The sequence below is a fragment of the Anguilla anguilla genome, chromosome 12, assembly GCF_013347855.1.
Source record: "Anguilla anguilla isolate fAngAng1 chromosome 12, fAngAng1.pri, whole genome shotgun sequence".
Lineage (NCBI taxonomy): Eukaryota > Metazoa > Chordata > Actinopteri > Anguilliformes > Anguillidae > Anguilla > Anguilla anguilla.
In genome coordinates, this window is record NC_049212.1 from 17016931 (window position 1) to 17305288 (window position 288358).

Genomic DNA, 288358 nt, shown 5'->3' on the forward strand with positions numbered 1-288358 from the left:
TCACATTAGGGGAAACTGCTGCGTGAATGATGCGTAATGTATATCACGTGCAAAACCACTCTCAGTTCAGTGGTGAAAACCAAGGTTACATCCTTGGTATGTGGGGCGAACAGTCGGTATAGCATCCTGCACTCTTCTGGGAAGGCTTTATTCTAGATGCATTGTTGCAGGGATTTACTTCCATTTAGTCAGAAGAGCATTAGTGAGGTCAGGCACTGATTTTGGGTGATAAGGCCTGGCTCACAGTTGACTTTCCAATTGATCCCAAAGGTGTTGGATGGGGTTGAGGGCATGGCTCTGTGCAGGGCTGTCAAGTTCTTCCACACCAATCTCAACAAAACCATTTCTACATGGACCTCGCTGTATGCCCTGGGGCATTGTCACGCTGAAACAGGAAACAGCCTTCCCCAAACTGTTGCCAAAGTTAGAAGCACAGAATCATCTAGAATGTCCTTGCATTAATATTTGCCTTCACTGGAACTAAGCGGGCAAGCCCAAACTATGAAAAACTGGCCCAAGGGGTGTCCACATACTCTTGGTCATATCGTATATGTGGTTATAAAAATAATTTGGTACTTGAGACTTTTGCATTCATTTTGGTTGTGAGATTTGTTTAAATCTTTTGCTTATTCACATTGGTTTGTGATTTTTAAAAATAAAACTGCAAAACTGCTTGAGGCACAGCCTAATTTCTGCTTCTGGATTTAACCAGCAGAATCAGAACTTTAAATTGCAGATCCTGTTGTATTCTAATTCCACGTGTTAAGACTCGTATATAGGACTCAAAGTGACCTGTGCCAGACGTTCAGTAGGGTGAAGAGAGGTCCAGAGGCCAGAGTGAAATATTATTTTCCTTGAATATTTGTCTTGATTCTTCTAAAATACAACAAGCAAATGATTAAGAGCAAGTGAAAGTGAGAACAGGAGAAAAGCCGAGGCAGTTTTCGTGAACAGAAACTAGCTTTAAACGGCAACAAGGAAAAAAAAAACGTTTTAAAAGAAAAACGCACAACCACACAACAGCTCATGGTAAATAGTTTATATGTTTTTTTAATCTTTGCAAATACTGTATAGAAAACACATACCGTAACATTATGAAACACTTAAAGCAAATCCCAGACTTTTGGATACAGACGTAACACAGTAATCTACCATTTCATAAACATTCCTTCTTTAAGCTTTTACTCCCACATACAGCTAAGGCTTCAATTTGAATTTCCAGCACTACAGGATCTTTCTACATATTCACAGCTGGCGCTTAAACACTGGTTGGTTGCTTGTTGTTTATTCAAAATAGCTATAAACATTTATATTGTAATATTTGGAAACAGATACATTTGTATTTACACAAGCTTATCGAATGACTTAGAAATATATACTGACCTGTGCCCTCTATATTCAGCTTTGATCACAGGAAACGTATCAGATTGTTCCGTTGACCTATCGCCTATTCGTGACGGTCACCGGAAATGGTGATAAATTCTTGCTCTTGGACAAACCGACTCATTCCTGTCAGCCTTTCTGTTCAGAGGCAGCCCAGACAAACTGAGTATCAAAGACACAACTCGTAAACTTGATAGCAAATTAACAAGACAAACGGTCCCTTTTATATCTCTGCCCAGTCACCCTTCTTTGACAGATTCCATAAGATTCCTGCTGCTGAAATGTACAAAAACATAAATCAACAGAAGAGACAGGTACCAAAAAATTGAAGAGAGCACAAGACACAATCATACAGCATACAGAGGACAAGGCAGCCATGGGGCTTCCGTCTCTTCCGACTCCCCCACTCTCACCCCTTTAATCCTTCAGCTATTGGCCACAGAAACGAGCTCTTAATGCCCCCCTCCCCACCCCGATTGCCACAGCTTGATTTAAAAAAGAAAGCAGCATAAGAGGAATGTTGGTCCCCCTCACCGTCAGACTCCAGTAACAGTGCCCCCCCGTGTGTCTGCGCTCTCCCCTAACATCTAAACTTTCCCTTTGGGCCCAGTCCCTGTGAAGATAAGTGTAACATTCTCACAACATTCCTGCAACGCTGTAAGACTGTTACGTGTCAGCCAAGTGCAGGGAGGAGGCGTGATATTGAGGACTTCAGTCCGGAATGAGGAGACCAGCTCAGAGAGGAGGGAGGGGCCAGATGTGTGGGAGGAGTCCAGCCAAGGTCTCGTTTACATTTGGTCAATCAAAAACATCATGAAATACAGGGTCAGATATGGCACGATATATCAGCCTGGCTGGGAACAATATGAGACTAAAGTGATAAAATCCATCCAGACTGATACTTGGAACACCCAACAGTCTGTAAAACCTTATACCACACTGACAGCAGGCAGTGAGTCACATGTTTTGAGAGAAGAAACCAGGAAGTGATGCAAGGGAGGAGAGAACTGTGTGACCCACACGTACAGCAGTGTCTCCAGAGCTTCCTGTCAGCCAAATGTCTTCAATTACCAGTAAGGGGAGGAGGACAGGGTCCATGGTTGACTGGGCTAAGAGGAGCGAGAGGGGGCTCAGAGGAGGGTTGTTATTTAAAAAAGCCTTTTCCCATAGTGCCAGGGGGCTGGCAGAATTGAGCAGGAACGTAAATTGTCTTAAACAGATGTCTTAATGAGACGTATCTACAAGCACTCGACTGGCCATGAGGATGTGGGGCGGCTAGTTACCATAGAGGCCGAGAGAATGATTTCCTTCCGTCTGTTCTGTTTATACAAGGTGTTTTTTTTTGTTGTTTTTTTAGACGATTTCTACTTTTCCCCACAACCACCCCCCATATCCTTCCATCACCTGTTATCACTTCTGTGTTGGTCAGTCATTGTTTTTTCCTGTGTTGTTCAGTCGGGATTATTTTTCCGGGTCGGTCCAGAGATTTGTTTCCGGGGGTCCCCATGAGGACTTGGGCGGGGCCGGCGCTCAGCCGTCGTCGGGGGTGGAGTCTTCGGGGAACTCGTCGGAGGAGCAGCTCTTGTGGATGCGGCCGTCGCTGCGCATGCTGTGGAAGGTCTTGCGGAAGGCCTCCATCATGGAGTGGGCCAGCCTCTTGGCCTCCAGCTTGCTCTCGCACTGCACCGCGTGGCAGTCCATCTGGAACGTCAGGTCGTCGTTGATCTCGCGGTAGATCCAGGCGAAGACGTTGGGGCTGACGTGGTGGTCGGCCGTGCAGTAGGCGATGCGCGCCACCTGGTAGGTGTCCATGGCGACGGTGGCCTCCCCGCGCCCGTCCAGGTGGTGCAGCCTCACCTGAAAGGGGCGGATCTCCAGGATGGCGTTGGAGGAGACGCCGTCCTCCTGGCTGGGCGGCTGGCGCTGGCACAGCCCAGTCACTGCCGATTCGGTGCACCCCGACAGGAACTGCGACCCCGAGATCGTCACCTTGCCCAGGTACGTCACCTGCAGGGACCACAGAGATTGTTCATGCTATTTTTAAAAAATAACACCTTCACTGCAATGAGACAGTCAACATTTCAGTCCTACATTACTTCTGGCACTTCCTAATAGACAAGCAATTATTTTTTAAATTGCCTGTTGAAATAGATTGAGAATCACCATTTTTGCACTCAAAAAAAAATCCCTCTAGTATCAACAAGAGCCACCGTAAGGACATGTTAAGCACATTGCTGTATGACTACACAGAGTGACGGACAGATGACATGACTCAGTAAACCAATGAGAGGCAGAGATCCAGTGCTCCAGATTCGCTATTAGCTGAACGAATCTGAATGTGTCGACTCTCTATGCGTTCTCATGCATAGAAGAGAAGACATGAGAAGAAATCTGACGTTGGATGAAGCGGGTGCCTCTCTCCTCCTCTCGCTCCTGACAGCGTAATGGCACTCACGCCGCACGGCAGATTAATATTAATCCTCAATCCGTGACAGACGTAAAGAGAGCGGGAGAGATCATGTAGAGAGGGAGGGAGAGAGGGAGGGAGGGAGAGAGAGAGAGAGAAGCACTGGATGAATGAGAGCAAGAGAGGATGTTTGAGAGTACTAAAAACAGAGTGAGAGTGATGGGGAGAGAACTGAGATGGGGTGGGCTGCGTTTCCTGTATCCGCAGGGATCCTAACTTTTATGGAAGGATTATTTAAATTCCTTGCCGTCTGAGAGCACTGCATCCAGGTTTGGAGTGTTGGTGACTTAGCAGATTTCTCCATTTCAATACAATTTTTATTTCAGGCTCATATATGGGAATTATTCGGGATATCAAACAGACATTTGTCTTTGAACCTTTAGTTTCCTAGCTGACCGTTTTTATGAGGTTTAACTCATTTTTGCTCTAGCATAAATCTACAAATATTTAATATGAATAGATTCAAATCAATTTAGTTAGGCTGGATAACCATTTGGGATAAGCAGATGGAAATGTCATACTGTCATAATGGAAATAGCACAGCAGTCTTGGCCTGCCCTGTAAAGTATACTTTCCTTGTATCATATTTCATTTTTACATATTTATTAGCCATTAGCAACTGCTACCATCAGCCATGGACAGAGAGGTTTTCATCTCTGGGCTAGCTGCAGTCCCGTTAGCGTCTTCTGCCCAGCGTGACATAAACAGTGTAATAACATAATGGCACACGGGGAAAGCTGGCTGTTCCTGACCGTGGCCTGTGTTTACGGGGGGCGGCAGTTTAACTTTCTGGGTCAGAGTTCATTACTTCGAGCGGAGTGAGTTTGTCATTTCCATAGAAACGGAGCCCCTCTCAAAGCACGACATAACCCAGGGGGCCAGAGAGCCCCTCTGGGACCCCCCACCTTCAGACACAGGACACACACGTACAGCACATGCACAACGATTCATGAATGTAAACAGCATGTTTAGATACAAGTGTAGCATGTACATGCTAGAAAGAGGCAGTCTAGAGAGAGATGCATTCACAAAATGCATTCAGGCTCCCACAGCGACACTCTGACTTGGTCCTGCTCCTGTGACGAGGAACTCTAATGTAGGCAAACTGAGTCACAGTCAGACACTGACTTTTCTGACACAAGTGTCACAATGTGGCGCAAACAGACACAGACTAAGACGCACTGTGCCTGAGACACTGTGTGGCACAAACGATGAGACCTGGTCCCAGTCCAGACAGATGGGAGAGAGACCAAAACCTCACACTGTTCCTCATTTGTTTTGCTTCTGGAGTTCCAGTCCTGCCAGTGGCCACAAAAGTCCAAATTTGGCTACTTTTATCCCTTTCCACTTTTCTTCCTATTTTTCTCCTAAAATGTAAACTCTCGGAGCACATTTAAAACTGCTCAGTGCAAATTACCAGGGGCAACAGGCTTCTACTGGGTCCCTGCAGATGGAGGCGTGTCTACCACAAAGTTTCTGCCCGCAGAATGATGGCCAGAGACTTCACTGGCCAGCGGTTACCAAGCTGTGACTGGATTTTCCTCAGGAAACACTGCTAACCACCATGACAACAGTAAACTGAAGCATGACCCTGTAGTAATGTGAATAATGACTCATTAATGCAAGCACTGTACTGTGCAGTCAGAACTTTCGCTTGAAAGTCACATTTGAAGATCTAACCATGTTACACAGACAGTTTGAGTACAAATGACACTGATGAATATTTATAGCGACCTCTGACAGGAAGTAAGACAATGAGGCCATACAATGCCCCTTGTGCTACCAAACCACAGAACATTGTTTTTGGATGGCCAGACACATTTGTCTCATGAAAAAAAAGGAGAAAAGTCTGATGGTTTTGCCAGCCTTCGGTTGACACGGTGGCCATGAACCAAGTTCACAAAGAGATTCAGTGGTACTGTAAGTCTCATTTGAATAAATGGTTAAGAAACCACTGAGCTGTAGCCAGCCTTAGTAACCATATGGGCCTTTTGCTATGGTAGCTGGATAGGGTGGCTAGTGTGATCATCTTTTATCAGAGTATATTCTGAGAATATTCTGGCTTTCAGTCGCCATCTGCAACTGGAATCCTGCCTACATAAGACTGCAGCATATCAGACTGTGATACAGCACAATTGACAGAGCCTGATAGGTCAGGCTACCGCCCATGTGACAAGGACACACTGACCAATCACACTTTAGCTGAGCAGGGCTGAACCTGAAGTGAGCCAGCCATGGGCGGAACAAGAGCTACAGACTCCCTCTCAAACGTTACAGCTACCCTCTATGGCTCTCACTGTCTTTCTGTAGAATGGAATATCAGACGGCTGCCCTGTAAATGTATTTGTTCTGGTCACCCAGCTCATTCATCCACCTGGAAGGGGGGGGCGGGGTTATGCACGGAGGTTGCTGTGGCAACAGACAAAGACGTGACCATTTTCAGAAAATTGACTCCATCTCTCTCTGTATACATGTGGGAGACTCAGATTAGCAAATGGTGTTTATTATGCAGTTTTACAATCTGTGTTCACATTATGCAAAGGAGACAGTGAAAGTCTGTTTTTGACTTCAGCAATCTCACTGTCAGTGGACACAAATGCTTAAATACTTAAGCGAACATTAACACCCACCATGACACAATTGGTTCACTAAACCAGTGTCAACTCAGTTTTGTAGACTATATGAGATTACTCACTGTTTACTGAACATATCTGATACTACTTAACTGTCCATGGAGGGATCTTAAATTACATTAGAAATACTTAAGACAGTTGAGTGGGTATGTCTGAGATTATGCTACTGTTACTGGAGCGATATCAAAGATACTGGTGATATCTGAAATGACTCCAATTTATTGAAGAGATTACTGAGTATCCACTGCTTCCTGGATATATCCGAGATTATTCACTCTTCACTTCAAAGAAGAGGCCACAGTCTTCCATGTTGAGCAGCAGGACTATGTTTTAGTATAATGAGGAGGAAATGCCTGTAATGGCATGTGTATTCAACAGGTTATTTATTGCAGATAAACACTTTCCTTCGCATGGAACACATGACTTTGGAAGGGGACATTTACTGAGCAAGTCAAGGCATGCGCTTTGAAGTGAAGCTCTTCTAACAACTATATGAGGAGATTTATATCCTCTCAGGGAGAAGAGTCACCCCAATCTGCCCTGTGAGGCCCTCCAGTCCTGTTTTTGGAGACCTTTAGACCAGACAGTCCCTGATCAAGCCCCTGCAACAACTACTGGTCAAACAAACAAACACACACACGCATCGCATGTCCACACACACACATGCAAAAGCCCTGAGGAGAATCTACAGTAAATGCAATAACTAACAGACTACAAAGTATTGAATTCATTTTTATAAGATTAATACGTCCTTTCAGATGCACACATTGCATGCAAGCACTTAATTTGTAAAGATGAAATCACATCCCCGACCGCCAAGACCTGCAGCTAATCTACTCTGAAACAAGCAGTGGCTTATCTACAGTGAATATAGGCGCTAACCACATACAACCTCAACCTACACAATGATATAAATAGATTCCTTTGGCTTTGATTACAATAAACAAATTACTGGAAGTCTATCCAATCATTTTGCAGTGTGGGTGGTGGAGGGGTGGTAGGGAGGTGAAGAGGTAGTTAAATCGGCTGAAATCAGCCAGACCCTTCTGAGTGCGTACTGAACACTGCACCTGGAAATCTTAAGCTCCTTTGCAATCTCTCGCTGGGAATAACCTTCTTGCCACATTATGTTCATTTGGCCCCACACATCTAAGCCTAACTCCATCTTCTTTCCCATATTTCTTGCAACTTCAGTGCCTATTTTAGTTTCACTACAGACTAAAGTTATTAGGCGACCTGTGGTTTTAAAAAAATTAAGGTAGACAAGATTTCACTCAATTTAATTACCCCTTCACGTCCCCCTCCCACTCCTCCACCACTGACTTTGAAAAATATTAGGACAGATTTCCAATACATTGTTAAATTGCAATTATGGATGTTAACAGTAACAGTATGTATGTGTATGTGTATATACACACGTATACATGTATATACATATTATAATATCTAATATATCACTGTGAAACATATTTGTCATATTTTCAAAACAGTCCAAATATTTGCAATATATTGCAGTCGATCCCATTTTCATAAGGGAATGCACAGGTAAACAAATGAATAAAAACACAATGAATCATCATTTTTTAGCACAGAGGAACCTGAAAGAACACCAATAATTCACCAACAATGTGATCAAGTAGCTGGTGTGGGTGTGAGATGTGAAGCACAGAAGAATGAGATCAAGCCTCTGGCGCAGATCTTATTCCCATTCTTCCAGACTTTATCCCCAAAAGTGGCTCTGTTCTGCAGGCAGCTCATGGAGCAATACACTGTAAGAGATGAGGGAGCCAGCCTTCCCACAGAAACAGACAAATTAAATTACCAGGTACAGTCTTGTCTGAAACCATACAAACAACACAGTTTTTTGCATTTCAGCTGGGATTCGGTTTTTGAAAACAGTTTGTGGACAGACGCAGAGAAATGCAGCCGCCGGGCATACAGGCACAGTCATACAGACACACACTCACAGACACACACACACACAAAATACCGTGGGGCACACAAAAAGCAGTGGCAGTGCCACGGCCAAGTCTGCACAGTTCACAGTGCCACAGCCAAGCTTGGCACTGGGGAAACGCCTGCGTGTGATGACACAGGCAGCAGAGTATCAAGGAAAATACACTTACTGTCCTTCTCCATTCACAATTGGTGGACTGTGATAGTGCCGTCACTTTTTCATTCGATAATTGAACATATGTAATTAAAGGTTTGAGTTATCTCATTGCCTGGGCAAAATTAGGAGCCAACCGGTGCTCTGTGCTCATAAATCTTGCGTTCATGGTGGTGCTCAATATCAGAGACTGATAAACAACAAGCCAAGTTATTGTTTTGTCTGGAGACTATACTATTACAGTAGGTAGCCTAAAAATAAAGTTCATGTGTGGGTCTTGCTGTCAATGTGGCCAGTAGAGGCTATACATTTAAAATGGAGGAGCCAAGATACACTGCACCACTTGGAAATATTACAGGATCTATGCCATTGGAGGCAAAATAATAACCAAGGAGGAAGTCACCTGCAAGGTAAGCAAGTGGCAACTGCCCTATAACCCTCCAAAGACGGACACCTTTCCCCTCCTGATGGGTCAGTCCTGTTTAGTTTAAGTAAGACATGCCATTGTTGTGAATTAATTATGGACACATGCATCATAATTTTTGTGAATGGCATCACTGTCATTGTTATGATGCTCCCAGATTTTATTTTGTTCTCATTTCTTAGTTCTTAGAGTCTTAGCATAGCATGTTTAAACTATGTGCCTACAGTTTTAATGGGAAATTAAAATTGGGCCACAATGATTATGCATTTAGGCCACGTTTTATTGAAACTTTGATGGCGGGAAATTCAAACAAATTCAAATGAAATTCTCTTACTTATGGGATTTGTTCAAACTCAAATTTAGGAAACATTGACAGCCCTGAAGTGTGACAGCCTACTAACACTTGCAGTGCTGGGCTGCACAGTGGCAGCTCGTCAGGGTTTGCAGTTTTCAAAAAGGAAGTGCCTGTGATGCCAAACATGTAAAGACTAAAGCACCATTTCATTTTCCATGGCCCAGACAACATCCTGTTAACATGCCAGAGAAAGACAGAGCAAGAGAGCACATCCGTAATTATATCTGCCTGAATCCCAAAAGGAATTCCAAATTCCTAAAGGAGACCCTTGCTGAGAGGAATACCCAGAGCACCTCTCGGTAGATGAAGAGGCTCAGGATAGGGGGGCAGGAGGGGGCTTGGGAGAGGGCAGGACAGGTCCTGCAGCTGCAAGCCCAGATTGTCCCTGACCACACTGCTCCAGACTGTTTACTAAACACAGGCACAGCTGTTTTCAGAATCAGAGAGACAGAAGTGCACAGAGAGCCGTCTGTCTGTCTGGCTGAAGCGACACTCCCCCTGCTGTAGCGCACTTCTACCTCCTGTTCACAAACACACAGCCTACGGACCTCACAACCATCCGGCAGACTTTGCATTATAACATCACTCACTATTTCACTGACATTTCAGACTGGGAATCTACAGAATAGTCTCCCCCAAAGCTCAGTCCCCAAGCAGAACTGCTCTTAACTGCTACTGCCCCCTCCCTATCCAAACTGTAAATCCTACTTTCTCCTCCTCGCACGAAACCCCCTCCCCTTCATACTAAGCCCCCCTTCAAAAGCTTAAAGTCAGTTCTGCATTCCTGGGGAAGTTAACATTCTTCCCTACTCGATGCATTCTTGTCGGCCTTGAACATGGTTCCGTCTGGGGCTGTGGAAACGGTGTACAGTAGAGGCCCTGTTCACCCCAACTGGTCCCCACACCATTCGCTTCACCTCCACCTCCACAAAGGGGGCTTTCATACCCCCTTCAACCCTTTCAGAAATACCAGGATTCCCGCCACCAGGGGGTGAACTTCTCTGTGCCTGTCTGTGTTCTGCCTGCTGTCAACATCACGGGCAGATGAAAAATAATCTCACTTTCATACAATAAATATTCACAGGAGGCCAGCAGAGGTGTACGCTTTCCCTGCCAACGCATGGAGATGACTCTGTTTCATACAAAACTAAACACCTCAAAGCCTGCAGTGGCAGCGTTAGGTATTTGAGCAAACAAGTGTTATGCAGCATGCCTGCTACTGAACAAAGGTAACCGCAGTGTTGTGCAGACTCCACGGTGGCACTGCATTTGCATGTCTGTTTCTAGCTCCCCTCTTCCTGTGTCCCTTCCACACACCAGTAGCTGTTTCCATCTCCCTTTCCCTCTCCTTCTCTCTCTCTCCCTCCCTCTCACTCTGCCTCTCTTCCCCTCCCCCTTTCTCCCGCTCTCTCTCTCCCTTTTGCGCTCTCTGGCTCTCCCCCCGCCACCTCTCCCTCCAGACAGCTTTATGGTATCCACAGTGTACCAGTACAACAGTGCTTTGTTCCGCACGTCTCTCACTGCATGTAAAGCCCTGTATGACAGCACGGACAGCGCGAGAGGCAGGACCAATGAGCGGAGCTCAAACTGCGGCTAATACACCAGAACCCACGTGTTCTTCATATCAAAGAGAGGAATTTCTGGAAAACCCAGGCGGTTATGGAGATTAATATGTACGTGCAGAACCCGCAGCTAACTGGAAACGGCTGGGAGACCACATTCATCCTTGAGCGACTCTCACTCTCGCAGTTCAGCTGTACGGATCCCCCCTCAGTCACACAAAGGATCAGTAAGAATCCTGAGCCACCCAGAATCCTTGCTGAGCAGAAAAATGTATCCAGATACTGTGTTAGTATTTTTCCAAATACATCTTTAAAAACACATGTAGCTTATGCAGACCTGGTACAGACACCTAACATAATTTCAGACTTCCAACAAACTAGCCTTTTGGAACCTGTGAACAAATTTACAATGAAACATTGTGACCTCATGAATACATATGGAAATATTGAATGCTATATCAACTGTTGAAGTGCTTGGCAGCCTGAAATACCACAATAATAAAGGGGAAATTTAAGTACCTCAAGCTTTACTCCGGCTTTTGAACTGTTGTTGAACTTGAAGCAGAATTATTTGAGTGTGCATGAGGGGGTGATCAAGGAAGCACAGGGCTTATTTCACTAAAATGGGAACCATACCCTGGGCTCCAGCTCCACAAGGCAGCAACATTACTGCCTTGCCACGGGCCAACCAGGAACAAAAACAATCTTTTTGACCTGTCCAACAGAACATGCAACTTGGTCAACTCTGCTATCGAAGTGAACTGACAAACAATAAGTGCAGTTATGGGGTGCTGTAACATGGTGGATGAATCCTTAGTTCAATGTGTCAGACAGCTGGGATACTGCTGGTGATTTCCCTTTATTTAGCTTCCAAGCAAATAAAAGGAAATCACAAGCAGTATCCCAGCTGTCTGACACATTGAACTAAGGATTCATCCACCATGTTACAGCACCCCATAACTGCACTTATTGACTATTTAGCCAGCTATCATCCACCATTTCTACTTTTTAACATAACTGGGAATCTACACTCAGATTAATGCACTGGATAAGTGATGGAGGAAGTACTATATGTTTGGAAAAGCACTTCAAATTATAGAGTTTGTGTAACATCTTTTAAAGATTTCTGGAGGTACAGAAGTTACGTGAACCAACATAAGCTGGTCATAAATGTCAGAATCACGGTCGTGGATTACCACTTACAACCAATGCAGTCCTGCAGCCCAATCATCTGTTTACTCTCCCATTAGCTATTCAGTCAATAAGACTCCCAAACCGCAAGACTGTTAGACTTGTTGTAACACTATGCATATTTGAAGATGCCATAGAAAGCAATACAAGTTCAAATTCAATTAAATATTTCTATAATATTAGGCCTAATAGATATGTCATGCAATACTTGGAAGATCAGAACCATTGAGACAAGCAACTGCTGACATTGTGGATATTGAAAGTGTAATAGATAACTCCAGTGGGTAGAGGGTGAGTAATACCCTGATCCTGGATCAGTTGTTGGGGGCAAAAAGACTCAACGCGTTACAAAATTACAACGACACACAGCCTTGGCCACAAGATGCCCAGCTCTCTTCAGCATTCACCGGCGCGCGGCTGTGTCACCATGGCAACAGCGTGTACCTCAGCTTGGGTCGGGTCGTTGTGTAATCACAGGGATGCAGACCGTAGCTAGGCCAGCAGAAACACTCCCCTGCACAATCCCACACTCCTCCGCCCACCTCCAGGCCCATGTTGATTACATGCAAAACGATACGGAGGCTAGTCATTTAGGCTGCATCAAACAGAGCAATGTTCTGCACATTTCTACGAATGCTAAGAAATGCCTGACGAGTAATTATGTCTTAAGAAATGGCCACCAATGCAGAAGAGGGTGTCACAGTTACAGCAAAAACAGACAGCTGTATAATTCCCCATGTTATTCACATAGTTTCCTTTACACCCACATTACAATTCATTAAGATTCTATGCAATAGAAATTTGTGCAACAAAGGCTAGGGGGAAAAGCTCCAATTAATTATAGCCACATAACAAAATGTTACTTTCAGTTTACAGACAAAAGCTTTGAACTTGCTTTTTTCCAGCCCTGGAGCTAATGTTGTGCTAGTTGATCCAGACCAAGCTAATTCTAATCCTCGTAGCTGGTTAATGAGGGAACATTAGGAATGCGGTTCAGACCAGAGCTAAAGAGTTGCGCTGCATCTTTTCAGCTCTCAAAGTCCAGTGTCAGCTGTCCATTCACTGCGCCTGTTAGCTCTGGCATAGTGACTATGGGGAGGGGGGTGTATGGGGCACACAATTAACCATTTCACACCATCATCTGCCAGCCTAAATAAGCAGCAAAGCTTTTCTTATTTCTGCCACAGGCACAGATACCCACACAGAGGGGCAGCCGTGCACCAGAGACCTGAAACACTTTGGCTGGTCCCCGTTTCTCCTGACGGAGTCATTTGCAACCCAGCGAATCCTATTCTTCTGAACATCCGAGTCATGGAAGATGCACAAAAAATGAGAATGAAACAAATCGCAGCTCTTCTTTCCAGTGAGTATTCTTGGATAAATGGATGCAGCGGTATCCATAACAACGCAGGCAGGCTCTCTCCCAGCTCCCTTTGAGGGAGTATGTCTGGAGAGCAGGGTGGATACAGGCCATCGCACCCACCCAGAGAAGTCCTGTACGGGAGCCTTCCCCAGGGAATGACTAAATAAATAAACTGAGAAAGGCTTCACTATAATCAGGGCTGCCTACATCAAGGATTGGCTGAAAGTCTGACTGAAGGTTTACTGAATATGCCCAGCCCTGGCTCGAAATGCTTCAATACCTAATTCACATCCTCACAGCTGTTTACCACCTCTAATATGAACCTAAGCCTGGCTTAAAGAACTACGTCCGAGCCCAGCCCACCAAAGATGAATCCAACCTGCTGACGTACCATCTGAGTTGCAAAACCCAATACACACGTTATTTTATGTTTATAAATCTAGGGTAGTTGCCAGCATGTCTTCAAGCAGTCTGCCTGTCCATCTAATATTGTCAAGACGGACAAACATTTCTGATCAATAAATATGCACGTTACTGTCTGCGCATATGACGAATGCAAAAATAATTTCTCTTTAAAACCTCAGGCTTCTCCTTGCACACATAACTAACACCCCAAGCACGCACCTACCTCCTAGTAGTCTGAAAATGAAGTACATCTTAAAGTACCTCTGACCCAGATGAGATTTATGCCCCCTGCCCCCCCCAAATATTTGCCACCATTATTAACATTATCTAACCTTGGACATTGAGTATGCAATGGGGATGTGCCTGTTCAGTGCACAGCAACCTGTGGTTCTTGAAAGGCCGCAGTCCAGTTAATCATAGCTGGAATACTGAGTGAACTGACTGGGCATTGTCGCTTCCTGTGCATATATAATAACTTATTTTCACATATGATAAGTTTTTTCATTAAATAAATGAACTAATAATTGAAAAAATATATTTTGTGTTTACTCAGGTTCCCTCTGTCGAACAAAGATTTGAAACCATTCAGTGTGACAAATTTTCAATAACACAGGAAATCAAGAAGGCGGCACATACTTTTTCACGGCACTGTACATGACTGTGATATTTGTGATTATTAGCAGAAGACTAGCAGGAAGCCCCTGTCGAAATGAGTCTCCCCCTTTGTGTTATTGTGACATGAAGTAAACCCACATGTGCCGCCCCCCCCCGCCCCCCCCCCAATATGCACACACATACCCACAAACACACCCACACACAAACCCACACGCACACCCACAATACCATGCATTCTCTCCGGTGTTACAGTGTTTACCGCACTGGTACTGTCTGGCTTCCCGGAAATTATGCAACAATAACACAGCATATTTACCTGACTATTTTAACTCCACAACAGAGTTTATTTTTCTTATGACTGAGACAGAGCCACAGAGTAAACTGAATCAGCTGAGACCCACATAAAAATGCATGCACACGAATGGAAAAACATGCCAGTTCGTATAAACACACGGGAATACATACCGCTACGTAAACACATATAGCAATACGTGTCAGGGCACAGTTTTCTCAGTAAACAGTCTTTTGAACTGTGCAACACGCAGGTCGTGGCAAATACTTTACTTCATATCAGGAGGCCACCATAAGGGCAGAGGGCCTTAGGCCTGGTGCCGGAGGTACAGCAGCGTACCTTGTAGCCCGTGTGGGCCTTGTTCTTCACCAGCGGCGTGGTGGAGCAGAGCTCGATGGCCTCCGGCTCATGGAATATCACCGTCGGCAGGGGCTCCTTCTTCAAGGTCAGAACGGTGAGTTTGGTCTTCAGCATCGTTTGGAAGTGCTGGAACAGAGAGAAGCAAAAGCACCAGGGTGACCCAAAGGCAACATGGCGGCGGGACAACTCTTGAGCCCATGCCACCCCCTCACACCCCTCTGCACTACAGCCCCCCCAGCCAGGACACCCAGAAACCACACAGATGACTGTGACTAGCATGGTCTCCCCCAGCCTCTAACCCAGTGCAGAACGCTCCATTACCTTCCTCACACAGAGGGTGTTTGTACACAGAGTGAAAAATGTCAATAGAAATAACAGATGCAACCTTGTACTCAAGTGGGAATCTGAGAAAATGATATTACTGAGTCCCAGGCAGAAAAAAAAAACAGATCCAAAAGCAATACCCTTGGCTGCGGGTTTTAAACTTTTTTTTTTGTGTGGCAACTATCCACTGCTTAGGGATTTTATCCAATAAAGAAGGAAGTGGGCGGATCCAACTGCCCACGTCCAACCAAATAGCTAACGAACCATAACTAGCTGACTCACACAGTGTGCAGAGATGCTTCCCACACATTCTGGCACCAGTTCTATCGGTACTCAGTAGTGGTATGCAAATATTATACAATGTGTTCTTTTTGAAAACAGAAAATCGATTTAGCATATTACATACTAAAAATGACACGTGTATAAATGAGTCAGCAGCTTACCAGAAATTTACACAACAGCAATGGATTCTGGTCTATAGGGGAAAGATTCAGCATAGTACATGCTAAAAAAGACACATGTATAAATGAGTCAGCAGCTTACCAGAAATTCACAGAACAGCAATGGATTCTGGTCTATAGGGGAAAGAAGAATGTGGTCTGTGGAAACACAACGCCAAAACTTGGGATTCGAAATCTGTCAGCAGTGAACAAAATTAACTGCGCTATAAACCAATGTGAAGTAAACGGATGAAATAAAAATAGCAAAAAGGAACTCTCCAGTGCTGTGAAGCTGAGTGGTGGGGAGGAAGAGAGTGGTTTGGAGAAATGGTTCTTATATCCGAGTGCTAAACTTCACGGTCACCGTTTATAAAGTACACAAATTAATATTTCAAGCCAAAGCAAAAAGCCTCAGGGCAGACAAGCAGTGCACTGTATGACCAATCATTCCAACTTGAGCATGTTAGAAGGTTCACAATATAACGGACAGTACCTTCACACTAAACACGTGTCTGCATTAAGATTGGCACTCACGGCTGCGCACTTCCCAAGAAACACATCACAACTCAAGAAAAGGGAAAAGCGATTCAGACACGCATTCATGCCCAAGCAAGGACGTGTGAGACGCCGAGCTCCTCCAGCTGGAGTTCCATCCCCCGAGCGACCTCACTGCGCTACCTGGCTGCAGCTGGACTCCATCTGAAGTAGGACATGCTGCCTTAAGGCAGGCACGTCATTGGCCAGCCCTGAAATCTAACCTGCTCACATCTGAGGCACGATGAGGCAGTGCAGAGGGGTTTTCTATACCGAAGGCTACCTCCATGCACAATTGTACATTAGTAATGCATGCCACAATGTTGGCCTTGCAAACACCAAGAAAGTGGATCTCACAATGCACCCAGAGGAAGTGCTGAGTGAGGTGTACTGTGTCAGCAGTCTCAGTTTCGAAGAACATGAATGCTTGTGCTCGTCTCCGGAAACTGACTGACTATGGGACACTTATGAGTAATGAGACAGGCCTATATTTAACTTAATAGCTAAAAATAAGGAATTAGATGTTCAAAAAACTAAATCAATGTTTAGTTTACTTCTACACATTTTAAACATTATAAATAATATTATAATGTTTCATAACATCCCTCAAAATCAAAGAAGCTAACAACCTCCTGTTTCAAGGAAAAATCAGGGGCTGGTTCTAGTACTCCCTAATGAAGCAGATCATACAGTACATGTGCTCAAAAAGTATAAATACAGCACATATAGTACTGTTTACCTTGTATACTCAATGAAAAAGCTTTTTAATGTGATTTCTACATTACATAGGAGGCATGTTTATTATCACGGTTTATTATGCAGGCCTATATTAGAGCAGAATACAGTAATTATGTTTATTGATGTTTTGTCAGTTTTTCAGACAGATTGTCTTTATATTGAGCTGGAGGCAGACGGTACACACGCAGGGTGGCAGGCTGTAGTCACTCTGGTGAAATCTCCGTCCGTTCAGCGTGTTCTGTGAGAGACAGAGAGGCTTTTTGGGGAATCTGCGGCCCATCCGGGGAGCAGACGCAGCCCCCCGCGCCCCCAGCTCGGGCCGGAGCGGCTCTCAGACCCGCGTCCTGTTTTGACTGAGTCTCACACGCAGAGCGAGTCCAGCTGCGCGGCACATTTCCCCCGCAGAACGCCTCGCGCCGCGTCACCGCCGCCGCCGCCGCCGCCGATGTGACACGCCCGGACGCACGGACTCCGCGTGACGGACCAGCACAGGACGCGCACCTTTAAGAAGGGCGCCCCGGGGCGCGGTCCGCGCTCAGAGACCTCCCCGCCCCGCAGTGCGGTCCGCGGGTCCTCAGCGTGAGGCGAGGCGAGGATCCTCAGAGCGGAGGAGCCTGGGTAATAAAACCCCAGACACATGTGCGCAAACGCTCCGTGACCCGGGCTTCCTGACGGAGGTCCACATTCCTGCGGTCGGCAGGAGGAGGGCGCCCGCCAGGGGAGGCGCAGGAATTCTATTCATAATATTTTTTCAGTCATATATTTTTTTTTTTTATTCCTCAGACAAAATCTTTTTTTTTTTTATATCAAGTTACTTATGTTATTGATTCTATTTATACCTTATCCTTTGTAGAGAGGAGTGGCTTTTCCTGAGGCGGGGGGGGGGGGGGGGGGGGACGCTATGGCTAACGCCCCAGCACCGAAACTGCAGACGGGAGCTGCTCAGCCTACACTCCCCGCCCGGCCTGAGTCGAGCACACAAGGGAGAGACACCTTCCCAGACAGGGACAGTCCCTCAGGGGGGGGACACACGATTCCCCAAACAAGAGAGAGACTAGTCTCCTGACAGGAGTAGAGGCACATCTTGAGCGGAGACAATTCCCCGCTGAGGAAGGTTACTCACACAAAGGCACACTCACTTCTCCTTCCACTTCCCCTCCTGACCATTAAGAGACAGACTGCCCCATGCCAGTTTAAACTGGAATCAGCACAGCCTCAAATCCTTCAGTGTCACCATCATCACCCCCTGTAAATTGTCAGAGGGGTGTCTTTGTGTATGTCGGCGTGTGAGTGGATGTTTAAGTTGTACTGTGAATGTACTGTATGGTTCATATGCATGTATGAGTGTAGTTTATGAATGTATGCGTGTATGTGTGGAGTTTGTGAATGTGTGTGCGCACATGTGTGTATGTGTGAAGTTTGTGAAGGTATGTGTGCATGTGTGTGTGTGTGTGTGTGTGTGTCGCTGTCTCTGGCTCCAGCAGTGATGCGTCTAACAGCTCACAGATGTTAGCTCTCAGAAACAGTGGAGGGGCAGGGGGTAAGCGCATTCCTGTAGGGACTGCGCTGTTTTATACACGACCCTTCAGCTCATCAAAAGCTGGTCCCAGGCAAACACACACACACACGCAATCGTGCACCCACACACATGTACATGCACAAACAGGCATACATGCTCACACACACACACACACACACACACACACACACACACACACACACACACACACACACACACACACACACACACACACACACACACACACACACACACACACACACACACACACACACACACACACACAAGCACTCTCATACACACACACACACACACACACACACAACAACATGCACAAACAGACACACACACAAACACACAGGCACACACACACACATTCGTTCACTCGCTCACTCACTCACTCACACACACACACACACACACACACACACACACACAACAACATGCACAAACAGACACACACACAAACACACAGGCACACACACACACATTCGTTCACTCGCTCACTCACTCACTCACACACACACACACACACACACACACACACACACACAAACAGACACACACACAAACACACAGGCACACACACGCACATTCGTTCACTCGCTCACTCACTCTCACACACACACACACACACACACTCACACAGAAGGTCAGCGTGACATGCTGCGGAGATGAAGGGCAGAGTAAAGCAGACTAACAGATGTCAAGAATATCAAGAGGTCCTCAGAGTGGCCGGGGAAAGCAGTACTGGCACCAACTGCTCTCAGATCAGCCAATCATTGCTCAGACAGAAGGAAAACCTATAAGACCAGTGGCCTTCAGTTCACTTTGACAAAAACATTTTTTACTACCCCTACAGCCTGAAAAGTAATAAACCCACACCTATTGTGCTGTGCCCATGGCCAACAGACTGGGCTGCCAGCACTGTGAACCTAACATGCTCAATCTAATAGCTTATCTGAGAGTATCCCTTGTTCATGGGGCTATTCACAAGCATTAATGAAGGCTAAGACCACCCGTGGGAGGTTGAGGGCTCTGATTGGTGGAGGATACTGTAGGAAGAGAGCAGCACTTCCACCAAACCTCAGAGCAAGGGTTGCACCTCAAGTGATTCACCATTAACCATCTCACATTCACCCTGTCACGCACCAAACAGGCATGTTCACCATCTGAGACACAAGCAGACAAGGACTGGTGCTGGCGGTCCTGGGGGAGCTAAGCGCAGAGGAACTGGGGGGTGGGGAGGGGACCATGCGGACAACGATGGAGTGTCAAAGACGAAGCACAGCTGGTCGGACAAACGCGTAAATTAGACCAACTCCAGAGCTCTCGAGGTCAAACAAATAACAGGCTGAAGAGACACTGTTTTATGTTCACACAGACACAAACCAAACATCCCCTCTTAAATCACCCCATCACAAACCTCCCCCTTTCATCCAGACCCCGTTCTTTTAGACACCTCCCTCCCCGCTTCCGCACTCTACCACAAGGGGTCTCACTGCAGCGCAGACGTCTCCTCATTCTCCTGAGAACAGTCACAACAATTTCAGTTTGTTTTTCTACAAAAAAAAAATCTACATTCTACTTATCTACATTCATTACCAGCAAAGGCAGCAAGTGTTTATAGATAAACAAAAAAAAAGGTGCCTGTTTGAAATAGTCACCATTCGTGTAATAGAGGTGCATATTACTTACCATTACAAAAACGCAAATGCAATAAAAAAGAAAGTGTGTACTTTCAATGTCTTTTTGTTCTACACTGTAGAATCACCTTATCGCTAAAGCTGATACACAGGCTGTCCTGTGTACTGTACCTTTAAGGTTTGTCACAGCAAGATGAACAGCTCCTTTACTCTGCCACTGGATTGGATTGGTCAGTTATTCTCACTGCCTGGCACCGTTTGCTCCATCACTACCTTTCAATGATCTCCACTCTTCCCATCGCCACATCTCTCTTCAGCTCATTCCATTTCTGTGATTCAACACTGCGGAACAGTAAACAAGCTCAGTCTAATGGCCTGAAGCAATCCCTTCCTCTCAGTCTATGCCAAAAAGGACCCAAACTATTCTATTCCAGACACAGAGCAAGGAAACTTTCATGTAAAATTACAATAGCATATCAGAAATTAGTGTTGCGATTATGTATCAAATTATTATATAGCCAAGAATTCAAGCTGATTCTAGTGGTCTGAAATTCATTTCGGTTCAACAACTTTTGTTGACAATTTCTTGAACATGCCACCACAGAGCTCGGACCCAAACGCAACAATTGATGTGAACTAGTTGTGACGTTAAGGCCAATATGCACTCCCAACCAATCTTACATTTTTTCAGTTTGCTTGGATGTGAATGGATTATGTGAACGGAGCCCAATCCAATACCGCCATCTTGTTTCCGGGTATTTTGCACAAAATTTGTCAGATAGGAACATGAAAATGCAGTCATGATTCATTATTCCAATGGAGCTCTATGAATAGAGTTCAGTTTCACACCTTGTGTACAATCCCACATACAGCAGTGGGATTAGGATTTCACACAGCCCCAAACAGTCTGACAGGATTGATTGTCTCTTCTACTGTGCTTACATATGTGCCATGGCATGCACTATGATGGAGTTATGCTTTCATCATAATCCGAGTGTAAATTTTGCTGGCGGCTTCCTGTTTTCTTCCAGTATTTTATTTTTTCAAATTTAAATTCCATTCCTGTTGCTCATTATATAACAAGGCACAAAGTGTGAAGTGTCAAATAAAAATTACAGCCGTTTTACAGCTTTTCCCTTATGCAAAATAAAAAGGAAATACCAGTGCTTTTGGTATGCCTCTGGTGTGACTGGATGTTGATGTGGAAGAGTAGCCTTTTGCCAACATTCGTAGTTTGTCATTTGCTTTGTCATTCTCTTGCCGCCCAATATGAGCCATTTTATAATTAATACTGCTCAACTCTGTGAAAAGAACCATTTTTGTAGATGTGGGAGACACTGCAAGTCAAGGCCAGTCAGAGAAACTCTTGAGCAAAGTCATAAGAAACATCAAGTTAATTACTAGTATACGCATAGCCCATATAAGCTTGTTATTTATAATTACAGTCTACAGTGCATCCAGCACCGTGTAAAACTAGGTCTCTGATTCCATGAAATAGTGGATTTTTACTAGTAGATAAACATTGGTTTGAGGAGACTCATGTGTACATGTTCTAACATTATGACAACATATTATAGCCTAAACCATAGACGTGCCTTTCACATTGGTATTTCTGTTCTGCATTCCAGAGCCAAAATGGCTCAGCCAGAGCTTTCAAAAACTATTTGAATGAATGAATTTTGACGAATAATTACTCAATGAAAGTAAAATGGTGTTGTATCGAACACCGCGGGACTGATAGTGTTAAAAACCCTGTGCAATTAAGCTACACAACAGAGCACAACCAATTCATAAAACTGCAACCAAGTTTGCACTTTCATGGAAGAACTAAATGAAGTTTTCAACATATGAACGAAATACACAACAAATTTTATTAGTATGACAACATTCCTTCAACTATCTGTTTACTTTATCATTATGCTGAGAGTCTAGAGAGCTACTGTACTGAGTTTGTATAGCTTTACTTGAGATTAACTAGTAAAAATGATAAATTAAAAAATTAAAAAAAATAAATAATAACTACGAGAAGTTCCGATACTTATGATTTGGCTATTCTTGCGCAAGGGATTTGCTTCATTTCACAAGTTTATTTGCACATTGCACATCCCTAATTACAATATTTATTTTTTTGTGTCTTCTCATGTGTAACTATTAAAATGATTACGTTGATTGCACAGGGTCTTTAATGTATTCATTTAAAGGGAAAAAAAATACATCCAAGTATATTATTTTAAAAAAATAAACAATTAAACCTTCAATCAACACGTTCTCTCTGAGACTAAAGGGATGAGGAGTCTCGGTCAAATGCCCTCCCTTCTCTGCTATCTGACGTCCGGCCATATGAAGCGGTCTGCTTGGGGACAAAGACCCATGACACGGCACCATCAGAGGTTCAGTTGGGAGGGAGCAGGTTGGGACTCCATTTGCTGTCCTCTCTCCTTCTAAACCATGCCCCTTTGCCTCCACAGTGTGCTCATCAGAGAAAATGGAGAAGAGCATAAAGAACAGAAAAACAGAAGGAAATGCAGATGAAGGATGGGAGTGCAGCTGCAATCCATGTAAATACAGAACAAAACAGGAACAGAAACCAGTTCTGTGATCTGGGAACCGGGGGGGGGGGGGGGGGGCATTTCTACTTCCCTCTCCCACAGATTACTCTTGATCAAAACAGTTCTGTTTATTTCCACTTCTTATTTCCACTTAAATTAATAATTATTTCGCAACACACAACTGAGTGCGAAGCATCAATTCCAGACTCCAGGATTCCAGGAAAATGACTGCATTTTAGCATTTGACTCTGGTGTGGATAAGGGTTGGTGAGAAAGGCCAGCATTTAGACAAATGCTGGCCGTTGTTTTTGGTGTGCTGCCCGCCAAGTTCTCTTATATCTAGCCTGATATTATAATCTTCTAAATTAAAATATAAAAATCACAATTTGCTCACAAAATAGAGGGGAAACGCAAATCTCTCAGTACAGATCAATAGGGGAAGCTAACATGAAAAACATCACAAAAAGTGATTTTTAAAACACTAAATGTGCAACAGTTGCATTTTTCAGTGATTATTAATAAAAATTAACTGCCCATTTTAGTTGCATTTTAGTTTAAGACAATATATCACTACGATTCCTATTATATATATATATATTGTAACTGTAAAGTACTTATGGTTTGGAATGCAGTGCAATCAACAAGAACACCGTGTCATGTCACCTGACATCATCATGTGCCCAGTCAGCCAATCACCTAACTAGAAAGTCCAGTCAGCAAGCTACCATGATGGCATGGACAGCTAACAAGCTAACTAGTCAGCCCAGACAGGTCAGTGACACATGTCCCTTACAAAGAACCCAAACACAACATTCTTCTATCCACTTCACTAGATTTTGATGTTGTAACAGTCATTAACTGAATATTACTCTGGATGTGCCTGAATTGGACATGTCCAATTAATTTACAGTGTGTGAAGCCAAGAAAAGGCAGGTTTGTTCCACAAACGTTGAGCAGAAAAGGCTCAAGTCATAATAGGGAACAAAAATGTTGAGCAGGAAGGGTTCAGGTCTGTGACTAAGGGCCGGTAACTATACTTGCATAAAAGGGTGGGCTATTTTGGCCTAAAATAAGATTTTGATTAATTCAAACTTAAGGACGATTCACAGTTTTATCTCAATTTTTAATGTTTTTCTCCAAACAAACTAAGACAAAGACGTAATTCAAATAAACATTTTCTTTATTAGGACTAGAATAAAATAGTGAGTGTTCTGTAGGAACTTGGATCCTTCTTGTCATATGGGATGACACTGTAAAATGACGTAGCTAACGTCTTATGCGTTTGGGGAGTGGGACGGCAGCCATCCACAGTGTCACAGATTGCTCCCGTTCCACTGCGCGTTTCTGTCACAGGTGCAGGAATAAATCTGTCCAGCTGCCACTATCAGCTGCAATGGACTTTCTACAAACTTTACACAGGACACCGGTTTTCTCACGTCAGACCTCGCAAAACCAAACCACGTCCATATCACTGAAATTACATTACTGCCTTTTCTTTTTTAGAAATCTCATACTCCCGAGGAGCGTTGCTGGTTGCCAAGTGGCAGCTGGACAGATCTTGATAGCATGCCAGACTGACTGGCAATACATTTCATGGGCGTGGTATCCAAGAACATGATGCGTGATTGGTGGATAGGCAATGTTTGTCTGACAGAGAGCGATCAGCTGCCACATTTGCACACATATTAGGCGAACATAAAACCTTGATTCCACAATTCAGACATTTTCTATGCCGTGCTAAAACATAAATTTGAATTAACCGATTTAAATCAATTTATCACGCAGCCCTATTACATAGACATCTTGTTTAATCAATATTTGAGGTCATTTACCGAACAACAGCTTGAACCTCTGTTCAGGCATTTTACTGGTCAAAATTGATTTTATAATTTTCATGCATGAAAAAGCTAGATCTATAGCTGGATGAGCCAGTCCTTTAGCACTGGTGGTACTTCAGCCTCAGTTATTTAAGTCTCACTAACACTGGAAAAAAAAAAAACTAAATTAGTGGCAGATCACTGACGTTTTATGGATGCTAAAATGGATGGCACTATTACATATCAATGCGTTGCTGTTCTGCTACAGAGACAAAAGCGTACTGGTGCCTACAAGTAAAATAAAGATAGCATATGATAGACTAGTCTCTATATAGGGGCATTTGGAGTGGTACAGCTGTCCACTGATAGTACACCCATTCCTCATGGCTTCAACTGGAACCAGCTTTCTGCTTGGTGACAGGAGCCCAAAGTGTTGTGCAAATTAGAACAATCCTAACAGTCTCTCAATGCATGTTTAAAGGACCAGGTTTGATCTGCAGATGCAAGGCCCAGTTGGAGTGATCAGATTTGCCTCAATTTCAAAAACAAAGGCCCTCTGCCACCAGTGGCACCAGTGCATAAATTTTAAAGGAAACTGGACTGAAATTGTCCAGTGAGCAAAAGCCAGGTTTTCCCCTGAACGCCAAGACGGTATATATAGTGAGGCATTGTCTTCACTTCTCTTTACCACAGCAGGCATCTTCTAGCTTCCTTCAAGATTTCTTTTGGGTCTGTCAGCACTTTTAATGTTCTTGTAGATGGTACATACAAGAGCCCATGGTGTGGCCAAAATTAGAAAGACAAGGGATGAGAATGTGAAGTGAGTGATTCACAAGGAAGTGCAATCACAGTTGAGAGTGTGGCAACATTAAAAGTGCTGACAAACCCAAAAGCACTTTTTTGAAGTGAAGGAAACTAGAAAATTCCTGCTGTGGTAAAGAGAAGAAGACAATGCTACGTGCCACAAGTGCGATTTACTCGTGCTCAACACAATTCTGCATCACCGTAAAACATTAAACAAATAACGGCTTTCAGCAGTGTATGCGCAACTGATAGAATTTAATACCAGCAACATCTGTACAAACACTGCCACAAAAGAGCAAGATCGGTGAAACCAAGAGTCATGTGACCCAGCCGGGGGGTTAAACAAGCAGAGCCATTCTAAAGAAAGTGAGTTTGTCAAAGTGGAGCACTAGGAAGAAAAAAAAAAAAACTAAATTCTTCATAGGGCCGTATCTTAACTGTCCTTACTGGGCATAACAGCCAGGCGAGAGGCCAAACCTTCAATCTTTACAGTAAATAGACCGAATACTACTCTGGTCAGAGAATGGGTGGGCCTTCGATATGGAGAATTTAAACATTCTGATTTACAATTCAGTCGACAGACACAAAAGGCAACACAGGTTTATTTGTCACAAACTTATTTTAAAACCCCTAGTTAACAGCATATAACATAGACAGATCAAGGCATTGCAGTCGACATTGTAACAAGCCTAATGAAGTGCACCAAAGTAAATTTCCACTGTCAAACATGGGAACTGAGTAGTGAATAGTCCACAGTGAGACAGAAAATGGGCAAAGGTGTGAAAGCAATGGATCATAAAAGTATTCTCTCAGGTTAACATTCAACAACAGGTTGTTTCCTGTGGCCTGCTAGTGGGAAAACAACCACGCGGGAAATAGAAGGAAAAAAACTGTCACACTGATTGCAATTATGGAGGGAACACTGCTAACACCTTGAAAGCATCCCTACTAGCTAATCATATTGACAACTCGGTTTTACAGATCAGTGGATTTTCTCTCGTGCATTACCCTCAAAATGGTCTAAAAGTCCAGCATGAAACCATGATGCTGCTGGCCTCACTGATGTGCTCTTCTCAGAAGTGATTTTGAGACATTTTGAGTTAATGACAAAGTGCCTCATGGTTACAACACTACTTCCTAAGCTGGAATACGAAACAGCAGCTTCCTGGCTGCAAGTAAGGGTCCTAATCACCCTCCCTAACTTAACATACAGTACCCAGTGGACAGACAGGTAACCTGGCTGAGAGCAATGAGACAGCATGGAAAGGCCACAAGCCTCACAATCATGTGATTAATGACATTCCCTTAAAACCCTACTCTATGGCAACAGCTTTCTCACCAGGCATGAAAGAACCCATCTGACAGCCATTTATTCATGGATCCATGCCAGAACATTGAATTCCACTAGAATAGCATCCAGTCAATACTATAACTTCTACAGTATCAGGTCTGTACTACAACATTTCAGTCAGTAAAATGACATACAAGGTCCAGTCAATACATTAACACGAGCCTTCAGTATTATACGAAGAGTTCATTTCAAACATGATATGTCCGTGATTGATTTTGGCTTGTAAATCACAATGAACAGCTCTTCTTCAATCCAAGAAAAAAAATAGGATCCTGTAAATAAACCTACAAGAAAGAGTATGATCAAATTTGGCAGAACCTGAATTAGTGGTAGTACTGATACTTAAATAGCTGTGACAGTGATGTCATTTCCTAAGGGCAGTGCAGAACCCATAATTGTTTGTTTTTTACAAACTTTGCTTTAGGTTGAAAATGTATGCGTATGGAGGTCAGAAATGACAGTTTGCTGTTCCTCAGGACTTGAGGGTTGATGTATAAGCAGATGTCTGCGGTCTGCCTGTGTCTGAGGCCAGCAAGTACACAGCTCTGATTGAGAAAAACGAGAGAAGAACGAGAGTTGCACACATTTTTTCAAATATTTGTTCCACATAATTATTTGAATTGATATTTACTTAGGATGTATAGTCTCTTTTTTCAATCAACTGATTTTAGTCGTATTTGTGTCCACAAAAAAAAGGACTTAGTTGACTATTTCAATGTGCTTATAGGCCTACTCGGCTTTTTTCCAATGTCTTTCATACTGTTGTTAATTGCCATAGTATCGTGGATGTGGTATGTGACGCTGGCATTTAAAATTAACATTGCCATATTTTACAGTTTAAGACTGGAAATACGAAGATAGTATCACATAAAAATACTCTTCTAAAGTTTACTACACGATTCAATCTCCCCTTGGCCTCGCCAGGCGCTAGAGAGATTGTGCAAGTTCATTTGGCAGGCCGTGTCGCGCCATCTGGAGAACATTACGGGGGAAAAGACGTGCAGCCAGCTAACCCCGCGCCCCGGGAGAGCAAAATACGTGTCATTAACTACTTTTTTTCCCTGTTACTAACAGGTCAAACCTCATATTAATTACTGATCTTTGAGTGATTAATAAAATCACATTTAGCTATGGAATATGAGAATAAAAATGGTGGGATAAGACCGGGCGTCTACGAAAGTATGCAGTATACTTTAAAGACAAAACAGCTTGTACACATATGTGGCAGTAAGTTTTATTTATTTATTTGTTTATTTATTATTTATTTATAGTAAATACACACAAGAAAAAACAGGCCCCTATGTCAAGTTCACCGCACATCAGGCGCACTTCTCAATACTATTTCATTAACAAAATTCAGTTGGTGCACCAGTACATTACCATCTATGCTTGCATAACGTGCAATGTGTGTACCATATGAAGCGCTTGGTAGGGATGATGGACAACGCTAGCAGATAGGATTTTTGAAAATGATCACCATCACCACGACCATAATGTGCGTGGCGTGCATGCACCCCATTAGAAACCCGAATATTTTGCTACAATAGCCAGTGTCGACAATAGCATTGCTATCCTATGTTTAGACAAAACCTCTGCAAAATGTATCGGCAGTACATATGTATTTAACTAGTACACAAACGTATCCACACAGAAAACCATGTTAAAATCCATCATGGAATTCTACAATAATTCGATTTCGGAAAAGACATACGCGAAACAGAACATCGCCACTCTTACCTGCAAACGCTCTGTCGCAGGCTGCCACATATTACTACAATCGCTTGTTTCTGGCTATTTTACAGCTGGATCTTCGCTGATGTGTAGTCCAGCTCACATCTGCTTGCTCACAACACTAGCCTTCTCTTCGCTGCAATCTGGAGCAATTTGAAGAAAACAGACAGTGAATTCCAATGGTGCGCGAGGACGGAGCTCCGCCTGCGAAAACATGAACCCCCCTCCTTCAATCAGTTTTTAGAGCGCACCAGTAGAGGGCAGTAAGGAGTAAACACACAATCCATATGATTCTTTTAACCAAACAAAACTCAAGCGTTGGATCAAGTACGTAAGCACGTACCAGTTCTCAAATTGTGTTGGCAATGTACTGTGTGGTTATTGAACTGATTACCCTTATACTTGCTTGTAAGATAAGGATTACTCTTGTGCACTTTAGCAAGGTAGTTTAACAGAATTTATTCACAAGCTGTGAACCTGGATTGAATGTATTATAGCGTGTGCATTATATCTAACAAGACAGATATTGACATTTGATGCATTTTCTTGTAGAAATATGCTATATGCCTGTGAATTAATGTGCAGGTTGATGTTTGACTTTTCTTTTTTCTTTTTTTATTGTGGAAGCAGCTCGGCCTGGTAGCACCCTGAGGAGTGCTGCAAGGAGGCCATAGTTTATTTATACAGTTGTATCCATGCCTGTGCATTTCCACGGGAGTCAATTTCGTGCCTTGGCCTTGATGGCCATGTTTACTGCATGTGTCAGGCTGACAATGTTTTCTCGTCCGCTCAGGGAACCAATGACACCGGAGAGATTCAAGGTATAAAAGTAACTGCTTCCATCACTTGTTTGAAATATTGTCTTCCATTACACATTCAGGTGCAGCAAGTACAGCACTGAATGACACACGACTGACGCGGATGTGTAGAAATTCACTGTATCGTGTTCATTTTCCACATCAGTCTCCAGAGGGTCCTGACTGGGTTACAGTCCATTTGTGCCTGTGTAAGCATGGCGATATTAGTCAAAGCAATGCCATGCTGTCATTGTAATGATAGGCGGAATAGCCAGCCCTGCAATGTCCGTCTTAATTTGTTTCTGTCGTGTGTAGACCGTGGGATGGAGAGACATACAATGCAATGTGTTTCTGAAAATGTTACTCGTGATGAGAAATAAGTCTTGGCGACTTCTCAACCATTCATTTTGCTCCATAGTTCAGAGCTCAAAGGTGGTTTCTGTTCGCAGGATAAGACTGATGAAGGTTAGCACACAGAAGGGCACACAGGAAGTGTTCACTTTGACCTTTATTAATACATCATTACACAGAATTCAATCACGTGATATTTTTTTTAAACATTTTTTTATAAAAAGAGGTGACCCAGGAAGAACATCTGTTGGGTCAGGCCTCAAGACAGGAAATGGAGAGAGAAGAGCCCACCCTGAGATGATCAACACCATCGTACACAAACAGAGAAGCACATTACAGCAAACTCACACGTTACCTCTCACTGTACCCCAGCAGAGACATCGATCTCAATGGAAAACTGGAAAACACGGCGAAAATTATCATTTTATTTTACTTGCTTCAAAACAATGAACAGAACAACCAATAAAATTAACAAGGAACACTCTTTGCCTCTACAACACAGTGGCCAGTAAGATCCGTCCATCACCGCATCTGGTCCAGAGAAGACTATGTCACTAACACTAAATAAACAACAATGTATATAAGGTTCCAAATAATGGCGAAACCATCAGATCTACCCATGCACCGATTAAGGCAACCTACTGCAGAATTATTTTTATATATCTTACTGCACTGTAACAAATGCACCTATTACTACTGTACGACATCAGTAATTACTGCTATCAGCTCTGAGTGGTCACATGTCTGATGACTCTAGGGTTAGATTTTAGCCTATCAGGATGGAGGTCGGGCAGGGGCTCTTTTGGCCCCCTCCCCCAACACACAGCAGGCGTAACACTATTTACTTACCAACGGTGGCTGTTTCGCTCACCTCTGATCAAGTTAGCGCACATTAAAGATTATGCATACTACAGCCTTACATGTAATAGCATCATGGGTTCCCAACAGGAAAATATACGGAATACTTTTCTCTTCAATGATGCACATTTGTTTTTTTTTATAAAGAAATAAATACTGAACAGGAAATTGAAGTGCACGTGGACTGAGTGAAGAGGCTGTGGGTGTTTTATAAATCTTTTGTTTTGATCAGAGTGACAAGTGGCTTGTCATCAGGACTGTAATCTTCGTAGGTGATGGGTGTGGCGTCGTACATAGCAGGTCTAGACTTCTTTCCAAACCTGTGGGAATAAGCCAAAATTCTGATGGACACTTGCGTTAAAAAAGAGACTCTTTAACTTCAGCATCAATATTAAACAGCTATGAGTGAATGCCCTGCAACAGAGCTGGGGTAAAATTCACATTTTTTGGAATTAATTCAAATTCAACTCAAGCACTGGAAATGGAATTAGAATTTTACAGACCTGCAGGAATCAGAATTTATCAGAAATTCCTATTTCAATTCAAAATGGATGCCAGACCTGCTCCACAAGACCATGCACAGCAGCCGTCTGGCCAATGAAAATCCCAGAACTTGTATTCAAATGACTGACAGCATGAACCATACATAATGGCAGAGACTAGGCCTGCAGAGGTGACAAAGCTTCACCTGAAAGAGAGCGATAGCGCTAACGTGCTAACGTGCTGCTCTCTGACGCCTCTCATCACAGCGCAGGGGACTCACCTGGCGTGGCGAATGGAGGCGATGGCGTTGCTAAACTCGCTGTCAATGCTGCGGCAGTTGTAGAACTCCTGGTAGGCGTGGCGGGAGGAGCCCTGGTACTCGATGCGGCTGATGCGGCAGATCCCCACGATCAGGATGATGAGCATGAGGACGAAGGCCACGCACAGAGCCCCGATGATGATGTACAGGGAGTGGCGGGGCATGCTGGGAAGGGTGTCCTCAGGGTGAGCGGCCTTCCACTGCAAGTCTGCGAGAAAGATGCACATACACACACAGACACACACATATGCACACACATACACACACAGACACACACATATGCACACACATACACACACAAACCCACACATATGCGCACACACACAGAACACACACACACACATACACATACACATACACACACATGCACACACGCATGCATGCACACACACACACACACATGCACACACACATACACACACACACACAGAACACCATTTTAGGGCATGGATAAGTTTTTCACCCAAATTTTGAATGTCAAATCACAGCTATGAGGCTGTTCCATTTCTGCAACATGCTCCATCAGTCAGGAAAGGCCACACACTATTGACCATCCTCCAAAATGTGCGCACAAAGCCAATCTATTCTTTTGCACTCTGAAATATGTGAGCTGTGCTGTCATATCAGCTGATACAGACTGACTGCACGTGCCTGATCACCCAGCCAAGCCATAATTGATTAAAGAAGCAGGGAACGCTCTGCTTCTCCCTGGGCGGTGTTGTGGCAGATTTCAGATTCAATCCAACAATCACCACTCCCTGTACAACTTAGTGCCTCCGTCAGGTGCCCCTTGTGGCTAGGACTAAAACCAAGCAGGGACTTTAGCCAAACAGAAGAGCATAAATGTTGAGTTACTCACGGATCTCACAGCTTGCTCCCACCCACCCTTGTGGACAATGACAGGTGAAGCCGTTTGATTGGTCAATGCAGGTGCCGCCGTGGTGACAGGGGTTGCTGTCACACTCATTGATGTCGATCTCACAGTTTGTCCCTGAGAAAATGGAAGCGGTTAGTTCTCTGATAAGTACAGCCTGCTGCTCTGGACAGGGCTTTTGGGTGTGTTCAGCTATTAAACTGGTCAGGTACATACAGGGGTACTTTAGAGAGACTCACCCATGAAGCCAGGTGGACACACACAGGTGGAGTTGAGGCCTAGTCTTTCACAGGTTCCTCCATTCTGACAGTGCACTTTCAGGCATGGGTCCTTGTAGATCTCACAGTGTCTCCCTAAGGATACAGTAGATGTAGCACAATGTAACATTCATTGATACATAATTGCACATTATATTTCTTTTTTGTCATCCAGAGTGACTTAAGTAAGTCCATATAACATGGCTTGAACAATGCAGGCCATGGAAAATCAATTAAGTCGCAGACTAATCTCAGTCATTTGTAGAGATGAGTACAAGAACAGGGTTTTTTTGCATGCACAGACACACACCCACAGACAGAGACAAACACACATGTGCACACCCACACACACACACACACACACACATGCGCACACACACACTCTCATTACCCACCCTGGTACTGTGGAGTGCAGACACACTCATAGGCATTCACGAGGTCCCTGCAGGTAGCATGGTTCTGGCAGGGAGCTGACAGACACTCATTGTACTCCTCCTCACAGTACAGCCCATGGTACCCTGGGGGGAAATGCAGGAAAACTAGAGCTAGATTCAGATTATCTGAAGAAAAGAAGCATGAGGCATTTATTTTCTTTAGGTCCAGAAAAGTAGGATTTCATTGAAACCTTGACTGGCAAACCATAGAAGTATAGGGCAGGCTGAAAATCTGCAGCTGCTCTCCCTGACCAACACACGCAGTACGCACACCTGGCCATGAGGTGGCAGTATTCAACAAGAATCAGCACTGGAGTTTTTTTTTTTTTGCGTTCCATGTCCGTGTGTGTGCGTGTGTTTTGAGAAGGTCTGAAGGAACAAGGTCAAACCAGAAAGATAAACTGAATCTCATAAAGTACAGACTGTTTTCGACGGAAACAGGAGCGGAGAAGTAAATTCTCAGCCTAAGAACACAGCACTAGCATTATCCAAGCATGGGAAACTAGCCACGGTCAAAAGAGTTAAAAACTGCCTGTGTGTACCTGTGTCTTTGTGACTGATGGAACACCAGTAAAGATTAAAGAGTGCTGACACATGGGACTCTTAAATGTCAAGTACTCTCTAGAGTTCTTTGTTCTACTCCCCTGAATCTATTGTGGATAACAGTGAGAATATTCATGAAGATGTATAAAGGTCAGTAATTTCCCAACACACGAGTGTGAGCGCGGATTACTGCGTCTGCACAGATCACTGCTCCAGCCGCGGTGCAGTGTCATGCCTTGGGAGACTGCCGCATGTACGGCTGGATTCAGACACAGCTGCAGACAATGGGAACGGAACATCGGCACTGCGTCTCCATGGCAACCAGCGTGCGGAGGGAATGCAATATTATTAGAGAGAGAGAGAGGAGAGGAAGAGGAGAACAGAATGACAAGATACGCATAGCAGTACTTATTGGTCTGTAAATACGCATATATCGCTCATCTTCTCTCACATACACCTGTTGGTGGATTTCTGTCTATGTCTGAAGACGCTGTTTACTGTCTTACAGCATGTATAGACATGGTTCCGTAAGCTGAATTGTACTGTATGGCAGGGATATGGCATCTCGGCACAACAGGACCCAAAAACAGTCAACCCCTTATGAAAACAACAACATCTGTCTTCATGTTTGTCTATTTCAACCACCTCCTTTTAATATTTCTCCAAGCTGTAAAAAAAAAAAGAAACAGAAAAAACGCACTGTGCAGTCTTTTTCCATTATTATAATAAATTAAACAGAGAGACCCCCCCCCCCCCCCCCCCAGATGAAAACAAAATAGCTGTGGTAGGAAAGGCACTGCTGAGGTGCTTGATTATTAACTATTTCTATTAGGTTTTTTCTCAAATAGAAAAAAGCATCCGTATGTTTTATTTCATTGCTATTGTTTCTCTTAAAGCAGAACATTTCTCTCAGGAAAAAATACAGAAATACTGACACCCAGTGGAATGTGTGGTACTGCACATTGGTTCCCTGAAAGTGACTAAGTCTGGGCTCTGAGCTGACACTTGCAAGGCCCCTGTGTTGCTCAGTGGCGTCAGGTGATTGGTTTCACAGAGACTTCAGATGTGGTCAGGGGCAGTGCCCACCTGGCACACAGAGGCACCTGTAGCTGGTGCCCACACTTCGGCAGATCCCATGGGCGCAGGGGTTGAGGGCACAGAAATCGACGAGCTGGGCGCAGGTGGGGCCCGTGAAACCAGGGGCACAGCTGCAGCCGAAACCGAAGCCCCGCCCATCCGAGAAGCAGCTGCCGTTGTTGTGGCAGGGAGAGGAGGCACAGGGGTCAATCCTCTGATCACACTGCGCTCCCTCGTACCCTGCAGATAGAGAGAGAGAGAAGGAGAGATGGGGGGAGTGGGAGAGAGAGAGAGAGAGAAACAAGTGGGAGAGTCAGCAAATTGTTTTATTTACTTCAGTTGCTAGTGTATTAATTCTCTTCTCATGACTAATTTCTTTAATTGCTTTGGCATATCTTTTTATGTTCACTCATCCCAATAAAGCATAATCAAACATTATTAAACTCAACAGAGGGAAGGGAAGTGGGAAAGTGATTCAGGGTGAAAACGTACAGTCAAGGACCCACAGACAGGAATGTAAGATCTAAACTTCACACAACCACCAGCACCCATAGTCCCCCAGTTGGTGGTGCCGGGATGCAGTGGGAACATGTACAGCTACTCCAGACACTTACGGACACAATGAGTCTTCCTTAACACTGTGGTATAAATATTCATCACTCCGGGTGAAACATGGAGCCAGGCTGTCTCCGCCCTCCGAGGCAATTAATCAGAAAGGGCCGATGGGACCTGGAGCGCCGGGTCCCCAGATGGGCCGCGCGCTGATGGAATTACTGCGCTCATATTTCACCTTTAACCCACGGGCCCCGCAGGACAAAGCTCTGCTGCTCTCCTCTCCGCTGCCATGACAATGACCCCAATGTGGCAGGCTTTGACGGAGTATTCCCTCGGCCGGGAGAACCAAGTCCTTCCATCTTAAGTGTGCGCAAAATACAGTACGTTTTGGACAAAGTTGAAGGCAAAGGATAAGGATTTGGAGTTTTGAATGCAACGTTCATTTTATGTGGCTTGTGTTTGGCAGAGGAAGGCCAGCTAACACAACCAAGTACTCTTCGGGGAAGCCCTGAGACCTTGTGTCAAACACTCAGATACACAATGTATTCAGGGATGAATGAATGTAAGAACAGGTAAAACCTGAGAATTATCAAACCTGAATGTCCTTTCCCCTCAAGAATAAGACATAACACGTTCAAATCTTTACAACTGAAAAAGCCATGCTGGAAGATGGAAACCCAGTTCTGCCTCTTCTTGACAGTCACTGCCTGAATACTGTGTACATAGTCTGTACAGCTCTAACTACAGTATATTTCAATGATAAATAATGTCCTCAAATGTAAATGCATTATTTCCTCCCAATTTGAAACTCATATCTGTAGCTATTACTTGCATCATCACCCGCCAGCTCTGAAAAATGCATGCTGCCAGATACTGTTTCTGCTCACAGTTACACACTGCAGCCCAGCAGCCGAGCCATGCAGCCATGGTGTCAGAAATGTAGCTTTTATCCGCAGCTGGAGCAGGCAGCCTGTAGGCAACCCAATTACCTGATGCGACAGCCCCACTAAATGAAGCCCTCTTTCCTCAGTGACTCAGAGCCAATTATGTGCGGCCCTGCAGGGCAGTTAGCCGCAGTGCACACTGGTTAGAATGCAGCACCTGACTACGGGACACGTAACTGTCCCCAGCTTGTGAGATACCGGACCATTCAAACTCTCCTCGTTTTGTGGGCATGTTCATTTTCAAAAATACTCAAACGAAATGAAGTGTTTACACACATCATCAAGTATGAAAATGAGATTGTCTTAAGTAACCACTAAGATTGGGCAAGATTATTGACCAACTATGTTTTACAGAAATTTTTCAAAATTATACATTCATTGGAATTCTTGGATATGTTCCATTTTGCACCACTTGAGGGGGAAGTAAAGCAGTGCAACATTCACCTGTTCCAAATGGTGTATAAAGTCCCATCGTTAAAGACACAGGAAGCAGTACATCAGTGTTCTCTCAAGTAGGGCAACAGACAGCGCACTCTCCTGTGAGTTCTGCTGAGTTTCTTTGGTCCACCTTCAAATGCCTTTACTTTCAGTGTGTGGGACTTATGAAGTTGAAACATAAAGACATGTAATTTCCTGTCAAAAAGGCACTAATATTACTTGTCATGCTTTGTGCACACCTATACTACTGTGTCCATAAAGCATTCAGAATGAAATCTCTCTGCTTTCACTGCCGGTTCATTGTCACCGTGGCAATATTTATGAATACATGAATATCAAATAAATTAAAATCAAACAGACAAAAAAATGGAGTCATTTTCTTGGTGGAGTTGAACATCTTCTGCAAATACAGTTTCATCAAGACAAATGTGTGCTTGTGGCCTACACTCATGAATAATGCTTCTAATTTACACTTCATCCTGCACTCCTATATTCTTATATATTTAGTATACCTGCAGGCAGGGTTTGTATCTTCTTGCAGGGTGGGGGTCTGTAAATCTTACCATGTATCTGCAGAGAGGTGAGATCTGTAGCCTTATTATATTAAGAGTCAGGTCTGTAGTCTTCCTGCGTCAAACGCAGGGGGTGTGGTCCTACGTAATGGATGACATCTGCTGTGTTACGAAGTCTGTGCGGCAGGTGGGGTCTGAAAGCACACTCACAGTGAAGTCGGGCTGCAGTTATACTGTGGAAAAAGTGCAAAGCTGTCGCACTCTTTATTGCAGTGATAAAAGAGCACCACAGCGTATCTCCTGAAATAAAAAACAGTTCCTCCCTCAAGGTGATATTGCTCTGTTGGAATCAGAGGCTGACCCGCTTCCTGTCCTGGGTCAGAGCCGAGAAGCCTTGAGCTGGATGTTTAGGATTTATCCTCTCTGCGATAATTCACTTGGCTTCTGATATCATACAGGAGGATGGAAATGATAATCCAGTCATCCTGCATCACTGGGCGCAAACATCTTCTTCCTTTTCCTCTTCCGCTCTGCTATTGGTGGAGGAAGATTCTGTCAGGCCGTCCTCCCTTCGTTTTCACAAAACTGTGTCAAACAGGAGGACGTGGGGAGGGGCAGAACAGAAAGCAGAAGAGGCGCAGGCCTATATTCGGCAGCCTCTGAGGATCCGAGCGGAGACTGCAGCGCGTGATCCGGAGGACAGAACTAACACGCCGCATTTTGGGCAGACCCAGCGATGTGTCAGATCAGGTTTGCAGAACCTGCACCCTGGGACCCGGTCTGCATCAACAGCCAGGACAACTCTGCCCCTTGCTGTATTACCCATAATTCATCCTGCCATCAATGGCCTTGGTCAACTGGTGGACTGACACATTAGGATTCATTCTTGACAAGAAGAGCAGGGTTTGACACTAAGTTCTAGGGCATCCCCCCCCCCCCCCCACCCTCTCAGTCTGACAAAATACAATCTTGAAGGCAACAGACACAGGGGACAGCTCCACCAGGGTATGGTGGACAGTGATGGGATCTGACGGAAAGGGACTAGATGGGAGGACATTGTGCGTGTGTATTTGACAAGATGGGGGCAGCTTAGTTCATAAAGTAAAGTAAATGTACAGCATGTTCCATGTTTTTCAACAGAAATCAATATTAAATATTTCTTCACTGAATAAATGCTTGTTAGCTAACTATTACTGAAAGGTGGTGAAAACTGTGAAACATGTTTAAGGTACTTCTGGCTGCATTCCCTCCTGTCTCAATATGTTCTCATTAAGGGCAGGTCTGATGATCCCAGATGTGTACTTAACTAGCATCATATCCCTTCTGTAGCTACATGGTTGAGAGTGTGAAACTTTGAGAGAAACCATTAAGAAAGAAGCTTTAAATAGGTATATACTGCATGAGAAGCAACCAAAAATCATCTAAAAGCAGGGAGTGGATCAAAAGCAGCACTGACTAAGGCATTAACTGCCTGAAGCTATGCTCCCCGACTTCACTTAGCTAATTGAAGATTTCTAAGGCCATTCCCCAATATAGTCACCTCAGTTCCTGAAAGAGCAGCATTTTTGTGTGTGTACTGGAACATTTCCAATCCCAATAAATAATTCAGCGGGGAATGCATTGTTCAGTGGTCCTGAAGGAGGCTGTTACTCTTCTGAGCAAAGTGGGATTCTGCAGCCAGCTTTGTTTCTGACATTTGTGTTTTTATTTATTTTATTATTTTGCCTGGTGCATTTTTTTCTTTTTTTTTGAGAGAGAGTTTGAATGAGACTTTTGGAGTGCTTCGTCATTCACCATATTAGTGATCCATTACAAGACAAGACACCCGGGAGGACCACAGGTCATGTAAATGTTCTGGTTTCATTACAGTGATGCGACAGAGTCACTCTGGGTGACAGACCATGTGGAGCCACATAATGATGAGTCATAAATTGTTCAAGTTCAAGTGTCAAGTGGACAAAGATGACCACACCACAACAGTCATTATAGAAAGGACATTCATCAATGATAATGGCTGTTACTTAGATAACGTTCTATTACAAATCAATCACAGCAGCACAAAAAAGACTGGTAAGGGGATGCAATCACATAATTGTACTCTGTCTACAGGACAAAAAACTGGCCAGTGTGGATGCTGGAGGAGGGTCAGGATTAGGTCGGGATTTCTGGGACTGGGTTGCTGTTAGCCTGGATTTGGGGACTTACACAGTAAAGCTTGGCTCTTGAGTAGGGTCAACTCTCGACTGGGTTCTGGATACTGAGAGATTAGAGCAGGTTCTGAGAGGTATGCTAGGCTGAGATATGATATGATATGGGCTCTATGACTAAATGCTGGTAAGATGGGTTCTACTGGTTGAGGGTGGTCCCTACCCTCCGGGCAATGGCAGGTGGGTCCGAGGAGGTCACTGGAACAGGTGGCCCCATTCCTGCAGGGCTGAGACAGGCAGTGATCCACCAGAACCTGGCAACGCTCTCCTGCGAACCCTGGAGCATAAAGCAAACAAGGGAACAATGAAACACATGCCACCCTGATTCAGCAATAAATACCACGTGACACGACAATGCAACCAACGATACTATTCTCACCCACAATTCATACTCATCAGCACACTCTGGAAAACACTACAACACAGCATTGTATTATGCACACAGAACCCACAGAACTGTCCACGTGTAGAAAGCACTGGTTCACTGTTTGAAAAGAACCAGTGATTAATGTTAAAGTATTATTTTCAAAATGAAATCAATTCACATTATTCCTGCAGATGTGAAACAGTAAATCAGGATATTTAGCTCATCAGCTGATCAGTTTCTCTGGCTTTGACTATGAATATATCTTCCAGATTTTTTTATTGTGTCTCGGTGCAATGAGCCAGAATATTTCTTTGTACAGCACACTTGATATGATTGATTTTCTACCATTTTAATGAACCAGTATTTCATTTGTTAGTTTTTTTTTCTGTCTCTTCAGGGTAATAAAACTATTATCAGAGTCTTGGCAGCATATTGAAAGAAATAAAAATAAACTTCATTGTTTGGTGCTCCTCTGCAGCTGGTTATGATTATTAAACAGAGAAACCTGTACCTTTACCATAGACAAACAAGTCACTTGGAAACTCAGGGTGAATGTCTTACACTACATTTATTTATGTTGAGTCATCACAAATACTACACTTCCAAGCAGGATGTAATCCAGGTCTGATGCATGTGTTCTCTTTTGTCACACAAACTGCCCATGTGTAATACCCTTAATCTACCATTTCCCTGCGGACTCAGGTACAAGGTCAGTTGAATGGCAAGGCCATTCTCAGCTAAATTATTAAATCATCGATTTTTGCATTTCAGATTCCAGGGACAATTTGGCACAATGTCACTCCCTGATACGAGAAAGGGCTGTTGCACGAGAAAGGAGACTTGTGGGACATACTGTATACTTCCAAGGGTCATTTCAAAGATGTAGGACTCTGTAATGTAATGTAGGACATTGTATTGCATGCAACCAGACATTAGTCATGTAAACTAGAGATGTGGAAGAGTGAACAAGCGATTTTATTATTTCACTATGGTTAATAACATTAGATGTTTTTCATGTGATACCTGTTATTACATTTATCCTCACTTTCAATGTGTCTGTTGAGGTCAGATATTGAGCTATAGAATATAAAATATAAAGCTCAATTCATAAAGCTTTAAAACAAAAAATAAACATAAGGGTTATTGTACAAAATAGAACTAAACATAATGATTACAGTGTTTTACCATTTGTTGTTTATGTCTTAGAAAACACAGAACACTGACACAAAATGGCTGCCGTGCAGATGTAACTGTGGTGTTATACTTTGGGCTAAAAAGGGTGAGGACTGCACAGGTGAAGCTGTGAAACACACCTGGAGGACAGGTGCACGTGAAGTTGCGCCCCTCATCCCCTTGTCTTAGGTCACTGCATGTGCCACTGTTCTCACAAGGCTTCAGATGGCAAGCATCAAACTCCTCACAGAAGATTCCAGAATATCCCTCCTCACACTCACAGTAAAAGGTGCTCTGGTACACAGAAAGAGACAGAAGACACAAGACCGGTCTTGGAACACAGAAAGGAAATGTGTTTTTGGTGCTAATATGATAATGATTCATATTCATACATTCTGATACTGGTATAATGATGTAGTTTTACTGTTGTATGACATGACTGCTATTACTCGATGTATGAGGTGTAAAAGCCCACAGGTGTGTCCGGAATGGGTCCAGCATTGACTCTACCTTTGTGGGCTGAGTGACACATCTCCCCCTCCCAGAGCATTGTGGGTCGCTGAAGCGGCTGCCGGGCTCCACACAGCTGCTGGCCTTCACTGTGAGATGCAGGCGCAGTAGCACCTCAGAAACACCAGGGGTGCCACTCCGAAAGAAACCTGCAGGAATCGGCCAGTGAGTGAAAGCAGCCAATAGTGACGAGAAATGTCGTGGTTAAATAGGATCAGATCCTGGGAGCTTTGTACATGTTAATTTAGGCCTATGATTATAACTTCCATGGATCTGATCCTATGCAGGCATGATGTGGTCTTGCCTCACTACCGATTTGAATGAATCAGATATGCCTCCTACCCATTCTCTCTGATTAGACAGAAGAAGTGAAAGAAATACCAGTGAGTTGGCAAGCTAGTCGCTCTGATCCATCATTTTGGCGCTAGTCAGCCATTTTCTAAATTTTCCTGTCACTTGCCAGCTACTTAGCAATAAAGCACATCTGCCCCATGTAACAGCATGCTAAGCTAATTTAGCATATACATAAGTAGTCACTTGGCTACAAGTAAACATAAGAGCAAGCATGGTATAGAAATAGAAGCTCAATAGTGTTCCAATGGTGAAGGGTTCTGGTAGTTCCGTAATGGTGTCAGGCACATTTTCATGGCACAGTTTGGGTGTACTCATGCCCTTAGAAGGCAAGGTTTGTGGCAATCATACTGACCAGCTTCACCCAATGTAAAAATGAGTTTCTTTTCCTGCAGAGACTTTTTGAAAGGGTATTAATACCTAATAAAAATCCTTTAATTAAAAGGTATAAATAAATAAGAAGCCACCAGGTAAATAAGCAATATTTCCATTGCTATTCTGACATTTATGCACTTTGTAGAGAAGACATAAACATAGTCTTTGAACCACATGCCATAGTGATTTGTGCATCATGTTTGTAAGTCACTGGAAAGGTTTTATTTATTTTGTTTTTCTCATAACCCAGCATTCAGCATGCTAATCAGTGGCTGAGTGTGACTGAAGGTCTGGATGGAGCTGGCAGTGCAGAGCAGGAGGGGAGAAGGGCCAGTGCTGGAGCAGTCAGAACCATTAGGAGACCGGGGATCCGGCCTGTACAGCAAACGTCACTCATAATGACCGTATCATCTTTCTCTAAGCTCCAATCAGCTACAAGCACACAAACACAAAGACTACTCTCCAAAACATCACAGGTATACACCCATACACACATGCACATATGCACGGGCATACACACACACGCACACACACACACACACACACACATGCACTTCCACTACAGATTCACAAAATAATTCACAGACTTAAGAAAAAATCATGAACACAAGTATTAGAGTTTAGGCTTTTGAAATTCCCCTGTTAGGTGGAACACTTCAGTTTAGTTGACACATTTTTGGACATCTGTTCAGCACACATTTTATTTAAAAATTTCTGCTGGTAGGATTTACCCAGGAAGTAGCTGTGACCGAGGGGGAGGGACTCCCCGGGCAGAACCAGTCCGTCCGAGGCCTGCTGGATCCAGGCAGCAGAGCCGTCTAAGATGGAGCAGCGCTGGAACTCTCTCTCGTCGACTCGCCACAGAACTGCAGCCCAACTGCCATTCATCTGAATCCTGCCAGAAAATAACACACACACACACACACAGTACAGTGTTCCCTGTGTACACCCTCGACCCACAAACGCTTCACATACAACCACATAGTGCACCCACGGCCAGTGTACACATCCTGTGGCCATTTTTAGGAGAACAGATACGTGGGTTAGCACATGAACGACTGCTACAGACAGTGAGGTCGCTCCTGATAAAGCAATAAGATTAATTTGATTTGCTCCCTCAACTGGGGACCATTGGTCTTTAACTCAGCAGGGCTAATCATAGCTATTTTTGTGTGACATGGCCGAGGTTCAAAACTCACAGCAGTCCTACCCTCATTACACCCACACACTCTTCAGCCAGATGGATTTCACAGACAGATTCAAATTTAATATAATTTGATAAAACAGGCTTATTCTTACTTTACAGCTGTCTCGTCAGCTATCTCTAGGGAAAGAGAGACCATTCCTGAGGACACATTCCCACAGGTTGTCCCGTCTGTTACCTGGAAAAATTACACAAAACAAGCATATCTGAGACAGGTATGCACACATAGTTTCCCACCTGGGAAAGGTACATGCACAGTGACATGACAGAAATAGGAACCAAAACATGTGAGACAGGTACACAAGTAAACACACTTGGGACATGTGCAGTACACACAGTGGTTCTCCCAGCTAAGGTAAGGTATGCGCACGCAGGCACGCACACACACACACACACGTACACACACACGTGCCAGTACTGGGTGTAGTATCAAGTTGGCGGACTGATCATCAGTGTGCATTACTGTCCAAACAAAAATCACTGCCACTGCATTAGAACTCATATTTCAAGAAGTGGTATGATATATTTATATGTAGAAATTCTCATCCAGTTGACCGGAAAAATGTTTTTTTTTTACTGATACTGATTCTGTTACATAATTAATTCATTTTTTTACTTGCTTGTTCGTAAGTTCATCATTCATCCTCACATTCAATCAGTCATTCAGTCATATTTACTCTGCATTATTTATTGGCCAACATGTCTTGCTTTATAGATGCCAGAGATCTTCAGAAGGGATTAAGCAGGAACTGCGTGGATCCTACACCCCGACAGGAATAAGCTTACCTGCTCCTCTTCCCAAGCTATCTCAGCCACTCTCTGTCCCAACCTAGGTTGCCATGGCTGCAGTGTGGGTGGAGCCTGAGTCGTAGAAGGGACAGTGGTGGGCGTGCTGGTCGTGGCAGGTGTGGCATGCTCTGGGGCAGGTGGTGCAGACGACGAGGCCCAGGCAAACGTGGCCAGGCTCAGGAGGGGCTGATCACACTTCTCCCCCTCGAAACCATCGCTGCACTCGCATGTGTACATGCTACCATCGCCACTGCGGCTGCAGTTACCATGGAGACAGGGGCTGCTGGCACAGGGGTCTGTAAAAAACTGAAAGAACATGCACATTGCACCTGAGTGTACAGCAGTCTGCAGTCCTCCGGGAGACTTGTCTTTTGCAGAATCTTTCTTTTGTAATTAATAAAACTGCCAACTCAAGACCGCAGAGTGCCGTATTATTTGGCTGCAGTTCTGTCAGGAGAGGATAAACATAGCTCAGAGGCACATGGAGACCATTATTACTTCCACCTCTGCCCTCCCTTCTTCCCTCTCCTGTGCTGTCTCCTCGCTGTCCATCTCTCTCTCTCCCTTCCTTGCCAGTCTCTTCTCTGTCCACCTCTATCTCTCCTTTCCTTGCCAGTCTCTTCTCTGTCCATCTCTATCTCTCCTTTCCTTGCCAGTCTCTTCTCTGTCCATCTCTATCTCTCCTTTCCTTGCCTGTCTCTTCTCTGTCCATCTCTATCTCTCCTTTCCTTGCCTGTCTCTTCTGTCTATCTCTCTCTCTCCTTTCCTTGCCAGTCTCTTCTCTGTCCATCTCTCCCCTCTCCTTGCCTGTCTTTTTCTCAAAATGGCATGTTGTCCCAACCAGTCCTAAAACGTGCTACTCTTGTTAAAAGCGCCTCCTTCTTTTACGACCCTTGAGTCCAGTGTCCAAGGGGAATAGATGCAAAATGTCATTTTTGAGAATGCAATAGGGCCAACTCTACTTTAAATAATGAGCAGAAAACCATACAGAAATGCCAGAATCCTTTAAAAAAGAGAATGCTGTGACACAGCACTATCATTAATACTGCAGCTTGGCTGAGAAGATAATGCCTCTGCAACACCATCCAACACAGCACATCACATTTGATAAAGGCAGAATTTACACAGTTCTACAGTATACTGCAGAGCTGCAGAGCCATATTAGATTTATATTGCAGATGGACAGAGGTACCTCTGGGCTATGCACAACACATCAATGTCCAACCTGCCATGCCACCCTGCAGAGTTAATTCTCTAAATTCCCAAAACCCCCGCACGGGGGTCAGCGCAGAGAGGACCCAAGGCTTCCCCTGGCAGGTGCAGAGCCCATTCACTTCACAGCTCACTGCTCAGCCACCCAATGCACCCCCAGCAAGACTTAACATGCTAAGCCTTTCATACAGTACCTACAGCCTTCTGTCACTCACTGTTCCGATCTTCACTCTCATATGCCAAGAATGGCATGTAGAATGGCATGTTACATATTGACAGACAACAAATGTAACACAACAAATGTCTTAGATTTAACAAGCGCTGCAGATACAATATCTGATTTTGATTCAATGTAACAAAATCCTGCAGAAGGCAAATTAATGACATTGGTGGTCAAATAAACCTTATTTGGTAATTCGGAACAATTTCTAAAAGCAGGAGGTAATCAATAGAAACAGTAGTAAACACAAATCTCATTATTCAATTGGGATCATCAATTCCAGGGTTAGAAGGCTATTGGATGATATTTTGGCATGCTGCCAAGTTCACTTGTCCTGTTTCCTGTGATTAATTATTTAATGGAATTAGTCAGGAATAAATGACCAGGACCAGACAAGCAGTCCATTATCTTACTCATAAAAAATGCCCAAATGAATCAACAAGATTTTTTTTCCTACAACAAAATGCATTATATCACAACATCTAAGATAGTTAATTGAGAATGAAGGTCATTCAAATAACTTGAAATGTTTGTGATGAAACTTGAATCCTTCGTTGATGGGAATTGAACACTTGCATAACAGTGGCCTTATTTTTAAAAACGAGCCACTCTCCTCTAGTAGCAACCATCCTTCAATTTTGTTTATAACCAAAACACAAACCAGGGACATTTCATTATATCAGGTTTTCATTAGGTCATTCATATTTTATTAATATTTTATATATATACTTTTTTGTTTTTCAGTGGTCCGCTATTTTTAAAAAAATTATTTTCACTATGCTTGACAACAACAACAACAATAATGTTTGTATTTACGGTTTGTTATAAATACAAATATTCTGAACATACAGAAATACAGCAATATCAATAATTGGAACTGATCTGAAACCTGTTTTAAAAATTTCTGCTAAAAATATTTAGATTTGTCAAAATAATAAATTGATAATCCGTGTAGAAAATAAGAAAATTAACATATATATCACATTGGCTGTGCTGATTTAAATTGACTAAGTAATCACCATAAAGCAGACTTGATGTGTACCTGGTAATGACTGCTCGTATTTAGCAGAGGGAATCATATAATGGCTGATCTGGTATGGATCAGAATGCATTTGGTACTGACTGCCCTGATCTGTTACAAGTTTGTGGACGTGCTGAGGATGCCAGGATGGATTAAGCTGGGTTGTGATTGTTTATAATTGAGCCCGGCCCATTAGGCAAATTTATCACACAATGAATGTTTATGAGCTCTGATTCATATTCATCATGGGTTGCAGGAAAGGGCAGCTGGGGGTGGTCGAGCACTAATGGCGAGAGTGTACATCCAGCTACACTTAAAATGGAGGGATATGTGATGGATGTGGTGAGTGTGAGGAGTGCTAAGGGTTTTTTTTTCCGAACAAAATGAACAAAAACACATGAAATACCCCCACCCTCGTCCACCCCCACCCCATACAGCTCCTTAACCTATCACTGCCACTACTTTACTCAAATACATCAACAAAATGCACACTGATTAATAAGCAACTTGCTAAATACACAGCAGAAACATTCCAGGAGCATGGACTACCATCACATCCAGAGGGGTAACTGTGTCGGCAAATGGCGCAGGATATTTTAACAGAACACACACATTGTGTACAACACAGCTGCACTCAACTGCCTGTGTTCTACAGCCACGCGATTGTTCACATGGATTTAAAAGAGATGTGACAAACACCCCCATTTCTGCACTGTGCGTTTTGTGACCATTGGTAATGACCAAAATATCTCTGTTACTATGGTGACAGTCGCTAGGTAACATGAAAGTGATGGCCCGGGAGTGCAAGAGCAAGGTTTGTGAGCTGGTCCAAATCACAGGCCAGACCTACATGTTTTTCGTGGAAAATAAGAGGCGTTTGACATGCATATGAAAAACAGACATGATTACAAGCATTGACATTAGCGTGAATCAAATGCAATAGATGCCTTTCCCTAAAATCCAGAAATAATCGCCTGTCTGTGTTCCCAAGGAACACTGCTACTGGGAGTTTCTGTTACTTAAATCAGCTAAATTTATGAGCAATAAAGAACTAAAACCATAGATTAGCACAGATTTGCATAAACGAGCTGCACCCAGAAGGAAACGAAGGTGTGTAATAAAAGTTTCAGATGCTCCCATGGCTCTGAAACATTGGCAGGAAAGAGAAGATGCTATTGTTCCACATGTCTGCAGAGACATTGATAGTGGGAATCAACAGCCGTTCAATACCCACACTAACTAACAGCGTCCTGGACAATTGCACCGTTTAACTGCGGTTGTAAAGTTTCCAGTTCATATTTCCTGAAAAAGGCATAAAATCAATTGGCAACAAAGACTACAGTTCTTGCCCATGTGTACAAGTTTGTTCAGACGGAAACGTACATATGTAATGTGAGACAGGTACCGTTTCTTTCTATTCATAGATTTCCAAGATCCATTTCACTAAATGATTCCTTTAACTATAAACACTCTTCATGCAATTATCTTCTTCTTTCTCCAGGCTCTAACAAAAGGGACAATTCTTTTGACCCACAGATGTATCATTTGGGTGTTTATCTGATATATAAATTCCCACATCTCACATTTCAACAGTGTAATGCCAAAAAGTTATTTCCACCTTATCAATGATAATTATACGATTACGCAGCCAGATCACCGCACCGATGTTAGCGCATCCATTGTTTTTTCTGTGCAGAGGGAGACAGCAGGGGTTGATGTAGCTGCATCTGTCACAGCGGTAGAGCCACAGAAACTCTAGTACGAACATGTAGTATTTCCCAGTAACGTGGCTGCCTGACAACAGCAAGGCATAACTAGCTGCTCATGCCACTTTCACTCCCCGCGCACTAATCATACTGAACAATGTGGAGAACGTACCGTTTCCAGTTAAGACTGTTTTAAATAATTGTCTAACGTAAGAAAAAGAGTGAAACCGCTCGTCCCTTTTATGATGAACAAAACATTTTGCCGTTGAGTGCGGAATATCTTAGGGCATTGTGAGGAAGTGTTAAAGAGACAGGACCTGACAGTTTCAGAACTAGAACTTACTGTTCCTCTCACACTCCCCTCTCCCTTTAGGCAGCTGTCCTGAGTAGTGTGGAGCAGTCTGGGACGCATTTATAACGGAGCGCGCCTATCATCATTAATATTCTGATTGTCTGTGTCACATTAAGTGCAGTATGTAGAAAAACTTGTCCAATTATGGTCAATTACGGATATGAATGCATATTACAAAACGGTTGAGTAACAGTCAAGATTGAAAAGGATAGACTTTTTGTCCAGGAAGGGTTTAGTGCCACGTGTTACATAAGGGGTTCAATTATAGTTGGGATTCAGCATCATTGCCTAACTCATGCCTACTGTAAGGAAAGCACATGACACCTTCGAGAAAAGATGATGTCATCAATATTAAGCTTCACAGGGAGCCATTACCGCCTCTTAACCAGGTCAGGACCTCTTAGCAATGTGGTCAAGATGGTCCCAGAGATCAGGTTTTGATTCCTAGAACGGAATGTAGAACATGGTCTACATGAGTCCATTTCTTTCGCGCAATTTTTGCCATTAATCACTGATGCCATTTTTGCTTACAAAATGAAAACCGCAGAAAGACTGTGAAAAACATCTACTGGGGTTCATTATGACGACCCAGTTCAGCGGGCTGCTGTGGTCGGGCGCAGAGGGGCTGGACATCCATCTTGATGCATTGTGTAACTGTGCACAGGGAGAACAAATAACAGTAGAAATGAGGCCACTGTGGAGAACTCTCCAAAGGCAGGAATAAGAAGGGTAGCTAGCTGAGACCGAGTCTGGACACAAGCCGTCTGAGCCACTGCAGAGCCTCAGCCACAAAATTACCCTGTAACTGGGTAATGAGTGACCTCTCCCCACCACAGGGACTACCACTGCTTCCAATTAAAGCAGGATCCTGTACCTCGGGGATCGTCATAGCGGCAGTCATCTTTACAGAAGCCTCATATCATCAGTTCATATCATCCACAGAATTTATCATTCAAAGGGAGTGTTCTGAAATTCAGAGAAAATGGCTCTGGATCTCAATGAGAAGGTTCTGGAGCATAGTGACACCGTGCAGCTACAATGTTTTGGAGTACAGGCAGATCTACAAGAGGAAACGGGTAGCTTCCTTTGCAGAAACCCGTGGTGGATTTCTGAGCCACTGACTTTTAATTTATTAAGTATGTAAGGAAAAACTAATAGTTAATTCATTCATAAGCATGAGCTAACAGATTTTTCATGGTGCACATTCTATCACACAACATAACAGAGTCCATTATATCAGATATGTTCTGATCATTTATGAATTTTGAATGGTGATGTTTCAATGTGAAACAGACAGGTGCACAGTTGGTTAGGAAGCATGGAAGCTGAGATCCATCATGTACAGCTTTATTCGTTTTTTAATCTTCAGCTGTTGTCATAATATCTTATGAAGGTGATGCAGTTCTGTGCTGGAGCCTCTGTGTAAAACCATTTGTCTGTATTGTCTTCTCCAGACTCACTTTCTCTGAACTCATTTTATTCAGTAATTGCCACTTTTCTGTACAATACAGGCATTCCCAACCCAGCAGCAAGAGAACATACTGTATATATATTTGTAACTGCAATGGTCAGTATGGTCCTTTTTTCCAAAATATTTTTTTGACAACGTTTGGCCACTGCTAATAAAAAATAAACCACTGTATTAAACAGTGATATACATGTCACAGCCCCTCCTTATATTCCCATTTCAAAACCAGCATCCAGGCTGCCTCTCATAGAAATTTACATCCAAGAAGTATATCTCTGAGGTCAAATACATTATGAGGTGTCTAAACTGTCTCTGGCAGACACCAGGAGAAGTACAACTACAAGCCAGCATATGGATGTGTGTTATTTATGACTGATTGGGTACAAAGAACTCTTGAAATGTACAAAGCCATCTATTATATTCAGTGGTTTCCCTTGCCAAATTAAAATTCAGTGTTTCCTCGCTGTAACTTCATCGTTGCCAAAGTTAGGGTAAATTTAGAAGCAATATAACATTTGTGATTTACTGTGTGAGTGTGTGTGGGTGTGTTAAATAGTATATTATACTAATATATAATTATTCATATCAACACTATATGACACTTGTCTGGTATGATGCGGTCTATGCAATTTATATCTGACATTCCTTTGCTGTAATCTTAAGGGCTCACACAGCCTTGGGCAGCTTATAGCACACATATGCTTCAGCAGCCTCTGGGGTAGCTATTAAGCATTGGCCATCTCACACAAATGCTTACACCTTTACACCACCGATGTAAACTCATTACACACCATTTTCCCTGATCCTACCCTTCAGAGGGTTTGAGTTTCCTCTGAGCATTTTAACATCAGCATCTGCCCTCGTTTTTTAATGTAACCAATCTCTGCACATCAAAGCATTGCTCTCCTTCCACCCCCAACCCCCCCGCTCCTGATTCAAGAGATCAAAGGATCAAAGTGTATTCCTGTCAAAAACACAGAAATACACACATGCGCGCGCGCGCGTGCACACACACACACACACACACCCCCGCGTGCACACACTGGTACAAAGATACATCACCACACAATGGCCCATCTGCATTACACGGACACACATTTGTCACATGTATCCAGACACACACAGGAGCCGATGACTCATTCCTGCAGTCAGGAAGACCATCACACAAATCTCACCCAGTCCACTTCACTCTCTTTTCCCCTTTCTGCCTCCTTTCCTCTCATTCAGAATTTAAATCCCGTCCCAAAGTTTATCTGGAGATTGGAAGGAGAAATAAAGACAGAACTGAGCGAGAGAGAGAGAGGAAGGACAGTGTGTGGTGGCGGACCGAGATCTATTTTTACTGGCGCCCGGGTCACAGCCGCTGACGTAGCTCCAGCAAGGCTTGTCATTCTGGGTGATTAAAGACCGGGAGAGGCTCTCTGCTCTCAGAGAAAAGTGTGGAAGTTAGGCCGTCGGCCTGTGCCTCGCTGCACTGCTCTGCTGACTGGTGCGTGCGCATTTCACAGAGAGGCAATTAAACTTACCAATACCATTGCGATAATGGATGCTCAGCCATGCCTGACGCACTGGCAGCACTATAAAGCAGATAAGGGATGAGACGGGTAGAGAGAAATAAAAACATTTACACTGCTCTGAAATGTCACGCCGATCAGTCTTTCAGAAGTATTTATGGTGCATTTAGACCCTTTACCCTGCGGAGTCAGTCTGACTGCTTCCTAAGGAATCCAAAGGCACGTCACCCTCCCCCATCCTCAAATAAAAGATCACTGCACATATTTACAGTAGGGACACCTCTCTTTACATGGTCACAGCTAACAAGGTTTTGACTAATTAAACATTTATGTAGAAAATGGCAATGACAATTTTTGTTTAATTATAAGTGCTCACTAAATGTCTGGGTTGAATTATTTCCCTTGTTTGACTGTATGATATGCAGCACTGTCTGACCCTCTGGTAGTCAACAATGTGAGAAGTGAGTGGTAAATCAATGTGACATCCGTCCCTTTGGTGAGGTTCTCTGCCACAGTGTACTATTTTAAGGCCTGCTCTGTTTATCAGATATTTCCAAAAACCATTCACTTTTTTTGCATTAATCAGGTCTGTGGTGCAGTAACTACAGTGCAAAATCAAATCCGGACCATGCCATTGGCTATTGTGGTCGCATGTCTTGTTGGGCAGCTCACAGTTTGCCAAAGGATGCCTTCAGATGGCCAGGTATCCCCTGCCTTTTAGACATAATAGAGACTCCTTTGGTGAGTGGGTGGAGATGGCCAGATTTGGAGTACTCATTTATAACGATGGAGGATGTTGCAGCAAAGGGGTACTTTAACCATACATGTACATTAAGCATTCACTACACTCAATAAAGAAAACAGTATGGCACATGTTTCTATATGGCATAGCTCAGTGGGCAGTTCAACAGCATCTCTAGACACAACTTTAAGGAATTCATGGTTATGTTGAGTTATTAGCTGTACGTGATCAAACCGGAAGACACTAAATATAGTGACAGAGTAGGCTACACTGAAATTTGTCAAATTCAACCATTTAATTAAACTTTGATTTGATGTGAGAACAAACGATGGAATGAAAGCCGAGAGGACTGGGGAAAGAGGTAAATGTGCTGATGCTCTGAAGTCATATTGAGTCAGGCTGACAGCTCTTCTATTCTCTCTCACACACAGGAAATGGTGGACCACCTTCCTGTCTGAAATCCAGTTTGCACCACCAGGGAATCAAACCCCAATCAGCCTGCTGATTGCTATGGTTACGCTCCTGAAGAGGTAGCGGGGTAGAGCAGAACTAGCCTGCAGTGACGTCCGAGAGGCTATGATGGGGAGAGGCTCTGGGACAGACTGCAGCAAACTGCCCTGCAATAAAAAATATACTAAATATAACTTTGACTGCACTCATCTCTGCATTCATGAAACCTTTTCACATGCACCACATTTAAAGCAGAGAATGGCATGGTATAATGAGAATGATAACATACCTGCTTGATCAAAATGGACATTTCAGAGCCTAGTAAAACCTTAAACTCCTCTAAAAATTCACTCCTTTAGCTTTGAGAGATCCTCAATATGGAGCATTGGGCTAGGAGAAGGGTAGAAGGACTGTATTTGGATTTATCAAAAATATTCCACAGCAAAGGAACACACAATAGCTCAGTTAAGAAGTGGAATAAAAGCCCTTTAGTAACTACAGAGCACAAAACTGTCATTAGTCGTGTTTAGCACTGCGGAATGACAAATAAGAGGCAGATTCTGATGTGACTGGTGAATGCAGGTTGAGTCACTGCTCTGATTTACCCCACCTCCAGGTTGTTCCTTTCTAGGGCAGACATGACTGGTCTATAAAGGAGCCAGAGAGGGTTCTCACAGCACACACGATCAGGCTGACAGACAGACTGCCGTGGTGCGGGGCTCGCCAGCTCCCTCAGAGTCACGCCTGTGTCCCATTAGCTGCCCCTGTCCTGCCCCTTCTTCTCAATTCTGCTGCCCAGCTGCAACTGTTGGCTAATTGCTATAATTATCAGTATAAACCGTGTGTTCCGCTGAGAAATTCTCTCATTGACATTCACAATCTGAGCCAGACAAAAAAGGCAGATCTTTCCAGATCTATGCAGCAAAGACAAAGAGTTGGCAGCGTTCCCCATGCACTAAAATAGCTATATCAATACGCTGCACTATACAGACACGCAGAATACATCACAGAGCACCCACAAATTACACAGCACAAAAATCAGCCCTTTACGCAGTAAAACATGGCTGGATAATGCAATCTCCAAAAATTCAGCTCTAAAACTGTTAGATATATTTGCAATATGGGACAGTTGTAGTGTTGGATATTGCATTGTTGAAATCTGCCTAAATTTGGTATGCTGTGGGTTTGTAAAAATGTGAAACATCAATCAAATTCAAACATGGTATATTTTCAATTCACAATTTTAATTTAAAGCATATACAAAATGTCAAAAAAGCAACCAAATTGCATATAAATTCACCTCATGGTTAGAAGGATAATATTGCTAAATTGTGCTTCTCTATTATTTTTCATGTATACCATTCAAATTCAGGATTTAGAATCAGAATCAGCCCACAATGTGTGTACATCAAAACCGGCAAATTTTAATTTTTTTTCAGCATGTGAATAATATACTATTCTAATAACTAATAACATCCTGTTGGACCATTTGCAATTTAGACACTACTAAGAATAACACAGAACTGCCAGAAGGCAACACACAACTGACTGCGTCTCTGTCACAGGGCTCAGTCAGTTAGTGTTCCACTTTTCATCACTATCTAGTGAACCCCATTGGTCGATCGGGCGCCTGCATGTAAAAGTGGCATATGAAAGGTTTTCCCTTGACTCGACTCCATGCTAACACTGTAGTCGACAGTGTGAAAAGAAGCATCTGGCAAAACCATGTGTTCTGGAGGGATACCACGGCTGTCTACACTCTCCCCAGTTGGCGGTTGCATACAGTCGCCCATTCCAAATAAGGGTAGTAATCGGACGTTCTCAGCCCATATTGGGCGCCAAATTTATTAAAACAAATAAACAGTGCTGCAGTAACACACCTGGCAGCTTAAAATAAAAAAGGACCATACCAGTACTAATCATGGCCAGGATTTGCATGGGACAACACATAACTGCCCCAAGGAAGAAGGGCATCATTCACTGGGTACTCACTGCTTCATTACCCAGCAGCACCAGCTGCGTAAAAATTTCAGTTTTCTGTGAAAGAAATTAGTGACTGGCTTCAGAGGACACATACAGCACTACTCAATCCTACAGTGGGATGTACTGAAAAAATTTAGCATACCAAAAGTTCTGACAAGTTCTGAAAATGTCTGACAAGCATGACGTGACATTTTTTCTAGAATTTTTAAATATAAGTCACTAAATGTAGAATGTTTCAGTGTTGGCCCTGGATGAATAATAATATCAGGAATACGGTATTTTCAGTGCGTGTGTGTGTGCTCGCTGCATTTATGCATCTGTATTCTCTCTGTGGATTTTGAGGTGTTGCAGGATATATTCCCTCAGCAAGACCAGCTAAAATTCTAACCTCCACCCCTTTCCCCCTTCATTACAAACCCCTCTCCTCTCGGTTGAAATCGCCTTGTGAGCGTGCTCACAAGCATCACAGAGACAGCAATAGATTCTGCAGCCTGGTTGCTAAGAGACACGCGCTCCTAGAATAATGAAGGACGAAAGTACAGATTGTCATGACATAGTCTGGCTGGTGGTCTGCCTCAAACTGAACCCCCCCTCCCCCCCTTCCACACACACGCACACACATTTAAAATATTAATATGAAAGCATGACAAAGCATAAATGATATTTGCTATAGTAATTAGGATCAAAGTGAGTACGTATAATAGCAGGTCCTTTGTGTTTTAATAAAGTAGAACAGAGTAAAACTGCATGCAACACTGTTATAGATGAACGGCATTAAGGAAAAGACTGCGAAGAGGAGAAAAAGCGATTAAAAGAAACAGATTCAGCAGAAGTCTTGTCAGGTCTATTTCTATCCAGGACAAAATTGTCTCTGGAGAGCAAAGGGAAGAGCGGAGTTAACTCCTTCAGCGCCACAGTTCAGCAGCACCGCGGCACAGCACTGTTCTGAGGCCGACAGCACAAAGCCCTCGTAGGGAAGGCTCGTCTGGCATCGATTTACGCAGTCTCATCCACCCGTCTGACGTGACTCACTCAGGCCCCTGTCAATCACGACCACTGCCTCAGCTCTTTGTCCAATCCATTGCCTTGATTTCCCCATAGAGTCAAATTAGCTTAACTTACACAGCATTTTCCAGCGGATATGAAGGGGGTGGGCGCATTGAGTCAATAAAGCCATTACCAATGAGTAGGACCCAACTGCTTGAGGTGAAGCAGCCATTTCTCACCATAACGCTCACCACACTTTAGACGCGGGCAGTGTTTTTCATCCTTGGTCCTGGGACCCACTGCGTGTGCCTGCTGGTGTTTACCTAAGCTGATCTCCTGCTCAATCAAAGCTGTTGAAAGTGTGTTTTCACCTTACAGTCTTGGGCATGCGCTGTCAGTTGAGTCCATTCATTTTATATAGATGGTTTCAGGTTTCCACATTCTCAGCAAATGGGTCCAAACTGATTTCACCTGTCAGTTTGAAACTGCATCAATTAAAAATGGAATATCTTTCGATTAGAATTATTAGCCATAGAGCACATGCAGCACAGTAAATGAAAACATAATTTGGTCTGAAATTCCATGGATGTGAATATGGGACATTTATTTTTTGGGGCATGCATAGCTATATCATAATGGGGCCTTAAGAGGATAAAAAGTCTTTCAATAGATGTAATAAGTCTAACTAAGGACAATTAGTGTCTAATTAAGAACAATTAGTAGCTCATTACAATACAGAACTTGGTCTGTGGTTGGAACCAGCATACACAGAGGGTCCCCAGAAGCATAGTTAAAGGCCAAGGCAGGGGATAATTAGATGCCCATATTGAAAATGTGGTCCGACCACCAAGGAGTAACCCGCTCTTTTGCAATAAGCATTATGGGATCAAATTTCTCAAGTGTATTTGTCCACCCTGGGTACTGACTGATGGATACAATTAGAGAGAAGACAGTGTGCACCCAAGTGCTTTTTTCTCTCCATTTGTATGGCTTGAGAAATTGGTTCTGTGATTGGGAACGAGATGTCCCTTCTTACAGATCTGTCTTCAACAATTAAATTATGATTAAAGCACTTTGATCTGAACTCATATGACTCATATACACCCCTTTGTTTCTCAAGGCTTTTTAATTATCAGGGGAAACCTTCGTTTGGATAATTAGGGTGCATTTGAACGCACATTGGTCCCTAAACGGTTTGGAATGGCACTAGTGTTGCCTTTTCAAAGTATTCTTGAACCCCCCCGTGGCTGTTAAGCAGTGCACTGTTTCTGTGGTGGCAATTTATTAACCTCATTCGACTCCGTGAGCATCCTCTTGGGCATCACAATGGTGTGTGAAACAGGAAGACGTGTGTGTGTGTGCTAAATAAAAATGAAAAAAAATAAAAAGGAAAAGAGAACGTGACAACCACACAAAAATAGGGACACCATTCTATTGCCATTTTAAACTCCAGGATCACTCTTACCAGGGCCATTAATGTGTTTATATATACCTGCTAAGTTAAATGCAGTCTATAGACACTGAAGCAGATGGGGCCTCAAAAAATTCAGAGACCTTTAGGGGACTCAAAAAATTCAGAGACCTTTATACTGAGAGCACTTTGATCAGATGTTATCATCTAAAACTGACCTCATTCAAATGGATTCCACAATTTCACATTTTGGCATTTCATACAAACCCAATTTGCAGGTTCTGCTTCTGTGCCCCAGATCTGGTTCAGACAATCTTCTTGAGATACCGCTCATGCCAAGAGAAAGCGTCTTATAGATCATGGATAATCAAATCTGGGCCTTGAATCCAGATCCGGCTCTGGTTTTCTTTTCCCCCAGGTAATTAACTGACCAATTAGCACTACTGATTGGCCAGACTGTATTCACACCTGCATCCCAGGTAAAGGGAGGGTGGGAAATCAGCAATTTTGGGACCCCAAGGGCCATCATTTGAGTAACAGGGTTATGGATCTGTACTCACGTTGTAAATATTAAATGTCCCACTATTGATAAGATTAGTTGTAGCTGGGAGATGGAGCTGGGATGTGAGTTTATGATGAATGGTGGGATTGGTCCTTGCTTTCCGATGCCCATCTGGGTCTAACACAATTTAAGGTGTTGCACTGAATTCATCTCTGTAAAAACAAATTATCTCAATTTTGTCCAGGGACTGCACATTTTTCATACAAAGTTTTTTTTGTATTCCTGATGTTCTCCACTACTGTAAATCACTCTGGATAAGAGTGTCTGCCAAGTGATTGTAATGTAATGGACTGTTGACAAATGTGATCATTGTGCTCTATCCCCAGCTGAGCCCATTCACATATTTTGGTTTTTTGGCTCTTGCATTTACTTCTCTTCTACTGTAGCTTGACAGAGAATCTTACTCCCACCCCCCCACTACCCCCCCCCCCCCCCCCCCCCCTTCACCACCCAAGGATGTCTTTGTTCAGAGACATGAGCTTATTCCTTAAGTATGTATGATGCATTCTTTCCAATAGAACAAATATGTACAAAAATGAAATACATTTTAGCACAGTGTGGAATCTGAATGCAATGTGGAATCAATGCTGTGCATAGAGTATAAGCACATTGTGGAATTAGGTCTTGTTTACACATGGCTTTTGGCTTTTTGTGCAACATTCCAGATCCAATTTGAGTCGCATCTGGAAGAATCTTACAGCAGATTCTGCTGCTATCAGATCCAAATGCAAACACTCCAGCATGTGTCTTCTGCTGTCAGTCACATTCCACTGAGAAATAACAGCCCATAATATGTGCCACCCAAGGCTAAGATTCTTCTTCTCCTTGTCAGAAGCATTCAAGGCCAGAACAGGTGACCTCTCCTGTCTCACTGTGGGATTCTCCCTGGGATACTGAGAATGGGACTGGGATTCACTTAAGGACAGAGGGCATTTATCCATTAATAATGTCTGGGCCTGGGGCATGGGGGGATGGGGGCGGGGTGGGGGTAGATCAGCTTCCCCCTTCAAGAGACAAATCACATGCGAAAGTACTGTATGTATGCCAGCCTGTTGAGAGGTGTTTGATCCAGCCACTGGTATTTTAGTCAGACAAAATAGCAACAGGAGGAGGCTTGTATCAGTGCCAGGAGACACTGGCAAAAATGAAGAGCAGATGTCCAAACGTAGAGTCCTAACAGAGAGTGTGAGACACTGCCCTGCCGAAAAAAAGGTCAGCTGGGAGATCCCCCCCCCCCCATTCCCCCAGTCTTGGGAAGAGCGTGCACACCAAGAACACCATAACTGCTCTATAGAGATGTTCCTCTGCTCCAATATGAGGTGAGATTCTGTTTAAAATGTGGACAATCCTAGTTAGCAGAGTGGTGCTTGGGTAAAGTGCTCAGGCACAGGGCAAGGATGTACTCAACAGCCCAGGTACTTGTGTGCCAGTACTAGGAGTCTTTTGGGGTGATGAATCAGCGGGCTAGCAAGCACGTATGGAGGGTTTCAGTTGGTAAGCTATCTCTTGCCTCATTACCCTAGTGGATGCATCTAGTGGACAGTCTCCCAGCTCAGTAGCTGTGGAGCAGAAAATAGCTTTGTGCATTTTGGAGAATATGTGTGACAGCGTACACAATTTAGAATTTCAGCAACAGGGTAGGCCTTCATTTGTAATTAAAGAAAAATGGAGGATATCAAAACAAATCTTTGAGGGGTCTCTGAGAACTTCTAGATAATGCTGTCTTATGTTGGTGACTTCAGCACCACAGATATTATTGTAAAAATATAACGGACACTGCCTCGCTCTAAACCCCAGCATGTTCCCGAGCCAAACTGTTCAGCCATGGTCAGCAACAACATTCAATATCAGCCTTGGCTCATTGTAACTCACAAAACCCTGATACGCAGCTCAGCCAAGGCTTATCATACGTCATCACACCTCTATACAGAGCACAGCCTCGGCTCATTGTAACTCATTAACCCCTGATACTGACTTAGGTCTACTCACACCCCACCCATGTCTTCATCCACTTCTCCCTCTCTCTAGAGGAGGTCCTCAAACCTCAGGCAGCCAACAAACCCCCTCCCCATCAGCACCCTATATATGTAGTTAAGCATCACTGCAGGCATCCAGAGAGTGCAGTGGGATTAATGAGCTTGTTAAAGAGAGATATTAAAGCATGATTAAAGAGCAGTAACACACCAAGGTTGTTTCTGTGTGGGGTAAAGCCCAGCCACCTGTGGGCAGTGATGCCACAAAGTGATGCCTCCCCGCCCACTCTGAATGAGAGCTGCACCATTGGCTGGACAGACTCATTCCCAGCTAAACTGTACCCCAAATACAACCTTAACCCATAATCAAGAACCCCTAACCTCACCTCAGGAACACCATACTCAGAGCTCTCAGCTCTTTCACCTCACTCTGTCGCAGTACTGCAGGTTCCTCTGGAGAGCTTCTACACTGAATTCATTAAACACAGTCAAGTACTAGTTCAGAGAAAACGTCAGAGCTATTTTTTTCTTATGTTCTGACTTCTCTCTTTCTCTCATTTCTTTGTCTCTCTCTGTTTCTTTTCATTTTCTCTCTCTCTCTCTCTCTCTCGCACACCCTCTCTCCCCTTCTCTCTCTCCTTCAAACTAATGCTGAAGCTGAGGAGAATATGAAAAGGCAAGGCACCTGGTCAAACAGGCTTTTAACCCAATCATTATCGACTGCTGTTCATGTTGCCATGGAGAGAGAGAAAACCATACCCTCTAGAGAGCTCCTTTTGCACTGAATTGAGGGAAGCGTGCAACCTCTGGCATTACAGATTGCCAATGCACAAATTGTATGTGAGGGAAGGGGTGGGGGGGGTGAGGTGTTACATGAAAAAAACCAGGAGGTCATGTGGTCCCTCCTGAAATAGCCCCTTATATGGCTACACATGACACATTATGCAATTCATCCTCTATGTCCATTTCCCCTGAAGGACACCGCACCACCTCTTTGATGAGGACTGCAGCTGCTGTTCTTGCCTTGTCTAGCTTTACAAAAGCAAAATGATCTGCAGAAGAACCGACTTGCTGATAAATTACATCCTTCTATGAAAATATCCTGTAGCTCTCTACAGAAGAGGTCCTAATTCAGGGTGGCCGATACAGTCTACATTCTCTAGCATTATCTACGTATACAGTACAGATATTTACTAAAACAGTTCTGTTCAAGTGTCCTAGATAAGGACACAGCAGCAATATCATGTTCTACATTCGAATCAGGCCAGCAACCTTCTGGTTTGCAATGCAGGTCAATCAGTGCTAACCACGACACCATACTGCTGCCAGTTTACAGCAGGGTGGTCTGGAGTCCATCATGCCTTTAAATTGGAGGACAGAGGGTGCAGATTAACCTTTCAGATAAACTTAGAAAATAACAATACAACACTGCATTTTCACAAGCATGTCCTAAGATATCTTCTCAGAAATCTCACATCCTGTATCACTTACAGAGTGTAAGAAATACGAAACAATTTATTTTCTTTTTTAATGCAGAAATTCTGTATAGTGTCCATACACCACAGTGTATGAGCCTTCTGAGGTCATTCTGTATCTCAGCGTCTGAACGCCAAGGTTGGCACTGTGGACACAAGGACACATTAATCAGGACAGGGCTACATCTCTACAGCTACAAAATTCAGCTGTCACTCAGAGAGACACAGGCTAACGAGGTCTTACACACTGGCAATATAGAACAACAACATATGCGAAGGTTACAGGGAGCGTGAATATTTATTAGCCTCTTGTCAAAAATATCAGCACAACTTCTTAACAGCCTGGAAGGACCAAAGGACTAAACTCCTGTCTGACAAGCACGCAGTCATTCTCCTGAGTTACACAAACTTTGTTCTGCTGCTTTCTGTCAGGGAATGTCTGTGCCTTCAGACACACCACAGCACTGTTCCTCTGAATGGTGACATCAATGTGAAAATGAAACAGACTGCATCCGCCTGCAGGTTAACACCATTCCCTATCTCACATCCCTCTCAGCCCGACTGCCTTCCCTTCATCCTCTGACTCATTAGAAGACTCAGTGCAAAACATGAACCATAATGGAACAGATGCTGCGTCTGAACATCGAGCCCGCCGAGCTCAGCTTTCCTGCTGCTCCGTTGCCACAGTAACGGCACTTTCCTTTCTCGCCCTAATCAGCGTGTGTACATAACGAGCGACACGGAGAGCTCCGAGAGCGCGTATCCGCGCGCGTCCCGCGAGCCAGAGCCCCGCCAGCGGGATCGAGCCGCGCGGGGGCGCCGCGGACCCCGAGTCTTACCTCGCAGTTCGGCCCCGTGTACCCCGAGCCGCAGGAGCAGGTGTACGCCTGGGTGTCGGGTGGCGACTCGGACGTCTCGGGCGAGGAGGGCGCGGGCTCACAGGAGCCGCCGTTGAGGCAGGGCTGGCCCTCGCAGGGGTCCGGGGGAGGCGTGGAGACGTCGGAGGTCAGCGTGGGGGTCACGGGGGAGGACAGGCAGCCCCCGGTGCTCAGCAGAAGCAAGAGGCACACGGAGTGCTTCATGCTGGTGGAGAGGCTAAACGAGGCAGCCGCGCTCTTCTCACTTATCTCCTCTCTCTCTTCTCCTCTTTTCTCCCTCTCCTCTCTTCTCTCTGGCTCTGTCGCTCTGCTACGAGGCTGCTGCTCTTGTGGCGTGTAGCTGCCGGTCGTGCGCGCGAGTGTGTGTGAGAGAGAGCGAACGGACGGCAGCGTACTGTGAGTGTGTATGTGCCTGAGTGCGTACGCAGCAGTTCTGAGCGGCGACTCTGCCTGGACTGGCTCACAGACACTGAGTCGGGGGGCGGGCTCCTGCTCAGCTTCAACCGCTGATCACGGTGACGGCAAGTGACGTCACACACACACACACGAGCGTGCGCACGCACACACATGCACACACCAGCAGGGAGCTCATTTAGAGCTCCATCATTTCGAAGCCAGGCTGCCTCTCCTTCTTGTTCCTGTGAAGTGCCAGCACAGGCTGGAAACAGGCTGATGAGCTTTACTGGTGAGAAGCATTAATGAGAGCAGGAACAGACAACCAGGCAACAGGGCTGCAGCATCCCCACACATCAGACATGCTCACATCCCAGGGCTGTCAGCGGGCACTCCTTCCATTCGCCTGACCCAAAACTCAGTTAGCCATTCCTTTTCTCCAAGGACAGCAGGAAAATAATGCGTTCTTTTTTTTCTTTTAAATGCCAAGTCATTCAGTGCCGTTTGATTACATAAATATGCAATAACAAAACATGAAAGGCAAACAACATTCCTGTTTTGGATATAAAATTATAGAAAGTAATTTACTCATCTATTATAATTAATTTTAACATCATCAAAATTAAACAACAGAAGGTGAAATCACTGAAGTGCTGATTGGTCTATTACAAGCTGTGGAGAAGAGGCACAGCTGCCCACTACATAATCATGAAGTTGTTCTTTATCTACTTTTACTACTGAAAGTACTTAACAATTAAATTACAATTTAAATTACAATTATAATATCTTAAATTAATAAATACAGTTTATAGAGCATCACCAAACTCAACACATGATTTGAACATTATGGGTTACCATGGCTGCTGTCTTTCTGTGAAAAGCAATTATCAGAAAATGTAGGGACAAATTTGAATAGTATTCCAAGAAACCACAAGAAACAATTACTATTGGGAACAACACGTTATATTGCACAGTATGCAGTATATTCAGACAAATACAAATATAAGGCATTGGCCAAAGTAAAGAAAGTGAATTATCACTATCATAATGATAAATTGACAGTAAATAGGGAAAACAGGGGTAATTGCTCAGAATAATTGAATAACTGCTCAGAAAAAAATATTTTGGAGTAGCATTTGCCAGGATAACACTACTAAGTCATCTCCTATACTGTTTTGAGATAGATAACTATATTTGGTGGAACTTGTTTCCATGCAGAATCTTTGAAGATCCTTCAGATCTTGTTTGTGTTTCTCTTCAATGGAATTCACAAATTTTTAATCAGAGTTGGCCATTACAAAACAGTAATTTTGTAGTCAGTTAATCAATTCTTGGTGGAGTTCGAGGTAAGCCTGGGATCATTGTCTTGCTAAAGGATCCATTTGCAGCCAAGTTTGAGTTTCCTGACAAAGGGATCCAGCCTTTGGTCCAAAATGTCATCAAGAATTCATCAATCTATTGACCTTAACAAAAGCCCCATGACCAGAAGATGCACCATATTTCACCAAAGGTATGGCACACTATTTAACATAAATGTTTCTTATAACTATGCCAAACCCACTGCTGGTGTGCATTGTGCAGAATTAAAATTTTGATTTGATCTGACTATAACCACCTATAAACTGTTGTCCATCAGCTAAAGAAAACTAAAAAACACAAATTGGAGAGATGACAAAGTGGAAATATTTAGTAAATCAAAGGTGAAAATAGCTTATTTTTACTCAAAACAAAAGTAAATTCAAAGTCATGGACACGAAGTGGAAGTACCGAAGAACCGAAAACGTCCGACTCATCCAAACGAACGGTTCAGAAAAAAGAATCAAGTGGCCCAACACTAATACTAATCATTGGATTACTATCCTTCATTACAATCATTAAGAAAAAAATGCTATTACTGTGCAGCCCTTCAGGGCCCCCCTAGTGGTCGGGGGCCCCTAGTGGCTGGGGGCCCGTTTCAATTGCAAACCATGAAATTTGGTTATGTGCACAAATTGGACCACAGTAACTAGCTTGCTATTGTCAGCATCATATCGCTGGCTCAAACAAATGAAAATGAATTTCTGCAAAGATGATTTGCAGTGAGTGTGATTCTTCTGTTTTAACACGTTTTTTCCAGGGCATATATTTGCATGTTGGAAACTAAAGTTTTCACATAAGAAAATTTAACCAATATTGCATGTTTTCCTCTGGCCTTTATTGTAGTATGGGTGCAACAGTTCATACGCACTCTTTGCAGATAAAAGATCCATTCAAGCTAAAACTGAACAAAAATACATTTTTCATCATCCTGTTCAGCTTGCAGGAACAAAAAACTAACACTGCATACAAACAAAATATCCCACAATGACTAACTTTACTTGCCTCCTACCACGCAATTATCAAACACTGCAGTCTGGGAAAAAGAGGCCGTAGGGAAAAGCTAATTAAATGTGAAGAAATATCGATGTCATCATTGCAGTGTTAGCTTAATGCCAGGAAAGCTGCACACATGGTAATGAAGAGGTATTGTAGGCTGACGGAAATACTGAATGAGATTTTATTACTTTAAATGAAATGTAGAAATGTTGGACCCTCATTGCATGATTACAACACATCAAAATACCATACTAATGGGCCTATTCTACTATAACCCATTGGCACATTCAGCCAGTTGCCATGGAAACAAACAGGAAATTAAAAATGCGGATCAACCAAGTTGTCCAGGGGTTTGTGTCTTTATGATGGCAGCTGGCAGATGTGGACCGTAATAAGACTCACAGGGAAGCTATAATTACAGCGTTTCTTTGAGGGAGAAACTGAATTTAATGTTAGTGTCGTGAACGGATTCCCTGGATACAAGCCACAGGATAAATATTGTGGTTCCGTCCCACCCACAACATTCTATTTAATACGAGAGCAGGGCCGGGTTAACAAATACAGGCCGAGCTCTTTGGGAAGCCTCGTCAGCGCTCCCTTCCGATGGTTTGATTGGCAGCTCCTCTCTATGGGCAGTTAGGCTGGAAGACAGATGCATGGAGATCCCATGGGTCAAAGGTTCACATAACCCACTCATAGACAAGATCAGCAAGGCATAGTCCCGAAAGCCATGTTTCCCAGCAATGTGTTGAACAACTCTTTCTCCCCTAGTGGCTACATAATATACCCATCATATCAATATGCTGTGAGGTGAGTAGATACACCTTCACATCACTAATGCCCCAGCAGGAGTAAGACATGTTCAGTTAATGCCAAGGTGTGGTTCTCAAACTCTTCACTCAAACACTAAATTCACAAACTGCACTCAAAGCCGTTGTGTTTGTTTATAACGCCTGGAATGAGTACGCTTCTCAACTCTTCACCTAAGAAAACTAACCCACATTTCAGAAGGGCAATACAGAAATAGTGTTATTTTTGCTCTCATTGTATATTTCCCAGATTTGTGGTTGAAGTATTGGTATTGAGTGCCAATTTTATCTTGCCAGTTTGCCTTTCTGTTAATACTGTTGACATTCACTTAGAATTTTGAAAATGGTTTTGTTGCGTGCTTCCAACTTACTGCGACTCCTTTTTCACCCACAAAACCAAGACCCATTAAATGGAATCAGAATCAGATTATATCAGTGGATGCAAAAATCTACAGCAGTAACAGCACTTCACTCAGAATTCACACGTGCCACGCCCTCACAGGCTTCCAGTGGCTGCTCAATTCAATCTGACATTGGCACACCAAGCTGCAAATGGTATTACCCATTCTGACATCTTCAATGATCACATGGCACGCCCTAACCAGACCTCTCCGTTCAGCGTGGTGCTGCCAGCGGGCTGTCCTCACGGTCAGGGTTGGGGTCAGGATTACGGTCCTCACAATCTTCACGTGCTCTTCTCTGCCCTCAGCCTTTATCCCCAAATGATGGAAAAGCCTTTTCCCATAAAGTCATGGCAGATTCACCAGCGGTCTCAAAAATGACCTTTTCATATTTCACCTCAATGATTCCATTTAAACATGCACCCACGCGTTTCTCCCAATGTACCTTAGCAATGCACTGTTGTCTGCTAAATGACTAAATTATATGTACACCTCCCCTTCTCTCTCGTTCATGCATGCAGAGGAATGTGCACCATCCACTGTGGCATTAGCAAGTTTTCAATAATATGAATTTATATGAATAATAATAGTGGAACATCTCACCAAGACATTTCAAAGCATTTGAATCGCTACCCATACTTTCAGGAATATAAATATTTCTTGAAAGCGGCCGATGCAAATTTGAAAGTCTACATCCTGTAGCTGTTAATCCACAGTCCACTAAAATGTTTTCCCAGTCGACTTGGTGTTTTAAAGTTCTCGTAAATTGCAGAAGAAAGCACAAGACTATTTCACTGAAAAAGGTCACATGTTGAGCCTTTGCATCTTAACATCTTTATTTCAGTGTGGATATTTTATTTAGTTATGCACCCTGTTCAGACTGCTCTTCCTCCCAGTCAATGTTCATATGACCACACAAACATAAGAAAAAACACAGAACAGTAATTTAAAAAAATTGAACAAAGATGAGTCAAACAGTTACTTTATTTATGTTCAGGTAAAAACATGAACCTGATGCAGTAAATTATTGCAGATCTTAGAAACCAGCACATGAACGACTAGCCAGGGGAGCATACAGTGGCGCCCTCCCCTGGCCACAGACTGCAGGTGCACACCACGGTTTGTTCCAAGCCAGCAGTGCAAAAAAAAAAAAAAAAAAGAAAAAACCCTACAGCAAGAAAAAAAAAAAAAAAAAAAAGAATGATAGAAAAATTAAAAAAGGGTAAAGCAGCCATGTCACCTCAGTCTGTGTGTGAAACTGCAGATAAACTTAATTGAACTTGAAATGCTGTCTGGCTGCGAACTGATAAAAATGAGACCAGCCAAAATTTTTGTGCTCGGCTACAACATGGGATTGGAGCGCTCCCGGCTTCGCTGAGCCAATCGCGTCTTTCAGAGAGGGCTGAGAGCCACGCCCACGCTGGGGCCCTCCGGGGCCCCCGCAGAGTCACACTACTCTAACAAAGTATCAGCGGAAAAAAAAACAAACAAAAAAACTACTTATCCAACGCACTGGGTATAACTCCTCAACAGAGGGCCGAAGCGCTTCGTAACACCATTTAACTCTGACCAAAACCCGCACTACAGGCAGCGCCCTCACCCCCCCGACTCCAGCCTGCCTTTACACGAGATTTAACAACACACACGAGGGGGGGGGAGAGGAGGAGGAGGAGGGGAACAGAAGAGACAGCACAAACCGGTGGCGTTTTATACAAAACGGTGCAAACGGAGACAGACGGGAGGAGGACGTGGGAGCAGAGCGATCCCCTCATGTGAAGAACGAGCAGATCTGTACAAATGATCTTTGGAGCTATAGTGAACCTGGTCTGCTCAGCGCAGGCATCCCGCCGGACGGCCCGCACAGCAACACCTCTCACCGCTCTGGAGAGAAGCATCCCTTTTCTTAAATATCACACAGCAATGCAAGTTTAAAACGTCACCCAGATTTTTTCTCTTTTTTTTTTTCTTCTTTTTTTAAACATTACTCTCAACTAAAGATTAGTCTTCAAATTTCTGAATTGTCGGTCATGTAATGCCTTTCAGTCTGTGGGAAAGAAAGGGGGGAGGGGGGTGGGCAGCAGATATATTTTTTATATATTGAGTCTTTTCATTAATGCAAGCTGCTCTCTCTAACAAGGCTGTAACTCGTCTGCCTTGATGGAGGTGATTACAAAAGAAACCAAACCAAAAGAAGGGAAATAAAAAGTGAAGGGCCCTAGAGGAGCTGGGATCTCTGCTGCTGTGGAAGGCGGGTGGCGGGCGGGGCGGGGCGGGGCGGGGCGGGGCGGGGCGGGCGGCGGCGGGATCAGGACAGGTGGAAGGACTGCTGTCCCTCGCGAGCCGCCATCAGCAGCTTCCGCCGCATCATCTCCATGCTGGAGTAGTCCGGCAGCTTCAGGTAGTTGACGCAGGTCATGACCGAGGGCAGGAAGTCGTCCGGGTTCTCCGTCGACTCGAACGTCTTGCGCACGATGGTCAGCGGCGGGTTCAGGCTCCGGAACCCTGGGCGGGGGGGGTGGGGGGGTAACATGACACACTGAGCAAACAGCAGCCTTCTGGAGAATGGTCCCCCTTCTATGCTAGAATACACCCAAAAACAAATATCTGAAAACGGTCTTAAAATCGAGTTATTAAACCCAAGGTCGAGATAATGAAGTAGACAATGAGGTGCTTTTCAGGTCATGATTATGTATTCAAAAGCGCATTGCTAGTTTCTGTGAAGATGAACTGGAAGCATTCTTTTGATGGCAAAAGACATTCCATAATTAGGGCTGCCACAAGGTAAAATATCAAAAACTAAAAGCAGAAATTCTCAGCTAGCCAAACAAACAAACATGTATTGATTTCACAATCACTGCAAATCTACAGATGGCTCACGCAGCTCACAACACAGCAACCCATACAGCACAGCGACCGATGACCGATAAGCTTGCCACGGCTCAGGGCTGCATTTCCTGGTCAAATCTGATAAGGAGCAAAACTCACCTCCGACAGGCAATCTGGGACTCCCAGTCACAAACTGCAGGAACAATCTCTGCTGTTCCGCATCGAAATTACTCAGCACCTCAAAAAGGAATCGCACCGCGCGGCTGCAAAGAAACACATGCGCAGTGTTAGAGGAATCTGGCCTCCGGCGCACAGAGCGTCATGCAAGAGCCACGTCACACACGCACACAGAGAAACTGCACCTCGCCATGAAACTGCACACACGCACATGTAGCGTGGGGGAGGGGTTACCTGTGGTGTGTAGCGTGGGGGGAGGGGTTACCTGTGGTGTGTGTAGCCGTGGGGGGAGGGGTTACCTGTTGTGTGTAGCGTGGGGGGAGGGGTTACCTGTGGTGTGTGTAGCCGTGGGGGGAGGGGTTACCTGTGGTGTGTGTAGCGTGGGGGGAGGGGTTACCTGTGGTGTGTGTAGCCGTGGGGGAGGGGTTACCTGTGGTGTGTGTAGCCGTGGGGGAGGGGTTACCTGTGGTGTGTGTAGCCGTGGGGGGAGGGGTTACCTGTGGTGTGTGTAGCCGTGGGGGGAGGGGTTACCTGTGGTGTGTGTAGCCGTGGGGGAGGGGTTACCTGTGGTGTGTGTAGCCGTGGGGGAGGGGTTACCTGTGGTGTGTGTAGCCGTGGGGGAGGGGTTACCTGTGGTGTGTGTAGCCGTGGGGGAGGGGTTACCTGTCGTGTGTGTAGCCGTGGGGGAGGGGTTACCTGTGGTGTGTGTAGCCGTGGGGGAGGGGTTATCTGTGGTGTGTGTAGCCGTGGGGGGAGGGGTTACCTGACGTGTGTGTTGCCGTGGGGGGAGGGGTTACCTGTGGTGTGTGTAACCGTGGGGGGAGGGGTTACCTGTCGTGTGTGTAGCCGTGGAGGAGGGGTTACCTGTGGTGTGTGTAGCCGTGGGGGGAGGGGTTACCTGTCGTGTGTGTAGCCGTGGGGGAGGGGTTACCTGTCGTGTGTGTAGCCGTGGGGGAGGGGTTACCTGTCGTGTGTGTAGCCGTGGGGGGAGGGGTTACCTGTGGTGTGTGTAGCCGTGGGGGGAGGGGTTACCTGTGGTGTGTGTAACCGTGGGGGGAGGGGTTACCTGTCGTGTGTGTAGCCGTGGGGGGAGGAGTTACCTGTGGTGTGTGTAGCCGTGGGGGGAGGGGTTACCTGTGGTGTGTGTAGCCGTGGGGGAGGGGTTACCTGTCGTGTGTGTAGCCGTGGGGGGAGGAGTTACCTGTGGTGTGTGTAGCCGTGGGGGGAGGGGTTACCTGTGGTGTGTGTAGCCGTGGGGGGAGGGGTTACCTGTCGTGTGTGTAGCCGTGGGGGGAGGAGTTACCTGTCGTGTGTGTAGCCGTGGGGGAGGGGTTACCTGTGGTGTGTGTAGCCGTGGGGGAGGGGTTACCTGTGGTGTATGTAGCCGTGGGGGAGGGGTTACCTGTGGTGTGTGTAGCCGTGGGGGAGGGGTTACCTGTGGTGTATGTAGCCGTGGGGGGAGGGGTTACCTGTGGTGTGTGTAGCCGTGGGGGAGGGGTTACCTGTGGTGTGTGTAGCCGTGGGGGAGGGGTTACCTGTGGTGTATGTAGCCGTGGGGGGAGGGGTTACCTGTCGTGTGTGTAGCCGTGGGGGGAGGGGTTACCTGTGGTGTGTGTAGCCGTGGGGGAGGGGTTACCTGTCGTGTGTGTAGCCGTGGGGGAGGGGTTACCTGTGGTGTGTGTAGCCGTGGGGGAGGGGTTACCTGTCGTGTGTGTAGCCGTGGTCGGGTCGACAGCACTCCATGAGCGTCTTCACATCCCAGGTCTCAGACTTGCTGCCGCACAGCAGCTGATCCAGCTGGGGTTCAGAGGAGAGGAGACTGAGTGAGACTCGTGTGTGCGTGTGTGTGCGTGTGTCTGAGTGTGTAAACATGAGGTCCATGAATAAAAAAAGAACAGAAGAGAGTGAGTGAAGAAAGAGCCAGCCTGGAGCTCACCTCCTCAGGGTAGAAATACTGCAGGTGATGCAGGGGGAAGACAGACTCGAACCCTTCCCGAAAAGACTCAAACTGCCGGGACACGCCCTCATTCAGTGTCCAGTACACCACCAGCTGCAAAAGGGAAGGAACAACATGGTCAGAGGTACTCCTACAAACTGGGTGCGCAATCGTGCAAGGTACTCCTCCAGGTTGTGAGTGTGTAGGCGTGTGTGCAGTGTAATATCCTGAGGTACTGTTCCAGGTTGTGTGTGTGCGCGTGTGTGTAGTGTAATACCCTGAGGTACTCTTCCAGGTTGTGTGTGTGCGTGTGCGTAGTGTAATACCCTGAGGTACTGTTCCAGGTTGTGTGTGCGTGTGCGTGTGTAGTGTAATACCCTGAGGTACTCTTCCAGGTTGTGTGTGCGTGTGCGTGTGTAGTGTAATACCCTGAGGTACTCTTCCAGGTTGTGTGTGCGTGTGCGTGTGTAGTGTAATACCCTGAGGTACTCTTCCAGGTTGTGTGTGCGTGTGCGTGTGTAGTGTAATACCCTGAGGTACTCTTCCAGGTTGTGGATGGTGACGGGGATGTCCTTGCCCCCCTTCTTCAGCTCGATGTTGGGGAAGCCGGGCAGGGTGAAGTCCAAGCCCAGGTCCTCCACAGAGCAGCCATTCATGTTGAGGCCCTCCAGAGCCTGCTGCAGGGTCTCCCGCGTCTGGAGGAGGAGGAGCCGTTAAGCACAGCGTTTCCACCAATCACGTTCAGCATCACACTCTGACGCCGGGTCTGAGAGCGGGGAGCGGGGCCACTTACGTGGGACCGGTCCAGCTCCAGCCTCCTCTTCTGGCGGATGATGTCCTCCAGGTGCTGGATGGACTTGGCCACGGCGGGGTCGATGTTCACCAGGTCGTGGGAGCTGATGGAGCCCTCGCTGCGCAGCATCCACTTGTAGAAGGGCAGCCCGAGGGGCAGATCCAGCTGGAGGAGGAGAGAGGAGGGGTGGGGCTCAGAGCAAGGCCTCAGGGAACACAGAGTGTCTGGATGAGCTGCAGGGAGAGAGCAGCGTGCTGAGCTGCGCTGGCTAGTGTGAGGAGATAAAGGCGCTGTGTGTAAACTTTTTCATGTAGACAAATAAGTGATGTCAGATACTGGGGTTACCGCCTCCAACAAGGCTCCTGAGCCAGCAGCACGGCCATCTTTTCCTCATGAATAAAATGCACAGCCAGTTGCCAGTTAGTGTTACAGTCAAGAAATGGCCGAATATGTCGTGAAGTACACAACTACACCCGAGAGAGCCCGCCTACACCACCCAGCATTCACCACAAAAGTGTCATGATAAAGCTCATGGGAAAACAAGCGAACACTGGTCTAGTGCAGGAAGCTGAGGGAGTTAAAAGGGATAAAATGTTGACTACCCTCCTTCTCGACAGGTAGGGTGAGTAACTTAACTTTACAGCAGGACTGAAAAAAAACTATGATCACACTTATATTTCTGTAGCCTAGCATTATCTATGGTTACATTAGTAACATAGAACCCTGTCAGACTAATATCTGAACATTTGCTATTTAGCTAAATTATGATTTCAGAGCTACATACTATTTGCATGTGAAGACATAGCTGATTGCTAACTTTAGCTATTTCTTGCGATGAAAACAACACATGTACCCTAACTCAGAGCTCTTGAAATAGCAGGCATTTTGTGCAGAATGCAGATAACAAGCTAGTAAGTAGCCCAGCTAGTTAGTGTAGTAATGACTGTCAAGGTAGCGATAGTTACCAGTCTGAAGTCCATGATGGCTTTGGCCATGAGCTTGCCCAGGAAGCGGAACTTCATCTTGACCTTGGCGATGTGCGCGGGTTTGGTTGTCCTGCCGAAGGGAACCGCGAACAGACCCCTCGAGCTGAACATATACCTGGTCCCTTCCTGGCTTCCTGTGGGGGGGGTGAAGGACCCACGTTCAGTACAGTCAGGACGGTCAGAGGGGCTCCTCCCCAAAGGGCTCCAGTGCGTGTGCCACTCCCCAGACGAGCTGGTCTGCAGCGCGGACGTACCTTTTGGGTTTGACAGGGTGACCTCCTCCCCCCTCCAAAGACCCAGGTCAGCCCTCTGCAGCTCCTGAGATACAAGTGCATAAAACTCCAGAGTGGGACCCAGCCCCGTGCCCACCTGCAGAGGGAGGAGAGACAGAGCAGAGTCAGAGCAGAGTCAGAGCAGAGGCAGAGCAGAGACAGAGCAGAGTCAGAGCAGAGACAGAGCAGAGACAGAGCAGAGACAGAGCAGAGACAGAGCAGAGACAGAGCAGAGACAGAGCAGAGTCAGAGCAGAGACAGAGCAGAGACAGAGCAGAGACAGAGCAGAGACAGAGCAGAGACAGAGCAGAGACAGAGCAGAGACAGAGCAGAGATGCAGTGATGAAGATGTCTTAAACGCGTTTCGGGAGGCCGTACCTCGTTCTCGTACTGGATCTCCAGCATGGCCCTGGAGCTGCCCAGGTCCTGCATCACCGACTCGGCCTGCTTCAGCAGCTCCTCCCGGTTTATAGTGCGCTAGACACACACGCACACACACACACACACAGCACACACAGAGGTGTGTACACAGTTAGTCACAGGTTTGAGCATTTCATTCCCATGGTTACACAACTGCAGTGTTAAAACTCTCATCCAAGGGGCCGGTGTTTACCACAGAAAGCCACAGTAACTCAAAGCGTGTGGAAACTGCACCCCCAAAAATCACCTCCCCCCCCCCCCCATTCCCCTTCCCCTCACCTTCTTCCTGTCGAGCCGCGGGGCCACCCGGCTGTCCTGGGAGTCTGATTGGTTGATCTCGGGGTTGGTGTCCAGGAGCCTCTGCATGGCGCGGTCGCGGTCGAACGCGGTCACGTAGAAGAGCATCTGCCGCGTGTCGAAGGGGAAGAAGAAAGGGCTGCAGGAAGAGGAGAGGAAGAAGTTCATTTAGCACCAGTGGCAAAATGCAGCTTTTACACATATCAGCAAAGAGAGCATGTATGTGTGTATGTGTGTGTTTAACTGGAGCGTGTGTGTAACAGGAAGGGTCAAGGGCAGTGTGTACCAGGTCTTCCCAAGCTCGGTCAGCCAGCAGGGGATGTTCCCGGTCATGATGACCAGAGGGTCCTGTAGCTGCCGGTTGGCCTTGGCCGTCAGCTTGCTGTTGATGAACTCGCTGGTGGGGATGATCTCCTTACACACGGCATTCTGCAGGGTAGAGAGGGAGTGTTCTGAGAGACTCACACACACACACCTCAGATAAACAGACACAGAGCGCACACACACACACACACACACACACACACACACACCCTCAGATAAACAGACACAGCACACACACACCCTCAGAAAAACAGACACAGAGCACACACAGCACAGAGCACACACTCCTGAAGGAGACGCAAGCACAACTGATTCTACTAATGAGCAGCTGAACAAGATCTCCAGCTGCTGAACGAGGGGTGCTGTGTCAGGGTTTGGGTGGAAAACCTACAGGATGGTATATCTCCAGGAAACGGGGTTGGGGGACAGAGAGAGGGGCGGGGTGCACTGCAGAGACCAGCCGTACGTATTGAGGGAGCCACAGACACTCCTGCCACAGTGCAGCGCACTCAGGTCTGCGGGGACACTCACTTCATACAGGTAGAACCAGTATCTGCTGATGGAGTGCAGGACCCTGAGCAGCAGGTTCACGTCCCGGGACGGGTCATCGAAGGTCATGCTCTCCGGCGGCTCCGAAATCAGGTACGTCTCCAAGGGGTTGGTCACGCCGGGACACACACCATCTGCGCAGACGGACAGCGGGACACAGGTCATACACTCCCAGAGAGAAAGGCAGACGCGCAGACAGACAGAGGTCTGCGCAGACGGACAGCGGGACACAGGTCATACACTCCCAGAGAGAAAGGCAGACGCGCAGACAGACTGAGGTCTGCGCAGACGGACAGCGGGACACAGGTCATACACTCCCAGAGAGAAAGGCAGATGCGCAGACAGACTGAGGTCTGCGCAGGCCGTACCGTGCCACAGCTCGTCGTGCTTCTTGGCGTTGCGGGGCGAGGTTTTGGTGGGGGCGGTCTGCGCACGGCCTCTCTTTCCCCCGACTATGTCCTTACTGCCATCCTCATCCTCTCTCACAGGCTTATACCTGAGCAAAGAGAGCGTAATATTTGTTGTAGCCCAAGGAATATATATAGCTTCGGTAACTTGACATGTACTTGTCATAGCCATTGCCAAGAGTATTAATGATGAACAGTAGTGATGTGTGAGCAAGCAGGTGTCATGTAGAGAATAATGGGCATGTACAGAGCGTGTGTGCTGTGGGAGAACAGGCTCGCGTGGCGGACAGGTACCATATGGTGTGGGTCTTGGTCCAGATGCCGGCCCGGCCGAGCGGGTTGGCCTCGTCGTCGGTGGACTCCCTCTCCTCCTCGGCCTGCAGGCTGAACTGCCGGACCGCCTGGTACACGGTCATGTTGTAGGGCAGGAGGTGCTCCCCCATGTAGAACTGCAGCCTGTGCCGGACGCTGCCCGAGTTCAGGAACTGCGCCGCCTGAAGGGTCAAAGGTCAGGGGTTAGGGGTTAGGGCTTGGAGAAAATCAACCAACCGGAGGTTTAAATGTGAAATAAGCTAACGCTGCGAACCAGCGACTCGTCGATTTCATCGTCCGATCCATCGTCGTCGCTGTCCTCGTCTTCCTCTCGAATTCTTCCATAACCTGAAACGAGGAGGTCAAGAGTACCATTTCCATCCATGTGACTGGTCTGGCAAAAACGAATAAATAAATACATAAATAACAGCAGTCAAGAGATTTCTCGCACCTCTGACGACCAGGTATCTCTCGATGGCCTGCACCAGCGCCAGCGGGTCGATCTTGACGGGGCCCCCCTTCCACTGCTTGACGTTGGTACAGTCCGGGTGTCTCTGCAGCTGGCACTTGAGCTGGTGAGTGTTGAAGAACTTCAGTGCCTGAGAGCCCCTGGAGAAAACAAGTCACAAATCAATACGATCCAATCAACAACACACACAGACACACACACACACGCACGCACGCACGCACTGTGAAAAGATAAAGGGTGAGAGAGGAAAAATTCATATGGGCAGGATGAGTGAAGAGGATGAGTAACCCTGACAGAGAGAGAGGGAGGGAGGGGAGGACGGAGGGACGGACGGACCTGCTGCCCGTTCCGTTGCCGCTGGGGAAGTCGTGCACTTTGACGGGGAACTGCTCCATCTGGCTCAGGCAGTTGTTCATCTTGTGCACCAGCGCCAGCAGCGGGCCGCTCTCAGAGGGGTCCAGACGGCCCTCGGGCTCCTCCCCCGGGACCTGCAGCAGCGCGGGGAGGGGGGGGGTTAAAATGACTGACCCCTAGAGCAGTGTCGCCAGATTGGGCGGATAGTGATTGTGCTGTGAAAAAATGGTTTTGGGCGGGTTCACTGTTCAAATCTGGCAACACTGCCATAGAAGGCGGAACCCGTTTAACCCCACTAGTGAACAGCGGACCAGTTTGAGATTTATTCACACGGAGGAGTGACACTGGGAGCGGGTCAGCAGTGGTGCGGGACGGGGAGGCGCGGGCGCTCACCGGGCAGCCGAAGAAGACGTGCAGGAACCTCTTGAGCCGCACGTCCCGGGTGAGGGCGTCCCGCTCGCTGTTGGAGGTCAGGTAGAGCAGCAGCTGCTTGACCAGCCCGCTGTGCTGGATCTCAAACGAGGACACGTCCGACTCCGAGACGATGCTGCAGATCTCCACAAGGCACTCGATCCCGCCGTCCACCTGCAGGGGGAGCCGGGAGTTAAAACCCCACCCTCCGACTCGGCTCGGACCCTGAGCGCGGTCAGCTGGTATTAGAGGAGGTACCTGTAAGTGCAGCTGTTCCGTAGCAGTGCAAAGCCTCTGCAGTACATTCAGCGCTGGGTTGCTACCGTCGACGTTCTCGGAGTTGAAGTAGCGCTCCACGAACTTGCTGGCCTGCTCTTTGATCCAGGCCTTGATTTTGTCTCTGTAACAGAAGCAGGGTCTCAGAGGCTCAGTCAGACAGGAGGAAGAGCTTCCTCCAGCGCAGCCATGGAGCGCTTATTCACAGCATCACTAACTGGAGATCAGCTAACGGAGCTCCGAGACTGATCTCGTGTGCAGCGGCCGTCAACAGATGGTCACACCAGAAGGGACGGAGGCTCCGCCCATGTCTCGCCAACAGTCTGATCTCTCGTCAGGAAGTAAATAAATCATGTTTGGTCAAATCCTCCAAACGAGCCATTTTGTTAGACTAGAAAAATCTAGTGGTTTTGTGAAATCAATTCATTTCATTAATTCATTTGAAATTTAAATTAAGAAAAATTCAGAAGGTTTATTTTTAAAACTCCAAACTATTTAGTTTTACGTTTCATCTGTCGGTGTCAATGCTGTCCATTCTTGGGTGGCCTTCTAGTGGTGGCCTTGTTCATTAGGAGGGACTAACCAATCAAATAAACCAAGAATTACATTAAAATCCACCCAAACTCCTGTGTTTTAACTGTTGTATTCTTGTGCAACATAACAACAAGAACAGGCCATTCAGCCGAATAATGCTTGCCGTTGCTATCTAAATTGTACCTAGTTCTTGGACTACCTACAGACCAGACGGTAGCCTGTTCTGGAAAACCCCCAGAATTTCTGCCTCTACTACATGACGTGGCAGGTTGTTTCACACAGTGGCTGCGTGAAAAAATGCTTCCTAATTTCTGTTCGGAATTTACCTTCTGCTAATTTTCATTTAAGTGCCCTCGTTCTCCTAACAGAACCATGACTGCTGGGCATCACCCGGATAGGTGCTACACAATGGAGGTGGCTGAGAAGAGGCTCCCCCACACTGTACAGCTGTAAGAGGGATGAGAAGCACTTCACAATGTGATGAATACTCAGCACACAGCTGAGCCGTACCTGTTGTTGGAGACGGAGTCCTTGGGCGGGGCACGAGCCAGGCCGCTCACCCCGGCTGTGCGGGAGGGCTCAGAGTTGGCGCTGGTGTTCTGGGCGCCCAATTTGCCCCAGGTTTTGGGGTTCAGACTCGCCAGGAAGGAAGATTTCGGGGACTGAGTTGTGGTGGGACTCTTGGCTGAGGGAGTGAAAGGGTTACGGGAAAACGATTATGCGTTTAAAAATTTAACAGACGTCCCAGCTTCACCCTGCTCAACTTTCAAAGTTAAATTCAAACAGGGTTAAAAATAATAATAATAATACTGCAACACGCACCCTGATTGTCAACTTTGTCATCGTCCCTCGGAGGGGAGTACTTTGGCCTTCTCGGCCCTCGCTTGGGAAGCCGTTTCCTTTTCAGAACGTCACTCAACCTCCTGAAAGACAGAACACAGAACACCAATGTCAATGCCCAGGGCTCTACAGCAACTCTTCTCTGTGCTGTGATTGGGTGTCTAGTGGGAGGAGGATCTGGTCAATTGTGTCATACAGCAAATAGGTTTCTGTAGAGGGGTGGGGCTTGGGCAGAACAATACTGTGATTGGATGTTTACAGGAAAGCCAATGGCTGCAAAGCTACACCATTACATCAGATCTGCTCTCTCACCCCTGTGGGCTCAGGTCCAGCGAGTCATCCATGCTGTGCTGGAAGCTGGGGGAGCCCAGGTCGGGCGTGGCATTGGTTGCCGCGGTGGTGGTTGCCGTGCTTATGGTGGTTGTGCACAGGCTGGCTGTTCCACTCGTACACGCCTTTGGGGGGCTAGTGAGGAAGGTCTCTGACTCTGCTAGATTCTTCACCTGGTGCATCACACCTGTACACAACAGAAAGGGGTTTTGAAGTGAAACTCACAGGACTGGCAATGCCTTTCCATACAAACCAAACCTTCAATATTTTACCCAGAAACCAAAATCAAACCAAGGCTTCAAAATAGGCGAAAAGCTCTGCAAACTAATGATCTCAGGCAAACACAGAACAGAGAAGTGTTTCCAAATAAGAGATTCAGAAAAGGGCATACAAGTCAAATACCCAATCAGCAAACTCCACAGGTGATCACTTCGATCAGTTTTACCACAGACAGTGATAAGGGGGAAAATTACACCACAACATCCGCTCTTCAAACTCTTTAAAGCCTGCTCGTTTCAGACACTTCTATTCAGCAGTTACTCCTGCAAGTCAAGTATAACTCAAGACATTTATTTAGCCAGCTTATATTACTTGGTAGCCAGGTAGCTAGCAGGACAGTATGCTAACCAACCTGTTACCAAGATCAAAGCTACATTAAAACAGAAGTTATTTTCTTATAGCATCTGGAAATAATTTCATAAGATAAAATAGGCAGCTGCATTGGAGAGTCCAAATGGTTTAACGTAACGTTAATTAAAACGACGAGAACAGGCGATTCAGCCCAACAGTGCTCACCATTTTCCTACCACTAACAGGAACCTAGTGTTTAGTTTACCAACAAAATAGATAGTATCCAGCACCGTATCAAGCCTGGTCTTAAAAACCCTCAGTTTCTGCCTCTACTACATGACCTGGCAAGATATTAGACACAGTAACTATACTGTGTGAAGAAATACTTCCTAATGTCTGAGCAGAATTTACCTTTTGCTAATTTCCATTTATGCCCCCATGTTCTACCAAACTCAACGTCAAGAATCTATTGTAGATCATGTTGTTAATCCCTTTTATGAATTTACAAGCCTCAATCAAATTGCCCCCATATCTAAGTTAAGAGATTACGCATCTTAAGTCTTTCCTCATGACATTAATCTTTCATAGCAGGAACCAATTTAGTTGCCCTTCTTTGAACCTTTTCCAGAACCTCTTTATCTTTCTTGGTTCCCAGAATGGCACACAATAGTGTGGTCTGACAAAGGTATTGTATAATACAATTTTCTTAGATTTATACTCAGTACATTTGGCTTCATGTCAGCATCCTGCTGGCCTATGGTTTTATTTCCCACTTGTAGAACATTTAGCTATATTGAATTTTATTTGCCATGGTTCTGGATTCTGTTTAAATCTTCTTGGATTACTTTAGTAGATTCCAAACCATTACCCAAACCTCCCAGTTTTGCCTCATCAGCAAATTTAACTAAGGTACTTTCAATGTTCCCATCAAGCTCGTTTATGTAAATGTTCTGTTTGTCAACAATATGGGGGCCACAATGGGTACAACTGGTTATTCTTCTTTGTCGTCCAGGACTTTGCCATAAAGACCTTCTATCACACTAATGTACAAGAGCCCAATCAAAAAGTTGCAGTGACGTAATAACTGTATCGTTGTATATATTTCGGATAACAGTGTAGCATAATGGTTAGCTTGTCAGAGTAGCATAATGGATGGCTTGTCTGATTCCCATTAGTGACATCGCTATTGTTTTCTTTGAAGCTGACATGCAACAATGTAGTCAGTGCAAGCTGCTCTGCACAAGGTCATTTGCTAAATGTCAAAATGTAAAACATAAAAAATGAAATAAACAAATTAACATTCACATGGATTGCACTTTGTCTTAAAATTTGAGTGCTCAAAGACAATCTCAGTTTGTCACTGCCTCAGGATAAATTTTTGTGGATCTGATCAAGATCTCCAAGGTGTTACCTTCTCGCCGGAAATAGACGCTGAAAACATCCGACAGCTTCTGCATCAGGATCTCAGCCATCTGCAGAGCCCCGACCACGATCCTCAGGTCCTGACTGGACAGCATGGAGGCGATATGACTGGAAAACACACACACACACACACATTAGCAGTGTCCACATCTTCACACAATCAGAACTGCTGACAATCACACTAATGCATAGCTGGAGCAGACACTTTTTGGGAAGATGGAGTAACCGCAAGAATGCCTTTGTTGAACAGAAGTGTCAGATAAAAACAGGAGGCAGAACGCATCCCCTCTAAGTTGCAGTGTTCTTTAGCGCACAGCAGTCGGGTCAGAGGGAGGGGACTCGAAACCTGACAGCCTCCCGCCTTCATCCTACAGCATGCTCCTAAACGCTATTCAGCAGCCTATCTACCCGCTGAACACCAGGGTCTAGCCGAGGTGTACAGCCGAACACTGGACCGCGCCCGACGGGGCCGGGCACCCGGTCGTGTTCCGTGCGTCCGAGGCGTCTGGCCGCTCACCTGGACACGGCGTGGTTCTTGAGCACGTCCTTCAGCAGCTCTGCGTCGGCGAAGTAGATGATCCTCAGGATGGCTCTAAGGCACTTGTGTCTGACGGCGGGGCCGGCGGAGGAGCTGTACACCTCGTACAGGACCCCGAACAGCGTCTTAATGAAGCACCGCGCCAGCTCCGGGTCCTCCTTCATCAGCTGCGCCCGCGCGTCCTCCCGCTTCACCTCCGCGTGCCCGCCTGCGCCCGAGAGCAGCCCAACAAAGCAGCGCGTTAGCCTGGCAGCCCCAGGGCAGCCGTGGGCACAGGGCACCACAGCCAATCTATGTAAACGTGACCTCATAAGACTCAGGGGCCAGAACATGTCCAATTCCAGGCACGGCAGACTGTTACACTTGTAAGGTCCTACAGTAAGGTCACTGCCCTGTAGGTTTCCATAACAACCCTAATCAGGCACACCTGATTCTACTAATTAGGATGCTCAACTAGATCTCTACCTGTGGAATGGGGCGTGCTTTGTTTGAGCTGGAGTGAAAACCTAAAGGATGGCAGATCTCCAGGTACAGGATTGGGCAGCCCTGTCCTACAGGAAGTGAGACTAAACCCATCCAACTTGTGAGCATGCTCCCTGGCGGTCACATGTTACGCACCGGAGTTGGGATTGGCCATGGGGTTTGGCTTGCGCTGGATTCCCCGGGCGGTTCCCGTGTCCTCGTTGATCTGCTGCATAGAGTTGAAGTCGATGGTGTAGACGCGGCCCAGCGTGGACAGGCTGATCTCGTCCTCCCCGTTCTGGTGCGCCGTCTGCGAGCGTACACATCTGTCACAAACTCACTCCCAAAGCATGCTGGGAAACGCAGCCACAGTCTGAGATACATCAGGACCAAGGCTTGCAGTCACCTGGGATAATCAAACATGGCAGCCTGCAAGCCTCCAGTACTCAGTGTCTGGCGGCGGCGGCCCTAAGGAGACGGGTACCTCGATGATGCGGCTGTCGATGCGGTTGTAAGGGTGCCACAGGCCGCGGTCGTCCCTCCACTGCCATATAGCCCCCTCGCTGGTCTGGGCGCTGCCCTTCTTCAGCATGGCGTCCACCGCGAAGATGCCCTCTCTGGGCAGGCAGGGCATGAGCTCGCTGCGGGGCGGAGCACAGGGTCAGCGGGGCGTGCCGGGGACCAGGCCGCAGGGCGGGGCCGTGTGCAAACGCGAGGCGCGTGTAGCGGGAAGCAGGACGCGGGCTCGGGGGCTCACCAGATCAGCGAGGTCAGCTCATAGAGCTCCTGGGGGCTCCTGGGGACCAGGTCGATCTGCTCCTGGCAGCTACCGCTCGACGCTCCGCACAGGAGGAAACGCAGAGTCTCCGCGATATCTGGGAACAAACACACCGTCAAGAGGCAGTCTGTGTGTGTGTGTGTGAGTGTGTGTGTGTGTGCACTTAAACTGAAGACGCTCAAGACCTGGTCAGGTAATGGGTTCACCATCTCCTGACAGTGGCATCATTAACCCTTTTAAGGCGTAAGATCACAAATATATCATTAGAATGTTGCTAACAGAACATTCTAATGCTGATGTAACAATCACTACTGGTAATTGTAAGCAACGTACTAGAACAGACTTATTTTTTAAAAACATTCCAAAAACCTAATCTTCAAAGGGTTAATAACAAACTTCCATTGTGATGTCACAAGGGGGTTCAACCGTGGGAGGTGGGGTGGGGCAGGGCAGGGTGGGGCGGGCACTCACTCTGCTTCATCAGCTGCACAGCCAGACAGGGGCAGTTGGAGCACATGAGCGACAGCATGCGCACCACCATGATGAACATTCCGGAGCTCAGCACGGGCGGGGTCACCACCAGCAGCTGCTGGATGTTGGTGAGCAGGTCCCGGGACGCCACCTGCTGCAGCAGGTTCTGTGGGTAGGGGCAGGTGGGGGGAGAGGTCAGAGGGGAGGTGCACTTTCGCGCCACAGAGCACAGAAAAAACAGAGCAGGAGACGCACTCACCTCCTCGTGCTGGAAATTGTCTACGAGCCTGGCGAAACACAGGCAGGTGCTTTCAACAGACTTCTTGTCCTGGAAACAGACACGGAACAAAAATAGACATGAAACCACCATGACTCAATATCATTCACCACGCTTCATTTTTCATCCTCTTAACCCATTTGTCTGTGTGTAGATGTAAGTGGGGGTGCATCCCTGTGGAGGACTCTGTGTAATGTGTATGTATGTGTGTGTGTGTGCATCCCTGTGGAGGACTCTGTGTAATGTGTATGTACGCGTGTGTGTGTGTGTGTGTGTGTGTGTGTGTGTGAATCCCTGTGGAGGACTCTGTGTAATGTGTATGTACGCGTGTGTGTGTGTGTGTGTGTGTGTGTGCATCCCTGTGGAGGACTCGGTGTAATGTGTATGTACGCGTGTGTGTGTGTGCATCCCTGTGGAGGACTCTGTGTAATGTGTATGTACGCGTGTGTGAGTGTGTGTGTGTGTGTGTGCATCCCTGTGGAGGACTCTGTGTAATGTGTGTGTACGTGTGTGTGAGTGTGCATCCCTGTGGAGGACTCTGTGTAATGTGTATGTACGCGTGTGTGTGTGTGCATCCCTGTGGAGGACTCTGTGTAATGTGTATGTACGCGTGTGTGTGTGTGTGTGTGTGTGTGCATCCCTGTGGAGGACTCTGTGTAATGTGTGTGTGTGTGTGTGTGTGTGTGTGTGTGTGTGTGTGTGTGTGCATCCCTGTGGAGGACTCTGCGTAATGTGTATGTACGCGTGTGTGAGGGTGCATCCCTGTGGAGGACTCTGCGTAATGTGTATGTACGTGTGTGTGTGAGTGTGCATCCCTGTGGAGGACTCTGTGTAATGTGTATGTACGTGTGTGTGTGAGTGTGCATCCCTGTGGAGGACTCTGTGTAATGTGTGTGTACGTGTGTGTGAGTGTGCATCCCTGTGGAGGACTCTGTGTAATGTGTATGTACGTGTGTGTGTGAGTGTGTATCCCTGTGGAGGACTCTGTGTAATGTGTATGTACGCGTGTGTGAGTGTGTGTGTGTGTGTGTGTGAGTGTGCATCCCTGTGGAGGACTCTGTGTAATGTGTATGTACGTGTGTGTGTGAGTGTGCATCCCTGTGGAGGACTCTGTGTAATGTGTATGTACGTGTGTGTGTGAGTGTGTATCCCTGTGGAGGACTCTGTGTAATGTGTGTGTACGCGTGTGTGTGTGTGTGAGTGTGCATCCCTGTGGAGGACTCTGTGTAATGTGTATGTACGTGTGTGTGTGAGTGTGCATCCCTGTGGAGGACTCTGTGTAATGTGTGTGTGTGTGTGTGTGTGCATCCCTGTGGAGGACTCTGCGTAATGTGTATGTACGTGTGTGTGTGTGTGCATCCCTGTGGAGGACTCTGTGTAATGTGTATGTACGCGTGTGTGAGTGTGTGTGTGTGTGTGTGTGAGTGTGCATCCCTGTGGAGGACTCTGTGTAATGTATGTACGCGTGAACACGCCCAGGCCAGGGAGCGCTGGTCTCTGGCCGGTACCTGGTGGGTGAGTCTCTGCGTCAGCAGGGGCAGTGAGTCGGAGACGAAGTGGAACTCGTCGGGCGTGATGCTCTGGCAGCAGTTGGCGGCGATGGCAAGGGCATTGCGCTGGGCGTTGATGCTGAAGAACTCCAGGTACAGCAGGCAGTCGGCCAACCCGCCCTGCAGGACAGAGAGGAGCCAAACTCATCAGCGGGGGTTTTATTAAAACGCCCCGCGCGTCTCGAGCGTGGCGGAATACGGTGAGGCCGGACAGCGCCGCCGGACCGACGCCCGCAGCGCTCCGAGGAAGCCAGGAAAGTGCTGGAGCGCTGAGTCACGGCCGGGAATTCTCACTTACCGCCTGCAGGATGGCTTTGCTGTGTCGTCGTGACAACATCTCCAGGGCAGTGAGTGCTTGCTCCGCCACGTCAATGAACTGGATCACCTGAAGCTGTGACAGGAATAAAGTCAGTCATCAGTGGGAACACAGCACCGAGCAGACAAGGACACAGAGACACAGACACACACAGACAGACAGAAGGACACAAGACACAGAGAAACACACACAGAAACAGACGGCGCACAGCCTTAGCTTCTGGTAGCATGTCAACTGCTATACCTTCAGGCAAAACAAGATAAACGTGCACTATAATTTAAACTACATTAATACTGCTTATTTTAAAAATAACTTGTTAATAAATACACACAATACTAAAACTTACACTAACAATTTCACTCTTTTTATTATTTATTTAAGCAAAGAAATGGATTTAAGTAAACACACACAGTTGGAACTGATTTTAATTCAAATGCTGTGGTTATCACAATTTACACAAGTGATAACATTTTTACCGCACAGGCCCTGGATGTGCAGCTGCGTTTCTCTTTCTGCCAACTGACCTTGCTGCTTGGCATCGTTCCATTTAGCCCAACACCACCTGGCGTGTTCAGCGTTGCAATTAGAGTAACTGCAGCTTCTGTTTACTTGAGATTGTTTTAGCTGCACGAGGGATCATGATGGCCCACACGTCCCTTGAAAAGTCACTGTCAGGCAGCTGCATCTCTTACAGCGGCGTAGCATTTCAATTCCAACAAAAGCCGTCATTGAACACCGTCTTTCAACAGGAGGCAAGGTAAACCGCGGGGTCGCTTCCTACCGGCGGCCAGCTCAAAGCAGGCCTAAGGCTCAGCGCACGGGCGGGCCAGGCGGGGGACCCACCTTTTCCAGGAAGACAGGAATGGCGTCCACGACGACGGCGGAGGAGCGCGGCAGCGCCTCCATCATGTAGGTGAGAGCGCGCGACGCGTGGTTCATCTGGGAGGGGAAGCAGACGCTCAGTCACACTGACGCATTACGCTTCACTACCGCAGAGTCACAGGCACAGGGAGGTCTGGCACTTACGATGTCGAAGTTGTGCTCCATCTGCAGCAGGGTGATCTGTTAAAGGAGAGGAGGCACGGTTAACCAGCCGGTGGCGGCGGGGACACGCTCAGTGAAATACAGAGCTGGCGCTGGGCGAGGGCTCACCAGAGCGGGCACCACGCTCTTGACCGGGAACCCGCCGAGCGTCTCCTCGTTGCCCATCACCAGCAGCTGGCACATCTCGATGGCGGCCTGGAGCTGCTGGGACTCGTCCCCCGTTGCCTGGAGACCCTGCAGGAGCTGCTGAGCCTTGGAGCCTGAGGGGCAAAGACGGTGGTAAGAGACGGAGAGAAAAGATGCGTCACTCCACCGCACCACTACAGGCCCACAGAGCCTGCTCCAAATCATGGGGGGTGTTTACAGGTGTTTGCAGGTGTGTGAAGCCACATCGTGTGAACAGTTTGCTACAGAGGGAGGTGTAACGCCGGTCCGACTGAAACGGAGCCACAGACAGACGTGCCGGAACGGGCACAGACATTCAGCCCGGACGAACGGTACTCACTGGCACCGCTCCCTATCGTCCTGTGGAACAGCTGCGACATGCGGGGCCCCAGGGGCCCGAAGAGGTGAGGGGGGAGGCCCCTGGCCTCCAGAAGAGCTATGGAACATACACATGCAGGGTCAACAGGAACAAACTCACAAAAACTGAAAAGAGCCAATTTGCACAAATAAATTTTAATACTATTGAGCAAATATGCAGTCATTTTATACCCTGGCAAGCAATTAGCCAGCAGGAGCTCTGCGGAAAATTGGCTACATTTTAAAACTGATAAACTGAAGTACTTGGAAGCGCTTCAAACACAGCACCAATTGCATATTACACACAAATTTGCAGACGCTCATGTACACGACGTAGGTCAGGAGCTTTGCAAAACACGTCAACAGCGTCATCTTCACAGTAATAAAACCCACTGGAGCAGGAGTTGATTCAGCTGTTCTGGACAGTTACAGTAACGTACCTTGCAGTCTGCCCATTTCTGAGTCATCCGATTCGCTCTCCCCAGACGTGGTCATCCCCACCGCTCCGGCCACAGAGCTAGAGGCTGGAGAGGAGAGAAAGCAGAGGCCTGTGTCATCATCACCACCGTCTGCAGCCATGGAGCTTACTGGCAGGAAAATGCCAGCGCATTAAAAGTTCAACAAGAACGTTCAGTGCTGTAAAATCAGCAAAGCAGACGAGCTGGGACTACAGTCAAACTCATGCCTGCAGATTACACAGTTTCGTTCTGACCGGCTGGTAAAATGTGTTGTGCGGCTAGCCATCCCGGCGCGTGCCGATTAGCGACCGGAAGCTCGCCGCGCTCGTACCTGACGCTCCCTGAGGCGCCTCGTCGGTGCGTGCGGTGGAGGAGTTTGCTCCGTCCTGGTTGTTGTCCGAGTCGGCCATTTTCTCCTGGCGGCGAGTGTCGGCTGCCCCGCGCTTGCCCAGGCCAGAGCCTCGCCGACTGAAAAAGAAGAGAAACGGCGTGAGCTCGCGTTCTCACGCAAACACCCGTGCACACGGCCAAACCCCTGCACACGGCCAAACCCGTGCGGTTACGCAAGCCGGCGTGAGGTGGCACCAAAAGAGCGCTTGAACAGACGAACGGACGCAGTACTTTCACACAGCCATACAAGCCCAGACACAGACAGTCTATGAGCCACGGGGAGAGTCTGGGCGGGAGAGGACGTGACTCACCTGGTACTAGCACACGAGCCCGTGGTCTTCTGCCGTGTGCTCCGCCGAAAGCTGGGGAGCTCTGCCGGAGGGGACTCGCTGCGCTTCTTAGTGGACTTCCTCAAACCTGAGGAGGGGAGAGCCGAGGAACCGGGGTCAGATACACCATGCGCACACTTATACACACCATAACACAGGGGTACACAGGCCTGAAACACACTTATACCACAGGCACACATAGTGTAGGCCTGAAACACACTCATACCACAGGTACACATAGTGTAGGCCTGAAACACACTCATACCACAGGCACACATAGTGTAGGCCTGAAACACACTCATACCACAGGTACACATAGTGTAGGCCTGAAACACACTCATACCACAGGTACACATAGTGTAGGCCTGAAACACACTCATACCACAGGTACACATAGTGTAGGCCTGAAACACACTCATACCACAGGTACACATAGTGTAGGCCTGAAACACACTCATACCACAGGCACACATAGTGTAGGCCTGAAACACACTCATACCACAGGTACACATAGTGTAGGCCTGAAACACACTCATACCACAGGCACACATAGTGTAGGCCTGAAACACACTCATACCACAGGCACACATAGTGTAGGCCTGAAACACACTCATACCACAGGTACACATAGTGTAGGCCTGAAACACACTCATACCACAGGTACACATAGTGTAGGCCTGAAACACACTCATACCACAGGCACACATAGTGTAGGCCTGAAACACACTCATACCACAGGTACACATAGTGTAGGCCTGAAACACACTCATACCACAGGTACACATAGTGTAGGCCTGAAACACACTCATACCACAGGTACACATAGTGTAGGCCTGAAACACACTCATACCACAGGCACACATAGTGTAGGCCTGAAACACACTCATACCACAGGTACACATAGTGTAGGCCTGAAACACACTCATACCACAGGCACACATAGTGTAGGCCTGAAACACACTCATACCACAGGTACACATAGTGTAGGCCTGAAACACACTCATACCACAGGTACACATAGTGTAGGCCTGAAACACACTCATACCACAGGTACACATAGTGTAGGCCTGAAACACACTCATACCACAGGTACACATAGTGTAGGCCTGAAACACACTCATACCACAGGCACACAGGCCTGAAACACACTCATACCACAGGTACACATAGTGTAGGCCTGAAACACACTCATACCACAGGTACACATAGTGTAGGCCTGAAACACACTCATACCACAGGTACACATAGTGTAGGCCTGAAACACACTCATACCACAGGTACACATAGTGTAGGCCTGAAACACACTCATACCACAGGCACACAGGCCTGAAACACACTCATACCACAGGCACACATAGGCCTGAAACACACTCACACTCGATTTTCAGCTCAGCAGCCACCGCTGTGCCTTAAGTTAAACTAACAGTACTAGTCAGTTATATAATGTGTGTAATAGAACAAACCTTGCCACACCATATTGCCACTATAAAAATTCTCTCTTTCTCTCTCGCTCTACTAAAATATAACATAAGCTGTTTTCCATTTGATTTGTCAGTTGTTGTGCATATTGTGTTTTTGTTTTGTTTGATCAACTTTATTGTATAGTGGATGCAATGCATTTTAATACAATTTTGGACCCGGCTCTGCACTGTCTTGACTTTTTATTTTATTTATTTATTTTTATTTTATTTTTTTTTAAGTGCCCTGAACTGATGTCCCCCTTACATTACTTTTGTAATGTAAGGAGGACATTAGCAGTAAGATTACATTCATTCTAGGGTGAGTTTTTCCCTATATCCTCATGCTAAAATCTACTGTAAATCCACATTTTAAAGCTGATATTTCTAAAAAAATTTCTTCCCGGGGGAGCATGACCCCTGACCTCCCTAGGGGGCTCACATCTTTGTCACCTTTTTCACCCCTGATGAGCTTTGCAGGTCCGTTCAGGGTAAGAAGAAATTTCTGGATTTTTTCGATAGGCTATTGCTTGTGTTGAAAGTGTTGCGATGGAAACAATAGATTTACTCAGGAGCCACATCTGTCCAAAATGTAAACAAGTCGGGCAGTTTTCACGGTTGGGAAAAATTTTATGACAACGTGGTCATTTCGCTAACTTAGCTAGTTAGCCAAACAGTCAGTAACCCAGATACTTCCTTTGTGACATTTAGGGATAATGTCAAGGAGGAAAGGTAAAAGCCAAAAAAACTTAGACAGTTTTTTAAATGTTTAAATGTGCCCAGCATTCCAAGGCTTGTTGCAAGATTCAGTAGCCAATCAGGACAAATTTTTTGTAGAATGCAAAAACTTTATATATTTATTATTTATTTAATTTTATTTATTTTGTTGTTGAAAACACAGCATTCCAAGACTGTACATTATCAGATTCTTTGTAGGAGTCTGCTATGCTGTAAATAGTTGTTTTTTTCAAATGTGTGTTGAATAAATGACTTATTTATAACAACATTCACATTACGTAGTCATATTTTCAAATCTCCAGTCCGCTTTTAGCATTGACTTAATGTAGGGCCCTACGGAATCTGTGTTAGAGCTTTTTTAAATTCGAAATTCCACGATTCCATCCGTGATTCTATTATCACAGAAACTATAGGACCCTAGCTTAATGCTGCCATCAGTCTGTCGCGCCGGGCCGCCAGCCCCCGTCAAAAGATACTTTCCACCGGGCCTAACAACTTTTCTGGGGGAAACCCTGGGTACACATACTGTAGGCCTGAAACACACTCCATACACACACCATACCACAGGTACACAGACCTGCCTGAAACACACTAACACACACCATACCACAGGGGTACATAGGTCTGAAACATTCCCCAAGACATACAAACAGAAATTTCAACAATCAAAAATTCAATACCAAGGCTACAGAGAGGACATTTAAAAGAACACAGTAAAACGAAAGCCCTAAAAAAAGTCATTTCACTGCCATTTTCCCAAGAACCAGGACTGGAGCACACTGATAATCAGAGGACTGGTAAACCAACACCCTTCACACACTCTAAACATGAGGAGAACTAAAAACAACTGAGCACGTGCAGTAAATACTCAGATGGAACAGGCTGTGACTGCTGGTGACTCTCCCCCACAGCACATCCCATCAGCATGATGCCCTTTAAACCCAGCGGCTGCACCGCGCCACGCAGCAGCCTCTCAGATCAGCGCTAGCGCCCCCCCGTCTCAGGCACGCCCGCCATCCGCCCCGCCGCTCCGCGTCTCGCCAGCAATGTTACAGCAATGCTGCCGCCCTATTTTAGAGCCCCCGAAACCCTCCGTGCACCCGTTCAGTCCGCAAATGCCATCTTCCCCGCCCCACCCCCTCCCCCTCCCCCCGACCGCGTCTCCGGAGTTCCAGCACCCGGTCCAGAGGATCCTGGTGACGCCATGGAGGACACCGCGCCGCCGCGCCGCCGCGCCGCCCCTGGGCTCCGTGGGGCGGGATGGTCCGCTCCTCTCTCGCTGATCTGACCTGACCGGGTCGGTCGCCGGAGGAACCGCTCGCCCCTCTGGTTCTACACTGCGCTGCAGTAGGAGAGGCCTGCTAGCCTCTGCCCTGGCCCAGATTACCCCCCCCACTCCCCTGTCCAGTTCCCCAGCGCCGGGAAGAGAGCTCACTTACAGCCGGGGCTCAGGGTGCAGCGTGGCCCACCCTAACCCGCCGTGTGCTAGCGCACCATGTCCGCACGCCGCCTCACACTGGCCACCAGCGGTGTATTTTTAGCACCAGCTCCAGCATAAGGGCTGAAAACAGCCTGGGGGGGGGGGGGGGGCTGAAACATGAGCCAGCAGCCTGGGTCTGACCAGAGCCCACAGCCCCCCTCCATGCCCGGCCAGCTGAGCACAGCTTTCAGAGGGCCACAAGCACACGCCACCAACAGGCACTTGGGCTCCTGTCATACCTGTCTGTGCACTGTACTGTGTTCCTGCGGACACACGAGTGTGTCTGTGTGTGCTGTATCTGCGTGTGCGCATGTCTCTACGGCATTAGCATATATTTGCACCTGTGTGAGTGTGTGAGAGCGTGTGTGTGTGCGAGCTGCAGTCACCCCGGCAGCGGTAGGCCTGCGCAAGCTGAGCTGCTGTAACTGAAACCCACTCGAAGGCCCGAGAGATCCATCCAGTGACATTTAATGGCCATGAGTCACCGCCCCCTGCATCCAGGCCATGCCTAACCTCAGCAGGGCTGCCCCTCTTAACGGCAACTTCAGAAAAACGTGAGCTTGCAGTTCCTCGTTTGGAAACTCAGTACCTATTCAAATTTAAAAAGAACTAGTTTGACTCTGGGAATAACTCAATTTCCTGACACCACTTCTCACCACGTGTATCATACAAATGGGTGGAAACAGAACCATGGACATATTTATAAACCAGTCGTTTGTTTACACTCATTTCTGAATATATATTTTCTCAACAATTTCCATGAATTAACTGCCGTTCACAGCAATGAACTACCTCGCCTTATCTAAGGTGAAGATGTAAGCACTTCTGGACATATTGCTAACTTGGTCCATAAGCAGACTGATTTATGAGCAAATCCTCCTTCTTGCTGTCAAATAGGGACTGTTTGCGACTGCTCTTGTTACCGCCATTATACCTCATAGTTAAAAGCAAAATGCTTATTCTGAACGAGCATGCCACAAAGAGGAAAATGTTACGTTCCCCTCAATATTTAGAACAGGTGCATTTGTCCCCCCCAATAAAAACATGAAAGAAGCAGAGGACTTTTAAATTGATGAAGAAAAGGCACAAACTGGTGCATAAAAAATCATCAGAATGCAGGAAATGAAGTGTTTGGCGCTCAAAAATTTCCTGGGGGAGGACCCCCACACCCCCGCTCAATTTCCCCCCCACCCAATGTTCAAACTAAACCTACGCCACTCAATCCGGGAGAGAGACACTGCAGTGATCCTAAGGAAAGCCATTTGCAATTATGATTTTTCTTCACGCTTCAGATGCAGTGCATTTTTCAGAGCGGCCATCACGCAGTCAGGCGCTTTCCATGAATGAAATTCACTTCCGCCCCTCTCTTACACTGCTCCTGACATCACTTTCAAGGGCCTGACAGTTCATTTTCAATAACATTTCACATTTCAGGATCCGTGTAATCGTAACACTAGAAACATTTTAAACTGAATAATGACCTCCTAATGTGTATAGGAATTGCAGGCCTCTCAGTCACACTTTGCAACAGTAACGCCAATAATCAGAGCATGCTAATTTATTTTTTAAAGTAAAAATGTCTAGATGTAATGTTCTCGAGCTCAGACCTCTATCGAGATCCCTTTGTTTACAGTCGGCTAAGGGCTACTGGTGGCAATATAAATGCATTGACTGCTATGGCAAAAATCAATCAGAAATACAGAATATTCTATTAAAAGAGTAGACTAGAATATTACGGATGGTCGACAGAAGGATCCTTAGTAGATGGGAATACATTCTTGAGCAGCTCCAGGGAAGCACAGAAGCTGTTTGACATTTCCAGGTTAGATCGACTGCTACTTTGGCGCTGAGCTGCTCTGACAGGCTCACGGAGTGAACTTTACACGTAAGCTACGCATAACCCAAGTGAACAGCAAAAAACACAACACACAAAAATAAATCACCTACTTCTGAATCAAGTTCCCATTTAGTGAAAAATGTACGCTTTTCCTAACTAAAATGTTTTTCACCAAGCCAGGGCAATGTTCCAATATAAAGTGCACCAAACACACAAGGTTTAAGTTTCTGCTGTGACTAGAAGTGTTGGCCTTGTAAGCTGTACTAGTTGTGCTCATGAAATACAGCTCCAGGGCATGTAATTCAATTCAGACCCGTTTCCCTGTACTAGGCCGGTTACTTGGACCAGCTTACATTTCCAGGAGATAATATTGCTGTCAACAGTATTCACCATTAGCACAGCTCGAGCACCATTACATCTTTTACAAACCTGAACAATGTTGAGCTGCCTACAGTACAGCAGCTGTGCACGTTGCAGTGCTGCCTGTTGCCATTTACTGTGCAGTCCATAAGTATTTGGACACCGACAATTTCTGTAGTTCTGGCTCTGTACTCCACCACATTGGACTTGAAAGGAAACAATGAATATGAGGTTAAAGTGCAGACTGTTAGCTTTAATTTGATTTGAGGGTATTTACATGCATACCGGGTGAACCAGGTGGGAATGTCAAACCCTTTTCTTTTTTTTTTTTTAACATAGTTCCTTTATTGTAGGGGCCCAAATGTAATAGGAAAATTGACTGCTCAGCTCTTTCTTGGCCAGTTATCGGGTGTGTCAAAATCACCTGCTTGGTACATTATTAAGAGGCAAACAGGCAACAATGCACTGGTGAGCTCAGAAATAGCAAACAACTTGGCTGACTACCGAAAACCACTGTTGTGGATGACCAAAGAATACTTTTTACTGCAAAAAACCTTTCAACTCTCGATCAGATCAAGAACACTCTCTAGGCTGTAGCGCATTTCGAGGTGCTTAAAGTTGTGTTCCTCTCCATGGTTCAGGGCCAAGACCAGGAGCACAGAGAGAGAGAGAGCATTTTGTTTTTGTCCGCACACAAAAACGAAAAAACATTGCAGCCGGAAACTGAAAAGTTGGCCAGCAACAAGCGCTGAGCTGAAAAGCTTTCGCTCAGTTTTTCTTTCAATTGTCTTTGTTATTTTAGTTTGTTGTTTTAGTTTATTGCTTTTGCCCCAGAACCTGTGAAGGGGAAGGGTGAAAGTGTCTGTTTATTTGAGTTTGTGTGGGTGCGCTCTCCCTCTCTCTCCATACGGCAAACAACGGTCGACTTCCTAAACTGCTGCATCTCCCTCCCAGGGGTGTCATACTGGTGTGTGACAAGTTCCTATATTTATAGCTTAACTAAACCTGAAAACAGCTTATCAGCTCAAAAAACAGAGACTGTTTGACATTAGCACTCTTTTTCATCAATCTATTATCTTTTGTAGTCAGTTTGTACTTTAAAACTAATAATTTTGGTGAGGTCCCAAAAGAAACGTGAGTGAATGGGGAGGCGAACAACCAGGAGGAACGGTGACACCATAAACGGTCAGCAGGAAGAACTGAGGTGGCTAGTACTCACGCTATCTAAATACAATGGGGTAGGCTCCACAAAACTACCTATGTCATACCAAAGAGAAATATCCCTTTAAGAGGTAGCAATCTCTAACCACTGCTTTTCACCAGAGTACCATCAGTCATTTGGTAAATAAATGTTAAGCAAATTTTTGAATGTGTGTTTACACGGAAAAAAGTAATAGCAGTGTTGTGAAGGGTCTTGAAACGGCCACACATTTAGATGACCATTCTTTTTCAGTGTCAGCTGTATAATTCTGCAACTGACATTTTTAAAAGCATTCTACAACTGAAGAGCACTGACCATATCATTTAAGTGGTTCTGAACACAAGCACCTACTACAGCAAAGGTACAGAACATCAATGTTAAGCATAAAGTCAAGTAGCTTTTAAAATCCCCAAAATGTTTAACATTCACCCGAATCTCTTCATCAGCCCAGCCAATCAATAGACAGGGAAGGACAAACAGCTCTTAGCTCTTCCAGTCCCACACGTTCATGGGAAACAAGCTGACGGGGGGGGGGGGGGAGGGGACTCACTTGCTAGTTTGGCCTGCAGTCCTGAAGGGCCTGGTTTGGAGCTGTCGGCCTTGGAGGACCCAGGCAGGGAGAGTTTTGGCTTTGGCAGGTTGACTTTGGGGCTGAAGCGGGCGGGCCACTCGAACTTGGACGAGCCGGCGACCTTGGCGGGCTCCTTGTCGCGGCCGCTGCGGCGCGGGCTGGGGCTGGAGGCGGAGCGGGAGCGCCGCGCCTTGCTCTGGTCCTTGCCCTGCTTGAGGCGTGCGCCCGGCGGGGCCGCGGCCGACGACGAGGACGAGGACGAGGTGGAGGCGGAAGAGGAGGTGTCCGTCACGGTGCTGCACCCAGCTTTGGCTGAGGCGGCCGATTTAGAAGCCAGCTTGGAGGGTTTGGCGGACCTGCCCTCGGACCCTGCTGTGCCGCTGGCGCTGGAGGCCGGGTCAGTCTTCCTCCCTTTCTGGGGCGGGGAGCCCCCGGCCGCTCCACTCTTCCTGCCCTGCGCTCGGCTGCTGGAGGCCGGCTGCTCCGGCGCCAGCCGTCTCTTCTTGGGCTTGGCCGCCGCCCTCCGGGGCTCGGGCGAGCTCTGCGGGGGCTGGGGGGCTTTGGGCTTTTTGGCGGGGCTGGGCGAGTAGGAGCTGTTGTGGTCCGGAGCGGAGGAGCGCTTGAATCCGCGGACTCCCTCCCTCTTGGACGCGGGGCCTGGCCTGTCTTGCTCGGATGTCCCCGCGGCGTCTGGGTCGTCTCGCAGCACGAATGAAGCCACCGACAGCGAAAGGCCGCTTCTGCAAGCAGACGCAACGCCACGATTACAACAGGCTCCCGCCGCCGCGCCAACAGGCACCGCCTTCAAAAGCACAACTTGCCAAGGTACGGAGTCATCTAGCGCTACATGTAAAAGGATCAACTCAACGACAGCACACGCAGTTACTGTGACGAACAGGAGACCACATTACACACATGGTTGAGGATAGTGGAGTGGTACCTTTTTGAGCTGTGCCCTCTGGACTGCCCAGGGGCTGAGCTGGGTTGGGCTTTTGAAGCCTTAGATATAGGTCTTCTACTTTCAGGAATGGAATTTGCTTTTTGTTTAACCTGCTCTGACTGCAACCTGTAAGTAAGGTTGAAAATTTAAGAGCAAGTGACAGTGGGGGCGGTAGTAATTCATTTCATAATCAAAATGGAGTACAAAATACTCCCCCCACAAGACAACTAGCACCACCACCACCATACGATACAATCAATTTTCTCTTACAATATGAAAGGAATTGTCGTACTTTTTAAATTATGATATTGAAAGACCATTCCTGTAAAAAGTCAGTGTAAAATTCAGTTTAAAATCATAAGTAGGCTAGTACATTCAGCATTCATATGAAAAATTATACTTAAAAAAAATAAAAAGCTGATGCATGCTGATCATAACAGTACGTGAAGTCTAGTTTATTGCATTGCAATTGACTCAATATTCTCATGCAAAGTTTCTAATCAACACTCAACCATTCATCAGCAAGAAACACACCACAAGGTAGAAACTGACTACTGTATTATTCCATGGATATAGTATTTTGTACTTAGTTATAGCCTATTTGAAATGGCAGAAAATGTGTTAGCTACTAAGCATTGGTGCATACGCTTACCAAGCTATGCTATAAGTATATAAAGAACCCCATAAAATTTAGGCATGCAGCAACGTTTAAAGGAAAATAGCATGACAGCATGCTAACTGCATGTTTTATAGTACATAATATCCATTCAGAGAACCAGCATGGTCAATACACAGAAACACACTAATGCACTTGCATATTGTAGCACATAGCAACACTAGCTGCTGGTACTGAAATATCAATGACTGTTGTATAGAAGGGCATTGTTACACTCAGCATATGTTAAATTAACACAGCTAGCTATAGAAAGGTAAAACAGGGAGTGCAAGCTGGCTGACAAGCTAACACTCATTCAAATCCCAGCTAAAATATCATGAACTACATGATAGGTTGGGCACAGAATTTGTAACCTTACACAAAAAAGGTAATTCCTAGACATTTCAAATGGTATTGTTAATAAATAAATCAAGTAAGTACTTGATGCAAATTTTTAACACCACCATAGTTAACACCTTCTAGCTATTATCTGAGAGAAAACAAGCAGAGACTCGCAAACTTCCCATACACTCACATACATGTGTCCGCACACACACGCGCGCGCGCGCGCACACACACACACACACACACACACACACACACACGAGACAGCCGGTGGGCGACGCAGCAGACTCACCTTCCTGCGACTGCGTGATCTTGTGGCTGGGCCGCAGCAGTGTTCCTCTGTGAACGTCGCAGTGACCCCCCTGGATTGGAATTAGGCCGGTTGGACATTGGCACCTCTCTCCTGAAGGGACATACCCTTTCTAGACACTACCATTCACTACAATGGCGGGAGAGAGAAGAGAGGGAAAGAAGAAAAGCAAGTCAGTCTGACACACTCCACAAGGCACATTCAGGTTCACTTGCACATGCTCCCCCTCCACACATGTCCTTGTTGCCTTACTGGCAGACAGGAAGAACACTGGCATGAGTCATACCACAAAAGCTTCTGATACGGATACTCAGGCCCTCAAAGTGCATTACAAAATCTGAGATTACCATTGCCACACAGGACCATTACCATACAAGCCAATCACTGCACAGGAAAACTAAACTTCCTCTCATCTTTGAACTATTTGCATCTAACAAAAAGAGTTCGATCCAACCAGAGAGAACCCCTTGTGCTCAGCACATATACAAATTTTTTTCAAATGAAGAAATACTTACAAACTTCAGAGACTGGTAGGAAATCATGCCATAGGCTAAATTAGCTTACATATTTCTCAACTACAGCACAAGCAACACGTAAACTATGATATTCTCTGCACCTTTGCCAATTTAATCATTTTATCCAAAGTAGAACCATCAGGATGCAATAGGACTGAATAACTACAGCAGTTTTAGTGGAGAGCGTTCAAAATTGAAAACAGGACAAAAAGGTTGTCTTCCATTTTAACCCTGGCACACCAAGGGTCAGGTAGTGTAACGCGGTTAGGGTTTGGTTCATAAGTCAGGACCCAGGGTCAGGTAGTGTAACGCGGTTAGGGTTTGGTTCATAAGTCAGGACCCAGGGTCAGGTAGTGTAACGCGGTAAGGGTTTGGTTCATAAGTCAGGACCCAGGGTCAGGTAGTGTAACGCGGTTAGGGTTTGGTTCATATGTCAGGACCCAGGGTCAGGTAGTGTAACGCGGTAAGGGTTTGGTTCATAAGTCAGGACCCAGGGTCAGGTAGTGTAACGCGGTTAGGGTTTGGTTCATATGTCAGGACCCAGGGTCAGGTAGTGTAACGCGGTAAGGGTTTTCCACATGGCCTTCACAATTTCACATCACAAGACATGCCACATCTCATCTGGGAAGTCCGATTGCCTATTTGTCAACACAAACTGGCCTAAAATTTACTAGTTACAAGTTTGACGGAAACTTGGCTAGTGTACCCTGAGGTCTTTATTCAGCTGGATGTGCTTGAAAGATATTAGCAGGATTATTGATGTAAGTTTTCATTCATTGAGGTAAGATTTTTATTCATTTCCTTCCCATTTTGGACCAGGCACCTCCAGACCCCCATCTGTATAGTCCTGGGGTCCTGGGGTCCAAAGAGGGAAGAGAGGTCACGAACCAACATTTTAATTTGTCAGTAGTTTTCTTTCTGGTTTCAGACCATACCATTTTTGAAAAGCATCCGTTACGCATCTTCATTCCACTCAAAAAAAAACTAGGGTGTAAATTTAGGAAGCTGGTACAGGTTTAACACAAGTGAGTATTCAGAGACGATTCAAAACATTTTGCAAAAACAAGATTCTCCAGTTGGTTACTTACTGATAGATTTTAGCAGGCCTCATTTGTTATTATAACAATGAGCAAGCTAGCAACTGTTGAGCACATATCAGTACAGAATACCTTTATATCAAGCAAGCCTGTTAGCTAATCTGCCTACCATTGTTCATGAATTATTTTTCACAGTATAATATCCAGCTGAAGGCTATGTTTGGAACAGGTAATTTGATCATGGCACATATATTTCCATTTAGTTGGTTTTAAGACCCCTGAAATTAACCCGAAAGATCAAGTATAAACAACCGTGGAAATCAATGTAAATGACTACAATGGCAAAAGACATGGGAAACTCATCTGTGAAAACACAATGTGAGCCGTGTTTATTAACAGTGCAGCTGGCAGTTTCACAAGCCAAAGAGGTGCCCTCACATTCTAAGCAAAGATTACGAAGCCCCGCCCGTTATTTCCATTCAAACAATCACATAAACCTCTTGGGTCAGCACTTCGCTCTTCTGAGTTTATTAAAACACTCATAAAATTCTGTTTTACATTCCACCCATTCATTAAAACAGAAATACTGCCATTTGTATCATAACATAGCCTACGTTTTTCTGTATATGCATGTCTATCGATGCACTAACACTGTCCCCAAAGTGGTCTTCATTTCTATGCACCAATGGGGTGTATTAAAGCACAAAGTTAATTCCTTCCACCTCCTGTATGGACCCTCTAAAACGTCCAGGGGGAACACAGCACAGTCATATACTCTGTCTTGCTTCCATACGGACAGGGTGATTTTCTGGGTCATCCTACAATTCAACTGCCTGGCTCTGTGGAGTTAAGTTAGTGTCACCGCTTGTTGCTTTCTATCCGATCGGGGCAAGAATCCATCAGCAGCCCCATGGACCAACCCAAGAATGATCCACAAGCCCCACTTGCACTCTGTGATTCTGCAGTGGATGCAGGAGCACACATGGGACACTTGGGAGGGTGCACACCATCGCAAGCATCCACCGAAAGGTGCACAGCCAGTCAGCGATTCCTTTCACTCTCTAATCCAACAGCTCAGCTACACAGCAATTACACCAGATAGGCCAGTAAAACTATGGCAGGTTGCAGACAAACCACAGGTGACCAATGACTCAGGGGACCTGCTATAGTGTAATGCGGCAGGGAATACCCAAGACAACCCTTCCTCGCTGGGTGACACAATAGGAAATGGCTATAACGTTTAAAAGATATCTTTCTTAAATATCAAACCCTTAATGGTCTGTATATTTTTGGTCCACAAAATGTCGCAGATTTTGTTTTCGGTTTGTTAAAGACTTGAATTTTAAATTGTTTGTTTCTGAAATGTTATTATAGCATCTGCATGTCGGGTGGTAATGAACTGCACTTTAACCAGCCTTTATAATTTCTCACACAAGTTGTAAATGGTATTTTCTGAGCAAACCAGAAGTTAAATAGTGACTATTGTTAATTTCATAACAGTTGTTTTTTTGTGAACTAGTGCCCCTGTTACTTCTAAAATTAAACACAAAAAATATAGCAGAAACAAAGGTAAGAAGACTCAGTGTTATTAGTTAAAAGATACAGGGATCTGCATAGCTGTGCATAGTGTGAAGTCAGAGAAAAACACTGAAAAAGTGAACTGTTAAAAACAGCAAGCAGAATGCTTGATAACCCCTCATCCACTGATACTCGCATTATGTGGACACCGAATGTTCAAATTCAGCTTCTGGAGAAAAAACACTGTATTTAGACTAGGCCTAATACAAGTTGTTTCCAGTCTCACAGGAGCTTCACCACCATCTACCAAGACGCAGAGAAGCCATCATGTGCTAATCCATCTAAAATGCACCAGAAATCCATCAATACATGACAAAAATGTACACCGATTCAGCCCTGCCATGTTCATGAGTGACCTGCGCAACTTTCCCAGGAACATTTCTGAACCATCGCTGCTAGAAGGAATAGCCGGGCATCCAGGAACCAAACAGTACATGGAACTCAACAGTCCAAAACAGCCTGTGTAAGTCCACAACTTTCCACAAACCTTAAGCCATCACATTACACAATGCATCTCAACACTCCATTGTCTGGGCAGACAGTGTGATGAGAGCATGTTAAATATGTTAGCCTGTGAAAGGGCTAGCAAAAGCATGGAAATACACAAATGGCCCTCTCACCTGCACTCCGCAGTTCCATCTCAACACACTTGCGCTGCATCCAAACAATCGTTTATACCCACAAACCACATTAAAGCCGTTTTTCCCCTTGGTAGCTCAACTGCCCTGAATGCTTCGGCATACTGATCTGATCTTTGGACCGAAATCTTATCAACTTGAACAGTACTCACTTTAAACAGATAAACGCCATTTATTTAACATTTAGCTAGCCTCATATAATCATGCTTGCAATAATAGCAAGCATCTTTTTTAAACATTTAACCGATTCAGTCTGAATCAAGAAACAGTATGTCAATTGTATCTGGAGCCATTTTGAAGTGCAACCCACTTCTTACAAGCAGATTTATGAATAAAACCAGAAAACAAGTGCACTGTGCTGCTGGGGAAATTATTTCATTGGGCAAATACTGCGAATTTCTAAGCAAGAAACCATGTATCCATAGGTACAGCTTGCATTTTTAAATGAAGTCAGAATTAAATTGGGTCAGTGTCTAAATTTAGATCATTAGACAGAAATGACAGGTGTCATTTTGGCTTGGGATTTGGAAAATGGCCTCACATGATGGCTATGGCCTGCCTCAGCCCTTTCACTTTCCCACACTCCCACTGCATCACAGACTGGCATGTGGGGGGGCTGACTGAACTTGCCCAAGCGTTACTGGCACAAGGCGAGCGGTCGCTGGCATTCTGAACAGAACGTGCGGAAAAGTGGCGGGACATTAACAGCACAGCAGCTCAGGGTGTCATGAGCCTTTATGGCAAGGAACACAATTACATCGCAATCCAGCAATCACTTTTTAATGACTCTACCTGATCCCTGTCCCCCATTTAACCCCCTCCCTAGCACACCAAGGTTGACTGGGCCATTTTGGGGTGTGAGGCTGGCATTAACCATCCTTGGACTGGAGTGTTCCACATCCATTCCTTTGCAGCACTCTCCAGTCTGCATGGTCATTACTCAAATACAAATACACAGATGAAACCATTAGCCAAAATCCTAATCAGATTATTTTTTTAAATGTGTGTGTGTGTGTTTAAAAATATGTACACATACACATATATTGCTGTGTGCGTGTCTATTTATATATAAGTAAATGTAAAAATGTGTGTGTGTGTCTGTTGCATGTGTACAAACCATACATATGCATGATGTATACGAGCGAGAGAGAGAGTTCACAGTTACTTTCCATATTGAGAAACTGGTATTCCCTATTAAAATGATTTAAGCAGGGCATTTATTCAAACACAAGAACTGCATGCTAGCTATTCAGTTGGCACCGGGGGCATTATCAAATGGCTACGTGGAAGACATTCCATGTTAGGCTTCGTTATTTTAAAATTTCCAGTTAATGCCCACATTTAATTTAACGTACACAAAAGGCAAATAAATGTGAACTGAACAGTAAATTCAGCGACACGTTTCAGATTCGATTGTCTGTAAAATGCCGCACAAAATGTACTGCTAAACGAAGATGTCAGAATGCATTCATAGACATAACTGACGAGTGGCACTTTGAAAGACAAATGGTCAAGAAACCCAGGCTAATGTTCGCTTTTTTCTTAAGCTTTCAATAAACTTGGTTATTCCACTTTAAAATGACCCCTGGGTAAATGCGTAGGGTCAAATATTACAATTTTCAAACGTGATATAGATACATAACTTTTTATATTGTGTAAAAGGTAGTGCAACTAATTATCTGACTTTGACGAGACTGTTTTCAACCAGAAAATACGACATAGCTATTACCAAGGCCCAATTTAGGCCTCCGTTGACTGTACACATCCTCCTCTTTGTTTATTTTGGTTTATCATTCGTACTTTTAGGCCTTTGGAGTTCGTTAACAGCATAGCCGTATACATCCACATTATTCCATCCATGACTGTGTGTATTTATAACACTGTACTAATATACCAACAGTGTTAAATTTCTTACTTTTCTGAAAAGCGGCCTGTGTTCTGACGTAGCCACTTACAGCCCCGGACTCGATTTAGCAAGCACAACCACAAAACAGTCACCAATTCGGATCGTGTTTTGGTTTAAACTAAGACTAACGCAATTATCTTAATTTATTCTTAGAAACTTTTTACATCTGATTTGGAAACAAAGGTCTGAAATATGAGAGTAGAAAGAAAACTGTGAACCTAACTGAAAGGAAATGCGTAGCGAGCTATTGATCTGATAGCTGCCTCTTGAGGCTAGCCGACAGGCTAGTTGACTAACGTTAGCAGTCATCTGTAATATATTAGTTGGCTAACGTGAGGTTAAGAACCAAAGCTAAAAGCTCACAATATCTAGCTGTATTCACAGTTAATGTTCGTTAGTTAACATTAATATAGTTACCTACCAATAATGGTCGCTCTACGAAGAAGCCACGGCGTTTCTGCTCAGATACGGGAAAGTACCGTGCTGTATTAGCTAATTAAATCTGAATCGTTAGTGAGCTAACGTTAGCTACAGAAGGAATTTGTCAGTGTCCAATTTGGTAGCCAAGTTAGCTAACGTTAAACAACAGTGCTATCACTGAATCACACACAAAAATAACTAACGTTAGACTACTGCAAGATGCTATCTGATACGAATTTCATAATGTAATGGCTGCACTGCTTTCATGTTTGGCTTCTAGAGAGGTTTAATTAGAGCCGTTTGCTTACGTGTTTTACTCATAAGACTACGGTTAACAAGCTAGCTAGCTTCGAAAACAAATTCCGGGTTAAAACCATAGGTGGTGAAATTCGAGTTACTGGCCAGATAGCTACCATAGCACCAAAATATATATAGTTAGCTAAATCAATATAGCTGGCTATGAATGTACAGTATCTAAACCCAACGCTGAAGTAGATTATCTGGCTAGCTGGCTACCCAGCCAACAAACCTTTCAGCATTGAAATCTGACATGCTAGCTGGCTAGCCATCTTTTTAATTAAAACCATATCGTGGCAGAGCCAACTTGCTGCAGCCCATATTAGCGAATGTTACTAGTTCCAAATTTGTCGTCAGACAGTTTCAGAGCCAGCTACATAGTTATGACTATATAGTGTTTCGCTCTATCAAGCTAATGCCAGTGCAACTGCAAAACGAAATGGCCTCTGAACCTTTTCGCTGCTTGCATCACTCACAAAAAAAAAAACAGGAAAGCAGGAACAGGATTCGAGATGACAATTGGAAACCATATTTTTCGCGAAACTGAATCTCCCTTTTTACACACCGTCTGACCATTTCCATTCAAAACATTCCCTAAATCGTTGAAAACGATGTTAGTGAGTGTTTGGTAGATTTTGTTATTACCTATTTGTTCCAGTGTTGTAGTTGCTGTTACAGACAGTGCAGCAGCTCCACTCTCTCAGCTCTTACCTTCACATCAGCTGAGGGACCTGCAACTGCAGTATACCTCCGCTCAAGCGTCTCTCCTCTTCCGCTGGGAACTACTTATTTAGCGACATAACTGGGACAAAGTAGTCTGTGACATCAATTCCAACGCGTTTGAGTAAAATATTCCGTTAAAACTGTACACAATAATACTTTTATTTTGGTTTATTTGCTATATGATTGTACATGATCTGACATACTCCATGGCAGAGTTGTCTAAGAAATACCAATCCGCCGGGTCATGACCCCCTAATCTTAGCTAACAACTGTTTACCAGATTATATGCCTTTGGGTTTTTATTTCTGAGCTACGTTTGTCATAATGTACATTTATTACTATTACTACATCAATTCGACGTCCACGGTATTACACAGACACTTGCGTTAATAGTGTGTTTAACTGAAAAGAGTAGTCCGTTGCCCAGTCAGTTGTCATGGTAACATGTACGCGTCCGAAAATGGCGTTCTTGAACAGTAAGTTGTGATGAATATTGGCAGCGCTAGATAGCTAGAGCTGTCTAGCTAACGTAAGCTTAGCAATTTAGCTAGCGGGATGTAAGTTGCTACTTTAGACACTGGCCAAGGTTTTCCTTATTTCTAATTTATATATGTTCCTGGGCTAGGTATACCTAACCAAATAGCTAGCTAGGTTTGGGTTGACTTCGGTTGTCTAGACTGGTAGTCTAGCTAGCATGATAGCTAGCGCGTTGTTCGTCAGCCAATGTGTTAGAGCTAACACTGTATGGTAATTTTCAATCTATTTGTATCAAAGATAGCGTGACTCAATTATTTTGCCTGTTCGGCATTATTTTGATTCGGCTGTGGAACGAAGCAAACTAGCTAGTTGGCTAAGACAAGTAAGTTAGAATAGCGATTTAACGTTACGCGTTTGTTAGGGAAGCATGACCTAAACTTGGTTGTGTGACGTTAAGATACGCATATAGCTGATTTAATACATATTTTAAGTGAAAGCATTTCATGATCTATCGGGATCGCAATATTTGCGGCTACATTAGTCAGATAATTGTTGCAAATAAACAAGCGACAATGTCAAAATAAGATAACGTTAGGTTAATAACGTCGAAGATTTTCTTGTAGTTTCAACCAATACACATTCCATTGCCCTTTAAACAAAACAGCCTAACGTTAGCCGTTTATAGCTAATTTGGCTGCGATGTAGCTATGTAGTTGGACTACAACACAGGAAGCGGAAACATCCTGCGAATGAAGGGTTAATTCTAAGGAGTCTTGGGGCGGTCTTTGTTCGCTTGTCTTTGTACTGTAGTTGAATGCGACAGTCGCGGAGGTGCAAGATGTGGCTTTGTCATTTTGAAGTTGCAAAATATGATGTTTCACTTAACCTCTGGCCAGTTTGAATGGGTATTACAGATTCAGAAAGCCGTCATGTTTTTCCTAATGAGAAATTTCATTTGGAGGACTTTACCAAATATTATTTTTTTGCTCTTGTTTTTAATTAACTTTTTTGTTGCAGTATTTCCAGCACCACGTTAACAAACGAATTAAATGACAAGAACATATTGATAATCTGAATTACCTTTCTAAATATAAAACTATCTGGGTTGATGACAAATAAGGTTTTCAAAGGAAAAACGTTAATTTAAACTAAATTAATTTTAAAATTATTTTTTAGGTCCACATGAATGTCCTCTGTTTATTCATTATGGTTCACCATGTGCAAAATGCAATAAAACATTTTTTAAGCAAGAAAACTTTGAACATCTCCCTCCAGGCCCCAAAGGTGGACTGTGTCGCAGTGGGAAGATGTAAGACAAACCTTCACAAATGGGGATATTCCACCAGCTCAACCATGTGTGACTGCAAAACAGAGCCGCAGACCATGGACCACCTCATAAGATGCCCACTGCTGACAGCGACCTGCACCAGAGAAGACCTGACCATGTACACTCTACCGGCCCAGCTTTGTGTAAAGAAGTGGGCAAGCACAGTCTGACGTAGGACACAAAATAAGAAGAAGCAAGAAACTTGCTTTTACCCTTCCAAAAATGTCAAGTGGTGTAACCATTAATGTATTTAAAATAATATTTTTTTCTATGTATTTTCCACAAATTAAAAATGTAAATATCAATGCTTGTAGTTATATAAATGGATATTATATATTTATATATGGTATTTTTTGGCTATTTCTTTATGTTTGTCAACTAAAATTTCTGTGGGGAACAAAAAAAAAAACTCTAAAACTTGCTAAACTTAATAAACTTGTCATTGTTAATGAGAGCTGTTATATTTCTTCTTTTATTTTGCTATAATATCATGAGGGAAAATATTTAAATGTTAAAATATGGGTTACACAATATGTCCATGATAGGTCACACCGTTTGACATTTAATTTAGTTCTTCAAAATATAAACTGATATCAACTAAATTATAAATAATTAAAATCTTTTATTTATTCATTAATTTTTTTGTTGTTAACATTTGCATGGGTATCCCCGCATATTAAGACATCGTAGATTACAGTCGTGTCAGCGTATTTGATCAAAAGGAAGTACACTCAAAACAATCTGACAAATTGATGTTTTAATGTCAATGTAAGACCATTTGATAACATCTCTTAATCTATGAGAATCTCTGAAAGAACACTGTTTAGTAATGAAACAATGTAAAACACAACTCCTTAAAAACATCATAAAAATTAACTTTAAAAAAACTAATGCAAACTTGGTTTTGAACGTTGGTATATCAGTTGTTTTATGATTTTGTCCTCTCTTTTGCTTCTTTGATAACTAAAAAAATTAAAAATGATTTTGGTGATTAATAATTCCCACCAATGGGAAAGCATGGGTACATACTTCCGAATAGGGGCATTGTCATCAATGATTCATTAATATTGATATGTCTGTTTTAATGCTTTTAGAAAATTACGTCACCACAGAAAAGTCATTTAGATAGCATCTTCAGAAATGTTGTTAACTTCCAGGAAATCAAGACACGGCAATGTGAACTGCATCATTTGGCAGGATTCAACCATACCTGATGACGCACTCTACCCAGCTGCTCGTCCAGGCTACGGTCCAAAGCCCTGACCCTTGCCTACACTGCTGCCAACAGGACAGCCCCCATCTACTTGCAGGACATGATTCGATCCTATGTGCCTGCTCGACCACTCCACTCTGCAGCAGCAGGGCTCACAGATCTTCTCCACCCTAGCTCCCCAGTGGTGGAACGAACTCCCTGTCCCTCTTCGAACCTCCCCCTCACTACCCATCTTCCGCCATGGCCTGAAGACTCATCTCTTCAGACTATACCTGGAATAACTACCACCACGCTGATTATTTCACTCGAAATCCCCCCTCCCCCCCACCTTTTCATGACACTTGTTACATGTTGCCCCATCCCAGCACTTTTTGGTAATTTGTATTTGTCCTAATACTGTAGCTTATTATTTTGCCTAGTTGCCTTTGCAGAGGTTAGGTCAGAATAGTGTTCACTGTGTGAACTAAACTGTGTTCTTGGCTAGAAATAGCTGTACAAATTATTGTATCTTATTGAACCTGTGTTTTGTAGTTGTCTATGACCATGAAATGCACTTTTTGTACGTCACTTTGGATAAAAGCGTCTGCCAAATAAATGTAATGTAAATGTAAATGTTATTTAGGCTGGTTACACTGCCTTGTCATTTAAAGAAGTTATTCAGCCAAAAGTAAAAAATAAATAAATAACAGAATATTTTATAAACAGGCCTGCTGTACCAAATAGACTTATTTAATAGCAATGTAAAATGAAAGCATGTCAAGCTATTTAAAGAAGAGTTATGTTAGTAAGTTGAGTCTTTTCATGTAATCTTTGTTGTTTGTGTCCCACGTTTGGATGATTACACCACCTTGACGTTTTTGCCATTTAAAATCCCAAAACAAAAAAAAATCGTAATAATTCATTGAGAATTTGGAGCAGATGCACAGCACCTCAGTCTTAGCCAGGTTGGGTTCAAGATGACAGTCCATCATCCGAGAGATATCCTGCAGGCAGGAGTCCTGAGTGCCAGATGAGAGCAAGAGGGGAAGCAGTGCCTAAGTATGGACACTATAGAAATGAAGAGACTGTGGGAGGAGATGACAGATGACAGACCTTAGGTATCCTACAGAAACTAGTCTTCAGTTGCCTAACGAGCAGGCCAGAGTGCAGAATGTTGCAGTGCAGATGTGATGTCATTTTGCGTCCAGCAGATGGAGCCCTTGTACATTACCTACTTTTGTTCCGCTGTTTCCAAGAAACGTTAATGAGAGTTAAAACAGTCAGTTGCTTCCAAATGGATATGGCTATATGCCTTAATCATAAGCAAAAATGAACATGTTTTCTTTGCAGTTCACGTGTTGGTCTTGTTTGGTTTTTTGTTTTTTTTTGTTAGTTTTTTTTTTTTGAGGGGGGGGGGGTGGTCTGTACAGGCTGAGCACATCTCATGAGTTCTGTTTGTTTTCTTCTGTGGGTGGGATTGCATTATCTTTCCTCTTTTGACCCTGGATAGAACATACTGCACCATTTGATGTGCACTGCACAGAAACCCTTTCCCTGTAAAATGTAATAATCCAAGTTACTGGAATAGCAAAATCTATTAAATATATTAATTTAACAGTTTTGGAAATACACAAACACAATTAAAAAACAAAACTAAAACGATTCTATCTTTAGGATATCAGCAAATTAAATGTTATCTGTTTTTGACTGTCATACAAGACATAATTGAAGTTTAAAAGAAAATGATATAAATGAAAACCATCTACCTGGGTTATTATTTATCGCTGGAATTCACTAAAATGTCAACAGCATTACAGTTAGAGGAAGATATTTTTTAAAGAACTGAGAAAACAAAAGTGAAAAAATAAAATAAAAAGGCAAATCTGATTAATTTATATCCCCTGAGCAGCTTCAGAGGTACTGCACTACAGGAGGCGCTGTCTTTCAGATGAGACGTTAAGCTCAGGCCCTGAGTCAGTGTGCTCGCTAAAGATCCCATGGCTCGTACTGCAAAGAGGAGGAGAGACCCCAGGATCCTGGCTGAATTCTCAAACTGGCTTCCTTAACGTGACCGTCTAGTCATCGCCCAGTTTAACTGGCTCAATCGTTTTCTCCCTCTCCTTAAGCTAATGTTCAGTGAACATTCTGCTGCAGAATCACTGTCGTGCACCAGTGTGGACACTACACATTGGTGGCTGAACACTGAACAGTTTTCCCCTGCTCAACCATTGTGAAGTGAAGTGGTCATGAGATCATTATAGAAATACAATCTATTATTATTATTATTATTATTATTATTATTATTATTATTATTTCCACCCATTTTATTATTATTATTATTATTATTATTTCCACCCATTTTATTATTATTATTATTATTATTATTATTATTATTATTGTTATTAATAATAATAATAATAATAATAATAATATAATAGTTAACCACAGTTTTGTTGTTTTTATCCATATCAACACTAACATAAATCAACATAGATTTAATAATTTCCAGTTACTTTTATTAGTATCCGATTGAATTTTACCCATAACAAATATGGTTGTCAAACAATGTATTTCTGCTCTAAGACAGACTTTCCACAGTTTAACTGTCCTAATAAAAAATAAGTAAAAATAATCTCATTTGTATTGTAACTTTTTTGTAGCTTTGCGATTTGCTGGGGACTGAAAAGGAGCTTTTCTCTTACTGGTACAATACTTAAAATGAGTCACTACTCGTTGAGCATTGTGCGTGGTAATTAGGAACTATGAGCATAAAGGACAGCTTTACCTATCTCGAATGATTGTGGCCCGAGGCATCATTTTTGTGGAAGAATGATTCATCAGATGAGGGCAAGTCTTGATGCATTGAGTAATGTCCCATGCATGAATGGTGGTAAAACAGATCGATGGGTCAGCTAAGGTTTTAAGGTAAAATTATAGTAATGATTTAAACTGACGTCATACATCATGACCTCCATCATGCGTGTCCTAACAAAGATGTTAGACACAGTTTAATTGCACAGAAGTGAGTGTGTGTAGGTGAGACTTGCTACAATTTGGCTTAAAGCATTGTGGCAACAAGCCATCGTCAGCTCGCTAAGGATTAGGCTCACAATCAAGCAGAATAAGAACTGTGACTGTTGGGCTGAAGTAGGTCATGACACACATGCTAAATATACTTTTTGTAGGCAAATTGTGTGACACAGTCCACACATGGCCGGCTCTTGAACCTTCTGACATATCCTTTCTCTGTCTGCCACTGTCTGTTCTTTTCCTCTGTCTGAATAAAGCTAAAAAAAATACAAAAGGAAGGATGTCTGTCAGCTCTCCTTTTTAAATGTACCTTTTTGCGATTTGCTTTGGCTAAAAGCTTATATATAATATATATATATAAAAGATTTTTTTTTTCTGCTTAAAGACTGCATGAAATCAAAGAAAAAATAAAGCCCTTACACTTTGAGCAAGCCCTATGAGCTTGCACAGAAACACAACCAGACATGTACACAGTTTTAATAAAACCACAAAAAGTGTCACCAATTGTTTTGTCTCTGTTACCGTTTAACTTTCGATGTACCACATCTGGAAAAACACGGCACCACAGAACTGTTCTGTGCATGGTACAGCTAAGGAATGAAACAGAAACAGTAGACGCTGCTTTCTTTACAGTTCCTAACCAGCAGAGGGCGTTTTATGTCAGTGAGAAGGTGCCATAGATCACGGTCAACATTAAAGGCTGGTCAATATTTTTGGCAGAAACCAAGATAACTGACTCATAACATGCCTAGCAGAGAAGACAAATTGTACACAGCACTACACTTTACTTCACAGAAACAGACACAACCATAATTAGAGTAAATATACATTAACCTGAAAACCATCCATACAACAGAAAAACATTACAGCAAATGTTTTGCAAACACATCACGAACAGTAAAGCTTGTATCGTTCAGGTTTCATTCGTTATTAGAGATGTTTGTCCTTGCAATTGTTGCCTCTGGCTTACTTTGTGGGGGTTTAGGCCAGTGTTTACTGTTAAGCATATGGTGACACATTCTTTGTAAAAAATACAATATATAAGTAAAATGTGATTGATAATGATTTAAGTTCTGAATAAAGATGACATAATTATTGGTCTGAATAAACAGTGGTTTCAATGTGTTCATTTTTTTCCTTTGTACAGCGGTGTAACATTTGACTATGTGAACAAAGTCATACAGAGCTATTTTTACCTTGCATATTGGTCAAAACTAAACAGAAAGCACTTTTCCCTTAGCTTGCTACACCCAAAGAGGTCTGTGGCTGCTATGGTCTGGTCTGGTCTGGTCTGGTGTGGTGTGGTCTGAATGTACTTTATTTTATGGCGGGGGTTTTCAACCTTTTGTGATCCAGGAACCCAGGTTCAAAGGCATCCAGGGGACCCTATCATAAGTTAAAAGGACTATATTTAAAATAGCTTTTTAAAAAGGTTTTATATTTTGAAATATTTTCCCAGATCTATATACATACAGGCAAAAAAAAACTTTCCAAAACAGCTTCACTATTGGTGTGCACAATCTTTCAGAGCTGTCACCAACACTATTATCGATCCTCTATCAATTTGGAAGAGACTTTTCTCGTAAATTCAATTTTTTAGCAGTGATGAAGTGATATGCAGTTGCAACCTGTGAAGTATTGTCCTGAACATTGCTAACCGTTTCTTTAAAAAGGCCACAGTGCCAAATGCCTGACTGAGACTGGCTGCGCAGATGCTTCTGCACAGCTCTACTGCAGAAAACACAACCCAGATATCCGAAGCACTGTTCAAACACATCGGCTGTTTCCTGGCAACAGGCCAGGCTCTCCTTACTCCTAATGAACCGAATCAGCATAATAGTCAGGCCAACGGCCATCACAAAACCACATCAAAACATTTCGATGCCTATGAGGGTTTAATATCTGCACATTTATTTATCTTCAGTTCTTTTTATTTTTGGCTCACTTGTAATCCCCCCTTCAGAGATAACAGACGTTGGGAAAGAATGCTGAGCTGTGCCTTTTTCAGCGTTTCGGTTCTCGCATGGGAAACAGAGTGGTGAAGGTGCCCCTTCAGTCTGTGGGCCTGCGGGCATCCCCTCGCTGCAGTGCTCTTTGTCACTGCGGAGCCGCCGACGCTGCGCGCCGTAACGGATCGCGCGGGCCTGCGTATCCACTCAGGGAGCACTCAAGCAACGAGCAGCCTGCACCAGAAATAGCTACCGGTCGTGCTTGTGGTTAATGATGTACAGCGCGAAGAAAAACAGGCTCTCCTGTGACTGGCGCCTGGCCTGCAAGCTCATAGACACACGTACATCCGCTACTGCTCAGAGACTCCTTCCGACATCAAAGTTTGACCTTTTTCTGCAAGTCAGTATGAACAATTTACAGTGAAACTACCATTTTCTTCCATGTAAAATGCAACAGATAATACATGATGTAATTCAGGTTCAAAATGGCAGTAAAGCACATCCTTATTTTTGCAGTAGAGCAAGGTAATGCAGACAAGCTACTGGCTATACAAAAGCCAACAATTAGAATGTCATCTGCTAATCTTGTTTGCACATCTGCCATTTTAAAGCGTTGTTGTTGTTATTGTTATTATTATTATTATTATTGTTGTTGTTGTTATAGATTCTAAGAAATGATGTGTTCTGTCCGATTCAACGACGCCTGTATCTTCGATATGGAAGTAGATAACTGAGTAACCTTGGAAGCCAGATACAAATACCTCACACGCCGGAACGTTCCAACTCCTATGAGCCTTGAGCCAAAAACAACACAAAAGGGAGAAAGAGAACAAGTTTTACTTTCTTGTTGAATGAGGTGGTTGTCCTTGATACTGGCACACGCACCTTCACACAGTACTTCCTAGAGGGTATAAAAGAATGCTGAAAATAATTATTTCTAGTACGGTGTTGTTTCTTGTCAGCAGGTGTGCTCTTTCTGCAGAAATAAAGACCCTTATAATTATAATTGAAGACTGGATTGCCTCTTTATTACAAGACAAGGGAGAATTCTTCCTTTTCAACCCAACAAGGTAAATGTGCAAAATATTTCATTAGCAATACAAAATCTTAAAATGGATTAGAACTTCCCTATAATACAGCACAGTCCATTATTCTGAAATATAAATTAGTGCTTCAGACAGCTAGCACCCATACTAGAAGTAAAAATGGCAGCCCAAACTGGAAACTGTAACTCTACGAATGAAATAGCGAAGCCATTTAGAAATCCTTTCGAAATACAGGGACCTTTGCCTTCTTAGAAACTGGAGGCCTGTAGCCCTTCTCTGTACAGACTGTAAGATTTTATCTAAGTGTGTAGCCAATAGGGCAAAGCTGCAGCAGGACACCTTGATACATGGAGACCAGTCACACTGTGTGCCTGTTTGGACAATCAATGACAACCTCTTTTTATTACAGGACTTGCTGGAGTATTCAAAGTATCATGGGGTAAATGTAGGTTTGTTGTCCTTGGACCAGGAGAAAGCTTTCACCAGGGTCAACCACCCAATGCTGGTGCCTATCTGGAGTGTCTGCAAAAAAAAGGAAGTGTTGTTGTTTTTGTTGGGTAAGGCAAAGACAGCCATTTGGCTGACTCAAAAAAACTAAGTGGGTGGAATGGGCTCATTGCAGACTGTACATGTTTTAAGAGGACTTGTTCGCAAGCGTCGGCTCACAGAGTTAGCGTTTTTCTCGTTGGTGGATAATCTTCAGGGTTTTTGGGACGTGGGGAGTGGGGGGTTGTTTATGTACAGTGAATGAGGGGGGAATTGGAATTGCTGTTTTGAAGTCGTGGTAAGATCTTTTTTCTGTAATTGTGTTCTGGCTTTTGTTTTTTGTTTTGTGATTGTGCGGTTTTGTTCACTATCTTTTTTTGTGTTTCTTCAGGCTTCTTGTAATGGTCTCTCATTGTGTGTCTATTACGTATATTTATAGATGTATATACATTATTGTTTTTATTGTTTCTTATTTTAGTTATTTTTACGTTTTTTCCCCTTTTGCTCTGCATGCAGCTGTGAGTGGGTATTTGTGTTAATGTGGTCTCTCTTTACTTTGTTGTTTTATGCAATGAAGGACCCAAATGTAAAAAAAAAGTCTCCCCCCCCTCCCTCTCTCTCTCTCTCCCTCACACACACACACATTTTTAAAAACGAATCCCCTCTACAACAAATCCGCTTTAAGGTTTTGTTGTTATGTATTTGACAGACATAAAACTGTAAAAACACAGCAATTACATGCACATATATACAACTCGAAAAGACAGCACATTCTCATATATACATAGCACTGCAGTTCCTTGGGCAACTAGATACTCTGGGGTGCTGGCTGACTCCATCCACATACATACACACCCCTGTTGGCACTTCACCAACTTGAACAGTCCATACATTCCTCCTCTCTCTCTCATTCTGACTCTCTCTCTCAACACTCATTCTCTCTCTCTCATTCCCTGCCTTGCTCTCTCTCTCTCTCTCTCATTCTCTCTTTCTGACTCTCTCTCTCCCTCTGTCCTCCAGCGTGTGCAGAAGCAGGCAGAAGATGCTGAGCTTCATCTCTGGTCCCCCTCCAGCCATTAGTCTGCATTACCCACCAGTACTGCCACTGTATGCATTTATGCATGCGGCTGAGTCTCCAGCCATTATTGTGACTGAGAGTATGAATGCATAATGCAGAGTAAGTGTGCGCGCGTGAGGGAGGCGTTTGTGCGGCAGGCTGTACGAGGCGTGCGGCGGTGCTGCTGCTGCGCGCGTGTTTGACGGGGCGTGTGCGATCTCTTCTGAACGTGTGGCTGCATTTCTCACGGTGGCGGGAGCTCCTGCGAGGCGGCGGGCGGCGCTAGCGCTGCGTTTTTGTATCGCCGCGGTGCGCCGTGGCTCGGCTCAGCGATGACGTGCAGCCGGGCTCCCGCAGCCCCAGCCTCTGCGCGACGCCGCTGCGATGTAGCGAAGCTGCTCTGCACTCTGTCTGCGCGCAGCCATGCTGAATAAAGTTCCCTCTTCCTGCTTGGCTGCAGACTGCTCCGGTCACCCAGCCCGCTCGGAAGCAGAATCCGGCTATTTTTAAACCTCCGTGCAGTGCAGCTCCTTCACGGGGTGGTTTGGCCAGTGGTTCGGGAACCGGACAAGGGGCGCAGGGTGGGCAAGACAAGATCTGGCCAGCCCCAGGACCTGAAGTCTTCAGAGAGAGGAGGAGGAAGGAGGCTGGAAAAGGAGAGAGAGAGAGAAAGAGAGAGAGAGAGAGAGAGAGAGAGAGAAGGGGCAAGAGAGAGAGAGGCAGAGAGAGAAGCTCTGCCTTTAACAGCACCACTGAGCAGCAACGAGTCTCATCAAAAAAAACAAAAAAAAAAACCTGCTACTTTCACCTCCAGTTTCCAATACAGTTTTGTTTTTGTTTTTTGCTGTACAGCACGCAAACAGTAGCAGAAGAATACGGCATGGTATCGTTTTCCGCGCACATTCTGCACCAAGGTTTTCTCTGATTTTCTCAGGTACGTTCTGCACGTTTTTCACCATAAACAACCATTTTTACCGACGAAAAGATACACATGCAGGGTGCACGGGTGCGAGGTCCCGTGGCTTTGACTCAGATCGATCTATATTTTCGCTCTTTCTTTGACTGGACAGCTTGTGTTCTACTGTGCCGCTTGTCATGCCTGTGGTAAACAGTACATGGGATTTTTTTATTTTTCGCTTAGTTTCGCCAGCATTCACTGTGTGTTATTTCGAGGAAAGAAGGGTGTGGCCAAGTGGACGCCGCTCATGACAAATATAAAATTTCCGCACAATAAGAGGACGATGAACACTAAAACGGGACGAACAAAAAAATCCTTTCCTGAATAATCCGCAATGTTTGAGTCAGAGGCGTTTGCTGGCGAAACTGAGTTTCATAAACGTCAGAAAGCAGGGTGGAATATTGAGCGAGGCGAGGGCAGTCGTCAAAGGGACGTTTCTCGCGGCGGCTGTCTCCAGTGCGTTGCGTTCTGACTGCAGTTGCCCACGTACGTACATAGATAACGCAGGCACTCGCGCACAGGCACGGACGCAGACGCGCAGACAAAGACGAGCCTGCGTGGCGGACGGGTGGCGGTGAAGAGCGGCACGGCGCTGGCAGACGGTCCCTCAGACGGCGCTGAGCGCGAGGGAGACGCCATCCCCGGCCGCTTAATGCAGCCGCCTGCAGTTCAGCTGAATCCCAATAAGTGCTGCGCCACAGCATGTTGCCGTGACAACGGAGGCCTGTCAGAAGCGGGGTGGGCAAGGCTGGCGGTTGTTTTCGCAGCGATCAGACCGCTGTGCCTCCCTCTCGCCGGCTGGATGGTAATGCTGATTCACAGCTCAGTTATAATATTAATAACAGCAACAGAAACGTAAGAAAACAGCTCATAATGACGGCAAGCGTGTATCCTCTTACAAATGGCCTTCTGTAGTAATGCAAATTGTATTTATTGATACCGTTGTTCACCTTTAAATTCCGTTGTTTATACAAGTGCATGTATAGGTGTGCTGTTTTTGCCTCGAAGCAAAAGAAAAAGAGAATAACGGTCTGAATGGAACAAAGTGATGGGATTCCGCCGTCTGCGAGTGTGTGTAGGTGTGTGTGTGTGTGCGCGTACGTGTGGCGATTAGTGCAAAGCGTACGATGGGGGCTGGTGTCTCAGGGTGAACCGCGTTGCGTTTTGCTGTGTAATTCATGTAAAGCTCCTGTGCGTAGACTCGTTTGAAAAGCACAGGCAGCTCTGTCGTTCTCGGCAGCATCCCCCTGCTTTGCTAAGGGCAGCCAACAGAAACACTACGACCTAAAAACCTCCATCTGACCGAGCCGCTGTGCGGAGGAGAAAACTGGTGAGGCATTGCGCAGTTGAAGAAGAGATCTGGATTGATTGGGGGGGGGGGGGTGTATAGAAGTAGCATCGGAGCATGCTATGGAGTGAGAAATTTTAGGATGGGACAGAGACAAATGGACCCTCTCTACTGGCAGCCATTTTACCTCCCTTCAGGTCTCCCACATACAGGGCTAAAATGGCTGCCACGTTCGAAGGAGGCACTTGCTGTGGTTCCAACGCAAGCAACTGCGCAACGCCTGCGATGATACGATCGCAACGCAACAAAACCAAACCACACGAAGACAACTGCGCAGTGGCCGAAATAGCACCGCCGACAACGCGCTTTCTTACATCTTCATCCATCAGGTCACGCTGCTTCGGTGAACGGGATGGTTAGGAGTGGGTGGGGGCTGGCATAACCACAGATCAGTAAAATGTTAAATGCCTTCATCCAGAAAGCAGCGTCTTGATACCGTGCACCAAATATTAGACAAACGTGGGCGTCAGAGCGTCTGATCCGGAAAACTGAAAAACAGACTAGGCGGAAGAACATGCCCAGTTATTCAGAGCGATGACTCATGAGATTCTCTGATCCCTCTATAAGATCAGCCAGGAATAACATATATTCACATCTAACTAACTATTTTTTTATTCTGGCATGTAAAACAAAGCTAGGGTAACTGGCACTAGACGGCGAGTCAGACAGAAAGGCGTGCCGCCCCCTTTGGCTGTTTCTTCATGCACGCTGATAATTCAGCACAGCGTCGGTCCGTTTTTCATTATGACGACAGATGTTTGGGAGGGGCCCGTGAATCGACACCAGCCGTCACACCAGATACCACAGAACACCGGCGATTTCCATCCAAACTGTTTTGCTCCTGCAGCCATTTTTGTACTGAGTGGAACAATGCTGACAATAACCACTACAAGAATTGTAGAAAATAATGACAATAGGGTTTTCTGTCTGCAATCTCCAGGGACTGGGGATCCATGAAAAACAAAATTATGAAGAGGGATGATAAATAAATAAAATTCAGATGCTTCTGGATAGTTTAAGAAGAGATTAACACAGAGTTCCATAAGGGTTTCTGGTGTCTTGATAGATCAAGATACAAGGACCTGGATAAAGGTGCCGATTCTGTCTGACAGCCAAGAGACTGAGACTGTCTTTCTCTGTGTGATAACCGGTGAAAGACAGGCAAGCTCACAGCGTAAGTTACTCTCACAATATTTTAAGTTACTCTCGCAGTAAGCTGTGGTGAATTAAATTGTTTTTCTTGGTGTGAATGATGGTGAATGGCACCCCATCTCTCATCTGTGTCAGAACAATGGGGAATAGCAGACATTTACTTTCATCAGAGCAGCAGTGATGGAGAATGGCAGAATGACACTTTGTGAAAGTGATAGTGAATGAGGACTATCTCCGCCCTGTGGCCTAGACTCAGTCTGTGCGCAAGAGCAATGAATAAATTAGCTCCTGTGTGAGAGTGCTGGTGAACAGATCTCTCTAAGAGTGAGAGTGCTACTGTGTGAGAGTAATAGATAACAACAGAGACTGAGTGAGAGCGATGGTCAGTGTCAGTAATGCCTTTCTTTCTCTTTGTGATGGAGTGATGGCGAATCACAATAATTCTGTCTCTTTGCAGTTTCTAACACAGGAAAACACTGACCCACTTCACTGAGCAGCAGATCACACATCGAGGCAGGAAGTGCTGCTGTCATTGATTTCCTCTCATTTGTTTAGTAGCTAAATCAGAGGAAATACATCTGCAGTCATCATAAAGGCAAACTATGAATGACGGCGTGAACAAACAAATACACATTTATACAGTTACCTAGCTCATGCAGCTCTGTGTCTGCAGAGTGAAACAAAAGAGGGCTTGTAATTATCTGTGTTTCGGTTTTGTGTGTGTGTGTGTGTCCTTTGATAGAATTAGGATTTATTTCCAATGAAGACAGGAAACTCATCCTGCGTTGTTGTTATTTATAATTTCTCCTAGTGGTGAATGACCTGCTACAAAGGGACAAAGTACTGCCTTTATTTGAAAATTAATATGAACTAATGCTGGTCTACTTAAATTACACTTTTTCAGTCACAGCTGATATCTCGCAATAGATTTAATCAAATATTTGCTCTTTGTGTCCTTTACATTGCCATTTGTGTTCTAATGAAGAAAAATGCCTGCGTTAAGTGTACCTGCCCTAACCTTGTTGTTATAATAGCTTGCTGAAACAAAGCTTTTCTTGATTTAAAATTCATGTTGAGTCATTCGGAAACTATGATCAGAATGAAATCTGCATCTTAAAATAACTAAAATACTGAAGTCTTTGACCTACTTTATGGTGAAATTAGCATGTTTTAATATCCTAAATATCTTAGTTTGATGCATATTAAATGTCATAAATATGTCTGTTTGATGCATTAGTCATCAAGATTACTTATTACTTAATATCTTTATGCCAAATAATTTTCTAGTTTTGGTTTCTCCCACATGTAATTGAGTTTAACTGTTTAATTAATCTTTATAACCACAGCTGTGCAGTGCAGAAAAGATCCCACTTTAAATAAATAGGAACCAGCAACTCAGTAATCAGGTACAAGGTTCTGGGGTGACAGCAGAATTTAACAATATCACTCTGACTAGAAAAAATTTAGAAGAGAAAAATCCAACGGCATTCTAAATTGTTGAGTGAAATCTCAGTATGACAAACTGAAGCCCTTATGTCATCCTTCTTTGGAATTGTGCAAATAGGTTTTGGCCACAGAAGCAGAGCACAAAGGAGGGTGACAGGTTTCATTAAGAGCTACTGCCATCTAGTGTAGCAAAACAAGAATGGGCTCTCCAAGCAGTCCTTCCATCACGCAAGGCTTATCAGGGCTGTTTGCATGTATTTGTATAGTCCCCTGCTCTGAACACCTGCATTATTCAAATATCCAACATATCTGCAAATAATTAATAGCAGAAAATTGTATGCTTTCAATATTCTTCATATTTTTTACTGTTATGGAAACATATACGTGAAATGTATTTATTTAATCAAGGAGCCAAGAGCACGGAAACTGCAGTCTAGTAGGGCTACAGAGTTTGCTGGTTTACCACTGCCTCAGTTTATCACTGTTTCATTACGTTTTTACTTTAATAGGCACTGCAGATATATAAATCTGTTATTTATTTAACTCTAAACTCTAAACCCTGCAGGATGTTAAGCCACCATTACAGCACTTCACAATCCCAGCTTTACATGTGCCCACTGAGTATCACTAACTATTTTGACTCTTTCTGTAGCACTCTTGTCTATGATTATATCCTCACTTCTCCGGTTCTCACAGGTTAACATGACTCTGATTTGATGCATTTACTGTAATTGCACCAAAATGTTTTGAATAAACTGCAATGCAAAACTCTATTGATTACTATTTTTTCTCATTCCTACCAGTTTGTCCAGTGAAGACATAGCGCATTGCTCAGATAATGCATGAGTATTATGATTTCTAAGTATCTGTTTTTCATTCCCCCTACCTGCAGTGGGCAATGGTGTCTCCGAGCACACGAGAGCCAATGGACAGCACGCACCCCCAGGCGGTCCTCGCTGGCCTAAATGAGCAGCGCACGCAGGGCTTGTTCTGCGACGTCACCATCGTGGTGGAAGACGTCAAGTTCCGAGCCCACAGAAATGTGCTGGCTGCCTCCTGCGGATACTTCCGCGATGCCTTTTCCACACCAGATGGTCCAGCGTCCACATCTGGTCAGGTTCTGGAGCTGCTGGATCTTCGGTCCGAGGTCTTTGCCAGCATCCTCAACTTCATCTACAGCTCCAAGATGGCATCTGCCAGCGCAGAGGACACTAGGTCCTTGGTGGCAGCTGGTAAGAAGCTGGGCATCCCCTTCCTGGAGAAGCTAGTAGCACCGGATAGGCTGCAGAACCAGACCGTTTCCCAGACTCGAGCGTCCCCCGGGCCTCGCCTTCTGAAGAAGGAGACCAGCCGTTTGGAGGAGCCAGAAGGCACCAGCGGCCCGCGGATCACCAACGCCTTCTCCATCACGGAGGCGGGTGCCGACAACGACCCGTTCACCCCGCTGGACCTGCGACGCGACGGGCAGAGGGCAGCGGACCAGGGGCACCTCCCAGCCATGAGCGTGGCCACCACAGAGAGCGAGCCCGCGCACACGCTATCGGAACACTCCTACGCCGTGAGCCAAATGCGCAAGGCCACCGAGCACAATGAGAGCAGCGCAGGAGATGGCAAGACGGACAGCGCACACACACACGTGGCTCCCACACCGCAGGCTACAGAGAGCCGCGGCCCACTCAAAAAGCGCCATAAGCTCAGAGGCACCCTCCTCAAAAGCACACCTGCCGCACCTGCTGAACCTGGCGCACCTGCCGAGGCTTCCGGCAGCTGTTATACCCCCCTGAGCACTTCAGTCACCCATGTGACATCATCATCAGTCCCATCATCCTTGAGCTCAGACACCCAGAAAAATACTATAACAGCACCACCAAGTGAAGATTCATCCACAAAAGAGTCGAGTCCTCCTCCTCTTACCCCATCAGTAAAGCCCAATGCTCCTGCCCACCGCTGTGAGTACTGCCCTGAGACCTTCAGCAACAAAGCAGTCCTCAACATTCACATGCAGATCCACAAAAGGAGGTTTGTGAGCCATTTGTTCTGCAAGTTCTGTCGCAGGAAATTCATGCATTTGAAACGACTGCGCAACCACGAGCAGGTGTGCACCAAAGTCCAGAGACCTTCACCAGAGCAGGAAAATGACAACACAGAGATAAACTTCCCTACAGAAAGCATCTCCCCCATAGAGGACAGTCCGCTCCCTGCACACCAACCTAACGCGCTTGCCTCAAACGCCCCCCTGAACCTCCCCGAAGTGCAGCAGGAGGTGGAGAGGGGCCTGAGGACCGCTGTGGGCCAGAGGAGGGTGTACCCGTGCGGCGTGTGTAAACGAGCATACGTGACTATCTCCAGCCTGAGACGGCATGAAAATGTGCACTCGTGGCAGAGGGCGTACCCCTGTCATTACTGCAATAAGGTCTTTGCTCTGGCGGAGTACCGCACCAAGCATGAGATCTGGCACACGGGGGAGCGCCGCTACCAGTGCATCTTCTGCCTCGAGACCTTCATGACCTACTACATCCTGAAGAACCACCAGAAGTCCTTCCACGGGATCGACCCCCGACTGGCAGTGAACAAGAAGTCCGCTTCAACGGTGAACGGTGGCTTCAAGGGCAGCGTTTACCCCATCAAGCTCTATAGACTTCTCCCCATGAAATTTCGAAAGAGGCGGTACAAGACGTACAGCCAAACCTTCCCGGAGGAGGCAGAACGCAATGAGCAGATGTTCCCTGCTCCTCTGAGCTGCAGCTCCCCCTCAGCTACCTTTGAGGAGAACCTAGCAGCGGTAAACACTGACACGGTTTGCGGTGTGGGACAGCCTATATTCTCCATGCCCGTGACCTTTATGGCTACCCCAAAGGTAATCGCCTCAGTGACACCTCGCATCAATTTTGATCAGTCGTGTGTTCAGGGAGAAACTCAGCCTATGCCCTCTGAAGCTGAGGAGTACGTCAGGACATCCATGGACACCCAGATACAGACCCCCCTGGCAGCTGCTGGCCAAAAGGGTCCATCGGTGATCAGCTACGGGCGCAGACTTCCCTCAGTCCCAATGCAGACCAACAGGGCTTCCTCCGTCATTGTCCATGGCAACAACAATGCATCAACAGCTTTTAAGGACTCTGACGACCAGTCTTTGCCATACAGAGATATGAACCCTGACAGCCCTATGGAAGCAGAAAACAGGTTGGGGGAACTCTCGGCTGCTGCCCAGACTATTGAAGCGTTAGCTAGCCAGCTGTTTTTGCCTGGAAGTAACAGCAGCACACTTGAGAAGTCTGATGGAAAGAAAACGGAGACGTACATTGCCAAGCCTGCGTGTCCGGGCACGTCCATTGACAGCCCAGTGCTGCCCCTCTGCCAGATCACGGTGAAAATCGGCGACGAGGCAATCATCCGCCGGAGGATCAAGGGTTCTAAACTCTTTCCAAGGAAGAAGAGGAGGAGTCGCTGGAGCCAGGTGGAGGACGAAAGCCAGAGTAACTCAACGGAAACATCCGACAAGAGCCCGAGTCTGCGCCTGAGGACAGAAATCACTTCCATCATAGAGACAGAGCCGTATGATGATTTGACTGACCGTGACACAGCTGACCAGCTCTGGCGTCCATATTACAGGTACAAACCCAAAAAAAGGACAAAAAAACTGAGATCAAAAGACAGGAAAAGCAATCGAGGCAGACAGCTTGGGCGGCCCTTAAAGGAGGTCACACGGGCAACTGGGCCTAAGGATGTGACAGAGTATCTGGAGGCACCATTAGAACCAGTGGAGACAAGGAAACACCTCAGAAAAAGCACTCAGAAGAAGACGTACACCTGCGACATCTGCAAGAACCCCTTCTTCAGCCTGTCCACCCTACGGTCACATGTGATTGGCTGCCACCCCTACTTCTGCCGGACTTGTGGGAAACAGTGCCCCCCCGGGGAGGCAGCCAGCCCCCACTGCCCCTTCCCAGAAGACGGTGGGGACTTTGTATGCAAGAGCTGCATGGAGGACGGCTCCTGCTTTGACAACTCCGCCAGAAGCCCAAACATGGAGAAGCGCTACCGCTGCTCCTTCTGCCCACAGCGGTTCCTATACCTCGCCACCAAGAAGAGTCATGAGAGGAAGCATGTAGAGAAGCATGGGAAGGGGTACAACTGCTATTACTGCCCTATGATCTGCAAAACCCCCATTTCCCTGGGTGCACACCAGAAAAGGCACTTCATAAAGACAGAGCAGGAAGTGGAAGAGCAGGAGGAGGTAGAAAGCAAAGCATCAGCTAGGTTAAAATTGGAAAGGTGGGAGAACCTAGAAATCGATGCCTCTGTAGCCCCTAAACTGGAGGACCAGATGGAGATAAATAGCAACGGACACTATCAGGAATTTAAGCACCTCCGTACAAAAATGCTCAAGTCACCTCTTCTAGACACGTCTTTTCCCAAGTTGCCACCAGAGCTGCCTCAGGACCAACGCCAGCACAGCTAAGAGGCCGTTCCAAAATGGATTCTACACCAGAGATCAAAGAAGCACGGGCAAGATGCTGTGGGTGGACAGGCCTGCGACAATAACAGGCCTTTCAGCTACTTTAGGAACGAACAGCCACTGCAGTTCAGGGCAGATGTCTCCTTCTTGTGTGACAAACGTATCTCCGCCCAGCAGCAAGAGATGCTACTTTCCAAAGTCAGAGATCCAGCACTCACGCAAAGCGAAGGCATCATTTCACTCCCTCCACTGAGAAGAGTGGAAGGAACTTCAGCAGAGTAGAAATGGTGGCACTGCAAACATGACGTGACATGAATGTTCAATAAGACAATAGTCCTATTTTCTTTACAGGATCACCACAGAAGGCACCAAACTGGATAGCTATGTAATAGAAAATATTTTTATTCACTCTGAAAATGCAACTGGAACTTTTTCTTTTTTTAAAGAGATGTTGTTTTTATTTTTATAGGCTTCATTGGTCAGTTTGGGACCAGCTAATGTATCGCTCCCAGTTTTCTTCCCGTTTTGTAATCTATGCAGTACTATATGTTAAATGTATATTGATAGTTGCACTTTGTGTGAATAATAGCTGCTAAGTGACCATATTTTCACAAGAATAACATGATTTACTTCATTGTACAGAAACTTTACTTATTTTTGTTATTTTTTTGTTGATAAAACAGCTCACTTAAGTAAAAACATTTCTAAACAATATTGTATTTGAAGGTTTGTAGGTTCTGATTTTATCAGTTACCATTATACCATTAAATTGATGGGAATTGCATATAATTACAGTCTACTGTATAACCAATACGTACAATTCCAGAGCACATTGTCAACTATGAAGAATGAATTGTCTGACAGTATGAAAATAAACCTTTGGGATACTTTACTACCTGTATTTTATTTGTGAAATGTGCTGCACCATCATGTATTCAGGGTAAACATGGGGATTTTCCTGGTATTGCTTTCACAGCTGGTGCAGAGTTGTTCAGGTCCTAAAAGCCCTGATACACAAAACAGTCCTCAGGCGCTAACTGGAACCGGGGGAACGGGTCCAGTGCATTGTGTGTTTATTCGATTCTTCTGCACTCTCATTTGGAGCCATTTATTTGTCTGCTGGAGACCACGGGGCCCATCCATGTGAGAAACTCATTCCCCTACAATCTTTCAGCAAAACGCATAGCTCTGGCTCCACCCCCCTAACAGAACGGCCAGATGTGCCTTGCTCCCTGCTGCACCATGGCTTCTGATTGATGCTCTGACGCAGAAACATATGTATTCATACACCTCCAGAACGTTCCTAAAGGTGGCCTGTATTCGCATCTCAGCTAATGATCACCCAACATTCCCCATAGTCACATTTTGAGGCCACAAAAATGTCTTGGGTCACAATGGATGGGCGGTGACTAACCAGTAAAGGGCAGAGAATCATTGGTGGACTTTTTTAAAAAGAACTTTAAAAACCCCTCAGCAACAATTATTTGAGATTAGTAGGCTTACTATGCACACTTCACTTAAACGAAACTCACTTTCTGAGTACTGATCTGTGATGGTGCAAAGAAGGGGTTTGAAATGAATCCACTAACATCCAGAATCATAAGAGCAGAGTCTCATAGCTCTCTCTGAAGAAACACTGGTGCTCCATGATTTGTTAAGTCATTAGGTTAATATTTTAAGTAAGTATACGGGTGATGTCCAAACAGTGGGATAAATACATTAAAGATGATTTACACTAAACCAGACTGCAGTGGATATACTGTTGTTCAGCAATAAGCAAAAGTAAACAGAAGAATCTGAAGAACTACCAGAATGCCTCTAATACCTGTGTTTAGGCTACTGAAAGAAGAGACATTGTATTGTTGTTACCAATGAGACAGGATGATGTGCAGTCAATGAAAATATAGAATCACGAAGATGTTTTTGGTAAAGGATCTCTTCAGATTCAATTTCATCATCCGCAGCAAGAATATTGTTTATCCTGGCAGACATTAAATTAATAATACATTTCCTGGCAACGATGACAAAAGCATGAATCTAGCTGGCTAACTAGCAAAACAATACCAGCGAACAATTACTAGTTAGTTAGCAAACACAATGGCCATCACTAGATACAGAAACAACTACTACTAGTAGATACAGTCTACTACTATGCACATGCTACAAGTTTATGTGCACCAGCAAGCTAACAATCCAGCAAGCCAGTATAGGCTATGTTCTATTATAAACAAGGACACACAGCGTCATTGATGCGAAGCACCACTGTTACGTAGCACCCCCAAAGTTCACCTACCTGAGCACTAATAATCCCCCTTAAATCTTTAGCCTGATAAACGTGAGTCTGTCAGTCAGTTAGTCAGTCAGTCAGTCAGCAAGTTATGAGCCAGGTCCATGAGGTGCTTCACATCTGAAAAGGGCCAGTATGATTTAGTGAGCTATCTAGTAAGCCATGCTAGCAGTTAACTTTGCTAGCTAAATAAAACTGGGAAAAATTTGTGAATGACAAATATGAAATCCTACCCGAAACACACCAATTTGTTGACATTCAACAAGAATGAAAAAAAATCTTGAGATCAGTAGCATTACCAACCTGCAATTCATGCCTCCACCGGCATGGACAACGCACACAGGCTCTTAGATGTAACTTACTCATAAGAGGTTATGATTGGATGTCTCTGTACCTGTACCTGACCTTGGGCTATGATTCATTGGTCACTATAAGACCCTTCTGTTACCGCCCGATAAGACTGTACAATTACACTTCCCGGCGAAGCTAAATTCTTGTGACAAAGTCAATAAAATCATTTTTAAAAGCATCAAAATGACTCATTAAAATTGATTTTTCTAATCATTTCCAAATTCATGCGCCAGCTTGGAGTGTATTCTAAGATGTTCGTTAGATGGCGCTATTTTGCCAAATTTCACACACACAACTGAACACTTCGACAAAGAAAATAACTGATTCATTTTAGTGGAGGTCTGACTACTTGACTCCCATGAGCAGCCGCCACTGGTTTCACTCACTTCGTTTATAAAATAACGAATACGGTTGCATGTTCGTCAAAGGTTGCTTCATGACTTCAGTCCATTAGGCTATTATAATTCAAGTTGTAGGCAAACAATGAATTAATTCCTTTTAAAGTTCTTCACTGAATCATGACCAATTTGAGTGCCAACTCTGGTGAGGAGGCCCGCTGGGGGAGGCATAATTGGTACGACAATACACAAAACTGCTTCCCAAGTTTGTTTCTTCTTCTTTTTTTGCCTGCAAGTCAGTCCTCCAAAGGTTAAATTCCGACAAAGCTTCATTTTCAAGCCATGTGTTAAGTAACAACTGAAATAATATTAATATTTTTCACCTTACCTGAATCATCTCAATTAGTAATCAAATTAGTGCACTTAAAGCTTATGATAATTGCACATCCATACAGAGAGGTGCTGACACATCCATAACACATACTTTTCATTTTGTACATTGCATCCAGTGGATTCATAGCACGTTTGATCACTGAAATGTTGCACCTTACATGGTCAGACTTGTTTAGTATGATGCATTTAGCATATTTTGTTCGATTACACGACACGAATGATTGTTCTGTCTTTGTTGAGTCCTAATACAGTTATTGCATAATGCTGCTTGTCAATCTGCTCCGTTTTCAGTTTAAAAGAAAATAATCGAACTTAAATTTGTTGACTGTCCGTGTCCATATAAACGGCAGATATATGTAGTATTTAACTGTAGACTCAAGTTGACGTGTTGAATTTTGGACACAGCGGCCAACGCAGACGTTTTAAAACTCTGTAGTTAACGCTTAAGTCTGAAAACGCTCGAAAACCGTTTCGTCCCCTATTCTTCATTTAAATCTACCTGGCAACGTATTTATTTGTAGCCTACCGCGAACGCCTTATGTTGTGTATCATTAAAAATGTAGGAGCCCCTCCCTGAATACAACTGTGCCATAGCCTACCTGGCTGTACAGCTACCCCTTTCATCGGCGCAGCCCAGTGTAGGCACACTGTTTCTGATCTCGTTAATCTGTTCTTTACAGTGAGGCTATGCGCTTCCGTTTGTTTTACAAATGATGTACCCGTGAGCCGATTCACACAGATCCCCGCTCTGGTGTCAGCATGCATTCCTAGCCAATACCCGTGCAGCAGCGCTACAGTAAGTCCGCCCTCTACGTGCATTCATAAACGGATGTGCTAAGTGTTGAATGTACTGTACATACACAGCTAGGACCATGGCGGAAGAGGACGACACGAGAATTCGGATTTTACAGAGCTTGCGGGGGAAGATCTGTAAGTGTAAACATCACCTAATTTGTGTTGTGAGCCGCCGAGCTGGGGTATAACAAATGGTGATCGACTTCAAAACAGAGGGGCGCGGTACCATCAACAGAAGCCAACCAGTGGTGATACTTTCTAGACATAGCTAGCTCGCTAGAGAACGAGGCATTGTTAGGGTGAATTAATATTTACCGGGCCCGATTAATTTATTGACGTCGTCCTTTGCAGTATACGTACTCGCTACAGGTCTGTTTAAAAGATTAGTTCAATCCAGTGACACATTTTGGCAGCTAGTGCCAGAAAACAAACGCGTTAACTGGTGTGCCACGGTGCCATGTTTCACACAGCTCGCTGGCTATCTTGTTAGCTAGCAATCTTGCTAGCAGGTTGGCTAATTTTTCGGACTACATAGCAACTAGCTAGCTAGGAAGGTAGGTGGGTGCAAGCGAAGTCATTGTCTAGCTACCAGTATCCCAGTACTGGAGCTACACTATTATTAAATAGGAACTATATTAGTGTAAGAGAATGAATCATACTAAGCAGAAATGTTGGGGAATCGCTTCTCCGTTTCCAACAAACTTGCGAAACGCTGGAGGCAGGAAGTTGGCTCTGCGTTGAATACTGAAACTAGGTAATTGTGATGGCTATAATATAAATTTGATTACAACGGGCGATTAACTATCAGCTGATGTCTTAGACATGAGCTGGTTTTACCTTAGAAATGCTACGACACGTTCCTTGTCATCAGTTTAGCTGGAAAGTCGATGCGTAAACAACGATGTTTCACAATATGTAAAAATGAAGAGCAGTAACTAATGTGCATATCAGTTATGCTCATCACATTCATCAGTTGCTGTCCTAATCACTTCTCTGAATATAAAACCAACGACAATAGCCACTTTACTAGATGGGGGTGTTAACAGAAACGTATACATGTGAAGTTGCTTCCAATTATATTGCACGCGAACTTTGAAGAGAGTGAGGTACGTTACATATTTTATAGCCATGTTATCCTTGTAGTTACCAACACCACTCGTGTTTTCATTTTTTTTTCCGAATGCCGAACAAAATGGATTCCTAACTTTTTTTTAAACCGTTCGTAGCATGGTTAATGACAGGGTTTTCTGCCATGGGTTCTACTGGTTGTATGTTAATAAATATTCACATCTCACATTTGTCCTCTGTGCTGCTGAGTTTTGTCAGCCTTTGTCTTTGCTGTGTTAAGTAAATGAGTTTCATTAACCAACAAGATTCAATTATATGTGATGTGCAAATGTAACATTATAGGATATGTATTCCTTGCATAATCGTGCATTACTGAGCATAAGATAGATGAACTGTTGTCATGCACCCATACATTGTTACCATTAGCAACAGGAGTGCGCCTGGCAGTAAGTGTGGCATCCAAGGACAGCTTTTCTCTTCTTATATTAGTAGACTGAGCTGCACACCTTTTAATACACCTGTGTACAGTTAGAGCAGTCAGAATGGCCCCAAGACAGGAAATAAAACAGGAACACCATTCTGGAGGAAGCTCTGTGGAAGGCATGGCCATTCAGGTGTGAAGGGATAATATTGGTTGCGTGGTATTTTATTTTGAGAGGGGGGGGGGGGGTCTGTAATCTGTTATGCTTCACCTTTGATCCTCCTTCAAAAAAAGATGAAGATGTGGGCTATGAAAAAACGAAAGGATATAGCCTGGGTGAGAGAAAGTCTGAAGGCAAACAGGCTGCAGTTTGCCGTTTGAGGTCTGCCTCACTTTTAGATTCTGTATAATATCTGAGCCACCTTGTTGTAGGTACTGTAGAGACTTCAGTATGTTTCTTCAGCATGTTTCTTTAAGTTCTCATCCCGTGCTCCCTGCTGTGACATCACACCCCGCGTTGCCTGCGGAGAGATCACACCCTGCCTTATCTGCTGAGGCTTCACATCGCCTGTTATTTGCAGGGTGCTCAGACCCCACACTGCCTGTCTTGCTTATGGTTTTTGTATCTTCCTCAAAGTCATCATTTGCTCTGTAGGCTATGCCATACCCAGTCCCGTCCTCTCACACAGTGTTGCGTGTCCAAAGAGTCCGCCAAACTTTCCAAAAAAGTCAAACCTTTTCACTTTACCCCGTGTTCCCTCCAGATGTGGGTGTTATTCAGCAGTGTATCTTATTGTCTTCATCTGACAGTTACTCACAGGGCCTGCAGGTGTAAGGTCAGGGTGGCTTGTGATCTTTTTTACATTCTTTCTGTTTTTTTGTTGAAGGGGTCTGTGTGGTGATTGTGGTATACGGTAGTCCTGGTTTTATCAGGAAACCTGTTGGAGAACTCATTGATTGGTGTGCTTTGAGCCACAGCTGTGTATGGATTAAGCTTGGATTTTATCAGCCCAGTTTGCTCTTCTTATCCAGCGTGCATGCTGACCCTGTGAATTGTCAAAAAAAAATGGAATATCCGTCTCCTTTTGAAATTGGGCCGCCAGGATGCAACACGGAGCTCCAACAGATGCCAAGATTCCGTGCATATCTTTATGCCAGCTCAGTAATAGGATATTACTGCCTGTAATATACCAATCTGCATATCTACTTGATACATCTCAAGCAGTGAGCTACATTAGGTTGTTTGCTGAATCCATGATTCATCGCTCTCTCTCCCAGTGTGTTATGGCTGTTGGTTTATTGCTATTAGTCTAGTTGATGACATGAAAAGACTTGAGATTTCTGTACCAGGCAGTCAGAAAATCAAAGTTTTAAAATGGCTTTCAGCAGAATGAAGATCGCCCATTTGAGTGGGAACCCACGTGTCAGCTGCAATGGACTACGACTATGGTCATAGTCCATTGCAGCTATGGTGTCCTGATGATAAATGGCCGAGCTTGTAGGTGCAGGTAATGGTAGTGTTTCACACAGCCTCGTCCTTGTGTCTTCTGATGAGCCATTAGTGGTTTCTGCAAGGTGTGCAGTGTGCATACGTATTGTATATGTTCATGTGCTGACAAAACACTGTCTACTCTCTTTCATTTATGAAGGATGTGGTCTGCTGGTGGTGATTTGACAGTGCGCCTGTTCATCCCTATCCACACAAACTGCCCTCAGTTTAGATCTTTTTTGAATCACTCCGTGAAAAATCGATATCAGGAGACCAACGTCATACCCTCATTGGCCCCAAGGAACTTCAGGGAATTTGAGGAAGTACTTGACATGTAACTGTGTATTAGTTTGGTGTCTTGCAAATAATATTTTCTCTATATCCTTTGAGGAAACATCGAAGATTACTGGTAATCCCTGGTGACCACTGTCTAGATTCCTGTATGTAATTATCAGTTTGGTTTGCCAGGTATGGGAGTGTTGTGTCTGTCTGAGTGACATAGAGGAGGTAATGAACCTCTGGAAGGTCCAAGCTTACTGTGTTTAAGTGTTCCTGCAACCTTGTGTGGTTTAAATTTTGGATTGGTACATCCCTCCCCCCTAGTTTATCTTACTCTGGGGCCCTTTGCTCAGTTGACTCTGTGGCCCCTTTGGTTACATTTAAGCACAGTTGGACAATATCATATTTATTTTTAAAACTGAAAAATAAATAAGATGGCTCCCCTTACTGGTTCATTCTTACGGACCATGTGCAGTCAGAAATAGTTTAGATAATATTTGATTTGAATGTAGGCTATAGATAGCATGAAACCACAGGTACTTTACTGTTTTTGTTATTTTTTATTTTGATATTCCTATATTTAGTTTAGCATTTGTGATTTACGTTGGATATGTATGAATGTCGTAAACGTGTGAAATGGTTTTACGTTTCAAGAAACAAACTTCCTGTGTGGAAACCAGGTTAAGCCGTGAGGTCTGCACTGAGAGTGATGCGCAAATCTACCATTAGTTTTGAGCATTGCGCCAACATGCAGTAAATCGTGCCTACGTGTGTAGGTCAGATGGATGGACATGCCCTCTCCCCACCTGCTGCGAGGGACGTGGCTATAAGTTGGTTCCGCCTATGAACTCTGTACATTTCTTGGGTTTTATCCTGTTACATTAACACTGAAAAAACTATATTTAAAAGCTGGTTTATTTTTAAGTATTAAGTAACCAGTTCCTTTAATAGGAATTGTATTGGGTATTAGGTTGGAGGGCTACAATAGAGAGGGAGAACTGCAAGGTCCAAGGATCATCTCCTGTGTTAAATCCTGTTCTTGGGTTGTAGTGATAAATGCTTTCAGATGCTGTTGCTTTGAGAACTGTGATATGAGGACAGCAGTGCAGTGACTTGTCACACCTCTATTCTGTAGCGTCGGTTCATTCAAGACTACAGGCGGTGGTTTAACCCTGGCTTCCGGCAATACCCATACAGTTTGAAGTGCACCACAGACACCTTCAAGCTGCTGTTTCGATTTTGTGCAGCTACCAATATCTGGCTGCTTATACCAGGGGAAACGAGACACAGAGTAACCTGAATATTTTGCCTATTTAATTACAGAATTCATCCTCATGAATATTTTAATTAAGGCTAATTTCTCTGTGAATTTTTAATATCATTTTAAAGCAGTGTCATTTCACAAGTCTTTCTGTTCCTAGATGTATGAATAAAATCTATAGAACTAACTTACCTGTGTTATTTATATATAAGGTCTTTACATGTACAGATTATGCAGATCTAACCCCCAGCCATAGAATATTCTCCTAGTGAGAAATGAGACTAGGAGACAGATTTGTTTAGTAGCCTTTATTGAGTGATAACCCTTTGGGCTTTTGTTGCTCTGCTTATGCCCCCCCAAGTTACTGCTCCATGGGTCCAACATGCAGTTCCTCTCCACGGCGCGTAGGCCTATTTCATTATTGATTGAGTAAAGCCCGCTTGAGAAATTGACAGTGTTTGCTCTGTGAATCAGCGCTGTGCAGGAAGTGAGGGGCATGATGGGAGGAAGCTGACACTGCAAGAGCTTAACCACATCTTACGTGTGTCACATCTCGCAGCTCGTCCACATCCGCCCTCCGGGACCGTGTGTCCCGGCCCTGCCTGACTGACGAATCCGGCTGGCCTCTGGTCCAGAAGGTCAGGGCTCAGCTCTGACGGACAGGAGGACTAAATTACTTAATAAACTGCAATCTAGCGTGATACTTGACGTTGTATTAAAAAGACTTGAAGAACGTGTTTAAAAAAAATAAATAAATAATTCAATTGCTCCTGGTAGGTTCTTTAAGTTCCCCTGAGAGATTCCAGCTGAGCTGAACATTGATGATGTTCTGTAGTGTTCTGGCGGTGAAGGCAGCTGTTGGTATTAGGCTAAATGTTGCTCTGTAGGGTCTATTAGTGTTCACTTACAGCCTGAACACTACGCACGCTAGACATCGGCCCCTACCAGCTTTGCCTTTTCTTCTCATTTTTGCCTAAGAGCCACTGCCAGGACTGGTATTTTGGAGAACCTGTAGCTGCAGCTACAAAAGATACTGTAACTATATAGTGCAGCAGTGTGTAAGTCTTTTCTGAATAACAGCCTTGGTCTGTGTTTGTGATTACGTGTGCAGAATGCACACTCCTGCTCTGCTCTGTCTCACGATTCCAAGAAACCAAATTGTCTCGAAGTACCAATCATTTTAATGACAAGCTAGGTAGTCACCATATATTTAATATTCTTGCCAGGGGACCTGGACATTGTGCGCTTCTCGTTTTGGTGCTCTAAAGGTCATGCAGTTCATTGTCTTACATAAGTGTTCAGATGACTTCATGTTATAGCCTCTATGCCGAGGGCCTGGGGTGACCATCTGGGTTGTCATGCTGATTTTCTGCAGTTATCCTTCAGCGTCCCTGTAGGCACTCGAGTTCCACAAGCACTTGGTTATAGACACAGAGACGTGAGTAATTTCACAACCAGGTAGGCTACTAGCTTAGAGGTGTTCACAGGTAAGTGTGGAGGAAGCAAAACCTTGTCACACAAACACCACCAAGACCTATTTCCGTTGCTGGCCAAGTAAAGCGATATACGTTGTATGTCAATGGATTTTAACTTATATTTAGACCTACTGCAAGATTACGATAGACCAGCAGTTGGACAAGAACAGTAGCTTAAGCCAGATGTACAAGGGAAATGGCTGCATTTATTCATTTTGAAAATGTGGATAACTTAAAAGTACACACATTTTAGTAAGTACATGTGAAGTGAAAAGTAGTCCAATCAGGAAAATGGCTTCTACTGAACATCTGAGAAACACTTTCGCTGAAGCCGTTCTGTATCCATAAGATGTGCGGGATGCAAAACAAGATGGAGGATCACCTGAAATGCATCATGGCTTTTTAAATGGTTGGAGAGCTGAAGGTGGGCATCAAGCCCAGCACATTGTATTTACAGAGCTTAGAGAACTGGTGGGAGACATTATCATCTGACTGGCCTCATCCAATGATTTTTGCATTAGGCAGGCTAAAATTAATAAAATCTACAATAAACTCGAGCAGTTGATGAATACATATTAAAAACTCTCTGTATAGGATCACAGCACAATGTATTAAAACAATCAATGAAGTAACAGTAAAAATCTAACTCTTTTTGTGTTTTTGGTATTAATCTGAATTTATTTCCACATTGCACTACACTGAGTCAGACATGAACATTGTTCTGTCATGCTTCTCATGTGTCTGATTAGATGGTAATTGAATGATTAACTGAGATGGTTGCTACAATTAATTGAAAGGTTGTTTTACATCCATCCATCCATTATCTATACCCGCTTATTCCTGGTCAGGGTCACAGAAGGTGCTGGAGCCTATCCCAGCATGCATTGGGCGATGGTTGTTTTGCATGTGGATTGAAATGGAGGCTCCATCGACCTCTGCGTGGTGGTGCTTGCAATAATCCTAAGATTCTTTCCAGGCCTGAATTACCTAAAATAAAACACTGTGTGGGTGGACAGCTCTGTCGGTTAACCGCAAGCATTAGGAGCCGGGTGCACCAAACATTTCACCGTTTCTTCCTTTAAGTTGGCCTAATTAATGTTTTTTTGATAACCGTGAAGAAATATACTGTTTCATAATCATTACATTACATTACAGGCATTTGGCAGACGCTCTTATCCAGAGCGACGTACAACAAAGTGTATAACCACAACCAGGAACAAGTATGACGAGACACCTAGAGAGAAGTACCGGTCCAAGTGCAGGGAACAACCGCATAGTTCAACTTGGACCCTGAAGGTTAAACTGATTAACACTAACAACGAGAACGGCAACAACGCAGTCTATGGAAAAAATACAAGCAGTAGTTAAGACAGTTAATGCACCTAAGTCACCTGTTGAAATGTATTCTTTGCAAATTTTTCATATCTGTTCGGGCCCTTTGGCCAGGCTCTTATTATGGTTTAACCTTTTGCCGAATCGCCTGACTGGCGCCACTGTGGAGCATCGACAGGATAGCGCAGAGCGAGCCGCAGAGCGAGCAGCAGAGCTAGCAGCAGGGCGAGCAGCAGAGCGAGCAGCAGGGTGAGCAGCAGAGCGAGCAGCAGAGCTAGCAGCAGGGCGAGCAGCAGAGCGAGCAGCAGGGTGAGCAGCAGAGCGAGCAGCAGGGTGAGCAGCAGAGCTAGCAGCAGAGCGAGCAGCAGAGCGAGCAGCAGGGCGAGCAGCAGAGCGAGCAGCAGAGCGAGCAGCAGGGCGAGCAGCAGAGCGAGCAGCAGAGCGAGCAGCAGAGCTAGCAGCAGAGCGAGCAGCAGAGCGAGCAGCAGGGCGAGCAGCAGAGCGAGCAGCAGAGCGAGCAGCAGAGCTAGCAGCAGAGCGAGCAGCAGAGCGAGCAGCAGGGCGAGCAGCAGAGCGAGCAGCAGAGCGAGCAGCAGGGCGAGCAGCAGAGCGAGCAGCAGAGCGAGCAGCAGGGCGAGCAGCAGGGTGAGCAGCAGGGTGAGCAGCAGGGCGAGCAGCAGAGCGAGCGTAAGGCGAAGCGGCATTGGCTCACATGTCGCCGTGTACGCCAGCACTGATTACACGGGGAATTGCTGAACAGTAGCCCGCATGGCTCTGATGTTGGGCAGCCCCTAACGCTGATGTGCAGGACAGGTGACTGTCGTGAGGGATGTGGGTTAATGATGGCTGTTTGTCCCCCCCCCTTTTCTGTTTCCCGCCGTTCTGATCCGCAGGTCAAGCCAAGAACCTTGGCCCGTGCTCCGGGCCCAACCGCCTGCGGGACCTGTGCACCTTCTGCACCATCAGCCTGGACCAGGAGGAGGTCTTCCGGACCAAAATGTCAGAGAAAAGCCCGAGGTAGGCCAGGCCTCACCGCCTTCTCCTGCTGTCGTTTGGCCTGTCGCAAAATGGCGTTCGTCCGAACAGCCACAGACGCGCTTGTATGCATGCACAAACAGACACGTGCTTGTACACTAAGCCAGCTACATGTGTTGTTTTACTAGGATTTTGCAACATGTAGTGCTGTCTTTGTACTAGTTTTTTTAGATTCTGTGATTTATGCAAGTTGCAGGGTGACAGGAAAAATTAATGACTAATCCCATTGTGACCAATAAATCATCTCATTAATTTAATGATGAATGGGTTCATGCAATTTTATGTTTATTCACGAAGGAATGATAACTACTAAAGCACATTTTCCCTTCAAATATTTTTCATGATTATGGCCATCAAGTTTTGAATGGACTTTTCCAAATATAAGGATTTGATGCACAGCAGTTATCACTGAGTATTTTAATTGACACGCAGATTGTTACATGTTTTACCATGCTATGAATGAGCCCTTGTACAGTATGAAATAAGTTCTCCATTGCTGCTGTTACTGTACCTAGTGATCACATTAATCGACCTATGGGTTGATTGCCCCTGTCAGTTACAAATCCCTTTAGTTATCAATAAATAATGTCTCCCTAACTGTGAATATTTGTAAGAAGTGAGCAGAGAGAGATTTATGTGTTTTTCCTTAACAGTGAACTGTCGTTTCTTTTTGTAAATGTTCTTTTGTCACCAGAGACGATTTTGCCTTTTGCTTTAAGTTGTTTCACATGCATTTAGATAATTAATGCTTCTGAATGAGAAGATTTTGGCTTATTTTCCCGCAGCGTCTTGTACTTACTTGGCTCTTTTAAGTTATGCTTTGTGCTAACAGCATCATATAAATTACAGTTTGCATGGAGTCCCCATTTGGATTACTCTGATTATTGTGCAGTCCGCCTTTACATACAGTAAATATGTGCAAACTCATCACTATTTTTCAAATGTTGTTAGGAAGAAACAAATTGCTTAGTCAGTTGGGGTACCTTAGTTACCTGTGACTATCCCTCAGTTTCTGCACAAGAGGAAGTGTATCACATGAAAGAGCAAAAGGAGGAATAGAATAGAGAGCAGGTGCTCTAGGACTGGAAGAATAGCTGCTTCTGTGAGGTCATGTGGACAGAATATTTTATATCTAACTGAATTATCACGTATCATGTAACTGAATATGATCATTTGTCACCTCATATGAGTTGTTCATTGCAGAGGAGAGCATTTTTGTCAGGCTTTTTTAGCCAGTTCAGTTGTACTCTACTACAGTTCCGTTCCTCGTGTTCTGCTGAGAACCCGTTGCCCTACACAACCCCGTCGCCCCGTCTTCTTCGTGGTGTGACTCCTCGCGCCCCTGACCGTAACTCCGGTGCCCCGCGGGGTTGCAGCGCGCACAGCGAATCCCTCCCTCCCCCCCCGGCCGCCCAATTTCCCGCTCCCTTCAGGCACCGGTCATACTTGGATCTGGCAGGACCTGGGCAAGAACCTAGTCCTCAGTGTGCCACTGCTTTGACACACAGGCCAGCGTTTTTACCACTGCTCCATCGCTGTGCCCCAGAGCATTTACATTGCATGCTCACCAGTGTGATCGTTTGGTCTTGCACCTACAAAAATGGTGTGAAATGCATGACTGTGAGGTTTTGTCAGTCAAATAGAGGTCCATTCAACGACTGTGGGCATTGAACATTAAAACTGAAGATGCTTCCAAACCCGCTTGGTTTGCCCTGCCCATTGCGAGGCGTCGGAAGGCACTGGCCCCTGCCCGGGGGAGCAAGGGGGCCAGGAGTATGGCGATGCCCTAGAAACGGTGCGTGCTTCCCCCGGCAGAAATGGGCTGCGTTTGACGCCTTCTGAGAGTTGAAAGGGCGAGACGTGCAGAGAAAGCCACCTTTCCTCTCGTAGTGCGCCCAGGCTTTCCCTCTGAAGGTATTTCACAAGCAGAGTTCCTTTCACACTGTCAGAGGAAGCGCACCCGCCCACACACTCCCCTCTGCTCTCTCTGTTCTCCCTCCTCCAGTGCACACTGTGCTTTTTCTCTCTCCGTTTCCCCTCTCTCTCTCTCTCCCCCTGCGTACCCTGCGTCATCTCCCTCTCTCTGTCTCTCTCTCTCTTATTCTCTTTTTCTGTCTCTCTCTCTCTCTTTATCTGTCTCCTTCTTTCTCTCTTTATTCTCTCTTTCTGTCTCTCTGTCTCTTTCTCTCTTTATTCTCTCTGACTCTTTTTATTCTGTCTTTCTGTCTCTGTCTGTCTCTCTCTCTCTCTCTCTCTCTTCCTCTCTCTTTCTCTCTCTTCCTCTCTCAGCCAAGGTTAGGGCAGGTGCTGGACACAACCAAGGCATATGGTCTGTTCTCTTCCTCCTTGGACCCCATTGATCTAGTTCAAAGCGTGTGTGTAGGGACCTTTGTGTATGTGTGGAAGATGTGTGTATATATGTGTGGAGGGTGCGTGTGTGTGTGTGCGTCGATGTGAATATTCACACACATATGCACATGTACACACACACACACACACACGTGTGTGTATGTGTGTGTGTATGTGTCTGCCTGTGTGTATGAGCCCCACTGCAGTCCCTGAGAGAGGGTCATGTGAACGCGGTGCAGGAGGGGTCCTGGGTGCTGGCGCTGGCTGTCTCTTCCCTTTTCCCTGCCCCCGGCTCCCCCCGCTCCGTGCCCGGTGGACGCAGCGAGGCGCGGCGCAGCGGGCCGCGCGGTGACTCAGCTCTACGGGCGCGGCGCTATTTTTAGCGGCTGCCGTTTAATGACGGTGGATGCAGGAGCGTAATGACTGCGGCCTCTGCGGAGCCCGCCATCCTCCTGCTCCGCCAGGCTCTCCGCGGGGCCCAGGTGAGCCCGTCTTCCGTACCGCTGGGAGGAAGAGGATGAGTAAACAGAACGTTACATTAGCGCCCGCCCCGCGCTATCCGCCAGAAGCCATGCAGGGTGCAGAGGGTTCTTTTTTTGTTGTTTACTATGAATACATTTTCAGGTGACTGTTTTTTGTTTCCTGTTATCAGTCATTGCGCTGGACGGAAAGGTGACATTGCACATTTGTGTTTTCAGCCCTTTCTATGGAGAGGACTTCTATTTTGAAATCCCACGGCCATTTCAGTATTTGTCCTTCTACGTGTACGCAAAGAGTGTGTTCAGGGACCTACCAGTAGGTGAGTGCTCTGAACGTAATACTGCTGCCAGACTCTTCAATTCTGACCTGTGGAGGTTACAAGCGGGCTGACACTGTGTGCGTGTGTGTGTGTATGTGTGTATATGTGTGCGGTGTGTGTGTGTGTGTGTGTGTGCGGTGTGTGTGTGTGTGTGTGCGTGTGTGAATGCGTTTTATGCATCCAGGGAAGGTGGCGATCCGGAAGGAGGACCTGTATAAGTTCAGTGGGAAGGAGCACTGGTTCTGCCTGCAGCCGGTGGATCCCAACTCGGAAGTCCAGGTGGGTGGTGACAGATGGCCACGCCCCATCAGATGGCCAGGTTTTCAGGAACCCAGCTGAACTCTGATTTAATCAAGCGTGCGTTTGCATTGCTCACACCAATCCACCCCCATTCTGCTCCTGGACTTCGTTTTTATTTTTTTTATTTTTTTCTTTGAACCGTGTGAGAGATTGTTGGTTGCCAGGATACAGGATGACATGTGCGGGGCCTGCTGGATGTCTATCTCTCCATAGAAGGGCCGAGCTAAGAGCAGTTACAGCTTTTCACTGGTTTCAGACTGATAATCACAGAGTCCTCTCCACGAATGTATGAACACATTTATTATTATTATTTAAGAGGGCGGTGATGTCACGGTTGTCAGCAGGACGTCCTCCCCTCCAGTCACCTTGTCCTCTCTGCTCAGTTCTGTACACGGCTCTGGAATACAACCGCTACGCCTTATAAACATTGCTGGATATCAGGAGAACTGGCGTTTTTAGAGATATGGGGGACGTTTATGATGTCTGATGTAACCTCACTTCTCGGCGTTCAGCTGCTGCCTGGCTCTCCACTTCAGATCCTAGCGGTGTAGACAGGAGAAACTCCGCCATGATTGATTTCAGTGGTGTAGCAGCACTGCGGTAAAAATCTCCAGTGCTGGATTAACACTACACTGTTATACTTGGCATGGAGGCCTCACAGTGATTCTACAACTTCACAGTGCAGTGTCTACATTTAACTTTCACTTACATTTAAGATGTGACCATTTCAAGCTAAATTGCAGAAGAAAATACTGGTCAATTAAGATCTTATCTTTTTCATGTTTGCAAATACAACAGGCTTGTTTAAAAAAAATGGTGGCAGAAATGTGTTTACTAATACAGTAATTGCAGTCTAGAACTGTACAACAAAAATAATTATCAGTGAATATGCATAGTTTGGAAGTGAAGTGCCCAATCTGCACATACACACACATACAGACACACACACAAAACTCCAGGCTTTAGTAACTGAACTTCCGTTTGAGTTTAATGGTTTCAGGGGTGTGTTTGTTTGTATGCATCTGTCTCACGCTCACTTCCTGTTGCAGTCTTTCGCAGGTGTGGTCTGGTGATGTTTTTGAATATTCAGAAAAATAGAGCGGCTTTAGTTTCTGTTTAATGTCCATAAGCATGATGTGGGTAAACATTGCTGACTGAGGAACTGAGCCATCTGAACAGGTGGAATGTGCGCATTCATCGTAGTGTATTTTGGGCCTCAGAAATGGGACGTCTGATGCGTATCTGAAAGAGCACGCAGGATTGATGGGTGGTGGCATTTTTCTGAATGGGGCTGATGGGTCATGTGATACGTGCCTGAATGACAAGGCAGGGCTGATTGGTTGGTATGTCCCCCTTTCTCTTCCCAGGGGAAGGTTCACCTGGAAATGCGGCTGAATGAGCTGATCACAGAGAACGGCTCGGTCTGTCAACAACTGGTGGTCCGGTGAGTCTGCCACGTCTGTCCAGGTCTGACTGGGCCGTGTGTGTGTGTGTGTGTGTGTGTGTGTGTTGTGTATTGTGTGATTCTGCTGGTTTGCACTCACTCAGCCTGGGCGAGAGCAGGTTAATGAGGAGGAAGTGATGGCATCTCAACAGGAAGCCGTACCATCACGGTCTGCGAGAGCCGCGGTTGGCCTTTGACGTCATGCTTGGCGCTGTTGTTGGTGGCGAGGGGAAAGGACAAGGGGAGCGCGTGCGACTCTACGCAGCTCGAAGCCTCTTTTTGACATTTTTTTTTTCTGTCCGGGCTGTCTGCACGGCTGGCTGCGCTGGGTCGCTGTCACGCCAACTTCCTGTTGCCTGCAGCTACTACTGCTTTTCCCACGTCTTCTGTTTTTTTTCTTCTTAAATTCATATATTTGCTTTTATGGGGTGACTTCTGCTTTTTTGCCATTTTCCATGCTAGTTTTGTTTTCAGGGTATGATCTTCCTGATTAGTAAATTTAGTCGAAGCCCTTTCGTAACTAATGCAAAGTTTTAAACGTGGACCATGTCGAGCCTGAATTTTGGTGTGAAAGTCATCTGGCCAAATAGTTTAATCTCTATTCTGACAGAAATGTTGTGCCTGAAACTGCATAAAACTGCAAATAATATGTCATTTGAAATGGTGTCGTTGTATTTTGAATTGATTCGGCTTTTCTCACAGCTGCGGGGTGGTGAGAATGCTTGTACTGATTGAAGCCGTGTGTTTTCCCCCAGGATAATTGAATGCCAGGGCTTGCCCCTGATCAACGGACAGAGCTGCGATCCGTACGCCACCGTCTCGCTGGTCGGACCAGCCAGGTACCTCCTCTGTGCCCGAGGGTTTCACATGGCTACCTGGAGTGAACTCTTAAATGGAGTGAAGTCCTTAATAGAGTTCTAAATGGAGGGAAGTTTTAAACGGACAGGAATTGTGATAGGTGTAGAGTGGTTTCACAACGTGAAGGAAAGTATTTGAAAGTGTTTTTTTGGGGATACTGGTTTGTAATAGCATCACACAGTTGACTCTGTAGCGTTAATCCCAGCGTCTCTCCTCAGGATTGAACAGAGGAAGACCAAGGTGAAGAAGAAAACCAGTGACCCCCAGTTTGAGGAGACCTTCTACTTTGAGGTACCTGATGGGCTCTGCAGTGAGGGAACTCTCACCAAGAAGTCTTAAGGCCTGGCACTGAATTCATCTATGTGAAATACCATAGGGGAAAAGAGCACCTTTCTAGATCATTCTACATCCATGTGAATATTGATGTTCTTATGGGTTTATTAGAATGGCAATATTGGTGGCAAGCGTTGAAATAAAGCTTGTTTACCATGACCAGCCCATGCTTGGCATATGTGGCAAGCCCTTAGTGTTCTATAGGGTGCCCCCTGCTACAGTGCCCAGTGACTCACCATGGTGCCTACTGCACGCGCTCTCAATAGACCCTGTCAGTTATAAGGGTCTGTGTGCGAGTTTAAACGTGGTGTACGGTAATTCATTTTTTAAGAGGCATGTTTTCCAACTTGGTGTAATTGTCCATTTCAAACGCACTGTTGATATTGTTTGATTCTTAGCGATCAGCCTGTCTGGACCGTGTGCTCTGTCTGAATGGCTCTGTCTGATTGGTTGCCTGCGAAATGCGTGAACCGCTTTGGTTTTGCTCCCAGGTCACGAGGTCCAGCAGCTACACAAAGAAGTCCCACTTCCAGGTGGAGGAGGAGGACATCGAGAAGCTGGAGATCAAGTGAGTTCCTCTGTTCTGCTTGCTTTCCTCACACTCCTCTCACTCCCTTTCCTTCCTTTACTCCTCTGCTTTCTCGTCCTTCACTGGACTGAATTAGTGAGCTAAAACTCCTCCTTCATCCTGATGGAAACAGTTAAATGCTTTTAATTTCTTGTTTTTTTACACTTTTTTATGTTTATTATATGTCATATTATATTTACGAAATGATGTCTAAGGCTTGTTTATAGACAGTGTCCTTCTCTGCTAATAATAAATGCAGTGTTGTGTGTAAACATAGTGTGGTTCAGACCTGCACGGAGCGTGTAGTAAAATGTTAGCCCCACTGTTGAATAGTAGAATAACCGATTAGATGAGTGTTTGGTTTGACTGATTGGTGGTAGACGCATTATAAATAGACATTTAATTTGTGAGGTGCCTTGTGACCGTTGGGGAATGATTGACGGTTGATTGCGGTACCCTCCCGTGGGCAGACTCACTAATGTTGCATTTTTAACTGTCTCACTTAGCACACTGATTTTTCAGTGAGGTAAGAACTAGACTCAGCCAACAGAGGTAAAAAATAAATAAATAAATAAAAACTGAAATGATCAAATGTTTACATGCATGTTTGTGGGTTTTTCACTTTTGTCCATTTGGATTTTTTAAAGCTGTAGTTTCCTGAGTGTTTTTGCTGTGGAGGTGTGTTTGCTTGCAGTAAATACAGTACAGCCATTTTATCAATGAGTGCGCACACAAACAAGGGTGAAATTCACACCTTTCATGAAATTCAAAAATGTCTTTTTTTAAGTTTGTCTTCAATTTCAGTTCAGAATAATGTCATATTTTGATATGTTAATTGTTTAAATGGTGTTAATGTATTGAAAACTAGATGTACTGTCATGTTAATGATTTGGCCAGTAAATGTCAAATGGAATGGGTGTTCTGAGTCCCCAAATCCAGCAGGTAGGTTAGCCCTTAGACACAAACGCGGCAGAGTGTGTGTGAGTTTGTGCATGCGTGTGTGTTAAGAGTCATAAGGTCAGCTGTTTTCTTGTGAGCCTCATAGTTTAATTCTCTTCTCTCCTCCTTTCTCTCGTCATTACTCCCCCCTCTCTCTCTCTCTCTCTCTCTCTCCAGAGTGGACCTGTGGAACAATGGGAATCTGGCACAGGATGTTTTCCTCGGAGAGACGCGGGTTTCTGTCAAGATTCTGCGGAACGACTCTATTCACCGCGCATGGTAAACACACTCACGCGCACGGGAGACAGACAGACCGACACCCGCACACACACACCCATACATACAGACACACACACACTCATGCGGGAGACAAACAGACACACGCACTCTCTCACACACACACACACACACACACACGCTCACGCACGCACTCCTCGAGTGTCGACCCCAGGAATGCAAACACCTGCGCTGCCTACAATGGGGCCGGGGCAGAGGCGTGCTGATTGGCCGATGCGGGGGCAGATAAGCAGCGGCTGTTGCGCGGTCTCTGCGCTTCAGTGAGCGCCGGGGCCCTGATCTGTGTCTATCAGCCGCTCTGACGTCAGCATCCTGTGGTCTCGCTCGCGGGCATGTCGGCACACGCGCCCTCGCATGCAGGCTCGCCAGCTCTCGCCTGCCGGCCCCGGGGCCGCGCCGAAACGCGCGCCGGGCAGCCATCCAACAGGACTCCCAGCCTCGCCCCTTCCACTGCTTTCGTTGTTTTAAAAATGACCGTGGATTTAAAGCTACTGTCATTTTGTATTACATGGCGCTGAGCCTAGCGCGGTTCCTCTGTGTGAGTGCGGTGCCTGTGGCTTCTCTCCCCGCTGCGTTAGCGTTAGCGTTAGCCTCGTGCCTGCGCCGGCGGAAGGGCTCTGAGCTGTTGTGTAAACACTGCTGATGTGCGTGTAGGACGGCGAAGGAGAGATACGGATCTGCACGCTTTGCATGAGGGACGGGACGCACGTGTGTGCGTGGGCGGCCCTGTGCGGGGCCCGGCTCTCCAGCTCCCCCCACAGGGGCCCGCGCGACGGACCGCGCAGACGCTGGCTGACATGCACGGGGCCTTTTCCCTTTTGTATCGAGTCCGCGTCTGTGCCGCTCTGAATGTCTGTCATTAAAGTACGGATAATATCAGACACGCACGGGGTATCGCTGAATGAGAATCAATTTGAGGTTTCGCTCAGCATTGAAATCCACTTTCTGATTTCTTCCTCAAGACTGTTTTTGAGGAGTACACACTCAGTCCAACTGACAAGATACTTGTGTTCCACATTCACACTGTGCTTCATCACGGAGGACTGAAACTGTCTCCTCACTCTGGAGGATAATTATACATGTAAAGATCCAGTGACCCAGAAAGCAATGCTCAAATACAGAAGAAAATGGCAGATTCAGCTCAGGTTTCAGGATGGAGGCACACTCCCAGTATCAGGGCTTCTGATGAAGGAGGGGGAGGAGTTTCTTTATCAGACCAGGCCATTCTTAGTAGTGTCATTTATTGCCGTGTTTCATCAAAAAGTGCAGAAATACTGACACGCTAGTGGAGGAAGTGAGTCATTTGAGAGAGTCCACTCCTAGGCTGTTATCTTGCTCCAGCCGTCCTTCAGAGAACCACAACACACGTGGATAAACCACACGCGCCTTACTTTCTCCTTTCTCATTGGCTAAAATAAGAAAAGGGAGTATCTACTCCACCTGTAAATTCCTTTGATGAGTGGTGTAACTGCTTACGGTTCTCATTTCCCCAATGCAAATGCATTGTGTTAAAATAATGTTCGTGTTTGAGGACAATGGATAATTTGTGGAATGTTTGCTGTGGCCATTTGTTATTTTTAGCGGTTCATTGTTTAATAAAAAAAAAAAGGCTGCAAAGAATTTGAAAATTTTCCTAAGTATACCCTGTTAACGTTGTTTCTCACTGCAATTCTGATGAATCGGAAGGCACTGGGCTATAATTCGGTGCTTGAATGTGAAAATTCTGCACAAGATTATCTTTGCAGATGGACAAAACAGTAGCTGTGCAGGTCACAAAGTTTCCCCTCGGCTGTGAAATATCTGGTCTTGTTCTGGTTTGCAGGTATTTACTGCAGCCGAAAGGCAATGGAAATAAGAGCTCAAAGCCTGACGACCTGGGTTCGCTGCGTCTGAATGTGACCTACACCGAGGACAACGTCCTGCCCTCCGTGTGCTACACTCCACTCCGCACTCTGCTGCTAAAATCCCCTGAAGTGAAGGTACCACATCGCCGCCCCACTGGCCCGGCTGACTTATCGCAGTTGAATTGTGCGTGCGTGTGTCTGTGTCTCTCAAGTGTACAGGTGTATATTGAAGAGCTCTCTGGTGACAGATAGTAAAAATGTTTTTAGAACATTTATTTTAGTAAGTTTTCACTTTTCTCTCACTTTTTCTGTCGTTCCCTTTCTTCCTGCCCTGGCCAGCCCATATCGGCGTCAGCTGCCCATATCCTGGGCGATATCTGCAGGGAGAGGTACGAGGCCGTCCTGCCCGTCGTGCGCCTCCTCCTGCATCACAACCGGCTGGTCCCGTTCGTCTCGGCCATCGCGGAGCTGGAGCTGAACCAGACCCAGTGAGTGAGGGTTGCCCTGTTTGCTGTAGACGCCCCTCCTGCTGTCTCACAGACCACCTTTTCACTAACACACCATTTGTTTGATGAACCCCAGTGTCTGTACCCTAAAACTCCCCATTCTGCTGTAAAAAAAACCTCTCTGTTGCAGAACATCACTCTCCCTGCTGTGTATTAGCTATATCACTGCTGTACAATAACCTGTATAAACGGTGTAAAATCCCCGAGCCTCTCCTTTCTGTAAGAACGGCCCTTTTCACTGCTCTAAAGCGCTCCCTTGGCCAGGGATCTGAGAAATCCCACCCCTGCTCGGCATGTCTTAACACCCTCCTTCCTGTCTCCTGTTTGTGCAGGGAGGCCAACACCATATTCCGGGGAAACTCGCTGGCAACCCGCTGCATTGATGACATGATGAAGATTGTGGGGCGGAGCTACCTGACTGTCACCTTGAAGCCTGTGCTGGATGAGGTACGGCACGCGGAACATTACGCAGCCATGGGGTTCTGGAACACAATGCAGTTAAACTACGCTGCTACCTTCAGTTCAGTTACTGCACCTTTGTGAATATTCATTAGCACTGGAACATATGTTTGTTTTGAAATGTCGGCTGATACAAGAACGTAACACGTGACTGCACCGAATTGCATCAAACTAAACAAACTGTTTTTGTGTTTCTGAATATTCGTGAGGGCCTGCCTGTGTTCCGACACTTGAGTTTAAACAATACAGACACAGGACTGTCAAAAGTTCAAAGAGTTACTGACAGTTAAGGTCACCTGCCTCAGTTGTTTTATTTTCTTCCAGATCTGTGAATCCAACAAATCATGTGAGATCGATCCAGTAAAGCTGAAAGAGGGAGACAATGTGGAAGTAAACAAGGTAGAGTCCGCATGCGCTTCTAGGGTTAAATAGGTCAAGGTTAGTAGTGATGAGTGCTTATGCCAGTCTGATTTGGTAGCACTATATGAACAACATGCTGTTTTATTTTAATATACATTCGAAGTGGCATAATGGTGCAGTATCATAGTAGCAAACTTAATGATTCACTATGGTGGTAGCATGTAATAGCAAAATGATACCATATGTGTGATGCAGTACTGTATCATGCGTGTGTCTGTGTGTGTGTGTGTGTGTCTTCCTGCAGGAGAACCTGCAGCCGTACTGTATCATGCGTGTGTCTGTGTGCGTGTGTGTGTGTCTTCCTGCAGGAGAACCTGCAGCTGTACTGTATCATACATATGTCTGTGTATGAGTGCGTTCCTACAAGAGAACCTGCAGCAGTATGGTATCATACGTATGTGTGTGTGTGTCTTCCTACAAGAGAACCTGCAGCTGTACTGTATCATACATATGTGTGTGTGTATCTTCCTACAGGAGAACCTGCAGCAGTACGTACAGAAGGTGTTCTCCTCCATCACGCAGTCCAGTGTGAGCTGCCCCCCCCTCATGTGTGATGTGTTCAGGTCTCTCAGACAGATGGCCTCCAAGCGCTTCCCCAGTGAGTGTGACATCATTCCCCTCGGCTGTTGAGTAAATCGCGTTAGGCGGAGCCAGGTAACCGATGGTTACGCTGGAAATGCGTGTTCCGGTCAGTCGCAGCCAGTGTGCGCTTTATAAAGCATTTGCTAAAACGAGTATGTGAAGGTAATTATGGAGTCACTCCATGGAAAACACCTTACCAGTCTATTGTCAGTGGAGCTGCACACGTTAGAACCCAGGGTAATGTCACAGTACAGTTGTTTAAACTTCGGGTGGGTTTTGTACAAAAGTAATAAGGTCAGGAAGTCTGGTTAGTATTGTGATTACAATATGCGGGGACCTTATCAATGAAAATGTTTCTCTGCTGTTGCCTTACATTTGCTGTAAGTGCCTTCAATGTAAACTACTAGAATTTTCAAAAATATGGATATATTGCAGTGTCTCATTCATCACCTAGGAAACAAGAAAAAAGACTTCGCAATAGTGGCACAATTTTTCAGTCTATCAAAAAAAGTTGATCCTCGAGCAGAAAAAGTAACAAAAGTAAAATCAGAAAAAGTAAAAATGTAAAACCTTTAACAATGGTGGCTTCAGAGCACGCACTCATCTCTGTGTTCATTTACTTCCTTTACGTGAAAAATGTCCATTCTTCAGAATTGGTGACGAAACTGGGCGCAGTTGCGTCAGAGCGCGCAGTTTCACGCAGCGCAGTTGCGTCAGAGCGCGCAGTTTCGCGCAGCGCAGTTTCACGCAGCGCAGTTTCGCAGCCTCGCGCCCCTGGTGTGTTGCTGGCGCTGGCAGCGCGCCCGGGCTCCACCAGAGGGCGGTGGCGGGCGCGAGGCGCGCGGCTCTCGGAGCTAACCCGTGTGCTCTGCTCGCAGACGACCCCCACGTGCAGTACTCGGCCGTCAGCAGCTTCGTGTTCCTGCGCTTCTTCGCCGTCGCCGTCCTGTCGCCGCACACCTTCCAGCTCCGCCCCCACCATCCTGTGAGTCACCCTGCCGTCACGGGCAGCAAAAGCCTGAGCCGCGTGTGCGGTGCAAACACTGTGGGTGTGTGTGTGTGGGTGGATGTGGATGTGGATGTGGATGTGGGTGTGGGTGTGTGCGCGTGCGCGTGCGGGTGTGCATGCATGTGTTTGTGTGTGTGTATGTGTGTGAGTGTGTGTGAGTGTGTGTGTGTGTGGGTGGATGTGGATGTGGGTGTGGGTGTGTGTGCGTGCGTGCGGTTGTGCATGCATGTGCTTGTGTGTGTGTGTGTGTGTGTGGGTGGATGTGGGTGTGGGTGTGTGTGCGTGCGTGCAGGTGGGTGTGCATGCATGTGTTTGTGTGTGTGTGTGTGTGTGTGTGTGTGTGTGAAACAGGGGTAGTAAAGATGACACGTTTTGTTTTTCAGGAGCCAGAGATTTCCCGCACACTAACCCTCATCTCCAAAACCATTCAGACACTTGGGAGCTGGGGCAGCCTGTCCAAAAATAAACTGGTACAAACAATTAGCTCTGTTCTTAAGCATTTATCTCCATCCTTATTTTATATAAAACTTAAAAAGATAACTGAAATAAAAATGTTTCATAAAATTATACTGTTTTCATGTGATACGTAATTATTTTCAACGTGATGATTTTGCCATTTGATTGAAGACATTTTGATATGCTGTAGAGATTACTTTTTTTTATCATTGATGTGTAGATTCTGTTGAGGGTTTAAAAGCTTCTCTTTATTTGTTTCTTTCAGTCTAGTTTTAAAGAATCCTACATGTACGAATTCTTCAAATCATTCCAAGAAGACAAGTGCATAGAGGAAGTTAAAAAGGTGATGTCATTTCCTCGTTTTGATCCATTCCTATATATGGGCTTCAGGGGGCAGGGTGTTGCATTACATTACGGGAATTTAGCAGACGCTCTTATCCAGAGCGCCTTACACAACCTTTATTTACACTGCGTCCATTTATACAGCAGGATATGTACTGAAGCAAGGTTAATTACCTTGCTCAAAGCTACAACGGCAGTGTCCTGCCTGGGAATCGAACCTGTGACCTTCAGGTTATAAGATTATACTACACTGTTTGTTCTGAAACAAACCTGTGGTCTCACTCTGCAGTTCTTGGATGAGATTTCCTCCAACGTGAACAAAGAATCGAGTGGAGTGGAAGATTCTGTTGTTCTGAAGGAAGGGTGAGTGGCATGGGCCTCGTGTGCCTTCTGCAGCACTAATAATATGTTCAGGGTTCGAAGGGAGGGTCCCGGGTGAAGAGGGTCAGCATTCGCATGGGTGGATTTCCTGTTGCGACCCTATAGGGGCGACTTTCTGAGCTTGTTCTGACTAGTTTGGGTTTAGCGTGACTCAGAGTTCTGGCTGTGTGGTGTGAACGCGAGCATACAACCTGCAGGCTCCGGTCCGGGTGCTGACGCCGGTTCTGTTGGGTTTTCTCTCCGCAGGGAGGTGCACAAGCGGGCCCAGGGAAGAAAGCGGATTGGAAAGAAGAATTTCAAGAAGAGGTGGCTCCGTGTGACCAACAGGGAGCTGTCTTACCACAAGCACAGGGGTGAGTCTGTACCCCTGGCCCCCTCACACGCCAGTCCCGTCACCATTCACACAGTGTTCAGGACCCAGTGCTCCTAGTAACATGCTGACCTGCCTGAACTGTAACTGTATGCTCTGTTTGGCCTTGTGGTATATGCTGTTCTTCAGCCACAGAGACGATCACCTGGGCCACCTATTGCCCGGCCCCCCTCTCCTCAGACATGCCCAAATAAGGTCATGCCCTGCAGCGCCTCGACGCCAATCAACTGGTGTGATTTTACTCCTGTTCAGAGGCAGCTATTCCTCTTTGCAGGCTTAGTAGACCTGTCCTGTTGTCAGTATCCGCTCCTAGGCCATAACCCCTCAGCTGCATAGACCTTCTGCCTAAATCCTCCACCTCTCCCCCGTCCAGCTGAACACTATGTGTACCAGTTCAGCCCTTACTTCCCACGCAGGTGAAAAGCTTTGCAAATGCCCAAGGGGACGGAGGTGTGCTCCTGCGGTCCCAGTAACACGCGTATCATCCCCGTCCCCTCAGTCCTTCTGGGACATTGAGTCCTGAGACCCTGAGGGCCACAGCCTCCTAAAGCGAGCAGCGTTTCGGGGCCCTACAGACAGTGAACAGCCCTCCGGGTGTTACGTCCCCCGAGGAGGCCCAGGGCTGAGAAGCTCTGCGGATGCAGTGTCCCTTTTTGTTGGCTGCATGTAAATCAGACCCGTGTTTTGTCTGAGTGCGTTCCATAGCGTGTGTTTCGGGGGCTTTTGCTGCGAGCCAGAAACGTGTGCTCCCTGTCCTGGCCCGTCGCTCGCTGACTTTCAGTCCCGGAGCGAGGAGAAGTCCCTCGAGACTTCCTTTTTAAAGTCAGACTGCCTTTCGCGTCCTCACAGTTTACCGTGGGTGTAGATTACAGCAGGGCCATGATTACCGTAACTGTGTGCAGCTTGTTCCAGGTCAGGCTTCCCGTCTTCAGCAGGCTGAGCTTTTAAAGGATAACGCTAGCCATTTTCATTTTTCCAGTATCGTCAACATATCCTTTGAAAATACTGTAGGTGTAGTTTGTGTAAAGTATAAGTGTAAATTTACTTCAACGCGGAGCGGATTGTTCATTTCGATGGGACCATTTTCATTATTTTGGTGCCGCGTCAAACTACTTTCCACATATCGAGAAAGCAATTGTTGACACTTCACTTCAAAGTTGTTTCAGTAAAATCGTCAGGCTATTTGTAATGGTGAATTACGTTGACCAAAACAGTATATTTGGACAGAAACATTATTGGTTTTGGTCTTTGATTAGGATATGTTGAATATACTGAAAAAATGAAAATTATTGGCATTATCCTTTAAAGCCATCCCCCCCTGCCCCCCCCCCCCCCCCCCTCCTCCCCCCCAGAGGGCCAGAAAGATGGTCACGCAGAGTCAAATGTCAAATTTCCATGGTCTCAGGCTAAGTGTTGCATGCCTGGGAAGCTGCTTGGCTCTGTACTGAAGAGAAATACACACACACACACACTTACAGGTATACACACACACACACACACACACACACACACACACACACACACTTACAGGTATACACACACTCACAGGTATACACTCATAAATACACGCACCTGCACACACAGCTATACACACATACAAGAAAACACACACGCATACTCATACAGGTGTACACACATACAAAAACATACACAGTGTGTAGGAGTAAAGGAGTCTCTGAGTATTGGGTGCAGGTGAAGATGAAGAGGCTCTTGAGAAAACTGGGGAGCTGGAGCAGGGCTGAGAGAGTGGGGGGGGGGGGTGATTTCAGTAATCTCTGTTGTGACTTCCTGTGCTTGATGACAAGCGTATGCAGAATAAATGGAGTCGTGTGCAGGTTTTATGTGCTCAGTCTGTGCTGAACCCCTGAACCCCTTACTTTCCTCACATCCATGGGAATGTTCTGCCCATATATATGCAGCACGTAGTGTGTGTGTGTGTGTATCTGTGTGTATATATGTGTGTGTCTGTTTGTTTATGTGTCTGTGTGTGTGTGTGTCTAGGCTGTGTTATTGTGTTTGGCTGTAAAAAGGCCACAGTAGTGAGCTAATCTCATTCTGAAGTTGTGCTTTGGAATGGGAGGCTATGAGAGATGAGACTTCTGTCCTGTCCAGTATTACAGTATTACAGCGCCCCCTACCCCTGCTGCAAAGCCAGGCCGTGAAACGGCTGCAGGTCCACAGAATCATTTACACAGGCAGGCAAAGCCCTGCGCGTTGTGCAAACATGCTGTTCCAGACTCATAAAACCAATGAGACCTATGCATGTACTCTTCGCACCTACACAAACAGATGCAAACACGCAGTTCCATACACGCACATGCAGTCGTGCTACTTCATACACACGCTAACGCACGCGGGCTGACATGCAAACACACCATCGCATATGCATGTCCACATATACTGTCACAAGCAAGCTGTCCCATACAGCTAGACACGCCAGCTCACACATGACACGCCAGCTCACACATGACACGCATGCATGTAACGAATGCTGGCCGAGCGGTACGCTCATCATAGAGCGCGATAAGGGCGACGTTGAGTACTGTTAAAAGAGCCTTCATTCGACATGCTGCACACACTGCCAGATCAGACGCGGACACGCACGTCCTCTCCGGCTTCGCTCCACAGAGATGAACAGAAATGGAATGGCTGCATCCCTGCATGTTGACATTGGGGGTGAAGTTGACGGTCTTTACGATATTTGAAATGCGATATTTATGTTCAGATTATCGCAGATTTACTGACAGTGCCATAAATACAGGAGCGAGTCCTGCTGCTAAGCTCTCTCAGTCTTCTTACTATGTTTGTGTGTGTGTGTGTGTGTACCGACACAACGTGAGCTACGGTTAGTAACTTTGCTTGTCGAGTCCGAAAATACAAAGAGTGAACGGGGCCTTTGAGTGAAATTAAGTTCAAATGAATAAATGTGTGTTTGGACAAAAAATAATATCTATTTCATTTAGAAGGGCAAGAGTGCTTGAAATGCATTTCTGAATTTGAGCCCCCAGAATGCACCTTGCCCCCCCCCCCCCCAAATTCAGCAACACCTGTTCCTACTCCTCACCCCCTCCAGACCAGCCGGGCTACAAAATGACCCCCTCCCCGTGCCCCATGATGTACTGTAGGCTGTACTGCGAGAGGGCCATTGTGTTTATAAGGTCAGGGAGGTGAGCACTCTGGGTATTAAAGTGCAGCTGGCTGTTCTAGGGAAAGAGGCCCTGTGTGTCATTCCTGTGAAGAACATCCTGGCAGTGGAGAAGCTGGAGGAGAACGCCTTCACCAGGAAAAACGTGAGTGTGACCTCCGACCCGTCCCCGGGGACATAACCATGCGCGGGACTCGTACGTGTGCGCGGGGTCTCCTGCACACATGCGTGTGTGTGACGTGCGGCGTGTCCCCGGGCCTCGCAGATGTTCCAGGTGATCCACGGGGAGAAGCCGCTGTACATCCAGGCCAGTAACTGCGTGGAGGCCAGCGAGTGGATCGAGGTGCTGAGCCAGGTCAGCCGCTGCAACCCGGGCAGGCTGAGCACCTTCCACCCGTCCGCCTACCTGAGCGGCTCCTGGCTCTGCTGCAAGGGCATCGGGGAGAACCTGCCCGGGTGCAGGCCCTGCTCCACGTGAGTGCCCCGCCCTGCCCCGCCCAGCCTGGCCACAGCCAGTCAGAACCGACGGAGTTACATTAAACCATATTTAACTCCTACTCCATATCCAATCAGAATCATCTACAGTGCCATTGTGTGTCACTGTGGCCAATTAGTTACGGAATTTAGTTGGGGTCAATTCAGAATTTGTTGATTACAATTCTGTTCATGAATTTGAATTGGAGTTACCGGAAGTGGAAGTTACTGCAATGACATTCAAAGAAATTTTCTTTTAATTGAATATGAAAGCCCGTGAAAGTCAGTGCCAATACCATTTAAAATCTAACTAATGAAAGCATAGTTCATTATCGATTCATTTCTTTATTCATCTTTTAACAAATTAATTTTGAAAGTTTTTAAATATGAATCAAATTGAATGAATTATCAAGTATATTCAAAAAAATGTGCTTCTGATTTTAACAACTATAAATTTACAAATATTTCTGTTATGCTTTAGACAGTCTTTGTAACCACTTGTCATTGATAACAGTAAATATTGTTCATACTGATAAATAAATGAGACCATAGGATTTCAGTGAATTCTATTTCTTTTACTGCGAATACAGATTCGGTATCCTGTCACCAGTTAATTCAAATTCAAATCCATGAATCGAAAGTGAATTTATCAGCAATTCCCCATTCAATTCAGTATTGTCCCCAGCCCTCCTGAACACCACACCCCTTTCAATTCAATTCAATTGAATTCAATAAACTTTATGTATCCCCAAGGGGCAATTCATTGCCTGTAACCAGCGTTCTCTTTGCGTCTGTCTCCCAGGACCATGCTGGTCAACATCCAGCTGGATATCGACTGTGATCGAGAGATTGAGAAGATCTTCTCCCTCTTCTCTTCCAACTACTCCAAGCTGCAGAAGATGGAAGGTGAGTGGGCTTTCGCTGGCGGCTAACCTCCGACCTCTGCACTGGGTTTCTGGGCAGCCTGTTAGCATGTATATTCAGGAACTCTCCAGTGTCGGCCATTACTGTGGTAACCTCTAGCCCACCAGGATTTAAGTAATTCGGTGGTGAAATGTCCATGCCCTGTTTATGTCTGTGAATTTGTAAGTACACATGGCTGCACATGCGCTAAATTTCGCACAGACATTAAGTATTTTTGCACACAGAGAGTAGTATAAGTCACAGGTAGTTGTATAACTTGGCTGTGTGTCTCCCTCTCTAACAGATGCCTGTGCCAGCATCGCAGTGTACCAAGGTCCCCAGAAGGAGCAGGAGGACTACTCCCTCTTCACTATCCAGGACCCCAAGGAGACCTTCCGCACCATCCAGGACATCCGGAAGGTCCTGGCGGACCTGCAGGATCAGCATGTTGCCATCAGCAGCTCCATCGCCGCCCATTATGGCAGCCTGTAAGTCTTATTATACAGCACTGTACATCCCAGTTCAGATTATACAGCACTGTACATCCCAGTCCAGATTATACAGCACTGTACATCCCAATTCAGATTATACAGCACTGTACATCCCAGTCCAGATTATACAGCCCTGTACATCCCTGTCCAGATTATACAGCACTGTACATCCCAGTCCAGATTATACAGCCCTGTACATCCCAGTCCAGACTATACAGCCCTGTACATCCCAGTCCAGACTATACAGCACTGTACATCCCAGTCCAGATTATACAGCACTGTACATCCCAGTCCAGATTATACAGCACTGTACATCCCAGTCCAGATTATACAGCACTGTACATCCCTGTCCAGATTATACAGCCCTGTACATCCCAGTCCAGACTATAAAGCACTGTACATCCCATTTCAGGGAGATGTCACAGTGACTGTGGACTATCCAGAGTGGTGATGATATTGTGTGGATTAATCTTGAGCTCCAAAACATTCACTATCTGCCATTTTAGAATTTAAAATCTTCTCCTTAAGGGTGCTAGATACATGATATAGGCCAAAAACATGCTGGATAGAGGAGGTGCCCACTTGGTTTTAGGTTTGTCAGTTAAAAAGTTGTTTAAAGTGATGTTTGTTCAATAGAGCTTTCTCTGCCTTTGTTAGAATGCTATGATGCTTTCAGAAATTAATGGAACTGATTCTTGCTTTACTTCAAGAAAAATTATTTAAGCGTTCATTTGTGATCTATCACGTGAAATTGTTTTGTAGATAATATTTTGCAATGGTCTTTTTTTTTAGGGATAACCCGATTGTGGGGAAAACCTCCTAAGGGTGACAAAGGAAGGACTTTGTAAGATAAAGGACAGCCTGTCCAGCAGATGGCGGTATACTCCCAGCCAGAGTTTAACACTGGAGCAACGCAGCGCTGGGATTTGCGCTGACCATGCTGCTGCTTCCACCAGGAAGAACGCACACCGCTAGCATCGAGGTCTCCAAAGGAAAGTGGAAATGAGGAAGTAGAAAAGGGTCACCTGACCGCTGCATGGTTCTCTTACTAGTTCCTTCAAAAGCGGCTCCCTTCCGCTTTTTAATCTGTAAAAGGCATTTTCATTTTTCACCATCTTTCTCTTTCTCTTTTGTTTCAGTTGGAAGAAAAGATTGTAATATACTTGGCATTACTTAATTTGATTACGGTTCGACTCCTCAGTTTTTCTACAGAGCTGTGAAAAGGAGACTTCACACTCATGTTATCCTGTGTGAATAGGCTGCTAAAATACTTCTTTTTTTTTTAAAGAGACATTTTAAAATCTTAAAAATCAACAATCATGAAGCCGTTTTTACAATCTCTCGTGTGATGTTCAAGGGGAGTGACAATGGAAATAGTCTGGTACAGAATCCACAAAGGGAATGTTCCTCTCTCTTCAGCTCCCCATCCCCTTCTTTTCTCCTCTCTGCACTTTTGGTACAAGTGCAAGTTTTTATAGAGTACGATTTGAGTGGTTACAACAAATCTGCCTTATTTTATTTATAGATGTATATACAGTGTTTTTTTGTTTTTGCTTTTTTTTGTCTTTTGGGGGAATGATGTTGAAGCACTTTAGATAAATTTGGAAAGTTCCAGATTGGATAATTTAGATACGTGGTATCAATTGACTCCATACTGATCAGTTAAATGATCAACTATAATTTTGTAATCCTGTACAGTGAAGTTTATATTCTGTAAATTTTAATATCTATTTTCAAACACCAAAGAAAATGATTTCATAGGGTTCAGGACTTGAAAAGGGTACACATATTTTAACTAAAGAAATTTTGAAAAGGACCTTTAAAATATTTGATATTACATTGGCAATATTTTATTAAATGAATAGTGTCAGATTCAGCAATCTCCTCTTATGGGTCTCAAGACTATCTTCAGAAACCTGACTCACTCTGTGTGCGCGTGTTTATTTGTCACGACTGTTACACAACCATAGATGGTTCGGGTTTGGTCGTACTCTGTGGCCGGAGCCCATCAACTGGTTATCTTGTGGTCGTGTCGCAAAAGCACAGTGTGAGCCATGTTTGTGACATCATCATCCCTTGTGCCAGGTCTGTGGTGACATTAAAGCAGGAGTGCGCCTGCATGGACAGTCCCCAGTTTGTGAGAACCAGACAGTCAGAGTTCCACCTTGATGAGCACTGCCACATGCCGCTCTGGCCCCCTGGCTTTGCAGGCAGCCTATTGCTGCGACACGTTCCAGCCCACAAACAGCAGGTCGTCCCGTGATTGGACAGACGTGAGATCGAGTCCAGAAGAAGAATTAATTTCCCTTTTTCGGTCATGTGTCTGTATGACCCACGTTCTTCTCACTTAATTCTTCATCTTTGCCCATTTTATCCCTTCGTTGAGTTGTATTTTGTAAAGAATGGATAGAAACTTGAACTGAAGTCAGCCGCAGAAGTAAAATGTTTGATATTGTCAAGACAGGGTTAACAACGTGTTGTAAATTTGCAATCAGACTTTTTGACTTTGGTCCGCCATATATTTCTAACACGCTTGTCCCTTGTATTTAATATGACGTGTTTTTATGTTTTGTATGTTTGCATTACACACTGTGATTTGATAACTTGCTTAACTGTGCATACAGAGGTACCGAGGTTGCTCTCAGCCACATGCAGAAGCCCGATGTTCGATTCCATAGTGGATGCAGAATTGTGGTACTTGTACACTGACGTTGGGCGGTGTACTGTTGAAGTCTCAGATCAGGAGAGCACATGGATCCAGTTAGCCCCTGATGCAGAATTATGGTACTGTACTTACATGACATGATGTTTGAAGTAAGTTGTAAGCTGCTGAGGTTCATCCAATTGACACTCCACCCCCTCCCCCCCTTCCCTTCCCAAACTAATTGGCTCTTTCAGTCATGTGACCTCATCTTATTTACTTGTGACATGGTGTGTACACACAATCATGAAGAAATCTGAAGATCCAGTGGTATAGCTACTATTGTATCCAGAAACGGTGTTCTCAGGGAACACCTTGATTTGAAATAGGCTTTACCTCAATGCGTTGAAACATTAATATCACATTGTCAGGCTGGTTTGAATTGCATGGAAGTCGACATGCAGCGAACGTTATGACCATTCTTTGACAAACCCAAGTGGAAGCTGGGACCTCATTCTGAATTTGCTCTTCACATTGAGGGCAGCCACAGTATGTACCTTACAACCCAATCACCAGAGACCATGTGGTATCGCTAGGCAACAGTTTTAAGGTACAAGTGATGTCACAATTGTCCATCACCGATCCTGTACCACGGTTGATAGTTTTTTTTTTCCATTTTGTTTATCAGCAAAATGAAAACTGTACATTCCACTCCCTAGTCTGAGATTAGGTTGTCTTGCAGTCAGCTTGGCAGAGACGGTGTTTATGTCACTCCCCAGGCTCTGTGTGTGGTGGACATAATACAGGGGACTCGTACAGTAGGGAAGCCCCGTTACCCCAATCAGCATTTGACAATAGGAGCCCCTGCAGTCTCTCCTGGCAGACATTTTGGATGAGATTACCAGTAGCCGCTGGTGTTCTGCTTGAACGTCTGTGTATGCAAAATGGAAAAAAACATTTACTTGTTTCATTTGTTTTTCCTCTCATTCATGAGTTCTGGACAACTCATCATGGTATGTTTCTGTTACTAAATGTATTTTTGTTATTTAAACTTTTTTATAATTATTTTCATAACAAGAAAAGCTCATGTCTTATTTCCTCTTTTTTATTTGTTACTTTGAAATAATTTACAATAAACGTTTTGCCAACTGTAGCGCTGGTTTCTGGCTCTCTGCTTGACTGGTCTCCCTTTCTCAGTGGTGGAAGGAATCCCTCCTGAAGATGCTGACAGGGGTAGTCATTCCTAACTCATCTTCCCCACTAGCCTCCCAGTGCACTGATCCTACCTGACTGGGATTGGAGCTTCATAAGGCTGAAGGCATCACAGATATTTGGGTGGTTTGGACAGTCGATCTAAGCTCCACATTCCATGATATTGATGGATAGCGCTTTGCCACCATCTCTATCCTTGTCCGCATTCAGGTATGTCCCTTGGGAGGGGCAGGAAGCGGTAAATGTTTGGGGTGGTGGGGCAAGGAGGGGTAAATGTTGGGAGTGGAGGGGCAGGGAGCGGTAAATGTTGGGGGTGGAGTAGATTGAGCTGGAAAGTCATGTGCACATACACTGATGCCAGTGACCTCAGTGTCCCTGAGGGCCAAGGTCCAGCTGTGTCATGGCCAAGAAGGATCTGATGGTCCAAAACTAGGGGTGTCTTTCATCATGGGACGTCTGGGCCAGAATGGAGGAAAAATCTGTTTGAATACTTTTATCTGTCATGGGAAAGAGGAACAAGCTGATTTTAAGTGGGATCATGTGCATGTTCAGCGAGCTTGGATTCTTATTTTCCATTTAATTTTTTTTTTGCATAATCTGTGACCCTATTTGGGTTAGTCTGTCAATACCTTATGATGTGTACCACATGACCCTGAAACCATTGCACGCTCTGCAGGCATACTTGTGTGTGCACGTGTGTGAGAGAGAGTAATAAAAGGAATGCATGTGGAGCTTGTGTGGATCATGTGGGCATTTGTCTTGAAAGGTGTGATTAGACATACACTATATGACCAAAAGTCACCCCTTAGTTTGGGGCTGTTTTTCATGGTTTGTGCCAGGCCCCTTAGTTCCATAGAAGGCTAGCCTCGCGAGCCAGTCTCTTTTTTCACTTCGTTCAACAGAGCCTGGCCGATGCCTTGATGTTCTAGGCATAAACGAAGGAGGCAACCTTCCAGGGATAGTTGTATTTCCCCAACCAATCAGAGTGTTTTGGCCATAGACATATATACATCTATGGTTCTGAACAGGCGTGATCTGAAACGTGTGCCGGAAAACATTACCGGAGGCAAACTTTTCCACAGACCCGCATCAGTTCGCCACTATTTGGGGGAAATGATTGTATTGATTTTAACGGGCAAACAATCAAAACCATTGCTTCTTCTGGTCATTTTTCTGGGTATTTTTTTGATAGCAGACTGCATACCGTAGGCCACGCTTGAAAAATTAAACTTTTGCCAAATCCTGTAGGCAAGCAAGCGAGTACATCTCAGTTCGATAACAGCAAATCCAAACATACGCGCTGAAGGTCCTTCAACGAAGTCACGCCATGTATTTGGCAAGTCTGTGATATAACAGTATTAAAATCTTCTAATTTGTCCATAATTCTGTTTTTAGCAGATAATTTGGGTTAGCTCGACAGCTTTGTCCGTTTTGCTGGTGTGTTTCAGTCGGGACTTAGATTGCAGCACACACGGAACAGAGGGAGTGTCGGGGGGGGGGGGGGGGGCTGAGACAGACAGTTCGATACGGAACCAATAGGGAACCAATAGGGAAGCTGCCGCAGAGGATCCTCCCTTTTGCCCCAGAAAGTACATGCGTTCATCCAGACTAATTGAAGGCAAATCTTAACACTACATCATACAATTGCATTCTAGATGATTCTGTGCTTCCCCAACAGTTTGGGGAAGGCCCTTTCCTGTTTCATCATGGCAATGACCATTTTCTAAATTAAGACTTAGTAGACTACAGGATAACATCTCGCAGAAGTAGTCCCAAATGGCAACTCTTTCAACATTACCTCATTGGTTAACATTGGTTATTTGCTCCTGACATTAATGTGTCTCATTTCCATGCTAGATTATTCATTTCTGTTGTTCATGGAAAACATCTCCTTTTTTAGCAATAATCTTGTTTCCCCTGCTAAGGAGGTGCCTGCATTTCCTGCGTTTGGGCCCTCCATCATGTACGCAATTGGATATTACATTCGGCTCAGGATCACCAGGAGTACTGTAGTTGTAGTTTTCCATAAAACCAAATCGGGCACCTTTTGATTTTATGATCTGTCATAAATGTGATGAATATTCTCATAATTTGAATCATACACTAAGCAAAGGCAGCTGGGATGGATTTATCATCATAATTATCAAATCCTACAGTATGTATTGTTCATGCATTCAAGGAGAGAAAGTAGAAACATTAACACTTTTGCATCAACTTATAATCATTGTTTTACTTAGATCCCTTTGGCTGTCAATAAAATTAAGTTTGACGTTAATAAGTATGCTATGTTTATATAACATTAAAGTCTGACAGAATTTGTTGTGCATTGTCCAAGGACACAGAGTTTTTGTTTCCTTGAGGTCAGTATGACCCTTCCAGTAGCTTCTGGGTGATGTCGCCAGTACGGAACCCTGCCCAGTGTTTTGGCTTATCTTCGTGAATGTTTGGTCATTTACTGTTGTTGCAAAACTTATAATCAGACAGATTTCTCAAGACTCCTTATAACCCCGGACCCGGTATGATCATCAGTGCTTTTTTGGAGAGACGGCAAGTGCCCGAGACAGAACGGTGAACAGATCCCAGGTTTGAAGACAGACAGGTATCCGACAACCGGCCATCATTTTCTCACAAGGAAAGGAAAATGAGGCTTGCATTTACAGTATGCTTGGCACAGCTGGCTGTGGAATTCTGTGTTCTGGGAACTCTGGGAATGACCTTGGATATGCTGAAGATCAGCAAGGTGAGCAGCTACCCTGAGCACACGCACACCCAAACTGAACAGCACTGCTTCTTCCTCTTTTCCTCGTGGTTAATGGTGAAAACCTTATGTACTAGAAGGACACACATTCATTCATTAATAGTGAATGAATAATTGAATTTCCGCTTCCTTTGCATCACTCAACTGAGGACTTGGCAAGTAAGGTATAAGCATGAACACATAGTCTACATGAATTTCAGAATGTTTTCATGGTGTTGTATATTTTTATATATTTATATATGGGTATATGCTTGCTTTTTTCATAGTTCATTTGTAGCTTAATCACATTTCTGTCTTAAGGACACACCTCTGTGCTATCCATTTGATGAGAAAAAGGTTCCCCATACACTCTATACCGGGAACAGCTCCATGGGAAGTGTTCCCGTCCTGGAGTACAAGATCTCAGAGTTAACCAGGTACTGTCTTGAAACCACTATGATCACTTTCTTAACTGGTTTTCAGAAGGGTTGGGTGTGTGCCCGAGAGCTAAAGGTCTGGAGATTCTGCTTTGAGGGGTGGGGTTTGCTCTGACTGAGAGGTGAAAGCACCATTCAAAGGCAGGGGTCCTGGTGTAGTGGTGTTCATCATCTCTCTTCCCTGATGTGATTGACTTGCCTTGGCAAGGCCCTCAGGTGGGTTTTATGAGCTGACAGGACTGTGCCGGGATGTGCTGATGCTGCAGGAGATTAGCCCGGGGTCAGGGGGCAAGCGCTCGTATTAAGGTGGCTGGCGTGAGTTTCCCTTTATTGGGTTTTCTTTCCCAGCTTTGACTCTGAGTTTGAGCTGCGTACGCTGGACCCTGAGGGCATCATCTTCCTAGGGGACATTGGCGCCGTCACCAACTGGTTCCTCCTGGCGGTGCAGAAGGGGCACCTGAGCGTGCAGACCAGCCGCGGGAACGGCAGGGTCGTGGTGAACGCCGGCCCCCTCATCAGCGATGGCCAGTGGAAGAAGGTGATCTCCTTCCCAGCATGCACTGCCACTGAAGCAGTTATCACACTCACTGTGAACCCAGCCGTCTTGTAACCACAGCAACCGCACACTGAGACACCTGTGGCCACACCCACCATACAATAAGCTGTCTCTAATCACACCTACCATGAATCATCTTTAACAGAACATAAGTACAGCAGTATCTGGCACGAAGACAGAAATATTTCATGAGCATAAATATGTTACATCGCAGGCCATCACATGACATTGCTGTGTTTGTGTACCTAATCATATTTATTACTTTAGTTCAGCACCACCCTCTTTGTCAAGTGAAGCATGGTGCCATCAGTTTATAGTTTGGAGCAGTTTGACTTGTGGTAGCCAGCACAATGACTTGAAAGTGAAAGCCATCATAACAGTGGGTCGATACACCACAAGGGCTTGGCTGTTTTACAATTTTCAGTCTCTCTGGGGAAAAGTAAAAGCGATTTCCCATGTCCGAGGGTGACAGCACTAGTAAACAGTACTACACATACAGTAAATAGCTCATAAAAGGTTCTGTCGAGAACCGGCAGCACGATAGGCAAACTGCATTAGAGCCAGATGTAGATATTCCATCATTTTTACGGCCTCAGGGGTGCGTAAGTGCCGCTTGGGTCAGACCTTGAAGTGACGTTGTGACCGCAGATCGTGGTGGCGAAGCGGGAGACGGACGTGTCTGTGAGTGTGAACGGGGACCGGGTCGTGTCTGTGCAGCAGTCCCCGGAGAGCCGCGATGCGGAGCTCGGAGACGGACTCCTCCGGATCGCCATCGGGGCCTCCTTGCCAAACAGCATTCCAATTGGGGTGAGTCCCAGGGCAGTTGGGGGGGGGGGAGGAGCGGCGAGAGCAGTGGGACATATGAGAATTAAAGAGTACAGGGCAGAGTGGGCACCAGTGGAATGTGCAAAGGCCGTAGGCGTGAGGCGAACTGTTCAGCATGTCAAAGGTCTCGCTTGGATCAAGAGAGAAAACAGATGGTCCGGATCTAACCAAATGATTTTTGAGTTAGATGGGGGAGAACTGAAAATGACTGGCAATATCTGTCAATTTGACTGCTACCAATAGGAGCTCTCAAATTAAGTACAGCATTACTTTCTGTTTTCAGATGGGCGATCTGGGCTCATTTTACGAAAGCCATTTGCGCAGATTTTCAGTCGCACACAGCAATATCTAGTGCATTTTAGGCACCATTACAGCTACAGTAGCTCTGCGCAACCGACAGCTTCCTTGCAAACCATATCTTTCTAAGGGTTGTCCGACAATGCAGTGTAACAGCACTGTGTGCCTGTCCCTGTGCTCAGATCAGAGGGGCTCTGGACGCCTGCATGCGGAGCTGGGACTGGGTGAAGCAGGACTCCAGTGCGCTGCTCCAGCACTCCCACACCCAGGGGTGCTGGGAGAACATCGTCCCCGGCTCCTTCTTCCCAGGAAACGGGCATGTGGGCTTCCTGCCAGAGAGTAGGTGGCATTCTTTCTCTTGAGTGACGCACTGTGTGTGTGAGGGTGAGGCCTGCTGTAATGAGCTGCCCTCTGTCTGCAGCATTTGGGAATGTGACGGCAGAGGGAGAGGGTAGCACCTGGGTGCTCTCGATGGAGCTGGCCTTCCGCCCTGTGGAGGACACTGGAGTGCTTTTTGCCGTTGTGGACCCTCACAGAAATGTCTCCTTCTCCCTGTCCCTGTACCAGCACACAAAGGTGGCATACCTGAACCAGCACACATGTTTTACACACAGATTACATACCTGTACCAGCTCACACAGATTACATACCTGTACCAGCTCACACAGGTTACATACCTGTACCAGCTCACACAGATTACATACCTGTACCAGCTCACACAGATTACATACCTGTACCAGCTCACACAGATTACACACCTGTACCAGCTCACACAGGTTACATACCTGTACCAGCTCACACAGATTACATACCTGTACCAGCTCACACAGATTACACACCTGTACCAGCTCACACAGATTACATACCTGTACCAGCTCACACAGGTTACATACCTGTACCGGTACACACAGATTACACACCTGTACTGCCATACACAGATTACACACATGTACCAGCACATACACATTACACACCTGTACCTGCACACTCAGATTACACACATGTACCAGCACATACACATTACACACCTGTACCTGCACACTCAGATTACACACCTGTTCCAGCACATACACATTACACACCTGTACCTGCACACTCAGATTACACACCTGTTCCAGCACATACACATTACACACCTGTACCAGCGGCTGCCAGAGAGGGTACAGTTATATAACATCTGCATTCAGGTGTGATTTTCCATAGACGGCAGTTAGTGAAATGAGGTTTAACACCACTGTTCTGGTCTCAGGACCTGGTGCTCCATCTGAAGGACCAGGTGTTTGGCTCGAGCAGCGCCCCGCCCTCTCTGTGCTCGGGCGAGAGCCAGTTCCTGCAGCTGCAGGTGAGGGCGGGCCAGGTGATGACGGAGTTGGGGGGGGACAAGGTCACACGGAAGCTGGAGGAGCAGGACTTCCGCTACCTGAGGGCTGTGTGGAGGCAGCCTGGGACCATGGTGTACCTGGGAGGTCTGCCTGGTGAGCCACCGCAACACCCTCTGGGGCTTATCCTCACTTCCCTCTTTTCCCTCTCTTCTAACACCTGCCTCTCACTTCCTCCCTCATTCTCTCCTTCTTCCTTCTTGCCCTCTGTCTCTTGCTCTCTCTTCTCCATCTTTTGTCTGCATTCGTCTAGCCATATCCTTACCCTCTCACTCTGTATCTGGGTCCTGATCCCTGGACTACAATCATACGACTGCAAACTGCATGATCAAAGGAAAAACAGCTGTATAACTCATGTATTGAAAAGTTTATGTAATGATGGATCGTGCGTGTTGATGGTGCAGAGGAGGATGCATTTCAGCCTGATAAAGGTGGTCTGAGTCAGTGAGAGCAGTTATTTCCACAGAGGGAAGCTCCTCCTTCCACGGCTGCCTGCAGGCGAAGGTCCAGGGTGTGGATGTGGATCTGGACCTGGCGCAAGTCAAGAGTGGGGACATTCGCTCTTACAGCTGCCCCTCTGCCCTGGACATCCAGGGGAAATGAGGGACAGTCAGTCCAAGCTTCTGATACACGGTGCATGTGCACACTCATACACACATTGCACATACACACACACAAACACGGATGCTTAACATTAGCACACGCAATATACACATAACACTCACCCATGCACAAACAGACTCACACATAATGTAGCACCACATAATGTGTACACAATATACACACACACACACACACACACACATACAATGTACCCACAGCCCAGTCCACACAGTACTCTGTCACACACACCCACACACACTTTCAACACAGCACTATATCTTGTGGTTTGTTATAACCTTTAAATATTACAAAGTGAATAAATTAGGTCTCAGACACAGCAGCGAGCACATTAGTGCACCACAGGCATAGAGAGTGTGTGTGGATTTTTCCATTTTTTATAACCCATAAACGCAGAAAATATGTTTTTACAACCACTCGTATCCTTCCTTTGACTGGTATCAGAACACAGAGGGAATGTAAAAGTGATTGAGCTGCTTCAGCCTGGAACAATCATTCTGAAATCCAAAATCTGAAGGTTACTTCCTGCTCTTCCCCAAAGCTTTTATGTAAATGCATCATGAATGTGCACTGTCACGGTGTGCGGTCGGTGTCCAGGAAAGGGGACTGAACTTCAGCTCTAAAAGGTGCGGTGCAGCTCACAGCCCCCGTCTCTTAGCCAGGCATTTCACAACGGACTGAGACGGATGCTCTCATCGCTCAGGCATGAGGACTGAGTAAAGCTGTGGATGTTTCAGAGAGAAATTCTCTCTGGAGCGCGTGCCCTCTGTGTCCACACACAGCGCAAAAATGGCATTTTTTAAATTAACTTTGTTTTGAAATGTGCTTAAATTTAATTATTCGGGGACTAAGAATCCCGCATCAAAGAGCACATTGCCTGAAAAAAAGAATGATGCAAGACTCAAGAGAGTAGGTGGCAGAAAAAAATGATCCCATTTGGTCACATTTGTCAGCATGATTTCATTTATGATAATCAGCTTTTTTTATTTTTAAAATGCTCATTTATAGTGCCTCGCCAAGTATCCAACAGCACAACCCCTCTCTTGACCCTTGCCTCACTGTTAGCATGTATTTTATGTACTTCTGATGGTCTCTATCCATTCATAGAGTAGAATCTCTGCAGACTCTACTAGACTCTACTCTAGAGCATTTCTTACTCAACTGATGAATCTTTTACTGGTGTATATTCCTACACACACGATACATCCTGTTCCTCTTTTCAAACTCATTCATTGGTTAACCACAGACCCAAACCTGCAAGGGCGGAGTGCTGTCTACATGGCTGCTGTCATGAAGGTAGGAACAGATTCCAGATTCTGGGGCATGAAGTTGTTTCGTTCGGCACGTACATCTTTGGGGACTGAACCCACAAACTCACGGGATCAGGGCAGGTATTCCATCCTCGAGGAAGCTGAATACACGAACATGCTGTAAACAACTGATCACCCTGCTTTACCGGAATTGTTCTATTTCACATCCTGTCTTGCAAAGTCCAATAAATAAAAAAACTCAAGATACAAAAAGAATGGTTTTTAGTCATTCACAAGGTCCACTATATTTATAGTTTACTGGCAAGTAGTTCCATCTTTGGTATAAAAAGACATTCACAGTGCTTAAATGATGTTTTCTCCATTTGAAGAATGAAACAGCATTCTTACTGTCATGTGTTAGAAAGCCATATAAAAATTAATGACAAAAGCATCAATACACAAAAAAAATGTTTGCGCAGCATGTACAGACATTTACATGATATCTGTGATTTCACTCAAACCAAATACTTTGGATGTGTGAACCAGATGTGGAAGAGTGAAGCTATAAAGTGGGTGGAGCTATCATGTGTTTAAGTAACACATTGATTTTAACTCATTGTAGGACTGGTTCATGAGAGCGTGTGGTAGCTCCACCTGTCACAAGGCTTATGAAGTTGCCTCTTCCCACATTTTCCACAGAAAACTGCAGCCCAGGGTGAACAGAATGAGCCAGCCTGTCAGTGGGTCTCAAACTGTGAGGCCGGTACTGATACCCAAGCTGGTTTGGTACTGGCTCAGTGCTCTGGACAGATAATAATCAGTTGGGAAGCTCAGATTGTTATTGTTATGGTCATTAATGTGTGGGTCACGGTTTATTTAAACTCTAGCGTGGTCTCAGACTTAAACGATGTGTGTTGTTCTTACATTGAGACTGGATTTTCCCAGAGTGGGTGGGAGGTCTTCTCTTTCTCTGCCCATAATCTGCTTGATGGACAGTTTTGAGAGGTATTAATTGCACCCTGGCAGGGAAAAGGCTGTGTACTCCTCAGACAGAGAAGCCCTGCTTTTTATAGGGCAGCAGGCTGTACAGCGGGGCAAAGGGAGGGGGGTGGGGGTCCAACCGGCGGGTGTCCGACGGTCCACCCTGGGGGGTTTCCATCCCTGCTGCAGGTGTGAAATACAGTGAAGTACTCTGGAACACAAAGGAAACGGTACAGTCAGCTGGAGGCTGTTCAGCAGCACATTTCCAGGAATTCCTCTTTGGCAACTGCAGCCAACAGCACATAGTATCCTACCACATCACCTCCCCAGGAACAAGTTCTCTCCATAACAACAAAACAAATGCTCTGTGGCATCAAACTTCCCGAAGAACTTAGCCATCACCGAGAAAAGAAAAAGATTGTAAAGGTTTCAGGGTATGTGCTGTCTTGTAATGTTTTTTTTTTTAGCTTGTGTGGATAAAGCCTGTGTTCAGATGCATGCTGGGGCTGGTATTCCTTCACACCTCAGGAGCTGTGTGCCAGGGCTGTAAGCACACAGCTGCCTTATAACAGAAAGCAGATCTGATGAGATCTGGGGAGACGAAACGGACCCAGAACAGCACCAGGTTTTCATTAGCACCAAAACTTCTGATAGCAGGGTTAGTGGGTGCTGTTGCTGAGCAGGAGAGCTATTCTGGTTGACAGAGAGAGCCTTCAGAAATGCTGCCCAACTCCACACATGGCCAAACCTGAAACAAATGCCTCTCTCTGTATCTTGGTAAGCGTTATACATTTACAGAAGCATTTGGTTGTTTGCTTTTTATTTTCCAAATAACTACACATCTAATCTTCCTCTCGGTATCATTGGAAACAGACCAAGAAATGTGCGAACCTCATATTTATCGTTGTTTTTTTTTTTTTTATCCCCGATATATTTGCGATGTGTTGTATTTGATGAAGAGCCAGGAGAATATTGAATGCCCTGCTCCAAGAATAACACAACCCAGCACAATAATATTTGTCTAGCACAGGCAGGTATCAGAGAAGTGGTGGAAGTGGTGCACATAATTAGTGTGGTCAGACTGATTGCCATGGAAACACTTTCTGATACGTTTTGCCTGCGCAAAGTGTACATATAATACCTTGCTATATTCAATGGCAATCTCTTCACATCCTGGTGGAGTTTAAATACCCATTTGTTCATTTTAAGTCACTGCCAGTCGAGAATGTATAATCCCTCCTCTTTTCGTGTCATATTGCCCTCCATGATACACACCAATAAAAAAAAATGTTTTCTCTTTATTATGAATGTCAGTGTTATGGACGAGACGTGAAAGGGACTGACCGGGTAGAGCGAGTGTCCGGCGGCGTCTGTCACCAGCGGGGCGGTGGGGGAGAGCACCACGCTGTCTCTGTGGCGCAGGATGGAGAGCTGGCTGCTCCCGTCTGGACTGACCGTATGGCTCTTCTGCAGACACAGACACTGCTGTCACACTCGCAGGGGCACAGACAGACGCCGCTTTCAGACCCGCAGAGAGGACAAAGGACAGAGACTCGCAGCGCAGAGAGAAAATGCACTGCCATCGAACGCACAGGACGGCCCACAGACGGAGCAGAGAGAAAATGCACTGACGGTGACATCACACAGACGGAGCAGAGAGACAGACACTGTTCAGAAAGGCTGGGAAGAGCGGAGCTAATTTAAATAGTGAAGTTTTGATTGTGGGGAAAGGCTTGCGATGGTGGAAGGAGACAAGATGCTTCAGGGCAAAGCAGGATGAACAGTCTCAAACTAAACCCAAACACTAATTTGATTTATTTATTTAATCAACGATGAAGGTCAACTGACTACAGATCATCCATTCAAAAGGATGCACATCCTGTTAAGGAGAACTTATAGCACATTCTCTCCTGAAGGCACAACACAAATGTGTGGTAATTTCACCTACATTAACCCAAAGCACATCTACAACAGACGTAATGTTGCAGTTAGCTTCAATGAGTTTCAAATAACCTCTGCTGAAAACTAGTGTTTTATCAGGACAAGCCAACTGACAGCTCTATATAGGCTAGTTTAGTTTTTAAAAAAACCATACAAATCGTATCAACACCATTTTCTTGCAAAGCACTATGCAAATGCACAACTTGATGGATACAAGGGGAAAATAATTCAGGGAAGAATTTAAGGGCTTTACATTCATCTCAATCTTATTGCGCTGTTTTTCTACATTTTCAACTGAAGCCAACACATGCCCCACTCCCCCTCTGAGATAATGAGCAGTCAATACAGACTATGGAAATGTTCGACTGAACTCCTTTAACAAATAAACTGCTCCCAAGCATATGTAACTATTGAAGTGAGATATTCTCTTTAACTCACAAGGTATTTCAGTACATTTGTAATGTTTAATAGAACAGACAATTGTATATTCCTGAACAGTGCATGTTCTACTTCTTGCCCTTGAAGCTGGTTAGTAGTGGTAATCAGCTCACAGAGTGGGAACAGGTCTGCTGCTGGGCAGCTGACCGATGGCCCATCATGCAATGGGGCCCTCTCACCATGTCTTTGATGCTGCCCAGCACAGCTGTGCTGAGGATGCCCAGGATGAAGGCTGCCAGATTGAGCAGCGTGAGGACCCAGATCAGCACGTACAGGGACAGCACCTCCTGGCAGCTCCGCACCCCCACAAACTCAAAATGGCTGTTCAGGTATCCTCCGCTGGGGCAGAGAAAAACAGCCTGACATCACTTCATCATCATATCAACAGTATTCTGCAGGTCATCAAACTGATCGCTGTTCGGTGAACTAGCTCCAGACAATTGCCCTGATCCCTGATTCATAATGGTCATGTGCAGTCACAGCCTTCAGTCACAGAATGCCGTGTGAATTTGTGTGTGCTCAGGCATCCTCATGTATATTCTTCACATGCTTCACACTGCTGGTGTCAACCAGGAAAAAAGGTATGAGCGTACGGGCGCATGTACGTATGCATGTATGTATGTATATATGCATGTATGTATGTATGTATGTATATATGTATATATGCATGTATGTATGTTTGTATGTGTGTATGTTTGGTCATAGTAGGCTCACAGCCAGCAGGGCTCATAGGTGTTGACTCACTTGGCACAGTCATACAGGTCACAGCAGTAGCAGGTCCCACTCCTCACCTTCATGCTACACGACTCCACCAGGCCCTGACATGGCACCTGCAAGCGGAGCACCAACACAGCTCACAGCCAATCCCAGCACAGGAAGCCCTGAGTGACAACACAGCTCACAGCCAATCCCAGCACAGGAAGCCCAGAGTGACAACACAGCTCACAGCCAATCCCAGCACAGGGAGCCCTCAGTGACAACACAGCACACCGCCAGTCCCAGCACAGGAAGCCCAGAGTCACAACACAGCTCACAGCCAATCCCAACACAGGAAGCCCTGAGTGACATAACCCACATCTACAAGTGTGCACTGCAGCCCGATCTGACAATTGGCAAGAATAAAATTTTTAAAAGTTTCCTTAAAAAAATCAATCCTGCGTTGTAACGTTTACACAAACACATTTAACTGGACAAAAAACATATTTTATCCATTTCAACTTTCGTAATATATAAATATGGATGATTGATATAAATGATCCTTTGTTCTCTCAAAGTGATATGTCACAAGCTACAGCAGTAATGGACCCAGGCCTGGTTCTGCTTACTGAGGCGTAGTAGTTCTCATAGATGTAGCCCTTTCCACTGGAGTAAAACTGGCATCTCCCAGCTCTGAGGGGTCTCGTGTCCTTAGGGGGGAGAAGAGAGAGGAAGAAGGGGATGAGACAGGATGGTAAAGACAGAGAGACACTGCCCTAGTCCCTTTCTTACACAAGGTCAGGCTGAGCACCTGGCTCCCATGCCTGAGAGGAGGACTCAGAGAGGATTTGGGAAAGAAAGGAGGTCACATATGGAGGCTGGATTTGTCACGCTACTAGAGCAATACTGAGGCAGTGGTCTTCACCAGAGACAGAGTACGGATAACCTTAACCAATAGTTAAGCTTGGATTATAATTTCATTTTTTTCTGCCCTGACCTTGACACCATTGATCACTCCATTAAAATAAATGATCGATTTTAAGTTCCTCAAGTGAATTTCACTTTGGAAGTGTGTTGATGTTCATATTTATTGGTGAAACTACTGTTGTAGTGGAAGGCTTGACTTTGCTGTTTGCGTCTAGTGTCTGAGCAGCAGTCCCAAAGGCCCAAATGGTACTGCAATATCTCTTCTGCACTCTCCAGGAGCTGCTACTGGATTCCGTCAAATCAACAGTCAGCAGCTTCCAGACCCCGCCCACAAGTGAAGACACACAAAACTCACCCCTGACAGTGAGAAGCGCTTGCTTCATTCCACATGTACGTAAGGGAGAGCAGGCACAAAAACACAGGGCGGACATGCATGGTGCATTCTCATGCACGCACACACATGAATACTGATCATTATCATAGAAATGAGACATAGTAAATGCTTTACGACTGAGATCTTTCCAAGAACCATATGAAAGAAAGAACTATATCCTCTTCATGGCTATATTATTAAGTAAAGAGTGTTCACTTCTGGAGATACTCACAATGCTGAGGAGGATGAAAACTCCATCCACCACCACACAGAAGAAAGAGGTCAGTATGCCGAAGCTGAGGAAGACTATGGCAGCGACCAGCTGGAAAAAAGCAGGAGTCATATATTTTGAAAAAAACCTCGAGTGAAACCCCAAAGAAGAAAGTGGAGGCATATGAGTCCCCAGCAACACAATGTACAGCACATCTATTGCTCCAGCTTTATCCTTTCTTCAGAATCACTGTATTATTCGGATAATATGCTATCTTAATCAAATATAATCCCCTTCATAATTTGTTGAGTTGACACTGAACACACGTCATTGAGGAATGAGATAATGAGAGAAAATTTTCATCTTGGAAATCATTTAATTCAGTGGCCACTAATATGTAGACTAAATAGCACTCCAGCTGAAACAGAAAACAGTAAAAATAAAATTGAAGTCAACAAAATATCAATATAAAGTACTGTGATACTATTTCTGATACAGCTACAAATAATAGTAAATATGATCATCCATCATAATTATTTACATTAGTTCAATGTGTGAAGATCATGCAAAGCAAAGTAAATTTGAGAGTATACCACCACATCAAGATCAGATTGCAAGAACTGCAACACCATTGTTACTGGAGTTTAAAGTAGAACCAAAATGGTATTTGTCCATTCTGTTGGTGCCTTTTACCAACATTTTAGGGGAAGCACATTATAAAGGCACTGTTCACTCAGTAAGTCATTCAGTGATTGATATTTCTAATTCTGTTTACACCAGTCACTGCCAAAAACATGGTGTACCCTGCTGTCCAAATGTTTTCTAAAAATAGTTCTGAATACAGAGACCCTGCAAATTTAATTTTCCCTTGTAAGAAGTTATTTAATTTGAGAGTCACAATTAAGTATGACGTACGTTCATCTAATTGTCCTTATTCATGTTGACAACTAGACGTTTCCACTTAAATATGCTCATCTTCAGACGATCACATTTTGGAAGGGTACAGTTCATTGTGATTAAGCGTTCTGTGACCATACTGTGTTTTGCTTTCACGCAGGACACAGACAAGACTGGCATGCCATCACCAGTCCTTGGATGCCTTTGATACCCCCAGCAGCTCATGGAGGGGCAGCAGTATAGTATAATGGGCAAGGAGCTGGTTTTGTAACCTAAAGGTCAGAGGTTCAATTCCCAAGTAGGACACTGCTGTTGTTGTACCCTTGAGCAAGGTACTCAACCTGTGTTCCTTCAGTATATGTCCAGCTGCATAAATGGATGCAAACTTGTGTAAGTCGCTCTGGATAAGAGCATCTGCTAAATGCCTGTACTGTAATTTGATCTGTGGGAAAATGCTTCTGCAGCATCCCTAAAGGTGAATAGGATTTCAAAAGAGAAATGCTTGGGAATGAGGCCACTGGTCAGCAGGTCTATGGAACCAGGCTATCTGTGTTGGATTAGAACTGAATCTGGAACTTATAATGGGAGACAGGAAATGCCCTGTAGCAGTAAAATTCCATCACACCAGCACTGAGCCTACTCCCAAAAGCCCAGCTGATTTACAGTACAGCTTAAGTAACATTTTCTCAGCAAGCTATAGGAGATCAAGCTATAACTACATCTGACCTTCTCCTGGTAAGTGTGATTCACATCCAAAAGGACAATGCAGTGTTTTTAGTGGGAGAGTCGTACAGTGGCCAAAAGTGGTTTTAACATCTTATTGATGTTCATGGCTGCTACTGTTAGCAGTAGCTATTCGGCGCAATGTCTGATTACTGGGAAAAAAACAAAAAGCACAAGATATGGCCAGGACTTAATGTGCATCCAAAATGCTGAAAGAAGATAATCTTCCATGTGAATGCGAACAACTACAAGAAAAGAGGCTATCACACGCTATCAGTAATTTTATCTCTCTGCTTTCTGCATTGCAGATCCCAAAGACGCACATTTAAACCAAGAATCTCCACCCCATGCTGACACAGATATGAAGGCTAAACGGTAACAGAAGACACATGAAAACATGCTGCTGTTTGTGTCGGCAGGAGCAGATACCAGCTCGTAACATTCAGATGGTAATTCACAGCTGGGAATGCAGAGTTTGCAGTGTGAAGCTAAGAGTGCCCAGTTTGTAACACAGCTTGTTGTCTACAGCTCTGAATGCTTACTTCTTACAGCACAACACAACCCTTAATGCACAGTAACATGCAGCTTGTACAGCATGAAATTCATGGCTTTTAACACACAGTCTATTTCCCAACGGGAGAGACTTCACAAGTCCAGAGTTGATACAGAAACAGTATGTATGTACAGTTTTCAAGTCTCCAAGCTTCAAGTATATTACATCTACCACTAACTGGAATCAAAAGATTTGTGAAGTGCAGTTATTTCCATTGGTTAAGCAGGTTATTATCAAGCCCATCATGTACACCACAGCCATATAACTAAATGAAATTGCAACCCAAACAGGCAAACCAAGCCATGGCCCCCCATATACCAATCTCAGTCCAAGCTCCTTCAGACAGCGCAGCTGGCCCTGTACCCAGAGCCAGCTCGACCCAATAAGCAACATGAGGAGCTGCTTAGGGCCCCGTGACCACCAGGGGGCCCCCTAACTATTCTAAAATATACATACAGTGGTGGTGCTGAGGGGGGCAAGCCTGGGCTACAGCCCCAATCACAAATTGGCACAGCATCCTCAAGCATTTTCTTACAATTTTACAATAAAAAAATTTAATTATCAGCGCCTCTGAGTATTGGCCTAGCTCCCCATTAGCACGTCCTGGGAAAAAATCCTTGCGCCACCACTGCGTATATAATTCATAATGTTGGTTTGGAGGCCCCAAAATGAAATCCTGCTTAGAGCTCCTCACAGGCTCAGGCCCGCATTGGCTGGACCTGCCCTGAAGCCCACAGCCTGGGCTGGACTCAAAGATATAAGAGACATATAAGGAAGATATACTTACCAGCTGCTTGCGGTTTTCTTCAAGACAGAGTCCCAGAATACCCAGGAAAGATCCAAACGCCAACTATGGAGGAAATTCAGGGTAAAGTCTGAGAAAATATAGGATTCTCAAGACATGGGACAACGTCTGTAAAGCAAATACAGATGCATTCAATTTAGATTCAGTTTCACTGAGAGCAATGAGTTCAAGACCTGATTAATTACTTGGAACTGAAGAAAGACTCAATTTATGCATCCATGTGATTTATAGTTATAATTCAAGCCTTATATGCCTTATTTTCAGACAATATTTGGATTTGGAGGGGTTGTGATGATAGAAGGTTAAATACTTGTCCTGGAAGATACCAAGTATATTATTCACTATTCTTATACTACTCTTATTTTGCAGTCTTATATCTACTGTGAGAATTTTAAAAATTATATTACCTAGTCAAATTGGTTGTGAGATTTTGCAGATTTGGAGTGATAGCCAGTGATAGCCAGTGCTATCAGTGCTATGCAGATTTAATTTCATGCTACCTTATATGATTCATAATATTATAAATATGAAAATTGCATAGTTCTATTGGCAGTTCCTCTACCACAATTTATTAATTGAATTATTTCTTTCAATTAACATAAAATATTATTGTCTTGCCTGGCATCTGCCTCTCCAATATCTGTTTTGTGCAGCTCTTCTTGACCAGTGCTACTGTGGATAACTGCAGATATGCATGTTATTTCTCCAGTTGTACAATAGACTGCACTGCGTTAGGTTTGGGGGCCATCTTTGACTGGGGCTCCTGAAGACCTGGCAGAAGTCCAGCAGGAATCATTAAACTGTATGTGTGTGTGTGTGTGTGTGTGCGCGCGTGTGTGTGCGTGTTTGTGTTCATGTATGTGTGTGTGTGTGCGTGCTTGTATTTCTTATGCACATTCCTGGCAAAGGGGCTTGTGGTCTTTAAAATAAGCTTAAACTTTAATATAATCAGTCTCCTGTTAAATTTACAATCACAATCTAGTGAATATATAAACAATCTATTCAAAAAACGCAATTCAGCAAGAAAAGCAGAAAAATGGAGAGGCACAGTACAGGCACACGTACAGAGAGATGCCACCACTCACACACACTGAGAGTGCCCTGCCTCTTAACACACCCATAGCTTGTAGCTATGATCCCATCCTCCAAGGGTGTCCAACTGCTTAACAGCATTGCATTTCCTAACACCATACCTGCCTCCTTGTAGCATACACATCCTCGTCCCAAGGTATATGAACAACAAAGGTATATAACAAAAAAAAAAAACCATAGAGCTATAAGCAGCAGTTCCAGGGTCCAAGCAGGCAATGCAACGTTCCACAGCAAGTCAGCAATGTCCATGTAACAAGATCACAAATTGCCACAGTTTCATACTCTAAAGCAAAGCTCAGACTGCAGGTCTCCAGCCCCAGCAATGCACAGCACTGAAAGTGAGTCTGAGACAACATACAAAAAAGAAACCTTCCCTAACTCACAGGAAGACAACGACCACAACGACTTTGGGTGCGAGCACACTAAGAAACGTCTCTGCCAGTCTCCAATCTCTAATGTTGCCCCAACAGGCATGACCATGCGATGCCACACACATGAATGAATTCTCCTTTGTGATCCTGCTCACAGTTTTGCTTTAATATTGTAAACCACAGGAAAGGTTCTTCAGCACGAGAATTCAGAGCTAAGTATTGAATGAGGGATACGTGCTAAAGCATTCACTGCAAAGGAAACATATTTATCAACAAAATGCTTTCATGACAATAAATTGAGTGCAAGATTATTGTTGTTATTTAATAATATAAGCTATTTCATGCTGGTAAAATGAGACTTGGTGGTGCCTTTATTGCATTGTATGGAAATTACTGAATTATTTGGCCACTTTTTGAAATAGCTTTTTTAATAGCTCTTAGATTTTTTAAATAGCTATTAGCTATTGCTTTTAGATAGCCTAAAAGCAATTTTGTTTTTATATACTTTCTAATTACCTTATATTATAGACTTTTTATTTACAATTCAGTGACATACCTAGCCTAGTACAAAGATGGTATGTACCAAATTTCATGTCAATTGTTACGGTAGATTAGATTTTCTTGTGTGTTTTTTCCAAATGAATAATTCAAAAAGAAGGACAATCCGATTATTCATGCGGAGAAGGTCAAATGGAACATGGGGGCTTTCGCTTCAAAGCCCATAAATGAATTTGCTTGTTGCAGCAGCAGCAGAATTATAGATTATAATTTTGTAAGCGGAAGCTGATGAATGAGTGTATTTTACTGATGAATGTGAGCATGAAGTTGAACATGAGACGTTCCTCACAATGATTCCGGAGGCGTAGCCAGTGACGTGCAGGCTCTCTGTTCGGGTGGTGGTGTAGATTCCCAGGGCCACGACCAGCAGGGCCAGGCAGAGCATGCCCACCACCAGCCACAGGCTCTTCCTCCTCCTCCTCTTCATCAAATCTGAATAGGGCAGAGGCACAGAAACGTCAAAAAGCAGGTTTCTGTTTTGTCTGTGTAACCCAGAGCTTCACTGTTATGTTCATCTGTGTCCAGACACACAGACTAGAACAAAATAGAGGCTTCAACACTGAAAACAGTTATTTGCTCAGTGCATTTTCAAGACAGAAATAAATAAAGCATCAAAGAAATCCATTTTGGAAATGTGTTAGAGACAGGCGTGTCTTCTTAGTGATATTACACTTCGGTATTCATGAGAGTACCACTGATAAGCTCTGGATAAAAGGTCAGGTGGTAATGCAATTGCCTAGTTCCAGGTCACTACCGCATTTTCAAAAATAATTAATTCATTTTAATATTATTGTCATAGTTAATCATTATTCAGGATTGTTATTTTAACTTGAGGAAAATGTTTTTCTAGACTCCCAAAAAAATGTGATCTAGGCAGAAGTATCCAAAAACAATATTTTTCCATCAGAACGTCAGTGATGGGGGTGCCACTATTATTATAATCATAACAATAGTATTTATTATTATTATTATTATTATTAGGGGTCCAAGCAGCGAAGCTGGTGGAACCCTATTGTATCTGTTAGGATTATTCTTATTATTATTAGGGGTCCAAGCAGCGAAGCTGGTGGAACCCTATTGTATCTGTTAGGATTATTATTATTATTATTATTCTTATTTTTCTCCGCTAAAAGTGTCTGAGGCTCAGCAACCATAAGTCCTGGAGCAACCAAATTTTGCAGGTGGGTTCCTATGTGCCCCCACTACTCAGGCACTAAAAACCACGTACGTCGGCCAGATGGTGGCGCTATAACAAAGGGTTTTGCGTAACAGACCATAACTCCCACACCATAAGTTAGATCAACACAAAACTTTATAGATATATGCCTCTGAACGTGCTCTATACTTTTGCCATTGGGACTACCTGTGTCCGCCATATTGTTTTCCCGCCATTTTAACTCTATCGTTGGGGCGTGGCAGCTTTCTCCGCTAAAATGTCTGAGGCTCAGCAACCATAAGTCCTAGAGCAACCACATTTGGCAGGTGGGTTCCTATGGCCCCCCACTACTCAAGCACTAAAAATCACCCATGTCGGCCAGATGGTGGCGCTATAACAAAGGGTCATACTTTTAAAGGCCATAACTGCCACACCGTAAGTCCGATCAACACAAAACTTAATCGACCGATGCATCTGAATGTGCTCTACAACTTCGCTTTTGGGACCACCTATGTCCGCCATATGGTTTGCCCGCCATTTGGCCGTTTCTATTAGGTGGGGTGCGGAAGAGCTGTGGCTCCAAATCTAAACGGTTACGACATCGAGTAAACTTCTTTACGGCAAGCGACAACCATAGCGACGCAAGTAATCCGACACCGTAGGGTCTAGATTTTAGCAGTGAAAGCACGGTCTGACACTGCCACCTAGCGTGCATGCTAGGATAGGCTACCCAAAGTTTTTCAGTAAAACCTTTCTGAGAGGACGAATAATTACTTTTCTTTGGCATGGATCCATTTGAAGACAGTATCGGGTGAGTTCGTTAAGTCTTTAAATCTGTCATTTTGGTGAGAAAAAGCTAAACCATTTTATTGGTAGTTTTTGAGTTTCTGTGCAAACGCGCGAAAACACGCTGGTATAATAAAACAATGACGGTAATACATACATAGTCCGCTTCGTTCCGTTGCTACCATAACATAACAGACTATCTTGTGTCTACAGCTGCAGTTTCTCGCTGCAATTTCTAACATTGAATATTCACAAAAGACGCAATTTATACTGTACTCTGCCAATGTCTACATAAATAATATGCTACGGTAAAGCTTTGCGAGGATGAATCATTACTTTTCTTTGACATGGATCCATTTGAAGACAATAACAGGTGAGTTCGTTTACTCTTTAAATCCGTCATTATGCTGAGAAACAGCTAAACCATTTTATTTATGGGTTCTGAGTTTCTGTGCAAACGCGCGAAAACACGCTGGTATAATGAAATAATAACGGTAGCCTAATACATATATAGTCCGCTTCGTTCCGTTGCTACCATAACATAACGACCTAGAGGTGCAGTTTCTCGCTGCAATTACTAATATTGAATATAAACAAAAGACGCAATTTATGCTGTAGTCTGCCAATGTCTAGATAACTAATACGGTCCGTTTGAAGACAATATCGGGTGAGTTCGTTTAGTCTTTAAATCCGTCATTATGCTGCGAGAAATCGTATTCTCAATTTAATCTCTAAATTGACTGTAAGCTTAGGGTTGTAACTATGTAGTTGTTTCGTAGGTGACTTAACTCGTCTTAACTATTGCTTGTATTTGTGCATGGACTGCGTTGTTGCTGTTCTTGTCTGTGTTAGTGTTAATCAGTGTAACCTACAGGGTTTAAATTGAACAATGGGGTTGTTCCCTGCACTTAGAACGGTAGGCTACTGCCCTCTAGGGTTTTCGACACACTTGTTCCTGGTTATGGTTATACATTTTGTTGTACATCGCTCTGGATAAGTCTGCCAAATGCCTGTAATGTAATGCAATATTCCGTAGCAACAAGATGAACCCGACATTAGCCCTAAAATATGCCAATACAGCAGTGAAAACGCTGCTAACTGAATGACGAAATAAGCGAGACTAACTTTTTTTTAAAAATTACCACGTCATTCTACAGTCAATATCTGGGACTACACATTGAATAAATATACAATCTTACCATTGGTTTTGCGCGTAGAGATGTCCCTTTTGTGAATGAGTGGCCATATATTGTCTTGGATAATCCGTTTGTGAAATGTCGGATTTTATCTAAAATAGCTGTGCATAATACCACACCTGTTGCGTACGGCGTTGTCGTTCTTCTTAGTCCAATTTGGCTTGATTGACAGTTCATTTATTCAGTAGGTGAGATTATAAGCTTTCTAACGATGTATAACATGTCTGATTTTTCTTTTGGAATAGCGTTTTATAGGTCAGCGTTACTAAAACTAATCTCATCTGCCAATGTCTAAATAAATAAATTAAACGGTAGGCTTCTTTGCGAGCAGCACGCAATTCGCGAGTTGATATTCAGTCTTTCTTCCGTTTTTTCTCAATGTCGTATTTATTATTTGAAATGTGCATTCATGTGTTATTATTCTATCTGTCTCTGTGGCGCTCTGAAATGTGCATTCTCTGCTAAGCTGAGCAATGGATTGGAATATGTGTCTGAGGTAGTGTTGCACGGTATACCAAAACTTCAGCACTTTCTCGGTACTTAAAAAAAAAAAAAAAAACGGTTTCGTATTGGAATTTTCCGACGTTCGGTAGTTCTGCGTCAAATGTAAAAGCCAGGGAAATGTGTCTCCAGCATTACTGATTTAGAGGATGACAAGTGTAGTTTGTCAGAATCTTCGCTAGATGGCAGTAGCAACTAAGGTTGCCAAGTGAGGTGACCTGCGCTTGTGCATTCTCTTCCCTGATACAGCGCAAGCTTTGACTCAGTTCACTTCAGTAGCAATAGGTGTTCCAATTTGGAAATATTTTATTATAGATAGATGCTGTATTGTTATTACAATATGCTGTTTTTAAATCTATTTAAAGGTGAAAGACCTGTTTTAAAGATTATTTGGTTTACAACTGTTCAATTTCAGAAATATATTTAACATATTTCTCCATTGTTCAGTGTTGTAACACTATAGGCCTATGCATATTCATATGTTGCAGAGGCTTCAACTTAAAGGTTGTTAATGAACCAGGTTGTTCATAAACCATGAATTTGAAAATGAGGTCAGCCCTTGTGGACATTACGTTCCTGATCTATTAAGGTAATTTCAGTATCGTTAGGTACCAAGTATTTTATCAGTATCGAGTATCGTGATACTAAACCTGGTATCGGTATCAAAGTCAAAATTTTGGTATCGTGACAACACTAGTGTGGCGCTTTTTTTAGTTGCGGCAGGAAAGCGCTGCAGCTGTACATACACGCTCGGCCATCTAAGTGTTACGACATGCCATCTAAATGTTACGACATAGTCAAGGCCTTGACGGGAAGCGGCCAGGACACATCCATGGCGACGTAACTAAGTCATCCGATAGCGTCTCTTAGCTCAAAATTGGCCATAAGTCATCAATATATCATACGATCATCATGATATTCAGTAGATATGTTGGGTGAAGGCGTATGATCATGAGGATAAAGCCATTTTAAAATCGCTCCATAGGGGGCGCGATGCTGCCACTGCTTGGACCCCTTCCAACGCCGCTTGCGGCTTTAATTAGGGGTCCAAGCAGCGAAGCTGGTGGAACCCTATTGTATCTGTTAGGATTATTCTTATTATTTTTCTCCGCTAAAAGTGTCTGAGGCTCAGCACCCATAAGTCCTGGAGCAACCAAATTTGGCAGGTGGGTTCCTATGGCCCCCCACTACTCAGGCACTAAAAAGCACATAAGTCAGCCAGATGGTGGCGCTATAAAAAAGGGTAACGCGTAAAAGCCCATAACGCCCACACCATAAGTTAGATGACCACAAAACTTCATCGACCTATGCATCTGAACGTGCTCTACAACTTTGCCCTTGGCCCCACCTATGTCCGCCATATTGTTTGCCTGCCATTTAGACTTTTTAGTTGGGGCGTGGCAGTTTTCTCCGCAAAAATGTCTGAGGCTCAGCAACCATACGTTGTAGACCAACCAAATTTGGTAGGTGGGTTCCTATGGCACCCCACTACCCAGGCACTAAAAATCACCTATGTCGGCCAGATGGTGGCGCTGTAACAAAGGATCATAGTTTAAAAGGTCATAACTCCCACACCGTAAGTCAGATCAACACAAAACTTAATCGACTGATGCATCTGAATGTGCTCTACAACTTTCCTATTGGGAGAACCTATGTCCGCCATATGGTTTGCACACCATTTGGACTTTTTCATTAGGTGGGGTGCGGAAAAGCTGGAGCTCCAAATCCAAACGATTACGACATCGAGTAAACTTCTTTACGGCAAGCGACAACCATGGCGACGCTAGTTTTTATCAGTGAAAGCACGGTCTGACACTGCCACCTAGCGTGCATGCTAGGATAGGCGACCAAAAGTTTTTCAGTAAAAGCTTTCTGAGAGGATGAAAAATTACTTTTCTTTGGCATGGATCCATTTGAAGACAGTATCGGGTGAGTTCGTTTAGTCTTTGAATCTGTCGTTATGCTGAGAAATAGTTAAACCATTTTATTGATAGGTTCTGAGTTTCTGTGCACACGCGCGAAAACACGCTGGTATAATAAAACAATGACGGTAATACATACATAGTCCGCTTCGTTCCGTTGCTACCATAACATAACAGACTATCTTATGTCTACAGCTGCAGTTCTCGCTGCAATTTCAAACATTGAATATTCACAAAAGACGCAATTTATGCTGTACTTTGCCAATGTCTAAATAAATAATACGCTACGGTAAAGCTTTGAGAGGATGAATCATTACTTTTCTTTGGCATGGATCCATTTGAAGACAATATCGGATGAGTTCGTTCAGTCTTTAAATCTGTCATTATGGTGAGAAACAGCTAAACCATTGTATTGATAGGTTCTGAGTTTCTGTGCAAACGCGCGAAAACACGCTGGTATAATGAAATAATAACGGTAGCCTAATACATATATAGTCCGCTTCGTTCCGTTGCTACCATCACATAACGACCTAGAGCTGCAGTTTCTCGCTGCAATTACTAATATTGAATATAAACAAAAGACGCAATGTATGCTGTAGTCTGCCAATGTCTAGATAAATAATACGGTCCGTTTGAAGACAATATCGGGTGAGTTCGTTTAGTCTTTAAATCCGTCATTATCCTGAGAGAAATCGTATTCTCAATTTAATCTCTAAATTGACAGTAAGCTTAGGGTTGTAACTATGTAGTTGTTTCGTAGGTGACTTAACTCGTCTTAACTATTGCTTGTATTTGTGCATGGACTGCGTTGTTGCTGTTCTTGTCTGTGTTAGTGTTAATCAGTGTAACCTACAGGGTTTAAATTGAACAATGCGGTTGTTCCCTGCATTTAGAACGGTAGGCTACTGCCCTCTAGGGTTTTCGACACACTTGTTCCTGGTTATGGTTATACATTTTGTTGTACATCGCTCTGGATAAGAGCGTCTGCCAAATGCCTGTAATGTAATGCAATATTCCGTAGCAACAAGATGAACCCGACATTAGCCCTAAAATATGCCAATACAGCAGTGAAAACGCTGCTAACTGAATGACGCAATAAGCGAGACTAACTTTTTTTAAAAAATTACCACGTCATTCTACAGTCAATATCTGGGACTAAACTTTGAATAATTATACAATCTTACCACCGGTTTCACGCGTAGAGATGTCCCTTTTGCGACTGAGTGGTCATATATTGTCGTGGACAATCCGTTTGTGATTCCTGTTGCTTAAGGCGTTGTCGCCGTTTTTCGTACGATTTGGCTTCATTGACAGTTCATTTATTCAGTAGGTGAGAGTATAAGCTTTCTAACGATGTATAACATGTATGATTTTTCATTTGGAATAGCGTTTTATAGTTCAGCGCAACGGAATATTTTCTTATCGCATTCACTTGCGCATTGTGGCGTAGCATAAAAGACGATTCACCTAACTAAACGTTGTCAACGATTTTCATAATTTCTTGTAGAGTACTATTATTACTGAGGACTTAAGGGCTTAGCTAAGCCATTTCTTTGCTGATAGACCTATCTGACATCGTTTTCTGACGCAAAACAGAAGCGGATAGGACTTTGTAATTGATTTTCTGTCTCTATACTAGGCTACTAAACACAGATAAAATGTCATGTTGCTATGTAAGTATTACTGCTCAAAATATTTCGGTTATATACGTTCTTTTCGTTCTATACGTTCTTTTTGAAATTGGGTGTCTTTAAATAGGTTAGTGGTATTATATAATGTAGATTTTTCACACTGCAATGTAAGCGTTAGTGTAATAGTTTTTGTGACCCATGGAACAGTGATGACGAGAGTGTTGGAACGTTGCTAAAATGTGGTGGACGGTTGAAAATTATTTTAGTCCCATCTCCATCCGTCATTAGGCTACGCTGGGAATTAGCTAAACCATTTTTATTGATAGTAATTGAGTTTCTCTGCAAACGCGCGAAAACACGCTGGTATAATAAAACAATGACGGTAAATATAGCCTATATATATAGTCCGCCTCATTCCGTTGTTACCATAATATAACAAACTTTCTTGTGTCTACAGCTGCAGTTTCTCGCTGCAATTACTATTGAATATACACAAAAGTCGCAAATGCTGTAGTCTGCCAATGGCTAAATAAATAATAAGGTATTCTTCGCGCAGCACGCATGCTAGCAGGAATGTCCAGTTGATTTTTCGTTTCGTTTTTTTTATGTCGTATTTATTAGACTATATGAAATATGTATTATTATCCTATCTGTCTCTGAGGCGCTCTGAAATGTGCATTCTCTGCTAAGTTGAGCAATGGATTGGTATATGTGTCTGACGTACTGTTGCACAGTACACCGACACTTCAGCACTTTTTCGGTACTTAAAAAAAAAAAAAAAAAAAAAAAACGGTTCCGTATTAGAATTTTCCGACGTTCGGTAGTTTTGCGTCAAATGTAAAAGCCAGGGACATGTGTCTCCCGCATTACCGATTGAGAGGATGAAAAGTTATGATTTGTCAGAATCTTCGCTAGATGGCAGTAGCAACTAAGGTTGGCAAGTGAGGTGACCTGCGCTTGTGGATTTTTTCGTGGTTGATACAGCGCAAGCTTAGACTCAGTTCACTTCAGTAGCAATAGCTGTTCTAATTTGTAAATATTTTATTATAGGAAGATGCTGTATTGTTATTGAAATGTGCTGTTTTTAGATATATTTTAAAGTGAAAGACCTGTTTACAGATAATTTACTTTACAATTGTTTAATTTTTGAAATATATTTTATATAGTTTTCTATGGTTTAGTGCTGTAACACTATAGTCCTATGCTTATTGATATGTTGAACAGGCTTCAACTTAAAGGTTGTTAATAAACCGGGTTTTTAATAAACCGTGAATTCGAAAATGAGGTCATCCCTTGTGGACATTATGTTTCTGATCTATTAAGGTAATTTCAGTGTCGTTAGGTACCGAGTATTGAATCAGTATCGTTTCAGTATCAATTATCGTGATACTACACCTGGTATCGGTATCAAAGTCAAAATTTTGGTATCGTGACAACACTAGTGTGACGCCTTTTTTAGTTGCGGCGCAGAAACACTGCAGCTGTGCATACACGCCGGACCATCTAAGTGTTACGACATAGTAAAGGCCTTTACGGGAAGCGGCCAGGGCACATCCGTGGCGACGTAACTAAGTCATCCAACAGCGTCTCTTAGCACAAAATTGGCCATAAGTCATCAATATTTAATACGATCATCATGATATTCAGTAGATATGTTGGGTGAAGGCATATGATCATGAGGACAGAGCCATTTTAAAATCGTTCCATAGGGGGCGCGATGCTGCCAATGCTTGGACCCCTCCCAACGCCGCTTGCGGCTTTAATTATTATTATTATTATTATTATTATTATTTTTCTCCGGTAAAAGTGTCTGAGGCTCAGCAACCATACGTCCTGGAGCAACCAAATTTGACAGGTGGGTTCCTATGGGCCCCCACTACTCAGGCACTAAAAACCACGTACGTCGGCCAGATGGTGGCGCTATAACAAAGGGTTTTGCGTAAAAGGCCATAACTCCCACACCATAAGTCAGATCAACACAAAACTTCATCGACCTATGCATCTGAACGTGCTCTACAACTTTGCCATTGGCCCCACCTATGTCCACCATATTGTTTGCCCGCCATTTAGACTTTTTAGTTGGGGTGTGGCAGTTTTCTCAGCTAAAATGTCTGAGGCTCAGCAGCCATAAGTTGTAGACCAACCAAATTTGGTAGGTGGATTCCTATGGCCCCCCACTACTCAGGCACTAAAAATCACCCATGTCGACCAGATGGTGGCGCTATAACAAAGGATCACACTTTAAAAGGTCATAACTCCCACACCATAAGTCAGATCAACACAAAACTTCATCGACTGATGCATCTGAATGTGCTCTACAACTTTCCTATTGGAAGCACCTGTGTCCGCCGTATGGTTTGCACACCATTTGGATTTTTTCATTAGGTGGGGTGCGGAAAAGCTGGAGCTCCAAATCCAAACGATTACGACATCGAGTTAACTTCTTTACGGCAAGGGACAACCATGGCGACGCAAGTAATCCGACAGCGTAGGGTCTAGTTTTTAGCAGTGAAAGCACGGTCTGACAGTGCCACCTAGCGTGCATGCTAGGATAGGCTACCAAAAGTTTTTCAGTAAAACCTGAGAGGACGAATAATTACTTTTCTTTGGCATGGATCCATTTGAAGACAGTATCGGGTGAGTTCGTTAAGTCTTTAAAAGCTAAACCATTTTATTGGTAGTTGTACAGTTTCTGTACAAACGCGCGAAAACACGCTGGTATAATAAAACAATGACGGTAATACATATATAGTCCGCTTCGTTCCGTTGCTAACATAACGACATACAGCTGCAGTTTCTCGCGGCATTTACTAATATTGAATATAAACAAAAGACGTAATTCATGCTGTAAATCGTATCCTCAATTTAATCTCTAAATCGACTGTAAGCTTAGGGTTGTGGTATAATAGAACAATGACGGTAATACATATATAGTCCGCTTCGTTCCGTTGCTACCATAACATAACGACCTACAGCTGCAGTTTCTCGCTGCAATTACTAATATTGAATGTAAACAAAATACGCAATTTATGCTGTAGTCTGCCAGTGTCTAAATAAATAATACGGTCCATTTGAAGACAATATCGGGTGAGTTCGTTTAGTCTTTAAATCCGTCATTGTGCTGAGAGAAATCGTATTCTCAATTTAATCTCTACATTGACTGTAAGTTTAGGATTGTAACTAGGTGGTTGTTCTGTAGGTGACTTAGTCTTAACTCGTCTTAACTATTGCTTGAACGTTTTCATAGACTGCGTTGTTGCTGTTCTTGTTTGTGTTAGCGTTAATCAGTTTTACCTACTGGGTCCAAGTTGAACTATGCGGTTGTTCCCTGCACTTGGAGCGGTATTTCTCTCTAGGGTTTTCGGCACACTTATTCCTGGTTATGGTTATACACTTTGTTGTAAGTCGCTCTGGATAAGAGCGTCTGCCAAATGCCTGTAATGTAATGTAATGCAATATTCCGTAGGAACAAGATAAACCCGACATTAGCCCTAAAATATGCCAATACAGCAGTGAAAACGCTGCTCACTGAATAACGAAATAAACGAGACAATTTTGTTTTTTTCCTTATACTATTTCATTCTAAAGTCAATATATGGGACTAAACATTTAATAAATATACAATCTTACCATCGGTTTTACGCGTAGAGATGTCCTTTTTGCGAATGAGAGGTCATATATTGTCTTGAACAATCCGTTGGCGAAATATACGCGCATTTTTGATCACTGGGTAGGCTACCTTCAAAAATAGCTGTGCGTAATACCACACCTGTTGCTTTGGCTTGATTGACAATTCATTTATTCAGTAGGTGAGATTATAAGCTTTCTAACGATGTATAACATGTCTGATTTAGCTTTTGATATAGCGTTTTATAGGTCAGCGTAACCGAAAATTTTCTCATCTGCCAATGTCTACATAAATAAAACGGTAGGCTTCTTTGCCCGCAGCACGCAATTCGCGAGTTGATATTATGTCTTTCTTCCGTTTTTTCTCAATGTCGTATTTATTATTTGAAATGTGCATTCATGTGTTATTATTCTATCTGTCTCTGTGGCGCTCTGAAATGTGCATTCTCTGCTAAGCTGAGCAATGGATTGGAATATGTGTCTGACGTAGTGTTGCACGGTATACCAAAACTTCAGCACTTTCTCGGTACTTAAAATTTTTTTTTAAAAATTAAAAATAAACGGTTCGGTATTAGAATATTCCGACGTTCGGTAGTTTTGAGTTAAATGTAAAAGCCACGGAAAATTGTCTCCCGCATTACTGATTGAGAGGATGAAAAGTGTAATTTGTCAGAATCTTCGCTAGAAGGCAGTAGCAACTAAGGTTTCCAAGTGAGGTGACTTTTGCTTGTGCACTCAGCTCTTTGATTCAGCGCAAGCTTTGACTCAGTTCACTTCAGTAGCAATAGGTGTTCCAATTTGGAAATATTTTATTATAGATAGATGCTGTATTGTTATTATAATATGCTGTTTTTAAATCTATTTAAAGGTGAAAGACCTGTTTTAAAGATTATTTAGTTTACAACTGTTTAATTTTTGAAATATATTTAACATGTTTTTCTATTGTTCAGTGTTGTAACACTATAGGCCTATGCATATTAATATGTTGAAGAGGCTTCAACTTAAAGGTTGTTAATAAACCATGAATTAGGAAATGAGGTCAACCCTTGTGGACATTACGTTTCTGATCTATTAAGGTAATTACAGTATCGTTAGGTACCGAGTATCGAATTAGCACCATTTAAGTTTCAAGTATCATTTCAGTATTGAGTATCGTAATATTATTATTTATTACAGGCATTTAGCAGACGCTCTTATCCAGAGCGACTTACACAACTTTTACTTAGCACTTTACATTGTATCCATTTATACAGCTGGATATATACTGAAGCAATGCAGGTTAAATACCTTGCTCAAGGGTACAACGGCAGTGTCCTTACCCGGGATTCGAACCTACAACCTTTCGGTTACAAGCGCAGTTCCTTACCCACTGCGCCACACTCCGTCCCCAATACACTTTAGTAATACTAAACCTGGTATCAGTATCAAAGTCAAAATTTCGGTATCGTGACAACACTAGCGTGACGCCTTTTTTAGTTGCGGCGCAGAAACACTGCAGCTGCGCATGCACACCGGACCATCTAAGTGTTATGACATGCCATCTAAGTGTTACGACATATTAAAGGCCTTGACGGGAAGCGGCCAGGACACATCCATGGCGACGTAACTAAGTCATCCGACAGCGTCTCTTAGCTCAAAATTGGCCATAAGTCATCAATATATCATACGATCATTGTGATATTCAGTAGACATGTTGGGTGAAGGCGTATGATCATGAGGACAAAGCCATTTTAAAATCGCTCCATAGGGGGCGCGATGCTGCCACTGCTTGGACCCCTTCCAACGCCGCTTGCGGCTTTAATTATTATTATTATTATTTCATTTTTATTCAATTTTTTAAAGGATTTTTCGTTCATTGGAATGACTTAGGTAAAATTATATGTTTTACTTATGTTTTCAAACAAAAACAAGACAAACTTTTTTGGCAGTCAGCGCAAAGATTTAAAGCGACAAATACCTGCCGGGCTGGGTGTTTGTTTGGGTTTGTCCTCTTCCGTAGTCTCCCGCGTGCTCCCAGGTGTCATTGTTTCTGACGATGTCACGAGGCTGCGCAACAATATCCAAGCGTTTCTCCCTACAGTATGTTCTGCACGGACTCCGCGCGCGCTGACAGGTTTTATATCGGCGACCAGCAGCCGGCAGCACTCGTGGTTTCGGCGTCTGTGGAAGCAGTGATTCAAATTCTGCATCATCCAAATTTGGTCTGTTCCTAGGCTAGTAACAACATCTTTTCGCAGCAGTTCGTTTATTCATGGTGTATTTTAGATTATCCGAAACACCGCGTTATTTCTTTCATTACATTACATTACATTACAGGCATTTAGCAGACGCTCTTATCCAGAGCGACTTACACAACTTTTTACATAGCATTTTATCACTATCCATTTATACACTCCGTCCTCCGTCAACAATGTAAAGTTCGTTGGTAAAATCAATTTTCAATATTTTCTAGAAATTTAACTGAAAGTTGATGGATAAAACTGTCAAAGCATTAAAGGATAAGATTGTGATGTTAGGAAATGCATGCAGCTGTAGATATTTGATTTGATCTGTTAGGCTACATGGGCAACATGAGACGTTATGAAGACAGAAACCATGGCTCTGTAGCAACTTCATAGATTTAGAAGATAGTTGCTCACTGAATGATCAAACATTGGCAATGAAGATTTTTCGACTATGAAACTCTCTCTGCCCCTCATACTCATTCACTTCTGACTATGAGGGCCAAGGTTCAGCATTGTAACCAATAACACTGGAATGCATAATTTGTATAGAAATAACATGTATAATTGCTCTAAAATGGATTTATAATGTATACTGTACAGTGTTTCCTGAAATTCTCACACAGCAATAGACTCAACGGAAAGGTCTGTTTTCTTGCCAAACATATGTCACCAAATATCTGTGGGAAATGGTTTTATTTCCCAATCAGCTGCTGTTTTCAATGTATTCTTTCAGTGTCAGTTTCCCTGACACAGTCGCATCAAATGTACAGGTTGTTTTTCATGACGGATTTCTTTGATAGATTTCTGTCTATGGAGTAAAATTATTTTACATGTAATGAAAGGGATACGTTTAACACAAACTGTAGACCTATCTATTTATGGTTAAATTATGGGGTTTTGTTTTACTTAGTCATTAAAAATTCTTGTTTGGCAGGTTTTTTAACATGAAGATGTGAAAAAAAAATGTGAGTGACAGTCTATTGCTGTGTGAGAATTTCAGGGAACACGCATACATTATAAATCCATTTTAGAGAATTCATTTTTTGCAGCTAAATAGTGTTTTGCATCTTGCACTGTAGCCCCTGTATTTCTGTCTGTGAAGTCGGCTGTGGACAGTAGTCACTGACGCATGCACACCTGCCTCCTGAAGAGTAGGTTTTTCTTCATTATGGTGAGAATTTATTGATCATCAACCATAAGAACTATATGAGTATGTGTGGCAGAGGGGTTTTCGTAGTCAAAATCTTCTTGTTTTCATTGCCACTGTTGGATCATTCAGTAAGCAACTTCCTCCATTAAATTGAAAATACCAGTTTTTTTTCACTGTAATACTAAATAGCATATATTTGTGTTGGCTATAATTTACAACTTCATTAAATTTAGCATATTTATACAATGCACAAAACACAGTGTAAACGTAGCACCTGCCTCAGTCTTTAGCTAACAAAAAGGCTCGGTCAAAAAAATGAAACCACCACTACTAAGGCCTTTTTTGAGCACAGCCCCTGTTCAGTCAGAGTGTCCCCCTCTGTTGCATAGCAACGTGTTGCTACAGCAACAGACACTCAACAGAGGGGGAAAAAAATCTCATGGTAGTAGGTGAGTGCATTGCAGTTGTGTCTAAAAATGACTTCACATTTGTCGGCATTTTGTATGTTTTGTCTTAAATAACTTCTGAAACTTCAGTGAAATTTTTAGTGAAAGTAATCAGTTCTGCTGTCTGTGATTTATGAGCAAACTTTTCTCCTCGATTTGAACATGTGCTTCTACTATGTTCAGACACAGTATTATCACATCTGGAAAATGTCTGGGGCTCATTTGATTTCTTTTTTTATGATAATATTGTTTTCATGTCCGTGGGTAGGCTTTTCTATGATTACCATGCTAGTTGAAATAGTTTGTTATGTAGTATTTTCTGCATAGACTATGTATGTGCATGGCACGTTGCCTTAGTTTCTCAAATCGTATCTGCATGAGGGCCTGTCTGGTATAACAGTGAATCTATCCAGTTTAAAACCACAGGTCTGTTGGCGGGAGATTAATTAAACAATCATTAAAACCAGTTAGAATAATGAATCAACAGTTTTTTTTCTATTGTGATAATCCATGTATATAGCTTATTTTTCTGTGAAATGACAGTAACTGGAGTTTTGATATGGACAATATCAGTTAAAACAGGAATGGTTATTATTTATGATTGCAATGAATGAGTATACATGCAGATTTATCTAAAGCCTCAACAAATTGAAAAAGGTGTATGCACTGGAATGCGTAGCAAATCAGGTGTAACTGACTCGATTGAAGGAGCTGTGACTGGGACAACAGGATGTAATTGATTTTTAAAACATATTGGCATCACTAAATATTATTCAAAACAAATTGCAGGCAAAATGCAGAGCAGGCCCTTTAGAATAGATTCAATTTTTAAATGAGAAATAATCAGTATTGGCCTCCACACTTTTGAGGAGCAGTTAAGCTTATATTGTTCGGTTTATGCACTGTACCTTATTTGTGGTTTTATGATCATATGGATTATTTGTGGGTTTATGACTGGTCTGGCAGGCTACTATTACTGCATAGTTTTTAATCATTTAGCAAGCAGCTCAGCCAGTACATGCCCACACATGATCACAGGCTGGGCCCTGTACTATAGTTGTAGGTTTGACCGTTATTAGTATGCTATTACCAGGAGTCCATAGAGGCAGGGCATAATTGCTTTCATCCCACCAGGAGTAGTGTGGCCTCAGTCAGCCAAGGTTCTTCCAAGAGTGATGAACCGCCCACTTTTTGGGTATGAAACCCATATTTTTATTATGAATCACATGTAAGTGAAGGCCTGTCTACAAGTGGCAGCAGTTATTCAAATCATAAAGCCAAGAAGGTGCTTGTGTATGAAAAACAGGCTCATATATATCTTTTGCTATCTCCATTTTGACTTTTTATAGTGAAGTGTTGCTCAAAGGACATAAATTGTGACACAAAAGGAAGAAATGAATGGCAAGTAGAGGTCTATGTGTCACACTACCTCACACTACCTCACATGTCTTTAAACTGCTCTCAGAGAATCAGGCCAATGTTTATTATCACTTTGTTAAAATGGCGATTTTTGTTTGCAAAAGTTTTGCTACCAGATACTAAGTTAAGAGTCTCCTGAGTTCTCTCCAGATCTGACCATCAGGGGCCCAAGAGCAGTTCGAACAACATGTAGGCCGTGATTGAGAGATATGTATCTCATTTGGTGCTAGCTCTCTCCTGTGACACTGTGGGGCTAATTAGGTGTACGTAATAGTGGCCTGCAGCTTTGTGGCCAAATGTAGAGGAAGGTAGCACAGCAATAATTCAAAGCAGAATTGGCGAGCCCAAATGAATGGAAATAATGGGAAACCTTTCGACATAAGATCTGTTTGGTCTCTGATGTGTGATCTGCAGAAATCTAATGATTTATGATGCACTGACAGTGTCTATTCCTATTTTACTCACTGAAATGCAAAAACATGTGGAACTTATTTTCTCTTCTTTTCCTTCGTTTAAAAGCTAGGCTGTGAAATCTGGGGTGAGCAAATGTCGAGAGATGAGCAGGCGAAGAGGGGTGGAAAAGGAACGGCAAGACCCAGCTCGAAAACGTCTTACGTCTCTGCCAGTCTCCGGCAGTTTCTGAAGTCATACGAAAGACATTGTGTGGAAAGTGAGAGCTGCATCAGTCCCTCTGTGAGGCGAGATGTCCTGCGATGCATCGAGAAGGAGAAAAACATGACTAAGGTAGACATTGTGTTCTACTGATCGCTACGGTTTCTGAAGACATGCAGCACTAACAAAGTGAAAGGCCAGCCCAAAATTCACCCAAAAATGAAAATAAAAAATGCTATTTTCACCATCTTCAGAAGTGAATACAAAAACCTACAGCTCAGAATAGCAACTGTAATGTCCGGCTTTCTAAGAAAGCTCCTCAAAGTCAAATTAGTCCGATGATGGAATGGTGAAGCTGTGAAAGCTTGGCGGAACATCTCAAAGGAACACAAATGATTAGTAAAGAGGAAAAACAACAAATTTGCCATGAATTTCCCAATTAATTTTCTCCTTTTTTCTCTCTTTTGCACACACTCATGCACACGTACACAAACATGCTCATATATACAAATGCACACATCCTCACACACCTATACACCAATGCATTTGACCAAAATTTCCAACATATGCATACACAGGTAGGCTGTCCCTCTCACACACAGGCATGCATGTATATACACGCACAATCATGAATGCTCACACACACTTTCAAATACACACAAACACACACACTCAGAAATCAAACAACCGTGCTTACACACACCTTCTTCTTACAGCATGCTGTGCCTGAGTGTGTGAGGTCTGGTTTGGAGCAGTAAGCGGTTTGTCTCTGCTGTAGATCACACTCACCTTCCCGGAGAACACACCCGGGACTCACGTGTCCCCCAGCCTTTGGCCCCTCCTCCAAGCGGTGCGGGACACACGCTACACACACGGGCGCGAGCTGACCGTCTGGGACCTATCACCAAGACAACAGGACGTCGCCGATCTAGTAAGTCACCCCTGCTGATGCACACCCAGCGCCTAAGGAGCACTCTGCAGGGAGTTGTGAAATGGAAGCAGTACTGAATCATATTATCATATTGAATCATACTGAGTGTCAATGGATGAGAACTGGCCTCTGAATCACTCAAGCTGCTGCAGTACAGACAGGTTTTGAACTTTTCATTTTCCCTCGCACGCTCATGCTTCTTCCGTGTTCTCCGCTACACATTCTGATCATGTACAATAAACACCGTCAATCACAACTTCAGCAAGCATTGCCATAGTAACCAGGTGGTAGCTGGAAGTAAAGCTGGAAGACATGTGGGTTGTCAAAGTATACTTCTTGTGCTAGATTTTTATTTCATCTAGCACAGTGTTGGTTTTAGTATTGACACTTTCCCAACACATAAACTGGCCTATTAAAAAGTCCACATGGGTACTTCATGTCTTATCCTAGCTATGTGGCATGCCCATCGTTGTAGGTATCATATCATGTTCTCGTTCGGAGAGACTGACTGGACCACCTAGTCTCACATAGTCAGACTTCAAGACTCATAAGCATACTAGCTGGATATGAAAATATTGGGGGTGACATGTCTCTCCGTCTCCCCCCAAACCTTTGCATAAGGGTGTGCCTGGCATTCAGTAATCTGCAGCTACCCCCTTGGCACATGGATACAGTGTAAGCATATACTCAGTCTCCAGGCCCTGAGCTTGAAGCATCTGTTACTTATTCCCAGGGTCAGGTATGCAGTGCTGATTTTTTGAGAAAAACCCCCAACAGAAATATTTTTGCTGTCAGCCATGCATCAATCATTTATTTTTACAGTAGGCTGGTTAACTTAGCAGGTCACATGAAGGACATGCATTTTAAATGGATATTGCTCCTATTTGGGTTAAAAATACAAACACTTCTGAAGTGCAGTAATATTGACATGACTAATTGATATTGCATCATGGCTTCCCTCTCCGTCTCCATCTTGGACTTACACAACAGATCTGGAATCAGATTTCAGAAATCAATTTGGTCAAATTGTTTTGATTTGACTGGAATTTTGGCTTTTTTTCCACAATTATGACAACAACCAAAAACCCTACTTTTGCATCTGAATAATAAGATTGGACTCCTTCCCATTTAAGTAGATCTATTCATATTTCCATCCATCTATCCATTATATAACTTGCTTATTCCTGGTCAGGGTCGCGGGGGGTGCTGGGGCCTATCCCAGAGTGCATTGGGCGAGAGGCAGGAATACACCCTGGACAAGTTGCCAATCTATCACGGGGCACACGCACCATTCATAAACTCATTCACTCACATACTCATACCTATGGGCAATTTAGACCTTCCAATTAGCCTACCTGCATGTCCTGTGGGAGGAAACCAAAGTACCTGGAGGAAACCCACATGGACACGGGGAGAACATGCAAACTCCACAGAGAAAGGCCCCAGCCGAGATTCAAACCAAGGATCTGGGCAATAGTGCTACCCACCGGACCACTGTGCTGCCCTCTATTCATAATTGACTTCACTTATTTTTTATTTTCTTTACTGAAAACTAGTTTACAGCAAGCATTAGTGGAAGCACAGGCTTTTATTTTACCTGTGCCTGGTAAATCATGTCAGGTGGGCTTAAAAACAGCAGCACAAGTGAAGCCCTATAGTGAGGCTACAGAATGACATGAAACTGATCAAACACACTTGGTTTGGGAAACATGTATGTACCCTGAAGGCTTGGAGGGTAGAAAGTGATACAGAACTTGTGCTCAGGCAGCTATCTTTCTTCAAGGTCATCTCTGTGCCTGTGCTAAGTGGGTGTGACTAGGCCGGATCACTTGTTCGGTTTATTGGTGTAAATCTTTGTCAATATATTCAACAAGTAAAAGGTTCTGTTTGGCAAAGCCTATAAAGGACCAGTGTTCATGCCCAAAGAAAAAAAATCTACCGCTTACAACAGCCTTTTCTTTATCTCCTGAGAAGTAAATCAGATGCTTATTTTGAGATTACTGAACTCCGACTGTGAATTGCCTCTCCTAACCCTCCCCCAAGGGAGAAATGAAGAGCGAGGGCATCGATCAATCCAAGACAAATCAGGGATCAATTTAAGAACAGAAGCTCAAGAAAGTTCTCGTTGATTTGTTGCTCTGCTAATAGATCTCTCATGGGTTTCTCCTTGGCTATTGCAGTCATCTTATTTCAGACAAAAAAGCATTTAAGTGAACCCTAGAACATTGCTTTGTTGTTATCCTAGTCAGACAAGTGAAGGGTTGTTTCTCATGAGCAGAATTTGGGGAAGCATGAGAAAATAGTCAAAATCTCACACTGGTGTAGAATGGAGCTCAGTTTTGTCAAGGAGGAGTAAATGGGATACTCATTACCAGTAAATCAGTCTTGCTTCATTTTTATGATTCTAAGCTCCTGCATACACGGGATCATTTTTGTCCAGAGGAGAAGACAAGAAACCTATACGTGCGCTGGGGTTTATTTATGCAACTACTGTGCTAATCTCTCAGTCTGACTGGGCCTCCCTCTGTCACATACACAGTTTTTGAGCATTGATGCTCCCTCAGGGCAAATGAAACCCAAGTTTATTGTCTTTCTTGGCTTCACAGTGCCTCCTGCTGGAGAAGCGGGGTAGGACGGAGTACCCTTTCAGACAGCTGGGGCTGCTGGACTGCAGACTGGACGTCTGGTCCCTGGGGCGGCTGGGTCGGGCTGTGGCACTCAGCTCCCTTACAGTCCTCTGTCTGGACTATACCCCGTGAGTAACACTGTGTGTGTGTGCGTGTGCGTGTGTGTGTGTCTGTGTGTGTGTGTGTGTGCGTGTGCGTGTGTGTGTGTGTGTGTGCGTGTGCGTGTGTGAGTGTGCGTGTGTCTGTGTGTGTGTGTGTGCGTGTGTGTCTGTGAGTGTGCGTGTGTGTGTGTCTGTGAGTGTGCGTGTGCGTGTGTGTGTGTGTGTGCATGTGTGTCTGTGAGTGTGCGTGTACGTGTGCGTGTGCGTGTGTGTGTGTGTGTGCGCGTGCGTGTGTGCTTGCGTGTGTGTGTGCGTTTGTGTGCGTGTGTGCTTGCGTGTGTGTGTGCGTTTGTGTGCATGTGTGCGTGTTTGTTTGTTCAGAGCAAGAGAGAGAGAGACAGGAAGATACGAGACACACAAATCAATTCAGGGCTGGATTCTGTTATCCTCTTGTAAGTTCTCGTTGTTAAATGTTCATCAAAGAATGCACAATCTGTTTGCAATAAACTGCTGTAGTTCATGTGGCAGCACTCAGCTTCCCTATATAGATAAGGGAGAAAAGCAGCGATGGCGGTTAGCTGTGTATTTTACTGCCAGCATAGAGCAGCTTCTCTTTTACCCCAGGGGAACGGGCCAGTTTCCAAATTTGAAGTTTGGGAAGTTTGGGAAAATTTTAATCAATTAACTATTTTGAAGGAATGCATTTTATGATACGTAGTTACCAAATATTGTCAGAAACTGCAGTTCTATCTCAGCCTCTTAAAGTCATGCATGTGTGGGCTAATCTCAATGGCCAACCGAGTTTCTGAATTGTTTTATGATGTCTGTCTGTCTGTCTCGCTCTCTCTCACTCGATCTCTCTCTCTCTCTTTCCAGTGTTGGAGAGGAAGGAGTGAGAGCACTACTGTGTGGCCTAGAGGGGGACAACCATGTCCTTTCCCTGAGTTTGTGTTACTGTTCCCTGGGCCCAAGCAGTGGAACTCTGTTGGGTGCCCTGGTCTCGAGGAGTGCTGTCAGGTTGGTATACAGTTGTCCACAGTTGTTCTGTTTTGATTATGCATCTCATATGTGCTACTTTCATTGGCGTTTTCTATATATTAGTGGTAGTGCTGTCCATTTTCTCCACCCCTCCCCCCTTCCCAACACAAACTGAACTCAGCTGCCCACCTCTCACCAACCAGAACCTCTCTCATTTCTCCCTAATCACTGCCGTCAACCTTAGCAAAGTACTGAGAGGAATAAGACTCCCACCTGTGGTATGGACCCTACCACCCCTGTCTCCCCACAATCAGCCCACTCTTCACAGCAGTAATTAACTCCTCACTCTTCTCTGGCAGTGCTCCCCCCCGCCCCCCCCAAACTTGCTGACCTCACTCCCATCCACAAAAAACCTGCTACTTTTATGACTTATGTTCCTAGTTACCTTGTTCTATTGTTCTTATGCTGTTCTCATTTGTGCTTTTCTCACACTTGCTTTATTTTATTGCTATGCACTATTGTTTTCTTCGCATTGTTATATCTTTTTTCTGTTTGGATTTTGTGCTTAATTTATAATTGTCTGTTTTTGTTATAAAGCATCTTAGAGCACTTAGAAAAGCACTATATAAATACAAAATGATGATGATGATTATCATAATCATTATTATTATTATTATTATTTAGCTGTGTGTGCTGTTATTGTGTTTTTACTGTTAGTTGTATCATGTATAGTGTCATATCTGAACAATATCAGTATTGTTACTGAGGCTGATGGACAGTGCCCTCTCAGTCTGCACAGCTGTAATCACAAGGCCACAGCCTTGGATATCTCACCTCTTTACCCAGAGATCTGTATGTCAATGGCAATGACCTGCAGTGTGGGGGCGCCACTGAGCTGGTGGACGTGCTGGTGAAACACGCAGAGCGCCTCGCCCTGGAGGAGCCCAGCACCCTTGCAGCTGACCCAACAGGCACGTAGAGGGTCTCCATCAGGCAGGTTCGGCTCCACATCCAAGCCCATGTGGACTTAATCCTGACTGCTACACGCTGTACATGCAGTGACAAATGGGATTATTACAGCGATTAACTGCAGGTCCAACAAAAACACTGCACTTGTACGTTCACAATCTGTATGGGCCGGCCACTGTGTCACAGGTCACTGGGACATGGAGCCAGACCCAAAATCACAAGACTACACGATCCTGCATTCCTTTCTTGTCTTCCTCCCATGTCCTTGGCTGCCTCCAGACCTGCCCCTCAGTCATATTGCTGCTCCCACCACACCCAGTCGCAGAAATAACAGTGTCATGATATCCAACCAAAAACTTAAACATTCAAGGGAGTGTTTGGTGTAATCATTACATTACATTTCAAATAATTTCATAATTTGATTTCATTACAGAATCAACATAATAAACCTCTGCTGGTCTAGGGTCCGATTTCCAGGCCTCATATCAGTCATTTCCAGATAACCTGAAATGCATCCTTCCCCAGAGCCAACTAGAAAACTCAACAGTGACTGGAATAAGGCTTCTAACATTTTGCAGTGACGTTACCTGAGAGGGGTGCTTATGGGGAATGTAGTTGCAGTGGTTGGCTCATCTGGGGCAGTTAAGGGTTCAGGATAGGTAGTTATTGGCATATACAGTATGGGGGCAGTCTTCATCACAGCAGGCATACCTGAAAAGAATAAGTGGTCGGTAGTGGTGCCAGGTACCCATCTTACAGTGCGGAATATGTGTGTGCACGCACACGTAACTTAGTCTGACTGCAGATTTGCACAGATTTTTGCATAATTGAGCTCAGCTTAAATCACTTAAATCTTCCCTGTAATCAGAAACACACATGTGAGGAATGAGTAGCATTTGTGTGGAATGCTCAGAGATGTTTTAGTAGTAAAGAGGGTTTGTAGCCTATTACAATCACAGTTACAGTCACTGGCTGGATTGCTGAGTCCAAACCTAACAAGTCACAACATTTTGTTAACTAATGCCCACATTACCCTAAAATGTCAAATTAGAACCTCACTCTTCAAAAAAGTACAAAAGTATAAGGCCAAGTGTAATGATGCACATTAAAGAATAGTTTTTCTGTTTTCATAAGTCTGCCAGTAATTAGTTCTGATTTCAGTTCAAATGGACCTTTTGTGTTCACAGCTGTGTGCGTGTGTGTGTGTGCGGGTGTATGCGTGCGTGTGCATGCGTGCCTGCGTGCGTGAGTGTTCTGTTCAATCCTGGTTCTACGAAGCAGTGTCCTGTTCAGTGTAGACAGGAGCAGTAGGTGACTGATCTAATGGGTGTGTTCTCCCCTCAGGCATTACCAACTCAAAGCCACTGAGGAGCAGTACGGCATCTTCAAAGGGAAAAAAGAGAAAGAGAAAAGGTATTGAATTTGCTGTGCTTCCGTGTCTTAAAGCTACATACTGTAGGAAGAGACAGAACAAGTGACTGAGAGAGTGACAGTAACTTTCAGTTGTCCATGGTTGAGGAACTACTTCCCCCATGTCTTAGGAACTACTTCCCCCATGTCTTGACCATGATCAGACTGACTGCAGTCAGTCTTTTACAGCATTAGGAGACTTGGATTGTTTACCGTCTCATGGCTTGGCTTGTCTTTCCTTGACTTTCTCGCACCTGTCCCAACATTTTTGCCATGTTACTGTTCCTGATGGCGTTCCGTGCTTGGAAACGGTTAAATGCTTGTTGGGAAATCATTCCCTTATGTTCATGAAAAGGAAAACATGCTGTCCCATCCTGCCGATGATGACTCCATAACGCAGAGGGATTTGTATAAATTCCCCCAATAAGAGTCCTCCTCAGCTTCCGTTCTGCATCTTAAACTCTCTTCAGTGTGAAGTCAGGGGGTGCAGAGTTGGGCCATGGTGGTTCAGGCCCTACTACTGGACACCCCAGTCTCAAATCTCAGTGTTTTGTCCCAGAAGTGATAAATAATCATTCTATTGTGGCTATTATTTACAACTGAACCCATCAATGCGTTTTTTTGTTTTTTTTAAATCTATTGATTAAAGCAGCCGTGGCATTTTCTCTCTTGTAATAATGACCTTTTTTAACAACATCCAGTCTGTTTAAGAGACATGAAATGGCATTGCTGTTTGAGCAGTAGCATTTTCGCTGCCGTGTCAAAAAGCCAGACAGATTCCTGAGTTTGACATGTCTAAAGGGAAGAAGAGGAAGTCTGTAACCACACCTGCAGAAATTGGGCCTTGGCTGGAGAAGCTTCACCTCTCAGACAATGCTATCGACACGTTTGGCCTGGGAAGGACTGTTACAGCGATGAGCTTCACACAAACAATCTGCTTGTGAGTATCAGGGCTGATGGTACCTGTTAGTAACGGTGTTCAGATGCTAGGTCTTAGCTCTGTTAGCTCTGGCATTGATTATCATTGAGTGTCAATGTCTGGCACCATTGGCATTTGTCTTTGTGATTAGGCCACTTCATTTTTTCACTTCAAACATTTCATAATCAGAGTCATTATAGGACTGTGAACTTCAAAATAGAAGAAATGCTGAAGAAGACATTTGTCCTTAGCAGGAATGGATATTCCGGTCTAAAAAGCTAAAGCATATGACTTATAGCCTTAGCTAAGTCACGGAGGAACCACAATGATAAGTGAAGAAGGTCCCATTTTCCCACTGTCTTTTATCATTTGTGAGCTTTTCTGGAGTGCTTGTTTGCTTTTTCAGACTAAACATGCTCAGCCAAAGACAGCTCACCTATGATCACCCAGCAATAGCGTTATATGTTTGTATTGAATGCAGAAGAGTTTGGTTTGGCTGGGGTCCTCATCGTTTCACCCAGGCAGATGAGCTATCCTAGTCTATGCGATGGTGGGGCCAGGCTCACATACCTGAATTTATCAGCCATGTTCTCATCTCCTGTGTGGAACAGATATGTTCGACCATGGCAAGCCAAAGTGGAATCAGGCACTAATGTGAAATCCGTAGGTTTAAATCAATCAGTTTGATGGGGACTGAGGCCCACAGGGGCTGGAGATCACTTTAAATCTAGCAGCACTCATTCTTCAACATTCCTCTAAATTCCTCTCCTCCTTTCAACACACCTCTGCATGCCTCTTACACCCTCATGATAGCCATGATAGTCTTCTGTAACGTTATGTTTGTATCTTAACTGAAGTAAATTTCGTATTCATGCTTTGTTTTTCTGTAAGTTTATCGCTTAATGCTTAGTGTGCAGGAGGACTGACTCTGATTTTCAGCCCTGGTAATTGTGGTTTTGGTGCTACTGTTTTGCTAATCAGCCGAGCACGTTGTTTCAGTTGCAGCAGCCTTTATTAATCAGCTGATCGTGTAGCTGAGTAGAAGAGTGCCTTCCCAGCTGCATTATTCAATTAGCGGTTAGTAGTGCTATTTATAGTAGGTCCTTTGAAGTACAGCAGCAGCCTCATCTGGACAGAGACTCAGTCAGACTAAAACAAGGCAGTATCAGATTAACACAAGGGAGCCTGTCTATCAGAGTCCATTGAGAGAGAATGTTGAGGACGTGCCCATGAAGCATCATGTGTCCCCTTTCGATTCCTATTTGCATCACTGTCAGAAGACAGACCTATTTTCACAGTCCCCCTTGGTGCCACACAATTTTAACCCTGATTAACCCTCTCTAGTGTTCTCCGCTGACGTCCCACCCATTGCAGCAGACCTATGGAACAGTCAGTCTGCAGAAGACTGACTTCATCATAGCCTATGCTTCCCTGTTCTCCCTCCGGTTCCTCATCCTCACTGAAACCTGGGCCACTCAGACAACCCACACACTTATTTTGTTTACTAACAGGAACAGTGACCCACCCAAATTGCACAGTTGCTATTTACAGGTGACCAGATATTGTAGGAGACTTCCTTGAGGAGTCAGAAATCTGTTTCTGCTCCTTGCCAGAGAGCAGTACTCCCATGATCCCACTGGGTGATTTCTGCATTCACCTGGATGGCACTCAGTAGTCTACATTCCTCCTCCTCCTCCTTAGGATTAGGATTTCTAGGCATAGATCGTAGTGCCTTCCAATAGGTGTCTGGGGACTTTTGGAGAGTACTGAAAACTGTCAATGGCACAAATACAACCATTAAAGAGCAATATGATTTTTTATTTTTTATTTTTACAGGGGGCTGCTGGCAGTACTCAGGAGTCCTTTGGCAGACGCTTTGGCAAACTCTGAGAAGCATTGCTCTAAATATCTATCAGCTAGTCATCTTGTGCCACAATATTCTGGCAGTAAAGTTGTCTCTTTTTCTTACTGCTTATCTTAACTCCTCATTGTCATTCCTTTCTGTTCTCTACTGTTCCTCTATATTCATCTCCTCTCTTACCTCCCTGTTCCTCCCTGGCTTCTCTGTTCCTCTCTCTTCATCTGCAGGTTGATCAAGCTCTCAACTCACCTGGTGGAGCTGGACCTCAGTGAGAACCACATTGGGGATGAGAACGGAAAACTGCTTCTGGAGGCCCTGCAGGACAGGAGAGCGGGTAGCGTTTTGGGGGGGGGGGGGGGGGGGGGGGGTGTTTCATAGGAGGAATGGGGGTGATAAAGGGACAGGCACACGGCTAGGGTAGCTGGAGGTGTGGTCTGGTGTCATAGGTGTGTTATGTATCTATCTAGCATTTTCCTGAGCTATCCATTTGTCATTTATTCATTCTCGTGTTAATCTGTAAATTGCCCAGCTGTTTCAATTTGAACAGAATCGTTCACACAAATTCCACCAAGATAAACGTTTTGTAACATAACTTTGTAATGTGATCTTTGTGCATTTGGATGTTAAAATCCATGTATTTTCTGTGTTGTCACAGGTGAAAAGACAGTGTTAAAAGTCAAAGTTACCACCCAGATGAGTGCAGACACATTTGCTGCCATCTTGAAGAATTCCAAGAAACTGAAGTCTGTGAAAAAGAAAAAGAAAAAAAAGGTGTGTCTGGGGCGTTGTCTTTTCTTTCAGCACATCACAACAAAAGTAGGAATTTTTCAGTTCACTTTACCGTAGATGACTCTCCATGAAAGATTAGCACTTGTGTTGATTCAAATGCTTTTCCAGGATAAATAAGAAACATGCTGGGAGTAGGATCTATGTACTGAAAGAAATAAAAAAAACTAAAGAACAGTATGCAGGGGTGGATCCCGCTTACACAATTCCTTTCCATGGAGCAAATGCACAATGACTGGCATCCAGTTACGATGCCAAGAGCCTCAGAGCCAGCACGATCCGTGCCAAAACACCACATTTCCCAAAAGTCCCTGCTCTTTCTTCACATTCAACTTTAACAGTCTCTCAAATTAATTAAAGCTTAAATTACACAGAAACAAATGATATGGAAAAAGAATATTTGAGAGGATAATTAAAAGGCATCCATTTGCAGCAAAATGAGCAGGACAGTTCTACTGGATGGAGAAAAGCCGCAGTGTGTGGGATTAAGCAGCACAGCCTGCTCGTTCACTGCGCCAGCTCTGAGTTTGCACTCAGCAACCAAATTCAACAGCACACCATACACTCAGGGAAAGCGAGTTACTAACCTCCCCCATACATACACAACCGCTCTCCCCTTGCACAGCATGCAATAAGACTGCAGTGTATTATGCAGCAAGAAGCACGCGTTGTTCAGGAAGATTACACTGCAGGTAGACGCATTTTCATCGGCAGGCTGCTGCCTTGTTATACAACAATACTTTCCATCTCTCGTCAGTGTAAACCCAGCCTGGGTGTTGTAGTCTGCAGTGGTGTTTGTTGCATAATCAATGGTAATCATAAGTCATAAGTCGGTCTCAAGCCTGAACTGTGATAACAGCCCTAGACATACTGACAGAAAATGGAAAAAAAGGAAGTAACACGAGACGTGATTATTTCTTTGCCTGTTGCCTCTAGAAGACTGGTTTGTATGTAGATCCTCATATATTGTATAAACCCAGTAATTTGTATTATGTATAATGGCCATTACTGTTTCATGGCACACAGTGCTGAGTCCATGTAGCTGTGTTCCTCCTTTATCTCAGTGTAACCTAGCTGCTTCCCCATTCAGTGCCAGCCTCACCTGGCCATGCTAATGACACTTTGTGTAGTGTTTTCTCTCCATCTCAATTTACCAATGCTGTTCTTCTGGATTCCTTACAGGCACAAAAATGAGGATTTTCATCTCTGGAAGGAAGTCAATCTGAACTGACAAAAGAGTTGACATTAATGCAGGACATAAATTGCACATGTATGTGGAATTCATGAATAATGTAAATATTGGAACACAGCTGGATTTTAGGCCCTTTCACACTTGCCTTTTTGTGTGACATATCCTATTTCTTGACAAACACCTTACATTAAACACAAGAAATTGGATATTAAATGTATACTATGCAGGATTGTTTAGCCTTTGTTTACAATCAAGTAGGTCTCCTCCTCCTCCTTCAACCTCGCCCACTCACCCCTGAGTGTCCTACACTATACATCTGCCAACCCAAAATCTTCCAGGCCTCTTTGAGCATGCTGTGCAAAGTGGAAACAAAAATGATATGAATAGATGCCCTGGGTTGAAATCCTTTCATCTACACTCTACAGTAACAACCATTAATTTGCAGTGGAACATTCTCTGGCCATAACACTGTAGCAACTGCAATCATGGCTTGCTGCCACTGGCCATAAATCAGGGCACATTAGGAATTCAGCAAAGTTCAAATTCTCATTGTTTCACTTTTGAGACACTGCTCACATTCCTCAGCATAATGTTCAGAATTTCCCTCCAGAACTCCATTTCACAAATTCAGATTACCCCAGGATGTGAGAGGGCCTCAAGATCGCTCGGCTAGCAGTGGTGTGTAGGTGAATGCCAGAAAATAGTGTTTTAGTTAAAGGTTTTATTAATGAAATCTGTCTCCTGTGTGCTTTCTTTCAACAAAGGCATTTTTAAAATAATGCACGAGAAAATACATAATTTTTCACCTTTGATCTGAGGACGACACAAGGTATCATAATATAGTTTATTAGCTATGGTAACAGCTGTCTATGGCTTCAATAATTATGTTATTATGTTCAGATACTCAAAGTAAAGGACATACCTTCCCTTGGACAGCAATGGATTGATTACCAGTGGTTACATGAACCATTCCTCCATCAGTCTTAAAGTCCACATGACTTAAAGCACATGTTCATGATGTCTGCAGGACACTGGTTTATCACTCTGTGGTCAGCCACCAAATTTCTGGGCCAGTAAAAAATAAAAGTGCCCTGTGCTCATAGAGTTCCTGAAAATACAGACCCAGACTGTTAAATAGTGAGATAAATAGACCAATTCAAAGCGGCCAGTTGGCGCCCATGCTGAGTAGCCCTGGACATCCCAATAGAACAACAATTCAGATGCAAGTGGGACAATTGGACACTGCCCGTCCCCTAAACTATGACTGCACACTCATGGCTGAATGAATAAGGTGTATACTATGGTGACGATGGAGATGCTATTAAACAAGGAAATCAGTCAAATGATGTCTTAATCTAGCGAGCAATTCGGATTGTGGTTCCATGCCGAATACATAGTGGACTTTAGTTCCACCGTGTGGCTGTTTGGTTGAATTACGTTTATCCATTCGGGCCCGTCCATTTTGTTATGCCCTCTTCCATTGATATGGCGGAGATGGATGACGGAGACGACTCGAGTTTGGTTCATACGCATACTGGCACTTCTGGGTCGAAATCTGGAGGAGACAAAATGTTTTCCCTGAAGAAATGGAATGCTGTAGCAATGTGGAGCTGGGACGTCGAGTGCGATACCTGCGCCATTTGCAGAGTGCAAGTTATGGGTAAATAAAGTATTTCGCTTTCTAAGGAGCTAACGTAGCTAGCGAAATGTATATCCAGCTAGATTCTAAGGGAATGCAATCGTCTCTAGGCTGTTAGCTAGATAGTTAGCTTACAGGTCCTAGCTAAGGCAAAGGAATATCACTACCAGCAAATGTTAGCTGGGTCATCTTTACTGTTTTTGCCAACCGATTGTGCGGAATATCAAATTTCGCTATAGCTAGCTAACAAGGTTGATCAACTGGCCGACAAAACTAAGTTAGACTAGCTAACATTTACTTACCTAGATTTAGTTGAACAACCAATAGATCATTTGGGCCTTTGGTTTGTTGTCACGCGGTCATCTGCAATTATCTATAGTTATTCGAATTAATTTTGTCCTATTCAGTCTAGCTGGCTAACGTTGTGTTGTATCACTCTCTTTTCATTAGTGCCCCTAGTGTAACAAATCGTTGCCAGCCAGTAACGTTAATAACCTGAGCTTGTCATATTGTTTGAAATTATTAGGAATGTAATGCTGGCTGACTAGCTAGTTCTTCTAACAAAAAAAAAACAAACAAACAAACGAGCTAACGTATTTAAATCGTAAAGCGAGATGTAGATGATGTCAAAACAATTAAATTCGGACTTGTGTTTCCCCTGTTTGTCATTCAGATGCCTGTCTACGTTGTCAAGCCGAGAATAAACAGGAGGACTGTGTCGGTAAGATCTTTTGCCTAGTTGCAGTGTTTCTAGCTATGTCAGTGGCTAAGCAACCATTAAATGGCTTAAGACCACAGGTGAGACAGACAGATGGACGTTCCGTCGAAATTGAATTGACCCTTTGTTTGCACTCAGATTGGCTAGCTGACCCATCAATCAGAACGACGTATGAAAAACGTGAAAACGTATGAAATTCCAATGATGTAATAATTTTTCAAAATGTGCACTGATGGAAGTGTGGAAATGGTTTCATAGAATGACATAGTCGACTATCTTAAAAAATGTCAACATTTGTTTTTTCCAAAATAACACTTAAATTCTCTCTTTCCCCACCCCTCCCTTCTTCCTTACCAGTGGTGTGGGGAGAGTGTAATCACTCCTTCCACAACTGCTGCATGTCTCTTTGGGTGAAGCAGAACAACCGCTGTCCTTTATGTCAACAAGACTGGGTGGTGCAAAGGATTGGGAAGTGAAACCACACATACACCTGGACTGGAAGAGGAGGCAACATCTCACTTCATTTCTCCTGTATGCACTTCTTTTCGGCTCCTAAACCAATGCTCCCTGTGTGAGGGAGAATTCTGGAACACAACCTTGTTGAATGTGCTCAGTTCAGGTCACTAGGCTCCATCCTTCCCCTTGCCCACTTCTGTGGGGGTGGGGTGGGGTGTCAGAGCTGAATTTATTCACTGGCTTATTACATTTTTTATTTTGGGTGCATGAACATTCTTTTTCTGTGTTTCTTTGAATTAATTCTTTGTGTACAGAACCACATATTAGTCAAGTATGATGTAATAAAATAATTTAAATATTTCTATGTTTTTCTTTTTTCAGAGAAATGAAAGGACGAATTAGGTCTGTCCTTATATATTGTGGAAGAACTCAAACCATATTAAACCAGGGGGGAAAGTCTATGGGCAGTTAATTTCATCATTTAAACACAAAACACTGGTGGAGCAGAATCCACCTCAGCTTTCTTTAACATATGGTTTATCACTGCTGCCTGTTCCCTCTCAGGTACCTAAAAAAACCCTGCTGTTGCATGTTTGCCAACCCATCAGATGGAAGTTTCTAGATATAACTGCCACACTATAGAAAACCACAGCACTGGATTTAAGTGCCACACTCTGGTCTCTCCAGAATAAAAAGCAATGCCCACAGGATGTTTAAGTAGCAGCCAAGGTCAGGTTGAGACTCAGGGATGAAGGCTTGGGAAAAATAACACAGACAGACATTATGAGCTCTTCTAATGTAATAGCTACCTTTCAACAGCAGATGTCGCCAAATAACAGTTGGTTTTTACAGAATGGGATGTGCCGTCTTCTTATCAGGGGGTAAGGGGGAACCCCTCCTATTTCTGTTCTATTTATTTTATACATATGTAGTCGTTGTTTTCTTCTTATTACTATTACTGTTATCTTTTTCTATTCACCACTTGGTTAATCCGTAGGGATGCTCACAGGACCATATCAATTACATATTAAACAATGACGTCACTTGGCCAAGTGGCAGATAAAGGAAAAGGCCCCCTTTCTTGACCCATTTGACCTATAGCCAAAACTATTTTTCCTTGAGCTGAATTTTCCTTTTTTCTCTCCTCCCATTGAATTTGCCACAATGACGTAATAGATGTACGGCCACGTTGTTTCTGCTTAATCTAAGATGGACCTCAGTGTGCTTTTAATGGTGTGGCCCTTATCACAGTGTGGACCAGTGGTTCTGAAACCTGCTCCTAGGGATCCCAGTGTATGCTGGTTTTCATTCATAATCATTTTAACAAGCTTTTCATTTTTATTAAATAGGCACTTAATGTTTTTAGCTGTTTCAGCTCTGTACTCTAGCACATTGGATTTGAGATGAAACAATGAATGAGGTGAAAGTGCCCTGTCAGCTTTAATATGTGGGTATTTGCATTCATATCGGGTGAACCATGTATACACGAACACTTATACACAATCTGCAGTCACCGAGTCTACTTGTTTTGAACATTGGTGTACCCCGCCGGTGTATCGCATTGACATGAATATCTGTTTAATGCAAACTCTGTTGCCAGAGTATGCCAGCAAGCATAATAAATGCCCCTGCTGCAAGCATACTTCTGTAAGTGCAAGTAATCCAAAACTGAATTCTCTTCATCGTGGCTCGTACAGCATGTTCTGGTGGGGAAATGTTTTGCAGGGGTGCTGAACCGCTGATACACCACCTACCGCAATCTCAGTGCCTCGCAGCGAGATGTGGAAAGGTGCACCTCAACTGCCACCAATTTCTAGCGCCGTCATTTTGTGGCAGAGCACCCTCCCACACATCAGCAGAGGAAGAGGTGGCCAGATAATTAAACAATTATAGAGGAGTATGGCTTGATGGCCAGACTGAGGGATGATGGTGATGGGAATTTTTCCAAAACAACAGAAGCACAGGCCAATTTAAACCTGCTAAAATTAGCTGGGCCAAGCCAACTGGCCAACCAATGTGCACACCTTGCACTGTTCTGTAAACAACGTAATTCCAGTCCATTTTTCTTTCTGCTTTCTGCTAGCCAGTTTTCAGGCCAAATTACCCAGCTGGTAACGCTTGCGATCAGGAGACAGCAGGAATTTCCCATTAGAAATCAGCGTTTGCCTATTTCTATTGATTCTATTTGGGAAAATGAAGGACAAGTGCACTGTCACCAGATACAAGTAATTTCTGTAGTATATTTGTTCGCAAGGTAACTGCATTTAACAACACATATTTACAAACCAGCTTTGTTACTGGTACTGTGGTGCCTTCTTAACTGTACAACTGGAGTGATCCATTAAGGTCTAACACCAGGCTGTGCTATTGTTCCTGCTAAGGTTCATTTTGGGGTATGTCAGCGAAAGGTGTAATTACAATTCAGATGCTTAAGTCCACTGGATATGGCGTGAGCAGTAAGACATTACATTAAACAAATATCCACCTAAAAAGGAATATGCAAAAGAGTGTGTTCACACATATGTATCCCTTGTTAGGTGGGTATTTGCATAATGTAATGTCTTAAACGCATGCAGGCATGCACACAGTCCTTCCTCAGACCATCTCAAAACGCAGTTAGTTTAAAATCACCTTTATTTCAGATTTTCTCCATACAGGTCTTAAGGCGTCTGCAGAGGCCAAGACTCCTGCAGGGGTTAAAAAATCCCTTTACACGTTGGCCACGTTCAGCTTCGCTTATATATTTTTGGGCTTTTTTAAAATTTTCCTTTCGATATTTAAAACTATTTCTTTTTTAAAATTTCTTCTGATTTCTTACAGTGGTCAGACATAGTGAGCTATGACAGAGAAACAATGTTTGCTTGGATCCATTAAATATGTACACAGAAACTTCACAGCACATTCCGCATGACACACCGCACAAGAGAGGGAACACAGCGACTCGAGGCTTCAAATACAGCTATTTACAGGCCCTGGGCGTGGCACCAGGGTGTTCCATGCTCATGGTCTAGTTCGGGCTGCTGGGGGTCAGGGGCACGGTGTCCTTCATTCTTTTCCACTGGGGGGGTTGGGGGGTGGGGTAGGGGAGGGGAGGCAGGCAGGGAAATGAAGGTAGCGACACACAAGGGGTTTTAATTGGAAGATCCAGAAGCACACCGCCGTGCTTCCGACAGCGCCGGCCCCCCCTCCCCGCAGCCCCGCCCTTCAGTACGGAGCAGTGCCAGTCCCAGGCGTAAAAGGGAGGGGTCGGGGAGCGGAGTGGGTGGGGAGGAGGAGGAGGAGGGGTGGTGGAGGTGGTGTTGCGGATACACACAACATTGGGCATTGTGCCGCTCTGCCAGCCCCGCCCTACTCTGTCACTTTCACTCTGAACACCACGCGCCCCAGGAACTTGTCCCGCTCGTCGTTGTTCTTCAGGTCGGTGCCCTCGATCTTGCACTCGATGCTGATCTCCTCGTCGTAGTTCTCCTTCCCCAGCAGCAGCTTAACTGCGACCAGAGGCTGAACATAATTTGGCTGAGAGAGAGAAAGAGAGTGAGAGAGAAAGAGAGAGAGAGCGCTCAACATCATTCCACATCAGGAGCACAACCTCACAAACGCGATCCTAATTATGTGGTTGGTTCTGACTCAATAAAAACACCAAGTACTTATGCCAAAGAGCGTAGGATTCCCCAGCGTCAGACCAAATTCCAGATGTGGTTCTCTGAATCTGACCATCCATTCACCCGCCCATTATTATTTCAATTAATAAATTCCTTCTTCTTCACTTCGGTTGACTGTGCTGCTCACCACACATCAACCAAGGTGGTCTGTCACTCAGGCGTGTTGCTCCACTAACTCTGAAATCCACGGAAAGCTCTGTAGAAATGCCTCCCTTTCAGTTGTGTATACTTATGTAGGTTAAATGTGAGTGCACTCATGCACAATAAATGTGTATCGCCTTCCCCAATATCAAAGCACTTTTACGACCCACATTATAGAGCTGAAAACCCTGAATCTGTGTCAATGCAGATACTCCATGTCTAATTCCAATCAAGCTTCTTTTGATTTGAGATGTTCAGCTCCTTATGATCTCAGCAAATATGTGATAAACCTTTACAGGAAACCATTGGGGTAACTGTACTTACGTGGGCTTTTTTCCCATAATAAGGAAAGTACATCTTATCGAACTTCCCCTCGCTGGGGAAATACAGTATCTGCAAGGTGCCTTCTGTCTGTGGGAGGGAGAAGAGAATGAGCCAGAGTTGGAGCACTAGACCACATCCAGGATATCGGGAAGTCACACCAGATGCTGCCCTGTGGAAGTTAACAGCATGACACTGTTTCGCTGGATCACCAGCTACACACTCTCTCTCTCTCTCTCTCTCTCTCTCTCTCTATCTATCTCTCACACACACATGCTCGCACATACCGAGTATGCAATGCACAACAAACACAACATAAGCTACAGCAGCAAAGACTTTGAAGGACATGGTTTCTGCCATCTATCCCGACCAACCACAGATATCTGGTCTTAATAAAACCTGTAAGGGAGACCAGTGTTGCCATGGTGATCCTGGCCTTCATGCGCACAAGCCGTTGTGATTAGCGTGGGCTACATATGCTGATTGGAGCCTGTGAATTATTCACAGAACAGCATTATGGGTATCAGAAGCTGGGTCACATGACTCCAACTGCTTCAGATCTACTAATGTCAGATCTGAGGGAAAGTGAAGGGTTGTTATAGAGTCACTGTTCTGTGCAGACAGTTATAGCCAGGGTCTGTTCCTGGTATAAAAAACAGATGGAAACCAGGTCTGGACTGAACTGAAGGTTACAGGTTCAAACACTAAACTGGGCGGCTCATATGTCGACGGCAGCACCAGAGTGGTGTCATATGCAAAACGGAATGCCACCAGCTGTGATTACATGGTTTATTAGCTCAGCAAACACCCTGGTCTACTTTACACATCTAACCTTATATTACACGTCAGTACAGCTGAAAACTTCCCCCCTTTAACGGGAATGTCCAATGTTTATCTGCACTCACACTCACAGATACATACTGTACAAGCTCCGTGACCACAAGGTTGTGGGTTTGAATCTTACTGTAGGTGGTACACAACCTGGGGCCATTGCATGTGAGTGGAGCAGATAGGCTGCGGTTTGCTGGAACACAGACTGAATGTTTTCAGTCCTGTTTGCCCTCCCTTCACTGCCCACACAGTCCTTTGGGCCTCTTCAATGCACAACAGTAAAAAATCCTGTCTTAAAAACTATTGAAAAAATGGCAATACTCAAATAAATGTTTAATGTTGCACACAGGATATAAGCAACATAGAAAAAAATTATGATTTTTCATAACCTACACTATAATTTATCATCTATCACTTTATTTAAACTCAAATGAAAATATCAACTAAGGTTTAAAAGGAAAGCCCATTAATTAGTTGCTTCAACAACCCCCACAACTGCTATCTTAAATTAAGAAGGGAGAAGAGCGATGTTGGTCACAAAGATTCCATGTGAACAAAGAGCACACACACACACACACACACACACACACACACGCACAGACACCCACACACACACACACCCACAGGCCCGCATACACACACACACACACACACGCACCCGCAGGCCCGCATACACGCACACACACACACACACGCACCCGCAGGCATGCATGCATGCACACACACACACACACTTTTAAAAAAAGTTGTGATCAGCAAACAAACAGATCTGTGTGACTCTGGGAAGAAAGTAATTAGCAGAAAATACTGTCATTGTAATGGCAGTTAGCTGAGACTGCAGCATCATCTAGCATGATGAAATGGAAACAGCCATTTAACACAAATACGACCAGTATAAAGAAGCGAGGCTGCGTGCGGAGGTTATGAATATAAGATGTAGCGCTGTTAAAGTTGAGCAGAGAATGGGGTGAAGAGCACTCAGCACAGAGAGCATCTGAGTGAAACATCGAAGATGGAAATACTAATGCTGCACAGTGAAACAAGATAAAAAGAGAAAGGACAGGTAAGCCCAAATGCTTGGCTCAGCTCAACCACTACACACTGCCGGGAGCTGCATGTCCGCCATTTTCTTTTAATTCAGTATGAAAGCATTCACTTCTGACGCCTCGTCGATTCATGCCATCTGTACCCTATGGCTGGGGAACTGACAGTGCTGCTTATAATGCATCCAGTATGGGTACTGGCCAAAGAGCTGAAACCTGCATCACTGAGACTGACAATAGTGCAGATGGGCAGAAAAGAGCTCAACACTGGCCAGCACTAAGCCCTGGAGAGACATGAAAATCAGACTGGACTGATCACTCCCCAGTTTATAACTGGCAGGAAAGAGCAAGTGAAGAAGGTGAATGCACAGACTCACACCTTGTATCACACAAACAGCCACAGGCTCACATCATGTCTCACTGGAAACTCAAGAGGATGCTCGTGCATGCATGCGCAGACACACACGCGCACACGAGCGCACATACACACACACACACACACGCATGCATGACCACACATGGCACAAATCTAATACAAAGCAAAATACAGCGCTATAGAATCAGGCAGTCCGTACAGACAAGTTTATGCACATTTTACACATTTGCATGTTTCTATGTGTGTGCATGCATTTAGTATGTGAGTGTGTGACAGATGCTGAACGGATATGATTCACCTTTTGATTGCAGCTTATATACGGTTCGCCTTTTGGCTTCAACCCAATAATCTAGGAAAAAAACATAAACAAGATATTAAAACACTTCACTTCCTTCATGGTGAATATCATTTAAGAAGAGGGTAAAGGACTGTTCTCCATGGAAAGTGCTGAAGGAATGTGGAATCAGTTTGGCTGCAGTGTGTGTGTGAGTGTATATGTGTGTGTGTGTGTGTGCGTGTGTGTGTGTGTGTATTGTGTTTGTGAGTGCGTGTGTACATGCTTGTGAAAGTGTGCTCTGTGTGTACCATGTGCTCGTGCGTGTGTCTGTGCTATGTGTGTATATTGTGTGTGTGTGTGTTTGTGTCTGCTTGCTATGTGTATATTATGTGTGTATGTGTACATGCTTGTGTGAGTGTGCTGTGCATGTGTGTGCATGCTTATGTGAGTGTGCTGTGTGTGTGTGCATGGTTATGTGAGTGTGTGTGTGTGTGTGTGTGTGTGTGTGTGGGAGTGTGTGTGTGTGGAAGACTGCTCTGCACCTGCTCCTGTCTGTCTCAGTAAGAGGGGGGAGGGGTGTGAAAAAGTCTCTTCTCAGAACACGTCTTCATGCCAGTGCTTAATAAAATGATACGGCCACAGTATCAGTTAAGGCCAGATAAAGCTCAGCTGCACTCTCAAGACGAATACACAAACACCGAAGGCACTGGAACAGAAAACTCCTGTGGGAGAAACAGTACAGACAAAACAACAAAAAAAACACATTTTCCCAGTTTGCACTGCTCTTCCTAATTTTACTCAAACTGCCAAGATGGAGGCCTTGTATATTCCTAGCTAGCACTGGACCAGCAGAAAAACAAGACCTGATCAGGCTCTCTAGTCCAGGTGTCTCCACGGTTTTGTGGTTTTCTTTCAATCGGCAACCAATTTAGGCCGTGGAAACAAGACGTGTGGACTCTCTAGGCACTGCAACCCTCCAGGACTAGAGTCTGACACTCCCGCTCTAGTCATTTTCTTGCCTAATTCCAAACACAATCCTTGAAGCCTAGGGGAGGGGGGGTGAAGGGTACTTCTGTTGCTAGGAAACCCAAGAAAGCAAGATGGATAAAAACAGATTAATTGCAACCATGCCTGTGAGGCTGGGGCCAACAACCCTGCAGGGTGGTACATAATTATCCAGCACTGCCCAGAGAAGGGGGTTCCAGTTGGAGGAACTGTCTGCGTCTAATCACACTGGAATGACTCCTCAGGTTAATCTGGCGTTTACAGTCTGTCTGCATCCATCTTCTCCAGCGCAATGACGATAGGGCTCAGCAGAACACGCTTTGGAATAGATACGTGTCTACTCTCTCCTGATGGAGGACCAGAGCAATGAAACGGGCTTACAAATACAAATGGGCATTTGTAACAGGGAGGAACTACAAATCCCAAAAAACAACACTTACTCTGTTCATCTTGACCAGGACGCAGGGCTTGCCCTCGGCGTAGCCGAACGTGGTGTCTGACAGGCCGGAGCACTGTCTGAGGAAATTGCGCTTGAACTGACACGCCTTCTTCACCGGCTCCTCGTCCTGCTCAAAGTACTTCCCCGCCACACACAGCTCGTTCTTCTCCTGCTCTGTGTCATTGTATTCTGCAGGACGAAACCACCCGGGGTAGGACAGCATGAGGCCTCCTGCTCTTTTTGCGCACACGCACAGAAACACACACTTGCACACACACACACACAAAAACATATACACATATAAAAACACACACAAACATGCGCGCGCACACACGCACACCCATACACGCACACACACAAACATGCGCATACATATGCACACTCATAGACCCACCCACCCACACACACACACTTGCTAATCTCTGCACGTACAGTCAACAGAAATGTACACCACTCCATCAGTGCAGGGAGGCAGGTTGGTACTCACGTTGCAGGAAGGACTCCAGGTGCTGGACGTACTTTCGATAATTTAAAGGATCTGTCCGGTTGAAGACAATGTCCATGTACTTAGGCCTAATTACCAGTCCTAAGAGGCAGTGAGAATAGACAACCATTACCAGAGTTCAGGGATTCACCTCTGAAGTTATTAGCTTAACAGGCTCCCTTAACTTTGAGCATATTTCTACATGTAATTAGATAATCCTGTACAGTACTGACACAAATGACTGAATCACTGCATTTATAAACAGAGTTTGGTGAATAATGCAAATATTTTTCAACAATTTCTCTTTTTGGCACGATAAATGTAATATCACCAAAAAAAATCTTTTATCAGCATTTGTGTTAAACAAATAATGATCATAACACCTTCCTATATGTATTGGTTCATACCTACATAATTAAGCAGTCTAATGTATTACTGCTGGAAACTTTCTAATAAGTTTGAATGTATTTCTTTTGTGTTTCTACACAAAATAATAATATTCATTCAAAGAAACTGGTCCCTTTTTTTTCAAATTACTAATGGTCACATAATGTCATTACCATTCATGGTCCAGACGATAGCTGTTGAATACATTTCCACTGACAGAAATGGCCCAGAGAACAACAGAATAAAGGGCACAGATAAAAGCTTTAGAAGTACTGAGCTTCTTCTTTAAGCACGGTGTTTCCAGAATGTGTGCCAGTACTGTAAATCTGGACTGAATTCAAGTTCAGCATCTCGTCCCACCACCTCAACAATCCGACCTCGATTACGTGACGAGATGTACAAGGTAAGAAGTGCAGAGAAAGGAGGAGAGGAAAAAGGGAGCAGGGGTAGAGACAGATGACAGATAAGGGGCTGCGTCTGACAGCAGTATCCCACAGCAGGGCAACAGCAGCACCACTGATTTGTGTGTCTGTGGAAAAAGGACGCGCTGTTCTGATCTGTGGTTTGATTTATACGCTCCCACTCATGTAAAAGGCACACCGCATCCTAAAACTGTTTGGTAACACTGGAAGACGTTTCGTAGTCTGCAGCTCAATCTCAGGGCTGTTGCACAACTTAGTCCAACGCCAGAGACCCCGGCTATGAGTCCAATAGCCGATTGTGTACATACACTGACAGAGCAGAGCGCAGGCTGCTGAAGATCCTTCACACCGTTAATAAACATGTTAAACAAGACAATTAAGCTGAATCATAACGTCTAAGGTGTATAAGGAGTGAATTAAGTTTTTTTTTTTTTTTGGTCAAACCTACAGTGGTAGGCAACTACACCACAGGCTGCCAATGCTGTACACTGCTGTCCGCTCTTTACCCCTCAGGAGGAGGCATGCGGAATACCCATGGCCATTTTTCATACTACGGGTCATTTTTGGGAAGAATGCCTATACTATCTACTGTACACGTTATTGTAAGGTTTATGTTTACCTCTATTCCTTGCTGGCTGCAATACGAGGCTGCTATGCTGGAGTATTTTAATCTTCAAGTCCTTTTTTTTAATACCCCCCCCTCCCCCCTCACCATTACGTAACAGCGTCCTGCGTTTAATGGTGAGGTTTTACAGTGTGCTCGTGCGGTGGTGACATTAAGCAGCGGCGTAGGTCACCTGGGTTAGAGACTCGGTCCCGGTACTTCGGAGTGTAGTCATCCAGGGTCTGCAGCATGACCCACATCGTGAGGGAGAACATTCCCGCCAGGAAGCCATAGAAGACCAAATAGAAGAGGATGATGAGGGCTGGGGAGAAAGAGAAGGACAGAGAAGGGGGAGTAATTATCCTCTGTTAATCAAACGGCCTGTGTTGAAAACATCAAAAGCATTCTTCCCAGCAGTGCAGATCACATGACCTCTTTGACCCAATACTCTATTTGGCTCAGCTCACTCATTAATTCATTGTGATAAGGCATGCTCTACCGTTCCTCATTTTCCCCAGCGTGCGCACACAAAGGGCCGGGGACAGCCCCGGTGCAGCCCTGGGGACGGGGTCCTAGTGACAGACGCGATCCGCAGGCAAGATTTCAGAACCCTCTGTTGCCAACTGGCATTTTTAAAATCCTGCATCTTTTTTTGTGGATGACTGAATCGACAGTAACGTAGAACCCCCAGTGATTCTGCCTGAGAAGGACAGCCAGGGACACGTGGGTCCACAGGACTCTCCCGTGTGTCAATCACACACTCTCTCTTCCTCACAAAACTCCCAACACATCAATCACACATTCAGCTCGCATTTAGCCAAACATGGCCCATCTGGAGCTCTAGAGCAGTTTCCTCCAGAGCAGGAAGTCTGTTCACAGTGGCAGTTCTCTAGTGACTCCCAGCCAGCAGAAGGCAGAAGGCAGAAAGCAAAGCTTGTATCAGACTCTCACTGGACTCTCACTGAAACCCCTCTCATGGATATTGCAATGCAACCAGATCACCAACACATATGTTATACAGCACATGCACCAAGCTGAAGGCCTGCAGGCCAGATACATACATCCACGAACATTGATCCCACCCGCATATCAATCCAGATAATCAATTAAATCTGGCCCGTGAAATACTGGGGACGCTTAGTGCAGTGAGATATGACTGTTTTAATTTTCTAGTTGAGCTAACCATGTGTTACACCAAATAATTTCACAAATGACCTTACTTCCTGAACCGAGCAGGTAAAATTAGTGAAACCAGTTGTTGTAGAGCATGGTTGGGGCAAATACACTCCCTGCAGAGATTGCGGCCAGCAGGACCTGGAGTTGAGTAGCGCTGATGTATTGATTCACACATGATACAGAACACCATTGTAACCGCAACCGTACTCACAACCAGCCCCACCGCCCCCCCAGCCCCCCCCCTCACTCCAGGATCGCACAAAGGGGGCGGATTGTGTGCGATCCTGGAGTGATTCCAAAATAGTACCCCAATCCTGGCCCTTTATGTGATTCATAGCTCTGTACATGGCCCTCAGTATGACTGAGTCTGACACCCCCGTCACACAGGGAAGCGCACAGGGAAGCACACAGGAAAGCGCACAGGGAAGCGCACAGGGAAGCGCACAGGGAAGCACACAGGGAACACACAGGGAAGCGCACAGGGAAGCACACAGGAAAGCGCACAGGGAAGCGCACAGGGAAGCGCACAGGGAAGCACACAGGGAAGCGCACAGGGAAGCACACAGGGAAGCTTCGAGCCTCATGCACCAACAGCTTCTCCAACAGACATACTGATACAAAAAGAGTTTAATTATAGGTGCATTTTTCCTTTCTGTTGTCAGCTTCTTACATAGAAATATTGACACAGCTAAAAGGAGTTTAATTATATATGCATTTTTCCTTTCTTGATGTCTCTTAGGGAGACTGCTTCTATAATTAGGATGAGGGGGAGGACAGTTGGACGCAGCACAGAGAGGCGACACATAGAGGACACAGGAAGCATTTGAGAACACTGAGCCGGGGAGGATGAGAGTTACAGCACAGGGAATATTTTTAACACAGTGACGCAAAGGGAGTGTCGTAGCACAGTGAGGTAGGGGAGTGTTATAGCACAGTAAGATGGTGTGTTGTAACACAGGGAGTGTTAAAGCACAGTAAGAACAAGTGTTACAACATAAGGAGGCATAACATAAAAAGAAAGAGTGTAACACAGGGATTGTTATAGCACAGTCAGTACTGTATGACAGACTGCTTTTAACACAACGAGGCAGGGGAGTATTATAGCATAGGGGGGGAGTGTTATAATGCAGTAAGGAGTGTTATAACGGAGTGTTGTAATGCAATAAGGAGTGTTATAACAGGGAGTGTTATAGCATAGTGAGCCAGGAGAGTGTAATTGCTCTGTGAAGCAGCAGGAGACACACACACACAAGCAGAGAGGAAGTCATCTCCCACTGCTCTAGGAATGGCACAGAGATGAAAAAAACAGAAACAAAAGCCTTGCTTCCCAGTTATGGTTTAAAAGCAGGATCTTGCCTGAAAAATGGCTTCCTATTTCCCCCCAAAAAAGTATAGAAAACTGAGATTTTTACTATAATTAGAAGTTGCAAATGCTTGTATTCCATGTGTGGCATAACACAAAGAAACCAACGGCATTGTTTAAGTTAAGCTGCAGCAAGGCCATTCTCTGTTATTGGAGAGTTCAGTACTAAATCAGGGAATCTGCTGAGGGACAAACCGTGAATGCTCTTTCCTGAAAATGAACTTGCTGAAAATTAAGTAAAAATAACGGGTATTTCATATTTGACAATAACCACCCTAATTTGTCTATCATTTTCACATAATGTATTTCACCGTGTTTTATTGATTATGAGCATGCTTTTTTTGGGCTGAGGAGGAGAGCCAATTAATTTTCTGTGAATAATGAATCACACTGTGCACTGTATGTAACGCAAGCATGTCCAGCCAGCCAGCTCCTGCATCTGCTGTCATCCACTCGCCACTCATTTTCCCAACCAACCACTTCATTCAGCCAGTCTCTCATTTGTCCGCCAAATGATCTGAGCAGGAACAGTGGCTGAGGAGCACCCTTAATGTGCAGTTGGCACAGGCGCACCGCAGGTACCCGATCAATCAGAGGAGCTGCCCTTGCACTATGAGATGGGGATAACCCTCCACCCGGTCCTTCCCTCCACTGATGACACCACAGTAAATGATGTCCTGTCCTGTGGAGCTGACAGCCACTGCCAGCACTGATATGGCCATGATTAGATAGCAGAGCACGGGGCTGATCGCTACACTGAAAGCGAGGGCACCAGTCACCAGAGGTCCCCGGAACCCGGGATGTTAATGGGAAATGCCCGCTACACACTGCCAGGTGAGGCACTCGCTGCTTTCCAGTGCTTATCCTTTAAGCCAAGGCTATCCAGCTGGTGCCTTTGGGGCAAAATACAGCCCCCCCATTGACATACCCTCAGTCTTTTGATCATTGAGGTGGAACAAAGTATTCAGATGCATCAAAAATGACACAGAGTATCAGCAAAGTGTCAGCACCTCCCGCTAGTGACAAAATGGTAAGTGAAAACTACAATATGTACATTTTTATATCTACTTGTACAACTTATACACCTCTATATCTTCTTCCATACATAGGTTTTCAAAAAATATAGAAAATGCTCATGCACCATTTGTAAAAATGATCTGGCCCACAGAAATGTTTTTTTTTTCATCATCTGCATTGCCTGTCTGGCTGCGATGCACTTCATTCCTTTGCTGAGAGCACGACGATAAAAATCAATTAGGCTAGATTGCCTGATAAGCTGAGCCAACCAATACAATCAAAACATTCAGATAAACCGCATTTAATTTACAATCTATTCATGTAAGAGGACAAGGATTGCTAATTTGATGTCTCCTACCAATAGTTTGAAATTCAGTTTTCAGTTTAACTGATCTTTCAAATACATGATGTCTAGCTCTAGACCACAGAATTTTTTGTGGATGTGACATCAATTTAGACTCACAGCCAGCTGTTCCAATGGACACCGGCTTCAGGGACATATCGCAGTTAACTTCATTACGTGACCATGGGCAAACCATTTCATGGTCATTAAGACCGAGGTCAGACGGAATCGGTTTAGTGGTCGCTGACCACCAACAGCCGCATCATCGTAAGGGGACCCCCGACGGAGCCTGTCACGTCTCTGCCTGCGGCTGGGGGCTTATTGATCCAAGGCTCTGGTCGATGGGGGGTGGGGTGGAGGATGGGGGAGGGCTGTACAGCCCCGGGCTCAGGCTCCGCCCACCCGCAGACACAGCCGACCCTATCCGCACGACGCTGGGGCTCACGCCTCCTCTCCATACACCTCACAGGGGTGCTCACCGCCTCCAGCTCCATACACCTCACAGGGGTGCTCACCGCCTCCAGCTCCATACACCTCACAGGGGCGCTCACCGCCTCCTCTCCATACACCTCACAGGGGCGCTCACCGCCTCCTCTCCATACACCTCACAGGGGCGCTCACCGCCTCCTCTCCATACACCTCACAGGGGCGCTCACCGCCTCCTCTCCATACACCTCACAGGGGCGCTCACGCCTCCTCTCCATACACCTCACAGGGGCGCTCACCGCCTCCTCTCCATACACCTCACAGGGGCGCTCACCGCCTCCAGCTCCAGCACAGCTGGGGCTCCAGCAGAGACCGCTCTGGAATACTGCGCATCCCTGTGACTCCAACCACACCTCCACCCAGCTCAGCCCCACGTCCCTGGCCCCCTCTACCTCCACCTCCGCCTCCGCCTGCACTGCAGCCCGGGGCAGCCTTGGCCACAGCTCTTTCAATTTGCTCGCAATAAAGCCCTTAAATGCCAAAAAGAGCAAGAAAACGCAATCCACCTCATCAGGTGCGACAGAACGGCAGATAGAAAACCTCACCGGCGCAGTCACGACCCGTGACCCGAGACAGAAGGTTTTTGTGCGTTGATTGTAACCGAATCCTTAAAAATGAATGCCTGGTTGGGCTCAGACATGGTGCTGAGCACCAGTCAGGGTTAAAAATAAACGCTGTGTGGGAGTCAGGCTGGGGAGGGGGAAAGGGGGTGTGAGTAGGAAACTCACAATGTGATGTACGGCCTCCCTGAGACACTGTGTCTGCTGTGCCATGAGAACACAGGCCACAAAATGGAAGGGCTCAGTTACTCTTCTTCGCCGCTAACAGGGCACTGCTGGGGGCTAGGAGCAGACCTGCTGGGGCACTGGGACTCCTCTGCCTTCCCTACCACAGTGTGAGGAGATACCTCAGCACATATGGGATGCCCACTCAGACTTTCACTTTGCTTTGTGGAACTCAGCCATATTTACACACACGCACACATAGGCGCACACACACGCACATACACATGCACACATAAATGCACACACAGACATGCACACAAACACGCAGACGCATGCAGACATACACATGCACACAGACACACACACACATGCACACAAACACGCAGACGCACGCACACATACACACACACACACATACACATGCACACAGACACACACACACACACACACACACGCACACAGTACCTCCGCTCCTCTTGATTCTTTGTGATTACATCTACTTTTCTGCCTCCGCACAGCATATCATCAAGGCCTGCAGGACATTTTGCGTCTCCACTTACTGTCGTCAATGGCACAAAAGGAGCTGCGTTTTTCTCCGATAAAGAGGCATAACTGGGTCATTGTGCTGATGTAGAAGACCCGCTTCAATGCCACACGGCGGCTCTCATTGGAGAAGAGCGCTCTTTTCAATCCCAGAATCCCCGGGGGTAAACACCAGCTCAGGGGTAACCCTGCCTGTCACCCCGAACCCCGCCCCCACAATCTTCAAGGAATGCAAATAAACGCCCGTGAAACCACTGCTTCTGAGATAAGCACCAGCAGCTCCGCTCTGAACCCAATTTTCGGGGCTATGGCTGTGCATTTATTTGAGTTTGTACAAGCTGTGATTAGCCTGGAGACTGTGTGACTCTCCTAGCGCCTGCACCGTGTGCTTTAATGCCACTAAGCCTCTCTAATCCAGGGGGACACACGGCCCGGCTGAAGAGCAGGAGCTGTGCATTATCTCTGACCCAATCCACTTATTTCCCCAATACTCCCTCTCTCCTTCTCTCTCTTTCATCGACTCCCCTGCCCGTCTCCCTCCGTCTCTCCATTCTGCTTCCACTTAGTGGAAAAGCCTGCAATCGGAGCTAAAAGTGTGTGTGGACCTCTGGCTAACATTCATTTCAGATGCGCTGCTAATGTAAAATTGCCAGCCTTGTTGTGACATACCCGTCAGATCTAAGCCACTCCACCAGACACTTTAACAGGACACTTCACACGTGTCACACCCCGCCCCTCACCCATTTGCTGGAGGGTCCACCGACGCCTCCGTAGCACCCACTGTGCCTGAGGTCCTAGTTATCACGTCCATCCTTTCTGTCACCCCAGCAACTCCCTGATTTTCCACTACCACTCCATCCATCTCACTGCTGCCACCACCATTAAACCACTAAAGCTCTCGTCTGTATGAATTATTTATTTGCACTATTTATTTGCCCAACCCCCCCCCAACAAAAAAAATGAATGGGTTATTTGGGTTAGAGGCTCAGATCATTAACCACACTGCCCACGCTGCCAGCCACTCCTGGTTAATTTTATATTTCTACCACTGGCCGTGGTTTTACAGGAAAAGTATGGGTATCATTCCCATTGTATGACGCACCGAAGCACAAACAGTCAGGCCTCACATTTTACAGGAAGGCACAGTGGAAGCGAGGCAAATAGTCAGCATTTATTTTTAAAATGAATTTTTTCACTCAAACACAAATACAAATCAATATGCACAATATGGAGACCATCCCCTGCTCTATGTCAGATCAGCAAAGCATTGAAGGCCTGTAGGAATTACCTCTAACTGCAAAAGGGGCGCAATTTCCCCTTCCATTAAAAACTAGAAAAAATAGGGTGATTATTTGCCAAAAGCCTTCTCTCCTGGCTGCTAAGTTGTACATTACGATTTCCAGTCATTCAAGTGAGGAAACAGGCCTGACCTTGAGATGACGCCAGCTGCAAACAGCCTGCGCCCAACCAGGCCCATCCTGATGACTGCAGAGCTCTCGTGCATGAAACTGTCTGTCAATCACAGCATCACCTATGTGTAAGTGCATTGCAGGCACCGGTATATATCCTCCCAATGGCTGCTACGCTAATGTGATTTAGATTTTTAATTAACATAAGGGAAAGATATTAACAGCATCCTACTGTATAGTTTACATCTACGACAGCCTATGACAAAGCCAAAATGTGGATTTAAAAAACATCGATTATAAAGCATGAGCGGTAGCCTATCTCAGTTTCGTTAATCGGGTTTAGAGTATGGATTTAGATCTCAAGCAATTGAGGCGCTCAAGCCATTTTTTCCTTTAACCTGTGTGGCTGGCTGTTTTACCGCATCATTCACCGTGCCGTCGGTTTCCGCCGGCGTCGAGTATAAGCATTTGGGAATTACTGTAACATGGGAAGCAGAATTTTCCCTCGGAGCATTGGAATACGATAGATTCATTTAAATTTCAAATGAATCGAGAATAGACGTCAAGAAAATGAAAAACGACTACTCGTCACAGACACCCGTACATTGCACGCACACCCAGAGCAGCGTTCCCTCTTTTTCTAATGTGTAATCATTTCCAATCATGTGTTTGCTACACCATAGCAATGAGCAACATAGCTAACTAATAGTCACGATTCCGATTACATAGCGGTTTGCCTAACCGACATAAACAATGTCGTTAACTACTGCACCATCTTTTAATTAGACTATTTCCAAGAGCCCCCCGCCCCAACCCTTGCAAACACACACTCGCGCACACACGGAGAGCGAAAGGAAACTGTGTACCGGGATATCCCCAAATTAATATGCATCATTTTTGAGGAAAAAATTATCTTATATTTTCACATTATACATCAACATCAACCAACAACATTCGATGCTACAATTACATGCCGACGTAGGGCTATACTTAGACCATGCCACCTCCTTCAGTCCCAGGCTCCCAGCCTCGTGCACAGAGCCCTTCTCAAGATAAGCGATATTTTTTGGGATAAATTTTCTCAAGTAAAGGTTCATTTAGGTCATTTTAAATACACAAAATAGCCAAATGAAAAATAATAAAGTGGAGTTATTACTAGGCCTATGTATCCGTCAATATGCCGTTAGCATTTGACTGAGGAAATTGCTATTTCAGTCGGTCGCACAGAGTAGCTGTAGCCCAGTACTATTGACAGAATTTCTGTGATCTGCTATTCTCCGTTGAAAGATTAATTAGATCATAAATTGGTTTAGAACGTTAATCCCCGGCTCTGTTCCTAATAACCAATGAAATCGGATAAATCTCTTTAGATAAACAGCTAAATACGTGGTTGTAACCGTGTACTGAAAATGTGCAGTAGGATACCGGCTATCAAAACATTCAAAAATAACTGCAGAACATGAGCAAATTGACAAGGAAGCGAGCAATACAGAAAACACAGATTTAGATTGTATCCCACAAGTAGCCACAGAAAAGGAGCCGAAATGGTTACCTCCATTCAGCTGGTCAGTACCCAATGATAAAAAAAACAAACAAATATCATAGCCTATTATATAATCTATAACAGAAACCATCTGTGCTTTGCGATGTAGGCTACGTTAGTCGTTAGTAAGCAATAGCTTACGGAAAATAAGGCATGGTTCTTTCTGAATGTAGCATATCCAGGGAACCATAGAAAACGAACATGCATCTAAATAACTGCAATCACAATATAATTCAAGGATGTTCTATATTGACATTTTAATAACAAAATGTGTAGAAATGCCTGCACGGATGAATGAAAGTGAACACACAACGAAGACGCATCGTCATTTTCAAATATCTAAATCAACCATTTCATGTAGGCAATCACAGGTATCTACTGGAATCGTCAACCCCACTTGCACCACTCAGTCCCGGCTTTTTTGCTCTGAACTGGCCCCTTACCCCAACTGCTGGCGGTACGACCAATGAACTCTCCAGTCCTTGGATTGTAGAAAAATTCTTTCCAACTGGACTGGTTTTGATCTTCTGGTTTTTCCTCTTTGTTCGACATAGCTGGGTCCGAGTTTAGCAAAAACAGGGGGTCACTTGCGATAAAGGGTCAAGAAATAAGGTCTGTATAAGTGATAGCAATAATGGGGCGCCTGTGTAGCTGTAATGTTTTATAATAAGATTCACTGACGTTTCCGAAGCGATGCGGCTCCGCTCCAGTTTCCCCTCTCCACACAGCGACACAGCAACAACGAACCAACTCCGACAACGATCGCTTTCGGAGTTAGTGAGGCAAAGTGGCGCAGGCGCAATATTCTACGTCCAAAATTCCGAGCTTGTTGTTTTTACGGTTTGTGGGGATGCACAGATCCGTAGCCTGCATGTGAAACTGAAAGATTCTTACATCTTTCGTTTTTCAACATGGATTGCCGTCATTTTGCTCTGGACGTGTTTGTCGGTATGTCACCTACAACTTGCAGCTAAATTAGTCTACGTTTTCCCCAGAGTGTGTGGTATATGCGATGTTAAGTTCAAATGTTTAGCTATTTCTATTAAATGTATTCTTCGTTCTAACTGAACATGGCTGAGGTGTAAAACGCTTTCATTTTTTGGGAATACAATTTGTTTTTATTTGCTCAAGTTTATTTTTTGCCTATAGAAAATAGCCTATAATCTTGTCTCTGGGTCTGGCAAACTGATCAGCTGTCTTCCATTTGATGTTTAACCTGTCTTTCTACAATGTAGCCTATCCGTTGAAGAAATGAAAACAGAAGTGGGGACCCTAAAAAGTAAAAAAGTATTTAGAATTGTAGTCTGGTAGGCTTCCAGCAACAGTGTTTGTAGAAGTAAAATCTACAACGACACTATTACTGTCATGTTTTCTCAGGGGCAGAAACATTAAAGGGGAAAGGATATGTGTCTATTTTAAAAGCAATTCTACTTTTTGAAATAATGGCAGAGGAAAATACAGAAGTTATCATACACGACACCCTTCAAGCCATTGTATTTAACTTGGTCTTCTGTAATGGCCGAGCTTCACACTTGAACTGACAGAAGGTAGCCTAATGCTATTAGGATTTTTAAAAATTTTATCTGAACTTTTTAATGTGTCAGGTCACCTGTTCCCATGTAGTGCCAACTGTTAGTTACATTACATGGAGGATTATACCTGTCTGTTTTGGGTGAGGGTAATTTAGAACAGTATTGTACAGTTTGTACAACACAGCACTATTGTTGGGTATCACAGATTTTTTTACCCTGTGGGTGAGGGCGCAGTGATTGGAGCACACATACAAAATAAAGCACGTTTATTTCAATAAAAGAGCTTTATCTTGTATTAGTGCTCCAGTGTCTACTCTGGGTAGTCTCTCTGAAGAGCCCGGGCATACATGTTTGATATACTCATGCCCGTTTAATTTCATTTACGTTAGTGCGAGGACTAGGACGAGACTTGCTTCAGCAGCGATGCGTTGGTGCAGCTTGACCTGTGCTGCTCTGCTGTGTCAGCCTAAGCATGATGACACCAGCCTTCTGAGACTTGCAGGGCATCACGCAAAGAGGGCATTCCACTCTGCTGCATCCTGCGCAAACGCAAGGGCCGCTGCGAGCCATTTGTTTTTTTAGGCACTTAGCAGACGCTCTTACTCAGGGACTTACCCAGCGTACGTTCCTCTTATGTGCAATCCATTTATACAGCTGGATATTTACAGAAAATATTCAGGTTAAAGGACAACAACAGTGGCCCACATGGGAATCAAACCTACCTTTTTTTTCTTATCAATGAAGACACCTTTTAGTTTGCCGGTTCATTACAGAAGTAGTGATTAGGAGGTCAGTGATTTGTTGAGCACTAAACCTACTTTGAACTTTCAAAAGCTGTTTTTCCTTAAATGTGCACAAGTCATATTGCTCTGGGAAGGATCAAGAAGTTTCATGAACATGCAGGATTTTGTTTCCTGAATTATGCTCTCTGTCTGAAAACAGAGGCTTATACATTACATTACATTACAGGCATTTAGCAGACGCTCTTATCCAGAGCGACTTACACAACTTTTTTACATAGCATTTCACATTGTATCCATTTATACAGCTGGATATATACTGAAGCAATTTCGGTTAAGTACCTTGCTCAAGGGTACAACGGCAGTGTCCTACCCGGGAATCGAACCTGCGACCTTTCGGTTACAAGTCCAGTTCTTTACCCGCTGTGCTACACTCCGTCGATACGAAAACATGAAGCCTTTTAGTTGAACACGATCAAGAGTTGAGCATGAGCTGAACATGTACCATGTGACCAGCTTAACTACAGAACAAACTCTGTAAGAAAAACACACTGCAGTCTAAAACACTAGTGCTCTAATATCCCAGACTCACATATTCACATCATTATCATTTTCTGCTTTCTTGGTACTTTCTCTCCAATTAGGTTGTATACCTGTGGTGATCTCATAGTTAGGTATACAATACTGCCACTAGCATACAGTACCATTTCACTGATGAGGGTAATACGGCAAAACATTTGATTTTCGCCTCATCTGAACTAAATATATGCCACTTTGATAATCGTGGCAAGCAGGCGAACTCACAGCATGTGCATGACGTACACCATTATGACTGGTCCATATTATGTCCACTAAGATGTGGTGCATAGTGGTCTGGTTCTTACCTCAACTATTTCATCAACATACTGATTTATGAAACTGCACTGGGAACAAATGGGCAAAAAGCTCCATCAGAGGATATACATGGGCAGACTAAAACATTCCAGATGTGAGAGTACACTGTAACACGGGCACAGGGGTGATGGTAGGATTTAATGGTAACGCTTTTCCCAGCACCAGTCAAAGAATTATGAAGCCAGTGTTACATGCAAGCTTCCAGCTGCAAATATAAACTGAAGTAAAAAGTCTGCAGTATCTGCTTCCTTTAATCAGCGTTCCCTCTGAACTGCCAAGAGAAATCAGTGCCGCCTTCACTTCTAGAACACGTAGCCATGAAGCATGAGGACACCATTTCGAATTTGGGCGGCAGTGAAGTATAATGGGTAAGGAACTGGTCTTGTAACATTTCAGGTTCAATTCCAGGGAAGGACACTGCCGTTGCACCCTTGAGCAAAGTACGTAACCTGCATTGCGTCAATACATATCCAGCTGAATTTAAACGGATGCTGTGTACAGTAGATGCTAATGTAAAACGTGCGTATGTCGCTCTGGATAAGTGCGTCTGCCAAATGCCAGTAATGTAATTAATTTAATCTTTGGCCTTCATCCATAATAATTTAAGTGGTGCTAAAGTGATTCCAATACAGTTCACTATGTTCTTGTAGAACAGTTCCCATATGAGATGTCTTTGTTTTGAAATTATTTTTAAAGGAGAGCCCATGTTTTTAATCCTACCTCAGGGGGTTAAATCAGCACCAAAGCCATATAAAGCCTGACACTATATAGGAAAATGACTGTGATCCTATGAATGGGAAAAATTGCATGCAGGTATCAAAAAATGAATTCTACCACCATGACCAGTGATGCCACTTGACTAGTGTAGCTAGCTAGTCAGCCAGCTGTATGAGACAGTACAGATAGACTAGTGTATTTGGCTTTGTAACTGGCTACAGAACTGATGCACTGGATTAAATTACTAATTTAGATCCTGGATTTTGCCCCCCCCCCCCCCCCCCCCAGTCATTCTACAATGACTGGGCAGGGCACAGAGGCAACATTATAATTTTGAGCACACAAGGTTACGCACATGACCCCCTTTCAGCACTGCAGAATCATCATATTGACCTTCTCTGAACGCCACTGAGCACCTCTTCCCTGCCTGGCCCTACGGGCTCACACTGTCCCTGCATGCACGCTGGCACATGGCACCCCTCAGGCCATGACAGCCACCTGCTATTGCTTCAGAGCCCAGGCCTGCCACAGATCCAGCACACAGGACGGGAGTTCCCTCAGTGTCAGTTCGGGGAATTTCTTTGTCATGTAGATGAAACTTTGTGGCCTGATAACTGATCACTGATTAAAATGCATACTTTTGATATGAGACAGTAATATACAGTACAGGAACTTTCAATTTTGCTAAGCCAGATCTGTAGTCATATGTATGTTCATATTTGCCAAATTCTTCCGTTGAACGTTTTTCAGTTATTAGAAAATGATTACGTTTAAAGTTTTAAAATACGGTATCATTTGTGATTCTGTAAAAAGTGTTAACCTTCCTCAAAATGAACAATACGTTAAAAAAAATTCTTTAAAGAAATTGGGGGGGGGGGGGAACTACCCACCACAGCACGGCCGTAGTTCCAAATTTCTTAATCTCAAGCAAATCGTAAAAATAAAAAATAGCGTACGCTTTATGTTCCGCTAATCGCAGCCCGAGTTGGAAACAAATACACCACACACGTTCCATGCTCAAGCCTTTCTGCACACTGCACTGTACTGCAGGCAGCGCACAGGAACGCCTGGGGTACATGCTCATTTATACATGCATGTACGGGATGTAACAAGGCACACAATCAATTATAAAAAATAGAGAAACACAAATAAACAAAAATTATGTTTATATACGTATATATACATACAACGTTATACTTGCAAATGGCATATACACACACTCTGGGGAGACCTTAAGGAGTACAAGCATATTTTTTTCCCGTGGAAGAAACGTCTGCAGATGCTGAGGTGAGAGTTCGAAAGGATTCGCTGTTTGTGACCTCTGTGCCTCGAGAGAAAGGTGGATGTCTGTAGGGTCACATGGGGGTGTGGCAGGCCAGGCAGTGCGGTCGGGGTCTATCCGAACGCACACTCCTTTTACAGAGGGCCCAAAGTCAGGTGACAGTGGAAGGACTCGTCTCCTTACAACTGTCGCCTTTAGATTCCCATTCAAATGCAGTCATGGGCAGTTATTTGTCAAGGAAAAACACTGGGTTATTTTGATGAGAATTAGCAAAAAGAAAGGCAGATGGAAAGCAAATGTGTACAAAATGGGTGATTTTTGTTCTGTTAAAGCAGCGGTAACCAACCCTGCTCCTGGAGATCTACCATCCTGTAGGTTTTCATTTCAAATCTAATTTGGCACACCGGACACTACTAATTAGCAGCTCAACAAGATCTCTAGCCGTTGAATGAGGTGTGCTTTGCAGGGCTGGAGAGAAAACTTACAGGACGGTAGATCTCCAGGAATGGGATTGGTTGCCACTGTGTAAAAAAAAAAAAAAACAACAAATTCCCTTCTATCAGCCTAAAGCTGGAGTCCCCAGCTCCGGGCCTGTAGAGTCAGAGTCTGCAGAGTCCTACTGTTACTGAGCTCTTCAGTGACCAATCAAAGCTGCTAAATACACACTTAGCTCACCTCAGCTGGCTTACTGGCCTTAAACGTGTAGCTGCTTTAAAGGTGAAAACAAATCAGGCCACCCTGCTGCTCTCCTGCTCTCCAGGACTGGGGCTGGTGGCCTCTGGCCTAAACTTCAGCTCTTACACCTCAGGGTTAGATTAACTAAACTGGGGGAATGCCTCCCTCGTCCCCAAAAAGGGAAAAAAATAAAAACAAAATCAGCATAAACAACACATTACTAAACATGTTTTCAGGTTTGACATTAGCTGGGGAAATATAAATATGGAGATATGTATAATTATCTTTAAAAATATCCAGTTAAACAGAGAAAGAAAAACATGAAGAGTTCAGAGACAGTGGGATAAATATGGGCACCTGCTGTGAAAACAAGCATTAAGAAGCGTATATCACTCACACCCAGCTGCACCTCCCCAGCACACACACACACACACAGAAAACCCCTGCACTGAACTCACAGCTCCCTATGCCTACAGACTGAGAGAGAGATTTATCATTAAAAAACTCTTAATATAAACTACTGAGGCAGCTTGTTTCCCGTCTTCTTCCTCCTGCGGTCGTGTTCTTCTCTCTGATTGGACGGGAAGAGGAGTCCTGCCCCTGGGGCGGGAGTGGGCTGGCTGGATGATTAACCCGCCAGTCACTCGGGGGAGGAAGGCTCGTCGTCCTCGTCCTCCTCCTCCTCCTCGTCCTCGTTGAAGGAGCTGGGCGTCTGTCCGCGCGACTCGGAGGCGTGGGAGGCGGCGGTGCTGCTGTGGCTGCGGCTCTGGCCCCCGCTTAGAGACGAGCAGTCCTGATCCCCACAGAGGCCGGACAGGGAACTGCAACAGCCCCAAAAACAGCCCCAGTAACGAGGACAATTCTGACCCGCACAGTTTGATGCCCTTTTGCCCGTTGATAGGAGTGTGTGTGTGCGCGTGTGTGCGCATGTGTATACATTTATGTATGTATATATTTATACATAGCCACCCTGAAATGGACTCATTGGAGCAGTGCAAACGCGTTCTCTGGAGCGAAGAATCATGCTTCACTATCTGGCGGTCTGACAGATGAAATGCATAGTGCCAACTATACTGGGCTGAATAGCGCCAACAGTAAAGTTTGGTGGAGGAGGAATAATGGTCTGGGGCTGTTTTTCATGGTTTAGTTCCAGTGAAGGGAATTGTGTGCATCCAACTTTGTGGCAGCAGTTTGGGGAAGGCCCTTTCCTGTTTCAACATGACAATGCCCCCGTGCACAAAGCGATAAAGAAATGGTTTGCTGAGTTTGGTGAGGAAGAACTTGACTGCACAGTGCCCTGACCTCTATCCCATCAAAAACCTTTGGGATGAATTTGTATTGCTGACTGCAAACCAGGCCTTATCGTCAAACATCAGTGCCAGACCTCACTAATGCTGTTGGGGTTGAATGGAAGCGAATCCCCACATTCCAAAATCTAGTGGAAAGCCTTCCCAGAAGAGTGGAGGCTGTTACAGCAGCAAATGGGGGTCTAAATCCATATTACTGCCTGTGGTTTTGGAATGAGATGTTCAACAAGCACATATGGCTGTGATGTTCAGGTGTCCACATACTTTTGGAAATGTATGTATATATATACACATACACAGACACACATACAAACTCACACAAACACACACACACTATATATATACGCAGTGCCTTCCATAATTATAACACATACCTATATTTTATATAGATAGATATATGTATGTGTGTGTGTTATATACATATACATATATATAATAATATATATATATATATATATATATATATATAGACATAGGAGCACTGTATTGATAAGGATAATCTCTTATAAACACTCACATAATTGCTCAGCCAAAAGGTTACACAGGCATAGCACAGCTCCACCACCTAATCCACACACACTAAAGTAATGCAGCTTCCTCTCTCTCTCTCTCTCTCTCTCTCACACACACTGCGGTGAGAGGTTTCCCACTAAAGACACAGGGAGTCTACCTCCCAAACCCCTCTGACATCAAACCGAAAGCAAAGGGCACCAGTCAGGCACCTCAGACACAGTGGCAACTCTCCCTCTTTTCACAGAACCACAGCAGGGAGCCAGTGCATAAGGCAAATATGTGGTTTACCCTCCAGGCTTTGGGTGGAACTCCTCAAAAGTATTCAAATAAATTAATCACCTACAGGGTAGTAAATACTGATCCATTAACAACAATTTCAGTATTTACATATTGAAGGGTTAAAATACAAAAACATATTTAAAATGCAAATATATACTGTGTTTTTTAAACGGTCCATAGGCACATTTAGAATATGGCGGATGGGGATGGCTGAGGATTCCAAGTGAGGATATAATTAAGCAGCTATATGCAAAAACACAGTTTATAGGAGTTCACTGTATTACAACTGCTTCATAAATATTTAAATATTTGTGCAATCTTTCAATTTGTTTTGATGAGTTGCTTCCAGAGAGAGGTAATTATTCATTTCAAGTTATTACTTTTCGTAAAGTATATTTGAAACTATATATAGTCCTGCTGCACAGCGTCTAAAATTCTGACAGAATGCTTAAGCATGTTCTACTCCCTTTTCATCCAGTTTTCAAAGCAGCAATCTTACTACCCTTCTATGTCACAGCTATACCACCCCCACCTGCAGGGGGCACTGCAGCTGAAGCAAGTGCACTCCTGCTCTCACACGAGCCATGCTAAATCTCATCGCTCCTCTGTGACTGTGGGAATCAGGTGAGTAGCTACTAGTCACTCTATTACTGTGGTCATGGTACAAAGTCATGACTGTAGTGTTGCTATGGCGCTACCAGTTACGTTAGCGCTTGGTGTTACTGTAACAGTGAGATGAAAGCACGTACCTGGTGTGGGTGGAGCCAGAGGCCATACCTGAATGGAGAAGAAGAGGAGGACAGCAGTTCAAACCCAGTGTCTCAACTGGGTCTTCCATATTACCTAGACAACCTTTTGCTTTTCACAACTATTAACACAGAGTTTTCAAAGGGATTTCTCTGCTTCATATGCAGGGGAGTCCTGAAAACTACAACCACATTCATGCCAATGACGTAATGCCCTCAAAACCAAAGCAACTACCAGCTATTCCCTAATAGGTGAGCTGAACAGTCTGGCTGCATAATGCCCAGAGTGTGTGTGTGTGTGTGTGTGTGTGTGTGTGTGTGTATGTGTGTGTGTGTGTGTGTGTACGTGTGTGTGGTGTGTGTACGTGTGTGTGGTGTGTGTGTGTGTGGTGTGCGTGTGTGTGTGTGTGTGTGTGTGTGTGTGTGGTGTGTGTGGTGTGCGTGTGTGTGTGTGTGTGTGTGGTGTGTGTGTGTGTGTGTGTGTGTGTGTGTGTGTGTGTGTGGTGTGTGCTGGAGGAGGTCTCACCTGTGACATAGGTCTCCAGGGACTTGGGGACGAGGGACTTCGCCACACGGAGGTTCTCTGGGGAGCACTTCCCGTTCTCCAGGCCCAGGGACATGCCCATGCGCTTCAGGATCTCGATGTCGTCGTGGATCTCAAAGGTGTTGTCAAAGTTGAAGAGGTACTCGCACCTGCCAGGAATCACGCGACACTCAAACACAGGGCAAGGGCAGGGGGGCAGCTGAGCACCCACACCAACACTGCTGTTCACCAAAGACATCACAGACCCCGCGCTTAGAGCACAGCTGCCTATTCATCAAGAACCAGCCCAGAGTTCCATCATGTACAGTGTGTACCACTGCTGCTCTGCAGTGGTGTGGCTGACGCGCGGGCGGGGGGGGGGCACCCACTTGTCGTTGGAGATGGAGCAGTCGATGACGGTGCGAACGCTGGTGTTGAGAATGATGAAGGGCAGCTGGATTACGGAGCCGGGAGGAGGCGGGGCCTGGGAGGACGCCTCGCTGGCCTGATTCCGCTGGACCAGGCTCTTGAAGGCGATTTGCTGAGCAGCGCCGTAAGAAAAGGAACAGAAATTAGGAATGCAGTTTGTGCACAAACACACATGCACACATATGAAACCATAAAAATGCTTACGATATGCTAACTGGGTTTAAATCTGAACAAGCACCATCAGCTTCAGTCCCAACTGGCTGGACTGGGTTTTATGGTCAGGTTTGAGAGCAGAACTGAAACTCCTCAGTTAATGGTCAGGTTTGAGAGCCAATCACAGAATTGAGGCTGCTCGGTTAATGGCTGTAAATGACACTGATGGCCAATTACTCCGGGTGCCCTAAGTCTTCTAGACCTTTAGCGTGGCTTCTCTTGGAGATCAGACTCATACATCAGCTAGGAGAATTCACAGCTCTCAGTGGCACAGTTCTAATAGGGCACCATCAGAAGCAGTATGTCATCTTTAGAGTCCAGATCAGAGCCAAGTGCTGTAACCTGTAAAGTCCCACGAAGCTCTTCACTCGGACCAATCGTTTTATGATCTATACTCTTCCCCTTCGCCAGGTAATCAAGCAACATGAAATTGTGCTACTGCTATCTGGATGACAGTTTAATATTAAAACTGAACTTAGCAAAATCAACAGCCCTATATAACTCTGGCCTGGAGAAGATAGGAGGATGGATGAAAGGTGAATGTCACTTATAGCAGTGAAATACAGGCAGTGCTGACCAGCATGGCCCATTACTGAAACGGACTTCTGAGCACTGCCTAAATCACTGAAACTGCAACAGTGCAAAAACAAAAGCAATCACCTCCAGACTGGGCGCTAAGCCATGGAGTCCATCTTTCTGCCAAACTGCGGAATGCTGCTTGTAATTTAACTGTTTTCTTTGAGGGGGGGGGAGGTAGAGGTGTTTCAATTCTAGTCGTCCCATTTTCCTCCCTATTTGGAATACCCGATCCCGCATTTGTGACATCAACAGCAAGCGCGTGCTCTGCTCGTCGAAGCTCGTGATGTCACGCCACTTCTTTTTTTTGCCCGTTCGCGATCGGGGGGTCGCGCAGGCTTTCGCTTGCAGATGAACAGGCGGACCGGGAGCTCCCGATCGGCCAGAGGGGGTCGCTGGTGGTCCATGCGACCATCGTTATCGGCACCCCGGCCAACTGAAACCCTCCCTCCCTGGAACACGCTACAGCGGGCACCGCGTCGCCCTGTGGGGGCTGCCGGCCACAGCTGCCACCGCCACTTTCCAGATTCCACACCAAGCGCTGGGGTCCACCCACCCACTGGAACAGCCCCTTAACAGGATGCGCCACCCAGCAGCCCAGAGAGCCAGCCTTTTCATTTATTAGGTGAGCAAACTGCAATACTCAACTGTCTTACAGAAGAGCCCCATTTCACGGTCTTCGGAATTCCCAGCAGGCCGTGGCAGGGCCAGGCACAGAGAACAGCGAACTGGTAAATTATCATTTTATCCCCCCAATCAGAATTAATGCAAACACACAAAGTTAAATTGCATTTGCATGAAAGGCATTTGGCGTAAATCTGTGGAGCATAAATTCAGGTTTTACTATCTGGGGCTGTACGTTAGAGAGCTAATTTAATCCATTAGCGGGATTGCTGGGGTAAAGGGGTTGGTGGGATGAAGCATCTCATGTCACGTGCTAATCAGGTCTATCCACTGCACTGAGCTAACCTGCCACTGCAGACCACAGCCCAGCTCAGAGCAGGCAGACAGACAGACAGACAGACAGAGGCACGGACAAACACACAGACAAACAAATGTGTCTGCATGTACGCAGATGCACACACACACACACGGTGCACATGCACACACACACTACCTGTAGTATGAGCTCCTGTAGCTGGGCTCTCTTCTGTCTGATCCTCTCCATGCGCTTCTGTTTCTCCAGCTGCCCCAGGGTTCAGAGAATAAATAGAGTGAACCTTCAGAGACAGGGGTTCAATTCCCAGCCATTACATTCTGTACCGAGATCCCATCCCTATCTGTAACCCTCTCTACTTTCCCCATCCCAATCAAGTGAAAAACACATAAGGATTGCAGACTGTATACTCTCCTCAAAAAAAGCACTATTTCCACTAATTGAGGTTTGGCATTGACTTAGTTACTGGAGTAGGAACAGCACTGTTACTTGTTTAGTACTGATTTTGGATACGGCTGTACTACTGGTTCAGGTCAGAGCCCGGGTGGCAGTGGTTCTGAGGTGTTCTGGGGCCCCACCTCGAGGTTCTGACACTCCTGGGCCGAGTTGGTGGGCAGGCCGATCCACCGGATCTCCTTCCTCTCCTTGGAGATGATGTTCATGGCCATCAGCACGTTGAGGGCGTCGTAGACGCGCCGCCGGATGTTCTTCTGGTCGTACACCTGCTGGAGGAGCGCGAGCGGAGATAAACACGCGTCTCCGCGCACACAAACGCGCACGGACGCAGGCGACGGGGGAGCGACCGTCTCGTTAATGACCTCCCCCGTGGCACCGTCTTCAACCGTCCCAAATCTTTTTTTAATTATAATTTAAACTTCCCTCTGGGAGTAAGCAGATTAGCTCTCTGGCAGGCAGCTGCAGTACTCCTGTCAGAAACAGTAAGGGAAAGCATTCGCCGCGTGCCGACCCGGGCTCGCGCGGCGCGCGGCTCTGACAGCGCTCGACTCTGGCTCTGCAGAGGGCACAGCCCGAGCCCCATGGCCCACGCCACCGCCGCTCCTCTGGGGGACCTCGCAGGGGGATGACACTGGCGGTAAGGGAAGGAAGTGGCCAAATGGAAGGGGGAGCGGAACTGGGTTTGGTACATAGGATCATAAAACAGATTGTTCTGTTTTTTTTGCAGCCATTAAGCAGCAAGGGTTTCTCACTGCTATAGTAAAATGTCCTGATAAATACTAGTTTACAATGCAACTGAGAAGAACAGACCATGAGCACTGTACATTAGCAACTTCAATGTAGAGATATTCTCTCCAAATGTAAAATTTTCCCATAAAGAAATGCTAAAGAAACTGCAGTACTTTCACATATAAAGTTTTGCCTTGATGTAAAATGGCTAGCCATACCTTTCATCTGCAGACAAAATTTGTTTGAAGAATATGTAAAAAAAACCTAAACAGGGTCTACCAGGGACCGCAGGCACTTACAGCAGGAGTCAGGGGTACTGCAGCTCCTCAGGGAGGTGTGCTTCTGCACTGTGAGTTTAAACCACTCCCCTTGCCCTCTGACCCGCCCCCGTTACAGGACTTACCGAGTCAGCGGCCATCAGGCTGCTGGAGTTGGCGAACTCGGCCACCAGCTCGTCGGCCACCTCGTTGTAGGAGGTGGTGCCTTTCTGCTGCACCTTCTCACACACCTTCATGGAGAAGTGCCTCAGCCCCTTTCCATTCTTATCCCCCTTCTTCAGCCTTTTACTGCACAGGAGAGAGAGAGAGAGCACGCCGCCTCAGCACAAAGCTGCAACAGCCATATACACACACGCACGCACACACACAAGTACACACACACGTACACACACACACACACACACGCACACACACACACAAGTACACACACACACACGAGCGCACACACACACGCACAAGTACACACACACGCACGCACAAGTACACACACACGCACGCACGCACACACACACGAGCGCACACACACACACGTACAAGTACACACACACACACACACACGCGCACGCACACACGTACGCACACGCACAAGTACACACACACGCACGCACAAGTACACACACACGCACGTACACACACACGCACAAGTACACACACACACACGCACGCATGCACACGCACACACACACACACACACGCACAAGTACACACACACACGCACGCATGCAAATGCAGACACACACACACACACACACACACACACACACACGAGTACACACACACAAACACGCACACGCGCACACACACGCGCGCGCACACACACGTGACATCTGGCACTGACGAGACTAGCACAAAGCCAGCACTGGTTCCGGTCTTTTAACATAGGGCTTCAGCACCTACACTGGCAAAACACTCAACACTAATACAAGCCCGTCAACACTAACCAATAACTCACTTCAACATTTACACACAGCACCACTGTCAGCTTCATCACTGATGTGCTATAAGACTTAAACTAGAATCAGCAGAGTTTGCATCTACTTTCACACGTTATCTGTGAGTATGTGACGCCAGCACCAGAATAAGCAGCGCGGCGCGTTTCTCATCCCTGGCCTGGCCCGCTTCTCAGGATAGCTCTCCTGTGCATGTGAAAAGCAGCACCATGGTAACTCCTGCAGTTCCCTCCACCCACCTGCCTCCACTGCACTTCCTGCTATAAAGCGCATCACGCCCACAAGACGTCAATACATAAAGAAGATTCACTGAGGGAGGGAGAGGGAGGGAAGAGAGAGACCTCACGTGAGAGAGAGAGAGAAAAGGGATGAGACAGAGAGAGAGAGAGAGCTCAAGTGTGTGTGTGTGAGAGAGAGAGAGAGAGCTCAAGTGTGTGTGTGTGTGAGAGAGAGAGAGATTTTCCTCAAGTCCTTCTCTCACAGGATTCACAGACTGCATTATATGGCCATGCTTCTCTGTGCTCTGAGGAAAGGACCAGTCAATCTGAAACCTGATCCTACACTCTTCTCACACAAACACAGACAGCTCTCAATCACTCAAACCCACACAAACGCACACAGTGTACACACGCACACACACAGAGTACACACACACACACACGCACACGCAGTGCACACACGGTCTCCCTGTGTAATGCTCATGTAGTGACGCAGAGCAGGGTCTGCCTCTCTGTAATATTAATGAAAGCACTGCAGAGTGGAGTTACGTAAGCACTGCTCCAAGCATCGGCCTGCACACTGCAGCAGAGTATGGGGGGGGGGCTCGACAGGAGAGGGACTGTGAGGGGGGGGGGGGCTCGACAGGAGAGGGACTGTGAGGGGGGGGGGGGCTCGACAGGAGAGAGACTGTGAGGAGGGGGGGCTCGACAGGAGAGAGACTGTGAGGGGGGGGGGCTCGACAGGAGAGAGACTGTGAGGAGGGGGGGGGCATCAGGAGAGAGACTGTGGGTGGGGGGGGGGGCTCGACAGGAGAGAGACTGTGGGGGGGGGGGGCATCAGGAGAGAGACTGCGGGTGGGGGGGGGTGGGGGGGGGGGTTAGGGAGCTATCAGGAGATAGACTGCGGGTGTGGAGCGGGGGGGCGGGGTTGTCAGGAGAGGGACTGCGGGTGGGGTGGGGGGGGGGGGGGGGGGTTAGGGAGCTATCAGGAGATAGGCTGCGGGTGGGGAGCGGGGGGGCGGGGTTGTCAGGAGAGGGACTGCGGGTGGGGGCTGTGCTATGCGGTGGCACTTTGGGTTCCAGTTGTCAGGGGAGATTAGTTCCAGACTCTCAGCTTGGGAAATTTGGGAATAATGAGGGAGAGCAGGCATCAAAATAGCCATGGCGGGGGGGGGGGGGGGGGGGGGGGGGGGGGGCGGGAGAGAGAGGGGGAGGGGAGCAGGACCAGAGAAGAGCAGCAATCACTCACAGAACACTGAAGCCCACATTCACACACACTCCCACTACGCCCCACTAAAACACACAGGCTGAGACGGGCGCGCGCTCAGACACACGCGCTACGCTACGCTACAGCGCGGTTACTCGCGTGTGCTCAAACCGGGCCCTGCGCCAGCAAGCTGCTCCCTGCCCCACCAGCACGCCGACCGCCTTCCCACAATGCTCTGCTCCACAGCAGCCAGACTCATCATCTGAGGCACCTTGAGGAGCCGGTCACGGGCCTGAAGGTCAAAGTCTGTCCCGCTGCGTGAGGCCGGGGACCCCCCCTCGCCCCCCACCTGCCCCCCCTTCCCCCTCGCCCGCCCCTCGCCCCCCCGCCCCCCTCGCCCCCCCCTCGCCCACCGCCTGCCCCCCCGCCCCCCTCGCCCCCCCCCCCCCCCACCCCCCCGCCCAGCAGTGAGAGTCTCCCTGTGCTGGAGCTGTCAGGGGAGCATCACTCCCTGACCTTAACACAGGAAATGGCAGCGCGCTGTCTCTCAGGACAGAGGGGAGGAGAGAACCACGGGGGGGGGGGGACAGTGAGCACGGAGGAGGGGGAGGGGGACACAAAGCGAAAGGTCCGCTGCCTTCATTAGTCTGCCAGACGCCGCCGCTCGGAGTCGCCGCTGAATTATTTACTCCGGGCACCGCGCAGGCAGGAAACAGGAAGCCTCTCGGGGCTTCAATATTTCATTACCCACAATCCTCCTCGGCCCCAGGAGCAAGTGCGCTGCCTTCACCTGCAGCTGCGTCCACCTAAACCTGCACATTCGCCTACGCCCGACCGTGCATCCTTCTCCATTCCTACTGCCACCAAGCTTGTGTTTCTGCAGCCACATACAGCTGCACCTCCACATCCAAACGAATCCCTCAGCTTCAACATTTACCTGCTAATCCTGAACATCTGGGTAGCACAGTCACCCCCTACATCTCAAACCTCACTGCTGTATTTTGAGATATGCTGACTGTCTCTAATTTTGTGTAATTTATGTGTTGCTGCTCGTCTAGGACAGGCTGCTCTTGGAAAAAGAGATTTTTAATCTCAATGAGTCTATCCTGGTGAAATAAAGGTCAAATAAAAGAAATGAAACCTGCCCATCCACCCCTACACCCCTGTAAGCAAATTCACTTACGTATCCACCCTCATCTACTGAATCATCCCAACCTGTCTATCAAACTAGAGCAGCACATTTACATTCACCCAGACTAGTACACATCAGCGTACTCACTTACATCTCCTAAACCACCTGCTCACCAGGTCCAGCTGCGCAGTGGCAGATACGTTCACTGCATGCATACGCATTTCTGTGTTACAGCCATTGAGCCCATTTCCCAACACTCGCCTGCATGATCATGCTGGTCAGCAGTCGGATAGCACAGAGATAAAGTGCAGCACAGATACTACAGAGAGAGGAGCTGCAACTGTGCAGTTAGCTGCCTCAGTATTTCTGTTCTTTACTTACTGTCCCTACTGTGACTCTCACACGCAAACTGTGACTCACACGCAAACTACGACTGTCACACACAAACCATGACTCTCACACACAAACCATGACTCACACACACAAAGTATGATGATAACGCACAAACTATGACTCTCACACAAACTTTGACCGTCACACACAAACTGTGACTCTCACACACAAACCATGTCTGCCAGAGACAGACAGAGGGAAATGAACAGATCGGCAGCTTTGAAGGAATATTTGAATGTTAGAGTGTGAGTGGCTTAACAGGTGCATGTAAACTGGGTTTCTGTCTACCCCTAATTTTCCATAGATTCCTGACAGTGGAAAGATACTCCTCAGGTAAGAAGTAATTTCAGTTACCTGGATGAGTCACCTGCACAGAGCGTGTCCCTGGGAAAAGGAGAAGAGACCATTATCTTTTGAATCCATTTTATTAGAGACAATTTGTTAAACAAAACTAAAGGTTCCACCCATGATTTTCCTGTGTGGACGCGTGCACGTGCAAGCTTGTCTGTGCGTGTGTGTGCAGGCGAGCTTGTGTAATAATGTAATGGAGGCATGAATGAACACTCACCGGTCAGAGAAATATGACTCTATGAAATCGTGAGTACGCTTGGCACTGAAAAAAACAAAGAGGGCACAGGGAGACAGGGTGAGATTTGGGGTAAGAGGGCACAGGGAGACAGGGTGAGATTTGGGGTAAGAGGGCACAGGGAGACAGGGTGAGATTTGGGGTAAGAGGGCACAGGGAGACAGGGTGAGATTTGGGGTAAGAGGGCACAGGGAGACAGGGTGAGATTTGGGGTAAGAGGGCACAGGGAGACAGGGTGAGATTTGGGGTAAGAGGGCACAGGGAGACAGGGTGAGATTTGGGGTAAGAGGGCACAGGGAGAAGGGGTGAGATTTGGGGTAAGAGGGCACAGGGAGACAGGGTGAGATTTGGGGTAAGAGGGCACAGGGAGACAGGGTGAGATTTGGGGTAAGAGGGCACAGGGAGACAGGGTGAGATTTGGGGTAAGAGGGCACAGGGAGACAGGGTGAGATTTGGAGTAAGAGGGCACAGGGAGACAGGGTGAGATTTGGGGTAAGAGGGCACAGGGAGAAGGGGTGAGATTTGGGGTAAGAGGGCACAGGGAGACAGGGTGAGATTTGGGGTAAGAGGGCACAGGGAGACAGGGTGAGATTTGGGGTAAGAGGGCACAGGGAGACAGGGTGAGATTTGGGGTAAGAGGGCACAGGGAGACAGGGTGAGATTTGGAGTAAGAGGGCACAGGGAGACAGGGTGAGATTTGGGGTAAGAGGGCACAGGGGGACGGGGTGAGATTTGGGGTAAGAGGGCATAGGGAGACAGGGTGAGATTTGGGGTAAGAGGGCACAGGGAGAAGGGGTGAGATTTGGGGTAAGAGGGCACAGGGAGACAGGGTGAGATTTGGGGTAAGAGGGCACAGGGAGACAGGGTGAGATTTGGGGTAAGAGGGCACAGGGAGAAGGGGTGAGATTTGGGGTAAGAGGGCACAGGGAGACAGGGTGAGATCTGGGGTAAGAGGGCACAGGGAGACAGGGATGAGATTTGGGGTAAGAGGGCACAGGGAGACAGGGTGAGATTTGGGGTAAGAGGGCACAGGGAGACAGGGTGAGATTTGCGGTAAGAGGGCACAGGGAGACAGGGTGAGATTTGGGGTAAGAGGGCACAGGGGGACGGGGTGAGATTTGGGGTAAGAGGGCACAGGGAGACAGGGTGAGATTTGGGGTAAGAGGGCACAGGGAGACAGGGTGAGATTTGGGGTAAGAGGGCACAGGGAGACAGGGTGAGATTTGGGGTAAGAGGGCACAGGGAGACAGGGTGAGATTTGGGGTAAGAGGGCACAGGGAGAAGGGGTGAGATTTGGGGTAAGAGGGCACAGGGAGACAGGGTGAGATTTGGGGTAAGAGGGCACAGGGAGACGGGGTGAGATTTGGGGTAAGAGGGCACAGGGGGACGGGGTGAGATTTGGGGTAAGAGGGCACAGGGAGACAGGGTGAGATTTGGAGTAAGAGGGCACAGGGAGAAGGGGTGAGATTTGGGGTAAGAGGGCACAGGGGGACAGGGTGAGATTTGGGGTAAGAGGGCACAGGGAGACAGGGTGAGATCTGGGGTAAGAGGGCACAGGGAGACAGGGTGAGATTTGGGGTAAGAGGGCACAGGGAGACAGGGTGAGATTTGGGGTAAGAGGGCACAGGGAGACAGGGTGAGATTTGGGGTAAGAGGGCACAGGGAGACAGGGTGAGATTTGGGGTAAGAGGGCACAGGGAGAAGGGGTGAGATTTGGGGTAAGAGGGCACAGGGAGACAGGGTGAGATTTGGGGTAAGAGGGCACAGGGAGACAGGGTGAGATTTGGGCAGCTTACCCGGGAGTCCACTCTGAAACCTGAGGTGGGCGGCCCTGGGCCACCATGGTGGGCGTGTGGGTGAAGGGACTCCCCACAAGAACGCTCCCTGAGTTTGGAACTCGCTGAGGTGTGCTGATGATCTGTGGGAAGAGCGAGGAGGTGGTGGGGGGAGGGATAAGGTAAGAGAGCGGGAGAGAAAGCTGGAAGTGACAAAGAACAAGGACTTGGTCACCTGTGTACTGTTCTCACTCTAGCAAGCCTTTAGATAAAGTCTGTCAGTGAATTCACTGATGAATATTTTGGCTCTGCTTCACTTCAGTCTACTTGTCCGGGCCAGAATCCTACTATGCCACTACACTACAACGGCTGCTGGCAGGACTGGTGGCCTTTCTTAAACATTAGCCAAAGTCTGCTCGGCCAAGGTCGAAAATCACAATCATTTATCAGAAGCTGGACAGTTATATATCGACCTCAAGCATAGCCCTTGCTATGGCGTATAAACAAGCTAGCTGGGTTTTTCCTGGATAATGTTGAATTCAGCTTATGGCCCCATCACAGTAGTGGGGAAATAAGCAGCAGGGCGGCGCTGTTGAGCACACAGGTCTGTGTTTAAAGTGGCCGAGGGGCAGGCAGGTGGATTATCAGACAGAAATCTGTTTAATAACAGGACAAACTGCAGGAGAAGCCGTGATCTGCCAGGGCAGAGTAGCAGGATGATAAGCGCCATCAGACCAGCGCAGGGTTAGCGTGCAGGGCCCTGTCTGTCCTTCCAGAGGGCCACTCCTATACAGGAGGGCTCCATCACTGCCATTTACTGGCAAACAAGCAGCACAGACCACAGAGATGAGCTGGAAATAACAGCCTGTATGTAACTACCAGGCAGAGCAGTTACACAGCTTATTACTACACAAAAGCACTAAGAGTCAATGGGAAATGATGCCTCTTCGTTAATAGTTCAGGTTCCCCCAAATGACCATCTATCCACTGAGAAAGGCCTGCCCTTCACTGTGTTGATTCTCTACTGAAAAAGCCTGTCTCCATACATCTCGACACTGACTCACTCTGACCTTTCTGGACAACACAAGTTTCACTATCAGCATCCCCGAGTGACAGCGCGTCCATCACCTTGATGTGCCTGTACACAAGGTGCCCCCACACCCTCCCTCAGTCACCAGCCTGTGTGAGGGAACACGGTGGGGTGGGGCTCTAATGATGAGTGACACGGCCGACGGGGAGGAGGCGGGGCCTTCACTCCTCGCGCAGAGTCACCCAAGTTCATAACAAGCGCTCAGGCTTCTAACGAGCTTCTGTTTGTCACAGGGCGTCTAATGAGCTCATTAAGAGGGGCACAGCGACACAGCGAGGGTCTGTTCCCCCTAAACGAGGCTGTGGGGTCCCACACGGGCCACCCCCTCCCTCGCTGCAAAGGAGGGGGCTGGGGAAGGCCCTGTGCCCTCCCGTAACCTGCGTTTGATGGGAAATTCTGCACACCAGGACGCCCTCCAGTGCCTGCACTGATCCTCTGCTGCCACCTGCTGGCCCCCGCCAGAACTGCCACCGATCCCTATGATGACCCTGCAGACCGACGGAAAGCAAGGCAGGGGGTCGCTTTGGCAGAAGTGCACCCCACGCAAACTGCAGAATTAAGCATCTGTCCAGTCTGCACGGCGTCCCCCTGCACACACACACACACACACACACACACACAGACACACACGCACGCACGCACGCACGCACACACACACACACACACACACACACACACACACACACACACACACACACAGACACACACAGACACACACACACACGCATGCACACACGCACGCACGCACGCACGCACGCACTCACAGGACGCATCGGCTGAATGAAACAGTCTATCCTCCCCTCCTATAGGAGAGCTCAGAAAAGCCCGTCACACACGGATGGCCCCTGTGACGCACGCGGCTCTATTTTCGGCAAAGTAGGGAGTGCGCTTGACAGAGCGTAACGCCCAGCGCACAGAGAAAGATGCCCCAGAGAGAAACTATGCATGCGTGTGTGAGTGTGTGTGTGTGTGTGTGTGCGCGTGTGAGTGTGTGTGTGTGCGCATGCGTGCGTGTGTGTGCGTGCGCGTATGCATGGTTGAGCAGACCTGGGGGCTGGGGGTTGACACAGGAACCAAAGGATGCAACCTTACAGTAATTCTGACTTAAATAAAATGTTTGCGCTGTCAATCATTCCATCGCCCCACCCCCTTCCACCCTCCACAAATGTAACCATATCACCCTGCTGATTGACAGCTCATATCAGAAATATTAATGCTCATTTGATCCACACAGGTTATCAGCCCAACATGGGGGGGAGGGGGTCTTACCATTGATGGGCCCACATTCACACTAACAGGCCCTAAGGTGATCTTCGCTGGATTGAAGTTCGATGGCGTTACCATGGAAATATTGCCTGCAAAACCAAAGAGGAGGAGAGTAAACATGTCAGATTATGTTGAGGCGTAATTCGCAGTCCTTCCTGTTTAAGCAGGATGACCTCATCTGCAGAGTGCATAGCAGTGCTAACATCCCCCACCCCCCACCGCACACCGCACCGTCCAGACGAGGTCACAGCAGAGACAGAGACCCGCGTGTTTGACTGGGTTCCACACAATCACTTCCTCAACATTTTCATCTGAATGGAAATGCAAATGCTCAGTATTTGTCTCTCTCTCTTTCTCTCTCCCTCACCCTCCTATTGCCATACCTCTCTTCATGGGGTGAGGGTTAGGAGGATGGCAGTCCCTTTTACTGGGGGCTAATCTGTCAGACTACAGCGGGCTCTCTAAGGACCTCCGAAACAAAAGATAATGGGCAGAATCTGGCATTTAGGGAAAGGGATCTAAGCATTTAGCACCAGCTCAGAGGTTCCCCCTGCCTGATCTCAGATCAGCTGTGCTGAGGCACTCAGCCGAAACAGCCATGGAAAACCCTCTCCTGGCTGATCTCAGACCAGCTGCCCGGGGTCAACGGGGAGGCGGGAAACTCCCACGCAAACATGTGCGCACGCTGGACCCCACACCAACGCATCACTCACGCAAACTGCACCCTTTAGCATGAAGAGGATGTCTGTGCTGGGCTGGCACAGGCCCCATTATTCCTAACGGAGAAGAGTGTGTGGGCAGGCTGGAGGGAGGGCCTCTCACACGTCTCCCAAATCAAAGCTCCCCTGAAACTACTGCTCTGTATTTCACAGCTGCTGCTGTGGCACCGTCACACAGCCCTGCTCAGGACATTTTGGGGGGCAGACCTGCGCATTTATCCATGAGGCTGCTTAATGGACTCTTACCCTGCAGAGGCAAAAGCACCTCAGTGAACAGACAGACATCATGCCGAGCTGCTTAACCATGCAGAAGAGGTAAGAATCACTAGGTGACAGTGGGCATGGAGCAGAAGACAGCGCAACCCGCAGTGGAATGTGTCTGTTAGTATAAACCCTGCAGACTGGCTCCCTGTGTGAGAGCAGGACGTGGGCAGAGCTGCTCGGTGAGGTCTGGCCCTGGATGACTCTGCCTGCACACCATTCTTCTGCAGGGCCTCTCTGGAATGCCTCCGTTTCCACAAGAGCCAACAATGAGCCAGCTTCATTAGAATACAGCTGAGCAGCACTGCGGCCACACACACACACACACACACACACACACACGCAGAGATACACACACACACACACACACACACAGACACACACACACGCAGAGACACACACACACACACACACACACACACACACGCAGAGACACACACACACACACACACCCGCACACATACACACACACACCCACACACCTACACACACACACACCCGCACACATACACACACCCACACACCCACACACACCCTCACACCTACACCTACACATACACACACACACACACCTGCACCCGCACACATACACATACACGCAGACACACTAAGGCTGTCAAAAGTGCCATGAAATTGAGTTCAAATATTAGCTTTTGTAATTAGTTATCGTTCGAATATATTCGAATATCATTTGCCTATGATTCACAAAAAATAAGCTGTTCATTGCCGGGCGCAGTATGCATGTGATGCTCCCTCTAAACTGGCCTGCGCGTTATTTTCCACATGCGGGCAGTAGAACAGAGGACATCGGTGAACTTTCATACTAGGTTACTACATCTGGAGCCTCATTTATAAAACGTATTTTAGATAAACTGTGTGGCGCGTGCGTAGAAAATCACGTCAAAGTGGTGATTTATAAAATTTCAACATGACTCGATTTGACCATGGAAATGGTTGTGGCTGGACGTCAGGTCTTCACTTGACGTATGCACGCAAGTTCATTTTATAAATGAGCCCCCTGCAGTTTCTATAGCCTAATGCGCAAATGAATAAAGCACTTTCTCGTGGATGTAATTTGCCACAACTCGGCATTTATTTATTTAATCACAATAATAGGGAAATGATTGTTTATAGGAAATCCTGTTTATTTCTGAACATAAAAACTATTTAAACGGCTAATACCTGCCTAAAACAACATAAATTACTTACTCTGTTTAGTTTGTTTAACTTCTTTCATCATTAAATTTTATCAAAATCTTCACAACAGAAAGGAAACATAGCCTGCCATGGGAACATTATTTAGCTAAATTGTTAGCTGACCAGTAACGTTAGCACAGGAAATGAACTTTACGTGCATGAACATGATTCGCCGCATGAAATGAAAGCTATATTTATGTTAATTACAAAACGCCGGATCCAAAACTAATATTGGAATGCTCAAATTTAGGTTCGAACTTAACAAAAAAAGATTTTCGAATAGTTTTCGAACTTCGAATATTATTTGACAGCCCTAGGACACACACACACACACACCCGCACACACACGCACCCGCACACATACACACACACAGGAGTTATAATAGAAGTAGAGGAATATCCACCTTGTACCAAAATCAAACTCTATTCTTGAACGCTGCTCATTCTTCGACACATCTAAACTATGATATGAGGATTATAAATAATAGACAGGACCTAGAGATGATCAATTGTTTGCAGGATCAGAATTAGCCTAAAACTTGTTAATGAGCAATAAAAAAGCCAGTTCTATCATTTCCAATGAAAGAGCATTTTACTCCCTTGTTACAGGGGGTTGTGCAGTATAATGTCTGAAACAGAAAGGCTTGCTCATTCAACTGGCCTAATTAGTGCTGCTCAGACTTATCTATGCCAAATTATTCACAAAACTTGCAGCAAAGGGACCTAATTTCCCCAAGAATGAAAGCCTCAACTGATATTCAAACAAGTCTACTGTGGTTAGCTGTGAACTCCTCTCCCAGTCGTCAATCTTACACAACAGCTTTACAAGCATAACCTGAAGTTTCTCAATGCAATTCGAGACTGAAAAGGCCATATACTGCCCATCTGGATACGTGTATTCTTTTTCTTCATTTACATTTTCTTTTACATAAAAACAATTTGATCAACAATGGAAACAATTTTTGAAAACTTGCTAGCTAGCTAATTTGAAATGTGTTTACACAAATGAAAATGACAGATCCCCTTAGCATGGATGCAGGTTTTCATATAGTTCTTGGGCAAAAACGCAGAGTTCAGATATATTACTAATCTAATCTTGAGATCCATATAACATTCATACAGAAAATTCAAATCCAACAACCGTATTCTGCAGATGGTGTGAGTCAACATAAGTGCACAATACAGTCTTGAATGTGAAAAAAACAATGCAAAGTCAAAAAATGAACTGTGGAAGGAAGCCGGCTTTGATCAGCTAAACAGAACTATTTCCACAGAATGTTCCGTAGCAGTTGAGCAAAGTCTATACTGTGGCTGCTCAGAGTCTCTTTCCCCTCCCATGAAACAGCAGGCCTTCTCACAAACACCTTTATTTCACCTGTTGCACACATTCCGCCAAATCCACAACTTCCCCAAAATCCTTCACTGAATCCACCCACGCAGGCACCCATGAACACACACAGGTATAGACAAAAACACACACACACGCCCATGTGCACACATGCACACGACCAATCAGGTTTTACAAACTGCCACTTCACCTGCTCTCTGTAATACAGGAAAGCTATCGCTCACAGTAATCACGTCTCACATAAAGCCGGACTCATTGATAGAACGTCAGCTCTTAAACCCCGCCTCTCGTGAATCATGCTCACTGTGCAGCACAGACGCAGACGGCGGCGCGATACTTATCAAGCACTGGCACTGCTGGGCAACTGAAAGGCTGAGGGAAAAGCCGCACATCAGATAAAACGCGTGGCAGCTGAAGAAGAGCGAGCAGAGCGAGCAGACGGAGCGAAGCGATTCCCACGCAGAGAGCCCGGCGGTTACCTGCGCATTCCCACGGTGCGCTCGCAGCCGCAGCCAGCTCCCATCTGCACCCCTCCCCCTCCCACATGTGGCGCCTCAACAACTTTCACTGTGACAGGGCGAGAGAGAGCGACTTCCAGTCCCCTGCCCTATTCCCACCCCAAAGACCAACTGAGCACAGAGACAAAAGGCTAACCCCAGAAAAGAGCAGAGGGGGGAGAGAGAGAGAGAGAGTGAGAGAGAGAGAGCGAGGGAGGGAGAGAGAGAGAGAGAGAGAGAGAGAGCGAGGAAGCAGAGTTTTACCTGGAGTGCAGACAGCATGCTGTTGGGTCCCTGCGGCACGGGAACAGACCCCACTCGCACTCTTTGTTACCATTCAATGGAAACATGAGACCCTGCCAGGCATGGCCGGCCGAGCACAGATAGAGTCCACCCGCTTACCCAAACAAAGTCTGAGTGCCGGGGCTCCATTCACGGAGCGCACGCTGGAGATCAGTGCGTGCCGCTGCCCGTCTGGCCCTCCTGCCTCCTAACAGCGCGGCCATTCAGACCCACACTCTGAGGGCCAGGGGGGAGGGGGGGGGGCAGACAGATGGGCGATAGCTTGCTTTGGTCTGATTGATCCCAGAGTGGCAAAGCACTCCTGAAAAAAGTAGCTGGGGCTCCTGAACAGACTTGTTTTCACACAGCGGGCACAAGCACTGATCTCCGTAACCTGCCCACCCATTTCAGTGTGATAGTGATCAGTTCTACAGCACCAGGGCTACGAAAGGCATTTATCCTCTGCATGAGCACAAGAATTTTATAGAATATAAACAGCAAATAATAAACTGGTTGCAAAAAAGAAAATATAAACAGTGGTGACCCAAGACCAGCCCACTGGGTTTAAATATGTTCTATGTAATTGATATAACCAATGCTATCCTAGCACTAGTGTTGTATTGCTGTAGTAAACTTTTTCATTAGTGTAACCAGCGCAACATGAATGTTCACATGCGCGCACACGCACAAGAATGCACACTGTGACAGAGTAACAGAAGCTCGCTGAGGAAGGTGAGGAGTGATTTCTATAGTTAGCCTCAACCCAAAACACTCACACAGTGCCCCTCAGCACACTCACACTGCACTGCGAGCCCATCGCTGCCTCAGCACTGCTCCAGACGCTCCACCACTGAGACACCACAGGCACACAGCTGGAGAACCAGGCCAGCTGAGACACAGTGCCAATGCTGCAGGAAGAAACGTGCCACCAGGGGCGGGGCTTACTCTTAGTGAGGTTGCGATTGGTGGTCAGGAAGGCCTTCAGGTCTCCACAGAGGGGGGCTGCTCCACCCTGCGCAGACACAGGAGGGACAGGTGCAGAGGGTGAGGACGAGGCGGAGCATCCGGAAAAGAGTGAGCTTCCTGTGTGTAACCACCGGGTCGCAGCAGAAGCATCAGTTTCAGCAAAGTACAGGCACAAGGGATATCGCTCTACAACAACTGTAAAATAAGCAATGGCTGAAGAGAATGAAGAAAAGAAGCTAAGCCACCACTCTGGCATGCACACTATGTTTCAATCTCATGCAGTGCACACACGAGAGCAGGTTTTAGCCCAGTCACTGTGTGCCGTGTTAACCCCTTAAGTAGCACAGGCCGGTATCTGCATTCATTCTGTTTTGTTACGGTGAAATTTTCAATCAATCTGGTCACATGATATACCGTTTTAAAGCGATAAAACTCATGGTTCTATCTCCATATACCATGTTATTATCTCCAGCATGTAGAGACTCTCTGGAACAAGATGAGCCCACCTACAAGGTTCTCTCACCAGTAATGGCCAAGCAGTCCCTCAGTACAGCCAATAAGTGCGCAAGCAATGACTCGTCTTGGACAGTGTAACTTCTGTCCAGTACACAGCCAGCCAGTGGCAAGCCATTATAGTGATGACTGTGAAGCACTTTAGGCAATTAAATTACATCTCTAACAGTGTGTAGGTTGTCAGGCTTGCATAAAAGGACACGCAGTGTTTCTCCTGCGAGCAGAGGGGGAAAGAGTGGTAAGTGGAGAGAAGAGACTGGAAGAGAGGTAGAGAGTGAGGGACAGACATTGGATGGGAGGTAGAGAGTGAGAGGTAGACATTGGGTGGAGGGTAGAGTGGGGGTAGATGGTGGATCAGGGGAGCACAACGTGGATGTAGCATGCAGCGTGGGGAGGTAAAGAGTTAGTGAAAACAGTAGGTTCTGGGTTCTATACTCACAGCATTTGCCATCATAGGCCTGCAGCTCTTTCCTCCAGAAGTTCAGAATTCAGAGCGACGACCCCTGAGGGGACACACAAACATGCAGCAGGTGTGTGGGGAAGCTGCACACACGCGCGCAGTACCCGACCCTCGGCAGGTCTGTGGCCCGCAGTCACAGTCCCGGCTGTGGTGGTGGGGATGAGGATGAAGCAGGCCCAGCCGTCTGAGCCAGGGCTGGCGTGAGAAAAGGGGCAGCTCTGAGCTCCTTCAGTCTGACTCACACCCCATCCCCTCACACTGCCCCGCCCCCTCACACTGCCCCCGCCCCCCAATCCAGGAACACGGCAACCTCATTCAGCTCACTGACAGGCAGGACCAAATGAGACTGGAGGACTCCACCCCACAACACACGACACACACAGCTCAAATGGATAGCACACATACACACAACTAAAAGAGACAGCATTATTTTCCTGAGGGTGGGGTGGGGGAAGCGTTGGTCAGCTACAATGGAGTGCGGATGCAGAGGATCTGCCCTCCAGCGGTTCACTGTGACAGTTTCAGTCTAACCTTTACAAGACTGATCACGTTGTGTGCGCACACACACACACACACACACACACACACACACGTATATACACACACACACACACACACACACAAACCTGTGTTCAGCCCAGTCTAAGGCACTCTGAGGCCAGCACAAAACCTCACCAGCACACCAACTTCAAGGGAAGCGGCGATTATAAAACCCATTTCCTGTGAGGGCGAGTGTGCCTCAGTGCGAGCGACCGCGCGCCACAGATCGAGCGCCATTGTTTCCGTGCGTGCCGAAGGCCCCAGGAAGGCCATAAAGCATGACAGCTGGTAAGCCTGCGAGGGCTGCAAGAGACAGGAGCAAGAGAGAGAGAGAGAGAGAGAGAGAGAGAGAGAGAGAGAGAGACACACCTCCACTCAATAGATCAATAGCACTGACGCCCCCCCCCCCCCACCCAAGCCAACCCCTGGCTGCACTCCCCATAATGGGCTTTTGTTTGGAGGAGAAACTATATGGGAACTAGCAGAGGTTCAAAGTGGCTGCTACACTCCAGGTCTCTGACTGGAAGCTCCTGCACTAACTGCACATGGAACCAGTTGGGTCTGTCAGCTACAGCCCAGTACTACTGCAAAAAAAGTATGGATGGCAATAACTGAAATAGGCTGTGTGTGTGTGTGTGTGTGTGTGACTGTGAGCACAGGATCTTTCTAATGAAACATGTAACTGGCACCCAACATTTCTCAAAGGGAGTAAACAAAAACCAAAGATCTCAAGTGCCTGTCCATTAAGACCAAGTTTCAGCAAAATAAATGAAAAAATGGCTTTGCAAGATCCCTCAGCCAGGTTGTAAGTGTCAAGGAAAAAAGTCAACTATGAAGACCAAAGAGCTTCCAAAGCACCTCAGGGTTAAAGCTGGACAGCAAAGATAAGGACAGGCCAATGAATATGCCTCTGAGCACTGACAAGTGTCAATAATTAGGAAGTGAGCAGGAGGCAGGTCTACAGGGCCACCCAGATACCAGCCCATCAAATGTGAACTGAGCAAGGAAGGACAGCACTGGTTAGGGGCACTGCTGTGGGTTAAATGGCAGAGGGGGGGGGGGGGTCTACAATATCCCAGCCACTCCACAAAACAGCCCTTTATACAAATGGAAAGAAAGAGAGCATTACCTGCGGGGGGATGGGACAGGACATGAAATCCCATAGTTTAAGAGAAGGCATTTAAGAGAAGCCAGGTGAGACTACATTGGAACTCTCATGCTGAAACGCTGCAACTAGGGATGGGATGATACTACATTTTTATGGCATGACAATCAAGCGACCCATTATCACAATTTTCTATATACCACGCTACAGTTTTATCATTTTTATTATTACAGATGATACCGTTTACCTCTTAAAGAACAAAACTGCAACTGAGCAGAGTTATGCATTTTTATGCATATTTTAGACCCATCATACTTTAATCTGTTTTCATCAATTTGTATGTGGGCCTACTCACAACACGCATACGACTGGGTTCCTAAAACGACCGAAGAATAAAGATGAAAGCTAAGAGCACTGCTCGGCAGCTTAACATGGTAACACAAAAATTAGTTTCAGAAAATGATAAGCACTTCATAGCAGCGAGCCTTAGCTGGCAATAGCACGTCAGTGATAAACCGAGGTATTGGTATTTCGGATATTGCGCAGGAATACAGAATAAACATCAGTAAATCATAAAGGTATGTGTAAACTTTTATGACCTCCAAACACAACTATTTTATGTTACTTCGTGAACATAATTTTTGTTTTTTAAACTAATGCTGCAACCAGATGCCCAACATCAGTGTGAATGCAAGTTGTTCTCTTGCTCCTTTCTGCCCAGGCACTTTAGACACAGCAGTGCACCGCACTGAACCTAGCTAATAATAGCCACTGCTGGTGCACCACCACCTTCCCACAGTCTTAATTAAAGAGGAGAGTGACACCAAATGACATTGGACACTGCGTCAGCTCCACTGTTACATTATTTAGTTTTGGGTCATTTAGCCTGCTTTTTTTTGCAATGTGAACATCTAACACACTGCAGAATTTCTTAATGATAGTCCAGGACTACTTCTAATTTCTAACTGCAGCACTGTTTCAATTTCACAGGATACGGTCATACTGGTGTACCACTAGGTGCAGCGCAACACTAGCCAGTTTTTGCCAAGTGACTGGGATATTGCTGGTTTTCAGTGTGAATTAAATTTTTAGCACACTGACTGATTTAGGTTTGCCATAGCAAAGGGACTGCATACATATGCAATGAAGAAACTCCATTTTGTATTTTCACTATATAATTAAAATGTATATGAGCGGATTCAGCTTGAGAAGATTTTAAAATGGTTGCCCAACAGAGTCCCGTCTTGATGAGAATACAGGAGACAAGCAAAAACAAGCCTCGTAAAGAAGAGCTGGCTTATCATCCTGTGGCAAAGGAGCTATGCTATTATCAAAAACCAGCCCAATAAAAGTAACACTACCCTGATATGCTCCTCTGGCTGCCAAATTCAAATTATAAAGCAGCGCTCTGAATGTATGTTCATTTGAATACTTAGCTAGCTGGCTAACTAAGCAAGGACACATGACAACCCTGCTCATCCTGCACCAAATTGGGAAAAGCATGTAAAAGCATACAAAAAATGTGTGTGTGCGTGCCTGTGAGAGAGAGAGAAAGATTTTCCTCAAGGCCTGCTCACGCAGGATGCAGACTGCACTATATGGGCATGCTTCTCTGTGCTGTGTCCTGAGGAAAGGACCAGAGAAGCATGTAATGTGTATTACGGACCAGTGATGTATACCGGATACTTCAGGCAGTATGCAAGTACTGGTCCAGGACAAAAAAATAAATAATTGAGGCAATTCTCCAGCTTCGTATTAATACACTTATAATTTACTTAGCTTATTTATCTATTCATTTATTTATTCAATTCACTTCTGCCCTGTGTATTGTTCCCTAAGATCATTTTGTGGTGTTGGTACTGGCATAATGTAACAACTGCTTTTTCATTCGACTATTGATTGAAGGCTTCTCTTGAACATTGAAGGACAATCATGAACGAACTGCATACATTTCCCATTAATCCATGTGTTGCGGCCCACCACCAGTTTACACCCAGGGCACATTGAGGGATGCAGGAATTATGCGGTGGGATTAACAGGAATTTGCTGGAAAGGAATTATGCAGTTATTCTAAGGGTTAGTAAGTGTTAATTCTGTTATCATTGTCAAGGGACTGAGTTCATTTGAACAAAAAAAAGTATGCCAATACAAAATACAAAATATGCCAATGCAAAATATTTATCTGGGGAACTCTCCAACATTTTCATTAAAGTTATTGGTGGCATTTCAACAGTTTATACAATACAGAAACTCAAATACAAGCAGAATCTTGCATGTCCAAATAAAATTCATTCCCTTTGGTAGCTGGATCTCAGAGCTTACTTTCCTTCTGAATCATTACCTACAGGACATAGAGCAGACACAGCAATGTGCGTTATGTGATAGTCTGAACATTTTATCAGTGAAGATGTACTTTCAGTATGATGCTAACATGGGCACTTGAAAACATGACTGAGTGCACAAAATGTCAAATTGCTTCCAAACTGCTAATCCACCCCCAAAACTGAAGCACAGATGTAACCCATGCCCATGATTCTACAGCTAATGATGGGAGTGGAGGAGGGGATCAAGTGTGACGCTCATGGAATTCCAGTATCAATAAGGTGCATTTTAAGGCCTGTGTAGGGCAAAATAATACATAAAATTCTCTATTCTTTGACAGAATTGTTTACAATTACATAATATACTACAATTCAATCATAATGTTTTCTATAAGATAAAAAAAAATAAACATCACTCTCAACATACACAAGTTTCCGAATGAACCCATATTGAATAATTTGTCAGTTACAATGAGCGGCTTGCTTTCTGATAATGTTAGAGATTCTGAATATATCCACTCTACTTCGCAAGCACTAATACCCCCCCTCCCCCCACCCCCCACCCATCCTGAAGGGCGCTGACCTGGAATGTGTGATTCTGAGCCTTGGCCGGATCCCACCACAAAGCTGGCCCAGACAGGGAAACAATACAGGTGGGGGGGGGGGGGGGGGGGGGGGGGGTGCACAGATAGGGCGGGCTGTAATTTTGAGCTATAGGACACCCCATACCATGACCCCTCCATCTGTCACTACCACACTCTGCTTTGCGATGGGGGGGGGGGGAAGCAGGGGTAGGGACCACCAGAACCACTCAGCCTGGGGGGAAGCTTCCTTCAAGTGCAACACAATGAAGGGGGAGTAACTCACACGATTTTAAGATGTTTCTATGGGTTGCACTGGGGGGAGGGGAAGGAGAGAGAGGGAGAGACTGCATCCCCTGAGCACACAGGACAGCTAAACACAACCAGGGCCAGGAAATAACCCACTATAAAGAGCTATACAAGTGGTGTCATTAGCATACTCCTGTGCATCGATTATATGCGATGCGTGTCATAGATCACACTTAGCTCATATATGCTGCGAGAGAACACTATGTTCAACAAGTTTTACACAAAAATCTCAGTATATTTCAGTACAAGCGATTTTCCTTTCTGTTGTTCCAGAAAACAACCCAGACACCATTCAAAACCTGTATGGTGGCTCAAGAAACGATGGACCTTTGTTTCACTTCAGTGGAAATGATGGTGAGCGATGTCAAAGATCTGGGGAGTGAGCAGCACGGGAGGGGCAGTCACATTTAAACAAACATTTATGGAACGATTCCAATCTTAAGAATTTTGGGATTTATCAATGCTTAAATAATTTGCTTAATATTTTTTTGTAACTGGAAGTGCATGCGTCTTTGGAATTGGAATTAAATTAGAATTTTGACATTTTAAACAGGAATTTAATTTGGAATCGCCAATCCCTTATACTGAATAACTGGAATGAATGCTGGAATACAAACGACCACAGCACTGGACATAAAACTGTGTGAAAAAGTTTAATTGTATAAATAAATAAATGAATGGAAGCAGAAATACATCAGAATAAAAGGGAATAAATTCAGGATGTAAATCCAGAAAGGATGAAGCAGGGTTGGGTTCAAATCCATTACAATTCAGTCAATTCAGGTCATTTGAATTTTTTCAATTAATCGAATTTCAGTTCATTTCCATCTGATGTGAAATAGAATTGACCCCAACTCTGCTGTGAATTGAATTAAGATAATTTAATAGGATTTTTTAAAAGCATTGAAGGAGCATGTGTAGGAGGAATATTGACCTGGAATGGAGCTTGCTAAATTGATGTGAATTTGAAGATTAACTGAATTGAAAAGGAATGTAGAATTGACAATTGTTTTGGAAAATGAACTGAATTATAATTTAATTACTGGAACTGACTGTGTAGTTAACTGAAACCACCTCTTGACTTTACCTGTAATCAACACATCAGAGAAGCTCTTACAGCTCCTCATAATCCAGATCAGGGATCTCAGCTTAAGTCCTGGAGAGCATGGCGTCTGCAGGTTTCTGTGCTTTCTGTTCAATCAGCAGTCAACTCTGAAGTTGTAATCCATGCGTGTGGAGTCTAGCCAATCCATGACTGAAATTACGCACAGACTGTGCGTGACAAACTAGAATTTGACATCCCTGCTCTACATTTTCCTAAATTCAAAAATACAGTATACAAGTTTCCCAGACTGCACCTTTTTTCCTTTTCTCTCATGTAACTTCTATGCCATACTCTCTATGCTAACTAACAGGAAGTGCTACAGCTGACGTGCATGCTCCTCCCTGACACACTGGCCTAAGAGCCAGGGACTTCACACAACAAGCACAAAGTATACAGCAGCTAGTGCTGATAATAGTAGTCACTTATGCCAACTAGTGAACTGTAGCCACCTGGTAAGTTGGGGGAAACTATTGCATGCCCATGGAAACCTGACTTAAGCCCACTTAGCCTAAGGATGAAGCCAACAGTGTTCCACCACTGAAGCATAGTCAGATAATGACATAACCCAAATACAAACTACCCATACCTAGGCTATAGGGTTCTGTCTGTGTTTGCAGAATTTAGGCTACCTTTACTGATCAACCTACTCCTTGTGATCTGTTCTATAACCAATCCCTTGTAAAATTCTTAAATGTATCTTGCGGTTTAAATTGTATTAATTTTGTTCTTATAGTAAAGCATGGCACTGAAATTACACACAAATTATAATAAGTATTTGAACATTCGTTTTAACAATTTGAAAAATGAAGTCCCATTGCAGTCAGTTATGCAGGAGTTTGGTGTACTTTCAAACATACCCCCAAATTCTGTGTACTAATTCTAAAATGGAAACAATGTGAAAACCCAAATTTGACTGTTACAGAAGAGGTTTGGAATAACTCAGGTATCAGAGAGTGTCAGTATAATCAAGAGTGGGCTTTGCAAAATCTCCCATGATAACCATAGAAACACAATCCTCACAAGCATGCCCCCACCCCTCCCTCTCCAAGACACCAAATCCCACACCTCAACTCTACAGACCACAGAACCACAAGCAACAGCTGCTTTGGCTCTGGGCTGCAGTCTGCAGTTACTGATCAGTTAAATCACAGCAGCTGAGACCCAGAGACAGACAACAAGTTTGACTGGAGATGAATACCAGCGAGACACCTGTTATACTGTACAGGCTGAGATCTCAGGAGTGAGGGTTTTGCTTTTCACGGTCCCAAGGAGGGGGTTACACAAGCATGCTGTTTGTGAGGGAACAGATGTCCCCTCAAATCTGACAGATTGTTCTTCAATCCCCATGCAGTAAGCCAACAACAAACCCCTCTCTCAGACTACCTCTCAAAATAACCCTAAGAGATGCATCTGGAGGCAGCCATATAGACCTGATCCAACACTAGCACACCCACGAGCACACAGGGGCACAAACTAATTGAGGCACCAGCCGCACTGACACACTGAACTCCTTGACCTTGCCTTAAATGTGCCCCACTGTAGCACAGGACCTGCTTATTCACTGTAATTAGTAATTAGGCACTAATTAGAACATACGCATTAATTCGACCATGCGCTTGCGTCCCTCAAGCTAACAGGGTAGACAGTTCTGCAAGTGACAATACAAGCGAACAAAGGCAGAGCATTCTAAATAGGTAACTTTATGCAGTAAAAGTCTAAAACTATTTTGGAACCATTTTCAAAGAACAGCCCACAACACGAGAAACAGTTGGAAATTGTATTGCGTGTTCCGACACATTATGAATTTGAACTAATGTTAACGCATAAAATGTTGATCTTTCTTACCATATTTTTCAAACGATCCTCGTGAAACTTGGGACAAGGTGCTACGGGCTTCTGTCTTCAATTACTTTCGTTTTGCTCGTGGGCTGGTGGTACTATCAAGAAGCAAAACTTATTTAAGCAGTCAAATATCTGCATTGCACAGTTCCCTACTCAAAAAACAATTACATAAAAACACATCCATATGAACTACCAAGTAAAGTTTTATTTTATACCCATCTAGTTCGTTAGCTTAAGATTGCTAAACTACAGCTACCGTAGCAAAATAGCAAGCTAACCACAAAGCTTACCTATCACTTCAGCCAACTTCAGTAAACTAGAATTAGCTCACTGGCTATATAGGGTTTTTTTAAGTATTAGACGCAAGAGCAAATTGCAGAGGTGGAATTCCCAACTGGTAGCCACCAAGCCATTATAAGACAACAAATCGTTAGTTAGATAGCAAATTGCCCCGCTGACATGTCAGGGGGTCTTCGTTGTCGTTAGCCAGCTAGCACGAGCTAGCTAATTACATTTTCATAATTTAGCGAACCAGCTAGCGTTAGCTGTTTGTTCAGTGTGTCGATTTAGCTTGCTACGTCTACAAGGAGCGCATTGCCAAGACAAAGACAACAATTCACTCGTTTACCCTTGGCTGTTCGTCTTGTTAGTGCTGTAAAGAAATTAAACGTGCACTAATAAGACCAGAAATTACTTCTGGTTCTTGCTCGCATCTACCAGACAGTGATAGAAAACCAACTACTTCAACAGCCTTTGCCTGCTTCCTGTGTCAAACTCTACACACAAGCTTGGCGGTGGCGGCCAGCTGTCGCATCTGATTGGTTACGTATGTATGTGACGCAGTAAGCTATATGGAAGAAGATTGGCCTTCATCGCTGTAAACATTTTTGCTAAGCAGATATTGAGCAGCATAAATCGCACGCCGCGTGCTGGTGCTCGTGATATTAATGATATGCAGAGACGCTATGCTTTAATTTATTTTGTGTTTGTCAGCAATTAAATTGTGAAAACGTATAGGACAATTTTCCGTGGTTTCAAGTTGACAAGTTAACTTTGTTTCCGAAAAGTTATAGTTAAAATTTTAAAAAAGGCAGTTGACTAACTTGAGTTGTTGAAACCCAACACAGTACAGTAAATTGTTCTGTGCGACGTATCGTGATCACTAATAGCCTAGTTCTTCATCACACCTGTAAATAAATTTTAAAATATTTCATTTTTGGGCCAACGGAGCACATTAACGCTTAAAAATTAAATGCATATGAAATTATATTGCGTCGGCACGATGAGAGTGAATTATTTTACGCAGCAGGAGACCACTAAGTCTCAACGGCGCGACATAAAGGGCAAATGATGTGCATAATCCAGCAGGGGGCGGGAACCTGTCTCGATTGGATAGCGATATTGTCACGCTTTGCTCAGGGTTTGTATAGACGAAGTGCGGGTTGACTCAATACTTGGTTAAATAATAAATGTGTAAAGTCAGGATCCTGGTGCGCCGAACCAGTCCCGATGCTGCTGTGCGATACTGCAGCCTTTTAGACATTCTGAACGTGCTTATGGCTCCCTTGGGCCGTGCATACCAGCTCATATCACCCGCTGCAATGTAAACACTAAAGTTGTGGTAGGCTGCGTTCCAGCTGAGGGTTAGCCGAATGCATGCACACAGCTTCGTTTCTTGTGTGTTCTTCTCTTTTCAGCATCAGTTGTCAATGAAAACCGAATATTAAATGAACATATTTTAGTTTGACTTGTAAGAGTTAGGCTAGATGTTGTTGAAACAACATTAGTTCAGTGTATTTTTGGTTGGGGTTGTCAATGCTGATACTGTTGAAAATTCAGAATTGTTTAACATGGATTTTGGTTGGGTTGTCAACACAGCATTGAATCTACATTCAATGATTTTGATTGGGTTTGGCAGTTTTGAATATGATAGAAAACAATTTACCAACATTAACTTTCAAACATCTCGTTCTTTGAGTCATGAAGTGCTTTTGGTCTGTACAATGTTTTCAGTCAAGTGAAACACAGCCTTAGCATTGTGATTTCAAACACATCTGCGATCGAGAAAAAAAAAAATTAAAGTTCATCATCCATTGCAAATGCTGGCATGATGGCTTCATTAAAAGTGCAGCTTATCTGAGTTCCATTCAGATATCTTTTGGCACACTAAGTATGTGTTCCTTATCTGGCCACATTTGGAGCAGGGTGGCAGGGAGTGCCCCAGTTTCTGCCTTCTTAGTTCTAGGTTCTGCTTGATGGTTAGGAGTTCCATGGTGTCCCTCTGGATGCAGCCAGATAAGTTGAAGAGCCTAATGTTGATATGAGTGTGGAAAGGACTGGTTCAGGTGGACCCATAATCATTTTGCTGATTTTTATGTTAGTGTTGTTGTTATTTTGCATACTTTTTGCATATGCAAAGTGCTTGCATTGGTAAACTTTGGAACTTAACCTGAATTGATTCAGTAAAATATACAGCTGTATAATATGGTATGTTAAAATGTAATCTGTAAGATGCTGGAAAATAGCATCTGCTAATTGCGTAAATGTAATGTTTATATTTAGGAGTGGGCCCCATATTTGACTGTCATACAGCAGGATTGGCAGGAGTACAATAGGAAAGGTCTCTTTCTCTCTATCTCACTCACTCACACCTGGGTTAGATTGAATAGGCAGAATATTGCAGTTTCAACAAGGTCGTGAGCACTTTATGTAAGGGAAGAGGGTAATAGTAAAGAAAATGCTGCCCTGTGGACAGAGCTCATGTACTCTTGAAGAAACTGTCCTTACCAAGCTTGAATACTCAATTTACAAATTAACTTTTACCTTGCTTTACTGGCAAGACAAGAATACATTTGCCAGGACAAACATGTAACACAAAATAATAATATCTAACAACAGAAAAAAAATGTATCACATCATTTTAAGGACACTGTAATCTCCTTTCGAACCACAAGAGTACGCCAAAGCTCTATTAAACAGCTTATATATGTCGGTATCGTTTGGAACCAGACGGGAGGCGGACACATTAAAGGTTGGATAAATCAGTAAAGCAAAATGGAAAATGATGGAATATGTAAATATGCAAAAATTAAAAGGCTTATGCATGGCGAAATGTTATTTTCCAACAAAACAGTCATAACACGAACATTGGGCACCAATAAATCAAATAATGAAAAATATATTAATTTGTTTGAATTGACGGCAATGTTTCAGAATTAGCATACGCAAAGCGTCATGAACAGGCAACAGAACTGTCGCAGTATAGGCCTAGTTGCAGTATTCCTATAACCAGAAAGTAAGGTGCATTCTTCAGAAACTGGGCACACCGGGATTCCCGCTCTGGGAAAAAATCTTTCTTTCTAATCTTTGTTTGACAGTCTATCACCAAGAGCGCAAAATGGATGTAAGTACTACGCTCGCGTAAAAGTTTGCGTCCTTTATCATTAATTATAGTAACACAATTTCTTTCAACAGCTGTATTTTACAAACAAAACTAACGTAAGCCTACTGCAGCTGTTCTAAATGATTATCTATTACATTGGCCTACACAATTATAGGCTACATCCAGGATATTTTACTGCCAGGTCCTGGTTCTGATGGGTCACTTCAAAACCGAGGGGCTGTTCACAGAACAGTGTGCTTGTGTGCATCTCTGTCTTAGAATATTTGATATTATGCATTGTAATTCTGCACTGTATAGTTTTGTTTTATGGCTGTTCTTTCCATTGTATATTGCAGGGCCCCTTGGAAAGAGATCGTGTCTCAATGGGTTTTCCCTAGTTAAATAAACATTATAAATAACAAATGAACTACATACTAGTCTCTGTCTGAGCAGCATTAGTTCTAGCTGTAGCCACACTAGACACTTAAAATGATGTGGGAGCAGGTATCTCTGTCAAATCTGTACCATCCTCAGGTATTTCATCCTATTGAGTCCATCACGAACAGTCATGGGGAAATGCAGTATTGGACTGTTTCTTGCACGCTAAGCAAACAAGCTAGCTAACTACTATTACAAGTCTCTCTCACAAGTTTTACCTCCCACAAATTATGTCTGTGTTGGATGTGGATGGTTTGAGACAAGAGCATAGATAACTAAACATGGACAGCAATGCACTGATCAATTTGCTCCTCTCTGCCAATTTTATTTTAGGTAATAATCAAGTGGGCAAAGAGATGTTAGCGTAACTAAGCTCAAAAAACCCTCCTCAGGCAAATGATGTCAAGATAGCTTGCATACAAGAGAAGGAAGACATATGGCATTAGTATTTGTTTAGTTAGTGTATTTTTTCTTAACTGGAAAAACTATAAAGTAATCCAGTGCTCTGTTACTTATAATTTTTGTCAATTTTAAGTTGTAGTAAAACCTGTTTATAGTATATCCAAGCACTATTGTAAAAGAAAACAGTTCATAAAAGTAAAGTATGAAAGTGAAGTAGTCATAGTGAATTACAAAATGCACTAAAACAAGGCATAGCTGGATATAAAGATACATGATTGCTCCATATATTTGCAAAAAACAATGCAGTTTATGAGCACCACCCTCCCCGAGCTGTTACAACATTCTCCCCTTCCTCATCCAAGAGGCTACATAGCAGATTGTATCCTTGTCATCTCTGCTCTGGACGACTCCAACGCCTTGCTGGCTGGGTTACCGGTCTGTGTCTTCTTTCAAGCCCCTGCAATTCGTCCAGAATGCTGCTTCCCACCTGATCACATTATGCACTCCAACCAGACTTCTCCTTTCAGCACCCTCCCAACAGCTGGCCGTCAAATCCCTCTGAGCTTCCAGCAGCCACTCTTTGTGGTCCCCGTTCTTCTCTGCTCTCTTCCCGCGATGGTGGAATGACCTTCTCCAGTCTGTCAGGAAGGCAAATTCACTGGTTGGCTCACAAATGTCTCTCACCTTTTCGAATTTCACCTCTGTGTATTTAACTCAATGTTTCTCTCAAAGTTTCTTTCCCTTTAATTTAAAAGTATTGAGGTAAGTACCTTGCAATAGCTTTTAGAAAGCACAAAAACGGTATGCTTGAATGAATTCAAGATGTTGAATTATTTTTCTCAACAATGTAAAATAAAGCAATATGCAAAGCAGGTGTAATGCAGGAATATGAACAGAATTACAGGAGTCATGGCCATCACTATCCTGAACAACGGCTACATTCTGAGCAACAGGTAGAGGGGGCAACAAACAGGAAATTCACTGGCAGCCATTAACAGTGAGAGTAATGCCTTTGGTGCAAATAGCAATCAATTGATACACCCCCCCTCCCCACCCTTCTCCAAGCATACACCTCTCACCCAGCCCTCTCTACCCACCCCCTCCTCTCTTCTCTGAAGATACTGGCCTCTACCCTGCTGAAGACAGTTGCTATGGCAATACTATGACAACGCCTCAGCTCATCTCCCTGGTGATACCACGGCCAACCCAGAACATGAAATCCAAGTATTAGCTTAGGAAGACTGTGTGTGTGGGTGTGATAGAGTCCACCCAGTTGCCTGCTCAAGTGAAGGGGATTCAGTACAGTCTTCCGGTTCATTCTGCCATGAAAATATGCTGCAGTGGCAGAATATGGCAGAGCTGATTCCAGTCACAGAGACATGTATTTTTGGTGGCACTTCATCCTAGGTAGAATCCAGCTCACCCGATTTTTGTGACAATGGTAATGCGAACGCACCTGGATGCCCGTGGAACTGTTCATTTCATTCTGTGTAGATGGATTTTTTTTTTTTTTGCCTTGATTGGCAGTTTTGTGGTCTGCAATACATCTAAACCCCTTTGTGTCAACATTGGTTGGACAGCGCAATAGTGTGTGTGTCAATAACATTCAAGTCTGCAAATCTGAGTGCTCCTAACAAACTCTACACTTTTGCAATAATATAAAGCAGTCTATATTTTTCATCCTTTGAATATAATATTGGCCTTTTTGAATGTGCCTTGTATTTCACTACAGCTCAGTTCTTTATATCAAACATTTTCCAAATGGTATTATTTATCAACAGTGCTGAGAAACACCCTTTGTCTAAATGTGATAGTATTTACATTTCTGATTAATGAAAAATTATTTCTCGGTTATTGTTCACCTTTTTGTATCAGAGCACGGTATTGATAAATCATAACTTATGCTGCTTTAGGTTTCTTACTGGTTTGGTTGACTGCGATGACCAGTTGGCTATGGAATATCACAAGTGCATCAATGAAACATAACTGAAGTGGAGTGTATGTGTTGTGTGTCTCTTATGTAGTTTGGTACAAATTTAAAGAAAACATTACAAATAATTGGAATAATTTAGGCTTATGTCCAGTTAATATGGGAAAAGGCTTCCTCTAGCTTACAGCCAGGGTTGACAACACCATTTGGCTGAGAAGGCTATTTGGTGGTGTCATAAATACACGTGACACCTCTACAGCACTCTTAAGATTTGATTTAAATTTGCTCACTCTAAGAAGTGAGTAAATTTAAATCGTGTGTGGTCCTGTAAGCACACACTATGTGTAACTGGGCGGGTTTTCCCTCTGATTTTCCATGAAAAAGCTCCAGGGCGACAGTCAAGGTGAGAGCCCCCTCCCTCCCCCAGGCAAATTCTGACCCTGATCTAGACAGAGAAAGAAGTGGGTAAATTCTGATCAGGTTGACTCCCAGAGCTGTGGGTCATAGGAAGAAATTAAGCGGAACTGTGTGTGTGTGTGTATGTGTGCGCATGAGTGTGTGAATGTGTGAGTGTGTTCATGTGCATGCCTGTTATTTGATTGTGTTTTTAGCTATCTATGTAACCCTGTCATGCTGTCTGAACATATGCATACAGACGCTGATGGCAGCTTGTCTATCTGTCTGCTGACCTTGCATCCCATTTAGGAAACGGAAAGGAATTTAAAGACTCCAGTGTGTCACAGTTGACAGTGAGGCCTTGGCTATTGATCAGAAAGTTAATTTAGTATGAGACATCCTTTCCTCACCCACACCCCATTCTCTCCGTCTCTCTCACTTTCTTTTCTAAGGGCTCTAGTGATGTTTCAGAAAACAGGAAGGCCTGTTTGGGAGCTGACGTTTGAGAAAGAGCATAGGTCCACCACAGAGTGCAGGTAACTCAAAGAGAAAAAAGGCACCTCACTTAGACTTCATGGAAAGAGAGAACAGTTGCCTTAGAGGATGCAGATGCCTCATCTCACATGGGTGTTGAAACCAATGCATTGACTGAAGCAAGATCACATGATCACATTTTCATGTTTTAGATGGAACAAAACTGCACTACATGAAGTTAGCTAAATAATTTGTGTTTTTTTCTGGTTAGCTAATTAACTAATAGGTAGGAAGCACCATTTTGAAACATCAAGCTGTGTTTGTTGTAAGGTACCCCATCATAAGATGTATCCTGACAACATGACCTTTTCTTGGTCTTGCCTGTGCAAATGGATTCCTTCCATTTGGATGAGTTAATGAAATCCATATAGTATTACACGGCCATAAGTTACCCTACAAAATAAAATCCCCTTCCCCCTGCCTATTTAATGTAAGATCTGATGGTTGATAGGGGGATAAATAATATGATGGAATTCAGCGTATGTGGTAGAAACCCTTTGTAATATGATGATTGCTTGGACTTGTATGACAGCAAAGTCTGACTTTTGGTTCAGAGCCAACCAGTGAGTCCATATATCAGTACAGAACCAATCAATGTTGCTGTGTTGTGGTCAAGGGCCAGTAGCACACTACAGCAGCTGCTGGACAGTCAGGAAATTCAACTGATGACTATAGAGTCGTGGGGACAATATTGCAGAGAAGGGCAGAGAAGGTGTAATGTCCACACAAATACAGAGAGAGAGAGAGAGAGAGAGAGAGAGAGAGAGAGGGAGGGAGAGAGAGAGAGAGAGACTGTCTTTGGAGCATTGGATACTGAAAATAAATAGCCTAATACAGTGATATGTAGTGTTTGTTGTAAGAACAATGTCAAATTCTGTCTTTTTGTGTCTACTTCCTGATGTTAAGCAGCTGTCATTTTGATTAATACAAAATAATTGAGCTGTCACATCTTTTGATCTAGTGTGCTGGCATATGGCCAACATCTCACATTGTTCCCGCAAAATAGACTTGCTTAATTATTTGCCACACAGCTGGTTTACACAGAACAAAAAGACAGCGATGGATTAAAAGATAGGCGAGTTTGACCTGTTGAGTTTACCTTTCATTCTCACAGCTTTCGTTACATGTAAATACGTCATGTGTTAGACAAAAAAACTGGAATAAAATAGAGAGAGAGAGAGAGAGAGAGAGAGAGAGAGAGAGAGCACGCTGATTTTAATCTCCTGCAGTGCTGCTTGTGTTTCTGTAGCCTGTAGCTTAGGGAAACGCATAGAATCCTGGAGGAGACGTTCAGATACAGAAAACGACATTTCATTAATTTCATATTTATTGGTTAGCCTATAGCAAAATCGATTATGACCATATTACCGTGTTGCTAAGGTTTTTGGATTTTCGAATAATAGGTAATTGTGAGCCCATAGCAAACTCGCGGTAAAAACGGTACACCGATTTGTGACAGGATGCATACAGAGATGATAACGGGTGAATTTGCCTCTTTCCGCAGGACTGGAGTGAGATGGCATCGCGAACCGGCGAGAGAAATCTCGAGCAGAGATAGAGTGTGTCTCGCTCGCGCAGCCTTCTGCACGATGAGCGTAGCTCTGCAAGACCTGCGGAACAATGTAAGTGGCAGTGTGGTGACGATGTTTGCTTTTCCCACGTCGGGTGTTCTTATCTTCCATGTTATTATTAACAGAAAGCTAAACATTGTACAACATAATGACTGTTTTGCGTGTAATGTTTGGTCGCACCTCTTTGGTAATATTGTCTTTGTTGTCCTTGACTTATGTTTACCATGCACTTTGCATAGTGTGATGTTGAGGTGTATCCACACAACAGATTTACTACGTTAATGTAATATTCATCTCAGATGTCGTTTCCGGTTGTATAGTTCTGCTTTTCGTCTTCACTTGAAACTGGACATCTCATCAATATCCACGTAAACTAGTCAAAATTTCTGCTGGTCCATTTAAGACGTCCATGTATTTGAGTGAGTGATGGTGTCATGTTTACTGTGCGACGTGTTGCTCTTTTGAATAGAGCGACCGGACTGTACATTTACTTATTGTGCTGTAGAATAACACTTATTTATTATCTTGTATGATTTTATTTGCTTGCCTGTTTGGGTGGCTAATTGGCTAGCTATTTCTAACATTAGCTAGACCCAACTACCCGATAGTCGATTCTACAATACAGTGGTTCTCGAATAACGCTCCTCCAGGATAAACTCAGATCATTATTTGGAGCTTCCTCCGAGGTTAATGTTTATCAGAACCCTGTTTTGGCGAGTCCCTCGGTTGTCTAAATTATGGCCAGTCTTTCTCAGTCCCGACTGAGCGAATTTACAGTGAGAGCTGGCAACAGCAGGATATAAAATTGTGGTCTGCAGTAACGATGTTCAGTCATTTACTAGGAATATCTTGTCAAGTTTTTTCGAGGACAGAAATAGGCTACTAAAGATTCGAAGTGCATGTAGACTATCCCATAACATTTTATCTTCCTTTTCTGTATGACCAGCTCATCCATACTAGGCTATTTTATTATTTGAACTAAGAATATTATCTTGACATAATGTAATTTTAATATTGTTTGACATTTTAATTACACATTAGAAAATAAGACATTTATTTATCCACATGAAAATGCGACTTTCAACAGAAAGATGGGGTATTGAACATTGAAACGTCCTTACACTGTAATTTTACACCTGTTACTTCTGTTAGTCATTTGTTCAACCGTGAGTACTTCTTTTTATTTGCATTTATTAATCCAGGTGTAATTTAATCATAGTCTGCATTCTGTTTGTTAATGCACTGCGTGTGCTCAGTAGTAGCCTATAGGAGCGCCACGGGATTGAAATGTAGTATTGAAATAATCAGAAGCGCTGTGTGTTCTGGCCTTGGGTTTCCATAACAACCACGCAGCCGTCAGTCCAGGCGACTGGGATGGGTCTGCAGGGCCCGATGCATACGTAAGGATTGCTGTCTGACAGGCTACAGCACCTTTTACCGGTTATACTCGCTAAAGGCGCGAGAAGAAAACCCGATCCAGAAAACGCCTACGTTACGGGAAATAAAGCAACAAAGAAATTTCCAGCAAGGAAGAGGAACAGCCGTCGTTCGGCAGGCGAAGCAGATAAAGAGGAGCAGCAAACGTTTACACTCTGTTCTTTCTTTGACTGTACCTGAGCACAGTGGAAGAACTCGGTCTGCGGCGCGATAAACAATTTTTTGGACCGAGAATGAGTAACCAGGGGAAAGAGATATGCATAAAAGATGCGGAAGTTTATTAACGAACCTGATCTCCCCCACTCCTCCAGAAATCCAACGTGCCTGCAATGCCTGTGGTCTGAGGGATATTTGTACTTATCGTCATTTTTCCCTCTTATAAGGAGAACCACTTGGCTAAAACTATGTACGTGGTTAAACCCTGTATACGTTTTACATGAAGGCACAGTACACAGTGATTTGAGGTTTTTATCTACTTCATTCCACTACCAGTCTGAGCTGGAGCTCATCTACAGTCATCTACACACATGCATCTGGCTAGTTGGGGGGCTGTAGTGTGTGTGTGTGTGTGTGTGTGTGTTATGGTGTGTAGTGCAGTGTATGTATGCACAGTAAAATTTCCAGTGTTAATTGAACTCTTAACAGATAACGTTCCCAATGTTATCTGTTAGAGTTCAATTAACACTGGACATTTTACCGCGTATGCATGTTTGTACATGTTTGTCCTGTGGCAACCTGTTGGAATGAATGAGAACAAAAGTGTGAACAATGTGTGCTGCTCGCATGTGTACTTGCTCTGAAGGGGACTCTGTGGCATGCTAGGAAAAGCTTGGAGGTGGGGTGCACTGTGTGTGACCTCTGCGTAGGGGTCAGGGCCTTGGAGCGTGACAACATCCTGCCAAAAGGCGTGTCAGTGCTGGGAGATCGTGGGACTTTCCTGACTTTTCTGGGGCTTCATCTGCAGCTGCTTTAAGGGGGCAGGTGAAGGCCAGCATGTCTACAAGGAGAATGAGGAGGATGAGGGACGGCGTGACACTGAAGGCCATGAGTACAGACTGAAATATGCTCAAACTGATATGATACGGAGATGAAAGGCTTCCAGATGTTGTGTTCAGGGCGGCCAGGCAGCTGTGTGTGTGTGGTTAATTTATCACCTGTGTGTGCATCACTTTGGGGGCTGGGCTGGATGACACACACGCTTTGTCAGCACAGTAGTTAGCTGTGACCAGACGTAGATTTAGACTGGGCTTCAATTGAGTTAAATATTTTTTCTGTAAATTAAGCAGGCAGGCTTGGTCTGTGCTTTGTATGCAGCCAGATCACCCAGCACTGAGGGGAAGGCATACGGCACACGCACAGGTTCACAAGGAGACTGCGGCTGTGGGTTTGATTTTTCATTTCAAACCAGAGGGAGACACATAGAGAAGGCCTATGCGCTGGAACTGTATGTGTGACTGCTCTGCTGAGAAGTCCAGCTAAGACCAGCTGGGATTCTAAGCTGGTTTGAAATAGTTTGAGCTGGGTTTTCAACACTGCTAGCTGGTCTGTGGCTGGTCAAAGCTGGTCTCTAGCAGGAGAAAGCTGGTTAAGCTGGTAGAGTAATCTAGTGGTTAAACTGGTAGACTAGCTGACGATAAACCAGCTTAGGCTGGTGTAACCTTAGATTTTCAGCAGGGTGTACAATTTTCATTGTATCATCTTTCTCTCTATCTCTGCTCTCTCTCCTCTGCACACCTGTATCTTCACCTCTTCCCTGCACCTCATCTCTCTCTCTGCAGCATCTCTTAGCACCTTTCTCTCTGATTGTATTTAGCGTTGTGCCAAATCTGCACTGCAGCGGTCAAAAGGGGCAGAGAAGGAGAGAACAGGGAGGAAGGGAGGGAGGAGAAAAGAGAGAGAATGAAGGAGGGCAGGGAAGTGAGGATATGGATGGATGCAGATGCCATGGCACACTCCCAAAAAGGATTTGTTAATATCTGAAATACTTTTTGCATTTTTTACTTTTGTGTTACTTTCATCACATTTTGTGTCAAAGTTAGTCCTTTTGTGTTACAAATATGCAGCTTATGTGTTACAAAGGGAGAGTTTTTAACACTGACTGTGTTGAAAGTAACACAAAATGTGTTGTCCTTAACTAGACATGGAGGTGTGTGAAATACGTGACTCATTCTGTGTTGTTTTTAACACATCTGTTTTGGGAGTGCAACTTTTGTTAAGAGTGTTAATTCTGGGTAATTTCAGGCCCATTTTCACAATGATGGCCCTCTTGTGTGTGTGTGTGTGTGTGTGTGTGTGTGTGCGCTCGTGCATGTGTGTGTGGCGATGAGTTCAGATACCTTCTGCAGACATAGCTATGTGGCAAAGCCAACAGCCAAAATAACTAATACTTACAGAATCCATTTTCCTTTGCTGTAATTTGACTGACCAGTGGTATGGTTTGCTTTGCTATGGTTTGCTGGACATGGTCAGAGGACATGGCACGTGGAGCAGGTTTGTTTTGGGTCAGGTGGATTGCTCTACTAATAGCCTCAGCTTTCCTGCACACCCTTGCTGCCAGTTCAGTTAGTGTGTGTTTGACTGCGAGAGCAGTTAAACTATGATCATTCATTAAAGGATGTTTTTGTGTGCAGCCATGTACACTACTTTCAGAAACTGTATGTGTGTGTGTGTGCATGTGTGTGTGAATCGACAGAGAGAGAGCAAGCATTTCTGTGTGTGAGAAGTTGTTGCTATGAAGAGGAATATGCATTTCTCGCTTTGCTCACTCAACTCACAAAACAGGTAGCATGTCAGAAACTCAGCTAAATGTTTTCTTTGATGTAATAGATCCTGTTCCCTTTATTTCCTACTTTGAGCCCCGCCTACTTTTGTTCTCCTCTTCTTCTTTCCTGCCTTCTCTCTTTCCTCCTGTTTCCTTCCCTTCCTCTGTGCCCCATGTGAGCGCTGCAGTGGGAACTCTGGTGTAACCTTGATGCTCACATCAATGACGTCACCTCCCTCTCCCCTGAGAGGACTCTTCTGTCTTCCGCCCTCTCCGTCTCTCTCCCTCCCTCCCTCCCTCGCTCTGCTCTTCTCATCTGTTCATTTATGACGTACAAAGGGGGTTGGGGGCAGGGGAAGGACGCAGAGAGAAAGCTACTGAAAAAGAGAGCTGTTCGTTTAATGAGATGATGCTCTTGTCATTGTCTCTGTCATAACACATACTCACATATATGTACACTCTGATATTAATCGCCTCTCTCTGTGTGTATGTGTGTGTGAGAGAGAGGGAGTGTGGGGGTGTGCACGCATGTCAGTGTGTGTCTGTGAGAGGGAGTGTGGGTGTGTGCACGTGTGCAAATGTGCGTGTGTGAGAGGGAAAGTGTGTGTGTGCACGTGTGTCTGTGCGTGTGTGTGAGAGAGAGAGGGAGTGTGGGTGTGTGCACGCTTGCGTGTGTGTGAGAGAGTGTGTGTGTGCATGCGTGTCAGTGTGCGTGAGAGAGAGGGAGTGTGGGTGTGTGTGCACGGGTGTCAGTGTGTGTGTGTGAGAGAGAGGGAGTGTGGGGGTGTGCACGCTTGCGTGTGTGTGTGTGAGAGAGAGAGTGAGAGAGTATGGGTTTGTGTGTACGCGTGTCAGTGTGCGTGTGCGCGCTTTTTAGCATGATGGCTCTGTACTCTTTTCCTTGATGCTCCTCAGTTAAAATGAGAAGGTTACATGTTTAGACAATGCCATGTTCCAGCATTAGAGTAATGTTGCTTATGTAAGATTTACACAATAAGAGAGCTCCCTGGCTTTGTTTGGTGGGTTTCCAGCTTCAGGAGTGTGCTGCTCGAGTGCACTGAAGTGGCTAACTGCATCGGAGGACATTATTTGTCAGCAAAGAAGAGAATGTCCTTTTTGTGCAAAAACAACAGTGGCCCTCTCTGTGCGCTGATTCTATCCGGCTGGTGGAGCCCCCTGGTGGGGGCTCTGTGACATGTGAGATTGACAGAGTATTCTGAATGAATTTGGGTTTGAAAAGGCCAGCCCATATGACTTTGGCTGCATTATCATTCAGTCTTTTTCGTGTGAATACTGCTGTGTCTTGACCTTGGTCTGTCATAATTCTGCATTTTTAGGGTGATCTGTTCTCTTTTTCCTTGTGGGCACCCGCTGACTGAAGAAAAGAAGTATTAAACTGAAATTCTTTTGGAGCATAGAAGAAACTGTGAATGGCCAAGCAATGGTTGGATTGGTGTGATGACATATTAACACCTAAGAAGTTTCAGCTCATTTCATTTTGTTACCATGAATCACAGTGTGTTTGCCAGTGTGTTAGAGAAGGAGAGAGGAAGAGAGAGAGGGGGAGGGAAGGGGAGAGAGATTATCTGCATATGTGTGAGAGAGGGAAATTCAAGCAGAATCTTAGAGACAAAATCATGACTTCCCCTCTTCCCACCATCCCCTCCCCCCATTCCTTCTCTTAGGAACTGTGAAGAGGGATGGGCGTTTCCTTCTTTCTTTCAGAACCTTCTGTTCTTTTTATGGCAAACACACATGCGTCCACACACACACATTTTCACAGATAAAGATATGCGTCACCGCGCTTTTACACACACAGCCGTACAAACAGACACACGTATACACACACACACAGTTATGGATCCATGTAAAGTTACATTTGGACCCAGGCAGAGCACAAATACACACCCACGCACAAAGCTTGCATTCTTCCTCATATTTTCCTTTTTTATCTCTCCATCTATGCTCTTGCCCATCTCTCTTCTTCGTTTGAGTGCGCCCGTCTGTTTTTCTCTCTTCCTGTGCTCCCCTCTCCTTCACTCTCTCCCTCCCCGAAGCCCCCACCAGTCTGCGTGCGGGCCCCCTCCTCTACCTCTCTTTCTCAACAACATTGTGGTTTCTCTTGAATCCCTCGTCATACTGGTTCCCTGCATTCTCTCCCACCCCCCTGCCCCTCTCCTGCTCCCTCCCTCCCACTCCCTCCCTCCCTCTCTCTCTCTCTCTCTCTCTCTCTCTCTCTCGCTCTCTGTCTTCAAGTGCTTGGCACTCTCTGTTTACAGTCATTCACTGACAAATGCACACTGAGTCCAAGACAAAGAGGGGTTAGAAATAGAGGAGGCAGTCCCTTATATTTGGAGTATTCGTCCTGTGAGGTATGACTCTGTGTAAGGTAAGGACTCGGCTCCCTCCTCCCTCTCTCGCTCCCTCTCTCTTTCCCCCTCTCTCTCTCATTCTTGCCCCTCTCACTCTCTCTCTCTCTCTCTCTGTGCTTGCAGTTAAAGTTTGATGTTGTAACAGCAGCTGCCAACAGTTGTAGGTCAGTGAAGTTTGAGGTTATTGCAGAAAATGTGTTTATGTGGTGTGTCTGTGTGTGTGTATGCGTGTTTGTGCGCATATGTGAGTTTGCATAAAGTTTTATTGTGTGTGTGTATGTGTGTGTGTGTGTGTGTGTGTTTGCATCTGGCATATATGTGGTGTTTGTGTGTGCATGTGAGTGTGTGCTTGTGTACGGTGAGTAAGAGTATTTGCATATTGTGTGAATGTGTCCGTGTGTGTATATGGTGTGTGTGTGTGTGTGCGTGTGAGTGTGTGCTTGTGTACGGTAAGTGAGAGTATGTGAATATTTTGTGCGTGTGTGTGTGTGCGTGTGTTTGTGTGTGTGTGTGTGTGTGTTTGAGGGATGTAGGGGTCCAGCAAAGAGCACTCTGTTCTGTGTTGATGGAGCAAAGAAGGGTCACGAATTGAAGAAAAGAGGAAAAGGAGATTGCTGAACTCTGACTTCCGTTTTGAGTATCTGCTGTGTGGGTGCAGCAGGCCAGGCTCGGAGCTCTGGGGGCGTGCAGGGGGGCTGACTGATTGATTGGGGAGTGCTGGTGGTGAGAGAGGGCAGAGCAGGATCCTCTCTCCTCTGTTAGGAGAACTGAAATCTGTTCCTCTGAAGGTCAAACATACAGAAAGTGAACTGTCCTGTGTGTGTGTGTGTGTGTGAGAGAGAGAGAGAGAGAGAGAGAGAAGGCGAGAGGGAGTCAAAAAAAAGGGCCTACAGCTTCCTGGAGACTTATTTGTTGATTTAGTGTGACCTTTCCACTAACTTTAAAGGTATTTCTATCTCCTTCTATTTCAGTGATGTATCCATGATTGAATGATGTTTTCCAGCTGTTTCCAGGATGACAATGTAGACAGTCAGTCAAAATGTAAAATAATGTCTTTCTGTGGGAAATCCGAAAAGGGTCAGCTCTGTCCTGACATCATGGGAACAGTGTGCACTAAACTAAGCTGAACTGCGTGTCTGTTGTGAGAATGCAGGAATAGTGTGAAGTTTTTGCTGTGGGAATAACATGCGAAGTTGGTCTGTCATGACATCATGGGAATAGCGTGACAGTAAGTTTCTGTCTGAACAGATGGGAAAATGTAGCTTGTTGCGATTCCTCTGACGCAGTAGTAATTGAATGGCGACTAATGCCTCAACGTCTAAACCTATTCAAGCAATATTTTTTGTGTGTGCTAACAGGTGGCTATGTCATGGATTGTAATTGCACGTACAGTAAGGTGAGGCCTATGCGTTTGGTACAGTGTCAGATGGGAGATGTGTACATGACTGGGACTGCCTACCTGTGAGGCGTGTGTCATGTGAGACTGTGAGTATTAGTGTTAGAGACTGGGACTGCCTACCTGTGAGGCGTGTGTCATGTGAGACTGTGAGTATTGGTGTTAGAGACTGGGACTGCCTACCTGTGAGGCGTGTGTCATGTGAGACTGTGAGTATTAGTGTTAGAGACAGGGACTGCCTACCTGTGAGGCGTGTGTCATGTGAGACTGTGAGTATTAGTGTTAGAGACTGGGACTGCCTACCTGTGAGGCGTGTGTCATGTGAGACTGTGAGTATTAGTGTTAGAGACTGGGACTGCCTACCTGTGAGACGTGTGTCATGTGAGACTGTGAGTATTAGTGTTAGAGACTGGGACTGCCTACCTGTGAGACGTGTGTCATGTGAGACTGTGAGTATTAGTGTTAGAGACTGGGACTGCGTACCTGTGAGGCGTGTGTCATGTGAGACTGTGAGTATTAGTGTTAGAGACTGGGACTGCCTACCTGTGAGGCGTGTGTCATGTGAGACTGTGAGTATTAGTGTTAGAGACTGGGACTGCCTACCTGTGAGGCGTGTGTCATGTGAGACTGTGAGTATTAGTGTTAGAGACTGGGACTGCCTACCTGTGAGGCGTGTGTCATGTGAGACTGTGAGAATTAGTGTTAGAGACTGGGACTGCCTACCTGTGAGGCGTGTGTCATGTGAGACTGTGAGTATTAGTGTTAGAGACTGGGACTGCCTACCTGTGAGGCGTGTGTCATGTGAGACTGTGAGTATTAGTGTTAGAGACTGGGACGAGTCTCAGCGCTGAAGTAGTTGCTGTGAAAGCACATGGTGATTATTTGTATTGTGACTTGGGCCTCGCCCATCACGGTTTTCCAGGCGTCTCCTTGTCTGAGCACCTTCATTTGGGAGGGGGGCACTAGGAGGCCAGGACACAGGGGGTCCCTCCCATGCAGCGCCCTCCCTGCTTATCATCCTCTCCATCTCATCCCATCTCTTCTCTCTCTCTCTCTCTCTCTCTCTCTCTCTCTTCCTCTGTCTCTTGCTGTATCTGCTGTTCATTATTCTGGTCACAGCTTCTCCAAGCTTGTGCTGTGTAGGCACAGTCAAAGCGAGCTTTGTGGCGCTGGCCTTTTCTTCCAGTGCACCAGTGGTGTTTCTGAGGGCAATGCGTGTGTGCGTGTGTGTTTGTGTGTGTGTGTGTGAGAGAGATGCCAGTGTACTCTTATGAGCGCCGTTATCCCGATGTTGCCGTGTTGTTGTCGCGGGGTTGCCGTGTTTTCACCTCCTCAGGGTAGAGTGCCAGGCTGTCTCTATGATGACGCTTCCTTTAAAAAACACTCGGCAGGAAACCACTTCAAACAATCACATTCCGCGCAGTGAAAGTCCCTCACCGCTCCCCGGGTTCGGAAAAACCTCTCCCTTCCCTTCGCCACCCTGTCAGACACACACACACATACACACACACAGGCACACACACATGCACTCACACACACAGGCACACATGCACAGATTCACACACACACACACACACACACACATGCATGCTCACTCTCACACTCTCACTCACGTGTACACACATATACAGGCAAGTATACACAGGTACACACATACATGCACACAAGCTAACGCACACACACTCACACTCTCACACATATGCACATACAAGCTCAGAGACACACACATGCACACACAAACACACATACATACAATTTGACACACAGGCCCTTCAAAACCAACACAGCATGTCATGGAGTTTAATTTACAATTTCATACACTTGCATTCATATTACATATTTCTATGTGATATATACGGTGACTGTACAATCTACACCAGTGTCATTGGGTGTGTTTAGGTTTGTGGAGAGAGACTGTGTGTACTATGTTCTGGGGTATTTGTAAAAAAAAAAGCGCAGGACCAGGTTTTGGCATGCTCAGGAAGAGTTCAGCACTGTGCAGCATGCAGACAATAGCTGCTAATGCTTACTCAGATCAGCCCACCATTGTTTCAAGTATTTAAAACCATTGGCAAGATGTATTTCTACTGATAAAACGGAATTAAAAACTGTTCATATACTGGCTGGTATGAGCCAGCAGTTGCTAATTTTCTTTTAATATTGTTGCAATCCACAGTGTTATTGGCAGGACATGCTGTAGCAGAGCAGATTTAAATCCTCTGTCCAAACTTTATCTCTGTTTTCAGCCTCCTTTTTCTGTTCCAGTTCCCTGTCATTGTTGCAGTTTTGGTTATGTTTAGTATCATTACCACCACAGATTTTGGGAAGTGTTTGTGTGTGCGGTCCAGCATCCCCCTGGTCAGATTTCCAGTAACCAGTCACACATGTGTTGGTGTACTGCTGACCCCACCTGACCCCTGAGGCTTTGGCTCCAGCAGACTCTGATTGGCTGAACTGCAGGTGCTGGCCAATGGGGTGGTCTGCGCAGTGGTCCAGCACACATTGCTTTAATTTTGTGTGAGCACGGTCATGTGACCATCTCCGCACTGTTGCCATGGAGACGCTGTGACGGTTGAGCTTGCTTACTGTAGAGGGAATTTGAACATGTAGAGAACTGCCCAGCTCTGAACATTCTGTGCTGTCGCTGAACATCCTTTCTTGACACATAACCAGCAGCAAGAGCGCAAAGTGAATTATCGAAAGTATAAAATTAGGAGCTTCTTTTAGTCGTTTTGCAAAAAACATGTCCTTCAGTTGTGCACTTCATACAAATGAGTTGTGCCCTTTATACAAATCAGTCACGCACATTAACATGGATCCTGACAGTAGTTTTTTTAGTATGCCAAGAAAGATGAGTTCTCAGAATCTCTCATTCCTGAGTTTAGTGGACTTCTGGAAATATCATATCAAAGGTTTTATTAAAACACATCTAACATGTCTGCTCTGTTCCACCCACACCAGCCTGCAACACTTCCCAAAAATGGTCCCCCTTCCCCCTCCCACTCAAGAGCTCCACAGAGACTCAAGATGGGACAGAGACACAGATCTAAAACTACCCATACAGTCCACTCTACGTGCTTAAGAGAGAAAGTGCCATTTCTGAAGCTCAATGTTGTTCTAATTTGCTGGATTGCTGCTGTTTTTAATATTCATGAATGGTGCACTGTTGGTTACAGAACATCCAGAGTCTAGCAATAGCAATATTTCTGAGCAACATTACTACTGCTATGTGATTAGACATGCAGACTGTACCAGAACCACCTGTTACCAACTAGAGCCTTATAGATTAAGGAAGTACGGAGGCAATGTAGGAGCGCAGTATCTGGTTTGCATATAGAACAGCTGTGACGGTGGAAAGAAACTATAGACTCATGATAGGACAGACTGGGTAAAGCACCTTAGGGACTTACAGGGACAATACAGAGAAGGTGACATCATAGACTGAAAACAACACAGAGAGGAGGAAACACAATAGAGACCCTCGGCAAGACAGAGAAGGAGACATCATTGGCTTCTATTGGTTCACATCATTCAGTACAGTTATGAATTTTGCACTTTGGCTGTAGGCTGCACCAATTTTTTTCTGACAGGAATATAAGAAAATGTTTTCATTGTGGATAATTCTACGAAATTTACTCACTGAGATGGTTTGTTTCTTATTTCACAATCACCAAATTCAGTCTGTTTATTTCAAGGGATGGAAAATGATTTTAGACTGACCTCCCGTGACATCATCACATTGAGCTGCATGGAATTTTCCTCTGGTATCTTGCATTGAAATGGAGGATTATTTTGACAGCAGCATTCTCTGTACTGATATTATATTATACAGAAACCGCTGGTGTTCCAGTTAGGCTTTCGAGCATGATGTAATTATAGGAAATTACAGGAAAGTTAAACTGAACACTTTTCATCAAAACATTCATACCTGTTCATAAAAGTGATTAAATACTACAGCTTTCATTTGTTGGAATTTGTTGTTGTTGGATTTTATTCTAAAATGGATATTAACTGTGTGAATAATTGTGACACATATCTTTTCGGGGGAAAATGACTTGTTTTATACAGCCTTCTTTGTTCATATAGAATGTGAATAATGGTATATTGTTGTCGTATTGCAGTCTAATTCAAGCAGAACCGATTCTCAAACAGCAGTCTGACTCTCATCCCTGTGATTAACTGCACAGTTCATGTGAACTGTGGATGCAAGCAGATATGAAGCTTCTCTGAAAATGAGAGTGGACAGACATGCATCACTTTGGAAATAGAAAAGGACAGAACTGGCACCGCTGTTGCATTGGACTTGTACGTACTGCATAAGACCTGAAGGGAAGAGAGTCTGTGTCTGGTGTGACAGATTGAGCATCTAGGATGGAATGACGACAAAGGGAAAGGTGGAGAGAAGGAGAGCAGGGGTGTGGGGGAGGAGAGGAGCATAGCGTAGCCTGTACCTGATATTGTTTGGAGAGTCCACCTCAGCTGAACTACACATAGTATCTGCTGGTGAAAAACGTTTTTGAGGACATGCATGCGCATGTGGCCTTCCAGTATAACCACTTTCTGGCTGTGAAATAGCAGTTAACTTCACATTAGGTGCAAAATGGATTTTTGACATTTTGGAATTCCTGAGGGAGATATTTTTGTGAGTTTTGTGAGTTCCCAGAAAACGATTGGCTCCAGAGGTCGAAGTGCCTGACCCGCATCGCCATGGCGATAGGACAGTGCTCTTAGCAGGAGAGATAATGACACAAAATGAAACTACAAAAGTGAACTACGCTTATGTCCATCTCTTTTTTTGCGAATTCATGAGCAGTGCTACTGCCCGTCTGCCTAAGTGAACGTCTGCTGTGTCTGTCTAATAATCAGATGAGATTGAGATTAGCGGTGACTCAGTGTATGGCTGTGCTGGTTATAGAACTTTTTTCCCTTCTTCTTCTGCTCTTCCTTCACAAGAATGTGTGTGTGTATGCGCGTCGCACATGTGCATGTGTTTTTGTGTGTTCGTGTGAGCGTTTGTGTGTGCGTGCGCATGTGTAGTGTGTGCATTTGTGCGTGTGTGTCTTTGTGCATGCGTTTGTGTATGTGTGTGTGTAAAGTAGGTGTATAGTGACGGGGGGTCATTGCAGGGGTTCATTCTTTTTAAAGTATCTAAATTCCTTCTGTGCTCTAGCTTCCCCTAGGTTAAAGAGATTCCAGGGTTTCAGTCTAAACCCCCTCAGAGAACATTAGGGATTTTGGACACAGTAATGGCATGTGAATCACTCCTAGTCCCAGATGGTGTAATGCATGCTGGGATACCTCCCTGGGGGAAGCCGGTGAAACCATTGTGACTTGAGGCAGATCAAAATGCACAGGATCCATCACACAACCAGTTTCGGTCTGTAAGAAAAGCTGAAATGTGTTTCTGCTGCCTCTCCCACCATTGTTGAGTGAAGTTAAAGGTGAAATGAAGTCCTGCTGTAGTCAGGGCAGCAGAAACCCTGCCCATCTTCCAGTGGACACTGAAGACTCACTTGTTCAGTTAGCACCATGGCTCCCCTGAACTCCTTTAGATATCCTTTGTTTTTCTTTCTGTTTTTGAATAATGTTATAGGTATAGCTGTGTTATCTGTCAAGTCGAACCTCCTCTTGTTGCAATACAAATTGTTGTTCGTCAGGTTTACATTACACTTATTGATTATAAATGGGCCTCTTATAAAATGTCTTCTTGGTGATACCACATTGTGTATTACTGAGAGTAAGACTGACATGCTTCACTATTGTACGTCACTCTGGACAAGAGGGTGTGCTTTGTGCTTATAATATAATGTACTGTAAGGTGAAGCTTTGTAATGCAGTCTGACCTCAGGAAATGAGGGAAAGAGTGGAATTACCATGTTTTTGCCCATGACTGGAGGAAGCAGCTCAAAAAATGGTGGCATCCTTCACTGAGTGGCTGCCTTTGCAGTGATCAAGTAATAACGAAAGTAATGGTGGGGTATTAGTGTTGCACTGTCCTGACGTAGATTACAACGTCAATGATAAGTGTGTGCGAGCGGGTACGTGTGCTTGTGCGTGTGTGTGGTATGTTACACCCTGAAAGCTTCAATAAACACGGAGGGGTTTGGAAAGCTCTTACTTCACTTGTGTTTAGTCTAGCTTTGTCCGCTAATAGAAGCTCAGCGCCTACAGAAAGTGGCAGTGGGTGGAGGTGTGAGCGTCAGAACAAAGCCTGTTAGTCAGCGCGTCACTGAGCAAACAAGTGTGGCAACGTGACACTGGACCCCCACCCCCTACCTTTCTGTGCACTGCGCAGTAGAGCCCAGCTTCTACACTTTACCCCCTAGTTCACTGCGGAAGATTACATTTTTGGGGGGTTATAGTTGCTTATAACGTGACTAGAAGTCCATTTATGGTCTGTGTGAGATCGCCATCGTGGGACGAGTGGCTGGGGTCTGCTGTGTGCTGCAGACAGAATGCGGCAGGGGAAATCTGCTGTCTAATACCTGTTTTGGGTGAGGTGCTTCTTTGACCACAAACCTCTTTTCTGTGTCTCGTCCGTCTCTGCCAATGCTCCCTGCAGATGTCCAACTACAAGCGCACAACATTTGAAGAGGATGATGTGGCCGACATGCCGGCGGATGGAGCCCTCTCCCCTGACAGCGTGGAGGTCAGTGCGGGGTTACGTGGGGAAGAAGATGCCCTACTCTCCACTCGCCGTTTCCCACACAAACAGATATAACAGATGTGTTTGTTTAGATCCAAGTGTGTGAGCCATATATGTTACAATAGAATCGTTATCCTTTTATGAACTCTGTGGTACATTTTACAGAGTCAACCTAAACCCCTTAGCCTTTTGACTTTAGCCATTTCTGAATCTACCGTGTCCAAATGTCCAGGAATGAGCTACCTGAATAATAATATCCTATCCACGCGGCTCGTGCCAATCAGTTTATTCAGAAATTTCTAAGCCAGCAGTCACTTTTTACAGTTTATTTCATGTTATTAATAATTGAAAAGGCGAGATTTGCTGTAGGCTGAATATAAAGTTGGCTAGGTAGGCTAGGTATCGGACTCCAGTCTTCAGATGAATGGATATTACCTAGTTAAAGTTGATAGGAAATGTCAAACCGTTAAAATTACTGGGAAGTGAGAACTGAGAAGCTATCTGGCATTTAAAAAGCCCATTGTTCAGTAAGGAGTATACTGTCAAATTTTCATTTCCGCTTTCAAATGAGATGGAATCCTTGGTCTTCCAAAGAACTGTTTGAAGATAAGACCACAAACTGTTTTAGTTCTTATCCCCTCAGACGGTGGAGCACTCCCACAATATATTATGGATTCACTCTTAGTTCCATCTTTGAAATCACAGTTCAAAACTTGTTTTTCTATGATGCCATTACACAGATCTACTTTACCTGTTATTTTAAATATTTTTTTTACTATCTGCTGTTTTGATAATACTTTATAAATGTTTATGGGGTTTAATCTCAGCTTCACTGCTTGAATTTTCAATTCTGCTGTTTTTAACCCTACAAACTGTTCTGTATCGTGTTGTTTTCTTTTTGTTTTGTTACCTGTTAT

At 44.9% G+C, this 288358-nt stretch overlaps 12 protein-coding genes and 3 long non-coding RNA genes across 41 annotated transcripts in view; 7 read left to right on the forward strand and 8 right to left on the reverse strand.

The window, feature by feature from the left end:
- Positions 1-1024: 1024 nt before the first annotated feature.
- pid1 (phosphotyrosine interaction domain containing 1) lies at positions 1025-28855 on the reverse strand. Of its 2 annotated transcripts, XM_035385705.1 has the most exons (4): positions 28620-28855; positions 16028-16083; positions 15140-15286; positions 1025-3390 (listed from the first exon to the last, which is right to left on the reverse strand). In XM_035385705.1, the coding sequence occupies exons 3-4, from the start codon at positions 15272-15274 to the stop codon at positions 2914-2916; spliced, it is 612 nt and encodes a 203-aa protein (XP_035241596.1). In that variant the 5' UTR covers positions 15275-15286; positions 16028-16083; positions 28620-28855; the 3' UTR covers positions 1025-2913. The 2 variants fall into 2 exon arrangements, with proteins under 2 accessions (XP_035241596.1, XP_035241595.1); XM_035385704.1 differs by lacking the exon at positions 16028-16083 and having other exon boundaries at positions 28620-28853.
- Positions 28856-29900: 1045 nt separating this feature from the next.
- On the reverse strand, positions 29901-62469 carry dner (delta/notch-like EGF repeat containing). Its single transcript, XM_035386346.1, has 13 exons — positions 61947-62469; positions 44029-44337; positions 43338-43420; positions 42770-42933; positions 41313-41461; positions 40943-41096; positions 39426-39539; positions 34616-34846; positions 32948-33070; positions 32535-32648; positions 32281-32412; positions 31383-31629; positions 29901-30939 (listed from the first exon to the last, which is right to left on the reverse strand). Exons 1-13 carry the CDS (start codon positions 62187-62189, stop codon positions 30828-30830), a joined length of 2175 nt encoding a protein of 724 aa, XP_035242237.1. The 5' UTR covers positions 62190-62469; the 3' UTR covers positions 29901-30827.
- Positions 55376-56235, reverse strand: LOC118210296. The gene is made up of 2 exons (XR_004761826.1): positions 55822-56235; positions 55376-55739 (listed from the first exon to the last, which is right to left on the reverse strand). It is a non-coding gene; the product is annotated as an uncharacterized LOC118210296 (long non-coding RNA).
- A 5744-nt stretch (positions 62470-68213) lies between the features above and the next one.
- Positions 68214-104618, reverse strand: trip12 (thyroid hormone receptor interactor 12). 4 transcript variants are annotated; one of them, XM_035385085.1, is made up of 42 exons: positions 104514-104618; positions 97460-97606; positions 96168-96293; positions 95207-95967; positions 87566-87671; positions 87196-87332; positions 86847-86930; positions 86390-86485; positions 85993-86144; positions 85867-85902; positions 85684-85779; positions 84823-84915; positions 84483-84644; positions 82957-83025; positions 82698-82863; positions 82206-82323; positions 81933-82089; positions 81605-81758; positions 80966-81194; positions 80438-80556; positions 78439-78643; positions 78109-78209; positions 77797-77971; positions 76735-76876; positions 76459-76650; positions 76048-76199; positions 75694-75851; positions 75517-75590; positions 75225-75424; positions 74892-75019; positions 74506-74657; positions 73937-74079; positions 73633-73789; positions 73312-73410; positions 72916-73030; positions 72641-72795; positions 71676-71840; positions 71413-71577; positions 70883-70996; positions 70649-70743; positions 68929-69032; positions 68214-68445 (listed from the first exon to the last, which is right to left on the reverse strand). In XM_035385085.1, the coding sequence occupies exons 2-42, from the start codon at positions 97555-97557 to the stop codon at positions 68249-68251; spliced, it is 6147 nt and encodes a 2048-aa protein (XP_035240976.1). In that variant the 5' UTR covers positions 97558-97606; positions 104514-104618; the 3' UTR covers positions 68214-68248. The 4 variants fall into 4 exon arrangements, with proteins under 4 accessions (XP_035240976.1, XP_035240977.1, XP_035240978.1 ...); XM_035385086.1 differs by lacking the exon at positions 104514-104618 and adding an exon at positions 103573-103972 and having other exon boundaries at positions 68249-68445; XM_035385087.1 differs by lacking the exon at positions 96168-96293 and having other exon boundaries at positions 68249-68445.
- Positions 104619-104876: 258 nt separating this feature from the next.
- Positions 104877-106700, forward strand: LOC118210024. Its single transcript, XR_004761792.1, has 2 exons — positions 104877-105067; positions 106344-106700. It is a non-coding gene; the product is annotated as an uncharacterized LOC118210024 (long non-coding RNA).
- A 9101-nt stretch (positions 106701-115801) lies between these two features.
- On the forward strand, positions 115802-125410 carry zbtb38 (zinc finger and BTB domain containing 38). Of its 4 annotated transcripts, none has more exons than XR_004761784.1 (3): positions 115802-116089; positions 118528-118635; positions 119071-120913. XR_004761784.1 is itself a non-coding variant. In XM_035385787.1 (3 exons), the coding sequence occupies exon 3, from the start codon at positions 120958-120960 to the stop codon at positions 124519-124521; it is 3564 nt and encodes a 1187-aa protein (XP_035241678.1). In that variant the 5' UTR covers positions 116822-116918; positions 118528-118635; positions 120952-120957; the 3' UTR covers positions 124522-125410. The 4 variants fall into 4 exon arrangements, 3 of the variants coding, with proteins under 3 accessions (XP_035241677.1, XP_035241676.1, XP_035241678.1); XM_035385787.1 differs by lacking the exons at positions 115802-116089; positions 119071-120913 and adding exons at positions 116822-116918; positions 120952-125410; XM_035385786.1 differs by lacking the exons at positions 118528-118635; positions 119071-120913 and adding an exon at positions 120952-125410.
- Positions 125411-128646: 3236 nt separating this feature from the next.
- Positions 128647-160103, forward strand: rasa2 (RAS p21 protein activator 2). Its single transcript, XM_035385788.1, has 24 exons — positions 128647-128817; positions 136901-137024; positions 140090-140190; positions 140375-140469; positions 141858-141934; positions 142690-142773; positions 143011-143083; positions 143617-143693; positions 144810-144911; positions 146752-146908; positions 147113-147261; positions 147612-147726; positions 148063-148137; positions 148633-148756; positions 149619-149725; positions 150133-150219; positions 150471-150548; positions 150837-150910; positions 151175-151281; positions 154506-154588; positions 154709-154917; positions 155720-155823; positions 156125-156308; positions 157104-160103. The coding sequence occupies exons 1-24, from the start codon at positions 128733-128735 to the stop codon at positions 157132-157134; spliced, it is 2502 nt and encodes an 833-aa protein (XP_035241679.1). The 5' UTR covers positions 128647-128732; the 3' UTR covers positions 157135-160103.
- A 2437-nt stretch (positions 160104-162540) lies between these two features.
- On the forward strand, positions 162541-168533 carry LOC118210003 (vitamin K-dependent protein S-like). The gene is made up of 8 exons (XM_035385795.1): positions 162541-162904; positions 163223-163338; positions 163687-163876; positions 164543-164701; positions 165199-165355; positions 165438-165592; positions 166266-166491; positions 166862-168533. Exons 1-8 carry the CDS (start codon positions 162806-162808, stop codon positions 166996-166998), a joined length of 1239 nt encoding a protein of 412 aa, XP_035241686.1. The 5' UTR covers positions 162541-162805; the 3' UTR covers positions 166999-168533.
- A 26-nt stretch (positions 168534-168559) lies between these two features.
- LOC118210004 (transmembrane protein 255B) lies at positions 168560-201067 on the reverse strand. The gene is made up of 11 exons (XM_035385796.1): positions 200975-201067; positions 196293-196401; positions 191609-191811; positions 179122-179264; positions 176794-176856; positions 173855-173944; positions 172952-173032; positions 172371-172456; positions 171806-171965; positions 170592-170714; positions 168560-169458 (listed from the first exon to the last, which is right to left on the reverse strand). Exons 3-11 carry the CDS (start codon positions 191673-191675, stop codon positions 169312-169314), a joined length of 960 nt encoding a protein of 319 aa, XP_035241687.1. The 5' UTR covers positions 191676-191811; positions 196293-196401; positions 200975-201067; the 3' UTR covers positions 168560-169311.
- On the forward strand, positions 193400-208010 carry LOC118210002. Of its 5 annotated transcripts, none has more exons than XM_035385792.1 (11): positions 193400-193475; positions 195411-195635; positions 196282-196434; positions 199041-199189; positions 200039-200179; positions 200960-201111; positions 202454-202522; positions 203321-203459; positions 205527-205633; positions 205955-206070; positions 207268-208010. In XM_035385792.1, the coding sequence occupies exons 2-11, from the start codon at positions 195438-195440 to the stop codon at positions 207277-207279; spliced, it is 1236 nt and encodes a 411-aa protein (XP_035241683.1). In that variant the 5' UTR covers positions 193400-193475; positions 195411-195437; the 3' UTR covers positions 207280-208010. The 5 variants fall into 5 exon arrangements, with proteins under 5 accessions (XP_035241683.1, XP_035241681.1, XP_035241682.1 ...); XM_035385790.1 differs by having other exon boundaries at positions 193456-193475; positions 195415-195635; XM_035385791.1 differs by having other exon boundaries at positions 193456-193475; positions 195415-195635; positions 200987-201111.
- A 526-nt stretch (positions 208011-208536) lies between these two features.
- Positions 208537-210450, forward strand: rnf7 (ring finger protein 7). 2 transcript variants are annotated; one of them, XM_035385799.1, is made up of 3 exons: positions 208537-208930; positions 209590-209637; positions 209992-210048. In XM_035385799.1, the coding sequence occupies exons 1-3, from the start codon at positions 208745-208747 to the stop codon at positions 210046-210048; spliced, it is 291 nt and encodes a 96-aa protein (XP_035241690.1). In that variant the 5' UTR covers positions 208537-208744. The 2 variants fall into 2 exon arrangements, with proteins under 2 accessions (XP_035241690.1, XP_035241688.1); XM_035385797.1 differs by having other exon boundaries at positions 208718-208937; positions 209992-210450.
- Positions 210451-212706: 2256 nt separating this feature from the next.
- atp1b3b (ATPase Na+/K+ transporting subunit beta 3b) lies at positions 212707-229481 on the reverse strand. 2 transcript variants are annotated; one of them, XM_035386564.1, is made up of 7 exons: positions 229131-229481; positions 220276-220404; positions 218673-218771; positions 218187-218374; positions 216763-216813; positions 214218-214304; positions 212707-213606 (listed from the first exon to the last, which is right to left on the reverse strand). In XM_035386564.1, exons 1-7 carry the CDS (start codon positions 229237-229239, stop codon positions 213439-213441), a joined length of 831 nt encoding a protein of 276 aa, XP_035242455.1. In that variant the 5' UTR covers positions 229240-229481; the 3' UTR covers positions 212707-213438. The 2 variants fall into 2 exon arrangements, with proteins under 2 accessions (XP_035242455.1, XP_035242454.1); XM_035386563.1 differs by lacking the exon at positions 229131-229481 and adding an exon at positions 228115-228256.
- Positions 229482-233719: 4238 nt separating this feature from the next.
- Positions 233720-264977, reverse strand: tfdp2 (transcription factor Dp-2). Of its 11 annotated transcripts, none has more exons than XM_035385718.1 (15): positions 264805-264977; positions 264180-264271; positions 256353-256416; positions 255380-255446; positions 250134-250219; positions 247796-247917; positions 245982-246026; positions 245768-245797; positions 241639-241801; positions 240629-240772; positions 240231-240299; positions 238285-238436; positions 237899-238065; positions 237376-237403; positions 233720-235348 (listed from the first exon to the last, which is right to left on the reverse strand). In XM_035385718.1, the coding sequence occupies exons 3-15, from the start codon at positions 256365-256367 to the stop codon at positions 235168-235170; spliced, it is 1269 nt and encodes a 422-aa protein (XP_035241609.1). In that variant the 5' UTR covers positions 256368-256416; positions 264180-264271; positions 264805-264977; the 3' UTR covers positions 233720-235167. The 11 variants fall into 11 exon arrangements, with proteins under 11 accessions (XP_035241609.1, XP_035241604.1, XP_035241601.1 ...); XM_035385713.1 differs by having other exon boundaries at positions 240629-240775; XM_035385710.1 differs by having other exon boundaries at positions 247796-247977; positions 264805-264976.
- A 3465-nt stretch (positions 264978-268442) lies between these two features.
- On the reverse strand, positions 268443-269434 carry LOC118210174. 2 transcript variants are annotated; one of them, XR_004761813.1, is made up of 2 exons: positions 269301-269434; positions 268443-269036 (listed from the first exon to the last, which is right to left on the reverse strand). It is a non-coding gene; the product is annotated as an uncharacterized LOC118210174 (long non-coding RNA). The 2 variants fall into 2 exon arrangements; XR_004761812.1 differs by having other exon boundaries at positions 269169-269434.
- Positions 269435-272264: 2830 nt separating this feature from the next.
- ece2b (endothelin converting enzyme 2b) overlaps positions 272265-288358 on the forward strand; it is a 34173-nt gene continuing 18079 nt past the window's right edge. Inside the window, exons 1-3 of one of the 3 annotated variants that reach the window (XM_035385016.1) lie at positions 272265-272333; positions 272763-272880; positions 287358-287444. In XM_035385016.1, the coding sequence (XP_035240907.1) occupies positions 272848-272880; positions 287358-287444 (120 nt within the window). In that variant the 5' untranslated portion in view covers positions 272265-272333; positions 272763-272847. Of the gene's footprint in view, positions 272334-272447; positions 272662-272762; positions 272881-279280; positions 279417-287357; positions 287445-288358 lie in introns of those variants that run through there. The other 2 variants (XM_035385015.1, XM_035385017.1) reach the window with 2 other exon arrangements.

Bases quoted from the DNA above. Each gene is read 5' to 3' on its own strand.
- pid1 (XM_035385704.1), bottom strand. From the start codon at position 28,649: ATGTGGCAGCCTGCGACAGAGCGTTTGCAG. The intron at 15,287-28,619 runs GTAAGAGTGGCG...TCTCTGTTCCAG, and splicing joins CTGCGACAGAGCGTTTGCAG to CACTTCCAAACGATGCTGAA. The intron at 3,391-15,139 runs GTACGCTGCTGT...TGGTCCCTGCAG, and splicing joins AGGCCCACACGGGCTACAAG to GTGACGTACCTGGGCAAGGT.
- dner (XM_035386346.1), bottom strand. From the start codon at position 62,189: ATGAAGCACTCCGTGTGCCTCTTGCTTCTGCTGAGCACCGGGGGCTGC. The intron at 33,071-34,615 runs GTGGGCACTGCC...ATTTCCCCCCAG, and splicing joins CAGGTGCCTCTGTGTGCCAG to GGTACCATGGGCTGTACTGT. The intron at 31,630-32,280 runs GTGAGTAACTCA...TCTTTCTCGCAG, and splicing joins GGGAGCAAGCTGTGAGATCC to ACTTGCAGTGGAAGGCCGCT.
- trip12 (XM_035385085.1), bottom strand. From the start codon at position 97,557: ATGTCCAACCGGCCTAATTCCAATCCAGGGGGGTCACTGCGACGTTCA. The intron at 82,864-82,956 runs GTGAGTGCGTCT...CCCTACCCACAG, and splicing joins ACAATTTCCAGCACGAGGAG to AACCTGCTGCAGCAGGTGGC. The intron at 74,658-74,891 runs GTACGGCCTGCG...CCGTCTGCGCAG, and splicing joins GCACGACGAGCTGTGGCACG to ATGGTGTGTGTCCCGGCGTG.
- zbtb38 (XM_035385785.1), top strand. From the start codon at position 116,766: ATGCAGCCGCCTGCAGTTCAGCTGAATCCCAATAAGTGCTGCGCCACA. The intron at 116,919-120,951 runs GTAATGCTGATT...CCCTACCTGCAG, and splicing joins TCCCTCTCGCCGGCTGGATG to TGGGCAATGGTGTCTCCGAG.
- rasa2 (XM_035385788.1), top strand. From the start codon at position 128,733: ATGTACTGTACATACACAGCTAGGACCATGGCGGAAGAGGACGACACG. The intron at 142,774-143,010 runs GTACCTCCTCTG...GTCTCTCCTCAG, and splicing joins TCGCTGGTCGGACCAGCCAG to GATTGAACAGAGGAAGACCA. The intron at 147,262-147,611 runs GTGAGTGAGGGT...CTGTTTGTGCAG, and splicing joins CTGGAGCTGAACCAGACCCA to GGAGGCCAACACCATATTCC.
- LOC118210003 (XM_035385795.1), top strand. From the start codon at position 162,806: ATGAGGCTTGCATTTACAGTATGCTTGGCACAGCTGGCTGTGGAATTC. The intron at 163,877-164,542 runs GTGATCTCCTTC...TTGTGACCGCAG, and splicing joins GCGATGGCCAGTGGAAGAAG to ATCGTGGTGGCGAAGCGGGA. The intron at 165,593-166,265 runs GTGGCATACCTG...TTCTGGTCTCAG, and splicing joins CCCTGTACCAGCACACAAAG to GACCTGGTGCTCCATCTGAA.
- LOC118210004 (XM_035385796.1), bottom strand. From the start codon at position 191,675: ATGACACCTGGGAGCACGCGGGAGACTACGGAAGAGGACAAACCCAAA. The intron at 172,457-172,951 runs GTAAGCAGAACC...CTCCGCTTGCAG, and splicing joins ATGAGAACTACTACGCCTCA to GTGCCATGTCAGGGCCTGGT. The intron at 169,459-170,591 runs GTCAGTCCCTTT...TTTGTGTTCCAG, and splicing joins CCGGACACTCGCTCTACCCG to AGTACTTCACTGTATTTCAC.
- LOC118210002 (XM_035385790.1), top strand. The intron at 202,523-203,320 runs GTATTGAATTTG...ACATGTCTAAAG, and splicing joins AAAAAAGAGAAAGAGAAAAG to GGAAGAAGAGGAAGTCTGTA. The intron at 203,460-205,526 runs GTGAGTATCAGG...CTTCATCTGCAG, and splicing joins TTCACACAAACAATCTGCTT to GTTGATCAAGCTCTCAACTC.
- rnf7 (XM_035385797.1), top strand. From the start codon at position 208,745: ATGCCCTCTTCCATTGATATGGCGGAGATGGATGACGGAGACGACTCG. The intron at 208,938-209,589 runs GTAAATAAAGTA...TTTGTCATTCAG, and splicing joins TTGCAGAGTGCAAGTTATGG to ATGCCTGTCTACGTTGTCAA. The intron at 209,638-209,991 runs GTAAGATCTTTT...CTTCCTTACCAG, and splicing joins TAAACAGGAGGACTGTGTCG to TGGTGTGGGGAGAGTGTAAT.
- atp1b3b (XM_035386563.1), bottom strand. From the start codon at position 228,241: ATGAACCTTTACTTGAGAAAATTTATCCCAAAAAATATCGCTTATCTT. The intron at 218,375-218,672 runs GTGAGTACCAAC...TTCGTCCTGCAG, and splicing joins CCTGGAGTCCTTCCTGCAAC to AATACAATGACACAGAGCAG. The intron at 214,305-216,762 runs GTGAATCATATC...TCCCTCCCACAG, and splicing joins ATATAAGCTGCAATCAAAAG to ACAGAAGGCACCTTGCAGAT.
- tfdp2 (XM_035385707.1), bottom strand. The intron at 247,978-250,133 runs GTAAGACCCCCT...TGTCACTTCCAG, and splicing joins TGAATGTGGGCCCATCAATG to CTTTCTCTCCCGCTCTCTTA. The intron at 238,437-240,230 runs GTAGTGTGTGTG...GGCGCTGCTCAG, and splicing joins TACAGGAGCTCATACTACAG to CAAATCGCCTTCAAGAGCCT.